Genomic DNA, 222767 nt, shown 5'->3' with positions numbered 1-222767 from the left:
TGAGTTCGGATCCCCGGCACCTATGTGAAAAAGCCAGATGCGTCCGCACACTTCTACCTGTAACAAAGGAAGGCAGAGACGGGAAGATCCCTGGGACTTGCTGGCCAGTCAGCCTAGCGAAACAGGCGGGCTCCCGCTTCAATGAAAGACCCTGTCTCAAAAAATATGGTGGAGTCATAAAGACTTGTGACATCGACCTCTGGTCTATGTGTGCACACGCGTGTGCAACACACACACTCACAGAACCAGGTTTCCACGATCCACTATAATACCAGAACAGAATATAGCTGAACAGGTTTTAGCCATACATAAAAACGAGGCTGAAGCTCAGTGGGTCTCCAGTGATGATCCTGTTCTCTGCAGCATCTTCGGGAGTAAATGGCCAATGATGAAGCCCGCACTTCCCCTTCCTGGTCCAGCTAAAGGGCCCTTCTTCAGATTGCTCTTTATCACCTACAGGTGATGAGCCGGGACCTTCACAGCCCAGGGTCAAGGTTTACTCCGTGTGTGGAGGCCCTTCTGGGCTTCGTGGAGAGAGGGAGGCAAAGGCTGCTGGGACTGCAAGCTCGGCAGGTGGTGTAGTGTCTGAGTTACCAACTGGATCTGGCTGACACGGGAGAACACTGGGCATGCTCAGGGCAGGGCTTTAGGAAAAGAAGGGATCCAACTGAAGGAAATGGTTCCCTTTTGGTCCAGCCCCTCGAGTCCTACTTCCTGTCAGGCTTCCTTTAATGATATCCGGCTCCAAGGGCCCAAGGTGACTATTCTTTCCCAGAGAGCATCGGACCTGGATTTCTAGACACCACTCAGTCTACAGGAAAAAGGCGCAGCCTTAGGAGACCACCCCCAACTCCCATGTGCCAGCGACACCCCCCCCCCCCTCCCGGCTACGTGCATTAATGGAGTCCAGGCCACGGTGTGCTAGACGGGATCGGCTGGTTCATGATGTTGTCTTCTTTTGTTCTTGGGCTATTTATTGAACTTGCCTGGGGGCCGAGGAGATGACTCAGTGGGCCCTTGGTGGCCTGCACAGCCGTGGGGACCTGAGTTCAGATGCCCAGCACTCATGTAAAAGTCAGCTTAGGACCTACCTGTAATCCCAGTGCTGGGCACACAGGCGCTGGGAGGGTGGTGGGTGAACCCCGAGCTCACCAGCCAGCAACCCTAGGTAACAGTCAGCCCCCAGATTCAGTGAATGAGGTGAGCACAACCCGACTTTGGTCTCTAGTTGCCACAGAGCCATGAAGACAGGGCCTTGCCTTCCCAGCATCCATTCATGCCTTCCAGAGGTGGGCACTCCACAGTGTCCATTGCAGAGACGGCTTCCTGCAGTGTCCCAGGGCTGTGGGCCTACCCTTGTCCTGTGCTGACTGCACATCCTCAGAGGAGGCGGAGGGCCTGACATCTGGTGTTGATGTCCCAAGCTCCTAACTGTGCCACTTCCAACTCATTACAGCTAATGTTTGGGGACACCCCACATAAAACAGATGCCATTAGAAAACCAAATTCTGTTCTCTGCGGAAGCACAGCTAACAGAGGGCAGAGCAGGTTAGGAGGGAAGATTGATGAGGCAAGGTACCCGGGAAACAAAGGAGGGGAGATGAATTTGCCAGGTTCCCTTTATTTATCTCACCGGGTTTTTTGTTAAAGGCATAGGTCTCCTGCTGCCCGTGCAGGGGTGGGGGTTGGGAATGAGGGGTACCGGTTTCTTAAAGCTCAGGAGGGATATAAAGGTGGGGTGGGGCCTGGCCAGGCTGCGGTACTTTAGGCAGGGATTGGGGGGTTCCTGTGCCCTGGCCTGCCTTTCTGTGTTTCTGTGCTTTCTGTGATACTTCATTTCTTTCTCTCTCTCTCTCTCTCTCTCTCTCTCTCTCTCTCTCTGTGTGTGTGTTTCTGTGCTTTCTGTGATACTTTATCTCTCTCTCTCTCTCTCTCTCTCTCTCACACACACACACACACACACACACACACACTCCTCTGGCAGGGGGCGCTGCTGCTCACTCCCGCTTTCCCCTAGTTCTATGGCAGCAAGCCAGGGAGGACCATTTGTTTCCTTTCTATCATCTGGGGCCCTGGAAAGCGAGTTTTTGCTCACACTGTATCTCTGTCACCTTGGCAGCAGCAGGAAGAGCGGCATATGAGAGAACAGTGCTGCCCTGGGAAACCAGGGCTTCCGGGGCTGAGGCAGGAATAGCGCGAGCATCCCTGGAGCAGGGGCACCTCTGCTGTACCCCAGAACACAGAGGGGAGGAAGACAAGGTGTTCCTCTGTCAGAGGAGACTGTCCTGCCGGAGCAGGGAACTGACATATCGAGCTAAGGTTAGATAATGTTTGTCCTGGGGGAGCAAGTAAAATAAGACCTGGGTACAATGACGCGGGCTGGGTGGACAGCCTGGACTGAGAGGTGACAGTTACATGGCAGCCTGGATGGGACGAAGCTGTCCGCTGTGGGAAGAACATTCAAGCAAATGTGGAGGCCCCGAGGTGGAGATTGTGTTCGAGAACTACAGAGCTGGAGAGATGGCTCAGAGGTTAAGAGCAATTGACTGCTCCTGCAGAGGATCTGGTTTCGATTCCCAGCACCCACATGGCAGCTCACAACCATCTGTAACTTCAGTTTCTGGGGATCTGATGACGCCTTCTGGCCTCTGTGGGCACTACACGCCCATAGTGCACAAATATACATGCAGATAAAACACCTATACACATAAAATAAAAGTACATCTCAAAATAAATACAAACAAAAGATCAAAGAAGGCAGCGTGACTGGGGGGGAGAGTAGCAGCAGCAGAGGACCTGGGGACATCAAGGCTATGGCTACAAGTTTCCTTCCAAGCACGACATACTCTCCCCCACAACATCCCCAAGACAGGGTGTCATATATCCAAACTGGCTTCTAACTTGCCATGTGACCTAGGATGACCTTGAACTCACTCCTGGTCCTCTTGACTCTGGCTCCTGAGGGCTGGGATTACAAGTGTGCATCATCATGTCGGATGAACTTGTTATTACCTCTTGAAATGAGTCTCCTTATGCAGACCGCACTGGCCTTCTGCTGTGACTCAGTGTCCTGAGAATTGGATGGCAAAGCATGTCCTATGACGGTCTGCTGTGACTTAAAGAATAAAACAAAAACAAAAAGAAACAAAATCAGGTGGCGGCGGCACTCACCTTTAATCCCAGCACTTGGGAACCAGAGGCAGGGGGAACTCCGAGTTCGAGACCAGCCTGATCTACAGAAGATCAGGATAGTGAAGGCTACATAGAGAAGCGCTGTCTTGAAAACCAAACCAAACACACAAACTCAGGAAAGCTCAACACAACAACCCTCACACTAGCCAAAAGAGAAGAAACAACCCGGTTTTCGCGGTTGAATGCAAATGACAGCGTAGCTAAGCCTTAGGGAATGTAGCCAGATGCAGAGGCCATTAATAGGAAATGTCCAGAGTGGGCAGACCCATGAAGACAGAGTGGAGGGGGGGGGGTACTGCGTCCTGGGGTGGGAGGACGTGTGCGACTCCTAATGGGGACAGTTTTTGTTTTGTTTTGTATTCTAAAATTAGATGAGGGTGATGACAGAGTGACTATAAATATACTAAAAATATTAATTATGCACCGCAAATGGACGGATTTTGTGGCATGTAAATGATATTCGCAAATCTACTTGGGATTTTTTTTTTTTTTGAGAGAGATCTCATGTACCTCTGTATGACCTGGATCTCACTAGGTAGCTGAGGATGACCTTGAACTTAAGATCCTCCTGCTTCCGTTTCTGAGTGTCGAGGTTGCCAGCACGCCTCACTCCGTTCTAATGAGAAGGGAAAGGGGGAAAAGAAAGGCTGGAGCTGTCCTTTTGAGAGCGACATCACCTGGGCTGAGCCGGTACAGGTACAGGAGAGAGGCTGGAAGGTGTAAAGAAGGCTCTAGAGCCAGAACTGGCACTTGCTGGTGGGTTGGAGGGAGAGAGGAAGCAGTGTGGCTCTGAGTTCTGACTCTGGCCTCGAGCTCACCGGCTGCAGGTGCCATCCTGTGGGAGAAGCCTGCCACTCTGCCAGGCTGGTTCACACTGCTAGTGTTGGAGGTCACCCTTCCGTGTGACTGTGGGCCACAGGGAAGAAGGCCGTGGGCTACTAATGCCAGAGGTGCCTGTGAATGGCATCTAAAACTCCGAGATCCAGTGAGGTCCTCGGAGGAGGCTGAGGAGAGGTGGGCCTTTGGCTGGTGTGGCTGCAGATCACTGTACCTGGGGGTGCCAAGCGGCTTTGGCGAGATTCACAGGCACAGGCGGGGCCAGGACTGCTTAGCTAGAAAGAAGGTCTGTATTGGGGACCTGGATGAGCTTGGCATGGCTCCTGTGGTGTCCAGAGACAGGGAGAGATTTGTTTCCTGAGGCTCCTGTGTGGTTCTTCGAAGGAAGGAGGCAGATGCCTAAAGATACCCCAAATGGATGTCGATTCTAGTCCAGTGGGAACAGAGGCCTTGTCTTGGCTAACCTTACTACCCTCTAGATTACTGGGGCCTTTGAAAAAATAAACAAAGAAACAGTGAGCTGGACACACCCCCAGTTGATTGTGGGTATCACTGGGCAGGGCTGAGAACCGGCTGACTTCCCTGGCGAGAGCTTTGGGGTGCTGGTCATTGAATGTCCGATCTGAGTCCCCCCCCATCACATACACACATACACAAACACACACCCTGGTGCCGTCTAAGACTAGAGTAGGCAGGAAAATGGAGATAGCTGAGACTCCCACACAGGCTCCCAACATCGGTTTGAAGTCTGGGGCCTTCCACAAGTTAAAAGTCAAATGGGCAGCTGGCAAGAGACTCACCATCCCAGATTCTGCTCCCCATCATACTGAGGGCATCATGGTCCCGTTGAATCAAAGGTCACAACTACACAGGAAGTTTAAGGCCAGCCTAGGATACATGAGAGAGACCCTGTTTCAAAAATCAGAGAAACCCAACTGTCCTGAGCCAGTGAGTGGAATATGAGCTGTGTAGACTCGGGGTGCTGGGCAGAGCCTATAGGGCACAGCCGCCTCTGGGGGACCGCTCACTGGCTGTGCCAGCTGCCCCTTTGCAGGTGAGGTACTAGCTTTCCCTGCCTCTCCCCACTCCCAAGCAGCAGGAAGGATCTAGAACCAGAGTGCATTGGGCCTCCAACACCCCCCAGGTGGAGGGGCCTCCGGGTCAGCACTTTTCTTTCCTCCACCTGACTTCAGCTGGAGCCCCTGGGCAGCTAGCAAATCTTCATCTCCGTTTCCCAGTGTCGACGGACTCGGGCTAATGGCAAAGGCTTGCTCGAGGAGAAAAGCAGAAAAGCATTTGGATTCATTGCTTGGAGAGTTTGTTCCGTCTCCTGGGCCTGCTTCGAGCTGTTTTCTCTAAGTTTCGAGGCATTGTGTTTAAAAGAGGAGAACTTCCGATGGCAGTGTTTTGTCTCACGTTTAAGCGGGGCTCTACAGTTTACAAAGGCGTTGGCATAGTAACAATAACAACTGTCACTGCTGCGAACGGCATTCCTGCAAGGGTCTACTCAGTAATCCCAGTGTCTCCACCAACCGAGCAGCTTTGCTCAGAGAGGTTAAGGGGTTTGCCCAGGGCCACACGGGCCAGGGCAGGGGCCACCTGGCTTCAGAGACTTGGTTGGCCCTCTGACGCCTTCCTCTCTCAGCTTACCCTGACCTATCTCAGCCATCTGCAGATAAACTGCAAGCAAGAAAAGCCAAAATGGGACAAAACCCAGGGGTGTCCTTGGCAAACAGCCAAAGGAGAAAACAGTATAAAAATACCACCTGTGTACCGGGGGATGCCTGAGATCCCAAACAGAACATTTTGTGCTCAGATCACTTTTGCGACGGAGCCGAGGCTGAGGGCCGGGCAGGGTCTGAGGAGGACATTCGCCATCCAAGTTCTAATTCCATGCTGGCTAAACGGCAGCTTGGAATCACATGTGGCTGTTTAAACGCAATGAAGAAAATTAAACCTGTACTTCGGTTGCACCTGCCAGAACTTCAGCCTTTCATCTCCGAGGCACGTGGCTGATCCTGGGCCACAGAACCTCAGGAAATCCCTCTGGCCGGCTCTGCTCAGGCACCAGCGCCCGCTCCTGTCTCCTCGCCCTTCTGTCCGTTCAGAGGTGACGACATCGTGGGTCACTTCTGTTTTGATGTAGGTCCTGAGTACAGCTCAGGCACCTATAGATGTCACCCCAATAATGGTCCCTGAACTCCATCCTAGTGCCACTGAAGCTTCAGGGGTGCAAAGGGAAGCCAGCCAATCAAGGGGTGGCCCCAGAGCAGGCCTGGCTGCTTGGGGTCCTGGTCTAGTCATATCTGCAGGAGATCAGGACATGCACTATCCTGCTCTTGTGTGTGTGTGTGTGTGTGTGTGTGTGTGTGTGTGTGTGTGTATGCACACACACAGAGACCAGAGGTCAACATAAGGCATCTCCCTGAGTTGTGCTCAACGTTACCCTTTGAGAAAGGCTCTTAACATGGGTTCTGGGGATCTGAACTTAGGTACTCACGCTTGGGAGGCAGGCACTCTATCCCCTGAGCTAGCTCCCCACCTTGCTCTTTAATGAGGTCCCCAGGTGCGTCACGGGAACATTTAGCTCAAGAAGGTCTGATTTAGGAGCCAGGCTGAGCAGGTGTAAACATTTTTCAAACCTAGGAAGCCAAGCATGCTTCTAGCTGAGCAACCCGAGTGTTCCGCCAGCAGACACCTGTGAAGCAGGCAGGTACTCCCACAGGCCCACTCAGCCCTGTGCTGTGTGACCCCACAGACAGGTGCAGGGACAGCTGCAGCCCCATGTCACAGCGACTGCCACCTCCCAAAGCAAAAGCACGAGGAAGCCCATTTCTTTGTGGATGCTGTGGACGGAACCCAGGGCCTGGCACAGCTTGGACAGTGTTCTGCCATTGCTCTGTGCCCATAGTGTGAGACTCAGCCTTAGGGTGTTCCCCGAAGATCTCTATTTGCTTTGTGTGTGTGTGTGTGTGTGTGTGTGTGTGTGTATGTATACCACATGTGGTGTCAAAGGTTAACGGTGAATATTTTTCTCTATTACTCAACCATCAAAAAAAAAAAAAAAGAAAAGAAAAAAAGATTTATTTTTCTGTGTGTCTCTGTGTGTGTAGGTGCCCAGGGAGTCCAGAGGAGGCCACTGGATTAGGTGGAGTGAGAGTTACAGGCAGGTGTGGAGTGCCAGCACAGGTTCTGGTAAGCAAACCTGGGTCCTGTGAAAGAGCAGTCCATGCTCTTAACCCCCATCACTTCTCCAGCCTCCACTCCACTGCAGTTTTGAGGCAGGGTCTCTCCCTGAACGTCACTAGTTTGGTTAGACTCGCTGGCCAGGGAGCTCTGCCGGAGCTGTCTGACATGGGTGCTAGGGGTCAAAGTAGGACTAGGGAGCCCTCAGTCCGCCTCCCCACCTCTGGGATTACAGACAGGTGCAACCCAGTGTGGCCCTCACGTGGGTCCTTGGATCTGAACTCAGGTCCTCATGCTTGTATGGCAAGTGCTTCACCAACTCGACCATCTCTCCAGCCACCGGTTTTACCTCCCCGATGCCCAGCGTGGCTGGCTCTCTGACCACATGCACACAGTTTGACGGAGGTGCCCAGCCAGACTGTGCCCTTTGCTTACCATGATGCCCCAGGGCTCAGGACCTGAGCAGGGGGTGAGAGGCTGGCATAGAGCTGTTGATGAGCTGCAGGAGGTGCAGGCTGCTGCAGGGGGTGCAGGCTGCTATAGGAGGTGCAGGCTGCTCAGGAGGTGCAGGCTGCTGCAGGGGGTGCAGGCTGCTATAGGAGGTGCAGGCTGCTGCAGGAGGTGCAGGCTGCTCAGGGGGTGCAGGTTGCTGTAGGAGGTGCAGGCTGCTCAGGGGGTGCAGGCTGCTGCAGGAGGTACAGGCTGCTGCAGGGGGTGCAGGCTGCTGCAGGGAGTGCAGGCTGCTGTAGGGAAGGGTAGTCTGGGGCTTGCTGCAGGCCCTCTCCTGCCTCTTGGGTCTGAGTCATCCCCAGCGCCTGTCTCTTTTTAGCTGCCTGGGGCTTTCCTTCTGTTTTATCCCTGGTACGATGGTCTATGCTGACAGGGTGGTGGCTCACTGCCTGCAAGAGCACTCACTCCTGGAGGAAGGAGGCTAAAGCAGCTAGTTTTACACGCTGCTCCCAGCAGAAAGGCAAAGGACAAGCCTGTGACATGGACCCAGCGGCGAGCTTGGGGGCTTTGGAGGGAGAGACATTCTAGTTGACATAGCTCAGGGATGATTGGGCAGGTGGGAGGAGGAGAGGCCAGGGGACTCTTCACAGCTCTCTACCTTTCTGGAAAAAGGCAGGCAAATGGAAACACCTGCTCTCCTTACCATTCTGTTCAAGGCCCCTTACGTAGGTAGTGACCTCATTTACGTCCTCCACGAACACCTGATGCTCAGGCCTTGGTGGATGTGCCAATCACCTTGACTATGGGCCAGCTGGCACTCAGGCCAAGCTCAGTGGGATGAAGACAGAGAAGGACCTGGGTGCTTTGGGCTCAGCCATCCTGTTGAGGACCCGGAAGGCCACCCCTGGTCATGAAAGACTCCGGCCATCAACTCCTCTTTCTTGTCTTCTTAAATAATTTGTGTGTATGTGTGTGAGAGTCTACCATACGTGTGTGGGTGCCTGTGGAAGCCAGAAGGCGGTGATAGATCTGCCGGAGCTGTCTGACATGGGTGCTAGGGGTCAAAGTCGAGTCCTCTGGAAGCGCAGTAAGTGTCCCTAACCACTGAGCCATCTCTCCAGACCGCTTGTCCTTCTTGAGATCTAGCCGTTCCCTCGTTCCCAAGATTCTGGGAGCGTCCGTCCCACTGGCAATTCATACATGCTCTCATTGCTGTTTAAGAGCCCCCAGAGACACGGACCCATGCTCTCGTTGCTGTTTAACTAAGAGCCCCCAGAGACATGGACCCATGCTCTCGCTGTTTAACTAAGAGCCCCCAGAGACACGGACCCATGCTCTCATTGCTGTTTAACTAAGAGCCCCCAGAGACACGGACCCATGCTCTCGTTGCTGTTTAACTAAGAGGCCCCAGAGACACAGACCCAGATGCCCAGCATCAGGGCGTCGGATGCACAGCGTGAGACGGCACGCAGTGGAAAACCACACAGCTAGGATGAGTGCTGAAATACGTGTATATTTGTGGACATGGAAAGAGGTTCACAATATATAGTTAAGTGCAAAAGCAGGTTATAAGAAAACAGTATGCATCAGGCTGATACCATGTTTGTAAAAATATATATTCTATATATTCATAGGAAAGGGTCTAGAAGAAAATACAAGTTATTCATTCTGGAGAGTGGGATGATGATCATGTTCTCCTCCTAATTATCTTGTTTTTTTTTTTTTTTTAAATTCTCCTACAGTGTTTGTGCAGGGAGTTTGTGTGGTGAGTTTCCCTTTTCTTTTGACGTGTGTGCTGTGGGCTGCAGGAGACCCCGTTCTGCGACCCCTGACTAAAGTGTGACTGATGCTCTGAGGGCCAGGGGCTCCTGCTCCGGGGACTGCACATGCACAGCCCTGCTCAGGAAGAGCTGCAGTGTCTGAGCCTGCAGAACAAGGAAGCCGTAGATCCTGGGCCACAGGGTACCAGGAGCATCTCATCGGTTGAATCTGTGCTGGTGAATAAGAGAGGTGAGGTGACTTGCCTGGGCACACATGGTGGAAGAGGGGGTCACCAGATTCAGAGCTCCAATACCTCGATGGCTAGCTGACAGGCACAGCCCAATGAAAGGGCTGGGAAAGACTCAACATTCCCGAGCACCTCAGCTGTGGCCAGGCTGCAAGGGGACCGGCTTGGAAAGGAAACCCTGGCACCTCAGTGTAGTGACGTGGACTCCTTGCCATGCAGATGGCCTCTGGGTTCACAGGGCAGCGGAGGTTGGCATAGGGAGGGTGGGAAGGGGGTCTGGATTGGCAGACCTCACCCCACTATGTCCTTTCCTATAACTTTCTACTTATCTTGGCTTAAAAGTCGCCTTATTGTCCTTAACCCCTGAGCCAGGTCCTGGCTATTGTTGGCTCAACCTCATGTCTTGTTGGTACTTCCAATGATTTGAAGTTATTCCATTGACCTAGGGGCACAGTCTGATCTGAGTCCCTGACCGTAGGACACTGACTGTCTCACTGCCAGCCTTGCCCTCGGTCTGAAGTGCAGCACCTGGTCACGACAATTGCTCCCCAAGCATCACTGAATGGCAGCAGATAAACAAAGGGCTGGGGTGATCCCAGGAGATCCCAGAGGAAGATGCACTTCTGCCTTTTTCCTGGCTGTGTGACCTCAGGCAGACAGCATCACTTCTCTGGGCTTCTTCCAATCCTCCATCTGAACGTGTATACCCAACTCTATCCAAAGGGCGGGCCTCACACTTCCTGGATCTACTAGGGCCAAATGAAGGGAGGTTACAGAGGCAGGAATGGTTGGCTAAATCCCACCTCAGTTTCTGATGACGTTGTTTGAACGCTTTTCCCAGGAGCCACTGGTGGGCAATGAGTCCAATCTTATCTCTTATTCAATAAACTCCTTTATTCTACTTCACATATTTTTCCATGACAGTAATGAAAATAGCATTAGTGATTGGTAACATTTGGGACCAACTCAAAGGGGAGCACCTCCTCAACTGATAAAGCAGGAGACACGTGGTAGAACAGGTCGGTGCTGGGGTGAGAGGCGTTGAAAACAGACGGGTCAAGAGCGTGAGCGAGTGTGCGACACTCAAGGTCTCCTCGAGTTAGGGGACGCCGTTTCAGAAGGTGCATGATTACGATTCTGAAAACTGTATTTGTAATCGTCATAAAACTCAAGTGGGAAAAAAAAATGCAAAATCAAGCAAAACCAATTCCCTAAACCAAAAGGGAAGCAAATCAAATCCATGGTGTAGCTATGCAAACCTCCAGTCCTTTGGCCCTGTGACAGCAAGTGGGGGGGGGTGCAGAAATCCCCCCATAGAAAGGAACGTATGGGTTCCGGGGACCACAGCCTGGGCCCGATGCTGGTGCAGCCACCAGCTCCTGTCTCCTCACAGAGGAAAAGTAGTCGCCTGTCCGACACATCCGTCCAGGGTTGGCCCACGGTGGGCCTTCCGTCCCCAGTGCCTCTGAGAACGGTCCCGGATCCCAAGAGAGTAGAGGCATCCCTGAGATACGGGCGTGGAGACAGTGGGTTAGTGGCGGTGCCCGGCCATGGTGGAACTGTCCCAGTGACTGATGGGCAGCGGGTGGGCCTCGGTGTTGAACACCCAGTCCTCTGGCGATAGCACGTTATCTTCAGAGAACAGAAGATAGAGGTATCTGTGTGGTGGGGCGGGAGTGAGAGAGTGGTTAGTGCCCAGGGGGAGGAGCGCCACGGGAGGGGACACCCACACCTGCCGGGGTTGGCCCTGGGAAAGCACAGGGATTCGGAGCTCTGGGGTCAGAGGACCTGATAATCCTGGCCCACATCCTTGCTTCATTCGCCTGACTGCCCTGTTGTGAGCCCTGCAGACTTGGGCATCAGGCGACACAGGGTCTGCACCTGCCCAAACTCTGGTCCAGTTCCCAAGAAACAGTTAAATTCCTACAGCAGTGATACAGCCAGGTTTTAGGGACCCCAGACTCTGGTGGGGGTGCTTACTGGAAGGGACCATGAGTGTAAGAAGCGTAGAGGGGTAAGCAGGACAGTAGACTATACCCGGAAGCAGGCAGAGACTGCCATGCACTCCCCGCTGGGCTGCAGAGGTCACAGGGGGACACCCCCAATGGTACTCAGTATCAATGTCACATGGAAGGTGGCTGAGTGGCAAAGGACCAGGTGAAGGGGTTTGCAAAATCACCTCTGTGGTCAGTACTGGGGCCTGGCCGGAGCTTGGCCTGCTGGGTAGCCCTAAGCCTCCAGCCCACATGGGCTCCCTCCCTGTGACTCCTGGGCCGCTGGCCTGATCCAGGAACAGCTGCACTCACTTTAGCGTCTCAGCCAAGAAGAAACTTTGCTGCCTGTTGTCGTGGTTGGGGTTGCTACTGTACACATCCTGGATCCCCGAGAAGCCAGCTTCCGTCCGGCAGTGTTTCTCCAGGGCCTGGAGGAAGGGAGCAGCCTTGGTGTGAGGAGGAGATGCCCGGTGGCCAGAGCTCAACAACACACAGATGCCAACCCTTGGCTGGCCACCGGGGAGTCCAGGCCAGGTCCTTCTCCCAAGTTCAGCCTGCCCACACTGCCCTCGCCCACTCTGGGAACTCGGCCTCTATGCTTCCCCGGAGGTACTGAGCAATTCGCTGTCTGAATCTAGCCCAGGCTTCTCCACCTTCCAGGGGCCCAGGTGACCAGGTAACTGATACTTTCACCACAGAGGTGAAAGGTCAAGGACTCTTGCTGGCAATCTGCAGGGGCCACTGGGATTGAGAGCAGACTCAGGAGACTGGAGGGAGGCCTCTACATCAGGGGGGATGTGGGCTTCCTGTTCCACACAGAAACAGTTTTGTACATTGTAGGGTCTGTGGGCCAGGCATCCTGCTGGGGATGACAGGCCACTTGCGGTGGCTACCGTCACAAAGGGCAACATGGAAATCTGACTGCAAGAGCACATTACAGTCTACTTAGAAACTACGTGGTGTGGGGCCTTCCCCTTTCTTGAATCCTCCAACAGGGAAACCCCCACATCTGTGGGGCTAAACTCTCTTCAGAACCCTGGCACTCCTACAACTAATGAATCTTTGTTACAGCTTGCCTCAGTGACCTCTTGATCCCAACCTTATATATGGTGCTGTGTTTCAGAGAGAGGGAGGCACTGCTGAAGCACATTGCCTTTTGGGGTGCCCTCAGACAGAGCCATTGCTGAGAAGCCTTTTGGGGGCTCTTCTGCTCTTCTTCACATCTGCTCTAGTAATGCACATGAGCACAAAACATTTGGCCCCTCTGGGGGCCTGGAGAGATGGCTCAGTGGTTAAGAGCACTGCCTGCTCTTCCAAAGGTCCTGAGTTCAATTCCCAACAACCACGTGGCGGCTCACAACCATCTGTAATGAGGTCTGGTGCCCTCTTCTGGCATGCAGGTGTACATGTAGACAGAACATGAACATAAATCAAACAAAAACCTTTGAAGGTCAAGATCCAGGGCTTCAAAGCCCAAAGTCAATGCTTTCTCTCTAAGAGTTGCCTTGGTCATGGTGTCCCTTCACAGCAACAGGACAGTGACTAAGACACTCTGGGAGGGCCAGGATTCTACCTAGTGCTTGGGATGGAGGGAAGACCATGGGGCAGGGTGAGCTGCTGGCTGGCAGCTGGTCCTGTTTGAAAGGATGCATCTCAAACAACTCATGCAGGCTCCAGGGCCAGAGCATAAACTAGATGGTACTAGCTATGGCCACCAGCCATGTCCCCAAGGTCACAGACACTTGGACTCTCTTAGTAATTTCAGCCTCACCTCAGGGAGGTTTTGCCAGAGCTGCACTCTTGGCTCTGCAGCCTCCTGAACAATCCTATCCCTTGGCCAGAGGACGGCCTGGTTGCCGAGCCAGAGGCCTTAAGCCCCCGCGACTGTGGCTTCCCAGGGACACCTGCCACCCCCACACTCACCATCACCACCTCCCAGCCCCACTCCCTGTAGATGGGGTCATGTGTCTGCCGCCACAGGTACATGTAGCTCTCCACCACTTCAGGTCGCAGGATGTAGTAGCTCTCACTTAGCTGTGTGGCCACCGCCTCTCGACCGGAGTTGAACCAGAAGGCCTCAGGCCCCAGCTTGGTGTCTGTGGGAACAGATCCACAAAAACTGTCAGAACCCCGCTTCTTGCTTCTGTGGCCGCTGTCTAGGATAAACCTGGATGCCTCTTGGAGCTGCGCCAAACTGTGCAGAGCCTCCACAGCAAATTCCCTGAAGCTTGAAGAATTTAGCAGTTTAGCTGGGTGTGGTGGTGCACACCTATAATCCCAGCACTCAGAAGGAAGAAGCAAGCAGATCTCTCTGATTTTGAGGCTAGCCTGGGCTACATAATGAGTTATAGGCAAACTAGGGCTACATTTTAGAATCTGACTCAATCCTCTCAAACCAACAAAAAAAGGACTTATCAGATCTTTATTGTCCACCAATCCTTCTGCCAGCTCCCTGCCTTCCACACAGCTACCACCACCCAAGAGAACACTGAGCAGGAGCTCCCAGAGCATCAGGATTGGTGGGCTGGTTATGGTCTAGACATATCTCGGGGGGGGGGTATCTTAACTGAGAAACTGTGTCTCTGTGGTTGGCCTGGAGGCAAGTCTGTGGAGTACTGTATTGATGATTGATGTGGGGGGGCCCAGCCCAAGGTGGGGGCTGTGTCACCCCTGGAGAGGAGGTCCTGGGGCAGATAAGCAAGCTGAGCAAGCCTTGGAAAGAAGCCAGTAGGTGATGCTTCTCCACAGACTGTGCTTCAGTTCCTGCCTCCAGGGTCCTGCCCTGACTCCCCTCAGTGATGGGGCGTGACCTGAGAGACGTAGGATGAAATGGATTCCTCCTCAGGTCGTTCCTGCTCATGGTATTTTATCACAGCCGTGGAAACCCTAACCATGACAGGAGCCCGGGAAAGCCCCTGCCCAAGCATTGGGCGCTTGCCTTGATGGGGCCCAGGTTTTGTTCGGCAGGAGTCTACTGCCAGTTGGTTTTCTGCAGGACCCAATGTGTACAGAACAGCACAGCCACCCCTGTGGTCTCAAGGGCTCCGCCGGGCGCTTTACACCATCCCAATCCTCCATTTTCCTTTCCCCTTTGCTAAGGGCAAGTCTTCTCTAACAGATATTGAAACAGGATCAGAGAGGCTAAGCATTTTAGTAAAGGCCACACAGCGAGGCGTGGCTGAGTTGGGCTCTACGTGTTCTCCCCATTCTGCCTGGCCTTGGCACCCACAAGGCGCCAGGGTGTGGGATTTCCTCTAGAGCCTGTTGGCACTTTGGAGGCTTATCTTCTCAAAAGAAGAGTCAGCTGGGACCCCACGCAGTCTTAGGTGGCCCCGAGGCTCTGCCACTGGGAAACAGTGCTTTTGCCAAGTTCCTAATGGGGTGAGGGAGGAGGAGGCCAGCCGGCTGTGGGTGAGCCAGGCTGGCTGGGACAAGCTGCTCAATTAAGCTCCTGTCTTTTACAGCCCTGGATGATTGTCCAGACAAACAGCTCTTTATTATTCCTGAGATTTCCCATTTGTTTATGGCCCCGGCCCAGCCAGTGCCGTGGAAAGAATGGGATACCCAATTTCAGGCCTAGCACGAATATGACTTCCTAGGTCCCACTTGGAACCAGCTCCAGCCCCAGACACGTCAAAGCCTCGTTCTGTAGGGCGGCTTGGACGCTGGCTCGTGGAATTTGACATGGCTGAGGCAGCTGCATGCTGTTCTCCCATTGGACAGAGGGGAAAACGGAGACTCAGTGCAGCATGAAGCCTCCCATCCACCCAAGGTCAGGACTGTGGCTCAGAGAGGCAGCTCTATTGCCTAAGAGAGGCTGGGCAGTACGCTTTCAGAGGGGGACAATGTGGGGGGGGGTGTCTGGCTGTCAGGGCCTGGTTCTCAGCCAGGGGACTTTCCCTAACTAAGTCAGCTCCCCTTCTCTGGGCTGACTGTTTCACCAAGTATAAAATGAGGCTTGGGGCTCACACCCCTAGACTGACCATTTGCTAGGTGTGTGTAAATGGCAACTTGGTGGTGGTCTTGAATCAAAGAGTGGCTAGACACGGGGTGAAAGCCACATGGGTGCAGAGGACAGGTAGAGGGACCCGTGTAGGCAGGGGATTTTCAGGGTTAGTTGTCAATCTGCCATGGGTGTTGGAGGGGGGCTGGGGACTGAGGGTCCGAGGGCAGGGCTCAGTAGTGACACCTATCAGTGCTGGACACAGTCAGTGCCAGGACTGCCTCTCACTCAGATTCTGGTAACTTCCCAGGGCAAGATGATACTAAGAGCTCCCCCTGCCCCCCACTGCTCTGCTGCTCTGGCCAGTGCTTCCTGGTATCTAACCTGAGTATCAGCTGCTGCTTTAACCCCCTGCAGGGTTACCTGAGCGGGCATAGGACTCGTGGCATGTTCTGGTGATCTGGGCTGCGAGGTCCCGGTAGTATGCCTTCTTGTCTTCCCTAGAGTCCTCAGCACCAAGGGCGATCATGCCCCCCGAGAAGCAGGCCAGGTGTCCCATCTTGTGATCCAGAACTCCCCCTCGCCACTCGGCAATGTAGGTCAGACCCCCAGGAGAGACATTCACCAAATAGGTATCTATGGCCTGAAGGGGGGAGGGGAGCACCACAGTGGGGGGAAGGAGAGAAGGGGAGACACAAGTGAGACGCAGGGAAACGGGGGGCAGGGTTGTCCTTCTGGAAGCTGGGATGTAACACAGGCCTTTTAAATCTACATTTTGAGGCTGGAGAGATGGTTCAGTGGTTAAGAGCACTGGCTGCTCTTCCAGAGGACCCAAGTTTGTTCCCAGCACCCATATAACAGCTCAACACTCTCTAACTTTAGTTCCAGAGGATCTGACGCCCTCTCCTGGGCCTCTACAGGCACTGCATGCACATGGTACACAGACACACCCAACCCATAAAATAAAAATAACAAGTAAATCTCTAAAGGCTGAAAAACAAAACAAAACAAAACAAACAAACAAACAACAACAACAACAAAAACAATGGAGTTTTAAAGAATATTTAAAAATCTTTACAATGGGACCCGGGAGATGGCTCCGCAGGTAAAAATGCCTGATGTGCAAACTTGTCCACCGAGTCAGATTCCCAGATCCAACAGTAATCACAATGAGTAAAATAAAGATCAACGAGGCTTCCTTCCTTTCCACTGCAGTGTTTGCTAAGAAGGCCTTGGCCTGAAGGCTGCTGGCTTGTCTGGGCTCCAGCATCCAGAAGGCTCTGGAGTTCCCAGCCTTCCTGTGGCTACCGGCCTTTGTGGGAGGGAGGCCCCTGTGTCTCATTAGAAAATGAACCTCGCTGGGCAGTGGTGGCGCACGCCTTTAATCCCAGCACTTGGGAGGCAGAGGCGGGCAGATCTCTGTGAATTCAAGGCCAGCCTGGTCTACAAGAGCTAGTTCCAGGACAGGCACTAAAGCTACAGAGAAACACTGTCTCGAAAACAAGCAAGCAAGCAAACATACAAAAAAGCAAAAGGAAAAAAGAAAAATATAAAGAAAATGAACCTCTGCCTCTGTCCAGGGCTTCAGCAGTGCTTTCTCCCTCTGTGCTGGCCGTGGGAGGATCGGCTCCCCCTCATCACCCACCGGAGCTCCGCTCCTTCTGCTAGCTCTGTAGACTCCTTTTAGTACAAAGGGGCCCCTGAGAAATGACTCATGATGTTGGGGTACCGTCTGCCAATAGTTCCAGGAACTCTGAGCTGGCCTCCGTAGGCCCATGAGTCCTGGCTTTAGCTGAAGACTCATGGGAACATTACTGGTCCTCTGTCCGCGTGTATGCCTGCAGGCCACAAGAGGGCACCAGATCTCATTACAAATAGTTGTGAGCCACCATGTGGTTCCTGGGAATTGAACTCGGAACCTCTGGAAGAGCAGCCAGAGTTCTTAACCTCTGAGCCATCTCTTCAGCCCTCCAATCTACTCTTAAATGAATGGATCACATCATAGGCCCTTATGCAACCTCAACAGATTCTTGGCACCATTGAAAGAAGGCCCCACTAGGCCTCAAAAGTACCCTGACTTGGATGGACCCCAAGGAGTCACTGGTTTTCAAGACTGGTTCCTGGGCACACAGTCTGTGAGCTCAAATCTCTTTTCTACCAGTTCTGCTGTGTGACACTGGGCAGGCTACACACTTTCTCTGTGCCATGTCAGCTTTGTCTCTTTGCACCAGAGTCCCTAAGAGACACGGCCCATAAGTCCTCACAGCCGTCTCCTGCCGTCTACCCACAGCCTCCCCAGCATCATCAGCCTTTTCCCATTCATGCATGCCCCCATATGGATATCCCAAGAGGGCCGGGGTCTTTGGGGGAGGCCAAGGCTAGGGACACAGTAGCACTGTGGATGGGCTTAGCTCTGGGTGCAGCGGTCTCTGTCAAATGCCTACAGGAATGATTGTCTGTGACCAGCAGTCAGGAAGAAAAAAAATGAGGGTTCGAGATGAAATATGGACATTCTACTTTGTAGAATGTAGAATGAGGTCAGAGAGGTCTCTTGTCTCTGGCTGTGTGTGCCCACTCTGCATTCTGAGCCCTGGAAGGCCTCCTCCAGCACACTGGGGTTCTTGGAGGGTCAGCCAGCCCTCTTATGCCTACCCCCTGACTCTCCACTTGGAGCATGATGGCACCCAGTGCCTTATCCCCACCTCGGAGTGTCGCCTGACACAGCTGTCAGCCACCAACCAGGACCTGGCACACGAAGACAGCCTTGGCTTCTGGATCTGTTTTTCTTTCTCCTCTCCTGTCGGGGCCAGGGCTGGGAGTCTGGCTGTGGAACCCTCGCTGAGTGGCAGATGGGAAAGGGGCTGATGAGGTGCCTTGCTGGGGCACCAGCTCCACGTGGGGAGTGTGCTGAGGCCTGGAGTGCGAGCAGCTGCTAGGCGGGGCTGCTCTAGGTTCAGCACTGGCTCCTGGGTAGAGTGGGGTCCCAGCAGCTGGTCCGTTAAGGGTCACTGCAGGGGGTGGGCATCTGGGCAACTGCAGGGGGTGGCCATCAGGGTGAATCCAGGGCCCCATAACCTACCTATGTGTTGGATGTGATAAAGAAGATGTATTGGGATATGATGCCAGGATGCCATGCCACACGGCTGGGAAACAACACCTTCTAGGCCCCCTCCCACAGGCTGGGTGAGTCCCAGGCTGCGTAATGGCCTCTCTGAGGAAACCACAGATCTGTGTCTCTGACTGAGATAGAGACAAGCAGAGGTGGAGATAGAAGTCAGGCCACATTCTGTTTGTGTTCATATGTGCACTGTGCATGTGTGGTTATGTTTGTAATGTGTGCGCATATGTGTGGAGGCCAGAGGGCAGCCATAGGTGTTCCTCAAGCGCTGTCCAGCTTGGTTTTTTGGGGGGACAAGGTTTCTTACTGGGATCCTGGGCTTGTTGGTTAGACTAGCTGGCCAGTGAGACCCCCTCGGGACCCTCATCTCTGCCTCCCCAGCTCTGAGATTATAAACGTAGGCCACCATGCTGGGCTCAGGGTAGGTTCTGGGGAGTAACTCTGGTCACTTTATAGAGTGAACCATCTCCTTAGCCCAAACTAAAGCCTAAAAAGCCACAAGACATGGCATGGGGGTGTGGCACGGAGGGGCTGAGTTTGGTCAGGGGATGGGGTCTGGATACCTATGGGCCACTTCCCACTTTTCTGAAGGCTCACTTTGCTCACCTGTAAAATGGGAATGCAAGCTCACAAGCAGGTTATGGTAAAGCCTGAAGGAAAGAGTATTGTGACCTGGCTCGGTGCCTGGCCCAGTTCCTTTCTATGCCTATTGGGAAGTTCACCTGAGTCTTCTTACAGGGACCCAAGTGACTTGCAGCCAGCCAGTGCAGGCACGGACAGTAGGGTTAGCATCAGGCAGGCCCCTGCTCCTGCCCTGGCTCTTGCTGTAGTGTGGCCAGACCTTCTGGTTTCTTTAAGATGGCATGAATACAGGGACTCGCTGGGAGGCCACAGCGACAAGGCCCTCCTTGGCTTCCTTAAGTGTCCTCCTCTTATGGGCCTCAAGGGTGTGTCTGTGGGGTGTCTTAGATCTTCCTAGCCACCCCAACTGGACCCAGGTTGAGCCTGCAGGTTCCCAGCCCTTGCTCACACAGGCATCCCTGGGAAGCTCCACAGAGGCATCCCTGAGCCACCCCAGAGGGTCTGGCGCCATTGCTGAGGTCCAGCCTGAGAAGGGGTCTGAGTCTCCTAAGTGATTCCAACATGCCAGCAAGGCTGAGGAATCACTAGAATATTCTTCAAAGCCCCAGACCTGCCAGAGGCCTGCCCTTCACTCAGGGTCTGCGCCCCCAGGCTCCTAACAGAAGATCAAATGTGGGAGCCGAGTTTTCTCTGCTCAGCCATGCTTTCTGAGGCTTCCAGACTGCTTAATAATTCATAGCCATCTCTCCCCTTGAAGCTGCAGCCACAGTGTGCCCTAAGGGCCTCGAGGCAGTGTACTCGTTAGGTTAATGTCTACTCTGCAGAGAGTTGCAGGAAGAAAAGAAAGCAATCCTCCTGTAGGGGACGCTGGCCAAAGCCAAGGGCAGTCAGGGCTAAGATGGAATGAGCTGAGCTGTACTGCTTCATGCCAGGGCGTGGCACCAGGGGGCCAGGCAGAGACCTCTCACTCCTTAGTCCACAGTTTAAGAGGCCCACGGCTCGAGCAGTCTGCTTCAGTGTGCTCCTGTAAGCACTCCCATTACCAGGCAGACTTATGCCATCAAACAGCGCCTAGAGAGCACCTATCCACCCATCTGTGCATCCACCCAACTGTTCACATCAATCTCCCCCTCCCCCAATAGATCTATCTATCTGCTCAACATTAGTTCACCCATCTCCCATGCATTTCTTCATCAACCCATCCACCCATTCATATCCAATCCACCTATCTACCCATCAACTAATCCATGCATTGATCCATCCATTCAAGTGGTCACATCAATCTGCCGGCCGTCCACCCATCTACTCAGCTATCCATCCGTCTGTCTCTCTATCCACCATCCATCCACCAACCCATCCACCCATCTACTCCTCTGTTTACTGGTCCATCTATCTGTCCACCCATCCACCCACTAACACATTCATGCATCTGCCCAGCTGTCTGAAGTGTTCATATCAGTTCACTCATACATCCACCCACTCAAAAATCTATCAGGCCAACCATCCATTTGTCCATCCTTTCATCTATCCATCTGGATGCCCATACCAATCTACCCATACACTCACATGTCCATCGTCTGTCTGTCCATCCATCCATCCATCCACCCATCCATCCACCCACCCAACTGTTCACAACGGTCCACACATCCACATACCCACTTATCTATCCATCTGTCCATCCATCTAGCTATCAAACTGTTTATATCCATCCCTCAATCCCTCGATCAACTGTCCACACCTATCCACTCATACACCCACCCACCCATCCATCCAAACACCATTCATTCTTCTTATCCATCACCCAGCACCTACTTTTTCATGTAACAGTTATTGTGTGCCGGCCATTGCCAGCCTGTTTCAGGAGTGAGGCTTATGGGGTAAACAAGGAGACAGGACTGTCGGTTGGAGAACTCACAGAGTATTTGGGGAAGATCAGCAAGGATTAGGTGTTTGTAAGCAATCATTTTGGATTCTGTTACAAGTGAAGAAGAGAATCAGCCTGGACGTGTGATGGACAGGCTGGGCAGGTCATTTTGGCAGCATATGTGCCAAGGGTTGGCCGCTCTAAAGGACCTGGCTTTTGAATGGCATTCTGGGTAGAGCGTTTGGCATGTACAAAGGTGCTGAGGTGGGAACAGCCTGGTGCACCTGAGGAAGCAGAGGGGCAAGGGGGGAGTGGTGTGGTCCTGGTGATTGACAGGTCCCAATCAGGTAGGACCCAGTGGGTGGAGGGGGTGGGTCACGATCAACTCCAGGAGTAAAGGGGAGATGGCGAGGAGACAAGCAAGCATCTCCAGCCCCACGACTGCTGTGTGCAGAACTGATTTAGAAGCAGGGCAGAGGGGAACAAGGAGCTCACACTAAAGGACATGAGGTGGTGTTCTAGAGCAAGGCAATGGGACAAGGAATCCAACTAAATTCATGGGAAATCGAAGCCCAAGTCTTCTCCATGCTTTTTCTTTTTTAAAAAAAAAAATTCTCTTTAGATGGTGATGATAATTTTGTTTTTCGAAACAGGGTTTCTCTGTGCAACAGCTCTGACTGTTCTGGAACTCACTTCGTACACCAGGCTGGCCTTGAACTCACAGAGACCACCTGCCTCTGCCTCCTGAGTGCTGGGATTAAAGAAGTGTCCCACCACCACACAGCTAGATTTATTATTTTTACTTTTTGCCTGCGTGTATGTCTGTGCACCATGTGTATGCCTGGTGCCAGGGAGGTCAGGGGATGGCACTGGATCCCCAGACAGTTGTGAGTCACCAGGTGGGTGCTGCGACATGAACCCAGATCCTCTGTAAGAGCAGCCAGTGCTCTTAATGACTGAGCCATCTCTCCAGCCCTGCCCTGAGCTTTCCAACTGTTAGGTTCAAAGGCATCCACAGCTCCAGCCAGTCAACTCCTGGTCTGTTCTCAATGTTCTTCTTCAGAGGGCCTCACTCCAGCCTCCACCCCTCTTCCCTCCACAGCCCACGAAGAGACCAGCAGCGGCCCTAACTCTGCTAGCGCAGTGCTGTGTGGCCTTGGGCAAGTGTCCTCCTCTCTCTGGATCTCGGCTGGCATCCACATGGGAAAATGAGCAGAAGCACACGTTCCACACATCCTGGATGCCACTCTCTCTCTGCTGAAGTGTCACCTCCCCTTTACAGAATGACAGCTGAAGATCCCAAAGGCTCCTGGCTGCCATGTAGGCATTGACACATTAGCTGAAGCCCAGAGACTGTTGGGGGAGGGCTTAACTAAGCTTCCTAAATCAGACTGTCACTTCCTATGAGACCTCGGACAAATGGGCTGACCTGCCTGAGCCCGGGGTTCTGAGCACGAGGGAGGAACACGCAGATGTCTCCTGAATCTGGGGAGGTGTCAGCGTGCAGTGTGGCTGGGGAGGCCTCGCCTGTCACTCCCTGCCCATTCTGTGGCCCCTCCCAGCACGCAGGGCCCTGAGGACTGGTGGCTGCCCACTGGGCAGGCAACGGGAAACTTCTCTTACCTCCAATGCTTCGTCGTACATATTTTTAGCCTCCATGTCTGTTTTGGCAGACATCAACCAGGACTTAATCAAATATTCATAAAAACTGTCCCCAAGTCCTCCAACCGAGACGTGGTCTGCAGGAAAAGATGACAGGAAGGATTAGCACATTTATTATCGGTTGGGTTCAAATGGCAGCCTTCGTGGTCTGAGCTGGGCCTGGAGTGGAGCCAGCATCTGGTCAGCTGCCACCCAGCCCAACTTGGGTGGGCGGAAGGGACCCAGTGGGAACCAGAGCATCTTGAGCCAGGTGTCCTGTATCCCTGCACAGGGTCCTCGGGGCCATAGTCCATCTGGCCTTAGCAGGATGATGACAAGGACCCTGGTTACTGTAAAGAGCGGATTTTCTCTTTAAAATCCCTTGAGATTTAAAAATGGATGCAGAGCAACTATTCTGTAGTAAAGTTATGGGAATGCAGACCAAAAGAGGGCAGCTGTGCGCAGGGCTCCTTCCCAGCGGCTTTGCAGGCCCATGCATGAAGTTTGGAGTTTCTCATAGTCTGTGTTTTTCTTTTTTATTACAAATTTATAATAAATACTAGGAAATATATATGAATGAATATACATATATCTGTGTCTATGTGAATGTGCATGTGTGTGTGTGTGTGTGTGTGTGCATATGTGTATCTCTTCCCGGGCCGTTCGCAGTGAATGCTGGCCCTTCAGAAAAGGCTAGGAAAGGGGAGTAAGAGTGAGTCCTGGGTCAGACCCCAGCTGCAGAGCACCTTGGGGAAACTGAGTTGGTCTGTGCAGATCAAGATGATGGGCGCTGGAGGGGAGGGAGGGTTGGGATCCCTCTCTGTCTGGGGACGGTGGGCCAGCGCTATAGTGGTGTGCTGTGTTTGTATGGTACATACATGGTTTGTATGTATGTGTATATATAGTGTATGTGTCGTCTTGTGCAGTGTTTGTGTGTATGCATGGATCTGGGTGGTCAATGTCTGTTGTGTGTATGTGTAGGTCTGTGTGACATTTTTGTGTGTGGTGTGTGTTTTGGCTGGGTTTAAGTATGGGTCTATGTGGTGTATGTGTGTTTATGTAGATCTGTGTGGTGTATATGTGTGAGTCTGTGGTGTATATCTGTGTGTAGGGTGTATTTGTGTATGTCTGTGTGGTATATGTCTGTATATATGTGTATGTCATCTGGTGTGGGTATCTGCGTTTGGTGTATTTGTGTATAGAGTGTGACTATGTGGTATGCGTGTGTGGTGTGTTTGTATATATGCGTGGATCTGTGTGGTATGTTTGTATGTATGCGTGGGTCTGTGTGGCATATGTCCATATTTATGTGTGTGCTATGTGTGTTTATGCAGATCTGTGTTGTTTATGTCTTTGTGTCTGATGTGCGTTTGGTGTGTTTGTATATATTTGTAGCATATGTCTGTGTGTCTATGTGTGTGATGTGTTTGTGCATATGCATGGGTCTCTGTGGCATATGTCTGTGTGTGGCGTGTGTGTTTGGAGCCCAGTGGGTTATCCTGGGCATAGTTTACACTGTAGGTGGGGTTGAGCATCCCGAGAGGCTGAAGCCAGGTGTGAGGAGTCTAGGAAAGAGACAGGAGCAGAGGCTGGGTGACTTGAGCTGTGGCCCTAACACTCCCCCCCCCCCCCCCCGCCTTCCCCTGCCATTTCTGCGGTAGTAAATGATGCAAGCAGCCTCCTGAGTGCCGCTGCCTCGGGCCGCTTGGAGAATCCAAGGGGAGGGAAGAGTGCGAAGGCACTCAGTTTATGCAAGGTGGAAGTGGCGTACCTGCTGAAAAGACAGTCACACGGAAAGAACCCAACAAAGACCAGAGACCCTGAGATGACCTGGGGCAGAAGCCAGGAGGAGGCAGCCCTGACAGATCCAGCAGGCCCAGCCTTCCCTCTGCTCTCCAGCAGGCCAACGATTCATCTGCTATTAGCATGAAATAGTCTCATACACGTGACCCCAGGAGCAGCCTGGAAAGAAAACGATCCCGTGCAGCGGGAAGTCACTCCATGGCTCTCTTCTGCTTGCTGCGCCTAGGCTGCCAGGGATGGAACAGTTCTGAAGCCCTTGCCTTCCATGCTCATAACCTGTATTGGAGCCTCAGTTTCCTCATTCTGACAAGTATTTTGGTTGAGAATTCCACGTTTCTGTGATTTTTAAGAAGAGGCTGTGTGTGGCAAAGGCATCATGGCAAACTTCTTGGGTGGAATTTCCTGGGCCTCTGGGCCTGCTGAGGTAGAGAGAGGCTCATGGCAGAGGCTCTGCTGGTGAGGAAAGCCCTTGGCAGAAGCTGTGTGGAGTCTGTTGGCCAGTCAGGCCCTGCCTGGATCACTTTCGTTTGGGATGACCTAGGTCACCTTTGGAGGACACCTAGAGCCTTAACTGCTATTCCTAAGCACCTTCCTGGTTGTAGATTATGAATTCAGTTCACTCTCTTCTTCTTTGGAAACCAAGACTCAGAGAGACTGAGAAGGATGAAAATGGACTTCAAACAGAAGACAGACAGACAGATGGACACACAAGGATATAGCTCAACTGGAAGATAGATACAGACAGACACACACATGGATGAATGTAGTACAATTGAAAGATACACACATACACGTGCAAAGATGTTACACAATTGCAAGAGAGAGACACAGGCAGACAGACAGACAGACACCACACACATAAGAATGTAGTACAACTGGAAGACACAGACAGACCACACACATACACACACATGAGAGGATATAGTACAAATGAAAGACACACACACACACATACACACACACACAAGGATGTAGCACAATTGGAAGACAGACAGACAGGCACACACACAGAGGCACGAGGATGTAGCACAACTGGAAGAGACACAGACAGATATACATGCATAGAGAGAGAGAGAGAGAGAGAGAGAGAGAGAGAGAGCGCATTAGAAGACAGACAGACACACATAAGTACAGAGAGAGAGGGAGCACTGGAAGACAGACAGACAGACAGACAGACACACACACCCCAGTTCCTGCTGAGTGACCATATGGCTGAGCCTTAGAGACAAGGCCAGAGAAAAGCTTGCCTCTCCCAGAGCCTGGCCCCTCCAGCTGGAGCACAGCAGGGAGACTGGTCAACTCTGCAGCCCAATCTGTGTCAGTGGGTGGGAATGATGCTCACAAGACTGATAGCTCTGTGGACAAAAAGTTGCTAGGTGTGGTGTTGCACTCTGTCATCTCAGCCCTTGGGATGTGGAGGCAGGAGAATCAAGAGTTCAAGGCCAGTCTTGGTTACCTAACAAGTTTGAGGCCAACCTGGGCTACCTGAAGACCTTTTCTCAAATAAAAAGTCTTTAAACAACTGGGCATGGTGGGACATGCCTTTAATTCCAGCACTCTAGAGGCAGAGTTAGGCAGATCTCTGAGTTCGAGACCAGCCTGATTTACAAGCAAGTTCTGGGACAGTCAGGGTTAATTCTTTAAACAAAACGAAACAAAAAAAGCTAAAAAAAAAAAAAAAAAAAAAAACCCAGTACTGATTTGGGTAAGTTTAAGATACAGTGGTGAGTGAGACATTTTTACATCACCACCTAGTTTGGTCCTGCCTTAAATTTTGCCTAAATCAAAGCTGAAAGTGGAAAGCTAGATCAAAGGAGTTGGGGAATGTCACAGGGTCTATCCTGTAGTCATTTCTGAGTGACAGCCCTAAGTGGAGCATTCCTGCGAGTCTGGGGATCACAGAGGAGGGTGCGGAGGTTCTGTGAGAGATGGACGCTGTGGTGGTTTGAATGGCTGGGTCTGGAGAAATAGCTCAGGGGCTGAAGAAATGGCTCAGCAGTGAAAAGCTTTGGGTGATCCTCTAGAGGGCCCCGAGTTCAATTCCCAGCAACCACATGGCAGCTTACAACTGTCTGTAACTCTAGTTCCAAGGAATCCAAGGCCCCAGGCATGCACATGGTGCATAGATATATGTATGTAGGCAAAATATCCATACACACCAAATAAATAAATTTTTTTTAAAAAAAGAATAGGAATGGCCCTATAGACTTGTGTGTTGAAAGCTTGATCCATAAGGAGTGGTTTATAGGAGGTGTCACTGTAGACACAGGCTTTAAAGTCCCATCCATACTCAGGCTATGCCCAGTGTGGCACCCAGTCTCTTTCTGCTGCCTGCAGATCCAGAGGTAGAACTCTCATCTTCTCCAGCACTGTGCCTGTCCGCACGCTGCCATGTTTTCACTGTGATGATAATGAACTAAACCTCTGAAGCTGTAAGGCAGCCCCAATTCAATGTTTTCCTTTGTAAGAGCTGCTGTGGTCATGGCGTCTCTTCACAGTGATAGAAACCCTGAGACAGATGCTAAGAAGGCTGGGAGGAATCGGATACGCAGATACTGGCTTGTCCAGACTGGTGAATTCAAGAGCCAGTGATCTCAATCAGTGCCTGCTTGGGCTCAGGAAACCTGAATAGGAACCCGTGGGATGAGGGCAAGGATACCGGTACTCACGTTGCACCCAGTTCCCGCTCACTGGGCTGAGGAAATTGGGGTAGAGGCCGAAGGGCTTGTCAATCTCCCTGAGGACCTTGCGGATTTTTCTGACCTGTGAGAAACACCAGGGGAAGTCACTTTCTGGAAGAAGCCACTCATTCCCCACTCTCAAGGAGGGAGCAAATGGTTCAGAGGTACACGGGTTGTGTGTGTGTTAAAGCTTTCCGGTGCCTGTGGGGAGGCCATGAAAGAACCGCAGGTTCTGTGCCCACACTCAGAGCATGATGGGGTGTGGCCAAGTGGGGGGGGTGGGCCCACCACCCCTCCTGTTGACTGCTCTGCCTGGGACAGTCCTATCCTAGGCTGCCTGCCTAGGATACCTGGGATACCTAGGATACCACCCTGTGAACCACTCTGGGTGAGGAGTTAGATGAGTTGCAGTGGCTATCTTGTAATCACTAAATTTCCTCTTTAAGAAAAACACGTAGCTCAGGCTGCCCTTGAACTCTTAATCTTCCTGCTTCCACTCTGAGTGCTAGGGTTACAGGCACCCTATTTTTGAGTGCTTCGGAGCAATCCCGGGCCTCGTGCATCTTTGGCAAACACTGCTGTTGTAGCTCTATCCCCAGACCCAATGGTGTGGCTGTGGGGAGCTAGGGCATAATACTCAGGTTTCTCTGGTCCCTTGGAGCTGTATTCCTTACCCTGCATGGAACAGCCATTGAGGATGACCCAGAAGATGAGCACATAGCGACATAGAGTTGCGGATGGGCTTGCAGCCTTGGAGACTGCACACGGTGAGAGATGCAATTGAGAACTTTGTCTAGCCGTCTACTAGAACTGAACCCTCAGGGAGAGCAAGCCTCCAGGACCATACTGCTGCCTGCTCATGGATGAACTGGCATGGCAGGGCCGCTGGGAGGTGGAGCTGTCAGCCTTCCTATTCCTCAGAGGTACTTGGTTTCGCCTCACTGGCCCTCATGTCCCTTTAGGGTGAGAGAGACCGTGAGAGGGCCAGGAAGATTCTGGGGCCTGACTTAGGCTTCCCTGTCCTGGTGGGGCCCAGGGAAGCGGCTGTATTAGCGACCCTGAGAGGATGCAGGGCGCTGTAAGAATTTGGGCCAATTTGTTGACTGCTAATAATCTCCTCAGTGGGAAGCATGAGGAGGGGCTGAAAATAGCTCAAGTATGCAAATGGAGTGTGCAGAGGGACGGGGGAGACTGGAGGTGCACCCTGCAGCTAGCTATGCTGATCTGCCCAGGGAAGAATAGGCTGGAAAGTTCCTGGCCCAGTTCTTGGCTGTATCATGGCTGGCTGTCCTTAGCAGGTCACTCAGCCTCTCTGGATTATTCCACCTTCTACCTCTCCGTTAGACAGGCCTGGCAGAACTCCCCACCCGCACCCCAGGCCTGCTGAAGCTTAAATAAAATATGCCCAGGACATGGCAAAGGTCAGTGTGCACTCATGGGACCCTTTCCTGAGCTGACCAGAGCTTCCCAGGGGAGCCCAGCTGGAAGGTCAAGAGAACAGAAAGCCTGGGCTGGGTAACGGGTCAGAGAGCATGCATGGCATTGGGTGGTGGGAACCACAGCCCTGGACAGGTAAGGGTGGGAGGGAGAGGAGGTCAGAGGCACCAGCTGAGAAGGTGGGAAGCTTGTCCTGGTGGCGGCCCACGCGAGGACAGTGATGCTGAACCTGATGTTAAGGAGCACGGGGCTTCCTGTGAACGTGCCAACTCTGGGGCCGGGGCAGGCAAAGGCCAGGAACCCATTTCCTTCCAGCTGTGTGGGTGGTGGTAGGGAATATGGTCTGAGGACAGCTGGTGACATGACACAGAGCCACCAGGTAGAGGTGTGAAGTCATCTCAGAGACAGCAGGACCCCAAATGCTGTTTTCAGGGGGCTACACTGCCTTCTTTGGATCCAGGATTAGATCTGAACCCAGACATTTCCTTGGCTATAGCCCTTTCAGAGAGCTTCCCAGGGCCCAGGATGGACAGTTGTCAGAACTGGGCAGTGATCTGGATGTTACTTCTCAGCACCCATGTAGCCTTGGGCAGCCGAGAAGAGAGATAAGGAACCATTCTGCCAGCCTGCTGCCAGCCTAAGCCAGACAGGCACCTGGGAGGGAAAGGGAGGCAGATCTCACACACACAGAAAAGCAAAATGTCCCTGGAAAGGGTACGTGTGCACAACACCGCCTGTTCCTGCCAGTACGAGGAGCCTGGCTCAGTGGCAGTCTCCAGATTTCACAGTTCACAGCTCTGCACCAGTCAATGAGCCAGCACACACCTCCCTGGCAGACCTGGGAGCTTCTGTCCCCCCCACCCGCCACCTGCCATTGAGCACAGTTGGTTCCTCTACCAGCAACTACTATGAGAGTGGTGACTGGGGGTCCTGCACACCCTGACTGCAGACAATCGCCCTCCGCCCCTCTGCCCCTCTGCTGGGGTGTGGGATGCTCGCCCTCTGCCCCTCTGCTGGGGAGTGGGATGCTCGCCGTCTGCCTCCCTGCTGGGGTGTGGGATGCTTGCCCTCTGCCTCCCTGCTGGGGTGTGGGGTGCTCGCCCTCTGCCCCCCTGCTGGGGTGCAGGATGCTCGCCCTCTGCCCCTCTGCCCCTCTGCTGAGGTGTGGGATGCTCGCCCTCTGCCCCTCTGCTGGGGTATGGGATATTTGCCCTCTGCCTCCCTGCTGGGGTATGGGATGCCTGTCTGGGGAGAGAACAGGGGAGAGCTTACCTTTTCTGCAAAGACCCGGTTGCCAGAGAGTTCAGTGAGGTGCAAAAATTCCAAGTGCAGGGATCCGAACTCAGCCAGGATGCTGCTGCTGCCCGCGGTGGCCCAGCCCCAGTTACCACTGAAAAGACATCAGCTGTGTCACCCTGCTGGCTTCTTGGCTGAGAGGAGCAGTGGCTATGGTAGGGGGTGATGCCTGCTGGGTGCCAGACACCTCAGTTTATCCTCCTGGGCCCCACTATGTGGATGGCACCAGGGCAGGTGAGGGGACGGAACTTACTGAAGGGGGTCTGAGGCTGCGCCACAGTCTTTGTCCCTACTAAGCGGCCTCTATAACGTTTGGGACTCAAGGCATGACACACAGTTATTTCACACAGTGAAATCTGCAGGTGATGCTGACAGTGTGGTCAGGAGCCACAAAGGCCCCACAGGACACACAGTGGTCATCTGTAGGCTTGCAGAGGGCAGTTCCAAACAGGGATTCCCCCTCCCCAAGGCACACACATACACTTTTGCCTTTCTCCCTATCCAAGGTCATAGAATAGCCCCAAATTGGAGTCTCCTGGGACCTACAAGGTGTGACCACAGCCCTACAACTGCTGGACCCAAGGAAGCTGGGGCTTAGAAGTAGAAGAAGTGGGGCCCCCAGAGCTTGGGCTAGTGCCCCACGAGACTGTGCCTCTCATGAGTGCATCAGTTACATTTTCTTCTCTGTGCTTGCACAGGTAGCCACTTCGGGGAGCAGTGCTCTAAGATTAAAGCTCAGAACCAGCACACACGTTAGCCCCCCCCACTTTCCCATCTAGAGACAAAGACTCTGGCCCACAGTCAGGTACCTCCTGCCGGGAGTCACCAGTCTGGGCAGCAGCTGGGCCCAAAGGAAGCTGAACTGAGCCAGCCCTGGGGGAAGCCACCACCTGCATCACTCTGGCCCGAGAGGGGGCGCTACCCAGACCTCCCACCTGCTGCACCCTGGAACTAGAAGATGTAGGGCCCAGCACCGCTCGGCTGGCACCCTCAGGCAGGTCCCTGTATGCTGCAGTTCCCATCTCTGCATAAGGGAATGAGGACAACTGCCCTTGCCTCCCCGCCTGGCACTTCTGTGGGGACTCGGGACTGAATAAGGAGGGTGGTAGGCAAGAGGCTCCCTCTCCATGTGTCTCAGATTCCATACACATATCCCAGTTACTTTCCCAGGGGCTACTTAGGACTCCAGGGGGACAGACATTCTGTAGAGAGTTAGTGTAAGACGGGGTGAGGATGGGCCAGGTGCAGGTTGTGGGGTGGCTGTGTTGCCTTTTGGAGGCCCCCCCTGCCCTCCTACTGCCTAGGAAGCGGCTGCTGTTCATCCGTCTCCAGCACTTGGGAAGGCAGTGGGGGGCGGGGAGGTGCCTGGGGACCACACTTCCGCTGGTGCAGGCCGGAGGCCTCTGAGCTCTGCTCTTGCTCAGCATGGGTCTCCCTGAAAAGCCGGGGGAACTGCGGGGAGAGCCAGCTCCCGGAAGCCGATAGGGGCGATAAGGCGGTGACTTCCATCCCTGCAGAGACTGCCACACCCCTCGTCCTGTCCAGGGAGTGGTTTCATCTTCTACCTGGAGCTCACAGGCGTGGTTAACCCCAGCACCCAAAGGAGGAAACTGAGCTTGTCAAGGGAATGATGTGTGTGCTTATAACCAGAGCCCGCAGGAGGTGGAACTCCAGCCTGGGCTTTCTTCCTCCAGCTGGGGAGCTCAGAGGTCTTCCTGGGTGATATCGACTGATGTTTCATAAGTTAAAAATAAAAAAGCCCCAACCCCCCAGTTAGTTTTCTTTCTTCTTTCTAGACAACATCTCACTATGCCACCCTGGATGTTCTGGGACTCACTGTGTAGACTAGATTGGCCTTGAACTCACAGAGATCCGCCTGCCTCTGCCTCCCCTGGGATGAAAGGCGTGCACCACCACTCCCCCATCTTCCCGATAGGTTTTGTCCTCATTGTCCACCACGTAGGCCTCTCTGTCCTCTCTCCTGCCCCTCACAGTCACTTCAGATAGTAGGGAAGCGTGGGGTGTTCTGGCGGTCTCTGCCTGGCTTCCTCTGTGTCCCTATGACCAGGCGTCCTCAGGAGAGCCCCACCTCTCCCTTTGATCAGCTTCCTCCTTTACTTAAACCCAGACACTCAGCTTCACAGAGCTATTGTGAGGCATTCATCACGCACGTGACTGTCATTTTTATCAGCATGTAATTATGCATATGTAAAGTGACAATAAACTTCTAACAGGAGCCAGGTGGCTTTGGTGGCTTCCTTCACCGCCACCTCCAACTCTATAGCAGATACTGTGATCTTCATTTCATAGGTGGGAATACTTGGGCTCAGAGAGGGGGAGACACTTTCTCAAGGTCACACAGCCAGTGGTAGAACTGAATCCAAATCCTAGGTACTAGATGCACCCACAGCATGCGTGCTGAGCGGCATCCTGGAAGGAGGGCATTGTGTGTATAGGCATTGTGTAGGTGTGTATAGGCATTGTGTAGGTGTGTATAGGCATTGTGTAGGTGTGTATAGGCATTGTGTAGGTGTGTATAGGCATGTTCAGAGGGAGCACATCCGCACGAGTCCATGCGTGGATTTGAGAATAGCCTGTCAGTGGCCAACTTGAGTGTCTGAGACCTTACTAGTGGCATGGGCAGAAGAAGGAGTGTTTTGGGCAGGTGTGTACGTGTATGCGCACACTTAATGCACGTGTGCACACCAGTGACAGACTGATTCAGTCTGAGGTCCCTGGATTGGCCACAATCACTGCCTCAGATAGCCCAGTGGTTACTGCAGGCCCCAGCTGGCCCTGCCCCTCCTATGATGCCCTCTGTACAGAGATGAGCGCCCACCTCCACACTGGGCAGTGTGGCGCACCCCCACACTGGGCAGTGTGGCGCACCCCCACACTGGGCAGTGTCGCGCACCCCCACACTGGGCAGTGTCGCGCACTTTCACACTGGGCAGTGTCGCGCACCCCTCCACTGGGCAGTGTCGCGCACCCCCACACTGGGCAGTGTCGCGCACCCCCACACTGGGCAGTGTCGCGCACCCCCCCACTGGGCAGTGTCGCGCACCCCCCCACTGGGCAGTGTCGCGCACCCCCACACTGGGCAGTGTCGCGCACCCCCACACTGGGCAGTGTCGCGCACCCCCACACTGGGCAGTGTCGCGCACCCCCACACTGGGCAGTGTCGCGCACCCCCACACTGGGCAGTGTCGCGCACCCCCACACTGGGCATTGTCGCGCACCGCGTGTGTTGCACACCCCCACACTGGGCAGTGTAGCGCACCCCCACACTGGGAAGTGTCGCGCACCTCGCCCCCTAGCTGTCCGGAACCAGGCCTGCTGAACACTAGCGCAGCAGCAGATATCTCCCGCCCTCTACCAGGTCATCTCTGCGGCGCGTTCGCAGTAGCACGTGGCCACCGTGTCCTCGCTACCCTCCCGTTTTTAGCAGTCACTTCTTTCCCAGAATATGAAAGCAAGCGATGCCAGGAAGAATATGCGCGTGCTGTGTATCTCGATGGCGAGCATGCAGCCTAAAAATATCCATGCCTGAGCCAGGATCCTAGAGTCTGTGGCACCAGCTCCATGGGGCCACAGGTGAGACAGCAGGCTAGGGCTGCAGCAGAGGAGTGGACCCTGAGGGGTGCGCCCAGACCCGGAGTGAGGGTGTGGGTCACTTCTGTATTGATTCTCAGGATTGGTGTTTGTGGAGGGCACAGGTCTATGTGCAGACCTCTGCGGCATTGAATCTGGGGTGGAGGAGGACTTCCCTCAGCCCTCATGGCTGCCCTGGCTTCTGTGGAGCTTCAGTGAGGACACTGGGGCAGTTTCCCACCAGGAGGCAGGTGAAAGGAGCACTGGCTTGGGGGACATGGAGGGCAAAGCTACCAACGCCACAAGACAAGAGGGAGGGTGGAGACGAGCAGAAGCTGGGTTGGCTCCCCTCCTAGGCGCTGGGCCAGCATTCCTGTGAGGTACCCCACGTGGGGGCTCAGGCAGGTCAGGGAGCATGAATTTCCCCAGTCTTTCTCCCAGCTCAGGTATGCCACACATGGCCCAGGGAGCTGCAGGTGTCTGGGGACATGGCCCTATACCTCTGTGTCTTCCAGAGGTCTGCTCCACCTAGCTCAGAGTCAGGGCTCTGATCTCACAAGGAGAATGACCTACCTGGAGGCTCTGAGCCCTGCCTCTGAGGGTGGGAGCCAACTCCGGAGACTACGAGTTAACAGTGATGGGGGCTATATGCAGAGGAATGAATGCCCTCTCCCCCAGGAAGGTCAGGCCTGGGTGGCCCAAACCCTAGACTTGGTAACCAATAACTGTCCAGGATAGTACTTAGCAAAGACCAGTTCTCACTATGCACAAAATAGGAACTGTGTTTTTCTCATACCTCAGCCCCCACATCTGTAAAAATGTAAGTCAGACAAAAGTGACTCCCAAGGACTCCATTCTGCCCACCACTCGGGACCCACAGATGCCACCAGTTTACAAGGGCACCTCACCTTTTGAAGTTCACGACGCCCTTGGGGATGCCTGTGGGTGTATTGAAGGCAGGCAGCAGTTTCTCACCCAACTTGATGGCCTTTACTCGGAACACCTGCCAAGAAAGGTCAAAAGGCACTGAGTTCATTTTTGGGGGAGTCAACACTAGGGTACAGGATTGGGAAGAGGCCCAGTGTCAGGTTCTACAGCCAGACAGCCTGGATGGAAGGTCAGGCTCCCAGATTGCTGGCTTTATAGCTACAGACCAGGTATTTCTCTCTGTCAATGTCTATGTTCATAACATGCCAGTGTCGCCCCTCAGATGGTAGGGGGACCTTGGGAAGAGGAGGAGAAAGCAGTCAGCATCACCTTCAGGTCCAGAGTCAGACCCCACTGAGGAGGACGCTATCAGCATCAGCACCACCCTTCGAGGAGCTGAGGGATGGTGCATGCTGAATGGTGCAGCCTGGACCCGGAGCGACCAGAGAGGTCTGTGTGTTGAAGGCTTGATCACCAGGCTTGTTACTACTGGAAGATGGTAGAACCTTTAAAAGCTGGAACCTAGTGAGAGGAGGTAAGTCACCAGTGGGGGGAGGTGGGGACATTGGGCTCTCCCCTCGCTCTCTGTTGCTTCCTGGTCTTGCTTCCATCTCATGATCCTGCCATGATGTTCTGAACCACTACGGAACCAAAGAAGTATGGTCTGAGACCACTGTAAATGTGAGCCCAGTCGAGACCACTGAAACTGTGAGCTCAGTAGAACACTTTCTTTTTGTAAGTTGACTATCTCAGGCATTTTATTCCATGAGGAGAGCTAATTAATACAACAAGAGGGAAACAGTCTATTTGGACAGGGCAAATACAGCACTGGACTAGGAGCCAGATTCCAGAAGCTTCTACCTTCTGGATGACAGCTTCCCCATGAGATGGCAGGGCAAGGGCCTTTCTTTGGTACTCTGAGGCCACTCAGTTGTTTCCATTTTACATACAGGGAATGGAGGGCGAGGGTGAATGGGTTGTTCTAAACCCTCCACGTGATGGCTAAGGAGCCATAATGAGATCCCAGCTCAGGGTCCCCAAGCAAGGTTCCAAGTTCCACAAACTGTTCCTTTGAAATGCCAGACTGACGCAGAAGGATGTGTGACCGTATGACTAGCAGTGTCGCTAGTAACCATTGCCTCCTAAAGGACCAGCATGCTGACTCAGTGTGTAAAGGCGCTTGCTGCTTGAGGACCTGAGTTCAATCCCTAAGACCTCCACATGTGCACCATTACACATGTGTGTGCACACATCCACAAAACAAACGAAAAAATGTAATAAATCCCATTTATTCTTAGGAGATAAATAATTGAGAGTGTTGTGAAGGATTTTATATTACGGTTGCTTATACCAGCATTGCCTAAAATAGACTGCGGTGCACCGAGTGACTGAGAAGAGGTTCAGCTCTGGCTTCCACGCAGTGTAATGTCACCTATGACATAGAAAAACACGCCAAAACAGTATAACTCAGTTTAAAATGTGTTTACATGTGGACGCGTGGAAAAAGGGAACACACCAAAATGTTAGCAGTGTCCTCTCAGAAGGGTTAACCCATGTATTTCCTTCTTTTGATTTATCGGTGCTTTTTATGTAATCATTTTTATTTTGAAAGGAAGGTTTTGCTGTGTTGCCCAGGCTGGTTTTGAATGTCTATGCTCTAGTAATCCTCCTGCCTCAGCCTCCTGAGCAGTTTGGATTACAGGTATTCATGACCATGGACTGGGGAGATAGCTTGGTGGGTAAGGGCACTCATCCTGCAAGCATGAGGACCTGAGTTCGGATCCCCTGCACCCACAAAAAAAAGTTGGCTGTGGTTGTGGCTCCTGGAACCTCAGCACCGGGCATGGCAGAGGGAGGTGGTGCTCCCTGGCCAGGCAGCCTAGTCTAAACGGCAAACTTAAGGTTCAGTAAAAGACATCTGGCTCTGGTCTCCCAGCTTGTGTGTGCGGGCACCCACCCACATGCATGACAAACATCACACACACACACACACACACACACACACACGCACGCACATGCACACGACAGACCTAGAACACAGTTGGACTCCATAGTCAACAAACTGCAGACCGGAAAAAGGAAAACAAAACTGGCCATGATGGGGAACACCTGTAATCTTGGCACCAAGGCAAGAGAAACATTTGAAGCCTGGAATTTGAGGCCAGTGTGGGCTACTCCTTGGAGGGAGGGGTAGAAGGCATATCTGTGTCACAGGATTCTTACTCCTAGAGGAGGGAGGGAGCAGAACACAGCCTCTGCTGCTGGGCATCCTAAGGACTTGGAGAGGATGAACGGAGGCTCTCTGCAAATAGCACGCTATTTCAGGGAAGGGCTGGAGCATTCCTGGAATTCGAGATTCATAAGGGGTCATGGTCCTAGTCACCATGGATACCTAGAGAGGATCATAAATGCCATTTAAGAGATGGGATGCAAGTCCCCAGTCTGCAGCTCTGCTGACTCAGTTTCCTGACCTTCCTAACAACGCGCCAGCAACACAAATCTGCTGAATGAGGGGCTGGGAGAAGGAGTTTGTGGAGTTAGGACTCGAGGCCATGGGTTTCCCATTCCACAGAATAGAACGCAAACAACAAAAGTTCCAGGAGGCAGCTGCTAGAGGCTTCCCAACTCTGAGCGGTAAATGGGTTTGAGGCCTCTGAGGGTACACAGCCTTGCCAAGGAAGAGGAGAGGGAGTGGCAGGGCTAAGGACACTGTTCAGGGCCTGTCGGTGAGTCCTGGAAGTATAGACGTTGGGAGCTGGTCTAGAAATCAAGGGCATCTGTCACCTGGAGCTGCAGGCTCTGCCTTGTGTGTCTGCTGCAGTGCTCCAGGTTGGAAGCCACCGGCTTAGTGACAGAAAGGACTTGATCTCATGCAGGCTTTGGATCTCTTTACCCATCCAGAAGATTGCTGGTGGTGAACGGAACCCACCCAGAGGTGCGGCCCAGGCAGCTGCATGGCTTCCTGAGACCCTGAGGAGGCTGAGCTAGGATCTTCGTGTCTCTCCTGTGCATGGCCCTTAGGAGGCCTTGCTGTAGCTGTCACAGACGGTCCCCGTGGTGCTGGGGAGGGACTGGGCAAGCATGTATGTTCTCGAGTGAAACATGGGTCCACTCTGCCGTCTTGAGAGGGAGTGGGGGAGGGGCTGTGGCTGCAGCCCTCTAACGTCTGTAACAGCTCCCAGGGAAGGGCCCTACTAAGGCGGAGACAGCTGAGCTTCAGAGCAGCTGCTGGGGACTTTCTCTAGGACACCCGGTGTCTGTCCATATAGGGATGTGGGTTCAGTGGTCACAGTTCTGATCGGAGAGGAACAGGAGTTTGATTCTGTAGGGCAGAAAACACAGGGAGCCAAGGGCCCAGCACACAACCTCCCATGTCACTGTGTGACCTTCATTGAGCCCCACACTGTCTGAGCTTCAATTTACCCCCTATTCACAGTAGAATGATGGGGTGTGTCCATTGCAGAGTTTTCGGGAAAGAAGAAGCTTATATGTGACATGCTTCTAAACTGTGAGATGCTGTCCCAACACCCCCAGGACCAGCTCTGTCACCTTTTTAAAAAATAATTTATTATTTTATGTGTGCAGGTAGTTTGGTCATGCGCATGTATGTCTATGCACCATATGTGTACAGTGCACATGTATGTCTGTGCACCATATGTGTACGGTGCACATGTATGTCTGTGCACCATTTGTGTGGAGTGCACATGTATGTCTGCGCACCATATGTGTACGGTGCACATGTATGTCTGCACCATTTGTGTGCGGTGCACATGTATGTCTGTGCACCATATGTGTGCGGTGCACATGTATGTCTGTGCACCATATGTGTGCGGTGCACATGTATGTCTGTGCACATGTATGTTTGCGCACCATATGTGTACGGTGCACATGTATGTCTGTGCACCATTTGTGCACAGTGCACATGTATGTCTGTGCACCATATGTGTGTAGTGATCAAGAGAGCCAGAAGAGGGCATCAAATCCCCTGGGACTGGAGTTACAGAGGTTTGTGAGCTTGTGGGTGCTGGGAATTGAACCTGGGTCCTCTGCTAGAGTATCCAGGGCTCTTAGCTACTAAGTTACCTCTCTAGTGGGAAGTGAAGAAATGGAAAGCCCCCATCAGGCACCCACTGGGTGTCTGTGAGCTTCGTGTGACTGAGTCCTGGTAGCAAGCAGTGACAATGGAGACAGAGGCAAGAAGGCCAAAGGGCTGGAGTAGGGCCTAGTACAGCCCTCAGTGTCTCATGGATTCGTAAGTCTGTTTCGTCACCTGCTAGTGGGTGATGCCCTCCCCGCACTGATGGGGCATCTGTGGCTCCTACAGAGCTGTTCACAGAACTCACAACCTGGTATTTAGAAAACTAACCTGCCTGGGGGTAGTAGGGACCGTGGAGGTGTGCTGCACCTCTGGGCAGGGGGTACAGACAGACTCAGGGAGGCCTACTTGGGCTTCCCTTTGAGCCTCCCATGCCCTGGTCCACAACCCCTGGCCAGATGCTGAGAAGACAAAACAAACAAGGCAGGGGGCTGAGGGCTCAGAACTACGGACTCTTCAGAGAAGGGTCAAAGAGGACTGGGTGGCTGTCACCAAGGAGCCACTAGCTCCTTCCTGAGTGGCTAGTCCTCAGACACCTCCCCTCCTCCTTCTCTGCATCCATCCCTTCAACCGCACCAGCAGGGGAGCTTGGGCAGGTGCCTGCAAGCACATGATTGACTTTGCCTTTGGTTTTTCCTCTCCCTCCGTCATTTTCCTGTCCTGAGGTTTTCGAATGAAATCTAAGCTTTGGATGGCTGGAAGCCGATGGCTCCCATGGACAATTTTTTTTTGGCGGGGGGGGGGGGGCGACAAATTGGTACAAGCAGTAATCTCTACTGAGGAGATTATGTTGGTGGAGAGCGGCCTGCAGCGACTCAGGAGGCAGAGACTTCAGCCATGACAGCTAAGGGAGGAAGACGTTCTTGGACCACAGTGATGGAGGGAGGCAGGATTTCTCTGGCGCTTGCCTGCTTTACCTGCCCGGCTCCTGGTTCCAAGTGGCAGCCGAGCTGGGCAGAGTGGTCTCTGGATCCCGGGAAGCAGCCTGACTGATGACCTGTATTCTGGGGACGCTGCCAACCTGGCCACCTGATACTGAGACTGTGCAGTGATGAACGCTCACGAGGGGAGATGGAAGGTTCCAGTTTCTTCCAATCTCAGTACAACTCAGAATTCCCTGGCAGAGAGAATGCGTCCTTTGGAGGTGACAGCCCTGGGCCAAACTCCTCCCTCCTGTCCCCTGTCACAAGGGCTCTTTGATCTAAAGAGGTATCATGACCATCAAGTGACTGGGGAGAAAGTGATAAGCAGGGTGTTTAAGGCCACCACCAGGTGACCCCGGGCACTTCCTGGCCCGCAAAGCCTTGCAATTACAGGCTACGGCCAGCAGGGCGGCCCCATTGCCACACTGTTCCCTTGATAATGGGCGAAGGTCAGTGTCTGGCTACAGTTCTGCCCAGGACTGGAGGGAAGGAAAGTGCTGGCAGTGAGGGACATTGAAATCAATGGTTCTGCAGCTCGGCATTTAAGACCACCGGTTGCTCTTCCAGAGGACCCAGTTTCAATTCCTCACACCCACACGGAGGCTCACAGGTATAACGACGGTTTCAGGGAATCCAATGCCTTCTGACTTTTGTGGGCACTGGATACCTATGTGGTACCCAGACAGCCATGCAGGTGAAACACTCACACACACTAAGAAAAAGAAAAAACCGGAAGGGCCTGGGAGTGAGAAGCAGCAGCCTTTAGCTTTGTGGGACTTGAGAGTTCACTTGTGAGCTGCCTAGCAGTTTGCTGGGGCAGGGCAGATGAGTGTGCAGGGGGCGGGCGTGCGGGGCAAGCATGCCGGTTCTCATGGACATGGTTCTAGTCTCAGAGAACTCCTCAGCTGCTCTGGGAGCCAAGGGTGCTCACCTGGGCCATAGATCTGAGCAATGTGGAATCCTCACGGGGACTCCTGGCTAGTCTCTGCAGACCACACATTCCCCTGCAACCACTGTGAAAGAAGAGGCGGGACTATGGTTTCTCTAAGACCCGCCCAGCCTGGACAGTCCTGGGGCCTCCAAGAACCAACTCACCTCTTCTCCTGTCAGGTAGTAGGCAGAGAGCAGTCCTCCGACGTAGCGGATGTTCACTTCAAACAAAGATGCTTCTCCACTCTGCAAGAAGGCACGGAGGAGACGGCAAAGATCCGGGTGAGCTCCCAGAGCTCTCCAGGCCCTGGACACAGGCCACACTGCTCCCTTTAACACACACCTGTGTCCTGCTCTGAGGACCCCAGCTGGCCAGGCCACGGCTCGGTTTTCATAGCAGAGGCCGAGAGGGGCCAGCACCTGCCTGGCAGTGGCTACTGTGCATTTAAGTGTTCCAAATAAACACCACCTTTGGCTCCCTTCCCCAGCCTCACCAGAGGCCATTGGAGCAGTTACACCTGGCCGTGCTCCAAGGCGCTCCAGGACCTGTGCCGAGCTGCGGGAGAAGCTTAGCCCGAAGAGAGGCAGAGCCGGAGTGAAACGAGGGAGGTCCTTCCCTGGGGCGGCAGAGCGGAGCAGGGCTGAGCAGGAGGCTGTGGGCAGACGTCTGTGTGAGAGCCGCCAGTCTCTGGGCTCCTTCACTCGGCCCTGTTCCCTGGGCGTGCCAAACAGGTGTGGAGGCTTCATGCCAAGGACAGGGCCTTGCTAAATTCCCCACGTGAGCCATGTATACGGCTTTGTGACTTGAATCAGGCCTCTCTTTCCCCCCGGGGTTTCCTACTACACAGAACAGGTCTGTCACCACCTTTCAGGCAGGCCTTGTTACAGAAGCTGTGGCAGGGTCTCACAAAGGCCCTGTTGCCACCTCCTTTGCCCCAGGTGCTCACTTCACCAGTTTTCTGCATGGTATTTTAAATTTTTATTTGTAATTCTGGGGATTCGATTGAAGGCTTAGGCGATTGCTTTATATCCCCAGCTTTCTTTTTTCTATATTTTAAGGCAGGGTCTCACTAAGTGGTCCAGGCTAGCCTTGAACTTGTGCTCAGCTGCCTCAGCCTCTAGAGTAGCTGGGATTCCAGGCCTGCACTACCAAGCCTGACTCAAGCTTTTGTGACTGACAGAAGCCATCAGTATCTGTTAATCTGGAGGATTTTTCCACCAGCAAAGGTGGGCAAAACTCAGTTCAGTTCCTTTCCGCTTCATAGCACTCTATGACGCCACCCCATTCTCCAGATGAAAAAGATAAGGCTTAAAGAGGTGACCCCCACCTTTCTTTTTTTCTGGAAACACTCTAACTTGCCCCAGCCTGTCTGAGTGTCCATAGCTCCCTGGTCCCCTGGGCAGGCCCGTCCTCTGCCTGGAGGACCTGGAGGCCACCCAGGGGGACCAGGTGAGTCCTGAAAGATGCCCATCTGCCTCTCTCCCATCACAGAAAAGGAGCAAGGGCGCTATACTCCCCTGGCCTCACAGACATCAGAAGCTGCAAAGGCCTCAGAGTGAGTCTAATAATTATAAAAATGGAGGGGAGGTGACTTTGCATTTGTGTTGACTTTGTGGGACCATAAAATCCTTGCTACAGCCCTCTGTCAGGGTCATCCTTCCTGTCTCGGTGAGGAGACTGAGGTTCAAGGGGGCGGGAAGCCTTCTTCAGTTCTCTGGTCCAGTTCTCAGGTCCCCCAGGTCTCTTGCCTCTAAAAAAGCCACTTCCCTTCCTACCTCTTGCTGAGCAACATGCCCAAGATGAGAAACGTGGGGAGGGGAGGGATGGCCCTGGCTGTCTCCCCTCACACCAGAGGACACCAGCTGGGAGACAGCCCCACCACAAGGCTGCTCTATTGCATAGCCGCAGGCACAAGTGTGCTGTCTGTAGAGCTGGAGACAACTCACCACGTTCAGGTGGAAGCTGTCTTGCACCCAGGTCTTGGCCTCTTGGAACTCCTCCTTCAGCTCCATGAGGTAGAGGGTGTCGAGGGAATCGATGATGGTTGCCCCACCGAGGCCACCTGTAGGCACAGAGAATTGCATGTGTGAGCTGGGGCCATTTTCATCCTTCTCATTTTCAGCTAGAAAAGTCACCCTTCCTCCAGGGTCCCCAGATACTTGGAGAACTCCAAGGCTCCAGCCATAGGGACTCCAGTACCACCGGTGAGGGCCAGGATGGATCCATCACCCTCTCTGTAGTGGGAGGAAAGATGGAGGCCAGGATGGGCCTTCCAGGACCACGGTCACTCCTTGGTCACCAAGTGACTCAGTTCCAGGTAACACCTGCACTGACCCCTGTGGCACACACAGCTCCCAAGGCGCAGCCATTCCTGGGGCTCATTCATCCGATTTCTGCTTTATCCTGTGGAAAAATGCAGGTGCTCATGTATGGTTATGCAGAGAGAGACACTGCAGGACTGTGAACCCAGGGAGGATGTAGGCAAACTCCAAACCTGTGCTACAGACTGGAATATAGCACAGGGACATCCCCACACACAGGTGAGGTGGACTTGCGTTGATGAGCTTGGAAGAAAACCCGGGGTTCTCTTCAGTTAAAAAACAAACACAAACAAAAAAAACCTCAGAGGTCCTAAGGCCAGACATTGTCTATCAAATAAAGAGGCAGGTATGGGTTATCTCCTTTCAAGTGGTTGGTCAGTGGGGTCCCATAGACTCCCCTAAATATTTCAGGCTTTCCTATTCTTACTGCTTACCATCTGGAACTTTATGGTAAGATCCTATTGCTGAAGGCACCACACGCCTGAATCATAGCACATGGTGAAATCACGCTGCTACTGACGTGGCCTCTTCATCCCTACTGTCTAGCTTTCGCGGTGCTGGGAGGGGCTGTGCACACTATCGGAGGAGAAAAGTAATTGTGGATCTTACCTAGTTCTGAACACTGACAGCTGCAGTAGCAACTGGCCTGGCAAGAGACGCCCAGTGGTGCCATGGCGGCTCTAACGTTACGGGAGTAACCAACCACTTTCTGATTGGACTTGAATCCTGTACCACAAAGACTAAACTCATGCCTAGCACTATTCACTGGGCCAAAAGCCTGTGACTGGCCAGGCCATACGCCCTAGGGGAGAACCTAGTACTATTACTTTGCTAAATGGACGTAATATCCAGCTGCCTCCTAAGTACTTTTCTTTGTATCCATAGAGTAACACATCTCTCAAACCTCATCAGAGAAGATTATTTGTTTACTTGTTTACTTATTGCAGGAGATGGTGATTTAGACAGAGTCACCACTGGCTAACATGCAGAGACTAAGAGACCATGGAGTATTGAGCTCTAAATGGGACATCTATACTCCTCACCCAGAGCTCAGGGATTGTCTGGGAAAAGGGGGTGGAAAGATTGCAAGAGCCAGAGAGAGCAGATGTTTGAAGCAAAACAGTATTGGCCAGACATGACAGGCCCTTCCACACACGGACTTGCAGTGGCTGGGATAGCATGCATAAGAACTGCACAAGACCAAGCCAGAAAGAACCCCAGAGTGAAGTCCCAGCCCAGCTGAGGAGCTACTGGCAACCAATGGCTGCTGGCGGAAGAGAGTCCGTTCTCTTCAGGGTCCCTAAGAGGCTACCCGTTGTTTAAATGAGACAGGTCCCCACCACAGGCTCATCTGTTTGAGCACCTGGTCCCCTGTGGGCAGTCCTGTCAATAGAGGGAGCTTATGGAACCCTGAGAAGGTTCAGACAGACTGGAGGAAATACATCATTAGGGGCGGGCTTTGAGGGCTGGGAAACAGAACCTCAAGAAAATGCTTCTCAGGCTGGAGAGATGGCTCAGCGGTTAAGAGTACTGACTGCTCTTCTAGTGGTCCTGAGTTCAATTCCCAGCAACCACATGGTGGCTTATAACTATCCTTAATGAGATCTGGTGCCCTCTTCTGGCCTGTAGGGATACATATAGGCAGAACACTGTATACATAATAAATAAATCTAAGAACAAAATAAAATAATTGTAAAAAAAAACCATTAAAAAAAAAAAAAGAAAAGAAAACGCTTCCCGATGCCACTTTTGGCTGTGTGTTTTATCCTAGCAACAAAAGAGCAATTCACACCTGACACGTGAGCCAGGAGATGCCTGCACCCCAGTAAGGACAGACAGTGCCAAGTGGACTGAGAGGGCTTCTTAAGAGTACACGAAGTTGGGGAGGAAGAGTGGTGGAGAAGATGGGGGAGGAACTGGAGGGGACGGGAAAGGGATGGGTTTGATCAAACATTATAGGCAGGTAGGAAATTCTCAAACAATGATAAAAGAAGATTAAAAAGTGAAAACAGCATGGGTGGTAGAGACAGCTTGGTGGGCGAAGAGGTGGCTATGCCCGTACTTCCAGCGCTGGGAAAGCGGACGCAGGCGGATCCCTGGAGCCCTATGGCCGGCCAGCCTAGCCTTCTCAGCGAGCCCCAGGCTTGTGAGACCCTGCGTCATACAATCTAAGACAGCCCTTGAGGAGCGGCAGTTGAGGCTGTGCTCTGGGTTCTACATTCACGTGTACATGTGTGCACATATCCTCTCTCTCGCACAAAGCCAACGACAACTAGACAAAACTCCAAAAGCAGCATGGCGGATCCACTTCACTGTAAAGGGAAAAGTGAACCGTCTCCACACTGGAGACTGCGGGGGCTCGGAGCTTATCTCTGGGTGCTGGGGCAGAAATGTTGTTTATTTCTTCTGGGTTATTTTATTGCTAGAGATTGATTTCCATTAAAAATAAAAAATGGGGAACAGTTTAAACAAAGAAACCAGACAAATGTGCAACCCAAAAGTCCTCCAGTTCTTGCCTGTTCCAGTTCAATGGGTCCACAAAGAACGATCACCACTTGTCCCACCACGCTGGCGCTGGTCCTGGGCATGAAAACTGAGATAACTTGTCCCCGCCTTCATCACTGTTCAGCAAGGCAGGAGAGGACTAGGGAAAGACTCAGATGGTTCGGTACTGTCAGAGCCCGGAATGGGAAGGACTGGGGGGAGAGAGAGGGAAGGGTGAGCATGGTGACACCTGGAGAGCTTCCTGGAGGGGGGGGGGAGGAAGAAGAGAAGGAGGAGGAGGAGGAAGAGGCTGACTTTCGTCAATATCTTACAGCTAGAGTTACAGCCAGCAGCAATGTCCTTTAGAGCCCAGAGTACTTTCATCCCTAAATTCCTCCAGGGAGACTGGTACCCAGATTCTCCTCAGATGTCTCAATTTGCAGACACTCAGGTACCATCTAGAAATGGTATTGATTTGGGTATGACCTAGGCAATTCTCCTGTGTACTCTATTTCATCCCAGATGAGTCACAAAACTTAGTCTCAGGTAAGTCCCTGTCACACCGTATTATGAGAGGCTAGAGATAAAAATAAGATCATGTTTGGTATACACTTTCCCTCCAAATATTTTCCATTTGTGGCTGACTGAACCCACTCATGTGAAACCAAGGGAGGCAGAGAGCTCATAGCACAACCTTCAGGAGAATGGCTGTCTCCACTCTGCCGCTGCAGAAGCTGGGGGGTCAGGAGTCACAGGCTCTGCCCTCCTGAGCAGAACCCACTGAGTCTGGCCTGGCTTTGGGGCCTGCACGTTCAGTGTTCTGCGACCTGTGTGTCCCTAATTGCTCACTCGTGTCTATAATGCACACGGAGGATTCTGGATTGAATCACGGGCAGGCATGGTGTGATAAAAGGCACAGGCCGAGAAAGAACCAGAGAGGAATGGTGAGGGAGAGCTGGGACAAAGACAGAGCCAGAAGTGAAGGACATAGCTATCACCAGAAGGGAGGGCTGGCCACAGAGGACGGGATGTCACATGTCTGGGTGCTTAAACTGGACTGAAGCGAACTTGTGGAGTGTCGGCCCCTCCCACAACCACAAAGTCAGGCCAGCATGCCTTTCCTAGCTGCCTCCCCTCTGGGTATCCCCTCTGGGTGTCCTCTCTAGGTGTCCCCTCTAGCTGCCTCCTCTCTGGGTCCAGCAAGGCTATGGTGAAGACTTTCTCCCCTGGAGATGCTCAGGCTCCTCAGGCTGCTGGTCTGGAGCCCAGCCCCCACTCTGCAGGGCCTGGTGACCTGGGGCCCTGTCTAGTGTATTCCATGCAGGTTGCAAAGCTGGTGCTTTAAGGCCTGGAGTGACTCTGAGGTCCTGGTGGATCACCCTTTCATCTCACAGATACTAAGTCAGCTCAGGGGAGATGAGCTTCCGCCACCAGTGTGGCCTCTCAACTCTGGACAAAGGGACCTAAGCGCTCACCCATCTGGCAGCCAGCTACAAGCCGGAGCCAGGTGGAAGCTGAGTCCCTCCCTCTTGGGCACAGCAGTCTCTCGTTTCAGAACCCTGCCCTGGGTCACCTGTTTTCACCTCAATAGCCCTCTGTCTCTTGGGGCCCTGCAGGGAGAGCAATCAGTCAGGTCTCCTTATGACCAGCTGTCCCCATGTCACCTCAAGACACCTGATGTGGACACCTGAGTTTGTTGGTTTGAAGCTCTGGCTTCTTGGTTTGGTTGATCTCTCCCCCGCCCCCACCCCGCACCTGGCTGGGCTGGGGTCCAGCAAGGCCCTCCAGGCTCAGGGTTACTCCATAGCCCAGGCCGCATGAAGACAAGGCCCTATTCCCAGTCCAACCCTATATGGCGCCTGGACAGCTTTCAAAGGGAATAGAGGACACCCAGTAAAGAGGCCACAACCTATGTATTCCTAAAGATCCAGCAGGGCTCAAAACAGCAGCCAGGACTTTTCCTGGGGCTGCAGCCATGGTGGGCTCTGCCTGGCTTCCTCTCCCAGCTCTCTGAGCTCTACCTTCACACAGGATAACCTCCCAGAGCAGGAGACAGCAAAAAACGCCTCAGAAAGAACAAAGGCTCCGGGAAACAGAAGAACTGACTCAAACCAGCATGAGCCAGCAGCACACCTGTGAGCATCAAACTTACCTGTGAATGAAGGGAAGACCCCTGAGTGGGTCCCTGGGGAGCCATCTCGGGTCCCTGGGCATGAGCCACCTGCCTTAAATTTGTCCGCCCTTGCTCAGGGAGCACTAAGTGCTTGATAAATCAGTTCACTACTTTTTCCTGGGGTCCCTTTGTCTCCCTTGAAACGACAGCCTGTCTAGGGTTGTGAAGTGTGGGAGACTCTCCTGGTCCTCCCTCCAGAGGAGGAAGGGGACATTGTCAGATCACTGTTCTGATGTTTGTCCCTGGAAAGAAACCTTCTCCAGAAGCCTCCATGGGCTAAGACGCTGGCCTGCTGCCCCGCTCCGTCTCTGTCTCCACTAGCCTGTGGACGGCGCAAGCTAGCTGGGCGTTCTGAGCCTCATTCTCCCCTTTGACATGGGACACTATGTAGGGGACCTGCCTTGTGGTACTGCCAGCTGCAATGGGACACCATATACCAGCATCTGGGTCCTCACCTGACTGTGCTGGAAGCCCCTCTACAGTGTTTCAGACGGTCTTGGGTATCTCCTGCTTAGATCATCATGACCCCTGACCTCTATGCAGCAGCCTCCAGCACGGCTTCCATTCTCATATGTGTTGTCTTTCTAAGACCAGAGCCAGTGGTGTCTCTCCCCAGGTTCAGGAACCTGCTATGGCTCCCCAGTACCCAAACAGTAAGGCATGTTCACCCTGCCTTCACAGCGTTGAATGATTCTCCCCGTGTTGTGGAAGGATTATAGCTTGCACATTCTTTTTTCTTTCTTTCATTTTTTTTTGTTTTTTTATTTTGTTTTTCAAGACAGGGTTTCTCAGTGGCTTTGGGGCCTGTCCTGGAACTAGCTCTTGTAGACCAGGCTGGTCTCCAACTCACAGAGATCCGCCTACCTCTGCCCCGGAGTGCAGGGATTAAAGGCATGGGCCACCACCGGCCAGCTAGCTTGCACATTCTTTAAGGCCTGCTTCCCACACAGTCTTCCCTGATTCTACTTGCGAACCTGTTCCCACTCAGAGCACGCTCACAGCATTCTCGTGGGCCATGCTCCCTCCACGCACTGGAGGGCTTTAGCTTTCCCTCTGAACATCTGATGAATGTCGAAGGTCAAAGGTTCCTCTGTCTCTCTTATCCCTCTTCCACTGAACCTTGTAGTTTTGCTTCCCAGCAGCCCTCAGGGGGCAAGAGTCCCATACAAAGGGTCACCAGTCTTTCCTGTGGCCTCCTCATATGCCTCTGAGTTCGTAGCCTCTCTACCAACTCTTGTTCCCGTCCCCCTGTGGCAGTCTAGTGCCCACCTTGCAGACCCTTGGCATCGCTCTGATGCCCATCCCCTGGTATGAAATCATGCCTTCTGCTATGTCCTCTGAGAAGCCTTCCCTGGCATGCCTGGCACAAGGGCTCTCATTCCTGTTAGTTCTGAGGGAACCATCCACGTCTGTTCTTCCACAATAGTTGGAACCCTAGTCTTCAGGGAGTTGTCCCTGTACCGCCCGCCTGTACTACGTGACAGTACGGTACTACTCCTCTATTGTGGCGCCTGTACTACAGGACCATTTGCGAGCTGGGCAAGGGCCTGGAGATTTAAACACACAAAGACACACAGGCAGAGACACAGGTCATCCTTGAAACAGGAATGCCCCAAGAATGCCCCCTTTATTGTATCCAGGGGCAGCTTATATAGGGATCCTTAACTGATAGCCACGCCCCAGCCAAACCCACCAGAAACCATTCCCCTGCCATCAGGAACTCCTGAGGGTCTCATGCTCAGAGCAGCTGCAAGCATAACACGTTGTTTACAAGAAATTCAGGATCTGGGGGTTCACAGCTCCCAACATGTCCCTATGCCCAAAAATCAGCTGCTGGGGGTCGGTGAGAAGGCAGGAGACAGGAAGTGACAGATGTTCCTATGGCCTTTTCCTGACTCCATCCTGGGCTTAGACGGGGGAAGGGGGATGGATGACATGGGGTACAACTCTCCCTCTTGCTTGTCTCCCTATGATGGCTGATTCCTAGTCACCTTTACTGACTCCTCACTGCCTTCCAGCTCCATACCCTGGGTTGTCTGAGATTCAGTCTGGGCCTGTTCCTGTCTACATGTTTGGGACCCCAGGTTTAGATTTCCTGCCAGGACCTTGTCCCTCATGTTTCTGGAGATTGCAGGCACTATCTCCTATGAACACTCTGGAAGCTTCCTGCTCCTCCTTCCAAAAGGACCCTCAGCCTCTGTGCTCGCTCCCCCATAGCCAACCCCTGCTCTCTCCGGGGCAGCCCTGTTCTGCAGCATAACCCAAGCTACAAGCCCCTAGGCTTCTTCTCCTGTCCATCCCTCTTCCCTGCCTGTCTGTCCTCTACGAGGCCAGAGGGAGCCAAGACACTGACCAGAGGGTGGCTCAGGCTCTAAAGTATTTAGCACACAAGCATGAACGAGGGCATATCTTATTCCCGGAATCATATCTCGATTCCAGGATAACCTGATTTACATCCTCAGAACTCAAGAAAAAAGCAGGGTATGGGACTGGCCAGATGGCCCTGTGGGTAAAGGTGCTTCCCAGCAGGCCTGATGACTGAGTTTGGTCTTCAGGACCTACCTGGTAGCCGAGAGAAGTGACTCCTGTGTTGTAGGAGGGCTGTTCATTTGTTCTCTGCTGCTCAGTCCCAAAATAATCACACAGAAACCATATTATTTGCAATGTTATTTGGCCAATAGCTTAAGTGTATTTCTGGCTAACTCATATCTTAAATTAAACCATCCCCGTTAATCTGTGTATTGCCATGAGGCTGCGGCTTACTGGGTAAAGTTCCAGCTTCTGTCTCTGACAGGGATACATGGCTTCTCCTCACTCCACCTTCTTTCTCCCAGCATTCAGTTTAGTTTTCCCCACCTACCTCTGTTCTGCCCTGCTATAGGCTCAAACCAGCTTCTTTATCCATTAACCAATAAAAGCAATACATATACAGAAGGTCCTCCCACACCATTCCTGCAAGTTGTCCTTTGAACCCCCCCCCGCATATATGCACATGAAATAAATAAATGTAATAATAAAAAAGCCTCAGGTGGCATGTCTTTACAATCCCTGTGCTGGGGAGACTTAGGGTTAACCTTTACTCTTGCTGGATATGGTAGCATATAGCTTTTGTCCCAAGCATTTGGAAGGGAGATGAAGATGAATCTCTGTGAATTCAAGACCAGCCTGGTCTACATGAGTTCCAGGGATACACAGTGAGGTCTTATTTAAAAAAAAAACAAACAAACAAACTGCACAACACAAAAAACCCTTGACATCCCTGTGGAACAATGGAGACAGGAGGATCCTTAAGGCTCAATGGAGAGTCAGTCTACCCTAATCAATGAACTCCAGGCCAATGAGAGACCAGGTCTCAGGAACCAAGGCGGACAGCACCTGAAGAGGATGGAAACTCAGGGTCACCCTGGCCTCCATAGGTATGCACACTCCGCCTTGCACAGCTTCCTACTGAGAGAAGGCAGGGTGAGAACCCCAGGCTCCAACACCCCCTCCCAGGGCTGCCTCCCCAGAGTCTCTCGCCCAGCCTGTGTCTCGACCGACTCTGCCATACAATAATGACTTTTCTATGTGATGTTATATTAACAGAGAGAAATGGGCCAGGGTGGGCAACTCTAGCTCCAGGAAGAACATTTAGTAGGAAAAAAAATGACCCAAGGCCTAGCCTATTACGGCGTCTCCCCAGAGCCACACACTAATGGCTGCGTTTAATTTAATGATACAATCCGCAGAGACGTCTCTTGATCTCAAGTGAAACAACACGTGCGCCTTTTCTTGGCTGCCACGGAGAGCAGGGTGGCTGTGTGCGCCAAGCTGTAATTTTATAGATTGAGGCAAAGGTGCTGCCCACTCACGGGAATGAGGCTCTCCGGGATATTGAGGGGTACTGACACTCCGTCCGTGGCTCTACACCAACGCCTGGGCAGGACAGGTAATGACCTGGTCCAGTGTAATAAAGGACGGCAGGATATGCTGGTTTCCAGGCAGAAGCCGACTGGCACCTCTCTCCCCTGCATCTGTCGGGGACGGTGCCATATCACGGGGGAGCCCAAGACATTCACCAGGAGGCCACGCACATTCGTCCCGACAGTCTCACAGACTGACAGTCTCATCAGAGACCCGCTAACAACTGCCGTGGACTCCAGACGCACCAATAGAAAGCTCCACGTCCAAGCCTCCCCCGCTGAGTGCCTGCACACAGCTACAGAAGAGTCAAGCCTGTGGAGCCCGCTGAGAATGCCCGACCTGTCTAATCGGAAAGCCTCAGCAAAAACCTGCTCAGAGCACTAAACCCGGGAGCAGCCCAGGCACCTAGAAAGCCCACCCCATGCCCTTCTAGGAAGATCTGTGAAAGCCGCACATGCCCCACCCCCACCCCGACCTCTCCACAAACATACTGTACACTGTTGAAAACCACTGTCCTGCAGGACGAGGCCATCCGGCTGCACTCAGGCCCCGGGCCCTCCTGCTGTGGCTTCCTGGGGGTTGAGAGCACAGGAACAAGCCAGCCACCCAGGAGCCTTTCCATCCCTATGTGGCCTAGGTTTTTTTTTTTCCCATCCTGGAATGTTTATGATGCCGTTTCCTGGGTCACTCGAATTGCACTCAGAGGCTGTTTCCAGGCAAAGGCTTCTTGGGGCCTCTCTGAGGAAAAGCATTATTAGGAGCTATTCCCGGAATCCAGAATGCTCGCTAGAAGCTGAGTAACACAAGGCTCTTTACTCAGTCTGACCTGCCCACACCGCTGACCTACTTAAAAGCTCCATTCCTCCTGCTCCCCACGGTCAAACGCCTGATGCACTGAGCAAGATGCAGTCCAGGCCTCACAGACCCTGCCCAGTGCCTGTTACCCCCTCTGCAAGTGATGCCCTGCCCCACCACAGAGCACCAGCTGTGCCCTGGGTCCCCCACGGGCAGTCACTAGCACAGGTCTCTGTGCTTGGGATGCCTTTTGCTAGGGTCCCAAGGTGTCCCCCACATCTTAGGAACATAAATTCCACTGCAACAGTGTTGCAGATGGGACCTAGGAGACACAAAGTTTCCCGGGGCTCTGTTCACAGGGCAAAAGGATGCTGTTATCAGAGGAGTGGGCTGGGTATCACAGGCAGGGGTCTTGGTCAGTGGATGAGCTTGGCCTCCTTCCTCTCTGCTGCTCTTCTGCTTCCCACTATGGGGTGACAGCAGAAGAGCTCAGCTGCGCGATGCCCTCAGATCCTGGTCCGGGGTTGACGCCCCAGAAAATGCTGTCCATGAAGCATGAAACCTGACAGACGCCCATGGCCGGCATGACCTCACCGGTGCTGGCCCTCTCTGTGCTCACTTCGAGCCAGGCACCGCAGCACTACACAGGGCTCTCTTAAGCTTGTGACAGTTCTCGTAATGCTATCCTCTCACAGATGAGGATCAGGGCTTAGCGGATTAAGTCACTTGCTCAAGATTTATCCACCCAGCCCAAGTCTGTTTTCTGGGTGCAGGGGCCTGGCACAGGAGTGCTGTGGGGAGAGAGGGACTGAGGTCCAGGCATCAAGGTCCTGGGAAAAGGTTGCGTGACTTTGGGGGGGCAATGTGAACACACACTTCCTCAGCCCAGGCAGGGTACCAGCGACACACCACAGTAAGACACGCAGCCTGGCTTGATTAACCAGTAATGAATGGTGCTTACTCACTGGAGTGTGACCCCAAAACTGCTGCCTCACATAAAAGCCCCACCCCACCTAATCTCCCTTTATATGAGTAGTGCTTTTGGACTACCTGTACCGAGGCAGGGTTACAGGCCACCAGGGGCAGGGGCGGAGCTCCACAGCACAGGGGAAGAGGGTAGCTGGGTGGGGGATGCATTTGAAAGTGGCGGGGTGTGGGGGGGAACTTTGGTCAGGAAGAGCTGTGTCCCTCTGATCAGAGCTGGCAGGCACACACAGGGCAGAGAGGGGGTGTGGTAGGAGGAATGTACACTGCATAGCAGGGAGAGAGTAAATCTTAGCAGGTTCATGGAACAGGGGGAGGTAGCCGGCACCGAGGGCGAGGCGGGGGTGGGGTGGGGTGGGGAGCAGCAGGTGGAGAGGGGGTCAGGCTCAGGCTATACAGGGCCGTGGGGCTAAGGGATGGGGGTCTGGCTAGCTTAGGACCATATCTGATGGGCTGCTGTGTGAAGAATGGTCTGGAGGGGGCCCAGAGATCATCTTAGGGAAAGCTATGATCTGAGTCTGGGGTGTACCCAATAGTCACTTAGGGCCGCGTGTGTGTGTGTGTGTGTGTGTGTGTGTGTGTGTACACGTGCGTGCATGTGTGTGTGTGTGTGTGTGTGTGTGTGTACTGGCAGGAAGAACTTAAGCTTTAAGGACCCCCACCCTCCTACAGATCTAACTGCCCCTCTCTGCCCTGCTAAGAGAGCCTCCATCTATCTGTAACAGCAGCATCTCCCCATCCCAGGGCAGTTATAGCCCCTGCCTGGTATACATTGTGGCCACACAGAGCTAAGCACTGATCACTATCTCTATGCATCCTCTTACTCGATGAGCCAGAGCCAGGAGATACAGATGTGTGGCTCTGATAACCAGATGAATATTTATTAGATCACAGAGAGGCCTCATTCACCCCCAAGACACACATGGGAATGGCAGAAGCAGTGCGGGGTTAAGTGGGTGGGAGCCTGGCTCAGAGCTGCGTCCCTGGGATGGATGGTCCTTCCAGCCACAGAGAAGGGGCAGAACTCTGGAGACGCCAAGCAAGTCTTCCTCAGTTTCCTTGTCTGTACAATAGGAGCAATTACACCTGTTAAGGCTGCCCTGGGGGCTGGAGAACTCACAAAAGGAGGGCTGTAGTAGCTATCCTGGAACCCAGGAGCACTTCCTACTGGGCGCTACAGTCACTCCTGTATGCAGTGCTGGGGACAGAAGGCAGGTCCTCTTGCACGCTGGCACCCTACCCCTGAGGGGCACCCCGAGCCTTGACAGCACAGCCGCAAGCTTCCTGACAAGCTGGCAAAGGCCGTGGTTACAGATAAGGAACAGAGACTTAGAGTCAGCTAAATGTCCCAGAGTGGTGAGCGGGAGCCAGGGTCTGCCCCAGACACCTCTTGTCACCACTGTGCAGATGGTCCTTGGTGCAGAGGGTCAAGGGCGCTTCTCTGCAACCTGGTGTTTTTCCTACCCGGGGCTCCAGCGCTAACCCTTGGCTGGCACTGTCTGTGTGTAAGGAACCTGCTGTCTCTCTTCCTGGAGGTATGGGGCCCCTCATCACAGTACGGAGACCCCAGCTTGCACGACTTTCTATAGGCTCCTTCAGGCTGATGTCTCCTCACGCTTCCCTATGTCCTATAGTGCACTGTCTGACCCAGATGGGCTTGCAGGAGGCGCTGTTTCCCTGACGTGGGATCTGGGAAGGCAGTGGTCTTGAAGCCCTGTTACATATCTCCAAACCATCAAAGACCCAGGAGGATGCTGGCTCCACAGCAGGTTCGGAGTCAAGAGTACAGAGTAAGCCCACAGAACAGACCAAGAAGCAAGTGTGACCAGCATCTGGAGCAGTTGGCCCCAACACTGAGAGAAGAGGCAGAGAGAGACCCAGTGGACAGCCCTGGGCTTTGCCTTTCTTGGATCGCAGAGCCTTGAAGTAAAACACACCCTCTCCTTCTCCATTTCTCCCCTCTGAGACAGGGTCTCACTATGTATCCCCTGGCTGGCTTTGAACTCAGAGATTGACCTGCCTCTGATTCCTGGGTGCTGGAATGAAAGACTCTTGAACACAGTGTCCACCACCAAACTGACCCTCACTGCAGGACAGACCTAGGATAGTTGATACAGACAGGGAGGTCAGTAAATAGTCTCCTCATTACCAGCCATGTGTCTCCCGTCACCTGATTCATCCTGTGAAATAGAACTCTGGTTCATTACAGCAGCAAATGGTCATCCCAGGTGGGGACAGCATGTGGTGCGTAGAGGGTGCCTGCCAGTCACCTTGGGTTCCTTAGAAATGCCAGCAATAATGGGTTAAATCTCTCTCTCTCCCTCTCTCTCTCTCTCTCTCTCTCTCTCTCTCTCTCTATATATATATATATATATACACACACACACACATATGTATATATACATACATATATACACACACATATATACACAAACGCGTGTGTTTCTCTCTATATATGTTTGTCTCTCTATGTTTCTCTATATATGCCTGTGTGTGTGTGTGTGTGTGTGTGTGTGTGTGTATTTCTAGTAAAACAAAATTAAGCCTTGGCTCTAGGGTTTAGCAGCTGTGTGGCCAGATCAAATGACTTAACCCCCTGAGGCAGCAGTAGTGAGCCTGACTCCATTGGAGGATCAGCAGTATCCACTTGGGATGTGCGGGGGGGGGGGGGGGGGGGGGGCTACCTGCAGACTCTTCAGAAGAGGAAGCTGGGCAGGCCCCTCCTGTAAGTCCAGCTCACCCTCTCACAGCAAACCCAAGCTCATGCTGGTGCCTGAACAGCTTTCTGGGTGCCAAGGGGCTTTAGGCTGGGGGCAGGGGTCACAGATGCAGCAAGAGCCTGGGAGCCTGCTCTGCTTCCCGGTGTGCACAGAGCAACCGAATGAGAGGGAGGGTGTCTCGGGTGTCTCGGCTACCCCAGATAGAGCGATTCTCAACAGTCAAAGCCATGAGTATTTGTCACGCTTGGCACTGGAGGTGGGAACGGTGGAGGAAATGACACAGATCTGATTTGGCAGCACAGAGTTTTAGAAATATATGGTAATCTGTTTTTGCCAGTCAATGAGGGGCTTAGCTCAAGTCATTAAGACACCATCGGAAATAATCAAGCACAGAGAAGCAGGGCGCTGCCCCCCAGATCATCTTCAGATGCTCCAGGGTAACTTGCAAAAACCATCAACGAGCCAGGAGAGGATTATGGCAGATGTGATCTGTGGAGTTTCTGGGCCTGGTCTGTCTCAGGGGGTGAAGGATTTGAGAGATAATCACCACCCAGACTGAGGTGGCAGAGATGGTGAACCCCTGAGGGACGGTGTCCACGATGGCTTGCGCCTGACCCCTTCCCACAACTGCTTTCTCAGGAAGACGCTAATGTCTAGGAAAGGCATAGTGGGCGCTCCCAGTGACTGGTGGTGGGAACAGGTGGGACACTTACTCCACGGTCAGGGCTCTGCCCTGGTCTGGGACTTTGCCCCTGCTCTAGGTACTTATATGACTTCCTGCATTCCCCGGAGGGGTGGGGGGCCTCTAGATCTCCATCTGTGAAGTGGGCTGGACAGCAAAGGAGTTTACTACCTCGGAACAGCTACCACAGCACCAGCTCCTCAGGCAGCCCTTGACACACGCCTGGCTGAGCAGCCGCCCGAAACAGGAAGCCTGGGACGACCTTGGACATGGATGAAGAAGAAAGAGCAGACAACCGCAGAGTGGCAAGCTGGAGGACGGCCATCCCAGGCAGACCCCAGCATATGCAAAGGTCCTGAGGTGATCACTTAGAGAGTGTGTTTGGGAGGGGGCTGGAGATCCCTGGACATGGACGCAGGCTGAGGGTCTCTCTCAGATTGGGAGGTAAAGACAAGGTTGGAATGTGAAGTCTGGCTGCAGGGTGGACTAGGGGAGGACTAGGGGCACTGGGAGGGGGTGCAGAGACAGCAGGCAGGGTGACTTCAGGCTCTTTGCAGGATCCACAACCACACGGCATTGTCCCCTCCCAGCTCTCAACCGTACTGTGTGCTGCTCATAGGTACTAAGGACATTCCAGCGTCCCTAGATGTTGCTGAAAAAGGCCCTCTCAGGAGCTCGTCCCTGGGGTAGAGCAGAGGGGAGATGCCGTGACATGGTCGGGACCCGCGCTTCAGTCTGCGGTTCAGCGGGACCTGGGACTGTTCTGCTCAAGTGAATGCGGGCATGAGTTCCATATGTCACCAGGAGCCCTGGTCCGGAAAATCCTCCAAAGCCAGGGTGACCACTGGAATCACCAGGGTACTTCCAACACCCTGAGTCCCTAAGAGCCTGTGAGCAGCAGCACAGACACCCCCTCCTCCATCGACTAGCCTTCATTTGAGGGAGAGTTAATAAATGGCTATTGTCTTCATATCCTGTGGGTTCTGGTTTGACCTGTTATAGCAGCTAGCCTGATCTTAAACACATGTGTCCACTAATAGCCTGGCCTCAGACACCTGCCTGCACCTCTCAGTTTTGCCCTGCCCGACCTCTGTGAAGGCTCCATGGGGCTCCATGTACAAGAGGTACCTTGTGGGGAGGGCAAGACTAGAGGCCTGCCCATGCCTGTCACTAAGATTTCTGGCCTGGGTCTCTGTGAGCCTTAGGCTGCTGAACGGGACTGAGCATGCTCCCTGAAAGCAGGGTTTAGCCAAGGCTGAGGTAGCTCCGGAAGAGAGGGAAGAGGAGTCCAGGCCCTGCTGGTCCTGACCCAGAGGGAGACTCACTCTAAGCGGCAGTCCTATCTCTCATCAGACCTGGGTGGAGGGGGTGGCAGGGGGCGGGGCGGACTGTGATGGGAAGGCTGGGCAGACTTCCACTGCAGGTTGCTCCCCTGGGAAGGAGAGGGCCCAGTTCCCCTGGATCGCTTCTCAGCCTCTCACGGCTCATGAGCAGGAAATCACCCTCCCTGCCAGGAAGATGCTCGGCTGATTTTTAGGCATGTCGGGCAGACTGTGTTATCAAAACCTGTCATGTCTTCTCGAGGCCCCCAAACACTCTGCTGCACCCTCTGCCAGGCTCTGATCCACACAAGCACGCCGCCTGCACGAATCAGCGCTGAGCCAGCACGGGAGGCTGGATAAAATCTGCCTACATGGTGGCTGAGGCTCAGCTCAGCCTGACCTCGGATCTGGAGCATCCCACTCCAGCTCAGGAGTGTTGTGGCCCTGCAGACAGGTGACAACTGCCTCCTACTGCAGGAGAGTTCTGCAGGACCCAGGGCCACCCCTTGTCATTTTGATGCTCCAGCTTGGAGCAGAGTTGAGAATGCTTCACTTTGCCCCCCGAGCCCGGGATTGGGAACCAGGCCACCTCATCACACACAAGGGCACCCCCTGACCCACTCATCAGCAGGGCAGACGCCCGCCTCCACCCACTTGCTCTCCTTTCCCTCAGTCCCACTCACTGGCTCGATCTGGTGACATTTAAGGGGTCCTCGTTCTGCTCATGGGAATGAAAGTCATTGGGATCCTGGACCACAGCAAGGGTTTCACACAGTAATTAATTAGTGTTAATTATTATGATCCCTAATTTACAGAGGAGGAAATTGAGGCTCGTGGAAGTTAAACGACAGCCAGTTTACTCAGTGATCATCTGGCCCAGGTCTAGCAACTTCCACAATGGTTGCCACCATCTGTGTAATGACCCCTACCCAGACACAGGACACCTAAAATGGTTTCTCTCAGTCCTCAGCAATTTACAACATGGATTGTTACGGTGCCTCCACGTCCAGATGGCAGGTTCAGAGAGGCTTAGCAACTCGTCCAACACTGCACAGAAAACCTGGGGCTGATGTCGACTTAATGACAATACAAGGGTCTCCTCCAGGGTCAACGACCTCTCCACTACCACTGCCAGATCCTTAAGCCAACCTAACTACCTAACTCGACTCTAAATCCCCGGATACCCACAGTAAGCGTAGCTCTCACTCGTTTCCAACGAGCTTCTTCCTGTGGTAGACAGAGACCATCACAGAAGGCCACAACTGGTCAAAATACAGAGAAGAGCTGACCAGGGGTGTCCAGCCCCAGGTGGTATATCTACAACACCAGCCCTGCACCTGATACTCAGGGAACACTTTTGACAGAGGGATCAAACAAATCCTAAGAGTCACTGGACATCAGCAGAGCGAGAGTCTTCTATATGACAGGATATGGACAACACGGCTGCCTGATGGAGACCTACACAAGACAGCACCAGCTGACACGCCAACGTGAAACACAGCCCAACCCCTAGATGAGGAGCTGCGGGGAAGCAATGGCGGCGGGGAGAGGGAGAACCAATCCTCTCCAGGGATGAGCCCACTGACGGGGCTGTGACCCACAGGTTGAGGACCACTGACAGGACTGCCTCCTCTGTGGGTTCAGTCATCCTTGGCTGAAGGTTCGGGTGGCTAAATGGTTAAGGTGAACAGGATCTGGGGGTACAGGAGTGATACTCAACCTTTCCTTGACCTGTAGGGGGGGGGAGCCCTGTCCTCCAACAGGTGTAGGAGCCACCTGGCTAGTATCCTCTCCAGCCCACGGGAGCCCAGCCAAGCTTCTGTGTTGGCTGCGATTCACGTATCTGAGGCCCAGTGCTCTCCAAGACTGGCCGGCTGGGGCTGCCCCAGTCACTGGAACTCCAGCTGTGATGAGGGCTAGGCCCACGGCCCCATCGTAGAGGTCACAACCTAGAGACTGCTCTCAGTGGCCTCCGAAAGGGCCTTTGTGGTTCACCCTGCCTAGCAGGTCAGCACCCCACCCCTTCTATCGCAGACAGCTGCTTTAGTTTGCCCAGACTCTCTCCTGAACTCTGATTCTCCAGCTGAGATGGTCACACTGACTCTTTCCGATGACCCTGGATCTGTCCCCTGTCTCAGATGGCTCAGAGTCTCCTCAAAAGCCACTCAACTTAAACTTCTATTAAACAAGCATTTTGAGAGATTCCTCGAAAAGTGTCAAGGGGGACAAAGTCAGGGGGAAGAGGGTCAAGACAGATGGTATGTTCTGGAAGGCTTGCTGTGGTCTCTGAGGGCCTGGGCATTTTTCCCAAGTCCCTCCTGTGGGACTTCAGGGTCTCCCTAATGCCTTGCCCTCCTCTGTCCATTCCTGGAAGCTCAGCTGAGTGTTGCCAATTCTGTGAAGTCCCCAGGAGTGACATCCATAACTGCTTCTCCAGGTACCCACCACACTGACTGATGCTCAGGGCAAGGCCACGGCCAGTTCACCTCTGCATCCTGGCCTACGCTGCCTGCAGAATGAATGAGCCTCGCCTGGGCTCAGAGGTTCCTCTCACTCCATCTCCGGCTAGCCCTTCCCTCCCGATCACAGGGGAATAAAGAACCTCTGCTGTCCCCTCCACCTTGGTATTGACCGGAGCAGGGTTTTAATGGCGCTTAGACAAAAGGCAGCTCCCACATCCATCTTCCTTGGCTAATTACACTCCCCAATTGCCACGCTTATCTCCAGGCTGGTGTTAAAGACATAATCAGTTTCCAGAATGGATTCAAAGGAGGTGAGAAGTAAGAAAGTAATTAAGCCAACTTCTGATTGAATCAAATAATTAAGCAGATTAAGTCGACCTCCTGTGATCAACAGCCCAAGCAGGGGCCTGGAGGTCGATGCCGACGGAGAGATCATTTCTGATAGGTTTCCAGGCTGGCACTGTGGCTCCCAGCTGAGGTGAGGGAGACAGTGATGCAAATGAGGGCAATGGGCTACTTGACTCAACAAAATATTTTGGGGTCAGCAGAAGGAAAACAGAGGGTGAGGCTCTGTTCCAGAGCAATGTGGGACCCCCACGGTAGAGGGATACGTGGGTCCAGTTCTTCACCTTGTCCTGCACCCAAGCCCTGTGTGCCACGGTAGGTTGTCTCCTCTGTACGCCTTTAGTCAATGACTGCAAATGTCACCCTAGTAATGGTTTCGAAAGGAACTCCTAGGAGCTGAGGAGATGGTCCAGTTGGCCCAGGAGGACCTGAGTTCAACCCCCCACTACGCAGGTAAAAAGCTGGGCCCGGTGGCATACACCTGTAATCTCAGCGCTGATCAAAGGTAGGGAGATCCAGCTAGCGCTACCCAAAGAGGTGATCCAGGTTCCAGGAAGATACTTTGACTTTGACTCCAACAGCTGGGCAGATGATACCTGAGGATTGTCTTCCAAGGCTGACCCCTGACCCCTACATGTGCCGTGACCCATGCATGCTCACTGAGACACATGTGCACATAAGAACACACACATTCTCCAGGCACAACCAACCCTACCAAAGGCACTGGCATATTCCACTTGCTTTCTTGCCCTACCCCCAGCCACCTCCATGTTGGGCACGGCAGAATTGATCCTAATATTCCAGACAACAGCCAGCCGACAGCCATGATCTAAAGGTTTGCCTGGGCCAGCTGGACTGTGGGGGGCCCTGGGTTGAATGATGATGGCTGAGCAGCCAGAATAAATTAATAATTTATTAATAAATAATTAATAAATTCCCTACAGTCCTAGTCTCTAGAAGGTTCCCTTGCTTCCAACGGCACAGTCAGGCTCATCTGACCCTCACAAAGGCTGCTGGGCATGTGCCAGGTTGGGGCTCATTTTTAGAGACCTTCAGATATGCAGGGAATTTATCAATTATGAGCTAGGGACTGGGGAGAGCTGGAGAGATGGCTCAGCAGTAAAGAACACTGGCTCCTTCTGAGGACCTGAGTTCAATTGCCAGCACCCACATGGCACCAAAAAATGGTAACTCCAGTTCCAGGAAACCCAACACCTTCTTCTGGCCTCTGAATACACGTAATGCACAGACATACATGCAGGCAAAACATCCATGAAAATAAAACAAACAAACAAACAACAAACAAAAAGAGCTAGAGATTGCTAAAGATGCTGAAATGGAGGAATACCCTAGCCCTTAACTCCCAGGAACCAAGATGACTATTTAGAGAATATTTGATCCATTGATCAACTACAAGGATGTTCCATTCACAAACAGCCAGAGACAGAGTGACGAGAACCAACCTAGCAGCTACCGAAAACCCAACCAGAGAGTTGAAGATCGAGTTGAGGAAAACATCTTGACACAGAACCCACACACCACAGCACAGACACGGACACCAGGAGGACGAGGCATAGGACCCACAGCACAGACACGGACACCAGAAGGACGAGGCATAGGACCCACAGCACAGACACGGACACCAGGAGGACGAGGCACAGGACCCACAGCACAGACACGGACACCAGGAGGACGAGGCACAGGACCCACAGCACAGACACGGACACCAGGAGGACGAGGCACAGGACCCACAGCACAGACACGGACACCAGAAGGACGAGGCATAGGACCCACAGCACAGACACGGACACCAGGAGGACGAGGCATAGGACCCACAGCACAGACACGGACACCAGGAGGACGAGGCACAGGACCCACGGCACAGACACTGACACCAGGAGGACGAGGCAGGCACTGGTAGCTCTCCGATCCCAGCTTAGCAGCTCCAGGAATACAGAAGATGGCAGCTAGAGGCCTGAGTCAGGACCGTGGACAGAGTGGACACAGACACTTACCACTGTGACGGTTCAGGAAACAGACCACAGTGGAAGTCTTATGAGCTTCTAGAGAAAAGCACACTAGGCACATCCCTGAGCGATTGGGTGAGGAACAGCACCAGGCTTCTCTTCGGGGACATCAGAATCTAAAAACTGAGTCCACTTCAAAACCCCGAGGGAAAACAACTTATGATCACACCTCAGGCTACTCATGACCTGAGAACAGAATTGAGTTCAGATTTCAAACGTTCCAACCATTTCTTTCTCCCGCCCCCACCTTTCCATCTGCTGGATGGAGCATATTAGGGCGTGAAAGGCAGCAGGTGTGTGTGTTGGGAATGACAACACCAGAAGGCCACCAGAGCTGTCACACTGGATGGGTAGGGCCAACGCTTTCCTCCAGGGCCAATAATAAATGAAGACGCTGCCCTGGTTAAGATGGGAAATGCTCCCCACAGGCCCAAGGGTTTGAGCATTTTATCCCCAGATGGTGACGCTGTTCTGAGAGGCTGTGGACTCTTCAGAGGTAAGGCCTGGCTGGAGGAAGTGGGTCTCTAGGGGTGTTCCTTAAGAGGTCTAGCCTGGGCCATGTCCTGTTCCATCAAGATGTGAGGTCCACCTGCCCCCATGTGGTCCACCTGCCTCCTTGCCATCCACCTGCCCCCATGCGGTCCACCTGCCCCCGTGAGGTCCACCTGCCCCATGCGGTCCACCTGCCCCCGTGAGGTCCACCTGCCCCATGCGGTCCACCTGCCCCCGTGCGGTCCACCTGCCCCCGTGCGGTCCACCTGCCCCTGTGCAGTTCTCCCCAGGATGGATCCTAACTGTGGGCTGGAGTCAATCTTTCTCTCTAAGTTGCTTCCACTGGACACTGTCACGCCCACGGGCACTGTCACGCCCACCAGACACTGTCACAGCCACAGAGGACTATCACACCACCAGGCACTGTCTCACCCACCGGGCACTGTCAGCAACAGGAAGGCCAGTTAACTAGTACATCTGTCCATGTCTCACTAGGGCAGAGTTTAGACTGCGACCAGGCAGGCAGGAGAAGCAATATCTCTGCAGGAGGCACAGCTCACAAAGCAAACACTTGCGCTATTAAAGCACAGCCGAGCAAAGAGTTTAGCAGGGTGGAGGCTGCCACCAGCGATGGACATTCCAAAAGGAAAGGAAAGGAGAGGAGAGGAGAGGAGAGGAGAGGAGAGGAAAGGAAAGGAGAATTTTGCTTGGAAAAGGCATTAAAAAAAAAGAATAAAATATGTACAGATTTAACGAAAATCTGCAAGACTTAAACATTAAGCAGAAAACATTGTTGAACTCAACTATTTAATTAAAATAATTATTCGCTTTGTCCTTTTTAAGACGGGGTCATACTAGGTACCTTTGGTGGGCCTGGAACTCCCTATGTAGACCAGGCTGGCCTCAAACTCATAAAAATCTGCCTCCCAAGTGCTGGGACTAAATGTGTGTGCCACTGCACCTGGCTTATTTTATTGTTAAATAAAATAAATAAATATATTTCTAAATAAATAAATATTTCATATTTGTGGTTTGGAAGTCAAAATTAAGTCCCCAAACTGGTCTATACATTAAACGCAATCCTATCCAAAACCCAACTGGATTTTCTTTCTTTCTTTCTTATTTTGCAGAAGTTAGCAGACTGATACTAGATTTATACAGAAATGGACAGAACAGAGGAGCAGCCACATGCCTCAGAAGAGCAAGGAGGAAACTCACCTGTCCTGTGACATTCATGTCCATGATTCCAGGCTTACAGACCATCACCGTGGGCAAGTTACAGGACTTGAGACAGCTGGGCACACCACACCCATAGGCAAGAACAGATAGAAAGGGATACAGGCATGTATTTGCTCAGCCTCTCTACCTTCCACAGTCCTGCACGGCCTGACTAGAGAATAGTGCCACCCGCAGTGGGCTGAATCATCCCACTTCAGTCAACTTAACAAGACAATCCCCTACAGACTTGGCCACCGGCCAAGCTAATGTAGACTTTCTTCCCAGGGGAAGAAACTGCCGGGTTGTTAATGAAAGCTAACTGTCATGGTCTATACCAGGAGGTTGGAGGAAGGAAGAAAGTTAGGGAGGGAGGGGAGGGGGACAGTCAGAATAAATATGAATGGATTTGAATGGCGCCTCCCCCGGTGATCACTCTGCCTTGATTCTACAGAGCTACTGTGTCTTTAGCTGAGCACATGGCCATGAGAATAAGGACTAAGTCACCTCTCAGCCATGTACAGACATGTGACCAAGTTCTGGCCAATATGCTATCAGCTAAAGTGGTGTGTGTGATTTCTAGGAAACACGTTGAAAGGGAAGGGACAGTCTTGTCCTTTGCTCTGTTCCTGGAGTATGGTCTGGATGGAATACAGTCATGATGACTGGAGCATAACAGCTATCTTGGACCACAAGGTAGACGCCCGAGTCCCCTGTGACCTAGAGTCAATAAGTACTGTAATCCCAGTCTACTCTGACTTGGGGGGGGGGTAAAATTCTACTTTGCTTAAGTCATTGCTATTTTGGGCTTTCCATCAGTTCCACCAAAACGTAATTCTAACTAATACAGTGAAGAAAGGCAGAGGTGAAGGTGACGAGCTAATGTCCCCAGGGCCTCAGGCGCTCCAGGACAGCGCCACGGCCATTTCACTCTACGCTGCTTGAGGGTGGCGCCCTGGCTTTCCTCATCCATCTACGGAGAGGCTTTGGCACCTTGGGACTCAGTAAAAATAACTCATGTACAGTCCCAGCCTCAGCTGAGACAGACAAGCTCCTCTGAGATGCTCGAGTCCTGACGGCACCGTAGTTGCCCCTGCATCCCTTCGAGATGCTTCTCGCAAGGCCTCAGCTGCTTGCTGAAGGAGACAACTGGATGCAGCTGCCACCGAAGATGTGAAGATCCACACGGTGGCCTCAGGCTGAGGGGCTGACAGCCTGAGTCGCCCTCTAGAACATGACCGTGCTTCCGGTGTGAAAAGTCGCTCACAGGCTCATGTGTCTAAACGCTGCGTCACTGGGGAAATTAGCCCAGAGCAATGGTCTCAACCTGTCGGTCGCAGCCCCTTTGGGGTCAAACGACCCTTTCACAGGGGTTGCCTATCAGATAGCCCGCATATCAGATATTTACATTATGATTCATAACAGTAGCAAAGTTACAGGTATGAAGTAGCAATGAAAATAATTTTTATGGTTGGAGGTTCACCACAAGAGGAACACTGTGGTAAAGGGTCACAGCATCAGGAAGGTTGAGAACCACTGGCCTACAGGGACGTAAATGTAGCCTCTGCTTCAGGCCCAAGGTCTGAGCCTTGCTGCCATGGTCTCCCCACCATGATGGACGGTAAATCTTCCAACCATGAATCCAAACAGCCCTCTTTTCCCTTAAGTTGCTTCTGTCCATTTTGCCACAGCTACAGGTAAAGCCACCAATGCAGGCCCCTCCTCTGTGGCCCTGCTCTTTTTCCCTGCGCTGATCTGGGGCAGAGCTGTGAGTGACCATGCTGTCTTGGCCTGAGAGGGTCCACACCCCCCCCCATTCCTCTGTAAAACAAGATCAGTGAGGGACAGATGGAACCACAGGCACATGCACGGGTGACCAGAGTTGACCTTGGCACTCGAGAGAGACAATCGGAAAAGCAAAACACACACCAGTATGTGGTCTTGAATGAGAAGGGCCCCCATAGGCTCGTGTGTTTGAATGCTTGGTGCCCAGTGAGCAAAACTGTCGGGAGGATTAGGAGGCGAGGCCTTATTGGAGGAGATGTGGGGGGTGGACTTGGGGCTTTCAAAAGCCCAATCCAGGCCCAGTCTGTCTCTGGTTCTCTCTCTCTCTCTCTCTCTCTCTCTCTCTCTCTCTCTCTCTCTCTCCTGCCTGCAGATCAGGATGTAGAGCTCCCAGCTGCCGCTCCCGCACCATGCCTGCCTGCCTGACACCATGCTCCACCATGACGGTCGCGGACCAACCCTCTGAAACTGTAAGCGGAGCCCCCAACGAAATGCTTTCTTTTATCAGAGCTGCTTTGGTTATGGTGCGTCCTTACAGAACACAAAGACAAGTGCGTGCTGACTGTATATGTAGATGGAGACCCAGCTGTCAACACCTGCTCGCACAATGGAAGAAAGAAGGGCCAATAAGAGACACAGGAAACCAGCAGCGAACACAGCCGAGGCTTGCTCCCTGGATCAAGCTGAGCCTGAAGTCCAGTGCTAATGACTTCCAATCAAATAATCTGGTGAACTCCTTTTGAACTTAAAGGGCCTCTGATCCATTGTAAGTTACTTCACTCCAGAGTACAGCGCCAATGTCGCCCTAGGGCAGCGGTTCTCAACCTGTGGGTCATGAGAGATATTTACCTTAAGATTCGTAACAGTAGCAAAACTACAGTTACGAAGTAGCAACAAAAATAATTTTATGATTGGGGACACCACTACCTGAGGAACCGCATTAAAGGGTTGCAGCATTAGGAAGGTTGAGAACCACTGGGGGTAGGTACAGCTGTGTGTGTGTGTGTGCGTGTGCGTGTGCGTGTGTGTGTGTGTGTGTGTGTGTGTATGCGTGGGGGGGGAGCGGGGTTGTAGCACCAGGCGGGGCATTGACTCCACCCATCTGAGAACTCAAACAAGGCTCATTTATCCCACCTGCTCTGCAGCACTGCGAACCAATCTCACATTATAAACGTGGCAAAAACCCTCCTATAAAAAAAAACCACAGGAGTCGAAAATGTTAATCCTAGAATTAGTGGGCATTTGTCTTTTTGTGGATAGGTATAATTTCCTCTTGTTAATATTTTTTTATCTGCTTCCTGAGCCATCTTGTTTATCTGGGCTTTCAAAAGCTCATGCAAAACACATAATGCACTTGAGCTACAAAAATCGATGCTGCGAGGGCGCATCTTTACAGGGATTGCTATGGAAATCCTCTCCTGGCCTCTCTGAAGCCGACTGCAAACACTTCTAAACACAGCAGACGCTAGGAGAGTTTAACTAATAAACAAGGCTTTTCCCTAATTACCAAGGCTAGGAAATGTAAATTTCAGTAATGTACATATATTCTGTTTCTGTGAGAGTCTTAGGAAGCCCAGGCTATGTAGCTCAGGTTAGCCTTGAACTCTGGTCTCTCCTGCCTTTACCTCCTGGGTGCTAGGATTACTGTCATGAACCATTGCATCTGACTATAGTTTTTCAGTATATGTGTGTGTGTGCGCGCGCACACGTGTGCACAGGCTCACGTAAGGTGTCTTCTTCAATTGCTTTTCCACTTGTTTGTTTGAGGCACCGTCTCTCACTGTACCTGGAGTTCACCTCGTCCACTGGACTGACCGGCCACTTGGTTCACTAGACTGACTTGGACTCCCTGTCTCTGCTTCCCCTGCGCTGATGTGAATTTTACATGGATGGGGATCCGAACTTAGGTTCTCATACTGGCACAGAAAGCACTTTAGGTTCTCATACTGGCACAGAAAGCACTGTACCCACTCGCCACCTCCTCAACCCCCTTGTCTTCCATTTTTAAAGAGGAAAAGAAATCAAATTAGCTTGGGCTCCAAGCCCCTTACCTCCCTCAAGCACCAAAGACAACTGACTTTAACTAAAACCCACTCACCCTGGCCGAGGACAGCTTGACGCAATTTGCGCAAGTACTTTTGCAGACAAATGGATGGATTGCAGGCCTTAGATTTTTTTGCCCAAATGACAAAAGAAGCAATTATGTTCCCTCGTCACTTCCCCACTCCCAAGAACTCTATTAAGAGACTAATTTGAGCTGACTCGCTGCTATTCTGCATTCTAAAGTGTGATCTCTTTCGGTGCCACCAACATCTCTTCCCCTTTTAAAAATGAGTGGTATTTAAGAAAAATGCCAGCTGGGTGTCTATTTGAGGAGGGGCTGTGGGAGCCTTGAGGCTGATTTAACTGCCTCTGGAAGCCAGTTGCTTGGGAGTGCACGAGAGGCCTGGCGCCTGGGGCCACAGTCACGTGGATCTGCTGGCTCTGGTCACCTGCTTCTGAGTTTGTCTCCTGCTGCCCAGTGATGGAGGGCTTTGTGTGGGACCATCCGGCCATAAGGCTTCCAGATCCGCCCAGCGTGGGGCTGAGCAAAAGCCCACACTGAAGGAAGGGTTCTGGAGCTGCGTCCAAAAGAGGCCCAGCCACACATCCGGAATGGTCCCAGGCAGGCTGCAATGCAGTGATTTAGCCGGCTGGCTCAGCTCGGGCCTGGCATATGGATGTTCTCGAGAAATGCAGAAGGGACGGTGAGGTGAAAAACTCGGCTTCTGGGTCCATCCATTTCAACAAACGGAGAGCCTCTCTTACTGGTCTGTGAACTACACGAGTTTACTGTTGGGGTGCACATGTGTGAGCCCAGGTGCCGCTTGTGTGTGTGGACGTGCATGTGTGAGCACACGTGACGCTTGTGTGTGTGGACGTGCATGTGTGAGCACAGGTGCCGCTTGTGTGTGTGGACGTGCATGTGTGAGCCCAGGTGCCGCTTGTGTGTGTGGACGTGCATGTGTGAGCACACGTGACGCTTGTGTGTGTGGACGTGCATGTGTGAGCACACGTGACGCTTGTGTGTGTGGACGTGCATGTGTGAGCACAGGTGCCGCTTGTGTGTGTGGACGTGCATGTGTGAGCACACGTGACGCTTGTGTGTGTGGACGTGCATGTGTGAGCACACGTGACGCTTGTGTGTGTGGACGTGCATGTGTGAGCACAGGTGCCGCTTGTGTGTGTGGACGTGCATGTGTGAGCACAGGTGCCGCTTGTGTGTGTGTAGATGTGCATGTGTGAGCCCAGGTGCCGCTTGTGTGTGTGGACGTGCATGTGTGAGCACAGGTGCCGCTTGTGTGTGTGTAGACGTGCATGTGTGATCACAAGTGATACTTGTGTGTGTGGACGTGCATGTGTGAGCACACGTGATACTTGTGTGTGTGGACGTGCATGTGTGAGCACATGTGATACTTGTGTGTGTAGATGTGCATGTGTGAGCACACGTGATACTTGTGTGTGTAGACGTGCATGTGTGAGCACACGTGATACTTCTGTGTGTAGACCTGCATTGTGTGAGCACATGTGATGCTTGTGTGTGTAGACGTGCATGTGTGAGCACAAGTGATACTTGTGTGTGTGGACGTGCATGTGTGAGCACACGTGATACTTGTGTGTGTGGACGTGCATGTGTGAGCACATGTGATACTTGTGTGTGTAGACGTGCATGTGTGAGCACACGTGATACTTGTGTGTGTAGACGTGCATGTGTGAGCACACGTGATACTTCTGTGTGTAGACGTGCGTGTGTGAGCACACGTGATGCTTGTGTGTGTTAGACGTGCATTGTGAGCACAGGTGCCGCTTGTGTGTGTAGACGTGCATGTGTGAGCACAGGTGCCGCTTGTGTGTGTAGACGTGCATGTGTGAGCACAGGTGCCGCTTGTGTGTGTGGAGGTCAGGGGATAACTTGGGGTCGGTTCTCTCCTATGGGGGGGGGTCCAGGCACTGAACTAAGGTAATCAGAGTTGGCATCAAGTGTCTCTGCCCTCTGCCCTGTCCACTTCATTGTTTTTGAGGCAGAATCTCTCACTGAACTTAGAGCTCAGGGTTCAGCTATGCTGGTTGGTCAGCGAGCCCCAGGACTCCTCCCCCACAAGAATTACAGACACATACCACCACGTCCAGGTTTTTATGTGTGTGCTGGTGATCTGAACTCGTATCTTTACGCTTATATAGCAACCCTGATAGCGACGGAGGCCCTCTGAGCCCCGGCTAAATCTCTGGCCATAGAGATGTTCCAGTGGGAAGGGAGGTGGCTGCTACCCTGCAACATCCCTGGTTCTCTGCCCTCCCTCCTGGTGGCCATGGCTTGGGGCCTGTGACTTAGTAGCCACTCATGTCAACAGGAGGAGTCAACATGTTCATCCTTTGCATCTGGACCGGGCTTTCATTCTCCTGGACCATCAGTGGGCACAGGGCATGAGGTGCGCTATTTGGAGCCCGGGTCTTCTAAAGGCTATGCGTGCCTCACCCTATTTTCTCGGGCTCTGCCTCTGTCTTGGGAAAAAGTTCGGTTTCAGACGGAGTGAAGCTGAGTAATTCAGGGCCACCCCAGACCGAGCAGCTCCCAGATGACCTGATGCTGACCAAAGCCACATGAGCTAGCCCAGCCAAGCAAAGCCCACAGCTACTCAGAAATAACACAGGCTTTCGGGGTGGTCTGTTACATAGCAATAGCTAACTGATACACTGAGTTCAGCAGTCCAGAAAGTCGAGGAGGAATCTGAGGCCCCAGGAGGGACAAGGCCTTTTCGAAAGTCACGCCCGTTGGTGGGAACCAGTCACCCGGGGCCTGTCCAACGACACCAATTCCTGCTCCTTCCTCGGGAAGCCATGTTTCTCATCTTAGCTAAGCCGCCAGCCCCGGGTGTCCGAACAAAGGGCAGGAGCAGGTGCGTGAAGGCGGCTGAGCAGCTGTAACGAGGCCAACTCTATCTGGCCATTTCCCAGCTGGTTACCTCGGAGATTAGAGATCGGCTCTGAAGAAGCCATTAGGTTGTCTCAAATCATCTCGTTCTCTGACCCAAAAACCAAACCACAGTGGCCTTTCCCCAACCTGAGAAAACTTGTAGAAGCCGATAGGATTTTAATATTAGCAGCGATCTTTAAGAGGCACGCAGAGCTGCGTTTGGCGCACACTGAGCGTTCAATAAACGTTAGCGATTGCCATTATTGTGTTCTCCCACGTTATTTTGATGCCTCGGGTACCTGTCACCATTCATCAGCCAGCAGGCCAGGTGAATGAGCAATGCCCACCACAGCTCACCGAGGCCAGCCCCTTTACACGAGTCTTGAGACACCAGACCTAGCTTATTAAGTGGAAACGCTGTGGTTAGGGAAGTGTGGAGGACACGGTGAAACACAATCCCTGCCCCACCCCTTTCTAGCTGTCAGACCCAGGCAGGAGGCTGGGCCTGTCCTGAAGCTGGCAGCGTTATGGAATAGGAGGGTCACTTTGAGTGAGGGGCCCATCACTCCTCAGATTCCAGTAGGATTTTTTCTTAAAAACACGTGAGTTTTGAGGCCGAGGAGCAAAGGCTGCCAGCCCTGAATGAGGACCCCAGTTTGATGAGTTACTTCAGACCAAGCTCTTAGATCCTGTGGGAAAAATACTTTATCTGAGACCTTCACTTCCGGGTTTGGGGACTGGGAGTTGATGCCACCACGTCTGTGACACAGACTGTACTCCATTGCAGTGCACCATGTTATCTACCATCTGCTCCCCAAACGTCCCTGCCTGCTGCCACACGCAGGCCACCTAGTCTGCAGGATCTAGGCTGTGCCCCAGAGTCCTACAGGACTGCTCAGAGGACCCAGCCTGGCGGCTAGGGACAGAAAACAGAGGCAAGGCCTTTGCTCCCGGGCAAGTCTCCACACAGAGGCCACAACAGGTGGACTCCCTTGTACATCCCCTGCCTGCTTTCTACACCTGTGGCTGCCCCCACTCTGCAGGACTTCAAGCCAGGTAAGGGCAGAGCGGGGCCTGTTTCCTCTCCGAGATCCCTAGTGCTGAAGGCAAACCCAGGACCACGGATGGAATCCAACAGTGATCCCATAAAGCTCTGTCGAGAGACCCAGCTGGTGGCAATGTCTGTAAAGACAGTTAGTGACAAAAAGGAGCTTGAGGGGTAGTCGTTCAGGACCACCTCAAAGCTTGCAGACTTTTCCAGCCTCCAGTCCCTCTTTCTGACCCTCCAGTGCATCCTCTCCTCCAGATGCAGTCGCTTCCACGGCGGCGAAACCAAATCTCTGAGTTAAGTAAAAGAAAGGGAAAAGGTTGTCTTCTTGATTGGCACCATCCCAGTTTGCCAGAGCAAGCTCCCCCACCTGGGCTCTGCATGCGGCCCTGATGGACCAAGTAAGTGGCAGCCAGTGGGGAGGCCCAGGGGCCAGCACTCTGCATGGCCTGATTTCACTGCTGTGTGCTGACGACTTCCAGTTGGCATTTCCGCTCCCCGGGTTTTTAAAGAATGAGAAATCTTTGGCTGATCACATATTCAGCCACCAAGTGCACTTATTCGAAGACCTAAATTGCAGAAATAACTCGCGTGATTAGTTGAATGAATATTCGGAGCCTGTATCATCAAGCACAATCTATAGCTAAATCGGGGAGATGACTGGGCCCGGCACAGGGCAAGCCCTCCCCATGCTGTCTCTTCTTGTGGACCAGGAAGCAGCCCGGCACGGGAATCCTTGACTCTGTCTTGGCATTGCAGGCCCAAGGGAGAGGCGGCTGAGCCTCCAGTTATCTCTAAGGGGCAGAGTTGCTGACATGGAGTGAGGCCCAGGAAGGATCCTGAGATGAGTCCTGTTCATCTCAAGGGCATAAGCCTGTTTGGGTGCCTGTACCCCTAGTCCTTGCAAAACAGCCAGCCTACTTTGGGGCTCTGGCCTTGGGTGTGCCCAATCTAGGGACAGTTTCACTGAGCTAATTGCCTCAAGTCCCCATTTGGTATCTCCTTTCCTCTTCACCAGAGCTGACTCCTGTGTGCAGCCAGGCTCTCGGCAGAGGGGCCTGCAAGGGTTCTTCCCATCGGAGATCTGACCATGGCTCCCAACCTTGGCTGCATCTCAGTCCGTAGGCACGCTCAGGCTCCCTAAGGCGAGACTCCAGGGGCCTTGTCTTCCTGCCCTGGTGGTTTTAGAGAAAGAGCCCCTGGGGACTAGAACACAGGGCCCTGAGAGACAGTGCAGAGGCACAGCACAAACCCCGCCCACCCTTCTTCCTGCTGTGGGGTGGGGTGGGAGGACTCCCGGAGACCAGGTTTCAGAGCGGTCAGTCACAGACTCAAGAGCTGGTGGAGAAGTGGACAAGAACCCTATTCCCATGGGAAACCAATTAATTCTTTACACCCAAAGCCTGTAGGACCAAAGAACTTCGGTTCCAATCCTGGCTCTGCATTTTGCTAGCTGTGCAACCCTGATGGAGGTACTTAACCTCTCTGTGTCCAGCCTCCTCATCTGTAACATGGGACTATTCCTGTATCTTTGTAGGGTTCCATAGATGATATGGCTAACGTGCTCAGCAGAGTAGCAATGGCAGACACGGGGACACACTAACTAGTCTTTAGGAAACGTTAAGACAATGGGGTAAAGATGAATGAACCATGGCTGGGGAGACAGATCCAGGAAGACAAGCACAAGAACCCAAGTTCGGATCCTTAGAACCAAGGGAAGTGGATATGGCAGCACCTGTCTGCAACCCTGGTCCTCAAAGAACAAAATGGAGGTGGAGATACAAGAATTCCCAGAAATTTGTGAGCCACCTAGCCTGGCATACACAGCTGCAGACAAGAGGGAAGGCAGGGCTGATACCCAAGGTTGTCCTCTGACCTCCATGTCACACCATGATATGTGCACCTGCACACACACACCTACACACCTGCATACACACCTGCATACACACCTTCACACCTGCACACACACACCTACACACCTGCATACACACCTGCATACACACCTTCACACCGGCACACACACACCTACACACCTGCATACACACCTTCACACCTGCACACACACACCTACACACCTGCATACACACCTGCACACCTGCACACACACACACCTACACATAAACACACACATGGAATGCACATACACAAAGTTGTTGAAAAGTTTAATGTATGGAATTATGAAATTCCTCACACCGTTGCTTAGCATGGGAAATAATATTGTATAGCTGCTTTTCCGATGCTGCGACTACTACCAAAATCGAGTTAAGGAAGAGATAGTTTATTCTGGCATATTGTTCCAGAGTCCACCATGGCAGCCGGGCAGTGGTGGCGCACACCTTTAATCCCAGCACTTAAGAGACAGAGGCAAGCAGATCTCTGTGTTTGAGGCCTGTCTGGTCTACAGAGTGAGTTCCAGATCAGCCAGGGCTATCCAGAGAAACCCTGTCTCAAAAGAAACAAACAAAAAAACCAAAAAAGAGTTCACCATGGCAGATAGGCAGGGAAGAAAGCAGCAGGCATGGTAGCAGGAGCAGGGAGTGAGAGATCACATCTTTAACCTCAAGCACGAAGCTGACAGTGAACTGGAAGCAGGAAGAGGCTATGAACTCTCAAAGTCCACCCCAGTGACATACTTCCTTCAGCAAGACTGCACAGCTGAGCATGTGTGCAAGTGTATATGTGCATGCATGCAGAAAGAGAGAGAGAGGGAGGGAGGGAGGGAGGGAGGGAGGGAGGGAGTGAGGGAGGGAGAGAGCGAGGGAAGGAGGGAGGGAGACAGTGAGGGAAGGAGGGAGGGGGAGAGAGTGAGGGAGGGAGGGAGGGAGGGAGGGAGGGAGGGAGGGAAGGAGGGAGGGAAGGAGGGAGGGAGGGAGGGAGATAGAAGTAATTTTAAGAGTTGAAAAGACTTCCAAGCCTAGTGTAGTGGCACACATCTTTAATCCCAGCACTTGAGGCGAAGGCAGGTGGATTTCTGTGAGTTCGAAACCAGTCTGGTCTACTTAGTAAGTTCCAGGACAGCCAGGGGTGCCAACACAGATAAACGAGTTTTCTCAAACTTCACCAAACTGAGAAGATAGGCGAGAAACAGCAGAGAAAGGACACCCCACCCAGTGAAAGGCTTCGCATCCATGAAAGCGGCTTGGAAATGATGGCATCAGGCTGGAGTGATGACCCAGCAGTTAACAGCACCTGCTGCATAAGCGGGAGGACTAAGATCAGATCTCAGCACCCACGGACAAGCCAGGGTCGTCCCAGCACGGAGCAGCAGGACAGACAGAAGGATTGCTAGGGTTTACAGGCTAGTGAGAGACCCTGCCTCAGAGGAATAAAACTGAGAGGGATAGGAGGCACCCAGCACCCTCCTCTGGCCTTTGCACATACCTGTGTATTAGTGTACACACACACACACATACATATACACAGACATACACACATATACACACATATATACACACATACACGTATACGTGCACATACATACACACACTACACAAACACATTAATAAGTTACTATATATTAATAAGAGATGACAGTCTCCAGCAAGGCTTCACTATTCCATCGCGGGAGAACTCAGCCTTGAAAACCAGTGACAAACCAGACATGAAGCGTGCCTGTCTCCAGATCCCTTAACACCAGAGCCTCAGGTGACAAGACAGTTCTGCTCCACCTAGCAGAGAGGCCCTTCCTAAAGAGATGAGAAAATTTGGGACACAAATCAGCTCTCTGGAAGCAAAAGCGACATTTTCACAGGATCAGCTGGAGGCCGGGAAAACTGCAGACTCTAAGTATTCCTGGTGTCGTAACTCTGTCAGCTGTGTTGATGCTGACAAGATGCTTACCCAGCGCCTCGAGACCTGTGCCAAACTGAACTGGTTAGATGTGTAAGCCATAACAACCGCCCTCCAGGGTTCTGCCGGAAGCCTGTGTTGAGCAGGCCACGTTGCGCTACCACAGCTTGCCTGGTGTTGCTCAGGGGGCCTGCTTCCCTCTTCTCCCCACACTGGGGGCCGTGCAGCTCTGGATGGGTCTGGGGCAAAAGCCGGGTTCGGTTGTTCAGTCATCTGGCCAAGGACAGGGTGCAGTTTGGAGGCCAGGGGGAGGTTGCACCTGCTTTCGGAAAACACCTTCGGCTGCAGTGCCGATCTTTAGAGAGAGGTGTAAATCCTGGGGACCTCACACAGCCAGCAGCAGCTGGAGGCCAGAAGGGAGATAAGGGGGATGGATGGAGAGCCACTCAGCCTTGAAAGAGATAAAGTACTTGCTGGGAACCCCAAGGCCACAGACCTGCTTTCCCGGACATTGATCAGAGGAGAGACGAACCTGATGAGGCAGAACTGCACAGCAGCCGTGTCTGTGGGAGGAGCCAGCTTGGGCCAGGGCAGCAGGACCCAGCCCCACCATGGGGATGGGCTGTTTGTTGCAATAAAACTTCAAGGCCTCCTTTCCCCTCACTTTTAGATAAGGTCTTATTATGTAACCTAGCTTAGTCCTCAAGTTCTGGGCTCAAGCCATCCTCCTGCCTCAGTCTCTTGAAAAGCTGGAACTACCAGTATATTGTTTATCATTATTGTTGTCTATATGTATGGTGTGTGGGGGATATGTGGATACCATGGAGAACACTGAAGGACAGAGTCTCCACTTCCTTCTCTGGGGCGCTGGTTCTCTCCTTCCATCTTTATGTGCATCCCAGGATCCAGCTCAGGTTGTAGGCTTGGCCGCTAAAACCTTTACCCACTGAGCCATCTTGCCAGCCTTTCGAGGCTTTTCTTATTAGAAGTCCTAATAAGGAGTTGACGTCCACTCACAGTCCCAACCCCTTCTTGGCAACGCAGAGTGGAGGTTGGTGGGAGACGTTCTCCACTGGGGCGATAGTCTCGAGTCCTTAGCCAGCTGGACGACATCTTCTTAGAACTGCTCTGCAAGCCATGATCAGGTTCCACAGTCAGCAAACACCAGCTGAGTGAAAGCCACTGCACGCGCGCGCGCACACACACACACACACACACACACACACACACACACACACAAAACATGGCTGTTTTCCAAGTCACCCCTCCTGTTGCCAGCATAGAAGGAAACCAGCTCCGAGGTCGACTCTGCACCTACAGGGAGGGAGATGCTAAAACCCTATCTCTGTCAAATAGCGGGGGCTGGTCACTTCAGGTCCCTAAACGGGTTCTGGGCATCAGAACCAGCGCAGAGATGCAGATTCCCAGGCCAGCTCCAGACCCTCCCCATTGTATCTGTTGTGATGGAACTGAAGTCTACATTACCAAAAGCCCCTCTGGGAGCTGTGGGTGCCAGGGGGAACTCTGGTTAAGAGGCACAGTTTGGGCTAAAGAGGCAGCTCAGTGGTTAGGAGCATGCATTGCTCTTTCAGAGGACCCAGGTTTAGTTCCTAACACCCACATCAGGCAGCTCCCAACTGCCTGTCTGTAACTTTGGTTCGAGAGGATCTGATGCCCTCTTCTGGCCTCTGCAGGCACTGCACTCATGTGCACAAACACACAAGAGACATGGATTTTAAAAAATAGTAAAAAAAAAAAAAAGACAATAAAAGTATTTTTAAATAGAGGCACAGATTCATCAAATAAACACAAAAATAATGTTTATATATTTTATAGTTGGTGAAGTTGCACTCAAGGGAGGGTAGAAAAAGGGAGTCAGCCATAAGCAGTAGCTGGTACCTCAGGGGTGGGGCCCCTCAGTGGGCAGATCAAAATACAGTCATAATAAAGATGATGGTGATGATGATGGGGGCTGAGCATAAGCAATCTTGCCTGTAATCTCAGCACTGAGGAAATGAAGACAGGAGAATCAGGAGTTCAAGGCCATCATGAGCTATAGGGCACTCTCTCAAAAACTCAAAACTCCAAAATTAAAAATAAAGATAGCTTCCAGGCGGTGATGGCACTTGCCTTTAACCCCAGCATTCAGGAGACAGAGGCAGGCAGATCTCTGTGAGTTCAAGGCCAGCTTGGTCTACAAAGTGAGTTCCAGGACAGTCAGAACTACACGGAGAAACCCGGTCTCGAAAACCAAAATAAATAAAAACAGCAATGGTAGGAAAAGTCTTCTATAATGCATTAACTAAGCCTGTTCTCATAACCACCGCGATTCCTACATTTCCAGGAAAGGAAATTGAGGCATAGGAAGGTTAACTCGCACACCCAAGGTTAATACAGCCAGAGTATGGCGCACCCGGCCTGCTGGTACTGCAAGCTGTACTTCCATCTAGTTGGCTTAACTGTTCAGCCCCAGGGGTTCTCTCTTCCCCAGTCAGTGGGTTGAGCTATGGACTCCAGCATGCGTCTGTGCGGGGAGGGGGGGGGGAGGAGCTGGTCCCTGGAGACAAGCCAGCTTTGCTCCCACTCCCTGCTCCCTGGAGGAGAGACATGTGCAGCCCCCAGAACCTGGCAGAGCCTGGAGAATACATCTCTCCATGGCTACAGAGCTCTCTTCTGGGTCTGAGGGAGTTTGATGTCTGGGATTTCAAGCCCTTCAAATGAAGCCACTCCAGGGTTTGCTCCAGGCAAGAAAGCAAGCTTTGGCCTTTTCCCACAGAAGTCTTCGTCATTAGCCGGCAGCCGTGCCCTCCTAGGTGGCAGCAAGTGTCAAGTGACAGCTTAGTCTGGGATGTTCAAGATTTTCTCATCCTCCGCACAAGGGAGGCTATTCTGACTTTATTTTTAGAACCTAATACAGGGAGGAGGGACACCAGGTATCAGGGCACCCCCTCCAGCCATCAGAACACACCCCTGCCTCCTCCAGGCACCTCTAGGCCTGACGCTGCAAACTGCCCTGACACCTGTGTGGTTCCAGCCCCCACCCAGAAGAGAAAGGGGTCTCCACTTGGAAGCAAGGCAGCCTGGGTATGACCACCTATGTAGCTGGGGAGGTCACCTCTCTCCTTCTCTCTGAGTGTTTCCCCTTTAAGATGCGATGGCGGATGTTCAAGAGGAGGCATCTGGAGGTGGGAGCCCATGTCCACACCTGACATGAAAAGAGACAAGGAAACGAGCTGTTTCTGGGCTCGCCTGCCAGCTCTGAGGGCAACGGGGACCCAGGTCCTTTCCATGAGATCTGAGCAGGCCCAGGTTTCAGCCCCCACCCCCACCGGGTGAAGGTGGGGTCCAGGCAGCAGGGGGTATAACTTCCTGGGCCTCGGCAAGGTTGTCTTTGGGCCCCTTTCTTGGGGTTCTTTCTCAGGGATTTTTTTTTTCTTGTTCTTTTGAGACACACTCTCACTTTGTAGCTCAGGTTAGACTTGAACTCCTAACCCTCGAAAGCCGGGACTGTAAGCCTGCATGACTATACCCAGCGTCCCTTGCTCTTTTAAAAAGGAAATCATCCTTTACAACTGTATCAGTAGGAAGACACATCTGATCTCCGCTGGGTACATTATTATATGTGTTTTTATTCTTCTGATCAGAAGGAAATTGAAATTAAAACATTCCGCGAGCCCATGGGCCCTGAGTGTTAGGCTTAATGAAGAAGTCAGACTGCGCAAGGCCATGAGGAGTGAGCTATGGCTGAGCGCACGGAGATCTCTGCCTTCCAGGCCTGCACCCCCACTACACCGAGCATCCTCCCAGGTGTGGCCTGTGCCGTTCCAGAAACCCAGCACCCAAGAACACAGACCCCCCTCCCACATCACCCCTCCCAAGTCCACCACTTCCATGGCTCCCCACACTGGGAAGGCCATAATAGCTCCAGGAATGGGAGGTGTGCCCCTCCTCAGACGCTCCGAGCGTCGACAGTAGGAGTGGCTGTTAGCACACATTCTGACTGGTGGCAAAAGTGAACATCACTTTCGTGGACCCTCTCATGGGCCCACTGGGCCTGGCTCATTTCCGGCCTTCTTCCCTGCCTCACATTCAGCTCCCAGCAAGGTACACAGTGAGGCCTCAGGACAACAGATGCCAAACTAAACTCCAACTTAAGCAATAACATATGCCGCCACCCCCATCTGCTGCCGGATGCAAAACAATGTCCAGCTGCACTTCTAGGACATGGTTATGTCAGGATCAGGGTCCTCAGCAGAGCCATACCCTGCCTACAGGAAGTGACAAGGACAGGGGGTTTGAAGCAGATGGCTCCCTTCCTCCATCCTTCCCTCCTCAAGGCCTTGGGGGTATGGGTACCACAACAGCAATGACCTCGAACGGACTAGTCCCGGACTTCACAGTTACTGGGGGAGAAAAAGTGATTGTGTGTTATCCCATCATTAAAACACAAAACAAAAGCCACGGGCAGAGAATTGCAAGTTGTCTCTCAGACTTGATGAAAAGAGAAAACAAACTTGAATATTAGCACCAAACTGTGCTGACAGCTCACTTCCAGGGCTCTTTGTCTCCGTGGGGCTCTTTGAGAAAATGTCATGGTGCCTATTGATTCTAGTTATGCTCGGGAGGACCGCCTCCTGGGGCGTGAGGAAAGGGATCGGCTTGTGCCAGAGGCCCCTGGCCAGCAGGGGAGAGGCTGTGGCTGGATGCCGCTCTCTGCAGTGGTCAGTGATCCATCCCTGCAACCCCCATCGCTGACCCCACTGTTCACTCGGCTGCAGGGGCTCTCATCAGCTGGAGAGAAGTACAGCCCAGGGGGACACAGCCGCCCACGGTTTTCGGACCTTGAAGTAACCCAGGAGACCATGCCCTAGGCACCCGTGTAGCATGAGGTGGAACCTGCAGCCCTGAGCAGCTGAGACCCGAGGAGCCAGGGGTCCTGGCTGTTGAGCCTGGGGCAAGAGGAGGTGTTTTGTGCTACATCTGTGGACCTGGTGTTTATGCTCACAAAAGTTCTCTTCCCACAGATATGCCCCACCTGTGCCACGCTGAGACTCCAGCAGCCCCAAAGGGACCACGAGCTGGCTCATGCTCGCCTCTGGGTATTTCTGTGCCACGCCCTCCCCCCCCCCCCCCTCACACTCTTCCGTTCGTGTTTCTCTGCTCTGGGAAACCATCCCCTCAAGAGCAAGCTAAGGGGATGTGAAATTTAGGTTTGCAGACATGACCCACACGCTTTATGCTGACCCGTGTCTACACAAGCTGGGGAGGGCTGCACAGTGGAGACAGTGTCTGGCTCACGGGAGACACCCCACAGCACTGTGTGGACAGCATCTAGCACACCGGAGACACCACGGGTGTCAGATGAAAGGGACAGGCTCCTGTGATCCCAACAACGGTCACAAGGAGACTGTCACCATCCCCATTACACAAGAGAGAAAGCATGCTCCTGTCCAGTGAACAAGCGATGGAGTCAGAATCTGAGGAACCCATGGCGCCTGACTCCCAGGCCAATGCCTGTGTCTCGCAGTCCCCAGACTGGAGAAGTTCAGTTTGCCTCCATCTTAGCTGGACACATAGCCCTGGGGTTGACTGGTAAGCAGAGAGACCACTCCATAGCATTGGGGGGACAGCAGGGAGGGGTGGTTGAAGGAGGAGGGATTTAACGTGAGAAACATTTGTGGGTGTCCCAACTCACCCCTAAGAGGAGGCAGGACGATCAGGACCCCTGCAGACCGGGGCTGAGCAGGCAGTGCAGGGCACTAAAGGCAGCATGCAGCAGGAGGCTAACGTTGGTGCCGACAACAGCAAGTGTTGACAAGCATAACAGAGTAACTAGAACCCTCACAGCTTGGAGCTGCTAATTGGCTTAACCAACTTGCAAAACTAATACTGTCCCAGGAAAGCTGGGGAAGCTAAGCAGCATGATCCAAATATGGGGTGTGTCTCATATGACCACCTGCTATCCCCACCAGAGAAAATAATACCCAAGTACTCTTCGCCCTCAGACAGACCCCTGGTGGAAAAGCAAACTGGTGTAGCATGAAGAGAAACAAAGTTTAGACATTTGATTACCATACAACCCAACAATCCTCTCCTACGCATATACCCAAGAGAAACGAAAGCCTATGTCCACACGTTAATGATCACGGCAGCGTTGTTCATTACAGAAAAAAAAAATGAAAACTTAAAATGTCTGTCAGTGACTGAGCCCATATCGTGGTATATCCATACGATGGACTAGTATTCAACAATAAAGAAGAGCGAAAGACTGATACAGGCTGCAATTTGCCTAAACCACTGCGCACACTCAGAGGAAGAAGCCAGTGACAAAGACCAGGTGTTATACGAACCACACATGGGTTCCTCTGGCGCTGCCATGAGAAACGTCTGGACAGAGGGAAACCTGACTTGGGCTCATGGTCTCCATGGGTCTCAGTCCACCGTGGCTGAGGAGGCATGGAGGGAGTGACTCGGTCATACTGGAGGAGCTTACAGTGAGTCCTCCAACACAGGGCAGGTGTAATCTCCAAAGTCCACCCTTCGTGGTACTTCTACCAATCAGGGCTCACCTCCCAAAGGCTCCACAGCCTTCTAAATAGCACCACAAGTTGGGGACCATAAGCCTGTGGCGGCCAGTTTAGAGTCATAATCATTTAGATAAAGCACTCAGAATTAGCCAGTTACACTGGGTTGGGGGGGCAGGGAAATTGGAGCCGAGTGGGGACCACCTGCCTGTGAGTGTGGGGTTTCTACCACAGATAATGCAAATGTTGTAAAATGAATTCTGGCGGTGGCTAAAACTTCCATCAACATACCAAAAATCATTTCACGGTAACCAAAAAGCATTTTACAGGAGTCACCAAATACCAGAAACTAAAGTGGCCAACAACAGCAGAACAGACAGGCAGACCCGACAAAGGATCAGCTACCGCCCACAACAGAATAAGGAGATAAGAACCAAGTCCGGAAGGCACAGGACATAATTAACGCTTAACGCACACAAAATGAATCCATGGTGTGAGGAATCCAAAGAGCAGCCACCCCTGGGAACCTACTGACCAGAAAGAACCTTCTAACGGAGCAGGACCCTCTCCATGCAGGTCTGCAAGGCCAGCCACAGCTGCATCTGTGTAGAACTTGCAGGACTGTGTGCCTTACGATTTTACCTTGCAGATGTTGCAAGCAATGCCTTGGAGCTTGGGTCTTTTTTTTTCCTCAAGCAAAAATTTTGTGGCTTTTCCTGGAGGTATACTATGGCAAACCAAAGAAAGGGAGAAAAAGGATCCCATAAGTCTAGCTGAGTGAATCACTGAGTTTATTGGGGTAACTTAAATGAGCATGGGCAACTTGAAAGCAGTTGCATTACCCTAACAAGGTGGCAACTCATGAAAGTGGCATCCCTAGAGCTCCCTGTGGGACTGGCAGGGGGCACCAGCTGGCCAGTTTCCCTTTCCCAGCCATTGTCACTACTCATAATCATGGGGGTGGGGCTTTGCAAATCTTTTAAGTTTCAGGAACTTCCTATAGTTTGTGTGTTTCCTTTACTTCCTGGGTCTTATTTACCAAGTCTCCTTTCAACAGCAAACACTTTCTCTCTGAGGACAGAGCTCTGTACATAGAAGAAACACTTGCACGTTCCAAAAGCAGGGTTCAGATCTAGGTTGTCAAGCCTCCGGGGAGTCCCTGCCCTAGGTACTATCTTCCCCATCCTCAGGCACCAGACCAGATGGCTGTAGAGAATTCTACTGGCATTGCTGATCTGCCACGGTGCGAATCCACATTCCTATGAGTCACAGAGTTTGCTGGGAAATTTGGCAAGTGCGTGCCATCAGTGTTGTGAGAAGAGAGGGGGCTGGTTGCTGTCGGCTCAACCTTGTTTCCAAGGAAAGAAAAAGGTCTTTGGAGAGTGGGTGGAGCACGCTGCCACGGGGAGGGAATGTCAATTTCAATATGAATCATTTCACGCATGGCAGTAACTCACTCTGGGAATAGATACCCTGACTCACTCAGCTCCCACAAGAGCGTGGCTTGTTGCTAACATTTCAGATGCCAAGAGAATCAGCAATAGTTGGGGGAGAGAGAGAGGAGAGAGAGAGAGAGGAGAGAGAGAGAGAGAGAGAGAGAGAGAGAGAGAGAGAGATCCCCAGTAAATGCCAGGAGTCCAGAGGCAGAGGCCCTGTGCACAGACCCTTTGTGTGGACACTGACAAGGCCCAGAGGATATTGTGAGCTCTGGTGACAGCCGGCGCCAGTGCTGGGACACCAACCCAGGCCTCTCGCCTGAGAATTCTTTTTACAACAACCTGCTACTATATTTTCTAAGGAAATAAATTCTCCCCTGTGCTAATGCTTTTAAAGAAAAAGAAAGGGGCCATGAAGCATCTTAATTAGAAACTGCTTGGAGGAGAGGGAGAGGCCTCAGAGGGAGCAAGCAGAATCCAGCCAGTGGCCAGCCGGCTGCCCCAGAGCCTGAAGACCCAGCGCACCATGCTGCAGAGGAATATTTACTCTGAAATCACCAAGGGTGACCCAAGGGACATTCTGGTCATCAGAAGGTGGCTAGGGGATTGTCATTCAAGGTCCCAGGGAGACCTCATGGGACCCGCAGCATCTGTCCACTGACCGCAGGCCCAGCCTGTCCTTCAACACAGGGGCTGGCTTTTCATCCAATTACCCTCCTTGGGCCAAAGGCACATCTGCCAGTGGCCTGAGTTTCTGGTTCATTTCCTCCGTGCTTTTCCACCCTCTGGCCTCCGGATGGAGCATGCAGGGCTTCCAAAGCATGTGACTTCCTGGGAGGGTGCTGGCCGCCCCAGAGCCTGACCTGTTCTGTCCAAGGAACTGCAGTGTGGCCACTTGCAAAGCTGATGACAGTCATTTCTCAAAGCAAACTCCAGCCCCAGTCAGGAATGTGCGCTCAGCTTGCCAGAATCAGCCAGCTGCCCAGCCCCACACTGAGGTTCCAGGAACTATAGATGGTTTTTCTTCCCCAGAAGAAAAACTCCAGGAAAAAAAAAAAAACAGCTCGTAAAACAGAAACTGTATTTTCACCAGACAACTTGAAGTGCTATTACTTAACCAAAGAGACGAAAAAGGTACTGGACGGGGGGGGGGGGGGGGGGGGGGGGGCAGTGAGATGCCCAGCAGGCAGGCAAAGGTGCTTGCCACCAAGCCTGATGATCTGAGTTGGATCCCTGGAACCCACAGGACGGAGGGAGAGAACAAATTCCTGAAATTTGCTCTCCGACCTCCACATATGTGCCAGGGCGTGTGTGCACCCACATATAACCAACCACACGCGTGCGTAAATAAATATAATCCTTAAAAAACAAAGCATCAGGAACAGAATGCATGTGTGCAAGGAAAACTTCTTGTATGTGTTAGCATGCAGGTGTGTGACATGTGTGTGAGGGTCAGAGGACAACCTCAGGTGTCTCCGCGTCTCTAGGCACTGTCCACCATGTTTTCTGGGACAGGGTCTCACTGGCCTGGATCTAGCCAAGTAGACTAGGCTGGCTGTTCCAGTGACACTCCCTCCCCCATCCGCCCGGCTCTATATCCCCAGTGCTGGGGTTACACGCATGCACCACCATGCCCGCGTTTTTACATCACATCTGGGAATCGAACTTGGGTCATTATATACTTTGCTGACCGAGCCATCTCCCCAGACCAGGAAGAAAATCTTAATGTTTGGTGCCACTCTTCGTGTCTCAAACCCTCCAGCCTCATACAGCGTGAAAACCGAGTGCCCCAGAGGCCTGCGACTTCGGCTGATGAATGCCAGGCATGGGATTCGGACCCAGGTGAGTGTCCGCAAACAAACTCTTGAGAGGCAGGGTAGAGACCCAGGGAGACATGAGATGTGGGGAAGCCGGTCTGCTTCACAAACTAGCTAGCTCGCAAAGCTGGCTTCTCGAAAGGGAGCCCCATGGGGAGAAGCTCTCACGTGTGGAACAGACCAGGAAGAATGGCGTGTGTACCAGTGTGCGCAGGTGTGTAGGAGAGTGTGAATGGCAAGCAGGTGACACTACTAAGGCACACGCCCTACAGCGATTGTAGAAATGGCACCGCGGGGCCTGGATTTGTTCACTCCTCAACATCCTATTTGCTCCGCTTACAAGGCAAAGATGATTGTTCTCTCTGCCAAGGCCGAGCACCGCCAGCCGCTGATCTGAAGATCACACCGTGTTCGTTTTGCCTCTCGACTCACTCACGGCTATATATCATCCCCATGATGGGGACTGGGCTGGCAGTTCTATCAGGGAACCCATGGGCAGAGACAGAATCCAATTTGGGGCTTCCACAATCACCCTGGGGCTTGGCTTGGAGCTGGGGAAATATCGCTTTGGGCCACACAAACACCTCCATCCTCCACAGTGAAGATTCGGGGAATCAAATTTGCTGAGCAAGCGGGACAGCTACTTTTCCAGGCCTCTCTGCTGATTCTGAGTGCACTTCACGGCAGGAGGTCAAGACCACCACCACTGAAGGGGACGGAGCCGCGGAGTGAGCAAGGCCATGAGCAAGGCCCAGCCAGGCTGGGAACAAAGGGGAAATGGTCCAGGCAGAGACCATGGCAGGCTGCTCATTCTTTCTACAATACATCAAGAGCCTGCTGCGTGCCAGACACTGCTCTTTCCTGGGTTAGAATTAGAGTCATTATTATTAATTAGCTCGTAGAACGCTGGCAGCGGCTGCCATGCGATGAGTGCACGTGGGCAGGTGTTGCACCAGGTGGTTCTCACACGCAGCAGCTGCACTGAATCCTCAGCGGGAGAAGCTGCTGCTGTCGCCATTGTGCAGATGGAGAAACTGAGTGCAGAGAGGTCAAGGGAGCAGCTCTGCGACAGAGGATGAGGAAGTGGCAGACCCAAATTTCAAACCCAGGCTGGTCTGACTCTCAGATCCCTGCCCCTTGCAGCTCAGCTCAGCCAGGCTGCAAGCAGGTGTTCCTAAAGTTGCTGGGCAGATTTTCTATGTGGAAGACAAGTCCTTTGAGCCCTAAAAGCTCGGTTCGTATACAGTAATGACGCCGAGAGACAGGTGACGCGGACCCTAGCTGTGGTGTATAGGGGAATGAGGACTGGAAGACGCATCGCTCCAGCCCTGAGATGGCTTTCTGTTCCATTCCCTACACTGTGTTCGCTGCGGGACAGGGCAGAGTGGTAGCTTACTGCTCGGGCTTCAGAGCCCACACTACACCTGGGATTCAGCTATTGCAAGTCCTGGAGATTTCTAGTTCTGTTCTCTCACCTGTGAAATGGGGCGACCATGGGGAAGTGACACCTTACAGGGGATTGAGGGGTACACTAGAAAACACAGCTATGGTGTTGGGAGTGATGTGTACACAGGGTGTGGTGGCCTCTGGACCCCAAATCCCACACTCTTGAAAGGCAGTTCTGAAACTCTGAGAGTATCTATCACTGGTGGTGGTGACCCGGCCACAGTGTCAGGTCACAGGGGACAATCTGGCTAATCTCTGGATGGGTGTAGCCAAGTGCAGTGGCCCAGGATTCCAGCCACTAGAGTTAATGTGTGCTGTTGTCTCCACCAAGTCCCTTTTCCCCCTCTCTGAGCATTAGCTTCCCCAACTCTAAAACAAAGGAATAAACCAGGTGGTGGTAGCACACACCTTTAATCCCAGCACTTGGGAGGCAGAGGCAGGCCGATCTCTGTGAGTTCAAGGCCAGCTTGGTCTACAGAGTAAGTTCCAGGACAGACTCCAAAGCTACACAAAGAAACCCTGTCTTGAAAAGTAAAAATTAAACAAAACAAAACCGGAAATGAACAGTCACACTATCAAGGCAGACGACTCTGTCCCGTGCATTTCTTTCAGAAGGGCCAAGCTCTCACTGCGCTGACAGAAAGATGAGCACTCATTGAGTGTCGTCACGGCCAGCTGACATGGACTGCAAAGAAGGGGGATTGCCGATCACATGCCCTGGGCACCCCAAACCCTTCTGCTGGCAAGAGGCTGGTTTACTTTCTGCTGTTTTCCTGTCATGAAATTCTAAGTTGCTGCTCAGATGAGGGGCCAAGAGGTGCAGTGCCCACTGCATTCCTACCAGGGCAATGGGGATGGGGCAGGGGACAGCCCTATGTTACTTATGTGGGTTTCTGGGTCCAGGGAACTTGGACATGCCCTAGGACATGGGAGCAGCAGTTTGACCCCAGGGCTCTTCCTGTGCCATGTTCACAGCCATGGACATCTGTAGCGTGCTGCCTGTGTGCTGAGCATGTGCCATACTTGAAGCACTGGACAGCTGCTGCGTGCCGCCTTGTACTGAGCATGCACCATGCTCGAAGCACTGCATATCTGTAGCGTGCAGCCTGTGTGCTGCGCATGCGCCATGCTCGAAGTACTGGACATCTGCAGAGCGCCTCCTGTGTGCTGAGCATTCGCATAAGTTTGTGTGCATTAACTACTTCTTCTGAAAACAATTCTGTTACTGCCTCACCTTGCAGCTGGCCAAAAAGGCCCAGTGAAGTTAAGAGACTTGCCCAAGATTACACAGCTAGCAATAGCTGAGTGACATTAAATCCCGGCCCTCTGGCTATGGAGTCCAGGGCCCCCAGGGAACTTCTCTGTCCCCAGGTTCTAGCAGTGGGTATTAGTGGCTGGCCTCTTCTACAGGCAAAGAGACTGGGCCTCTGTGAGCCAAGCTACTTACTTTACGATACGGTGACTGCCAACCTGTGATGGCTCTTCTGCCCCTGTACCACGCACTGCCCTGGTCTGAGGACTGACCTCTGTGGCAGGAGCAGGAAGACCTACTGCCCAAGAGCCTCCTCGGTGCTTCGGGCTGGATCCTGGGCGTATCTCCTTATTAATTACCAGGGACAGGGACAGCAAGATGATTCACTGGGCAAAGATACCCATCAGCAAGCCTGTCAATGGGTGTTCAAGCCTCAGGACCCACACTTAGGAGACTCCTTTGACCTCCACCTCTTACACACACAAAATACACAAAATAATTATGATCCCCACAGGCTCAGGAAACTGAGTCCATGCCCACTCCGTGGAGAGCCACAGAAGCTTAGCTGGATCTACAGTCCATGCGTCTCTACCATCCAGCCGCACAGTAGGGGTCCCACATGGCGAACTTACAGAGGAAGGGAAAGGCCAAGAGCGGGCTGTCTTCTCTGGTGGCCTTGGGCGTGTCTTCCAATGGGGCCTGCTGAGCCGGATGTGGATGAGGACAAGCTACAAGCTACTGGGACAGTGGAATGCCCAGTTCACAAAAACTGTCCTCAGCAAGAGGATCCGCCCTCGGGGCAAAAACAGCTTTGAAGAAGGACGGGACAGCATGGGGCTGTTGGCATGGTGAGGGGCCACACAGGGAGACCGGAGAGACCAGGCTCAAAACAGTGACCACTGTCACCATAGCTCCTACAGATCTTGGCAAAGGGAGGCACTGGTGTGGTCTCAGGACCCTCCCCATATGCAGGCACACAGTGTGGTCCCCAGGAACGGGCTGTGGGAGCCCATCACATCTGAGCACTGCACATATGCGTGCTGGACAGGGTCCCCTGTAAGTCTCATTTCGTCAGGCAGGGCAGGGTGAGTCTGTCTATTCCTGCCTACCCAGGGGCATCTTGTGTCTATAGGGCCCAGCCTACTTGAGGTCACTGGTGATGGCGGAGGCCACCCAACAGCCGCTCCCCACTCCTCCCTGGGCCAGGAAAGAAGCAGGAGTGTGGGCAGAACAGGGCAGCTGCTTCTACCTCTGGGACCCTCTCCCTGGACCCATGAATGGAGTCTTATCTTCTAGGTGTGCTCTCATGGACTCTGAATTCTGAGATCTGTCACCATTGCCGGGGCTCTGAGACAGGCAGGCCCAGGCTGTGTTCAGAGCCACCTGTGGCCCTAACTCCCAGAAACAGATTACAGGAAACATACTAGCCAAGGAGCGCTCAACCAGGAAGCAGGGACGCCTGAGTGTGAACCTAGGTCTGTCTGACTCCAGGATTTCAGACCAATAAGTGTGATTTACAGCAATATCTAATGGTCCCCTATACCTGTCCCTTTCTGAAGACCCTGGACAGGCCCCAGGAGAGGGCCAGGAAAGGGGAGCCCCTTGAGTTCCAGGCAGCTGACCCCAGGCCCAGCACCCAACAGTGTGGAGAGTGAAAAAGAAAATGGATCAAAGCAGCCTCCTGTCTGCTGTCCTCTCCCTTCCCCCGGCCACCAGGGCACCCTGGGGGGGCATGTTTACTGCCAGGAGTGCCGTGGGGACAGGCAATGGGTTCCTCGGGCCTCCACCTAGGATCAGGATGTCCAAGGGACCTCACAACTCATCGCAGGCTTCCTGGGTCAACTGCTGCTCTCACTGACTGCAGTCGAAATCATGCCGCATTCCCTCCCAACACATGGTCCTTCGGGTACTCAGACACGCTCCCACAGATGTCCTCACAGAGGCCCAGGACAAAAGCTGCACCACCTGGAGCCCAGAGAGGTTAAGTGACTTGGGCACAGCCACAGCTAAGGACGGAGGGAGGATTCGCACTCAGGTCTTCTTGAGGGATTTGTTCTTTCTATCCTTTTGGGAGCCCAGGGCTCTCCCTTACTAGATAAAGTCCTGAAGGGCTGTCTGTGATTTAAATCCTAGGCTCTTAGCCAGATGGTGATGGCACACACCTTTAATCCCAACATGCATGGATCTCTATGAGTTTGAGGCCAGCATGGTCTACAGAGCGAGTTCCAAGAAAACCAGAGCTACACGGAGAAACCCTGTCTCAAGAAACATTAAACAAATAAATGAGTGACTGAATAAATAAATAAATCTGTCACTTTGGGCCAGACTTAGCCCAGTCCCTCCTAGAAGTGCTTCCTGCAAAACCTGAGCAATAGCTGGGTCTACACTGAGCAGTTTCAAGCCCCACGGTCAACATCAGTTCCCCTTTATGGAAAAGAGAGGGGGACGATTTAAACCACTAGTGTCTTTTCCTATGAGCTGGGCAGACTGTCATCCAGCCACTTGGGAAGCTGAGGCAAGAGAACTGTTTAGGCTCAGGAGTTCAACATATCAAGAGCCATCTCAAATATGTATTATTATCATTATTATTGTTTTGTTTTTTAAGACAGGGTCTTTCTATGTAACCCTGGTTGTGCTAGAACTCACTGTGTAGGCAAGACTGGTCCCAAACTCATAGAGATGTACCTGCCTCTGCCTCCCAAGTGCTAGGATTAAAAATATACGCCACCACGCCTGGCTGAAATATTTTTAAAAAATCAATACAAATATTCTGTGACAGTTAATCTTCCCCGTCAACTTGGCTGGATTTAAAAATCACAAAGAGACACACCTCTGGATGTGACTCGGGACACAGACTGAATCAATCGAAAAGCTGAGCACCAAATTCACTTCTCTCTGCTCCCTTGCTATGAAAACCATGACAAAAGCCACCTCACATGCCTGCCCCGTGCCTTCTCCACCACGATGGACTGTGCGTCCTAAAACTGTGAGCCAAACAAACTCTCTCTTCCTTAAGTTGATTTTGTCAGATATTTGGCCGCAGAAAGGAGAAAAGCAACCAACACACATTATTTGTCATTTACAGAAATACTAACAATTTACCCTAAGCCCCTCCCACAGAGTCAAAACTGTGTAGACAGGATAAACGCACAGGAGGGAAAACTGGAAGGACATGGTCAAAGATGTCAACAGTGGCTACATTTACAAGACAGATCAACTTTAATCTCTTCACTTACTTTGCCCACTTTTGTAATTTTTGGATCCCTTCTCCTCCCACATTTACAAAGGCCTAAGGCTGTTCAAATCCATGTCCTTTTCTCCTGTGACAGAGGTGACTCATCTGGACAGGCTAAGAGCCTCCAGCACTGACTGCAGGAGGAGGATGTGCGTCTGGGGCGTGTCTCCTAAACACCAACCCTGACACTGGGAGCTCCACACACAGGCCCCCGTCTCGGGTATCCAACCACCCTTCAGGTTTCCCTGGGGATTTCCAGCTCAGGCCTGCTTCTCTAGATCCAACTCCAGCAACCTGTATTCCTCGGGTGTGAGGACCAGTGGGTATGGTGCCGCCTTTATCTGGTCCAGCATAGCATCCTTCCCTAAAGGAAGGAGATGGCTAGGCTGTCCAGAGCATCTTCTCTCTGGAAGGACATTTGGACAAGAAGGCTGGGCTTGCAGCCTTTAGGAGATGTACCAAAGGGTTCTGGGTCCAGAGAACACTATAGCAGGGAGGGGGCACAGCCAGGGGGCTGCCGGAGAAACACAAGGGACATGTGTCCGATCTGCTGTCACCAGGCAACATGAACGACACCCCGGAATTTAATCTAAAGGCAGCCTGAACACAAACTCTTTATACACATTTACTCTGTGGGGCAATGCCATCTCACCACCACCCAGTAAAGTGAATTTACCCAGTCTTCTGCGTTCACATCACCAAACCCTATCCCCTCACCATCCTCACCATCCATCCTCACCATCCCAAGCTCGGACGCAAGGCTGTATGAGAGGGCAGACGCACTTGGGTCCTCCGAGTCCAGAAAAGCTTGGAAAGCCCAGAGAAGGGCAGACCAAAGTGGAGCTGCACTCAGCGCCCCCGGGGTCTGTGTCAACTCACCGAACATGCTGCCCTCGTAGCCGTCCTTTGTGAGTGGCCGGAGTTCGTTCTTGCCCATCGCATAACGGCGGTAATTCTGCCACGCAAACCGCATCATCTGCGGGAAAGAGCAGGGGACCAGACCCCGGTGAGCTGGCGGCCAGTGGTGCCCTCCATACCCTCTGCCAAGGTCTCAGCCTGATTTCATTCCCAACCAGAGCTGCCTGGAAAGCCGTTCCTCTCAAGTCACTCCACACACCAAAGATCATCCAGAGGCTTCCCAGAAGGAACCCGGACCACCTCCTAGGCGTTAAGTGTGGCTCACTGGTAGAGCCCTGCCCATCGTGTCCGAGGTCCTCCTTTTGATCCCCAGTACTGAGGAGGAAAAAAATAAAGGGCACCTCTTTCATGTAGCCTTCCCTGCTCTGCCCTGGCTTGAGGTAATCCTCTCAAGGGAAGAGAAAGGACACACTGACTCAGGGCGCATGCCTGTCTCAGTTGAACAGAAAGATATCCTCCCTCCCCTTCCTCCTGACAAAAGTACTGTGAATCACTCTCTGTACATAAGGAGCTGGGTCAGAAGTGGGGTGACCTGGCCAAACTGTGGTTTATTGACAGGGCTGGGAATGGAATCCACACTCTGGTTCAGGAGTGTCGGGTCTGTCCCTTGAAGACATGAGAGTCTCTATGGACGGTGATGACCTACCCTAGGCATCATGGGCTCCCCTGGACCCAGTTGGTCACTGTTGTTTGTGATTTTTATGGCCGTGGACCAGGAGCTCCGTGAAACCAGACACCATACCTGCCTGGCCTCAGTTTCCCCGACAGAACCCAGCCCAGGACAGTATACACTATCAGAGTGCCTGAGAACTACCACTATGCGCAAGAGTCTCTAGATAGATGAGAGCTTTGCCAGTCCCCCAGGAGGGTGGGCGTTTGCTCCCTAGCTGCCCTTAGCCCTGGAAGCTGAGGGACACACAGTGGCAGTCGGTGCCCACCCTGCTTCCTCCTCTCCAGTCTCCCTCTTACCCTGTGCCTGGCAGGGTGCAGGAGGGCGGAGACAGTGGAATGGGGCACGGATCAGGACTGGCAGGAGGCACAAGTAGCTGGGAGAGCAATGGGGGAGTAGACAGAGCTTGGGGCTTGAGTTCTAACCCCGCCTCTGTCACCATCCCCCTGCTGGGCATGCCACTCCCTGCGTGGAGTCTGCTTTAACAATGCAGGGTGATACCCGTTCAGCCACCATCCAGAAGGGTTCAGCGACAAGAAAGAAGTGGAAATATCTGCGGCCAATGGCAGAGATTGACAGACACCACCTGTCCTCTGTGGTGATACAGAGGATCCCCCCTGTATCACACAGGTGAACTTCCTCTATCCAAAATGCTTGGAACCAGAGCATTCTGGAGTTCAGATTTTTTTCTCAGTATTTCAAATATCTGCATATACATTATGAACAATCTTGGAAAGGGACCCACGTCGAAATGGGAAATTTGCGTTCCTCCTGTATACCTTAGGCACATGGCCGGAAGGTAATTTTACACAGCACCTTTACTGCATCTGTATCTCATGGAGCCAGGTGTGGAGGTTTCCATCTGTGAAGTCATGCTGTCTCCCCCAAAATTTCAGAGTATGGATCACTTTCGGATTTCTTTAAAAGTCTATTTATTTTAATTTATGTTATGGGTGTTTTGCCTGCATCTATGTACATGTAACAAGTACATCCTGGTGCCTGCAGAGGCTACAAAGGGTGGCAGATTCCCTGGAATGAGTTACTGCTGCCATGTAGGGATTGGGAACCGAACCCAGGTCCTCCGGAAGAGCAACAAATGCTCTTAACCACTGAGCCACCTCTCCAGTCCCTCACTTGGGGACTTTGTCTTTTGGTATTTATTTATTTACTTACTTATTTTGAGACACAGCCTTACTCTATGGCTCTGTCTGACCTCAAATTTGCTACATAGACCACAATGTCCTCAAATTCACAGAGATCCACCTGCCTCTGCCTCTGCCTCCCAAATGCTGGAATTAAAGGTGTGCACCACCACATCTGGCTTTTGTTTAGGACTTTCTTTTTCTTTTTTCAAGACAGGGTTTCTCTGTGTAACAGCCCTGGATGCCCTGGCACTCGCTCTGACGACCAGGCTGGCCTCGTCAAACTCACAGAGATCCGCCTGTCTCTGCCTCCCGAGTGCTGAGATTAAAGATGTGTGCCACCACCCGGATCCTTTTGGACTTTTTTAAATTAAAGGTATTTGATCCATAGTGTATGTGTATGTTTGCTTGTTTCTTGAGGCAGGGTCTCATGTAGCCCGGGCTGGCCTCTAGCCCACTACATCTCCAAAGAGAATCTTAAATTCTGATCCTCTTGTCTCCACCTCGCATGAGGTTCAGGGGATGGAACCGGGGCCTCCTGTGTGTTAGGCGAGGACTCTACCACTTGAGTCACACCTGAAACCCTTCATCCAGGGCTTGTTGGTTTCTATTTCTCAGTGTTTCCAAACACTGCCGGGCCTTGCTTTACTCTGCCTGGGTTTCCTGCTGCAGCGCCTGTCTCTGCAGCAAGCTGTGCCGTGTTCCCCATGCTCAACCATCTTCCTGGTCCCCAGACTTAGAAGTGAGCTCCTCTGGTAATCGTTGCTGCTGTGACCAAAATCCACAGGGGAGCGGCCTCACCAAAGTGTGGCCTGGACTCAATGCAGGATGCTCTAGTGCCATGTCCCCATGTCACAAATGGTAAAATTGAGGCTCCGAGGTGGGAAGTGATGGGGGTGCACAGCTAGCCAGACTGGAACCCTTTGGTCTCCCCAGAGCAGCGGGCCCCATCAGGCACAGTCACTGTGGGGCCTCCAGCTCCCATGGCCTATGCCAATGTCATGGCAAGAACGCGGCCTGCCTCCATTCCTCTGTTATTTTCTACTTATCTCGAATTGGCAATAGCGGAGAATAATTGCTGGGTATATGTGTGGAGGGAGAATAGAGTCCTCCCTCCCTCTCTCCTGTGAACTCCCCCCCCCACCCCCGCCATTGCAATTGGCAGTGGGGTAGAAGACAGAAACAGGATCTCAGAACACAAACCATGGAAAGGCTGGAGCCGAGGTGTGAGGGCTGCCACACCCTGCCCCGAACCCACTCTTCCTTAGAAAGCGGCCAGTGTACCAGTGTACAGGAGTTATGGGGATCACAGGTGTCTACTGTCTCACCAGAGCTGTCCCCTCTGGGCAGTGGCCTGTTTGTCCTCACGGCCAGCCACATCGGTGGAGGACAACAGAGGTGGCCAAAGGCACAAATGATCCCTGTGTCATCTGGGCCTCTACGTGCAAACCCTCAAACACGCGGGCGTTGCCCCTCGGGCCCAGAGGCTCGGGTACCTGATGCGCATGCACACACCTAGCACGTATCGGCTAGGCCTGGGCGTGGGTTGCAGTGTGAGCGGTGCTGTGGAGGCAATGTTCTCCCAGCCTCGCCCTCTCCCCCTGCTGCTGCTGCTGTCTCCCTCCACGTCCCAGCTGAAGGATGTGTGTGCAGGGTTCTGCTGCTCCAGCCCCGCCTGAATCAGCCCACATCCCAGACAGGATCAGTGTTCAAGGCCAGCCTGGGCTGCATGAGACCCTGACTCAAAAACCAACCAAGCAAACGGGTACCTGGGTGTCTGGGGTCAAGCTTTTTTCCCTTCTGCTTTCGATTTCGCCCCTCACCTCCTATTCGTGCTGCACACCCCCACTGCCTAAACACTGGCACATGGGAGAGACTTGTTAATTACTTAGTTAATCAATGAATGAAAGAGCAAATAGGAAAACTAGCCTTACAACTTAGCCCAGGGCCAGGAGGTGATGGAGGAGGGTCATCTGTCTATGTGTTACTTTCATTGGTTAATAAAGAAACGGCCTTGGCCCTTTGATAGGACAGCAGCTTAGATAGGCAGAGTAGACAGAACAGAATGCTGGGAGAAAGAAGCAGATGCAGTCAGTTGCCATGATTCTCCAACCCTAGACAGACATAGGCTAGAATCTTTCCCTGGTAAGCCACCACCTTGTGGTGCTACACAGATTATTAGAAATGGATTAAGCAAGATATGAGAGTTAACCAAGAGGAAGCCAGATAAAATGGGCCAGGCAGTGTTTAAATTAATACAATTTGTGTGTTGTTATTTCAGGTGTAAAGCTAGCCATGCGGGAGCCAGGTGGGATGAAAAGCAGGCCCGCTGTTCCTTCTACAAGGAGGCCTTATGCGGACCCCACGACACAGATGGGACCCAGCCACTGAGTAAGGGCTGTTCCCAACAGTCTTAGACAGACATGTAGAAACACAAAGGGCACACTAAGAGACTTGTTCAAAGGCATAAACCGTAGCCATGTGATCCCCAGGTCCCAAAGACCTCGGAGGTCACTCAGGCTCCCTCCTGTCTCACTCGTGTTCCCCAGCAGAACATCTCTCCTTGGATACGGATGCCCGCAGCGATGGAGGGCTCACCTTACTGGGCAGCCCCATCAACTGCAGAACGTCACAAGTCCTTCCTGAATCCATCAATTCTATTGTCCCCTAGTGCCCAGAGGGAAGCATCAGCTTCCACACCACACACGCTCACTTTGGGGACCCTGGCTGAACGGCCCTGCTCTGTCAACAGGAGGCGCATCACTAACCTCTGAATCCCCCATGGTGAGCCACGGCACCGTCTGTGACCACACACCTTCCCACACTACATGCTCCTGGGGAACCCGTGACTTAATCACCCCATTTGTGTAAAGAGCAGAAGCAGTATCACCTTCCCCGGCCACCCTGCAGCTGTGGATCTGCCCCTTGTCCCTGGTGACTCCCAGGTCACTGGGCTCTGTCTGCCATCCCACACTGTCCAGATCTTTGTGGGACCTGCTCTGACAAGGTAGCTCCATGTCTGTCTTCTCTGAGCAATGGGCAAACTTGGATTAGGTGGGCTGACATCTGTGTGCAACCCAGCTTTGGGGTGTAAGTATAAATGGCTGGGGGCAGGAATCACCAGAGCCTTACTCTTGGGTCTGGCACCACGCACTGACCACTACTAGCCAAGAGCTCACCAGGCTGTCAGCAAAAACCCATCTTCCCTGAGAAGCCTGTGAAAGGCTAAAATGCAGACATTGGCCCCAGTATAGCAAATGCTTTTTTTTTTTTTTAAGAAAATAAGGGGTTTGGGCTGGCAGGACTCTTCTTGGAGAACTCATTTTGGCTGCCTCTGATCATTCCTCTTCATCCTAAATGCTTACAAATCGCCAACTGCAGGCCCCGTTAGTCCCATCAGGATGGCTATACGCAGAAAGATGACAGTATAATCACTGGCAAGGATGCGGGGGAACGGAAGGCCTCAGCAGTGCCGGGTGGTTCTGGAGACGGCACAGCAGCTCTGGAGGGTTCAGCAGGGAAAGTTTCCACGAGGAATATTCTAGCTTCTTTTTCTGTTGTGATACACACTGTGACTGAAAGCAGCCTGGGGAGAAAAGGGGTTGTTTGTCTTACAGTGCACATCACAGTCTATCGCGGAGGGAAGTTGAGGCAGGAGCCTGGAGCAGAACCCACGAGACATGCTGTGGGTTCTCACTCACTCTGGTCCCAGTTCAGCCAGCTTTCTTATACAACCCAGAACCACTCTTGTCTAGGAACAGTGCTGCCCACAGTGGGCTGGGCCCTCCCACATCAATCAACAGTCACAAGAAATCCACAGAGACAGGACCACAGGCCACAGTGATGTAGGCAAGTCCACCACTGAGACACTCTTGCTAGGTAACTCGTGAAGAAGAGAAGAGAGTTAGCATTTGACCCGGAGACTCTGATCATAGTAAAATGGCTATTCAAAAAGGTCCTCATCAGAAAGGTCTACTTTCAAGGTTGGACTTCAGCCAGCCTCTGGGAAGGTGGATTTCTAGAGTATTCCACCACCGACTGATTGATAAGGAGACCCGCTGAACCGAGACCAGACAAACACACTTACACTGAGCACCGGCTTTTCTGTTGGGGGCTCTGGATTTCAGTCTATGTTAGGCAGAGGTACCGACGTGACCAGTCTCTAAGGAGTGTGCATGTGACAGTCCCCTCCTCAGTCACAATCTCATGCTGCAGGTGCATCCTATGCAGCTTCGCTGGGAGGGGACCCTAAACACCTGCACCTGGTTCCCCCCAGACCGCTGCCCCTGCATTTGCTGCGTGTCCCTTGCTTTAATAAATCACGGTTGTGAGCAAGACCATGCACCCAGTCCAACCACGAGACCACCTACTGAACCACTGAAGCCAGGAGTCGTCTTGAGGGCCCCGACACACAAACAGAATTTAAACACAATGTCCTAGTTAGAGTAAGCTGTCAACTTGACACAGCTCTAACTAAAGTCTACCGAGGGAGCCTCAATTGACAGACTGCCCAGATCAGACTGGGCTGTGGCCACGTCTGTCAGAATGATCTTCAAGGATGTGGGAAAGCCCAGCCCACGGTGGGCAGCACCACCCCTAGATTGGTGGTCCTAGGCTGTACAATGAAGCTAGCTGAGCTCGATGCCAAGGAGTGAGCCAGTGAGCAGCCTTCCTCCATGGCTTCTGCTTCAGTTCCTGCCCTGATTTCCCTCATTGACGGGCTGTGACCTGGAAGTGTAAGCCAGATAAACCCTTTCCTCCCCAAGTTGCCGTGGTTATCATGCAACAGAAGAAAACTAGAACACGGAGATTCACACAGAAGCTTGGGTGCAAATGCTCAGGGCAGCACTATTTCCAACAGCCAAAAGGTGGAAATAAACCGAATGCTAACGGAGTGGTGGACGATCCACAAGAATGTGGTCTATCCATTCAAAAGAATATGGAGCCGGGCGGTGATGGCACGTGCCTTTAATCCCAGCACTCGGGAGGCAGAGGCAGGTGGATCTCTGTGAGTCTGAGGCCAGCCTGGTCTACAAGAGCAAGCTCCAGGACAGGTTCCAAAGCTACAGAGAAACTCTGTCTCGAAAAACAAAACAAACAAAAAAATTGAGTGGTTATAAAAAGGAAGGAATGCAGCAATATGGACAAGGCTTGAACCCCTACATTAAGGAAAAGAACCAGGCATAAAAGTGCCACTTAGTGTATGATTCTAATTAAGAGTGATGTCCAGAAGGAAACCTAGTAACAAAGCGGAATACTGGTTCCTGAGGATGAGGGAGGGGGAGGAGAGAGGACTGCCAATGGAGGTCAGAAGTCAACACTGAGTGTCTTCCCGCAGGGTTCTCTGACTGGGCTCACCAGTTTAGCTGGGATGGATGGCCAACAGGCCCCAGGGATCCTTCTGCCTCCCTCCTACCGAGCGCTGACTACAGACACATGTCACCGCTAACAATCTGCCTTCAGGTCCCCACACTTGCAACATAAGCACTTTACCCATGAGCCCTCCCCAGCCCCACGATATACTTTTTAAAAGGTGGTCTTTGTTATGTGAGAATTATGTCTTAATAAAGCTGTTAACAATTTATAGGAGGGGGAAGAGAGAGAGGGAGGGAGGGGGAGAGAGAGAGAGGAAGGGAAGAAGAGAGACAGAGGATGCATGCACTAGGGAATCTTGCCAAAGGTCAATGCCATCGTCACTAAATGTCTTGTCGTGTGGAATTCTATTTCCCAACACAGGAGAATTCACGGTAGAACACTCCCCTTGCCGGCCACCCTGCAGATCTTCCCACCCCAGGGCCTCCCCAGCCTGGCTGACTTTTCACCAAACACAGCCTGTCCTAGAGAAGACAGAGTCCAGTACACAAGTGGGAACCAAAGAGTGCCATGTTCAAAGGGACTGTCCATCCTTCTTCGTTTTTATTTTAACCAGAGGCTCCTTTTACAGTTCAAAACACTTTCCAGACGGTCCCTGGGTGCCAGCTTCATCCCTTCTCTCCTCCCACTTACAGGCTGCTCCTTCCTCTGGGCTTAGTTCTGTGCCCTCAACATCCCCTTCAGCACACATCTCTTGCTATGGTTTGGATATGGTTTGTCTCCAGTGTAACAGAATTGTGAGGCATGGCACCCCTGAGCCATGAGGGCCGAATAGAGGTGACCAGATCTGGGGCACAACACTGGGAAAGGATTAATGAAGGTCTTGCTGGAGGAGGATGGGTCACACTGGATGGAACTGGCTGCTAAGAAGGAGGATCACACCTTTAGTCCCAGCACTCGGGAGGCAGAGGCAGGAGGATCTCTGTGAGTTGAGGCCAGCCTGGTCTACAGAGGGAGTTCAAAGACAGCCAGGGCTACACAGAGAAACCCTGTCTCAAAAAAAACAAGCAAACAAAAACAAAACAAAAAACAACCCCCAAAAAAAGAATGTAAGAAAAGGAAAAAAAGAAGAAAGAAAAAGAAAGAGGATTGCTTCAGATTCTTGTCTCATTCCACATCCACACTTCCCCTCACCTCTCCTCCACCATGGCGTGTGTCCGCAGTGTGGACTGTAACACATCACTCCTGCTCCTCCACTATGGTGTGTGTCCGCAGTGTGGAGTGTAACACATCACTCTTGCACCTCTACCATGGTGTGTGTCCGCAGTGTGGACTGTAACACATCACTCCTGCTCCTCCACACTGGGAGCCAAATCGATTGTTTTTTCTCTTTAATGTTATAGCAGCACAGAGAAGGCAATGGCATTTTTATAGATAATTAAAAAAATAAGGTTGGAATACTGAGAATTCAAAACAATTGCAGTGGGGTTTTGATCCTACTGCACGTACTGGCTTTGTGGGAGCCTAGGCAGTTTGAATGCTCACCTTACGAGACCTGGATAGAGGTGGGCAGTCCATGGGCTTCCCACAGGTCAGGGAACCCTGATTGCTCTTCGAGCAGATGAGGGAGGGGGACTTGATCGGGGGAGGGGGAGGGAAACGGGAAGCGGTTGTGGGGACGAGGCAGAAATCCTTAATAAATAAATAAATTTAAAAAAGAAAAAAAAATAAGGTTGATGCTTATCTATGTGCCTGTTTCTATTCAATACAGGAGAAGTACGCATGCCAAGTGGTCAGCGCTCGGGAGGCAGAGGCAGGTGGATCTCTGAGTTGGAGGCACAGCCAGGGCTACACAGAAGAACTCTGTCTCAAAAACAAACAAACAAACAAGCCACACATACACCAAAACAAAAAGCAGATCAAGACAGAGGCGGAGAGGGAGTTAACACAGACTTAACATAGAAAAGAAGACAGAAAGAAAACAATTACCCATCATTCCATCTGACTACACTCCTAATCTGTATCTTGTTGTTCCCTATGAATATGACACGAACACACTGTGTTATGACAGATGCTTCCTAAACACAATTCTTAATAACTATGTAACAGCCGGAACAGAGCCACCAACTCTTACTTCATCTTCCTGCCCAACCGTAGACATGTCTGTGACTTCTAGTCTGAAAGGTGATGCTACGGCGTACATGTTTATACACAAAATATTTCAGACACTTTCCTTCATCCAGAGCCTCATTATCTAGGGAACAAATGAGAGATTATCAGCATGTGTGGGGTGTGTGAAAAGTGACAATCGGGGAGGCTGGGGCGATGGCTCTGTGGGGTGAAGAGCCTACTGAACAAGCATAAGGACTTAAGTTCATCACTCTGGCACCCATGGGGAAAGCTGGGCCCAGTGGTGCGTGCCTACAACCCCAGCACTAGGCAGAGCCCCTGGGCCTCACTGATCAGCCAAGCTGGCCAAAACAGCAGTCTCCAGGGTCAGTGAGAGACCCTGTCTCTAAAGATTAGATGGAGGGGCTAGAGAGATGGCTTAGCAGTTCAGAGTGCTTGCTGCTGGTGGAGAGAAGCCAAGTTCAGCTTTCAGACCCCAAGTCGGGCAGCTCACAACTGCCTGTAATTGTGGCTCCAGAGGATCAGACATCTCTGACCTCAGCGGGTATCAGTACACACACACACACACACACACACACACACACACACACACACACACACTTAAAAAGAAAATAAAAAACTTTAAAATTAGATGGAGAGCATAAGGAGGATGCTTGACATCGCTCTCAGGCCTCCATATTTGCATGGACAGGCACATGCACACACATACATAACACGTGTGCACACACATGCACACATGCACACACACAAAAGACTAAAGCAAATAGCTTATTTGCTCAATAGTATATAAAACTTGCCTGAGCCAGATGTGGTGGCTCACACCCGTAATACCAGCACTCATGAGGTGGAGGCAGGTAACCCTGTAATTCAAGGCTAGTAACACATCAGACCAATTCAAATGTAGGGATGCCAGCAGGGTCATGGGAGGCCCTGGCCTATAGGATGAGACCAAGGTCCTGTCTGTTGTGGGTGGGGCTACCCCTGGCTGGTGGCCCTGCATGCTTTAAGAAAGCAGGCTGAGCAAGGCATGGGGAACAAGACAGTAAGCAGCAGGCAGCAGCCCTCCATGGCCTCTGCATCAGCTCCTTCTCCAGGTTCCCATCGTGACTTCCCTCCATGACCGAGTGGCATCTGAGAGCTGTAAGCTGAAATAAGCCCGTTCCTCCCTGAGTTGCTTTGGTCATGGTGTTTCATGCCAGCTATAGAAACTGTAACTAACACATGGCCCAAGACACAATCTATCCCTGCAGTCACATTTTCTAAGAACTATGTGCGACCCGGAGAAGTGACCTGCCCAGCCAGGACATGAAGGTTAAGGTGAGACAAATGGCTGGGGTTGAGGCAGCCTGGGATACAGCAGATGTTCATATCAGACCCAAGCCTCGGCTATCACCATTTGTGCATGTGTGTGCAGTCACACACACACATGACAGAGCACGGCTTCTGCGAGCCTCCAGAAGCCTTGTTTCCACTCAGAGACCACCTATCAACAGACCCCAGAGCCTTCTCTTCACCTGAGCCCAAGAGCGAAGCGCCAGCATAGTCATGGCAGAGCAAAAGCGTCAGACTCCAAGATGTCTCTAGCTCTTTGTCCAGCGACACAAGTTCCTGTTCCCCTGAGCACACAGCCACGACTCAAGGCCACGTGAATGACACTGCTGGGGAGCAGGCTCACACATCACTGTGCTAGAAGTTTTTAAGACTTTCTCCTGCGGAAAAGCAGCTCTACTGTCTCAGCGGGCGTGGATGCCCACACCACCGAGGAGCTCGGAACAACCCTCACCAGAGAAAAGAAGCCTGTGAGCAAGAGGAGACACACCCAGCAACGGCTTCTGAGGAGGGAAGGACACCATGTTTGGGACAGAAGTTCCGGGGGCCATTTGGGAAGGACAGGCGAGCATGGTGACATATCTGTTCTAAGATGAGATGGACAGCTCAGCTTATAAAGGGCTTGCCCTGAAAGTGTAAGGATCTACGTTCTGTCTCCCAGAACTCATAAAAAAGCTGGGCAGGGACAGTGAAGTGCTAGGGACAGAGAGAAATGGAGTCTGGGAGCTCACGGGTCAGCAAAGTTGTCCCAGCTGTGACTTCCACTACAGTAACACCCTGTCTTAGAAAGAAAGAGAGAAAGAAAAGAAGGGAGAGAGGAAGGGAGAGAGGAAGGGAGAGAGGGAGGGAGGGAGGGAGGGAGGGAATGAGGGAGGGAATGAGGGAGGGAGGGAACGAGAAGGGAGGAAGGGGTGGCACACACATGTACTACCGGCACCTGCAGACACGCGTGCACACAGACTCGCATGCACACTGGCTCATAGCAGTGGCTCATAGCTGCTCCCTCCCAAGCTAAGAAGGGGATTGGGTTTCCCAGTCATTCAAGACCACAATGGGCATCCTGACTGCATGCCTTACTGGCACGCAGCAGTGACTCCAGCCCCATCTGTAGGGCCAGGGGGAAAGGGTTTGGTCTCTAATGACATGGGGATGCAATGACTGCAGGCACAGATTGGAGCTGGGGGCGGTGGTGGCTTCTCCCCACTTTTGTGCAGCTTAAAAAACCAGCTGCCGGCTAGACGCCCAGGAGCCATTCCTGCTGGCTCGTTTTCTTTCAAATAATTGTTTACTTTTACATTATATTTCTATGTATGTAAGTGCACACAGGTAGAGGCACACATGTTCTGGCACACATGTGGGGATCAAAGAACAACTTGCAGGAGTCAGTTTTCTCCTTCCACGATGTGGGTCTCAGGCACTGAACTTAAATCGTCACACCTGGCAGCAAGCCTCTCTACCCACTTAGCCATCTCTCCAGCCCTCTTTTTCTTTTCTTTCTTTTTTTTTTTTCAGACAGGGCTTTATTCTGTAGCCCAAGCTTACTTAAAACTCACTACATCAGCCAGGCAATGGTGGCACATACCTTTAATCCCAGCACTCAGGGGGAAGCAGAGACAGGAGGAACTCTGTGAGTTCAAGACCAATCTGGTCTAAAGAGCCAGTTCCAGAACAGCCAAGGCTGTTACTCACTCAGACTGGTCCCATTCTTGCACCTATCCTCCTGCCTCATCCGCCCAAGCCCTGAGATCATAGGCATGAGCCACCATGCCTGGCTGGCACCTGTTGACCTAGCCAGGCTGTGGGTGCAGCATGGGAACCAACACATGACCACTTCTCACAGTCAGGTTTGCTTTGGCTGCTCAGGGGCGGAGACAGGAAATGACAAGTTGTGGCTGTGATGGGCCTGCCTGTGGCCAATCAAGGCCCACCAGGGACCTGGACCCGAGCCGCTGGAGCTCACCCAACTCACCCAAGCAGCATGGCTGAGTGTAGTCTTAGAGAAGAGAACTCCTTGCCACCCCAAGTATGGTCTGGCGCCTGCAACTGGACACATCACGAGCTGGGACACCCTAGACACCACCCCAGACCTGCAGAGGTCTACCAGGCTACTCTCGAGCTCTACCACTATTGGCTGTGTGCTCTTGCTGGAGGGGAAAGTGTGCACTGCAGGGGGGGGGGAAGACAACAACGCAGGTGAAGTGCTTAGCATGTGGTGGCTTGTCTACGTGCCCAATAAGAAGCCGTGGCAGGAGATTACATCCTGTTAATTATCCACTGAGCATCTCCCCACCCACAAGCCGCATCAGAATCCCCAATGAGCCCCTTCACAGGCCTCCAAAGCCATTCTCCACACTGGAGCTGAAGCGGTTATTTGAAATGCAAATTTATGCCTAGCTCCAAGTTACCCCAACACACTTAAAACACTTTCATCAGACAGAAAAAGCAAACTCCTTAATGAAGCCATCAAGCCCAAGTCCCGCCCACTCAAGACTCCTGTCAGTTCCTCCCTGATTCTGTCAGCTCCAGTCCTCAAACATCCTTCCCCCGCTGCCACAGGACCTTTGCATGTGATCTACACTCCCTAGGAACCGTCCCTCCCTCTTTTCTGCCTTGTGAATTCCACTGTTTGTTGGCTCTCAGCTTGGCACGTTTGCAACTGATGGGGAGCATGGTTTCGTGTTAGTCAGGGTGGTCTGGACCTCATGATGTCACCGTGTAGTTGAGGATGACCATGCCAGACTTCCTTCTCCTCCTTCCCAAATGCTGGGATTTCAGGTGTGCACCACCGCACCTGCTGTGGTTGCCACTTGTTACTGAATCCTTGCTGGCATTCTGCACCAGGCCCAACCTCCCTACTGTGTAGACGGATTAGAATAGAAACATCACAATGACTGTGCACAGGTTCTGCATGAATACATGTTCATTCAACGTCTAAGGTGAGTAACGACACAGGAGACCCTGGGTCTCAGGTCAGAGGACCCCAGAGAGAGAACTGCCTGGAACAGAAACCCCCAGTGCTGGGATTTAATGTGCCCAGTAAGATCGCCTCGGAGGCCCAGCACAGCAATGGCTCTTGGGAAACCAATGGCTCTTGAGGTGTGTGGCTGCTACACCTCTGAAGGCAGCTGCCCCAGCCACCACACAGAGGGTGGGGGCCAGGAGCAAACCTTGCTGTGCTGCCTGCAGAGCGGAGGCCTTCCTGCCCCTTCCTGTGGCACTGGCTAGGTGTGACGGGGGGGGGGGCATTTGGGTAAAGGCAGGGACAAGTGAAACCACAGCCCTGTGGAGACTCTTAGCACGAAGTTTCCCAGGAGTCAGCAGACTAGCCAGCTTCTAGAGTGTTCCATCTTCCTGTTTTTCTAACTTCCTAGTTGTGTATGGGGGGCACCTTATTTTCCAGGAAATAAAGTTACCACTTTCACAGGCTGACATTTACGGCCGTGGCAGAGCATGCTACAAGCATAGCTCACTTGGTGCTCCCCAGGTCTCTGGAAGGTGCTCTCAGGAGGGGAGGGGCCAGCACCAGATCCCAGCTCCACCCAGCTCTGTGTCTTTGAACATGAGACTCGGCTGGTTCCAGTGTTTCCCATCCACTGTTATTTCATTTCCTTCATTGGTCCACAATTCCCCAGTGCCGCACACATGCACGCTTGCACACACGCATGCTTGCACGCACACACATGCATGGTCCTTCCTTCCTCCTTCTTGCAGATCTTGTGAGGTTAGCCCACTGTCACGCTCACTATCAGAGAAGGAAACTGAGGCACTACCCTTGAGGATCCCAGCAAGCTTCAAGCCCACGACACTCACCTGTCACTCTCAGCAGCCTGCACCGTTCACAGTTACCCCATCAAACACTCAACAACCCCAGAAGGTGTCATCAAAAGCTACCACATCCTGGACCGCAGAGCCAGGCCCTCCCTTCCGCGGGAAACAGCACTGGACACCATCCTGCAGATAGCTTTGCCAGAACCTCACACCTCAAGTCCGAGGACTCGCTCACCTGTTCCCTACCCTCCCTGCACCCCAGTGGCTTTCCCCTGACTCACAAGCCCCCTGTGGCAACCTCTCTGACTTTTCCCTAAACTCCGTCTCTGCTCACCATGCTTCGGTCTCAAGAACCTTTGAGCTGGCCTCAGACACACCCGAGCCCAAGGAGCACAGAATTCCCAAAGTGGCACGAAAGTGTGAGTTCATGAGGTCACAGGTCAAGATGGCATTAATGTTTCGGGTGGATCTAGACTGTTAATCAGCTGACCTTAAACCTGGGAGATGAGCCTGACTATTTGAACAAGCCACCGAGGTTGCTAGGATCTGGACCGGGGTGTCAGAGACGCGGTGGTGGGCACGAAAGGGCTCTGCAGGCCATGGTGCAGCTGAGGAGGAGGAAGGGGCCAGAGCAAAGGAATGCAGACCCGCTCCAGAAGAAGGGCTTCTTCCCAGGACTGCTGACTTTAGACGCCAAGCTGACGGGGCTGAGGGAAGCTCCAGAGGCTGCTGCAGCATGGCTTCCGAGTGAGTGTCTAAGGATGCTTATGGGAGAGGATGGATGGAGAGGCTGATTTGAGTCAACACCTGCGTTAGAAGGCCCTGCTCAGTGTTCATGAGAGCCAACCAAGCACTGAGAGTACCAACGAAGGAAGGGGAGGGCAGGGCATGCTCTCTCTCTTCTGGGCTGCAGAAGAGACCTTGTCTGTCTTTGGACATCAGAGTTCTGAGTGCTCTGGCCTTTGGCCTACGAGACTCACATCTGTCCCCTCAAATAGGTAAAGACCCCTCCCCAGTTCTCGAGCAGAGGCCAGGTACCCAGTTACAGCCCAGTTCTTCCTTGGCTCTCAGGGGTTTGTTGTGGAACTTGTCAGCCTCCAAGAGTGATCGGTTCTCCAGAGAAACCTCACATCCTTCTATCCATCCACCCATCCATCCACCCATCCATCCACCCATCCATCCACCCATCCATCATCCATCCATCATCCATCCATCATCCTTCCATCCTTTATATAGTCTTATTTTCTTCTTTCATTTTTGCTTTTTATCTCCCATTTGGTTTTTGGAATAGGGTACTGCTGTTTTCTAGGCGGCTCACGCAATCCTCCTGACCGTCTGGGCACTAAAGTACAGGTGTGCCAGCTGCATCTGCGCCACGGGCGTACACGACAGAACCCAGCTCATTTCTCTGTGCTCTGCTGCCTCTAACTCCCTGGAGAACCCTGCCTGAGTCACTCTCCCAGAGCAGAATGAACGCAGTCCGGTCAACGCCGTGATTCTTAGCCCAGTGAGACCCAACTGAGATTTCAGACTTCCAGAACTGTAGAGAACAAAAGTCACTGACTTGGTGAGACCTGTCATGCAGGGATCGGGACACTTACACACTCGCTTCAGACCTTTGCATCTGAATGAGCAAATCGAGCCTGGTATTGCCTCCCACTTCCCCTCCAAGGTGGCACTTTCTGCCAGGGTGTCTAATGTTCTGACTCAGGAGCCCCAGCCATCGCAAGCCATCCTAGCCACTGTTAATTTCTCTACTAGATAGAAATTCCGCTTGTGTCTATGCTTCCCTTGAATGTGTGACCTGATCACCTCCACGTTTTCAACACCTGGCACAACCTCCCAGAGACAGGGAGTCAACACAGCATGCCAGTCCTGATGGCTCATCAACAACTAGGTCACCCAGCAATGGATGCACTTAAACATGACACTGGGCTGAGCCCTTCATGAACATCTAATCCGATGCCACCCCTGCCAGCTGCTGTATCATTTCCACACGTCTCTCAGTGTGGGTGCCTTTTTCTATCTTTTCTTTTTCTTTTTTAGATAGGGTCTTTCTACATAGCCTGGCTGTCCTGGAACCCGTTGTGTAGATTGGGCTGGGCTGGCCATGGACTTACAGAGATCTGCCTTCTATTGCCTCCTGAGTGCTGGGAATAAAGGTGTGTGCCCCACGCCCGCTACACCTGGCGTTTGCCATGGGTTCTGGATAGCTACCTCAGACCCCACACAAGGCTATGCCTGGTGTTTACCGTGGGTTCTGGATATCCACCTCAGACCCCACACCCGCTATGCCTGGCATTTGCCGTGGGTTCTGGATAGCTACCTCAGACCCCACACCCGCTATGCCTGGCGTTTGCCTTGGGTTCTGGATAGCTACCTCAGATCCTTGTGGTTGCACAGCAAGCATTTTCCAACTGAGCCTTCCCCCAGCCCCTAAACCCTTAGCAGATGAAGCAGCAGAGTCCGAGAGGGTGAGATCACATGCTCACGGCCACAGAGCAGACAGTGGCTGGACCAGGCAGCGGTGTAAGAGGAGAGCTACGGAGCTCACAATCTTACCCATGAGAGGAAACCGCTTCCCATCCGGCTACCTGGAGGGATATGATTGGAGTCCCCTCTCCCCAGTGACATCAGGGGATGTGTGGTTGGCAGGTGGCAGAAGCAGTGTGAAGCCTGGGTCTGACTGATCTGAAAGGCCGTGTCCCTTCATCTCACCGGGATGCTCCAACTGGCTAATGAGTGAGCCAACAACACATCAGCCCGGCACCTCTGGACAGCATGTGGCAACAGAGTGTCAGGATGAGGGCCAGCTCCTGCCCGGGGCTGGGCCTAGTGGCCCATCCTGATGTATGTTTGCTGTGAAGGCAAGATGTTGCCATTCCTGTTTAAGGCAGGGACAGCCTACTTTTGCACAGCAGAACCTGGAGTACTCGAAGACATGGAAGAAACTGATTTTCTATCTAAAACGAGGCTGTGGAGATGGCTCAGCCAGTAATGCACTTGGCGTAAAGCATGAAGACCGGAGTTCAGATCCCAGCACCTGCATCAAAAAGCTGGAGAGATGGTGCACATCTGTAACTCCAGAGCTGGAGAGACAGAGCACATCTGTAACTCCAGAGCTGGGGAGACAGAGACAAGACGGTCCCTGTGGCTCGCTGACCAGCTAGTCTAATCTCACTAAATCAGTGGCTCCAGGCTCAGTGAGAGACCCTGTCCCAAAAATAAGATGGAAAATGATTGATAACACGCAGTATCAAATTACGGCCTCTGCATGCAAGAGCACACATACAGGTCTAGCTGCATGCAAGTGCATGTGCACAGGTCTATCTATATCGTGAGAACATGTATATATAACACACACATAAATAATGGAGAAGCCAGTTTGAGTGAAAACCAGGGGAAAAAAAACAGAGCCAGAAGTGGATGGGCCCTGAGCACAAAGAGCTAGGTTTCAGACTGCCTCACCCGGTGACCTGTGCCAGCGACTGTGGGCTTTATAGGAAGCCCCAGGCCACCGGTGGGAACAGAGGCTTCAGGAGGACAGAAGTGTTGCTTCTTAGTTGTCACTGCCAAGAAGCTGGCTTTGGGTATGGGAGTCACACGGGAGCATCTGTGCATTCCTAAAGCTTTACCTTAGACCAAGATGGTTTCAGTGAGGGCTTTTCTAAGAGGCCCTGTCCCTGAACTAGCTAGCAGAGGACTGAATGGGACATGGTGACATGTACCTTTAACCCAGCACCCAGAGAGCAGAGGCAGGTGGATCTCGGTGAGTTCTAAAGCAGACTGGTCCACACACAGTTTTCTGAGTCAGCCAGGACCAGAGTGAGCCAAAAGAGAAGGAGGAGGAGGAAGAGGAAGAAGAAGAGGAGGAGGAGGAGGAGGAGGAGGAGGAGGAGGAGGAGGAAGAAGAAGAAGAAGAAGAAGAAGAAGAAGAAGAAGAAGAAGAAGGAAGAAGAAGGTCTAAGGATCTAAGGATTCTAGTCCAAATAAAAAGGTTCTAGTCAAAGATGGAGAATGAGGCAGGAAATCAGGCCCTGGGCCAAATGAGACCACACACTTCATCGCCATGGCTACTGCAGGAAGCAGGTATAGAGCCCATTCTAAAGACGAGGGACAGGAACCTGAGACACACAGCCGACATGGAAGGTTTGAGGCCGGGTTAGCCTGACTGCAACCTCTGCCTCTTCCTGTCCCTATTTCAACCTCATTTACTCAGAGAGCATGCCCTGAGCACCAGCAGACTGCATGGCATCCTGTGACTCACGGCTCCCACATCCATTCCCGTGTGAGCAGACAGACAGCAACCAGCATGAACAACTCAACTGGGGCAGGGAAAGGGGGCAGAAGCAGCTGAGGGGTGAGGTGGCCATGAGTGGCCTCTAAGATGGCAGCTGGGCTGAGCCCCCACTAAAGAGACAAACCTGTTTCTTCAGCTGCAGCCTAAGAAGTCTCTCTACACCCCCAATCCCCCCGCCCCATCCCCCGCAGCACCATCTCCAGTGTAGCTTGCTGATCTCGGCTAGAAAGGCTTGCCGAGCCTACCGAGCCTACCGAGAAGGTTACCTGCTCACACTGGGGGGGGGGGGGGGGTGTTCGACAGCAGCAAACAGCATGAATCAGCCTTACAAATGTCATATAAAACGACTGGGTCCCGGACTCATTCATCCCGAGGCTGCGAGTTCCCACCCCATAAGCCCTCCTGGTGTCTGCATTCATCAGGCTGCTCAGGCAGCTTGCTTTTCATTTTCCTAGGTCTGTGGTGATGGATGACGCGTGGCAGGCCATCTAGGTTCCTAATAAGGACCAGTGGCGCTGGCTCTCTCACTCCCGAAAGACTGAATTACTCAGGACACACTTAGGATACGTTTCCCTGTGACAGTATGAGCAGAAGCGTATATTCTTCAAAGAATCCCTGCAGCCGTCCTCTGAAAAGAGGGTCTAATCACACAGGAGCCAGCAGAACACCGGGCAATTTGATCTCAAACCCTTGAAAGAGACACCAAAGAACATTTAACTACAAAAACCAAAAGGCCTCCTCTTGATAAACTAGTGGGACCGACCAGGAGAGAGAGAGAAAACTCAGATCTTTTGAACCGCTTCAGTGATTGCAATCAAAGCACACACAGGCCTCGGACTTGCTGGATTTCCAGAGGCCTCATTCAGCCTCCCTGGAATCCATGGTCCTGCTCCTGACAGGCTTCTCTGGATATGCTCTCGGATGGCACCATGCTTTTCTCCTTCCTAAGCTGCCTCCACATCTGGAGCTTTCCTGCTGGGGCCCATAAACCTGCCACAAGGAGATGGCAGCTCCCGCTGTGTGGGCAAACCAGACCCCTTCCACAGACGGGAGACAAACGAGCGGACAGCCATGACAGGTGATTGGACAAAGCCGGCACAAAATTCCTCTTTCCCTCACTGGCTCCGGAGGCACCGCTGTGGGTGACAGTGGCTCACTGGGGCTCCTCCATAAATTTCGGAAACAGGCTCTTTCTGACACCTCCTACAAAGGAAAGGCTGCGCTGAGATTCCTGTCCCTGACAGCCGTATATTTTGTATAAAGGCAGAAACCATTTTGTTTGCTCCATTTGGAGCACAGTGGCTGACAGGCACTGTTGCTTAACACATTGTCAGCTGGCCAGTGAGATGGCTCAGCGGGTGCCAAGCCTGATGACCTGAGTTCCATCACGGGCACCACGTGGTAAAGGCAAGAACCTACCTGAGTACCTTAAATTGTTTTTTGCCTTCTGAGTATGTGTGTGTGCAAGCAAATAAATGGTTTTTTAGAAAAAACAACACTATCATCTGGGCTGAAGCGATGGGCTAGAGGAAGGGGTGGGTAAGGTGTAGGATGAAGGTGAGGTAGAGTGTGGTGGGGAAAGGAAGGCAGGTGTGGGGGTGAAGGTTGGGGCTGGGTGGAGTGAGGTTGTGGGAGTGTCCTCCTTAGGCGGGGCCTCTCTCTACAGCTGTTCTTTTCTGGAGAGAAGGGAGAAATCCCTCTCACGTCCACAATGGACAGTCCACGTGTGAACCTGAGAAAAATGGGAGGGTGGCTCATACTCAGGTCTGACTCCAGGCCTAGCTGTGCCACGGACAACAAGACAGGGGGCATCGGTAGCTGGATTCCACTTCCTCCCTCCTGGATGGAAAGTTCCTAACCGAAAGAGGGACCCTGCATGGAAAGGCAGCAAAAATAAACAGAGGATTTAGATGCAAAAAATAGTCCCTGTGTGATTAGCCATGATCTCTTAAACCACAGAAGGTTTAAACCCTCTTGAGGTCAGGGACAGAACCCTCTTCTTCCTGTGGACAGATGCAGCAAGATTTGAAAATGCAAAACCTCTCTAAACAGCTATTTGATTAGAGTGTTTCTTCTCCCCAACTAGGCTGTGGTAATTAGCACAAGCCTGGGAGATGAGATTTAAATATGCCAATCAGTCCGTCTCCAGAGTCTAGCCGCACAATGCACAATGTGATTATCTTTAAGTGATAACCACTTTTGTGGGGTCACAGCCATGGCTGGGGCTCTGACGCCCCACAGATGGCCTCTCCAAGTGGTCTGAGCAGCTGTTCTTCAACTTAAAAAAAAAAAAACAGCCATTGCCGGCAGTATCTGAAAAATCCCACCAGTGTGACCTTTAGAGGAAATGATTCCCAGTGTTCCCATTAGAACTGCCGCCATTTCTTCCATTAATGGGGCCTTTTCAAAGATCAGCAGCAGGAGATTTCACGGGGGAGCCAATAGATTCTCCCCGAGAGCTAAGAACACCCCGTCTTCTCCATCAGTGATCATTTCTTCAGCGGGAAGTCAAAACCCTAAAAACTCACAACGTCTGCAGTCCATTTGGGTGTGCAGAGCGGGCTCGTGAGAACCATGAAGAACACGACAGGGTGCTATCCCGGGAGAAAGAGCGGCCTGTGGTTAACTGTGTAGAGGCTTCTGCCTTGCTGCTGGGAAACAGTGCCCCTAAGGAGCGACACTGTGTCTGCCCATCGTTTTGAAAGCAGACCCTTTCCTGGACTCAGGTTCCACCACACTGAATGGACCTTCCCTACCCATTTCTCCAGAGCAGCACTGGAAATTGAACCTAGGACCTCATTCATACTGTGCATATGCTCTGCTGCTGAACCAGACCTCCAGAGCTTTGGGGGGGAAAAAAGTTTAAAACATCTGTTTATTTAAGTGTGTTCATGTCCTTGCACCTGCACACACACGTGCAGAAATCAGGAGACAGCTTGCGGAAGGTGGTTCTCTCCTTCCACCATGTGGGTCCTGAAACGCTGCCTGGTAAGCCACCTGGGGATGGAAGTCAGGTCGTCAGGGCTTGGTGGCAAGCGCCTTTGCCCGCTGAGCCATCTCACTGGCCCTCCAGTCTTCTAAGCTACCGCAATGATGAGACGGCTGAGAGAAAGCAGGCTTCCCGTCTTCAGCGAGTGTGTCTTGGACACAACGGGATGTTACCAGGCAACATGACAGAAATGAATCACACTGATAATCCACTCCATAGTAATGGCTTTTATAATTAAAGATTACCGCAAATACAATAGATCCCAGCCCAAACAGGAGGGCGAAGAGACGGGCCACCTCTGCCATTCTCAGCAATTCTACCGTTTGCACGCAGGCCACGCTCCTCCACAGGAGTGGAGAGGCCTGGGATTAACCACCCACCAGGGCCCACGGTGGCCAGGGGCTGTGAGTCTAACCGGGCCAGCTCTGTGTGCTTAGAGTCCTCACAGGTGGTAATTACAGCTGCCAGCCTCGCTTCTGAGGTCTACTCACAGCTGAGAGGGCCACAGACTCTGTGGCATGTCTAGCGGAGGCAGATCCTTCCCGCCACAGTGGCTGGTGTATAGCAGCCAGCAGGTTTAACCATGAGATAAAGATCACCACACACAGAGGACCCTGCCCCTACCTCAGGAGCCTCCACCTGCCCCCTGCAGTTTCAGCCCCATCTACCAGGCGCATTCATTGCCCACTAACACTGCATCCCACAGGCTAGCTCAGAGCCAAGCAACCCCGCGTCACTCCTGTGTCCAGGAACAATTCAGACACCACACGCTGGACTTAAACTTGAACTGCTATTGACCACCAGGCTGTAAAGATGCCAGTGAGAGCTTTAATTCATAATTAGATGTTGGCTAGACAAATTACCTGCCAATGATACCTCTGCCTACCACGGACGCACAGGAGAATGATGTTCAAGGTGGGGAGACGTGGAAAGGGGGGCTCTCCCAGGAGGAAATGTTTTACAAAAATCTACCTCCACGTCAACAGTTCTCCAAGCAAATTCTAGTACTGTACCGCCTCACTCTGGAGGTTTGAACGGTTCTGGTATCAACAACAGCCCCAAAGTTCTAACGTCCAAAACAAGAAGGAAAAGGAAAATAAGGTCAGAGTTGAAAAATAAAGCCATGAGCCTGACGCTTTTGGGGGGAGGGGAGGATGGGCAGAACCGAACAAGACATGGGCATCACCGAGAGGGGCTCCTAAGGCTGACGTTCAAGACAGAGGACCATGGGAAGAGTGGAAGGCAGATGGCTGCCATGCCGAGCCTCTCTACCCAGAACTGGAGGCATACCTTAGTTTCTGTGGAGTGCACAGCCCCCAAGGCTCCCTTGTGGGAGCTTCAGGGTTCAAAGAACCCCAACGAGGCCCAGAAATGAGATCACACAGTTTCTGACTCTCTACAACCGGCCTAATATCAATTAATGCTTCCTATTGTCACAGCACGCCCTAAGGAGTGTGTGTGTGTGTGTGTGTGTGTGTGTGTACGTAATCACATGCACGCATGCAGAGATCAGGGGAGGATGTTGGTTGCCTTCCTCCAGCTGTGTCTGCATCACTGCATGAAGACAGGGTCTCTCACTGAACTGGAATCCTACCATTCCATCCAGGCTGGCCAGCTGGACAGTGAACTCTCAGAATCCATCTTTCTCTACTCCCCCAGAATTAGGGTTATAGGCACACGCAGTTATGTCTGACAGTTTAAGACGGATGCTTGAGATTTGAACTCAGACCCTCATGCTTGCATAGCATGTGCTATTATCCACTGAATCATTTCCCCGGGTGTTCTAAGATCCATTTGGAAAAGAACCTTAAAGGCTAAGTAGGCTTCCTAGACGTAGACAGGACCACCACCCCAGGGCCAGACCAGACCAGGACTAATGCTCGCTCATTCTCTGCTCCAGCTGGCCCTCCCCCCCCCCCCCGCCTTCCGCCGTGAGCTCATCTCTGTATAGGTCACGGCAAACCAGGGCTCTACCTCACAAGTCACCTCACCTGATCATCAGATTCACCCAACGACACACAGCCGAGCTGCCAAGAACTAGGCCAGAGCTCGGGGCTACAACTACCAGCTCACTCGTGTTCTTTACAGTGAGCTTCTTGGTTGGGTGTTGATGGGTGGGCTTCAGGGAGGATGGGAACCCTTGGAAATGTAAAACCAGGTAGGATGTGTTTGTGTGCTGTGAGCATTGTTCTAGAAGAGAGCGGCTTCCAGTTTCATCGGATTCACACAGGAGTCTCTGGCCCAAGAAAATGTTAAAAAACCGTTGCATGTAAGCAGAGTGTTCTCATCTGCCAGAGACAATGGAGGTAAAGGACTTTGGGTTCCCTACCTAATGTCAAAGGGCAGGACTTCCAAGTCGGTGTGTGTGTGTGTGTGTGTGTGTGTGTGTGTGTGTACGCATGCACTCACACGCACACGCATGTATTTATCTATCTCTCTGACTCTGTGTATGCGTGCCTGTCTGAGTCTGGGTGTGCACATGGAGGCCAGAGATCAACGTTAGATTCTTCTTCAGATATGTACACCTTGTTTCTGAGACAGGGTCTCTTATTAGGCCTGGAACTCATCCATCAACCCCAGGCTGTCACTAGCTAGTCACTGGGCCCTGTCTCCCCAGCGCTGGATCACAAGTGTGCACTATCACACCCAGCTTTCACCAGGGTCCTGGGGACTGCACTTAGCTTCCCACACGTGCAAGACAAGCATTTTACTGTTAGCCGTCTCCCTGCCCCCAAGGCTTTGTCCTCCCAGCTCAAGCCCCTCACTCCTGGATGCCTCTGAGACCTGTTTCGTGCCTCCTGGCTCATTGCTGATCACACATTGTTTCTGTCTGCTCATTCAGGCTCTGTGCTTAAGGCCTGGGTCCTGCTAGCCTGCGAGACGCAGACATCCACCATATATATACACACATATAATTACAAACTAAAATCTGTGCAAAGAACAAAACCAGAGGTGGAAAAATGGTTAATGATTCCACGACAGGGGAAGCTTCCAGAGCATTCCACCCAGGTGCTTTCCCCACAGGTCTGAACGCTCCTCTGGGAAGAGGACAGATCACGTGATTGTTCAGCTCAGGGAGTTTGAGGCACCCAGTGCTGGGCAGGTATTTGTATTTGCTGAACAAACAGACCTGTGGACGAGCTGGCTACCCTGTGATATTTCTTAGATTAATTATTTTTAGCCCAGTTTTGGAGCAGAGGTCTGTTTCAGATGTTCAACCTACGCACAGTAGAGAAACACCAGCAGGATAGGAGTGAGGCAGCAGGCAGGCACCCCGCTTGCCCGACTAGTGCAACTGGGTCTACTTTCCTTGTTGGTGTCTCCCCTCCAAACCCTCCCATGTTCACTTGAACCTTTGTTCACTTCAGATTCCTGGCTGCTCGCACGCTACCCACCTCAGACCCTGCACTGAGCTGCATCCCCACCAGCGTCAGGTGGAAATATGGACTACTTATTCTCGTCAGGGAGACTGAAGCAGAAGGATACGCTAAAAGGGGCAAAAGTTGGCAAAGCCACTAGAAGGATCTCACATCTCTTTTGTTTTCGGACCCTCTCTGCCACTGAAAGGATCTATATGTGTGGCTGTTTTAGTCATTCTGTGTCCCTAGGGCATGTCACACAGTACACAATGAAAGGGATCTCTAGCAGTCTAAGGAAACAACAGCCAGAAACAAAAGTTAGAAGATCGCGTGGTCCACCTGTACCAGCCATGACCTCTGGTCAACAACCAGCTGTGGAGAGAGCAGCTACAGGAACAAAGAGAACGAAATGACAAAAGGCAAGAGCTGGGAGGGGCAAAGACCAACGGATGCCCTGAGACAGCTGGCCAGAGAGGCTGGATGAGCAGACGAGCCCCAGGGTCAGGGAGAGATGCTGCCTCAGAAAATCAGGTGGAAAGCCATTTCCAAAGATGCCCCGTGTTGAGCTGGGAGTGGTCTGCGTGCCTTTAATCCCGGACCGCTGAATGCAGGAGGACCTCTGAGAGTTTGAGGCCAGCCTAATCTGCATAGAGAGTTCTGGAAAGTCAGGATTACATTAAGAGATCCTGTCTCACAAAAAGCAAGCAGCCAACCAACAATAAAAGGATACTCAAAGTTGACCTCCAGCCACCTCCACCCCAAGCCAGAATTCCATGTTTGTCAATAAACCATAGACTTATTTGATGAACTGCACGGTAGGTGGGATGGCTATTCTTGGCTGTCAACTTGGCTACATCTGCAGTGAACTAAAACCCCAAAATAGAGGTGCACACTTCTTAACTAGAAGTGGGAAAATCCACTTCTAATCTGGATCTTTGGGGTGAGAAGACACACCTCTTATCCAGGCCAGGCCTACTGTTAGAAGAAAAGGAAGGGGGCTATCTCTTTGCCTGCTCCCTCCGGCCCTCACTAGCAAGTCCATTCCTTCACTGGCATTAGAGCCTACTTCTTCAGGATTTCAGCATCTACTGGAGACCAGCTGAGATATTCAGCCTGTAAGCTGAACAATCACTGGATTCTTGGGCATTCAGTTCATAGGCAACCATTGTTGGATTAGGTGGATCACAGCCTGGCAGTCATTCTAATAAACCCCCTTAACACGCACACACATGCACACACACACACACACACACACACACACACACACACCAAAATCATCCTAAAGTTCTGACTAATTGTTGGGTGAGGTTGCTTGTTTGTTCCCGGCTGCTCAGCCCTTAAATAAGCACACAGAAACTGTATTAATTAAATCACTGTTTGGCCAATCACTTAAGCTTATTTCTGGCTAACTCTTATATCCTAAACTAACCCATCTCCATTAAATTGTGCATCGCCACATGGCTGTGGCTTACCAGGTAAAGTTTTGTTTGGTGTCTATCTCTGGTGGGGCTACAAGGCTTCTCCCTGACTCTGCCTTCTTTCTCCCAGCATTCAGTTTAGTTTTTCCCACCTAGCTCTACTCTGCCCTATCACAGGCCAAGCCAGCTTCTTTATTCATTAAATAATAAAATCAACACATATACAAAAGGACCTCCCATACCAGTAGGTGACTTTTTTCTCAGAGTACCAGGCAGTGAACACACAGCCTCCCACGTGCTAGGCAAGCCCTCCACCACTAAGCTATACCCCAGCACTTGGAAACTTTGTTTTCTTCAGTTATTTTGTGACATCTACAATGATTTTCAAGTTGAATCTCTATTACCTTTTCCCCATAATTTTTCTTAAGTCCAGCCCATGATGAAAACTCACATTTTGATTGACAGTGTTTGCCTGTTTCTGTGGTGCAACTCTTCCTGCCCCTGCTCATCCTGGGGCTACCAATGACGTCACTGGGCAGGGCCAGTGTGAATAACACATACCACTGTATATAGACACAAGAGTGCTGCACAAATTATCTAAAAGCAGCAAAATAATTAAGGAGAGAGAAGCTCTGAGCCTTTGCTGTCCTTGTTTTCAATACATCTAATGGTAAATTTGTATCAAAACTGCAGTTTTTAAACAATGGTTGCTTTTAACAATCAGCCCATTACATTTCTTGCTCTTGGGAGAAGTGATCTTCCCCCAAGGGATGAAGCTCCTAATTGGTTATCCAATGCCCAGTGGTCAGTCCTGAAACATATACACATGAGCAATTTGTTTTTTTTTCTTTTTTCTTTTATTTTTTTTTAATTTATTTATTAAAGATTTCTGTCTCTTCCCCGCCACCGCCTCCCATTTCCCTCCCCCTCCCCCAAATAAGTCCCCCCCCTCCTCAGCCCGAAAAGCAATCAGGGTTCCCTGTCCTGTGGGAAGTCCAAGGAACCCCCACCTCCATCCAGATCTAGTAAGTTGAGCATCCAAACTGCCTAGGCTCCCACAAAGCCAGTACGTGCAGTAGGATCAGAAACCCATTGCCATTGTTCTTGAGTTCTCAGTAGTCCTCATTGTCCGCTATGTTCAGAAAGTCCGGTTTTACTGATTTCCAAAGTGGTTGCACAAGTTTGCATTCCCACCAGCAATGGATGAGTGTACCCCTTTCTCCACAACCTCTCCAGCAAAGGCTATCATTGGTGTTTTTTATTTTAGCCATTCTGACAGGTGTAAGATGGTATTTTAAAGTTGTCTTGATTTGCATTTCCCTGATCGCTAAGGAAGTTGAGCATGACCTTAAGTGTCTTTTGCTTATCATACAACAAAAGTATATGCTCTACGATGTTCATAGCAGCATTGTTTGTGATAGCCAGAACCTGGAAACAACCTAGATGCCCTTCAATAGAAGAATGGATGAAGAAAGTATGGAATATATACATATTAGAGTACTACTCAGCAGTAAAAAACAAGGGCTTCTTGAATTTCACATGAGCAATTTAAATGGACTCAGTGGGTTATATTTACATATCCATAGGTGAGTGTGTGTGTGTGTGTGTGTGTGTAGCAATAACAATTATTGAAAAAGAGTCCAGGAATTTGAGAAGGAGCCAGAAAGGCAGAGGATAGCAGGGAAGGAATTGGAGGGAAATGGAAAAATACTACATTTTCTTGTGCATGGATAACTTGCCTGTATATGTGTCTATGCACCACTGGTACATACGGTGCCCAGAGAGGCTACAAGAAGGTGTCAGATCCCCCTGGAACTGGACTTACAAACAATTAGTGTAACATCTGGGTGCTAGGAATCAAACCAGAATCCTCTGGAAGTGCAGCCAGTGCTCCTAACAGCTGAGCCATCTCTCCAGTCCCCATAATTGTATTTTATTTTTTAAAGAAAACTCTCTCCAGTCAGCTCGTGTACATCCACAGGTACACTGGCCGGCCAGGTAGGCCAGCCTCACTCCCATCACTGTGAGAGCGGGGTACCGGCCTCACTCCCATCACTGTGAGAGCGGGGTACCGGCCTCACTCCCATCACTGTGAGAGCGGGGTACCGGCCTCACTCCCATCACTGTGAGAGCGGGGTACCGGCCTCACTCCCATCACTGTGAGAGCGGGGTACCGGCCTCACTCCCATCACTGTGAGAGCGGGGTACCGGCCTCACTCCCATCACTGTGAGAGCGGGGTACCGGCCTCACTCCCATCACTGTGAGAGTGGGATACCAGCCTCACTCCCATCACTGTGAGAGTTGGGTACTAGTGAACTGATATGTTTTGAGATCTGAGATCAGGGTGGGACAGAGCCAGGGTGCAGAAGTGGATCCTTGAGCCAGAGTGACTCTGGCAGGCACTGAGAGATGGCCTTGGAGACCAGCAGCAGACACAAAAGAGTCATGACTCTGAAGGCTGCCCTGGGTGCCCCGGCCACTGGCTCAACAGCAAGAAGAGCCGTTCCTACCCATCCTCACCTCCCCACCCATGTGCCTATCCTCATCCTGTATCCCTTCCATGTCCCAGCTGATGCAGATGTAGTTAATGAACAGCCAAGGCAAGTAGTGACACACTACCCAAGTCTTTCAGTCGGGTGATGGGGAAGAGGGAACCCGGTGTACGACAGCCCCGGTTCTTCCTAACCTTTCCCTGCTCAGGCTCAGGCCACGCTTCTGATTACACTGCTGGCCAGCCTTGAGAGATGTTGGCTGCAGATAACTTGAGAATGCAAACAACCTCTTGGCTTCTCAGTGAGCAGGAGATTCAAAGCCGAAGCAACTGCAGGAGTAATGAGAGGCGCTGTGGTGTGCAGTGGGCCCGGAGAGGCCATAAGGGACATACAAAGCAGAGACGATGTGGAAGGAGCCTTGGGCACTGCAGGCCATAACCCAGTGCCCATCTCCCAAAAGAGCTGAGACTGAGGTTTAAGAGACACAGAAAACCTGACAGGGAGGTGTAGTATAAAAAACAACACACTCCAGACCCATGATCCCTGGGACTTCACCTTTTACCACACCACCTCGGACAAAGTACCCCTTCCTGCCTCAGTGTTCTCATCTGCAAAGAAGATAAATTCCAAGACTGTTGTAAAGACCAAAGGAGAGAATAAAAAAAATGGTTCCCGGAGAGTTCAGGGGCTGAGCAGCTGAGAGGACGCTCCAGGAAGAGACAGAATTCTAGGGGGCAATCTGGGTGAGCAGGAAGCTGCTCCCATGAAGCCTCAGTCCCCTCTCCACACTCTTGCCCCAGGAGCCACCAAGAAGACGATAACTTACAGGAAGGACCACCCATCCTACCGCGGAGTGTCAGTGACTTAATGTTTGCTAGGCTGCCCAGAGTGTAACCAGCAGCCCCTAAAGTGCAGAACTCATTTTCAGAACTGCCAAGGCCCCGGGAGACAGGGCAGTGAGTGAAGAGTGTTGAACTCACAGATATCTGGCTGTAAACGCCCCGCTCCTCCTCCCTCCTCCCCGCCCTGAGACTGGACCCTGAAATTGACAGCCATCCAGCCTGCAGGGCAAGCGGTGCGGTGGTCATCCACTTCTGCTCGCAGCACGCTGCTTCCGCCCGGAGCTCACGTCCCCAGATGTCACCCTGGATGGTGATAAGTGGCAACGTTTCCACTCCAGAGAAGGTGAGGGACAGGAGGCCGAGGGAGCTGTCATGACTGACAGAGGGGACAACCGACAGCAAAGTGGCAGGATACAACACGTGGTTCCTACACACGCAGTCCCACGTTCCTGCCTCTCCGTGGCTCTGGCTATGTCAATCTGGTTTCTGTGCATCCATCAGACGGAAGCCCCCCCCCCACCCCCAGCCCCAAAGGACACAAACAGAGCTGAGGGACAACAGGCCACTATGTTCTCAGCACAGGAAACGCAGGCCTTGAGTCTTAAAGTGGCAGATGGAGAGCAAATTATTTCTTGGTAAAGGAGAACAAGAACATAAATTGCTGCTCGGATGAGTCACTAGAATAACGCGCCTCGGGCTAAGAAAGGAAGGCGCCACGATGCCAGGCTGCAGGCCCCATAGGGCAGGGCCCAGACAGGTGACCTTTCATCTCAGCTACCTCCCTCGCTGCTCCCCGGCTCCCTGAGCCCAGCAAACTTAGACAGTAAGATGCCAGCGTGGGCATGACGGAACGCGTGCCTTTTTCAAGTTTACATCTAAGGGCACTCTCAAATTAACCATTGCAATTAAGCAGGCCCCGGCACAGCCAACTGCGGGCATGGGGACACAGAGCACACTGCAGAGGGTGGAGACCACAGTGCATCGTGCAGACTGAGGCAGCGAGAACACAAAGCTGACCCCGAAAGGTTGAAGCCAGATGTCAGCCAACACACCAACAAAGCGTTACTAAGACTTGGTGGCCCAGGGTCGGGGCTAAGGTACTTGTAGCCACATAACAGAGTGGCATCTGACTGGCAATATTGCTGGTAGAATGTTTATTTTACTAAAATGGCATCTTATAAAGGACTCGACTTGGCCATTGTATACATTATATATAATTACATACTATATTACGTGTCAAGAGATTATACCGTGTCTCATAAATTTTGCACAACATATGTGTCAATTAAATTTTTTCTTAAAGTTGGAGTGTGAAACACCTGCCAAACAAGCTTGAAGGTCTGAGTTTGATTCCCAGAAGCCATGGGGGAAGCCACCTGCGGTGGCATGAACTTGTAATCACGGTACTGAGAAGTGGAGACAGGCTGATCCCTGAGAACCACTGGCCAATCGGCCTGCCCTAGTCGGAGAATCCCAAACCAACAGAGGCCCTGTTTCAGGAAAGAAAAGTAAGAATACAACAAATCCACCTCTGGCCTCCACATCCATGTGCACACACGTGCACCTCCACACGTACATACAAACAACTTGTTTTTATTATTTTATTTATTTTTACTTTATTTGTATGAATGCTTTGTCTGCACGTGTGTAAGCACGCCATGTGCAAGCCGTGACGGCAGAGGTCAGAAGAGGGTGTCGGATCCCCTAGGATGAGAGCTACAGACACTTGTGAAGAGAAGCAAGTGCCATCTCTCAGGCCCCGCCAAGACTGTCCTGAGGGAATACTGAAGAGACACAGCAACTTCACTCCACCCCCTGTGTCCGCTTCAGGGTGCTGTGTCCACCTTTGTCCCCCAGAGAGTCAGCTGCTGCTGAGGATGCTGCACTTACAGTTTGTCCCCTGTCCTGTCGGCAAGTCTGGGGATGCCACTCTATACCGTCAGGTTCAAGGGCAAGATTTCCCTTCCTTAAATCAAACTACAATACAAGAGAAACAGAGGTTTGGAGACAAAAGTACATTTCTTCACACTGTCCCCCTTTAACCCGAGAACACATTCTGAGGGAAAATCGGCATTTCTGAAGTGTTGTTTTTGTTTCTTTGTTTGTTTGTTTATTTGTTTGTTTGTTTGAAATAAAGATTTCCTCCAATAGACTTGGAAGTCATTCCTCCTGACTGGAGGCTGAGAAGGCAGCAGGAGGCTGAGAAGGCAGCAGAAGAGAGACCAGAGCGGAGCCACACAGGAAAGAGGCTGCCTTCTACCCAGCAGCACTAGCCCCCCCGCCCCCCCAGTCCCCATCGATCATCCCCTATCCCCTGGGCCCAAGCAAAGAACCAGACAACAGGGTTCCATTTGTATCTGTCAACTCCACTCGCTCCTGGGAAGCCAGGAAAAGAGGCTGACCCACAAGTGTCCGCGGTTCCCAGTTGTTTGGAGTCACTAAATCACCGGAGGCAGCAATGACAGAGGTGGGCAAGGAGGGAGGCCGCTGGCCTCAGCCCGCCCAGGCCTTTGAGGAGAACAGTGGATTTTAACTCCTAGCAGCCGGTCCACACCCTAAGTTCTACAGAACCCTTGAAGGCCACACGACAGGATGTAGAAATGAAACAGAGACTTGGAAGGCGATGGCGGGAGCCCAAAAGTAAAGCCACACGATTCTTCACCTGGGGTCTTAGGGGATGGCGTGGCCTGGAGTGTTCATTGGAGCTATGACCTCGGCTTTTTGTATGTTTTAAATGGGCCTGGTTTTACTGCAACCTGAGAAGGTGTTGCTTCACTTCAAGGGTAACTGACACGAGGTTAGCGCGTGTTCTGGGAACTCCACCTGACATTTGGGGCCATGGAAAGCTTACCGCCAAACCGTGAGGAGATTACATTCTCTGACATCCTCATCAAGTCCGCTGCCCTGGTACAGCCACCTACGTCGGAAGCAAAATCTTGTGGATTGCTATTTGTTTGGTGAACAACCCACCCAGCCATGGGAGAGTCCTCTCAGCTCCCGGCCTGGATCCTGATCGTAATGGCCCGTCATTTAAGCCAAAACAAGGCCAGCACAGGTTCCCTTTCACAAAGCCTTGTCCTGTACAAATCAGGCACCTCGTGAATTGGTGGAATGGCCCAGGGTCCCCGAGACAGCAGTCCGGTGAAGGAACCTCACCTGTAAAGGCCACCACCCATGATGGGTCTGCCCACAGCTGCACACAGCTCATCAATAAGAAAGAAGAGACTGTGGCCCCTTGGACTAGGAAACATGAAAAGATGATCCAGCTGGGTAACGCCACTTCTAGTACCCTGAAAGTCCCCAAAGTCACCTCATTGCCTAGCCAAAGAGCTGGCAGTGGGGGGAGAAGTGGGGGGGAGGAGTGGGGGAGCACTGCCAACATTCTCAGCTGGATAATTCTTTCTTTACGGGGCCATCCTGTGCACAGTCTCATTTTGGCCCACAGGATACAGAGCCCATCCCCCACTGCCACGCCCCCAAACTGTCCCCAGATGCTGACAAATGCAGGGGAGAGATTCACAGCTGGAATAGTTAGAAGGCAAGTTTCGCATCCCCCAGCGGTTCCTCTGCTCCTGTGTGGGGAGAGCCAGGCCACTCTGGAGCTTTCCCGCAGAGACAGAGGGGCTAGGCAAAGCACATCAGCGAATTCTAGAGAGATGAGATCTAAGGTTTGTTCTCCAACATGGTCCCCTGGCCAGGACGAGCAGATCTATCAGGATTACGCCATCTGAGAAGCCAGGGGGTAAGAGGACACACATTTAGGAGGAATTCAAGTTAAGAGGAGCACAGCAATCCCACAGAAACAGAAAACCAGGCTTTCCTGTCCGTCTACAGTCAGCTGCAACCCCTGGACACTGCCAGGGTTCTATCAGTGACAAAGTAAAAGCTGATCTCAATTAAACAACCACCGTGTCCCAGGCACTCTGCCAAACATTATAAGTATCCTACAAACCCAAGGAAGTTCCCAAGGTCATCACTGTACAGAAAAGGAAACTAAGGCTATAATTAAGTTAGCTTTGCTTGGGACCCAAGGTTTATCCTGTGAATCTGTGGTTCCCCCCACTCACAAGGTCGGCTTGAGGAGGAAGCCACTCCATCACAGTGCCAGGACCCACTAAGGCAGGAGGAAGGTGGCAGAAGGCTCCCGTCTTAGCTGAAGGGCCAAGGTCCAAGTGCTGCCAGTGAGCCAGTCCCATGCCCAAGGGGGTGCTGGGGACCTTCCAGCCACGGGAGCAAGAATGGGGGCCGCCAGCTGGAACAGCTCTTGAGAACACATTAGCAGAGTCTCACTTCTCAGGAGAGCGTGGCTCTGCCACATGGAGCAGCCTCCTTTGGCAGCAGGCGGCACTTGCCGGAATCTCAGTCACTAAGACGGGCCTACTGTTTGCCAACAGCAACCAGGAAGGCGGCAGCTGTCCTGCTGAGTCCCTTCCGTGCCCAGGCCTCCAGTCAGGCTTTAAAGACTGAGCACCCTGACCCACAGAGCCAAGGAGCTTCGGCTAGATCCACCACGCACGTGCAAACGTCCTTGAGAAGGGCCTGCAGCTCTGACCAGGTGAAATGTCAGACCTTAGGAGGCCCGAGTGACTATGGGCAGGGCCAATCAGGAAGCGAGCATGTGGCCTCCAGTGGGTCTGCTATATGGCAGTGTGGCCTGCTGGTTCCCAAGCCCTTCAGGAGTCCCTGCTCAGGCTGCCTCTTAGCCCAGGGAGGAAGCGGGGTCACCAGGTTGTGATGCAGCGATATGCTAGGGTAACACCGTGTGGCTAGCTGATAGGGTGGCACTGTGTGGCTAGCCGACTCAGAGCAGGACTTAGCTGCACGTCTAAATGCACAACCCACGAATTCTAGTGAAAGTCCTGAAACCCATCTAACTCCAAAGTGTAGCCATCCCCCACGGGGAGCATCTTATTTCTCTTTGGACATGCGGCCTCTGGTAGGAGTCAGGGCTATCGTGACAGTCCATCTGTGACTTAAGGACTTCTCAGAGGCTCTGCAGTCGGTAACACTGGGCTGCCCTCTCCCATCTGTTGGGAAGGAGGAGGTTGCTCAAGAACGAGAAGGGCAGATGTGGGGGCAGGAATCCATCTGGCTCATAACCTTTGCCGAGCAACAAGCAGCTAAGATCAACTGCCCAGACCCTAGGGACGAGGCAAGGAGCTCAAAGTCAGGCTTTGAGTCCAACCCAAGAAGCAGGTGAGCTCAGGGATGGGGCCTCACGGAGCTGAGAACACCCCACATCTCACTGGGTGTCTGTCCTTCTGCACACCTCAGTTGGTCCCTGTCTAGAGTCTCTAGCAAGGGCTCATCTGTCCACTTCCCCTCAGGGACAGAAGTGACGGTGGGAAGGATCTCTGAATCCAGCAGCAGCTGAGCCCAATTCTCCTAGACCGCCTGCTGGGCAGTTGGTGGACCCCTCCTGGGCCCCCACAGGGTGGGACTCGTTCCCACACCCAGCTTCAAGTTCTCAGCCACCACCGCCCCTGAGCGGGCCCCTCTGGTGTTCGGGAGAAAAATTTCTTATTTACTGAACACACTGGTGAGAAAAAAGGGAGTTTAAATATAAGCTCGGGTAAGAACAATAAAGCCCCCTTCAGCCTTTGCCATTAAAAGCGATTTGAAATAGGAGAGTCAGATTTTCCAGGTGAGAATTACAGGGTTTGTGGATTAAGGAGACAAGCAAGTCTCCTTTATTTTCCTTCTATAAGGACTAAATTGATATTTACTAGTACAAGCCAAGAGCGAAAGGGAGGCAGTGGCTCTCCTAACAGCCATTCAAACATCCACGCCAGGAAGATTTATCAGCCAAAATTGGCAGGGAGACAGTGGCGTGTGAGAGGCAAGTTCCGTATCACACCACATGAGTTCACACCATTGTTAGAGACCAGTTTCTTGCCAGAGGGTCGATTCTGTTAGGGCTGGAGAGCCCAGAGTCAAAGTCTCTTGTCTTGGTTTCTCTGAGGTCACGTGTTGTGGGATATTTGTACACTGTGTGAAGATATATTCTGTGACTGATCTAATTGGGAGCTGAATGGCCAATAGCTAGGCAGGAGGTAGAGGCAGGACTTCCAGGCAGAGAGAGTAAGTAAGCGATGATAATCAAGGCCCAGGGGAGAAGCCAGGAGATAGGGAAAGGAAACAGGGGGTACAAGATGGAAGAGAGGTAACACCACATGATAGAACGTGGATTAATAGAAATGGATTAATTTAAGCTATAAGAGCTAGTTAGGGACAAGATTAAGCTATAGGCCAAGCTTTCATAATTAATAAGTCTCCATGTCGTTATTTGAGGGATGGCAGTCCTGACAAGAAAGCACACTACAGTCATGAGCCCTTTTACAAACTCAGAACTGGACCAGCAGTAGCTAAAGATTTCCTAGCAAGAAACAATCACATTACTCGTACTTGTAATCCTAGAATTTGGAAGGTGAATTGACAGATTGAGGGGGCTCCCTGGCTCGTCAGCCTAAGCTACTTGATGAGCTCCAGGTCTGTTCTCTGAGAGTAGAAAGACAACCAAGACTGTCCCCTGGCCTCCGCATGGAGAGAGGCAGGCGACCTCTTGAAGTTGCTTCCTGGCTGCCCTGAGCCTGTGGAAGAGTTTATGATCTTCTCAGAGAAAGCAAGTCAGAGGGCCTGCTTGACTCTGGGCCTCCCCAGCCTGGCAGAATCTTGTTACAGAAAGCAACAAGCAGTCATTCTCAGCCAAGAGATCCTCCCGCCTGGATGCCAGGAAGAGAAAACACGGTGAAGTGGTCTCAAGTCCTAAAACGAGCTCTTGATTGTAGACCCAATAATAAGACTCTCGAACTTGAACTTCCATACCAGTAATGAGAGCTACTCCACCCTAAACCCAGATAGGGGACAGTGTAATAACTCAATGTGCCAATCAACAGACCAACCAGTACAAACCACAGAAGTTACTGGTAAAGCCCCAAACTTTAAGGATGTCTTTGCACACAGAGTGAATCAGTGAAGCCAATAAAGACAGGTAAAAACACAGGGTTAGATCCTAGGAAAGCCCGGAAGACCAGAGACCTATTTAGGTCTCTGCAGGCCTTCTCCTCTTTCCCTACATTCTGTGGATTCACACACTACTTGAAAAAAAAAAAAAAAAACTTGAGACTTCTGATATTCAAAAGATACCATAAAATCGGCACATCTTGTGCCACCATACTATGGGCTTGTTGTGATGCCAAAGACTGAAGCCTAGAGTCCCCAGTGGCGATCCCAGGAGCCTGCAGGAGACCTACCTACTCAGCCCGCACTTCCTACAAAGAAATGGTGCCAAGGGTCCTTTAGAGCCTCAAGGGCCTGAGTGGCCAGTGCTAGAAGGTGCCTGGGGGTGCACTTCCTGAGCCTCCAGGTGAAAACTCAAGTCAAGATCTGGGTTCCTTCCAAGTATGTGCTTGGCACAGGGAGTTGGGGGGAGCAGATACTAGTGAAATTTCGGGGGAAGTGGAGGAGGGGACCCAGCCCTGTGTGCTGATTTGGATTCTACTGCAAAGTTGCTGCCGGGGAGGAGACAGGTAGTCAGGGAAGATTGACAGTTTGGGGATTAGTGTGATGACAATTAACCAAGTTCTGCTCCGCTTCTCTTTATAAAGAAAACTTCCCCTCCGCCGTGCTCTTAGCATGCCATGTTAGAAGAGAGACGTCTCCATGGCAACCGCATACACATTTAGTGATGTGTCACTGGATTTGTGTATGCACAGAGGCACATTAGGGGACTTTTTTTTTTAATGTGGCAAGAGAAATAGATTTCATAATTGAATGCTGCCCTCAAGTAAGGTTTACCATTTGCTCCAAGTCAGGGATGCTAGATATGCCTCACCAGACTCCGAGCGGGACTCGAAAATCTTGGGCAGAGTTCAGAGCAGGGCTCATCTCTCTGGGAGGACAGATGGGGGCACAGCCAGGGATCAAGATGGCTTCAGCAGACCAGGGAAAGCAGATTCACCTCCCATCTGACCAGAGCCTGGGGAGAGAGAGAGTTGGCAGTTCCAGCACCCGACATGGCCTGGCTCCTGATTCCTCATGAGCCCAAGACCTTCCTCTGTTCTGACAGAGAGAGCGCGGGCAGAGATGACCACAGGTCTCAGACCTGTGAGGCACCTCAGGGAAGGAGCATAACAGAAAGAATTGCAGGAGCCAGGAAGCCCAGGTCCGTGCCCTGGTTCTGTCTCCCTCGTGGTGGCACTGTGACCAACCCCATGTTCTTCCTAAGCCTCCATTTGTACAATGGGGACATGCTTCCTGACAGCCACATGAAGCTGAGGCAGAGAACAGAGGATTGTGTGAAAACCCACACATGGCTGAATTCCAACCCTGTTTCTAGGACGGTGTTGCCCGGGCTCATGGGCCCCAAAGGAGGTCTCCATCAGGTGCCCCCTGGTGTCTCGGGCCTGGGAACACCAACAGACTCCCAAGCTAGCACTGCTGTACTGAACCAGGGCTACTGCTGATGGCCTGATGATCCCAGGTCTCCCTAGGAGTTGTTGGTCAACTGAAAGCTAAGAAGACAGCCCCACGCAGCACCTTCCTCGGCCTCACAGGTCCTGGTCTCAGACTTCCGGGTCCTTCCCTTGTCCTGATTTGTGTAGGTGCCTGCCAGCTTCTCCTAGCCTCTTCAATCTTTACTTTCTCCTCACTCAAACTAGACCTTGGTTTTTACTGTCCCAAAGGAGTCACCAAACAAATCAAAAAAAAAAAAGGGGGGGGGGGATGTGATGGGGAAGCTCTGTTAACCAATCACACCCACTTAAGGCATGGCTACCTGGACCGGAGCAAGAAAAACTGAGAGGGATCAGGTGTGTGCACTCTCTGCAGACACAGAGGAAGTCAGACTCCCCATTCATGTGGCATGAGTTTCCCATTATAACCATTAAAAATATAATTGTTATCCTTAAGCTGGCCTGGTTATTTCCCATATCGAGCTAATTTGCTACAGGGATGGCGTGGGGAGATGACTTAGTGGGTAAAAGTGCTTGCTATGCAAGCACAAAGAACTGAGTTTGAACCCCTAAATGCTATAGAAAAGCCTGACACACGGCACCAAGGTCTGTAACCCCAGCACTCCCACCAGAGAATAGCAGGCAGAGACCAGACAATCTCCAGAAACTTGAGGATCATGCAGAAACTTCAGGCATAGATAGCCTAAAAAAACAATAAGAAAACCCTGTCTTTGAAAGTTAGAAGACGAAGACAGACATCTAAGTTTGTCCTCTGACTCACACGCAAGAATCCACACACACGTGTGCAGATGCACCCCTACACGGGCAAGTGCATATACACATGCAGATATACACACGCGAGGCACTCACTCAGCAGCCTGCAGTTCCCTGGTGCTATCCACACACATGTGCAGCTTCAACTAAAGCAAGTCTGGAGTCTACAAAGCCCGGGACCACGAGGAGGGCATGTTGGTTCCAAGCAGCCTGGGACTGTGTGGTAGGCATTGACTGAGTGTTTGGGACCAGATCTAGCAGCTATGGAAATAACAAGGGATAGAGTCAAAAGCCATGGGCTTTTCAACTTGGCTGGTGAAACACCTTCAGGATCCTCGACAGCGCGGACTCTAAGAGGACGCCTTTCTGAGGGACCTGAGCAAGCCAGCACCAGCAGAGGGGAACACATGGCCATCAGAGAGTGACTTCTCATTTTGTGGTAATAAACTAGAATTGACTAACGCTGGCCTGGTCTCACCCTGCACCCAGGGGAGCCAGCAGGGTTAGTGCTAGCATTCAGACTTCAAGATGTCTAAACCGCTAAAGACAGAATCTGGGCAAGATGGAAAAAGCAAACTTCCTGAATGTCGTACCCAGACAGGTATGTGGCAGCAGAGGTGTTGTGTTTCCCAGCCATCCCCCAACCCAGGAACCTATCTTCACACCCAGGTCAGACTCAGGAAGCCAGGCAACCTCTGCGGCAGTGGGGAGCCTGTGACGTGAACTGCTTAAGGAAGAAGACCTCCTTTGCGTCCAGGAAGCAAGCCTCTTCGGTGATGGGGCACTAGGTCTAAGAGCACACACCGTGTGAGTGGGGAGCTCTGGACACTGACGGGGAAGAGTGGGAAGGAATCTCCTTGGCTACCGCCAGCTTGTGAGATTCGCCTTTGCTTTTACGGTCTCTTCTCCTGGACCAAAATGAAGATGAAGCTACACACTCCCACTACACATGGCTTCCTCCCTTCTCCTGTGTGTCACCAGGTCAGAGATATGTACGTCCCATTTCCAAAAAAGGGGGAGGCCTGGCTCTGCACTTTCAGTCACAGAGAGCAAGCATAATGACACAGACCTGGAATCTCAACACATGGAAGAGAAGGCAGGTAGCTCATGAATCCTAGGCCAATATAGTTACATAGCAAGACCTTATCTCAGATAGATTGATAGATAGATAGATAGATAGATAGATAGATAGATAGACAGACAGACAGACAGACAGACAGACATATACACATGACCAAGTGTGGTGATGGTTGCTTGGAACCCCAGCACTTGCAAGGAGGATCAGGAGTTCAAGGCCAGCTTTGTCTATATAGCTAGTTCAAAGTCAGGTTGGGTTGGAGGAGACCTTGTCTCAAGAAAACCAAATCAAACAAAGAAACAAGGAGCAGTCTGTGGTGGTTGGCTCAGTGGCAGCCCAGCAGAATGGTCACATGGCTGTGCTCAGTGGGAGGCTGCAAAACGGAGAACTCAGGCACCCAGCTCTTCCAAGCTCTTCTCAGCTGACATCATGCCAGCAAATGGTTTCAGTCCTTGAGAGCAAGGAAGGAAGAATGGATTCGATGACAACAGAAGACTGTAGCACGAATTCTAATTGCTCTTAATAAAAACCCGGAGTCAGATATTAGGGGGTAAAAGCTGAGAGATCACTGAAGCAGTGTGGCCAGCAACTAGAGAGACCTTTTACCTCTACCAAAGGGGCGATCCTGCCCTCAGACTGCATCCTCAGACTGCCCTGAGCTCCTGCCTCCTCCCACCTTATAGTCCTTTCTGCTCAGCCACATCATTCCTGTCTCTACCTCCCTAGTGCTGGGATTAAAGGCATGGGATCTCAAACGCTGGAAACACCTTCATGTAAGCTCTGTTTCTCTTTTAGACAGATTCAATCTTGTGTAGCACGGGGTGGCCGTGAAGTCACAGAGATCCTTCTGCCTCTGCCTTCTGAGTCCTGGGATTTAAGGTATGTGCCACCACTCCCTGGCCTCTAGTGGCTTAGCTCTTCACTCTGATCTTCGGGCAAACTTTATTTGTTAAAATGCAAACAAAATATCACTAGAGGCCTATCTTCAGTTAGCCAGGAGAGAGGTGAGATGGAGGGACAAGGAAAACCAAGGCTGAACTGAGGAAAACCCATGGCTCCACTCTCTTGTAAGATTTTTAAACTTTTATTTATGAGAGTGTCTGCATGTGTGTGTGTGTATGTTGTATGTGTGTGTGCCATATGTATGTGTGTCATGTGTGTACCGTATGTGTGTGCCGTATGTGTGAGTGCCATATGTGTGTGTGTGCCGTATGTGTGTGTGCCGTATGTGTGTGTACCATATGTGTGTGCCGTATGTGTGTACCGTATGTGTGTACCGTATGTGTGAGTGCCATATGTGTGTGTGCCGTATGTGTGAGTGCCATATGTGTGTGTACCGTATGTGTGAGTGCCATATGTGTGTGTACCATATGTGTGTGTGCCGTATGTGTGTGTACCGTATGTGTGAGTGCCATATGTGTGTGTGCCGTATGTGTGTGTGCCATATGTGTGTGTACCGTATGTGTGTACCATATGTGTGTACCGTATGTGTGTGTGCCATATGTGTGTGTACCGTATGTGTGAGTGCCATATGTGTATGTGCCGTATGTGTGTGTGCCATATGTGTGTGTACCGTATGTGTGAGTGCCATATGTGTGTGTGCCATATGTGTGTGTACCGTATGTGAGTGCCATATGTGTGTGTGCCATATGTGTGTGTGCCATATGTGTGTGTACCGTATGTGTGAGTGCCATATGTGTGTGTGCCATATGTGTGTGTACTGTATGTGAGTGCCATATGTGTGTGTGCCGTATGTGTGTGTGCCATATGTGTGTGTGCCGTATGTGTGTGTGCCATATGTGTGTGTACCGTATGTGTGAGTGCCATATGTGTGTGTGCCATATGTGTGTGTACCGTATGTGAGTGCCATATGTGTGAGTGCCATATGTGTGAGTGCCATATGTGTGTGTGCTGTATGTGTGTACCGTATGTGTGTGTGCCGTGTGTGTGTGCCGTATGTGTGTGTACCGTATGTGTGAGTGCCATATGTGTGTGTGCCGTATGTGTGTGCCGTATGTGTGTGTGCCGTATGTGTGTGCCATATGTGTGTGTACCGTATGTGTGTGCCGTATGTGTGTATCATATGTGTGAGTACCGTATGTGTGTGTGCCGTATGTGTGTATCATATGTGTGAGTACCATATGTGTGTGTGCTGTATGTGTGTGTCATATGTGTGTGCCGTATGTGTGTGTGCCATATGTGTGCAGATAGCTGTGGAGGTCAGGAGAAGGTCTTAAGTCTCCTGAGCTGGAGTGACATGTTTGAGCCCCACAACATGGGTACTGGGAACGGAACTCCAACCTCAGATGAGCAGCCAGGGATCTCACCTTCTAAGCCATTTCTCCAGCCACTGACTCTTCTTCTAAATCTTGGTGCTCCCAAAAGCGTTGGCCCCTGCCTTTCTGTTCAGGCACTCCTCCGAGGTCTTTGCAGGGAGCCTTTAACCCCTGACAATGACTCCAGAAACCAAACCCCAGCCTCCAGCCACCCCGCAGAAATGGCTGCTTCCATTTCACAAGCCTCTCGCATCTAGTGTGTCTAGAACTAGCCTCACGGCTCTTCAGCAGGCAGACACCTTGGTCATACCAAATATCACCTCACAGTCACACTTACCAACCTCTCCACAATCTGCCAACCCCAGCCTCAGCTCTTCCAGCCCACATTCCAGCGCCACTCAAACTGCCCCAAATGTCACTCTCTCCCTCAGCCCTCAGCTTGCCCGTCCTCTGCATAAGCACACAAGGAACCTCCACGGGGCCACCCCTGTACGCCTGCGGCTGCACACAACCTACATGTTCCACGCGGTGGAGGTGAAACCATACCTTCCCGGCTTCACGCCTGGGGCTGAATGAGGTCAGTCCCCAGGAAAAGTTGAAGCAGAAGGGAAGGAACGGAAGGCAGCTAACATTCCTTTCACCTTCAGCTCAAGCACATCCATCCAGAAAAGGTCTGGGGCTGACCTGCTTGGCAACACAGAACAGCTCTGCAAATCCCAGCAGCCACAGGAGGGCAGTTTTTAGGGTAACTGTGATAGAGGGGGAAACGCACAAACAGCGGCATTTCAAAGGACTGCAACCCCGAGACAGAATGAAGGGGTGAGGGGAGAGCAGCCTAAGCCTAGAGGGCCCCCAGTCCCTCTCCCACTTAAGGAATGGCACCCACCTGGGAGAACTGGCAGCGACGGACCCAGGCAGAAAAGCTTCGGCATCTAATTAAACATTTCAGACTCCACTGCACATGAGCAAGGAGCCTGCGTCCCCCACGGAACCCTGACAAATGAGTCGTTTCCAATCTATCTATCACTATAGCATCTGGGTACCTCGGGAAGATGAAAATAAGACCAACACATAAATGAAAACCAATATACAAACAATCGTCTCCCACATAGGCCTCCAGGAAACCACAGGCACGGCCATCTGCCAAGACGCCCATCACCGCTTCCTGCAGCCAGCAGCCCCTGAGTAAGCAGGGCTTAATGCGAGCTTTAACAACAGAGACTTCTCCTCTGAAGCCTGACTCTCCACTGCTGCTTCTTAGCTGAATGTCCACCCCTCCAAGCTGGAAGGAAATCAGGGAGGGACAAATGAGATGTGTTTTTATATGCAGCATCCGCCAAGGAATTTGCTAGAAATAAATAGTAGGGACAGAATGAAGAAAGATTGCAAGTTGGCTGGAGGTTGAGAATTCACAGATTTCTTACACAGACATGGAGATCTGTAAGCTGCCATCCTGATGCCCTGGAGAGAATGCTTCCAGAAAGCAATAGTACATTCTCTGTTTGAAATTATTTCTCACCAAGTTTATTTGAAAAGAAGTAGATGGAGTCCTTTGTGCCATGACAACTCGTGGGAGTTGGGGTCTCTCCTGACTCCATCTGGGCCCCTGGGATCGAACTCAGGTTGTCAGGCATAGCAGCAAGCACCACTCTCCAGCCCAGTGGTAGAATATTCTCAATCAGTCCCTGGTAGCTTACAGCACAGGTAGCCTCAACAGCCTGGGTCACACCCAGCATGGCAAAAATGAGGTAACAGCAGGACCAGAGGTAGCCTCCCCGCTTAAGTGTCCCTTTCTCCTGCATTCCATCAGTTACTGAATTTTATAGCTAGCAAGCTGCCCTGCCGACCACAGGCTATCCAGAAGCCAAGACGCAGTGTGCAAAGACCATTCTTGCCAGTCAGAAAGCATCCGAGGCCACAGCAGGAAGGCAGGCAATGGCCCCGCTGTGAGCACTACTCCTGGACAAGCAAATATTTTCCTCTCGGCGGTTTATCCTGTCCGCTCCCCCACACACAAAGATTTAGGTGGGACAGGCAAATATTTAGACAACTAAGCAATGCTGCTCTGCCTCTGGGCATCTGTTTGTGCGAGGAAGTGACCTGCGCCTGTGATAATATTATTCTATAAAGCTCTGTGAAGCCAGGGGATCGCCTTTGCCCTTCCTTTAAGCCCACTGTGCAAACGAGACTCCATGAAGTGTCTGTATTTTCAACCTTTTTCTTAAAGTTTTAATGAATCCGAGAGATCAAGGGAACAGCATGTACTCTCAGCTCAGGAAAATTTGGCTTTAACGGAGTCTTTGCCCCAGCTTTTTCCTCATCCAATACCGGTGCGAGTTTTACATATTAGACGATTTCCAGCAACTCCCTTAAATAAGGAAAAGAGAACTCTACTTCAAAAGGAGAGAGAGCCTGGACTGCAAACAACCCCAGAACAGGGATGCCTGGTGTACCTCAGACCCACCTAAGAAGTGTCTAGAGGTCCAGCGGCTCATGCTACACCCAGACCAATTAAGTCTGCCTCTCTGATTTCATAAAGGAAGTCGCAGTAGCATTTACTAAAAGCCTACATGAGATTCTAGAAGGCAATAAAAGCCAGAAGCCTCAGACGACTAATTCCTTTGAATACCTAAGAATATGACATTTGTACCATGTCCCATCCCAAAGAGGAAACGAGCACCGTGGCTTTCGGATGATGTCATGAGAATGTCAACCTCGAAGCCAGAAGGCAATGTCTGAATCCACAGAACACAACGAAAACCTATTGGCCTGTGGCCTGCTGGTCACTTTCCTCTTGGGGTTCTGTCAAGGGTGAGCCAGGATTATAGTCTTTGCTCTAAATATCACAGTCTGTTGGATGGATCAGCTCAACCCTAATGGATGCCTGGGCTCTGCTACAAACACACAGACAGGGGATATATGACCTGATTGTTCTAGGATTAGCATCACTCAGTCTGCAGACCACCGAAAGACTATTTTTATTCCTAATTTAATTAAATTTTTAATTATTTTTGTTGTTGTTGTTTTGTTTTTAGAAACAGGGTTTCTCTGTGTAGCCCTGGCTGTCCTGGAACTCACTCTGTAGGCCAGGCTGACCTTGTACTCAAAGTTCCACCTGCTTCTGCCTCCCAAGTGCTAGGATCAAAGGCATGTGCCACCAAGGCTCAGTTTAGTTTTATTTTTATGTGTATTGGTGTTTTGCCTGCATGTATAAGTACCACATGCGTGAAATGCTCTCAGAGGCCAGAAGAGGGTGTCAGATCCCCTGGAACTGAAGTTACAGACTGTTGTGAGTTGCCATGTGGGTACTGGGAATTCAACCCAGGTCCCCTGGAAGAGCAGTCAGTGCTCTTAACAGCTCCACCCACGCCCTGAGGATTCCTACATGTATGGGTGGCACTAAGTCAAAGGTCTCTTCTTAAAATTTATTATTTAAAATTTATTATTATTGTATAATAAATTTAAAATGTATTATTATCATATCTTTGCATATGTGTGTGTGCACGCACATGTTCACAAGCACAGAGGTGCACACGTGGAGGTCAGAAGACAACCCTTAGGAGTCAGCCTCTCTCCTGCAGTGGGATCCGGCTTCTGTAGAGAGAGGAACAGCTTTTACCCACTTAGCCAACTCACCAGCTCTCAGCATCATTCTTTGTCTTGCATTCATGTAGACCTCGAGTTCCCAGAAGAGGACTATACAAATGGTACCCAACGTGTGAACAACTGCATCCACACAAAGTCTGAGGAGCTTGGGAAGTAATTATAGACAGAAAAGAATAGAGTGAATCATGGCTTATTGATAGCAGTGTTTTCTCAGTCGGGCTCTGTTTGCTAGAGGCAAATGTGTCTCATTGAAGAGAGGCTTCCTGACTCAGCTTTAGCTGCAAAACCTTGCAGCTCTTTAAGAGGTCCGGCCATGAAACACTTAAACGGTGTTGATAAAAGCTGACTGCATGCTTTTTGGTTTTCAGTGATAGCAGGACAAAAGCTATGTCGTTTTAAAATGCCGGCTGTCTGAGCTGTCCTGCCAGTGAAAATCTGACTCTTTGAAGCAGGAGGTTTGGCTACAGAGAGAGTATTTGAGTGTTATTTGTGGACACACTGTTGCAGCTTGCTTGCTGGCAAGGACCTTGAAATACCATAGAGTTGTGGCAATAAACATGGCTCTGGCTGGTACCTCCACCATGAGCCTAGAATTTCAGAAAGCAAAGCCATGGCTTTAATCCTACCCATATTGCTTAGCAAATTAAAGACTCGTGTAGTCAGAAAAAGAGAGAGAGAGAGAGATCCAGTAAAGAGAGATTCAAAGACTAAGAAAACCTCTAAATGGTTTACAGTGTGTTAAAAATATATGCAGGCTAAAGGTTAAAATCCTTAAAATAAAAAAGAAAGAAAGAGAGTAGTTGGGTGTGTTGGTACACACCTTTAATCCCAACACTTGGTAGACAGAGGCAGGCAGATCTCTGTGAGTTCAAGGCATGGTGGCACATGCCTTTAATCCCAATACTTGGGAGGCAGAGGCAGAGAGACCTCTGTGAGTTCAAAGACAGCCTGGTCTACAGAGTGAATTCAAGGACATCCAAAGATACACAGAGAACCTGTCTTAAAAAGCCAAAAATTAAAGGTAAAAATAAAGAAATGGAGGTTAAAATAAAGCCACATAAAGATGAAAATTACACAGAGAATCTTGATACTCTGTGTTATTATGCTCTCTTTGAATTGTTTGAATGCTGAGGAAGGAGCAACAGCTGCTAAAAGATACTTGCTTATAAATGCTGCTGAATTAATCCAAGATAGGTATTTTGAACATACCTTGACTTCAAAATTGAAGTCAAAATGTATGTTACTTTGGAGAAGAGATATTGCTTTTGTTTCCATAGGAAATGAGAGGCTGTGGATTCATTCTGAGTTAAGAAAAATCAGGTTTGTTATCAAGGAAGACCACCTGAGAAATCTCTGGTAGGAACAGATGGCCCGGATGTCTGAGTTCTACATCCAGAACAGATTCAAGACTGCTGTCTGAGATGATCAAAACTCACAGGATACTCCAGTCAGGACTAGATTATAATTCTAAATTTTCTTTAAGTCCCCATAAGATTATCAGCACCCCCAACCAGCAGGAAGTAGCCTGGAAAACTATGCCCACATTCCCCAAAAATGGACTATGGATGTTCTTATTTTCTTTAAAAAAAATGGGGGGGGGATGGTGCAATTCTGTATTCTGTCAATTATGTTTTAAATAAACGCTGATTGGTCAGTAGCTAGGCAGGAAGTATAGGCAGGACAACCAGACAGGAAGTAGAGATGGGCCAATGAGAACAGAAGTATTCTGGGAAGAAGGAAGCTCTTTCTGCAGTCCTGTCCAGACACCAAAGAAGCAGGATGTGACCTGCCCCGCTGAAAAAGATACTGAGCTATGTGGTTAACATAGATAAGAATAGTGGGTTAATATAAGTATTAAAAGCTAATACAAAGCCTGAGCTAATGGGCCAATCAGTTTATGATTAATGTAGACTTCTGTGTATTTTCTTTGGGATTTACCGGCTGTGGGAACTGGGAAGGACAGAAACCCCAACAAGCAGGCCCTCATGTTACACCTCCTGTTTCTTCCCCTGACACCAAGCCTAAAAGCACTTTCCACTGAGCACAGGAACCCCACAATGTAAGACATAGGAAATCTACAATGTACACCTCTGTCCATTCTGCTTGGGTGGATACCACTCTGGTAGCCCACTAGAAGACTAACAAAACATGACTATGGGGAGGTTCCTACACAGTGCCGCCCAGAGAGCACTGTGTGCCCCACCCATTCCCAACTGTAGTCTGGGAGCCCAGAGAGCACTGTGTGCCCCACCCATTCCCAACTGCAGTCTCGCCAATGCTGCAAGCTGCTGGAGTCTCCAGACTGAGATGCTGTCTTCCTGCCAAAACAGGAACGTGTCTCTTTTATAAAGGGTTTCCTTGCACAGTGAAGTAGCAAAATCGATTATATTTTACTTGCTGTTTTTAAAAAGGTATACTTCTGAAAGGAAGGAATGAAAGCCTTCATTTCCCACTGATTCTTATCATTAAAACCCAAGGCCACTCCAAAGGTCTCTAAGGCAAGGAACAAACATAGGGGACGGCTCGTGGAAAGCCAGAGGGATGGAGGATTGTGATTTAGGTCAAGAGCTCACACACGCACACAGGAAAACATAACAAGGGCTGGAATGCCTTCCTGGAAAGTAGCACTTACCAGCAAGGTCTGGGTTTTGCTTTCAAAAAGCCCATACCAGGAGTGTGGCAGAGGAAAGAGATCTTCAACAAAAGATTTGGGGCTCAGACACAACACCTTCCCCTCCCCAAAAGAGACAAATAAAATTAAAGGCAGGTTGGGTGGGATATACAGTGCTGGCTACATTTGTATCAACTTGATACAAGCTAGAGTCACCATTGTGAAACTGTTTCCATAATAATGTTCTGAAGGCAAGTGGCTAATGATGTGGAAGAGCCCAGTGAATTGTGGGTAGTGCTACCCCTGCACAGGCGTATATAAGGAAGGCGGCTGAGCCAGCCATGAGGAAAAAGCCAATAAGCTGCACTCCTCCATGGTCTGTCTGCTTCAGTTCCTGCCTCCAGGTTCCTGACCTGACTTCCCTCAGTGGTGGAGTGTGACCTGAGAGTTGTGAGCTATAATGAACACTTTCCACCCCTTTGGTCAGTGTTTTATTGTAGCAGTAGAAACCCTAAGATGGATGATATCTACTTCAGCTGGAACTTTTGAGAACACACCATGGAAATCCCTCAGTAACTCAGCAACTGAGCTTATATAAACTTTTCTTCCTTCCTTCCTTCCTTCCTTCCTTCCTTCCTTTTCTCTCTTGCTCCTTCCCTCTCTTCCTCTCTTTTTTAATGTGAGATTTATAAACCAAGTCTCAGAGGTCGTCATTATGCTTAGAGTAAGAAGCCCAAGAAAGTACTTGACTGTTTATGAGACCCTGAGAGGCAATCACAGTAATGTCGGCGGGAACACTAACACATCTATCTCTAAACACAAAGAAGAAATGAATAAAAATGCACAAATAATTTAAGATATGATCAGTCAGAAGCCAGGAACCCTTCCCAGAACCCCATTGCTGTTCAGTCATAGTTTCAACAGAAAAGTCATATCACACACACACACAAAAATCAATCAATCAATCAGTGAGGTGCTTTAAATACCACAGTGTGCTACAAACTGTCCTTGATTCGGGAGTCATCAGAGGTCTGCCTGCTTATCTATCAGGGTAGCTAGCGAAACTAAATGGTTCCCTACCGAACCCCAGGTTAGAAAATGACGAACCTGGGAAGTAGGGAATAGCATCAGAAGACAGGAAGGAATGCTAGCATGAAAGGGGGGGGGGGACCAAAAGCAGGTGAAGCTAGAATCTCAAGGAAAGCAGCAGCCACAATGTTTAATAGAGAATCACAAATGGCTGGACAGAGAAGCTGGAGGACATTGGGTGACCCAAACCAGGAGATTCAGAGCCAGGGTAGGTGAGGACAAGAAGGCGTGCTGTGAAATAATCCTTTTGTACACTGTGAAGATTTGTCGCTGACATTGGTTTAATAAATAAGCTGACTGGCCAGTAGCTGAGCAGGACAAAGTTAGATGGGAAAGCCAAACTGAGAATGCTGGGAAGGAGAAGGGTGGAGTTAGAAGTCACCAGCCAGATGCAGAGGGAACCGGAGATGAACATGCGTGCTAATAAAGGTGCCACCATGTGGCAGAACGTAAATAAGGAACCAAATTAACTTAAAATATAAGAGCTAGTTAGTAATAAACCTGAGCTATTGGCAGAGCATTTATAAATGATATTAAGCCTCTGTGTGGTAATTTGGAAGCAGCTACCGGGATGGAGAGCAGGTGGTCAGGACAGGAAAACTCTAACTGCAAAGGTTAGAAGAAACAAACACAAACACTTTTTAAAAAAAAAAAAAGAGCTATTATAAAGATATACTTTGTATTTAAAGGAAAATATAAAATGAGAAGACACCTGGGAAACAAAAACCTTTACAAACAGAAATTAGAGAAGTAAAATTATTTCAAGTTTAAAAACCTACCTGTTAAGCCGGGCGGTGGTGGCGCACGCCTTTAATCCCAGCACTCGGGAGGCAGAGGCAGGTGGATCTCTGTGAGTTCGAGACCAGCCTGGTCTACAGAGCTAGTTCCAGGACAGGCTCCAAAGCCACAGAGAAACCCTGTCTCGAAAAACCAAAAAAAAAAAAAAAAAAAAACCTACCTGTTAGATATAGGACAACAAGCTACACACAACAGAAGAAAAGCTCAATGAATTTGAAAACAGATTTAGGGCTGGAGAGATGGCTCATTGGTTAAAGAGCACTGGTTGCTCTTCCAGAGGTCCTGAGTTCAATTCCCAGCACCCACATGGTGGCTCACAACCATCTGTAATGAGATCTGGCGCCCTCTTCTGGCGTGCGGGCATACATGGAGGCAGAAGGTTGTATGCATAATAAATAAATAAATCAAAAAAAAAAAAAGAAAAAGAAAACAGATTTGGCCAAATGACAAACACTGAAGTTGAGAGAGGCTGAAAACAGACCTCTAGGTCAGTGTCAAGCAATCTAAGTTATATGTCTCTAGACTTCTAAAGGAAAAGTACACAAATTGGATGGGAAAAAAATGTATCTCAAGACATGTTAACTTTTTATTTTTCCACGTTTGTAGAAAAACATCAAACCATGAAATAAGATGAACAGCCCCCCCCCCCCAAGAAAGCCAGGCTTGAGCCCATCTTTAATCCGAGTGCTCAGGAGGCAGAGGGAGGCCGAGTTCTGTGCGTTCCAGGCCAGCCTGGGCTGGTTAGCAAAGACCTTGACTTGAAAAATACAAATGAGGGTCTGGAAAACTGTCCAGCATCAGTTAGAAGCAGACTGCCCTCCCAGAAGCCTAGGTTTCAGTCCCAGCACCCACACATCCACTCCCAACCCCCTATAATTCCAGTTCCAGGGGACTGACACCCTCCTCAGGCCTCGGCAGGTGCAGGAACACAGGTGGGGCCGAGACATACAATAAAACATCTATTCAGGCAAAAACACTCATCCACATAGAAATAAATGTATTTTTAGAATGAATGAATGAGCAAAATTCCAAAATAAAATGAAATGAAAACACTTTTAGATCATCAAAAACTGGAAGAAGCTGTCGTCGGCAGAGTTCAATACCCAAGATGCCACACGGTGGAAGGAGAGGGCTGACTACTACAAGTTGTTCTCTGACCTACATACATGTGGCATACATGCACACAAAATAAACAAAGGACAGTTGGTTCATCAAGAAGATACTGTGGTAAGAGATTGCTTGTTTGTTCCCAGCTGCCAGACCCGAAATAGTTACACAGAAACTATAGTAATTACAACACTGCTTGGCCAATAGCTTAGGCTTCTAAATTAACTAACTCTTACATCTTAAATTGACCCATTCCTATTATTTTATATCTTACCACAAGGCTCCTGGTTTACCAGTAAGGTTCTGGGGCGTCTGTCTCCTTCGGCAGCTACATGGCATCTCCCTGACTCTGCCTTCTTTTCTCCTCTATCTCTGCTTGGAATACCCGCTTTGCTCTATTCTGCGCTGCCATAGGCCCCAAAACAGTTTCTTTATTAACCAATGATAATAAAATATATTCACAGCATACAGAGGGGAATCCCACATCAAGATACAATATTAAATATACATATATGTACCGGCTAGTTTTATGTCAATTTGGTACATGCTGGAGTCATCAGAGGAAGGAGTCTCAACTGAGAAAATGCCTCCACAAGATCAGGCTATAAGCAAGCCTGCAGTTTTCTTAGTTAGTCATTGATTGGAGAGGGCCCAACCTCTTCTGGGTGGGGCCATTTCTGAGCTAATGGTCCTGGGTTCTATAAGAAACTAGGCTGAGGGCTAGAGAGATGGCTTAGAGGTTAAGAGCATTGGCTGCTCTTCCAGAGGTCCTGAGTTCAATTCCCAGCAACCACATGATGGCTCACAACCATCTGTAATGAGATCTGGTGCCCTCTTCCAGTCTGCAGGCATGCATGCATACAGAACACTGAATATATAATAAACAAAATAAAATAAAAGATGGCAGGCTGAGCAAGCCTTGAGTAGTACACCGGTAAGCAGCACCCCTCCATGGCCTCTGTATTAGCTCCTTCCTCCAGGTTCCTGCCCTGTTTGAGTTTGTCTGACTTCCTTAGATGTGGAAGTGTAAGTCAAATAAACTCTTTCCTCCCCAACTTGCTTTGGTCATCATCTTTCATCACAGCAACAGTGACCTAACAAATAACTAAAATAAAACATGATGCAAAAATAGAAACAATTCAAGTAGATATTAGAAAATATTTATCTCAGTGGGCAATGCACAGGTGTGAAAAGCTGAGTTTGGATCCCTGGCACCCATGTAGAAAGGAAAGCTGGGTGTAACACACACATACACACCTGTAACCCTAGATCTGAGTTTGGATCCCTGGCACCCATGTAGAAAGGAAAGCTGGGTGTAACACACACATACACACCTGTAACCCCAGATCTGAAGAAGCAGAAGACCAGGTTCTTTCTGATCAGTCAGTCTAGCCAACCTGGTGAGTTCCAGGTTCAGTGACGAGAGAGGACTGGGAGTGTTGGTGCACGCCTTTAATCCCGGCACTCAGGAGGCAGAGACAGGCATATCCCTGAGTTAGAGGTCAGTCTGTTCCAGGACAGCCAGGGCTAGAGACCCCGGGTGGGGGTCTCTGACTCTGACCTCCCCACAGGCATGCACAGGTGAGGACACCTGTGTACACAACTCTATATACATGCATATACCACATGCACACAATGAAGATATTAGACTCTGATTCTTAGAAAATACCAATAAAGTCAATGAACTGCCGGGCGGTGGTAGCTCACACCTATAATCCCAGCACTCGGGAGGCAGAGGCAGACAGATCTCTTTAAGTTTGAGTCCAGTCTGGTCTAGAGTGAGTTCCAGGACAGTCAAGGTTGTTACATACCCTGTCTTGATAAAAGAAACAAAAAAAAAACTCAACAGAAAAATACTGTCAATTTCAGGAAAGAAAGAAAGAGCACAGAAGAATCCTCAAAACATTAGAAGAAACTGAGACTCCTGTGAAGAATTTGAGTCTACAAACAACTTGTATGTGCTAGACAAATTTCTGAAAAATCAGTAAAGCTGTCACAAGAAGAAGAAATTCCAAATCACTTTATGTCTGCTATATGACCAAAGTCATAATTTTTAAGACTTATTTTAGTTCTGTGTGAGTGCGTGCGTGTGTTGTGTGTGTGTGTGTGCATCTGTGCAGGTGAGTGCAAGTGCCCAGGGTGGCCAACAGGAGGCAGGGGAACCCCTGGAGCAGGAGTTACAGACTGTGATGAACCTCCTGACATGGTGCTGGGAATGGAACTTGGGTCCACTGGAAGAGCAGAACGTGTTCTTAACCACTGGGCCATTTCTCCAGCCCTCCTGATGAAGTTATGCCAACCTAGACATCCCAGCAGCTTTACCGACGAATTCTATCAAAACTGAAGATACGAACAACATTAAAACCCAAATTTTCTAGGGGGTAGGAATACAGCTCATACTAAAATACTTGTCTAGCACAGGCAAGGTCCTAGATTTGGTGTTCAGCACTGAAAGGGGGGAAAATATTAGATAAAAACAGTGTGTGTGGTGTTGCACTCCTACACGCCTGTAATCTGTAATCCCTCCACTTGGGAGGTGGGGCCGGGAGGATCAGAAATTCAAGGTCATCCTCAGCTTCCTCAACTCCCTGTGAGTTCAACACCAACCTGGGTTACATGAGACCCATAAAAAAAAGTGTACACACAACACACAGTTCTTTTTGGATGCAAAGAGGAGAGAACCCATCTATGAGGCTGTCACAATGCTGACACCAAGAAACAGATAAGGATTTTTTTACGATAAAACTATGGACACCTCAAAGTATGGGGGTATCAAGTGCACTGGCTTAAAACACCTTTTAGAACACCCTGCTTCACCATAGTGACAGGATGAAAGAGGAAAGCAGTGTCACCATCTCCACAGATTCAGGAAGAATAGCTGACAGCCTTCGGTCCCAAAGGCACCAGGACAGTGGCTAGGTCCATCCCCAGAAGCCAAATATGCACAGCCCAGCGCAGTGGAGCACACTTGAAACCCCACCTCCAGGGACGCAGACTCGGGTGGGCCCCCCAGGCTCAGTGCCCAGACAGCACAGCCTACTTGGCAAGTTCCAGGCCAGTGATAGACTATCTCAAAAGAACAGAGCACAGAACCTAAGTGATCACATCCAAGGTTGACCTCTGGCCACCACAGGCACACAGACGTGCACAAAAACATAAAAAAAACCCTCTGAGCACACTAGGAATACTGTGGGAATTTCTTTGGCCTGATAAAACAGAAACCTATGTCTGGGGCTGGAGAGATGGCTCAGAGGTTAAGAGCACTGGGGCCAGAGGTCCTGAGTTCAATTCTCAGCAACCACATGGTGGCTCACAACCATTTGTAATGAGATCTGGTGCCCTCTTCTGGTATGCAGGCAGAATGCTGTATACATAATAAATACATCTTTCAAAAAATAGTCCTTTATAATTATAAAATAAATAAATAAACAAACCTATGTCTGACATCATGAGATGTCTTTTTTTTGTTTTTTGTTTTTTTGGGTTTTCTTTATTCTTTTTCCTTGAGAACAAGAATAAGGCATTGCTGGGCAGTGGTGGCACACCTTTAATCCCAGCACTCAGGAGGCAGAGGCAGCCAGATCTCTGTGAGTTCGAGGCCAGCCTGGTCTACAAGAGCAAGTTCCAGGACAGGCTCCAAAGCTACTCAAAAAAACCCTGTCTCAAAAAACCAAAAAAAGCACACACAGTGGGCAAGATCTAGATAGTTATTATGACAGTGTTCTGCCTGCCTGTATGCCTGCACTGCAGGCCAGAAGAGGGCACCAGATAGCATCATAGATGGTTGAGAGCCACCATGTGGGTGCTGGGAATTGAACTCACAACCTCTGGAAGAGCAGTCAGTGCTCTTAACCTCTGAGCCATCTCTCCAGCCCTGGCAGCACTCGTCTTTAATCCCAGCACTTGTGGGGCATAGGCAGGAGGACCTTGGATTTCAAAGCCAACCTGGTCTACAGAGTGAGTTCCAGGACAGCCAGGGCTGCAGAGAAACCGTCTCAATCTCTCTCCCCCAAAAAGGAGCTGTGTTAGGTAACTGTACTTACCTAAACAACGCCTACACAACAAAGCTGTGGAAAAGAAGAGACCACACAAGACCAGCGAGGACAGGTGACAGTCCTGGACCCTTGGGCACATGGTTGTGATGCATAGCAGTGTGTATGAAGACCACAGAGTTGCCAAGAAAGTTTGGTGGGATGCTACAGAAAATGACCGAGGTAAATGTGAGGAGGGGGGAAAACAATCCCCTATTAGTTGTTGACTGAAAAATGCAGCTGATTAGTGAAGGCTCACCAGGAAAGGAGCTGACCCAGAATGTGCCAGACAAAAGCTCGATTGCTGTTCATCTACCCAGGAGGGCACTAGTCAAAATGCCAAAGTTGGTGCTGGAGAGATGGCTGAGAGGTTAAGAGCACTGGCTGCTCTTGCAGAGGACCCAAGTTTGATTTCCAGCACCCACATCAGGCAGCTCACAATCACCTGTAACTTCAGTTCCAGGGCATCCAGCGCCCTACTAAGGACACATGTATGCACATAAAATCATGCGCGTGTGCACACACACACACTATCTTTAAGGGGGAAAAGCCACAAATTTGACTTGCAAAAGTTTCCATAGACAGTACTAAATCCTGTGGCCAGCCACTGCAGCTTTCAGTTCCAGTTAAAGAAGTCACTGCTGCTAAGCAGCGGTGGCCCACGCCTTTAATCCCAGCACTCAGGAGGTAGTGGCAGGTGGATCTCTGTGAGTTCCAGAACAGCCAGAGCTGTTACACAGAGAAACACTGCCTTGAAAAACAAAACACAAAACAAGAAAGAAAGAAAGAAAGAAAGAAAGAAAGAAAAGGAAAGGAAAGAAAAGAAAAGAAGAAAAAAAGAAGAAGCCACTGCTGAGGTGAGAGACAGCCAGACCCCAGTGTGAGGAAGAACTGTGCTGGACACCTGTCTCCCAGATCTGGGGGAATTCTCAACCCAAATCTTAGAAAACAAACCTTGGGGGAGGCCAGCACACACCTGTAGCTGAGAAATGACACTGAGGCCTGTGGCTGTGTCTCTTTTGAAAGGCTTGGATGACAAAATAAGGCTGATGAGCACACTCTCACCTGCACAGACTGTGTTAGGAGAAAGAGACCTGGCGCTGGTGGCGTACGCCTTTAATCCCAGCAGAAGCAGAGGTAGGCAGGAAAGCAGAAGCCATTACTCTCTGATTGAGCCTGGTGTTTCTGAAATGCAGGTACAACAAGCTGTAATAACAGTCATTCCTGGCTTGTGACACTCGGATATGCTCCGTGTGGAGTTCTTGTCCTCAAGACATGTGATAAACAGCCGTGATTTCACTCAGGGCAACTGTCCTGAATCCCGAGTTCCTCAGTCCACAGCTAAGCGGATGCCCATGTTGCCAATGGACACATGACAGGAAAGAGTTTCCTAAAACTCCTGACATACCCTACCCCTGCTGCCAACTGGTGATGTCCCCAAGCTTGGGCGCCAGCACTCTCAAGGTCTGGTGCCCACCAAGATTACCAAAAGCTTCCCTGTGCCAGGCTTTGCCATCTACAAGCCTGATTTATTTTTTCCAATAAGAGAAAAGATATAAGACCTTCTGAGCAAAGGATGCCTAATATACATCACAATATTTATTTTTGGTGGAGGAATAGATCGGTCTTGCGGGAAAGCTGGGGAAAAGGCATCTTGTGAACATGGATGTAAATCAGTCACTCTGAATACCTCGGAGAATCTATATTCTCACCACCCCCCCAACTCTACTGTGAAATAAACCACTGACTTCTTTACAGGGATCTTTTTATTTGTTTCTTGTCTAACACTAAAGTTAAGGATGTGCAGCCCAGGAAGCAATTGCTTCTCTAATGCCCAGTCTCCCAAAAGACTGGCAACCCAGAGAGAAGGTAGAGAGACATCGATCTGCAGGTGTTAACGGCGGCTGACCGCTGAGGCACGAAGTTCTACGGAGGAGTTGGGAGGGTGTGGCTTGGCTCAAGATACAAGAGCCTCCCGAGGGATGTGTCCAGTTATTACAGCTTGTCTCCACAAAGTCAAATGAACTACACAGCAAGGCAAGAAGGAAGCGGAGGAGCAGAGAAGGCACAAAGTATCTCCGATGGAACTGCAAGCCAGCTCTTCGAGGCGAAGCCATCTCGGTCTGAGCCATCCCTAATATGAATCATCCCGTACATCTCCCAGACTCCAATTCACATGCTACAGAGAACACAGCGCCTTTTCATTTTCTTACCTGTCCCTGGTCCCAGTGATGATAAATCAGAGACACAGAGAAACCACACATCACTAATGAACCAGCCTGCTAATGAGAAGCAAAGATCACTCGCCAAGATGACAACATCACCTGTCACAGCCAGCAATATCCTGGAGGCTTGGGGTGGCAGGCCCCAAGGGTAGAGCCAGGGACACATCTTGCCAAGCCAAAGGCACTTTGGGACCATTAAGAGCATCCTCCAGGTGCCTGCTATCCAGGCAGGAAAGGGTTCATTCACCTCCGCCCCCCTTCAAATTAGCCTTGGAAAATTACTGATACTTCTAGTCAACCTCTTGAGTGGCTGAGCCATTAAGCCCTTAAACCTGGCTGGAGGTCCCTGTCAGCCTCCTTGGAAATCATAGGTGTTCTTGGGGCAAAGATCCAGCCTCAGCTAGCAGCAGTCTTAACTGTTCATTTATCTCTCTCTCTCTCTCTCTCTCTCTCTCTCTCTCTCTCTCTCTCTCTGTGTGTGTGTGTGTGTGTGTGTGTGTGCATGTATATACATGTTGGGGAGGGTGCACACGTACAAATATGCATGCATATGGAGGTCAGAAGTCTACCTCATGTTTTTGGCGTTATCCATCCTGCTTTTGCCTTTCCTCTAAGAAAGGCAATTCTTTCCACATTTATTTAGCCTGTGGGGAGAGGTGCAACACACGCCCATAGCACCACAGTTCCTCAGTGATGGCCAAGGGACAATTTTGGAGAACAGTTCCCTCAATCCATCATGTTATCTCAGAGATCAAAGTGAAACTGTCAGGCCTGGCAGCAGGTGCCTTAACATGGCCTTTTTTTTTTTTTTTCCATTAGGCTGACTGTCTCTACCTCCCCGTGACTGGGATAAGGACACACCACCAAGCTCTGCTTTTTGACATGGGTTCTGAGGTTCAAACTCAGGTCCTCAAGCACCTTGCCAACTGACCGATCTTCCCAGACGTCTGAGGTAGGGTTTCTATTGCTGTGAGGAGACACCATGACCACGCAACTCTTATAAAAAAGGACAACACCTCACTGTGGTGACTCGCTTACAGTTCAGCATTTTAGTCCATTGTCATCATGGTGAGCATGGCAGCATGCAGGCAGACATGGGGCTGGACAGGTAGCTGAGAATCCTACATCTTACAGGCAACAGGGAATTAACTGTAACACTGGGTGGTATTCTGAACACAGGATACCTCAAAGTCTGCTCCCTCCCCCCCACGGTTATACATGTCTTCCAACAAAGCCACGGTCCTAATAGTGCCACCCCTGTGAGCTTATGGGGACCAATTACACTCAAACCACCACACTAGCCCAATCCACAGATCTTGAACAAGCTGAACCAATATTCAAGTATGTGGGCCAAGTAAACGCCATACCAGAGCCAAGGACTAGGGCAGCTCCATGAACACAGCAATAAACAGCGAGGCAGGGGAAGGGAAAACTGCTCCCTGAATTCTGGTCTCTTGGTTTTACTGTATCAAGACCAAGTCCCAGACCACAGTCAGAGGTCAGCCCAGGCTGGGTTCTTCGCAGGACTGTGTGAGGTGACACAGGAGAGTCCAGGGCCAACTGGACAATGAAGCAGAAATTCAATCCAGGTTCTCTTTGCCCAGACAAGCACTTCAGGAAGAGGAACCAGAAGGAATGGTTCCTTCCTATATTTTGTCCAAAAGTAACATATGAGCTAGAAGGACACCCAAAACCAGAGACCAGTATTGTGACCCTAGGTTGACCATTCCGTTTGACAAAAGCCCCCTTCGTTGGGAGGGACCCATAAGGTTTTTCAGATCAGCGACCTCCCTACCATCACGAACTCAGAACAGTGTAAATTATTTCTCTGGAATGTGATGCTAACAGGGAGCCCATCCCCAACTCTTACCGTATGTAATAAAGCCTGGGCTTGAATCCACAGACCACCCACCAATGGACAGGACTGCCATTCCCTATCAAACATGTCTGACCTGCAGCCCTCGGCTGCACATGTCCCAGGACAGCTACGGATTCATCCCAGCGCATATGGAGATGCTACCATACCACAGAGCTAAAAGGCATCCCTGTGGGTCCACACGTTCCTCAGAGCTGGAAAAGACGCCGTTCACAAGCCTGTCCCCTTTGCATTCCAGCCAGCACCTTTGCCCTTCATGAGCACAAGCTGTAGAGCCAATCATCCCCATCTCCCAAGTTCAATAAGAGTGCTGGGAATATCTAAATTCATCAACATTTAGATAGTTATTAATGGGTACAAGCTAGGGACACAACAGTATCAATCACTGCCACCAAAACCATCACCACACGATTACACTTGACCTCATGGGACTAAGAGGTGCAGGAATGGAGAAAGTCCAATTACTAAGGTGTCCCTGACTATCATAGAAGTCTACAGAGGGGCCAGAGCTGGACCAGTGTCCACCAACAGCCTACCACCTCTCTTTCATCCAATCCTATAGGAAGGTCCAGGCAGGAAGGGATGTAGCTTGCCCAAAGACAGACAGCAGGCAGCTGAGCTAAGACACCGACCCTTGTTCTCTTGGGTCCCCCCCCAACACACACACATTCCAACACATTGCCTTCTCCAAGGTTCCAAAACTGGGAGGTGATGAAGTATTTCCTGACACGTGGATAGCCAGCACTTGCAACTTCAACCCATCTTCTCAGCACAGGCTTCGCACCCACATCCATCTCTCAAACCAGAATCTTCACAGATACACTTACTCGATCGGGAGCCAGAGCATCCAGTTACCTTCCATTCCCATCTATCGCCCTCTCTGATTCTGTCCCCATGATTATTTTCGCTTTAAAAAAATCTCATCTCATAAGAACAGGGCTCTTTTTATCTGATGCTAGCTCTCCTTCTCCTGGGGTCTAATCAATCCGTGTCTGGAAATAAACAAACCAGAGACAAATGCCACGGTCCCTTTTTGGAAAACAGGCACCTTTAAAATGATTCAGTCCTAGGCATGACACAGAGAGAGACTGGAGGAGACCACGCACAGATAGCTCCAGTGGTAGTCCTGTGCATGCCTCCTCCGGCGGGACGGCAGGGACAGTCACCGTCTGTTAACTTCTAAAGGACTCCACCCATCATGTTTAGAAGGGAGATATGGGGCAGGGTTCAAAGTCAAGCACCCCGAGAAGACCACAGGTCTCTAATCACGACTGTGACTATAGCTCAGTGCCCACCACTTTGAGGAGCTTGCAATCTCCAAGTCGGAATGAGAAGGCTGTGGAAGAGCAGCTGCAAGGACCCACGAGCACGAGCGACAGCCAGGGTGTAGGAGATGACACATCACAGATGAGGATACCTGGCAACAACGTGGGCCTCCTCCCACTGTGTTACTTCACACCCACCTGTAAAGCATAGAGTGCTCGCACCTCCTACCAGCCCCAGTCACTGCAGAGAGTGGGAACCCCAGCCTCTGCTAGTAACAGAGGCCGACTCTGCATGGACAGAGCCAAGTTCCTCCCTAGCAGTCGGGCTCACCGGGCTCACCAACGCCACTCGCTAACCACCGCCGCCACCCACCCACCCCATCAGGGAGGCTTCAACCCAGCCTTGCAGAAGGGTTGCTGTACCTCTTCCACACTAGTGAATTCTTAATCCTTTTGGAGATCTTTTTGACAGTTTCTTGGCAGCTCTAGACATCCCAGGAGAAACAGCATGCATGCATGCGACATATGTGTGATTGATTTCACCAGGGGTTGCAGCCCACCAAGGAGGTTCAGAAGAGTGTAAAGAGGGCCTATATTGGGAAGCAGCTTTGGGAAAGGGAGAGGCGAGTGGCCCAGGTGAACTGGGTCTTAAGACAGCCTCTTAACTGAAACAGGAGAAATGACATCTCCTGCTTAACTATTGCAAACTCTAGTCTTTGAAAGTTGAGTGAGAACTGGGGAACTGCGAGTTGCTCATGCGCACACGTGAGCATGCACACATCAAGGACTTAGGTTCTGCGTGACTTCACGTGTTCTGTGATTGCTTCTTGAGAGCTTCCAACAGGGCTCTGCACAGTCCAAGCAGGCATAAATGGTGTTGGGAGGAAGGGCAGCTCCCACACGGGAAGAGGGTAGCCAAACCCTCCAGTGGCCCGAGTAGATCTCAGCAGGGGAGAGCCTAAGGGTGCTGCCGGTTATCTCTAGAAATGGTAGCAGGCCTGCTGGCTTCCTGCAGTAAACTCAGAGGTCCAGACTGAAGCAGAGCTTTCCTTCTGGCTCCCCAGGAAAGGGAAAGCATCCTCTTCTTTCCAGGGAGGAGACCCTGGCCCATTGCTTGCTCATGTCCCCCTTGTGGCCCGGGGGTGTCACTGCAGGCCCCTCTGCTATGCTGGCCACACAGACTACTCTTAGCTGGGGTGGGGCTGAAGATTCAGGTACCAATGGCATCTGGGAAGCTGTCTGCAAGCCATGTCTAGGCTGTGTTCGTTTTTGATGTCTTAAACTAAGACTCTGACTCAAAGTGATTCTTCTAAATCGCTCTGTGGTCCAGTCCTTACAGGGTACCGGTCCAAGACCCACCTCATTAAGTCAATAACCCCAGAGTTCTGTAACATTACCACTGCTTTATTGATCATGCTTTCCCTTCTCACATGCAATTATGTACAATTGTTGCAAGGCTCAATAGAAGCAGTTAGCAGGAATGCTAGACATCTCTGGTTGGCAAGATGCTGAGAGATTACAAAACAGAACACCAAATACCATATCCTGTTGGGGCTTAGGGAAAGTCAAGACTTAAAGACACACAAGTGAGCAAGAATATTTCTAGTGGCTCTCTCCTGCACAAAGGCAAACTAAGGACCTAGAGTCCTCTCCGCAGTGGCAGGCCAGCAGGGGAAAGCGCGGAGCCCACCAGGGCTGGGGATCGGCCTGGAGGTTAGGTAGGGGCCATAAGCTAAAGTCCTAGTTACCCTAAAGTATGCACCGAAGAGTGAGTAACTTTGGAGAGAGCGGCGGTGCTGCAGTGTGCCTGAAAGGTCTCAGGCAGAGCAGGAGCCAGGAGGGGTCAAGAAAGGGGAACCGCTGGTAGCGGGAAGTCTTGGCAGAGGGTGTGTTGGGGTGGGGGGGGGGGGGAGGGGGCGCTTACCTCTTTGATTTTCTCCCGCTGAGCTCGCACTAGACTCTGGGACTCCTTACTCTCATCAGTCCTTGTCCCCAAGACCGGGTGTCGAAGGAGGCTACGGAAAGCATTGTAGTCGAAACTGAACCGGACGCTCCCTTCCTCCTCCCGGGGTCCGGTGAGGCGGGTGCGCCGCAGCCAGCCTTTCCTACGGAGGATACCAACTCTGCGGCCAGGATTGTCCTCGCCCGGGGCCGGAGCCGCGGGGACAGGGTTGGGAGGCGGCTCTTGCTCGGGCACCGGGTGGTGGTCAGTGATTTCGGCCATCACCTCCAGGCCGGGCTGCTGGGTCCGCGAGGTCGAGAAGAGACGCTTGAGGCGAGAGGAGTGGGGCAGCAGGAACAGGGCGCCGAAGCACAGGGTGACGAGGCCCGAGAGGAAGAGCAGGAAAAGGAACTTCTGCGGCAGCCGCAGCCCCCACGACGAGGCCGGGACGAAGCCCGGCACTTTCCTCACGATCATAGCGGCGCGGCCAGCAGCAGGGGGCTGTCAGCTCCGCCGGGGCTCCCGGAGTCCCCGAGGGTGGGGAGCAAGAGCGCAGCAGGGGCTGGTGTCACCAGGCAGGACTGCGCACCCCGAGGCCGCCGCCGCTCTGGGACCTGCCCGAAGTTCAGGGAGTTTGGAGCGAGTCCTCCCGCGCGAGGGCGGGAGTGCGGCGGCCTCGGCGGGGCCCGGGCGAGGGGGGCTGCTCGGCTGGAGCCCGGGCCCGCCGTGCGCAGCAGCCTGCCCTCTGCCTGGTCCGCGGAACCCGAGCCCTCCCGCGCCGGAGCCGTCACATGCCGTCCGCGACGCCCTAGCAGGGTGCGCAGGGGCGCACGCAGGCCCCAACCCTCCCACACCCGAAGTTTCAGCCTCTGGAGCAGTTTGCAACGGGAGCCCCCGGGGCTGCAGCGCAAACACCGCTCCTAGAGCGCGCGCCCGGCTGGTGGTGACAGCGCGGGGCCCGGTGGTCCCCGCACGTCCACAACTTTGCTGTGCCGCGCGCAGCTGCGGCTCCTGAGGCTTCGCGGGACCCGGGGGCTTCTGACACTCGCGCAAGCAGAGGGATGCCCGGGAAGCGCGTGCGAAGCCTGCAGCTGGCCTCGATCAGCCCGGGACTGGGCGGCTGCCGCTGCGCCCAAGAGCGCGGGCTCGGGATCCGCAACTCGTGAGGGCGCGGGTCTCCCGCTGCGATCACCTGTTCCCGGCCCCGCGGCTCCACTCGCCGCGCAGCCTCCCCCGCCGCAGCTCCAGACGGGCCGCCGCCGCTCCAGCTCTCACTGCGACAGCGCCGCCGCCCCGCCCCCCGCCGGCCACGCCCTCAGGCCACGCCCACATGCGCGCCCCGCGCCCCGCCTCCCCGCCCTCCGCGGCGCCGCAGTCTGGCCAATGAGGAGCCTAGTCGGGAGGAATGGGCGGGTCTAGTCTGGGCCACGCCCCTTTCCCCAGTACTGGCGCTGCGCTCCCCCATCCTGTGGCTCCAATGGTCCAGCTGCGCGCTGTGGCAAGGGCGGGGTGCAGAGCAAAGCGAGGTCATTGGCTGCTTCCGAGGGATCCCCGTTGGGCCACAGTCACCCATTGGTTTCTGCCCAGCATTCGCTGGACTCCAAACGACCGAGACGCCCCCTCTACCGCCCACCTCTTCCTTGAGCCGCTGTGTTTCGGTCTCCCCCGGAAGGGCCAGGAGACCAGGTTGGTCTGGAAGGCTTTGCCCATTCATAGGCGACCCTGCCACTTCTCAGCACCGGCCGGGGATGCTCAGAACTCAGACCAGCCGCGGTGGTACCGCTGATTCGCGCTGGGGGATGGGGATGGCTGGACCAAACCGGAGAGCTGTAGCCGTGGTTAGTTCTGGCTAAATCAGTATTTTCAGTGGTCCTTACAAACCGCCACCAAAAACGTAGCCAAGGCTCTTGGGTGGGGTTAGCTGGAGATGCTAACCTGAGAAGCAAGAAGAGAGAGAGAGGAACAGAGAGACGCGGGATACTGGACATAGGCATGGGTCTTACATATGACATACATGTAGGTGCACATTTGCATTTTTATGCATACAGAGGCTGCCGGGTGGGTGTGTGCTTGCATGCAAACATACACTTAATTTCAGCACGGACACCCGAGCAATTATACCGAAGTGTACCTAGACACGTCTCTATTAGCAAACATTGACGTGCACAGGCGTAGCCATAGACACCTCCACAAGCCCTCGCATACACAGGCATGTGTTGTAAGACACGTGTGACCCAGACTCAAAGCACTGTCATCCGTGGAGTTAGTCTGCACCTTCCTTTGCTGTTAAACCTCACCGTGGGCAAAACAGCACTGCTGTGTGGGTTTCAGGCAAAAACACTTTCTAGAGACAACAGCAGAGGGAGAGACAATTTAAGAGGTGTAATAGGCGAAGGGGAAAATATCTGTTTCAGCTGCAATTTAAAACAAAACGCGGCATTGACAAGACAGAAAATACTGCAGGGAGGCGGCCCAGGCAGGCTCTCACCTCATAAAGCTTGGTTTTCCACTGAGGCCTACTGCAGATGGGCCACTGAGACTTCTAACCCTGGCCAGGCCATTGCCGACACGCCCACGCCTGATATTTAAATACCCCTGGCATATAAATTTCTCTCTGCTGAGAACAGAAGAGAAAAGACTGCTGTGGGTAACAGGTGCAAATACTCTGGCTGCTGAAGATGAATAATCCTTTGCAATACACCTAGCTTAAATGTAAATTTCTGCTTCAAATGCTTCAGTCTCTTGCGAGTTCGGCTGGCAGGAGTCAGTTCCCAGGAGTTGGCGCGTCACTGAGATAAGTAAGCATGTGATCCTCGGAGCTCCGAGGCCTACCTGGCTTCCCCCACATCTCCCTTGCCCTAACTTCTTACTGGATCCCACAGGAAACTGCTGGCATGTATTTGGGGAATAAGACAGGGGCCCTTAGTTTCTGCTTCTCTAACATCAGTCTGCACTGCGCATGTACGTGGTGGTGACGGGGGTTCACTGAAGGAGATGGAGAGCAAGATGTCTGAACAGGGTGCTCACTGTGAGAGGACTTCCCAAAAAGGCCCTGGCCGTGTTCTGTGAGCCAGGGGCTAAGTAGGGCCACAGAGGCACTTAAGTAAGGTACAGAACCCACAGAGGGCTAGTCCATTGCAGACTGCTGGAATGTGGGCGATTCAAACACACACAAGCTTGTGGTCCCATAACCGTTACACTCCTGCTAGTCAGCTCTCCGAGGCACCATCCATACCTCTGGCCCCTGGACACCCACACATATTGCGGCTCTTCTCCCAGCAGCCATATCTCTCACAATGTTCTGTAGTCCAGCATCTACAAAGACCCTCACTAAAGAACTGGAACCTGCATGCCTCGGTGGCTTCCCTGACTCTCAACCCGATGCCGTGCGTGCCCTTGAACACCGTGTCTGCTGAGTGAGTCGGTGGATGAGTAAATAAATACCCATTTACAGACGAGGAACATGAGGCCCAAGGAGGGACACAGGTGCACATTTTCTAGGAACTTCTTCATTTACTCTTCAGAACAATCTTAGACAGTGAGTGTTATTAATAGCGTCATTTCACAAAAGACTTGGAGAGATCTGAGATAAGTGAATAAGTCTTTGTCTTAGTCAAAGTTCTCCAGGAAGCCAGAACCAAGAGGGAGACAGCTTTATGCTGAGAGGTTGACTCACGTGAGTGTGGAGGCTGGAGTCCATCGCTAATGATTGCAAACCATGCTACAACTCCAGTCCAAGCCATAAGCACTGAGCCCCGGAAAGGGGGGACAATCGTATAGGTAGGCCTTCATCTGAGCCTGAAGACCCCGGAACTGAAAGCCCCAACGTCCCAGAGCAGAAAATGGATATCTCAGCTCATCCTCAGAACTTCCCTTGGTATTTATCTGGCCCTCTAGCTCTGTGGAAGCCCAGCGTGGGTTAGTGATAGCCCCTGTGTAGCTGAGGGTAGACCGTCTCTCAGTCCATGTGTTCATACCTTCCCTCCTGGCGATGGCCTCCCAGATGTCTCAGGGATGGTGTCTTCCCGCTACCTAGCATCTCCCAGCCCAGCCAACTGTCACAGACGGTTATGCACCAGAGCGTCTTTCTCAGCTGGGCTGAAACCACAGCCCAGCAGCTTTTCTACAAAGCTGTTCTGTGCACAAACGGTCACTCACACTGGCGGGTAGATGTCACACAAATCTGGTTTCCGGCACCAGGATGGGCTGAGCATGGTCTCTGTTGGTACTGACTTACTTGTCCAGTGAGATACTATATTGAACATCTACTATGTGCCAAGGCCAGAAGGATTGAGGATTCAACCCTGAGTAGGTCACAAAGCTTCCCTTCAAGGGGATTCTTTTCTGAAAGGCAAGGCAGAAGGAATGAACCTGTGAGGAAGGAACCAAGTACCAGCAGCCTGGGCCACGTGTTTCATTTCCATCCTGTCCAGCCGGAATCGCAGCTCTCTCTGACAATGGGCCCCAGATGCCATCTTTTATATGTGTATGTGGTAGTGGGGTGAGGGGTATTCATATGTGTGCAGGTTCATGTATGTGTACAGGTTTACATATATGTGTATGCACTGTGTGGTCAAAGGTCCACCTTGGATTTTGAGACAAAGTCTCTCACTTGGACCTGGGGCTCACTGAATCAGCTCTGTTTGATGGACAAGTCCCTGGGACCCGCTTTTCTCTGCTTCCATGGTGCTGGCATGAGCAGCCACTACTGCTGGCTTTTTAAAAAGATGCTGAGGATCAAACTCAAGCCTTGTGCAGTCTACCAAATGAACATCTTCCTGCCACTCAGATGCCAACTTCACAGATAAGAAAATTGAGGTTCTGCTGGGTGGTGGTGGCACACGCCTTTAATCCCAGCACCCTGGAGGCAGAGATAGGATGATCTCTGTGAGTTTGAGGTCAACCTGGTCTATAAGAGCTAGTTCCCAGGAAAGCTCCAAAGCTACAGAGAAACCCCAAAAAATCAACCAAAAAAAAAAAAGAAAAAGGAAGGAAGGAAGGAAGGAAGGAAAAAAACTGAGGCTTTGCACTGTGATATATCCAAAGCCACTCAAGGAATAATTTGCAGATGTTATTTTAAGCCTATATCCACCGAGGGCTGGTGAGATGACTTAGTGGGTAAAGTGCTAACTGCTGATCCTGATGATTTGAGTTTGATCCCTGGGACCCACATAATGGAAAGAGGGAACTGACTTTTGAAAGCCTACCTCTGACCTCTTTCATATGTGATATGGACTGTGTGTTCCCATGCAACACACACTCGGGGGAGAGGGACTGGATCTTTGCAACACACATTGGAGAAGCCAGGTGTGGTGGTACAAGCCTGGAGTCCAGCCTTTGAAAGCCTGAGGCAAGAAGATTGTCACAAGTTCAAGGGCTACAAACTGCGTCTTTTAACAAGCAAAACAGCATGCTGGAGAAATTAAATTATTGAGTCATGAAAACCACCTCTGAGGGCAAGCAAGATGGTTCAGAGGGCAAGAGCCTGCTGCCAAGTATAAGGGCCTGAGCTAGGTCCACATAGTAAAAGGAAAGAACTAATTCCTACAAGTGGTCCGCACACATCACAGAGGCACATACACGCGCGTGTACATGCACAGACATTATTACACAAATAAATAAGTCAAGTAGTGGTGGTGCGCAGCTTTAATCCAAGCACTTGGGAGGCAGAGGCAGGTGATCTCTTTGAGTTCAAGGCCAGGCTAGTCTACAAAGCGAGCTCCAGAATATCCAGGACTGCTACACAGAGAAACCCTGTCTCAAAAATTAAAAATAAATAAATAAATAAATAGATGTAGTTTTAAAACTAACTGCGCTCCTAGGACAGGCATTTTTATGCACAATTTGCAAAAGAAGTAACAGCACAGAGTGGTCAGGGATTGGGCTGGTGTTACACTATTGAGAAGGGAGGAAGTAAATTCCTATGGGAAGGGTCCAGAACCCTCGATGCTGTTCAAAGTCAACTGCTTGCCATCTTGTAAGGCTGTAACAACAGCTGCCATAGGCTATCGGAGCAGGAAAAGACCACGGGCCTAGCACTGCAAAGAAGAAGAGTAAAACAACTGGGTACGGTGGCACACTCCCTGAATCCCAACACTCAGGAAACAGAGGCAGGTGGAGTTCGGAGCCAGTCTGGTCTGCATAGCAAACCCAGGAGAGACACAGTGAGACCTTATCTTAAGAAGAAGGGCTGGAGAGATAGCTCAGCCATTAAAGGCTAGACTCACAACCAAAAATATAAGAAGAGGAGGAGGAACAGGATGGTGGTATCACATGCCTTTAATCCCAGCACTTGGGAGGCAGAGGCAGGTGGATCTCTGTGAGTTTGAGGCCAGCCTGGTCCACAGAGTGAGTTCCAGAACAGCCAGAGCTACTCAGAGAAACCCTGTTTTGGAAAAAAAAAAAAGGAAGAATTGATGATGATGGTGATGATGCTGATGATGGTGATGGTGGTGGTGGTGATGATGATGGTGGTGATGATGGTGGTGGTGGTGGTGGTGATAGTGATGATGATGGTGATGATGCTGATGATGGTGATGGTGGTGGTGATAGTGATGATGATGGTGATGATGATGATGATGATGGTGGTGGTGATGATGATGGTGATGATGGTGGTGGTGATGATGGCGGTGGTGATGGTGATGATGGTGGTGGTGGTGATGATGGTGATGATGATGGTGATGATGATGATGGTGGTGGTGGTGATGATGATGGTGATGATGATGATGATGGTAGTGGTGGTGATGATGATGGTGATGATGATGATGGTGGTGGTGGTGATGATGATGGTGATGATGATGATGATGATGGTGGTGATGATGATGGTGATGATGGTGGTGGTGGTGATGATGATGGTGGTGGTGATAGTGATGATGATGGTGAAGATGATGATGATGATGGTGGTGGTGATGATGATGGTGATGATGGTGGTGATGGTGGTGATGATGATGGTGATGATGATGATGGTGATGATGGTGGTGGTGATGATGGTGGTGATGATGATGGTGGTGATGATGGTGGTGGTGATGATGGTGGTGATGATGATGGTGGTGGTGATGATGGTGGTGATGATGATGGTGGTGGTGATGATGATGGTGGTGGTGATGGTGATGATGGTGAAGAAGACAATGACTGGACAGACTGCAGTAGGCAGCCTTGCTGATAAGAACGGTGCAGGGGGCTGGGGAGGAAGGGTCAAATGAACTCTTTTTTTCCTTTGTAGTGCTGAGGATCAAATCCAACGCCTCTCCCATGCTAAGCAAGCACTTCACTCCTGAGCTACACCCCAGCCCTCTTTTTCACTTGCATACTTTGACACAGGGTCTCACTAAATTATACAGGATGACTTAGAACTCGTGACCCTCCTGCCTCAGCCTCCCCAGGAGCTGGGATCACAGGCCTATGACACCAGACCTGTCTAAAGGAACATTTTGAAGGACTGGTAGTGAAGGAGGTGGAGACCTACTGGGGTGGGCTACTGTAGCCCCTGCTCAGGTTGCCTGGGACTGGGGAGAATTAGAAGGCATTTGGAAGCTTGATCTGGGCCATGGCAGATGGGGGCATTGGCATCCACGCCCAGGGCTCTACCATGTGTCTGAGGTGGGAGTATAAGCAGGGCTGAGAAATTGCTCCTTCTCTTGCACAGGACGGCTCTAGGCAGCAGTGGAATCTGAATCTCAAGTGGCCATTAGCCCCGTTTAGAATCACAGACAGAGAAAACCAAGCTGTCTGGGAGATAACCATCAGACAGCTCCCTAATGGCCACCAGACAAATCTGTCCCAGGCAGGAGACACTGAGACAGCCGGGATGGGGCAACAGTGTTCTCTCTTTCCCCAGTGCCGGGAGCCATGTGACTTCTTTGGGGGTCAAGGCCTGAGAATAGCACAGACAAGTTTCCCTTTCGGCAAGGCCTGGGAGAATCTAACCCATTTCTGGCAAGGCAGAGGGGTAATTTGCTGTCTGATTCTGGGCTTGACCCCAGGAGCATGGGTGCTACCTGCTCTCCTGGCTTTCCCCACCTTTTTCAGAGCCATAGATGAAATAAATGGTTATTGTATTAGGAAAACTTTCCCCTGGTGATTCTCCTCTGGGTGAGGCAGAGGGAATGTCGTTTAAAATACACAGTGATTCTGACTCAGCTCCTAAAGCCTTTGATGTTTCAAGTGTGACCACAAAGTCAGGATTCTCAAGAAGAGGATGCTGCCTTTCCAACGTACCTCGTGACTGGGCAAAAAGAGTCACAGTAGTTCGAGACATTGCGTAGCTGGATAATTGTCCTGGAGATAATGAGTCTAACCACAGGAATCTAAGAGTCATGCAAATGAAGAGATGATATCAAGAGTTAATGGGCACAGTCTAGGAACGGGGAATGAAGAAGAATCACAGAAACCCACAATGTCCTCATCTCTGTAGCTGTGCCGTTACCGTAGAGGTCAATGCTGTAAGAAGATGAGAGGACGGGGATGTGGGAACGAGGAATAAGCAGCGCCAACTATTAAGACTAAGCTTTTAAATTACGTGGTTTATAGGATGATAGGGGGAAACCTGGTTTATCCCCCATAAGAGAGAGAGTGTAGAATGATGGATTGATTCAGCAGTGGCTGAGGAGTGGATTGCGAGAGTTTAGATTTGACCAGAGATAAACATTAACCATCAGAAGCACATCTTCCTATCACTTGCATGATGCTGTAACCGCAAATGCTGCCAACTGGGCACCCTGTCCCACCTGTAGGTGTGCCTAGTTAGAAAACTACCTCTGTTGCTGGCTATGCTGCTTGTGCTCCCAATATTAAGGCTGCGAATCAAGTAGGTAATGATTACCAGTGGGAAAGTTGAGGGACAAAAGGGGGAGGAGATGGGAGAACAAACTGGCAATTATTGTAATTATTATTAGAAACTTAAGGAAACAAATACGATTGTAAAACTGTTCATGCAAACTATCGAAACCATATAAATAAAAATGCCTTAGGCCATCCAGGGCAGGTTTTTATTTTATTTATTTATTTTTTTGAAACAGGTGGTCAGATTTTTTTTGTTGTTCCACAGACTTCATACATTTGTCTCAGGTCATTGGATTCGTTAAGAGCTAGGTTCATAGCACACCAACCCATAAAACACCAGTTATTTCTGAGATCAAAGACCCTGAACTCATCTTGGGCTCACCTCAGCAAGCTGACTCAGCCAATAGCCTTCTGTGTTGGGGTCCCAATCTTAGGGTCACAGAGCGAAAACTCTCTGAAGTTGCCCTTCGGTTCTTTCAGCTCTGCCTTTGTCCCTAAGCCCCGCTGCAGCCACTGTCAGCTATGTCTTCAGCCTGAGCGCTGGAGTCCTAGTAGCAGGGGCAAGGCTTCCACGGGGGCCTGGAGACATCATAGTCAGGGAGATGGCACAGGCATGGATCAGGGATGCTACTCAGTAGACTAATATGCCCACAACCCAGCCCACACAACAGGGGGGAGAGGTGAGAAACCTGGGCAAGGGCCAAGGCACTGCAGACAGGCACATGTGGAAGTCTTGGCTGGGCTACAAGTGGGCTGGCGATTCTGGGCAAACTGTCAGAGCTCTCAGACTTGGTTTCCTGTCCGTCCAATGGTGTCGGTGCAGACCAAGCATGCCATCATACTCAATGAATGAAAAAAAGAAAGAGAAGGATGTGACTTCTCCTAGGTGGAAGAGAAGTTTATCGTAGATAAAAGGGAGAAATGGCCAGTGATGGAGGCAGAGGCATCTGGGAAAGTTCAGAGTGAACATGGCCAGACTAAGCTGGGCCGTGTGAGGAGAAAGGGGAGGTAGTGGAGATGCAGAGAGAGTAGAGAGAGTGGTGGCCAGCATCCACTTTGATATGTCAATATGGCACCTTAGCCATCCCTAGTTTAAGAACACTCAACAAGTTTCAGAACCAGGGTTTTTGTGATGGGGACAGTCAACTGGCAAAGTTTATGAGAACAGCAATGTATAAGGAAAGAGAGAGAGAGAGAGAGAGAGAGAGAGAGAGAGCAGAAGCCCTGGAGCAGCAGCATGCTCCTCCTCCAGGGCAGAGGCTGGTGGGCCCACCTGTTCTTCATCTGCTCCCAAGTCCTCCATCTGATGTGGAGGGAAAGTGGAAGACCCTGGAGACCCAGTCACCCACCCCAGTGAGCCCAGGCCAATCCCCACCCCACTCAGCTCTGGAAAGCTGAGGTTGCTCCCCTGTGGAACAGAGATGGCCTGGCTCCCAGCACATAGGGAATCCATGGAGACGGAAGGAGGATATTCTTGCAAATTTCTTAGTGCAGCGTCTCAGTCAGTAAAATGGTTGCCACACAAGCGTGAGGACATGAGTTCAGGTGAGCCTGATGTGGCAGGCACCTCTATACCCCTAACAACGGAGCTGGCCAAATCAATAAGCTCCTGGCTCAGTGAGAGACTTTTGTCTCAAAAAATAAGCCATGAAGCCGGGCGGTGGTGGCGCACACCTTTAATCCCAGCACTCGGAAGGCAGAGGCAGGCAGATCTCTGGGAGTTCGAGGCCAGCCTGGTCTACAAGAGCTAGTTTCGGGACAGGAACCAAAAGCTACGGAGAAACCCTGTCTTGAAAAAACCAAAGAATAAAAAAATAGGGCTGGAGAGATGGCTCAGAGGTTAAGAGCATTGTCTGCTCTTCCAAAGGTCCTGAGTTCAATTCCCAGCAACCACGTGGTGGCTTACAACCATCTGTAATGGGGTCTGGTGCCCTCTTCTGGCCTGCAGGCATACACACAGACAAAATATTGTATACATAATAAATAAATATTAAAAAAAATAAAATAAAATAAAAAAATAAAAAAAGCCACGGGACTGGAGAGATGACTCAGCAGTAAGAGCTATTGCTCTTTATTGTTCTTGCCAAGGACCCAAGTTCGGATCCCAGCACCCACAGAGGGTTCACACCCATCTGTTACTCCAGTTCCAGAGGACCCATTGCCCTCTTATTCTGACCACCACAGACAACCAATCACACACATGACTGCAAAACATTGCAGTCACATACATGCAGGCAAAACACTCATACACATAAAAAAGCAGCAGCAACAACAACAAAAAGCCAGTAAGTTAGAGAGTAACCAAGGAAAATACTGGACATGATCTTCTCCATGTGTATAGACACACATGCGCGTACACCCTCAGGCATGCGTGCACACACTCACGTAAGCATTAGCACCCACATGAACAAAAGACCCGGCCCCAAGAAAGATCTGGAACATCAAGTTGCAAGGAAGTGCCATGGCCACAACCCTCTGTCCAGGGTCCCCTGTGAGAATGGAATCCTTCAGCTGTCACTCAGATGTTCAACTCCTGGATATGGTCCCTGCCTGAGTGGCTACAGACAATCACGGCTGTGCTGAGAGCTGCCCAGATCAGCCTTCCTTCTGGGAGCTTGGGGATGCCCCCCGAGTGGTGGGAAGCTGCAGCCGTGCACTCTAAGGCCCGGAGTATGTGAGTGACTTCAGTGCTCAGCTGAGCAGATGTCTCTCTCAGTACCTGAGGAACCCGTCTGGAACCACTCTACACGCCGCTGCCCATAGGGCCCTCTAGGGCTCAGTATCCCCTGCTTACCGCTGTGTGCATGGGAGCAGAGGACCTGGCATGCAGCAGAGACTAAGTGTGAGCTGTTATTATTTATGGCACTGGTGCTTTTCAAAGGGCGCGGAAAATAAATATCTTTGACTCTCATAAAAACGTGTTTCCGAAAGCTTTTATCAAGCCCTATAATGCTGGAAATAAAATTGTTTCCTTAAAAGGCAGTCCTGCCGTAATTTACCCACCTGTTCGCACTTGCTCAGCTCAAGGAGATTCTGTTAGGGGAGGAGGGTACCCACAGAGGCTTTGACCCCAGGTGTCTTCATTTATTACTTCCCATTTTATTGTTTGTTCAGTTGTTGTTGTTGTTTGGTGTTGCTTTGGTTTTGTTTAGGAGAGCAGGTCTCACTTGGTAGACCTGGCTGGCCTTGAACTCACGGAGATCTGCCCACCTCTCCCTCCCAAGAGCTGAAGGTTACAAGTGTGCACCGACACACACAGCATACCTTATTTTTTGGAGACAGGGCCTCTCGGTGAACCTGGAACTCGCCGAGTCAGCTAGACTGACCGGCCAGTGAGCCCCAGGGATCTGCCTGTCTCTATGGCCCCCACAGCTTGGCATGGTGACACCTGAGTTTTATGTGGGCTCTGGGGATCTGAACTCAGGTCCTCATGCTTGTCTGACGAGCCCTTTACCATGTCAGCCACCTCGCCACCCCTGTCTGTTGTTTTTTTAATATCCACAAACCAGTCCCGAAATCTCTGCCTCTAGGGTCCAAATAAGGGGGAGGGGAGGAGACTGTTCTTTGTTTCCCAGCCGCCCAGGCCCAAATAATCACACAGCAACTATGTTGATTATTACACCACTGTTTGGCCAATAGTTCATGCATATTTCTAGCTAACTCTTACATCTTAAATTAACCCATGTCTATTAATCTGTGTGTTGCCACAAGACTGTGGTCTACCAGTAAGGTTCTGGCGTTCTGGCATCTGTCTCCTTCAGCAGCTACATGGCATCTCCTTGACTCTGCCTACTTCCTCTATATCTCCGTTTGGATTTCCCACCTGGCTTTACTCTGCTAAGCCATTGGCCGAAACAACTTTATTCATCAACCAATAAAAGTGATATATATATATATACATACACACACACACACACACACACACACACACACACACACAGAGAGAGAGAAGGACCTCCCACATCAAGGTGTGGCAGGACGAAGAGCACCTGGGCCAAAGAAGCATGGGAAAATCACTCAGACTTAACCCTGCTGGCATTCGATTGTGTGTCTCGAGCTGGATAAGTAAGGCAGAGAAGCAGAAGGCCTCACGGACTGCTAATGTTCAAAGACATAAAGAGTAGCAAATTCCACGCAAGCAGAAACACTGGGTCTGAAGGTGGGTGACATCAGTTATGCTCTTTGTACTCATGTCCACATGCTGCCAACTGGCAGGATGATCTAACAGGTCCCTCACCTTCCTTAGGCCAGTTTCTCCACACGTAAAGGGGACCCACAGGATCCCAAATGAGACAGTCAATGGACAAGTGCCGTGTCCCCGTCTGGAAGGGATCTTCAACATCCCACAAATATGTATTGTGCCTTGGTCCTAATTCAAAACGTTTTTCAAATGTGTCATAACAGGTGTGATGGTCCAAGCCTGGTCTGCCAGCATCCAGGAGACAGAGGCAGGGGACTATGAGTTGGAGGCCAGCCTGAGCTACAAAATAAGAGCGTATCTTTAAAATGTTTAAAAATTAAAAGGCTCCCTTTCTACAGCGCCAAAGCCTTGTGCAGAGCGGGACTGTCCCGCCCCCTGGTGGTTGAGTAAAGTCATGTGGATGGTTCTGGCCAATAAACAGCAAGCAAGAAGGACAGGCATCCCTTCTAGGCCAGAGCATTTCATTTCTGGTGCCATGTTCTCCACAGCTGTGGCTGGTCCACGCCGCGGGTGACTGGCTGGGATTGTTGAGGCAGCTGCTCCATCAGCACGGGGTCGTAGGGTTACTAAAGAGGAGAGTTGCTACAGTCTGCATTGGCCACGGTGGCTGGGAGCCTCTGTAGGAGATGAACTCATGTTGTGTCGGGTCGCTGTGTGTCTGAGTTTCTGAGCCACCGCACTTTTTAGCTTTTAAAACGCTTTCTCAAGAAGAAAAAAAAAAATTAATACTGTGTTAGAAGTGCAGCAGCCAGGAGGTAGAGGCAAGAGGATCAGAAATCAAGGTCATCCTCAGTTACGTAGAAAGTGTGAGACCAGCCTGGGATGCATGAAACCCTGTCTCAACAAAACATATGTTATTTAACCTGGTACACCCAAAGTATTATTACTCCAGTCATTACGGGGGAATCATTAATGAGAAGGTGACTAGCTTCATTGCTGCCTGATGCTCTGACAGAACCCTCTGCCCAAAGGCATCTTAGTTAGGGAGAGAAGGGTTCATTTCATCTTACAGGTCCATCACTGAGAGAAGTCAGGACAATAACTCAAACAGGAGCTTGCTGTGGAAACCGTGGAAGAATGCTCTTTGCTGGCTCACTCTCAGGCTCATCCTTAGCTAGCTTACTTTTTCTTTTAAGATTTATTTATTTATTTATTGCTGGGCGGTGGTGGCGTACACCTTTAATCCCAGCACTCAGGAGGCAGAAGCAAGCAGATCTCTGTGAGTTTGAGGCCAGCCTGATCTACAAAAGCTACTTCCAGGACAGACTCTAAAACTACAGAGAAACCCTGCCTCAAAAAAAAAAAAAAAAAAGATTTATTTTTGTAGCCCAGGCTGGCCTCAAACTCATGATCTTCCTGCCTCTGCCTCCTTCAACAAATTGTACCGGCATGCGCCACCACCTTTAATCCCAGCACTCAGGAGGCAGGGTGAGGTGGATTGCTGTGAGTTCGAGGCCAGCCTGGTCTACAGAGTTCCAGGACACACCCTAAAGCTACAGAAAAATCCTGTCTTGAAAAACAAAAAACAAAAAAAAATTATTTTTATTTTATGTGTATGGGTGTTTTGCCTTTGAGTATGTCTGTGACCTGCATGCACATAGGACCTGCAGAGGCCAGAAGAGGGTGCTGGATTCAGTGTGGGTGCCAGGTCCTCTGGAAGAGCAGCCAGTACTGTTAGCCACTGAGACAGCTCTCCAGTCCCCTTTGGTTGCTTTCTTGAGTAGCCTGGGACTATCTGCCTGCAGAGTGGCACCACCCACAGTGGGCTAAGACTATCTGCCTAAGGAGTGGCACCGCCCATAGTGGGCTGGGCTCTCCTACATAAATTGGCAGAGGAGATAAATCCCCTGCAGACATGCCCACAAGCCAAACTGATCCAGGCGATCTCTCTATTGCAACTCCCTTCATAGGTGACTCTAGACTGCACCAAATTGACAGCTAAAGCCAAATACCAAGTCTCCCAATCTAGGCAAGCACACCCGCAGCCAGACCAGCCCCAGTCCAAGCATCCTACAAGCTCCACAGGGCTGGGCCTTCCAGACTGAACAGTAGTGGCTAATGACCTTAGTTAAAACATTCTGCCTAGCCGGGCAGTGGTGGCGCACACCTTTAATCCCAGCACTCAGGAGGCAGAGGCAGGCGGATCTCTGTGAGTTCGAGACCAGCCTGGTCTACAAGAGCTAGTTCCAGGACAGGCACCAAAGCCACAGAGAAACCCTGTCTCGAAAAACAAACAAACAAAAAAATTCTGCCTAAAGTATCTGAATAAATGGAATAAATGTGTCCTTGACCTTGTCCAAGAAATCCACTGGGCAGTGGTTACGGTCACCTTTAATCCCAGCACTTGGGAAGCAAAGGGAGGTAAATTTCTGAGTTCTAGACCAGTCTGGTCTACAATGTGAGTTCCAGGACAGCCAGGGCTACACACAGAGAAACTCTGTCTCCATGGGTGTTGGGGGTGGGGGAGAATAAAGAAAGAAAGAAAAAAGAGAAGGAAGAAAGAAAAATCCAATTTCTCACCGGAGACAGGCTATGGTGAGAACTCATGCTTTTCCTTCTCATTGCGATTGCTGCCATTTCCCTCACAGGCTGGTCCAACCGGCAACCCCCACCCCACGTGCATTTTTCCCAATAAGACAGGGAGGAGGAGGGAAGCAGGGAGGGACTACTAAGAGGCCAGGTCTAAAGTAGAAGAAGCTGTGCTGAGCATGGTGCGCAGTCTCAGCACTTGGAGGGTGGTGAGTCAGGAGACTGTGAGTTCACGGCCAGCATGGACTACTCAGCAAGACTCTGTCTCGAAAGAAAAAAAAAAGGGGGCCAGAGAGATAGATCAGCTGGGAAGGACACTTGCTGCCAAACCTGGCAACCTGGGTTTGCTCTCCAGATCCACGTGATTGGAGGAGAGCCCTGACTCTTGCAAAATACCCTCTGACCCCTTAAGTGTGCAGTACACCTGAGACTTCCTATATGAGAAATCCACAGCACATGTCTCACCGAAGGAGCGTTTGTTCCCTTGTCATCACACCCTAAACCACACTGCAGAACACGTATTCACACACACACGTGTGTGTGTGTGTGTGTGTGTGTGCATTGTATGCAAAGGTAGCCAGGCTCTCTCTAAGGGAATGAGCATCCAGACCCTGTATCCCAGGGCGTCTGGGAGCCAGTCCCCCAAGGACTACATGTTGCTCGTCTATGCATCCACCTTGGACACTGGATTGCTACCACCGTAGCTCCAGTAGATAGCGCTGCTATGACCATGGCCGTGCGTGGGTGCTGGTCTGTTTTCAGCTACTGTCTCTAAATGCCACAGACTGGATACTGAGGTATATGGAAAATAAAGGTTTGTTCTGGTTCTGCTCTTCAGTGTGGAGGCTGAGAGACTAAGGGGTCACATCAGGAAAGGTCCTGTTATAGTGGGGACTTGAGAGTCCCCAGACAGTGACAGAACATACACTGAGATGGATCGCCCCACATTGTGCCTCTCTTCCTCCTCTTAGGGAGCCACAGTCACATCAGGATAGAGCAGTGGTTCTCAGCCTTCCTAAAACAGCAGTTCCTCGTGTTGTGGTGACCCCCAACCATAAAAGCATTTCATTGCTGCTTCGGAACCGTAATTTTGCTGCTGTTATAAATCATGGTGTAAATATCTGCTATGCAGACTATCTGATATGTGACAGGGCCAGTCAACCCCCAAAGGGGTCCTGACCCACAGACTGAGAACCTCTGGGTTAGCGCCTCTCTCAGGGACCTCATTTAACCTCCCTGAGGTTCCTTCCACCTTCAAAGATCACAACGCAGTCAAGTTTCTGGAACCTAAGAACAGTGGGTCAGCAAGACTGCTCAGAGAGTTAGGGTGCCCCTCCTGCTCCACACGGTGGGAGGAGAGAGCTGACTCCCAAGCATTGTCCTCTGCCCTACACAACCTCACACACACACACACACACACACACACACACACACACACACACACGACACTCCTGAAAAAAATGTAATTTTAAAATTTTAAGTAAATACCTCACAATCAAGATTAAGTTTCAGTGAGAGTTTGGGTGACATTTAAGCCCTCACAGTATGCTCACGTTGAGCCCTTTTTAATGAATTTGTCACCGTGTCCCTGCTACTCTTGTGAAACTGGGGTTTCTACAGCACTTGCTGCTGAGGAAACCGGCTTCTTCCATTTACCAATATGTCAGGGGCGTTTTCCCATGAAATTAAATAGTCTTCCGCCTCATCCTTCGGAACAGCCAAATAGAACTTTTAAAATGGATGCACCATTGTGCTCCCTTCAGCAGCGCGTATACTAAAATGGATATACCGTCATTTGTTTTCCTAATCTGTTACCGCGGGACATGTAGGTCATTCCAAACTGTTAATTACACTTGACAAATAGTTTATTGAAGCTCTTAAGACCAGGGCTCTCTCTGTTCAATTCGCAGTCAGGAGATTCAGCTTTTGAAGGTGGAAAGAGGAGGGATTTGCCACGTGAGGACTGTGCTTTTTTTTGACAGTTTCTTTGTAGCTTTGGAGTCTGTCCTGGAACTCACTCTGTAGACCAGGCTGGCCTTGAACTCACAGAGAGTTCTGCCTCTGCCTCCCGAGTGCTGGGATTAAAGACGTGCACCACCACCACCCGACTGAGGACTGTGCTCTTAAACCACGAGCCAATATAATCTCTTCTTTATTTACTAAAAAAAAGTATTAATGTGTGGGGTGTTCTAAGACACGACATGTCTGTGGCAGTCAAGGGATATGTCTCTCCTTCCACCATGTGGGTCCCAGAGATCAAACGCAAGTCGTCAAGCTCAGCTGCAAACCCCTCTACCCACTGAACCATCGCACCTAGTCCATCCTGTACCGCTTTTATTATTAATTTTATGTATGTACATGTCTTAGTTAGGGTTCCTACTGCTGTGAAGAAACACCATGACCATGGCAGCTCTTCTAAAATTGGGACTCTCTTACAATTGAGAGGTTTAGTCCATTATCATTGTGGTGTGGCATGGTGGCGTGCAGGCAGGCAGACGTGGTGCTGGGGAAGGAGCTGAGAGCCCTTGATTTGCAGACCACAGCAATTGGTCTGTCTCGCTCACTGGGTGTGGCTTGAGCAAATATGAGGCCTCAAGGCCCGCCTCCACAATGACACACTTCCTCTAACAAGACCACACCTATTTCAACAAGGCCACACCTCCTAATAGTACCACTCCTTTTCGGGGCCGTTTTCTTTCAAACCATCACATATGTCTATGTGTGTGCCTGAGTGAATGTATGTGGTCTGCATCTTTGGGTAACATGTGAGTTGACAGCTCAGGGTGGTTTGTTTTTAATTATGTGCATACGTGTGGAGGATATTTTGCATGTCTGAGGGCAGGGGTCATGAGAACCTCTGGAGCTGCGGGCAGTTGTGATCTGCCTAATGTGGGTGCTGGGAACCAAGCCTGGGTCCTCTGTGAGAGCTCGGGAAGCCCTTTGAACTGCTGGGCCACATCTCCAGCCCCTGGTTTGGTTTTTCAGCCCCATGATGACCTGTGGTGTTTGGCACCTTTCCATATAGTGATTCCCCCTTGAAGAGGGACTATCCCAGTTCTTCGCCTATGTTGGGTTTGTTTTCTGAGACAGGCTGGCCTTGAACTCACCACATAGCCCAGGTTGTCCTCGATAATCCTGATCCCTGGGCCTCAGCTTCCTGAGTCTGGAATTACAAGGGCACACCACCACACCTGGGGCCTTAATGCAGCTTTTAATTGTGTTATTTGTTCTCTCACTGGTCCATGCATATTTTGTATACTGAGCCCCTGTCAGAGGTGTGGTTTGGCGATATTCATCTCGCTCTATGGCTGTCTCTGTGCTCTGTTCAGTTTTTTGGCTGTACAGAAGTGTTTCAGAGTAATTCCGTGTGTCTATTTTTCTCTCATTTCTGAGCTTTTTGGGTCGTTCCTCCCCAAATATTGCCCACACAAATGTCCTGGGGCTCTCTATTCTTCTTCTAGTCGCGTTTTCTTCTCCTTCTTGTACTTCCCTAGCTGCAGGCCTTACGTTGGCATCTTTCATCCATTCTGAGCTGATTTTGGTGTGAGATAGGAGTACAATCTGATCCCGCCGCCTGCGGCTACCCAGCTTTCCCATTTGTTGAGGAGACTATGCTCTCCCCGTGGCATGTTCTCAGCCTTGGGACTGTTGTGAAGATTAAATTAGGCTGAATGTGGGTTCTGGTAAACTAAGATAGATTGGACACACATATCTCTGCTCCGTCCTGACACTCCATTCTCACCAAGACAAGCGGCTATTTTTGGGAACATGAAACCATAAGAATAACGAGCCCAGAGGAGATAACGTTAATGAAATTTGGAAAGTAGGCAGAAGACCCATGAGGCGCGGGGGAACTGCCCAAGCCCCTGGACTGCTAACGAGGAACAACCTGATCGTGCTTCTGAACCGGCAAAGGCCCAGCGCCAATCTCAAGACCACAGTGAGCAGCTGAACCGGGACGGGGTTTGCTCCTCACCCTTGCCTGGCTTTGCAGTTCTGGATGGATATTGTGGGTCAGAGTCTGAGGAACAGGTGTGGGAGTGGCCAGGCCTTCCGTGATCAGGTGTAATCCATCTGTACCCAGTGCTGGGACAGGTTCCAGGTGGAGGACATGGGAGGATAGCCTAAGGGGGCTCACACAAAGGAGTCGCTTCTTCAGGCTCCAGGAGAAAGCCTAGCAGGGCAAAGTGGAAGTGAGAGGGGAAGTCAGGTGACCTGGGATGACCCACAGGAATGAGGCCTTGACTCCTGCCATTTCACCCTGCCATGTCACTTCCCCCAACCCCTCTCTGTCGCCCATTATCTGTGCGGGCAGACGAGAGCTGCTCTAGACCTTGCTCTTCAGTCCTTCCTTCCTGACTTGGAGAAGCACAAGGAGAGCTTTGGCCAACCCAGGCTCCCCACACCCTCCTCCCTCACCGGCCATCCACTGCCCCACCCCCACCCCCGAAGTCTACAGACCACCCCCCCACCCCACCCCCAAGGAAGCACCATGCCTGTTCCCAGACTGCTGGCTCCTGGCTAGAAAAAGAGGCCATGGCTTTGTCCATTCGCCTCACAGCCCAAGGCACACACCAGCCTCCCTAAACACCTGAAGACCCTACCTTGAGAAGGCGAAGGGTCTGCCCTGTCGCATGAGCCCCCGGGCCTTGGGAGAGCGGTCAGTGGAGAGGGAGGCCACTCCCCCCTCACCTCAGGTGGCCACCTCCATCCAAGGCATGGCCGCCCACATCAGAGGACAAAAGCCAGAGAGGGTACCACACCTGCTTTCCCAGTGGAATGAAAAGGCTTTCGCAGAGGTGGCAACTCGGTGGCCTTTGCTGCCGAGGTTGCCAGACTTAACCAGTAAAAACAGAGCAGAGTCCAGTTAAGTTTTAGTTTCAAATAAGTAGCAGATCATTTTAAGTAGAGCTACACCCCAGGCACTGTGGGTGCTGCATACAGCTCAGTGTGATGGACCCGACATTCCTACCTAGCAGGGTTTCTATCTTATTTTATTCATTTTAATGTGTATGATAGGAGGGGGCACACACAACATGGGTATGGAGGGCGTAGGCCAATTTTCAGGGGTCTGTCTCTCCTTCCCCTGGTGGGGGGTCTGGGGACCAAACTCAGGCCATCATCAGGCTTGCCTAGCAAATGCCTTACCCAGCTGAGCCACCATCTGGGTTCCCTTCCTCCCTCCCTCCCTCCTTTCCTTCCTTTTCCTTGTTTTCTTTTTTTGGGGGGATGGGGTTTGAGACAGGGGTTCTCTATGTAACCCTGACTGTTGTGGAACTCGCTCTCTGCAGATCAGGCTGGCCTCGAACTCACAGAGATCCACCTGCCTCTGCCTCCTGAGTGCTGGGATCAAAGGCGTGCGCCACCACCGCCCATCTATTTTTATTTCTTAAACTGTGTGCAGCCATATTGCCTGTAAGCGGGTATGTGTGCGCACACAGGAGCCTCCCAGGGTCCAGGAGAGGTCCTCGATCCCCAGGAGATGGTATTATAGGAGGTTGTGAGCTGCCTGACACGGGTGCTAGGAACTCAACTCCTGTCCTCTGCAAGCCGTCTGCAGGGAGGGGCTGTGCGTGGAGAACAGAACCAGAGTGGCTGGCTTGGCTCTCCTGGCTATGCTGGTTGGCTTCTCCTCCATGCCCTGCTCCCCTTCAGTGAAGCCCAAGAATGTCACAGCTAGCCACTGTGCATCTCTGGTCACAAACGAGATGGTTTTGTGTATTTACTGGAATAATCGGAAAAGGAAGCCAGCCCTAGCTTGAAGCCGCACCGATTCACACTGCGAGAGAGATGCTCTCTTTGGGAGTTGCTTCGGTATGTCTAAAGATCACACTGGCAAGAGGGAGTCTGATTCAATATTTCTAAAAATCACACTGGCAAGGGAAAATTTCATTTCTGCCATCATGTCTGACACTCCCTGAAAGGCAGGAATCTCCCTGTTAGAGAAAGCAGACTTCGGGGCTGATCTTTGATAGGCAGCAGTGTGGTGTAATATTTTGTTTTCCTACGAGTTTGGTTTACTGTCTCTGCCTGTGTGTGACCCAGTGAGGATGCTATAGCTGCAAGGGTTCATTCTAAACAATCATATTTATTTAAAAAGATTAAGTCTGGTGGTGGTGGCCCATGCCTTTAATTCTAGGCAGAGGTAGAGGCAGGTGGATCTCTGTGAGTTCGAGGCCAGCCTGGTCTACAGAGTGAGTTCCAGGACAGCCAGGGCTATTACACAGAGAAACCCTGTTTTAGAAAGAGAGAGAGAGAACACAAAAGAACTGATTATGTAAAACTGCACAGGTGAAGAGTATTTACCACCCATGATATATTGATTTCCAAGACAGGGTTTCTCTTTGTAGGTGGGGTGACTGCCAAGCAGTTGGATCTCTATGAGTTCAAGGCCAGTCTGGTCTACAGAGCAAGTTCCAGGACAGCCAGGGCTGTTACACAGAGAAGCCCTGTCTTGGAAAGGAAAGGAAACGAAAGGGAAGGGAAGGGAAGGGAAGGGAAGGGAAGGGAAGGGAAGGGAAGGGAAGGGAAGGGAAGGGAGAGAGAGAGAGAGAGAGAGAGAGAGAGAAAGGAAAGAGAGAGAAAGAAAGAATGAAGGAGTTGGACTGAATAAATAAAAATACACCTTTGTGTACAACGAACAAGTTAGGCAACTATTTCAAAGTATTAGAACTTTGGGCCAGGTGTGGAGGTCACCCGCAATCTCATCTCTCTATGCTAAGGCAAGAGGATCAGGAGTTCAAGGGTGTGTGGGAGGAAATTCTTTTTAAAAAGTAGTGTTTGGGACATTTTAGGTCAGCTCAGAAAAGTTCTCTCTGAGGACTGACATTTGTCCAGAGACCAGAAGGAAAAGAAGGACAACCACAGTCAGGGTGAGCCTGAGTTGTCAACAGGTTTGATGGGTTTAAGGGACATGAAGAATCCGGGAGCTGGAACTGGGGAGCCCCTCTGGCAGCAGCAGTGTCTGAGTCTCAGGCCCCAGGCGAGAATATGCCCAGAGCCAGCAGAAGTAGCCTTCCTCTCTCTGGACCCAGCGCCCACAGAGCGTCTGAGTTTGCCAGAGCCTGCCCCCAGTGCTTCCTGTTAACATGGATGTTCACCTTGGCTACCAATTGTCCATTGGATCTCTTCATAGACCTCTGCGGGGTTTTACTTTCCTAAGGAAGGACTAGGAGTGTCCTCCCTGGCCATCATGCCTTGTACAAAGCTCTTCCGTTCTGACCTCTTGACCTGGCCATGCATTCATCCACAGCGATGGGTGTGCAGGGAACGTGGCAGGTTCAGATCCTCCCCTCAAGGCATGAGCAGCTTTGGGGAGAGGTGGGACGAGAAGAGCTCTCCCCTCCCTGCCATAGGCACGTTAGTGATTCCCTCACCTGGCTCAATGTGTATGTGTGCAAACACACACACATATACACACATATGAATATACACACATGTACACACACATAAAACATACACATACATATACACACATGCACACACATATACATATATGCACAAGCACACACAGACATATGCACACACACACTACATGCTCACATCACGACACACACACACACACACACTGTTCAAACACACATGCACCCCATACATGGGAATTGGGGATCTAGGCAGGAGGCCCCCGGGAAGACTCTGGCACCTCTAGAGGCATCTGCAGGGAACACCTGCCCAGGTCGGATGGGCCTAGGAAGATCAGTTCGGCAGCACCAGTCTCTAAAAGTCCAGGGTTCTGCAGACCTGCCCGTACCACCCACCACTTGCCCCCTGGAAATGACACTGCCCAGACCCCCTGAAAGACAGTGGCCAAGTGCAGAGAAAGAACTGTGGCTGGAGGTCAGGGCCGGGAGTCACTGCCTTGCATCTTCTCTCTGGGCCATCTACAAAATAGGAGTAAAAGAAGAAGGTTCGCTTTCCTAGTTAGCGTTTCTAGTCAGGTGGCGAAACACCATGGCCAAAGCCACTCGGGGAGGAAAGGTTTTATTTGGCTTACACTTCCAGATCACTGTTCAACATTACTGGACATCAGAACAGGAACTCAAGCAGGGCAGGAACCTGGAGGCAGGAGCTGATGCAGAGGCCGTGGAGGGGTGCCAGTTACTGGTTTGTTACTCATGGCTTGCTCAGCCTGCTCTATAGAACACAGGACCACCAGCCCAGGGATGGCACCACCCACAACGGACTGGGCCCTCCCCCATCAATCATTAATTAAGAAAATGTCCTACAGGCTTGCTTACAGACCGATCGCATGGAAGCATTTTCTCAGTTTAGATTCCCTTCTCTCAGGCGGCTCTAGCTTGTGTCAGGTGGCTAACACAATTAGCACAGCAGACAGATGACGAATGAGGAAACTTCCAGGCAGAGGGAGGAGTCTGACCTGGAGCCCCACAGTGCAGCCAGGGCAGCATGGGATGAGGACTAGGCACGTCAACAGCAGAGCCCGCAGGCCTCCTGCCCCTCAGACCTTTATTTGCAAATCGCTTGTCCACACCCCATGCCAGAGGCCGTTGAGGAGAAGACAGTGTGAGCTGGCGCCAGACAGACACCCATCTTAGACCCCCTGAGATCCTGGAGCGCAGGGGAGACAATTAGGCCCAAAGCCAACCTGCACTAAGGAAAACCCAACCCCAGACACAGGATCAAATCCCAGTCTCACCTCACCTCTCTGCGCAAGATGCAAACTTCCATCTGTGGGGAGGTCACTAAACTAAACCATTGCCTCTGTGCCTATGAGAGAAGGAGCAACAGGGGCAAAGTCACCATTGCCTACCCCAACTCATCCCTCACCCTTCCCCTCTCTCCTGTTCCAAACACACTGTCCCTCCTGGGTGGCCCTCCACACTCCTCTCTTGCTGGGGGGTTGGGACCTGCTGTTCCCTCCCGCTGGTTTGCCATGCAGAAGCCAGTCACTCACTCACACTCCATACACCTCCTTCTGAAGCCATGTTGGGATGATGGGGCTGGGAATATGGGATGAGGGTAGGGGTTCCATTTGCTTCTGGAGGGATAATGGGGATGTGGAGCTATGGTGAAGCCTTAATGGGGTCTGGGTGTGGCCCAGTGGTAAAGCATATGCAAAGCCCTGGGTTCCAGGCCCAGCACAATTGCTAAGAAGTCAAACGAAGGCCATGGGGAACTCCAACAGCTGAGGCCAGACACTCCTTCCAGAGCTCATTGAGGGCGCAACCGGCCCCTTTCCCCTCCACTTGAGCAAGAGATAGAGATGTCTTGGAGGAATGAAACTGAAGCTCTCCTCCCCGCCAATCCCAGCGAAGGGCGTCAAGAAAAGCACACAAGGCGCTGGAGAGGAGAGGCAGTGCAGTGCTTAAGAGTGCGAGGCCTTGCAGAGGCGGCAGGTTGGAGTCCCAGCTTCACAACCATCCTTAACCCCAGATTCAATCCCTCTTTTGATCTTCAAGGGCACCAGGCACACACATGGTGCAAAGACATGCAAACAAGCAAAACATGCATACACACGAAATAAAATAAACCTAAACATAGCTTTTTATTTGAAAGAAAGAAAGAAAGAAAGAAAGAGATTTCCCTCCTGGGAATACTGGCTGGTATGGAGGATGGTCCCATCCCCCGGGCAGCCTAAGAACAGACAAGTGAACAGAAAAGGGTTATGGTGGAAGAGGTGGCAACGGACAGCCCGGGGGGAGAGGGGGCTACCAGGTGCTGAGGGTCAGCAGGGGTCACAGAAGGGAACTAAGCTCATGCAGCCTTCTGACACCCACCCAAGAGGACTCCTGTCACCCGGGCAATCAAGGGACAACAGCAGGAGCCACAGGCTAGTAACTGCAGGCAGGAATGGGGAGGAGGAAGCCACCAAGGCAGAACACCGTGGGGGCGGTTCCACAGTACCCCAGAGAGTACACACATGCTCTGCAGCCAGCTTGTTGACCCTTGTCACAGCCAGGGTCCTGGCTGCTGGTAGGGCTAAACCAGAGAGAGGGGCTCAATGCCCCCCTTGAGGCCCTGTTCTGAGCTCTACCCCACTGGTGCATGGTGGGAAGGGAGGGCCGAGGCATCTACACGCTGAGCCTGGGAGGCACTATGTTACGTGAGAGAGGCACCACAGAGTCCATGACTGCATTTCCATGACAAGCCCAGGACAGACGAGCACACACCAACCAGAGAGCAGGATAGTGTTGGCTACTGTAGTGACGGTAGAGATGGAGAACAGAGAAGGAAACTAAAGCCCATGGCAGGGGATAGCCCCGGGCCTAGAGTCACCCAGCTAGGCAAAGTGAAGACCTGGACTAGAATCCAGAGTCCAGCTCCATGGCTCAGGCTTGTGGTGAGCCAGCTCAATTTCGCTGAGAGCCCCCACCCAGCTGTGCACATCTGTCAGCCTCTGTAGGATGAGACAATGGCCAGAAGCAGGGCCAAGGACTCCAAGCATCAAGGCAGAACATTGCAGGATCCTCCGAGGAGTGGAGCTGGCAGCTACGTGCTGGAGCTGAGCCTGGGCCAGCAGGGCTGCCCCTGCTGGCTCTGAGTTCTACATTCCTGAGGTCACACCTCACCCGTTACCCATCCTCCTGGCTAGAAGATGGGAGGCTGTCTGGGGGATGGCCCCCCTGGAGGATTACCTCAGCAAGTCCTAACTCTTCTCAGGGCCTCCTTGAGGATAAACCGGTTCCTCCCAGTGCTGCTGGCCCCACCTTTCATGTCCCATCCTAGAGTGGGGACCATGGCTTTCAGTACTTAGAGAGAGACAAAGTTCTTGTACTCTAGAACTCCGGATATGTAGGAGGAAGAGTCACCCAAGCCCTGGGAACCTCTATTCAGGGACCGCCAGTCTGATGGAGGAGACCTTGCCACCAACAGGAAACTCTGTGAGCATGCCCAGTTGTGGGCTAAGTGGGTCTTAGAGCTCAGCACAGTGGCCCCTAGTTTACCACAGTGGGGCCCTACCACCTCGACTGTGGGCGGTAGCCAGCATCCTCACAAGGCTGCCACACCCCGAGGCAACAGAAAGCTCATATCCCTGACACACCCTTGCTTCTGGTGAGAAACTGGCATGCTGTGGCTGCCGCTCCTCCATAACGGTGCCCTCCTGTTCTGGGATCCATGCCAAGCAGGGCAACAGTGGTTGGTACTGGGCAGCCCTGCCTGCCTCTTCTGGACCCTGAAGAACTACAGTTGGTCCAAAGTCCAAGTGTTCCCTCCAGAAGCCACAGCACTGTCCTGTCGTCACCACACCCCAAAGCCTGGACTGTGACAAAGATGCGAACCTCTCATCCAGTCTACAAAACAGGCCGATGCCAGTAAATAGCTCTTGGAAGTTCACGGTCAAGATTAAACTAAGAGAACACCGTCAAAATGATAACACTGTGTTGAGACAAGGTGGAACATGGCTGGCTTTCTAGGTTTGTTTCAGTGGGAAATTCTCTTGCTTAGCATTCAGTCCCGTTCCTCCTACCCCACCCCCCCCCCTTTTTGTTTGTTTGTTTGCTTTTTTGTTTTTCAAGACAGGGTTTCTCTGGGTAGCTTTGGAGCCTGTCCTGGAACTAGCTCTTGTAGACCAGGCTGGCCTCGAACTCACAGAGATCCACCTGCCTCTGCCTCCCGAGTGCTGGGACTAAAGGTGTGCGCCACCACTGCCAGGCTCCAGTCCCCTTTCTTATCCAGGGAGCAGGAGGTACATCTGTCTTAAGTGAAAAGCTAATATTGGTCCCAGCCAGTCAGAAGCAGGCCTATCTCCACCTCCGTCACTCACGAACCTGCCCTCATGTCAGGGAACACACTGGTGCCACAGGGTGGGACATGCCAGTGCCACAGGCCATGGTCGGGATGATTCGTTCATGGGCAGTACTGTGCCAGGATGCCCAGGGAGTACCCCATTTCCTTACAGCAACAGAAGCCACAGTTCTGAAGTCCTCCTTCCCCTTGAGCCAGCTTTTCCAGGAGATTTCATGAGCAAGCTGGTGTCTGTCCAGTAAGTTCCGCTGTTTTCCATCAAGAAAGTCGCCTGGAAATCGGGGAAAGGGAGGAAGTAGTCGGGCAGAAGGGAAAGTCCACTGTACACGCAAGGACACAGTCTAACAGCCCGAAGAGCGTAGTGAGTGATGAAACAAGAGCTAATTAAATTACATTTAATCTGCTAATTAAATGGTGGCCCATGGCCATCTGAGAGGGGACAGTCCCTTGGAGGGCAGAGGACCTGAGTCCACACAGCCCGTGGGGGCCAGGAGAATTCTGAAGACAGAAGCTGCTTCTGTGACACCAGGGTGGGGGGTGGGAAGAACTCAAGCCCTCAAATACAGAGCTCCAGTCTGCGCCCGGGACTGAGAAACACTTTATGTAACTGGGCTAAAAATTCTCCTGTCTTTTTCTGCCGCCGGAGTGGTTTGTGGAAAGCCAGCGCAAAAGTCAGATCCCTCGCGGGGACAAATTCCAGAGGCAGCTGAGCCCACAGCTTCTTCTCCCTTGCCCAGCTGTACCTAAGCAGACAGTCCGGGGCAACCCTGGGTCTTCTCTTATTTTGTGGCCCTGTGATGTGTGGGGTACATTTGGTTGGCTGTTGAGTAACAGAAACTGTGAGACCCTGAGGGAGGTGGGTTTCTGGCATACACACACACCCCCAAGCTCTCTCATGTCTGATCTCCAGCCAGGATGGTTTCAATCAGGGAGGCCCTGATGTCAGCTGCCCTTTGTTTATAAGCACTGACTGCGGGCATCCTACCGCATTTTGGGGGATTCCTATCTAGGGCAGGAAATAAGCTACGGCGGGCACATTCGCACCAGGGGCAGCATGACTTCCTAAAGGGAAGCATGGACCACCAACTGCTCTGTGTCCAGGAGAGAGGGGCAGGGGGACCCTGTGCTGACCATGCAGCCAGATCTTTGATCTCGGCAGGATCTGCCCTAGAGCCATGGTGTGGGCTGCTTCCCCTGCAGGGCCCTGAAAAACTGAGTTGTCCTTGAACCACACTCAGGTTCTTCAAAGACTGAGGAAAGATGAGTTTAGGGGTCAGGTAGCAGCAATGCTGTCACACCTGCTTGGTGGCTCCCCGACAGCTGCAGAATCCCGACACCTCTGAGTTTCAGACTCTGGGCTTCAGACTTGTGAACTGACCACTTAAAGGGACATCTGCACACGAATGCCACCCTTTGCTCTTGGCCCTGGCCACGCCCCCTGTGCTAGCCCACATGCTATACAGATATTAGCTCAGCTTCTCCATGCAGGAGCCTCGTGAGGTGGATTCCGTGGTTACCCTCACCCCCAGGAGAGGAAAAGGAGGTGACAAAGCTTAAGGTAACTCTGGAGCCTGGACATAAGCCTCCTGGCCCCAGGTCTGAGCTGTGACCCTCTCCTGCGTTCTGCCCCTCCTCCCTATTTGATGCAGGTTCTCTGCCATCCTCATCCACACTTCCCCTCTTGTCTACCTACAACTCAGCATTCAGGTCTGTGTAGCTATCACCATGCGAACCCCAGCCAGTCAGGTACCTCACCATGAGTGCCAGCAACTCTGCTTCCCACGCCATCTGTGCAAACATCTGTCTTCTATTCTGTGGACTGGGTGTCCCTGGATGACAGGAAGTGGGCCCCACACCACATGTCCACTCCCCTAGCCAGGGGCTTGGCACCTGGTAAAGAACAGATGATGACCAGTCCAGGGCCTCCCATATCCCCTGTCAGGCTCCTGTGCCTCCGTGGCCCCCTACCTGCTCCAGACGCTCTGTGCAACCTTCCAAGCAGGTCCTTGCAGCCCCTCCACACCGCACTTCCCCAGCTGCGTCTACTTCACAGGCTCGGCACGGATCTCCTCACCTCCGCTCCCAGCCTCCTTCCTGTTTTACTCTTTTATTAAGATTCTAATTAAATAATTCTAATTAAGTGTAATGAGCTGAATCGGCAAACTTATAGCGATAAAAATGGCACTCGGGATGTGCTCGGTCCTGACTCAGGCTACGGCAGTGTATGGTTCAGGGGGCCCTGATGCTTGGGGGGGTGACTCAGTGTCTGGGTCTGACTACTACCCTCACAAGGACATCATGGCTGGGCACTCCTCTCATACAGCCTCCCTTCTGTCCTCTGTGATAGGCAGAAAAGTCTCCCAGCTCCTAGGGATGATGAACACTAGCCTGTCCCACACTGTCTGGTCTCTCCACTCAGGCCCCTGATACCTGTCTGAGGGTACCATGCAGCTTTCTCCACCCCACACCAGGTGCCCCAAGACCCCCTGGCCCAGAGCTGGGCTCTGCTAACCACACAGACATCCGAAGAGGACCGCCTAGACCTGTCCGTCTTCCGGCGGGGGTGACCTTTCTGTGTCCCTCCCAATCTGGATGCCGTCCGTTTCTGAGGACACGCTGACAGGAGTGGGAAAGGCGCCATAACAGAGAGAACGCGACACATAGTCACATCTGGCCTTCCTCTCAGACTAACCCTTTCCTGCCTGTGTCACTTCATCTCTCTGAGCTCTAATGACAGCCGCCCTTGATCAAATGCCCCCATCAGCCAACCATCAGATTTGAGATGCATCTCTCAGGCTGCATGCCCCTGTTCCGCTGAGTGACTCGAGCCAAGTACCTTCACCTCTCTGGGCCTCAGCTTCTTCTGTGAGATGGAAACAGTGCCCACTGCAGAGGGTGGGCCCGAGGGCAGGATCTCCACACTTACGTATGAGATGAGTTCCCATTCTACAGGTGAGAACACCAAGCCATTGATGGTTATAGAAACAACACAGAACAAGGGTAGAATAGACGAACCCAGAATCCTTTGGCTCCTAACTGGTTTTACCACAGTTGGTTTTGCTGAAGTCCCGGCTTTCCTGTGGACCATCAAATTCAGAAATCTGACTCACTTAGGATTGGCAGAGCCCAAACATTCCGATCTTCCCCAACTGGGAAGTGAGGGTTCTACCCCATGGAAACCAGGGGTGGGGGAATGGGTGGCAGTCTCTGGTTTTAAGACTTTGCACTTGAGGATCACAGTCTGGGGGTCTGGGCCTCCCTGCTTCAGCCGTCAGACTCAGTCCTCCCAGGAGCCACGTACTAAAGCCACAGAAAACAGAACAGCTGTAGCTGGCATAGTGGTGCGCATGCCCCTACCAGTCATCAGGAGGTAGGCAGGTGGTTCTCCCTGGCACTAAAAATCTAGCAAGGGCAGCAAAATGGCTCAGCAGATAAAAGTGCTTCTTGTGAAGTTCAATGGCATCACTTCAACCCCTGGACCCTACACAAAGGCAGAGAGAGACCACACTACAAAGTTGTTCCCTGACCCCCACACACGCATTGTGACACACTTGTGTCTGCACACATACCACACACTCAGATTCTAGAACCTTTATTTGAAAACACTTTGGAAAGCAAGATCTTTGGTCAGGATATAGCGTTAGACCCCAGTTTCAGCAACGTGGCCCAGGGAGGGTTGCAGGGCTGCTGGCTGGGAGCAATGAAGACAAAGGGCACCCTCAACCAGGGCCTGCAGGGGCGTCCGTGGGACCAGAACCTTGGTGACCAACAAACCGCTGGACTGCCCCTGACCTGGGGCTGCCCAGTTTCTCAGAAACTTAGACTGGGTCCACCCCCTTCTGCCATGGTTCAGCCACAGCCACATGGAGCCAGATAGTGCCTGGGCACCTGGCCATGGAGTGACTCAGACACAGCCTGAACATCAAAGCTACCAAGCCATCGAAGGTATCCCAACCTTCCTACTCCTTCTGAGGTCCAGGACACTCCCTTCACTCAGCAGCCCATCTGGCATTCCCTGCAACACCCCTCAATTCTCCAATGTCTCACTCGTGTAGGCCAGCATGACCCAGGACTGCTGGGAACCATACCCCTTGGACTATGAAGGATCAAGAGCAGAGGCCTTTCGTCACCCAGAGACAAGGCCAAGCTGGTGACCAGCAGACACGTGCAGACACAGTTGCCCAGCAGCATGACCTTGTGTCCCAGCCCACACCTGTCCTGGCTGGGAGCTCCCAGCTGCCCCAGCAATGCTGTGCTGGCATTTGGTCAAGGCTGTTCTTCTGAGCTGGCCTCAGGAGCTCCCAGCAAGCAAGGCCATGTTCTCAGAGCGTTCCAGTGACCTGCAGATACGGGGTTACTCCAGGACAGTGAACAGAGGATCTGGGTCTCAGGCCTGTAGAATCTCTATGGGCCTCAGTGCCTTCACCTCACATAGGCACCACTTAGTCACTACAGTGGCTCAAACCACGAACACTGTCAAGGGTTCCTTCCTTCCAGCCCTCTCGGACTCAGTGACCCTCCTGTGGTAAGTACTCTCAAGCTGGCAGAGTGGACGATGTCACCGGGGAAAAGATGGGGCCTATCTGCAGAATCCCGAGTTGGGCATGTCCAGAGCAGCAGCATGAGGGCCAACCAGCTAGAAAGTCAAGAGACTCCAGCCGATAGATCTATGTGGCTGGCACCTGCCAATACTGCCCGTGCGGTCAGGCCCACTGCTGGTGCTGCAGCACAAGTGTTGGGTTCAGACAGCCTGGGGTTCAAATCCCTGACTTAGCCTCTTCCTGAATGTGAGCCTCAAATCAGCTTGCATCTTTCCTGTACCCGACCTAAGAAGCGAGACTACATGGGATACCTCCCTACAGTTCACTGGTCAGACAGGCCCCAGAGATTCCACTGCATAAGACACACTTTGGCTATATAACACAGAAATCAAATTGAACTTTCCAAAAGCTCCCTCCTTGTTGACTAGCTCTCAGTACAGGAAGGAGCCATGCAAGTCACGGGGAGAAGGAAACCCAGCACTCAGCCCTGCATGCCACAACACCGGCCTACCATGCAGTGTGTCCACTGGTGCAGTAGCGGCATGAGGTTATGGGGATAACCAACCACTTGGGGATTTAGACCTGCTCAACAGGAAGGGATTCAGGCTGGTACCACAAACCTGGCCAAAAGCCCATGGTTATGGCAGTGACAGGCCCGGGGGGGAACCTACTACTATCACTTTGCTGAAGGACACAGCAACATGTCCTATACCACCTATGTTTATACCTATAGGTCAGGGTTGTCCTTAACCCTGGCTAGGTGGCTTCTCGACAGTGGCCAGGAGTTAATAAAGAGACTCAATGGGTCAAAGCTGAGACGGGGCCTGGTGGGTGCTCAGTCCTAAACAGGGCGGATTACAGAAGGGTTGACATAGACTGTTCTCACACCCTCCCCAAGGGGCACACTGCGGGGAAGGGAGCACACAGACCTTTAGGCACTGTGGGGGAGGGGAGAGCTGTGAAATGCTGTCCTTTACAGGACATGGACAACACATTCCAGAACTCTCTGCAGCTGTGGTTACCTGCACTAGAGCAAGCCAACGAGGCCAGCAAGCGCTTCACCGGGCAGGATAACTGGACTCAGGTTACAAAGCATTAAAGAGGAAAAGAAGATGCTGGAGTTGGGGGGGGGGGGGAGCAGAGGGAGCAAGGTACACAGGACCAAGATGATGCTTACGTGTATGAAACTGTCAAAGAATAAATGAAAGTTTCCGTTTTTTGTTTTTTTGTTTTTTACTTCTAAGACCACCTACCCCCCTCCTACTGTGCCAAGGCAGACTGATAATGCTGAGGTTGGGCACAAGGACCCTGACCGCTGCACAGGGGAAGATGGAGCAAGGCCAGGCTCAATCCTGTGTCCCAGGCACAGACGCTGAAAAAGCCCTCGTGAGGTTTAACTGTGATGGCTTCTGGAGAGCCAACCCAACGTCTACCCAGAGGAGCTGAAGGTCATGTCAAATTTGAAAGGTGGCTTTGTTCTTTCATTTTATCTGTTATGCATGAAAGAGCAGGCAGCTGGGCTCGGGATCTGTAATTTGAGACATCCGGAGACTAAAGGCGTTGGCCAAATTTAAACCGAAAGATGAGCTTGTTGAGTGTCTTTTCAAATTATGGGGCAAATAAGAAAGAATTCTTTAGTCTGCTCTGATCCACTTGGGCCTCGCAGGGAGTCTGCTCGTTGGCTGGCATCAGAAGGCTGCCCCTGGACACGAAATAGGACTATTGCATAAATGCCTGAGACCCCCACAAGCTACAGGAAGGAGCAGTGGCTGGGGAGTCCCCAGACACAAGGCCAAGGAACTTGAGGAATGCAGCCTTGCTGGAATGGTCACTGAAACTGGGCAGGAGTGTTGAGCACTTGGATCATAGCCAGCTCTTGGGAAATCCCTACATGACAGGATGAGGGTCAGGGATATGCGAAGGGGCTGTGGCCTCACCAGGTGCCCAAGACAGGGCCACCTTTCTAGCTAAGCTCGGAGCCCTCAGCAGTAGGAATTGAAGACATCTGGGCTCTCCATGACTTTTGTCATGACAGCCGGCACACAGGAAGTACTCTGTCCGAGTCCACTGGGACTTTACACATTCGATCCAAATGACCTCTTGCTCAGAGATAACCTGTGAGCTATCGGAGGCATGAGCTACCAATAACGTCATAGTGGACAACAGTCTCAAAATCCTGGGACACAGACATGGGAGATTGCTGTACCCTGCTTACAAACAGGAAAACCAAGGCTCAAGCAAGCAAGTAACTAACGCAGGGCCATAGCTGGACTTTGGGTTTCTAAAAATCACTGAACCCCTATCCTCCACCTCTGTCCCCATCACACAAAACCACACAAGCTGAATCCACATGTGTCAGGCTCATCCAAGGCACCGAGCTCAGGACCTGAACAGGAGTAACAGATAAGTCTGCAAGTCTGAGTCATGGGAGTTGTGGGACCGATACTGTCCCGGGAAGGGTGCACACGGGCACACCCACACCTCACACACTCATGTCTCAGGGGCTCAGAGTCTGGCTAGAAACACTGTCAGTGTCAACACATAGACCCTGTCACTCATCAGTACCCTGTCACACGGTGACAGCCACAAAGAAAGGAGCCCACTGGCTCATCAACGGGGATCCTGCCATCACCCTCCACTCTGGTGCTGCAAGGGCTGTGGCCTCCCCCAGGCTCTCGACAACTGCCTCTCATATCACCAAAGGGCAGGAGCTACGACACTGCCCCTTGTCACCAGCAATACCGAGTGGTGCTTTTACTCTTTTTAAAAAGGAAACATTTAACTGTTCTTCCTCAGACAGCCTTGCAGCAGTGGACAGCTTTTCAAGACCGCAGCACCACCCACACCATGGCAGCCCCTCATGCTCAGGACCCTGGAGCTGGCTGGGGAAAGGGAGCTACCCTGATTCTAAGGAGGGTTCCCCAAGTCCCTTCCCCAAGGCAAGGGTCTGACTCAGCCACTCAGTAAGTCTAAGTCATGCTGGTTGGTGTGTTTCTCCTGCTCTCACAAGCCCAGCCACTGGGGGCTCCTAGCCATGCAAAGATGCTTGTGGCTTGGCTGAGGTTCAGGATGCCAGAGCCATGGGAGCAGTGAGACTATGGACAGCTCACCACTGGACTGCTCGACCACCAGCTGGGTGCAGAGACCACTGGGGCTGCAGCATCAGGAAAGGACAACGAGATGCTTCTGGAGGATTCCATTTAACCCATGGAATTGACACACTTCAAAACACATCTTCCCGGAAGTCAGCAGCGTGGCAGCTAGCAGGGCAAGGAGGCCTGCGCCAGTGCTGTGTGGAAAGGCACCAGATGGTTTGTTATGAAACACATTTTGGTCAGAAAATAGCTGGGGCTTTTTGGTTCCTGGGAGGACAACAAAACTAGAGAGAAAGGAGGCGTGGGCTGTGAGAGGCCGGCAGCACAGACAGAAGCTTTGGTGTCAGACCTGGGTTCTATTCTCAACTCCAACCCCACCACATGTGTTGCCTCAGTTTCCTTATCTGTAAAATGGATGAGAAATATTCTGCCACAACCTAGTGTTAGGCTTTGGTATCATTCCACGGTTATGAGGAGGCAGAAGATGGGGACACACACAGGACACACAGACAAAACAGAAGAACAGGCCCAGCTTCGCCTGTTGGGGACGCCCTGAGAGCCACGCAGAGATGTTCCCCAGGTTACCATGAGACTCTGGGAGTCTGGGCAGCCGGTACACTAGGTCCTAGCACTATACAGACCACCTCAGGGACTGTGCCCTCTTGTGGAGGGAGGCAGGAGGCGAGCGCTTCTCCCACAGCACCATCGACGACCTCAAACCATGTCCACCTGTGAGAGTTAAAGTGCAGAGCTATGTGTCTTTGGTCAGGGGTTGCCTCTCAGAGCCCCGAAGAAGCTTCCCTGAAGGCCATGTCCCCTCCAGTGCACAAGGAACAGTAGGCTCTCACTGCCTGAGGAGTGAGTGCCCCGAGAAAAGGATCATGGAATGCTTTGGTCACAGGCCAGGAGGCCAGGCCCTGGCCTGCACACACCACGAGTGCCTGATGCAAACCTGGGAATTCCAGGCTCTTTCCACCGTCTCTCCCTGCCTGACTGCAGCTCTCCTCTGCAAGCTCTGCAGAGTGGCTGACGGCTCCTGGAGATGGCTGCCTGCTGCAGGTGGCTTCTGGTCCATCACATGTCAAGGCCAGCTGTGTCCTGCCAGTCCTAGGCCCTCAGAAGGTGAAGAGGTCATCTTGATCGATGCCGCTGCTGTCGGGCTTGTCCCAGTCAGTGGGCGATAAGCACTGTGCGTAGTGGATGTCCTGTGCTGACAGTCCAGTGTCCAGGACCTGAGGGTTCGTCCGTGACTGTGCCAGCCTGGAAGGCAGAGCTGTGTGAGCCAAGCAAGAGGTGGGAGGCTGGCAGGGGTTAAGCAACAGGGAGAGCCTGGCCAGCATGGGGACAGAAGGCCTGAAGGGACGTGAGTGGGAAAATAGCCAGACTCAAAGCTCAGCAGGGGAGCTAGTGCCCCCTGACAACAGGGTGCCAAAGAGGGTCAGTACCTGGCAACCCTGCCCTCAGGAGGGGTTCCTGGGCTGTGTGAACGCCTGGAGGGAAGCCTCTGACAGCACTGAGAAAAATGCAGAGTCCCAGGGCCACAGCTGTGCGCTGATGGATACAAGCTGCTGTGCTCGTGGGCAGAATCAGCAGACATGGGGCCGGCCTGGGATTATGCCACACAGAGGTTTGAGATTGCTAAAAAGGACCCGTGACAACTGAACATTCTGGAAAAGCAGATGAAACTGTTTTTCAAATGTGGGTGGAATTGGTCACTGAAGCAGGGAAGGTGGGGGAAAAGGCTGTTTCCTTGGGAAGGGTCTCACCTGCTGGTCAGTCCCTGGCTACAACAGGAGCTGGTAGGGAAATGGCAGGTGCTAACCCTAAGCAGGAAGCCTCTGAAGGGGCTGTATATCCAAAGGGGTGGAGGGAGGCCTGAGGGTCTAGACTCAGTACTAGGAACCCCAGTGGTCCAGTCCTCGCCAGCTGCCTTTATGACACGCTACAAAATGACAGGCTGAGCCTGCATTTTGACTGAACCCCAAAAGCATTCTCACATACGAGACATCCTACGTAATAAGTTCCCTGTCGCTGGAAGAACTCGAGAACGGCAGTGTAGATGGCTAGGGCACTCGAGTTCTCAGTCAGGACAGAGACCTGAGGGCAAAGCCAGGTCGCCCGAGGCCCACATCCCCAGCACAGGCCCTCAAAGTATTACCTTGAAAATGCTTCATCCAGGCCATCATCCAGCTCCTTAGAAACAAAGCAAGAAGTAAGAACTTCTGAGTGGTCCATGTTCCCCAAAAGAGCTCCAGGGACCCAGGAGGGGGTGCCTAGGGAAACTAGCGAAGGCAAGCATCATGCCCATGGACCCAAGGCTGGGGCGCAGGACAAGAAAAGGTGTGTCTCAGCTAGGCAGTAGTACCATATATCTTCAATCTTAGTACTTGGGAGGCGAATCTGAGTTCAAGGCCAGCCTGGTCTACAGAGCAAGTTCTAGGACAGCCAGGGCTACATAGAGAAACCCTGTCTCTGAACCCCCAATCCCACCCCATCCCTAAAAAAGAAAGAAAAGGAACAGGCATGTCTGAACCTTCCGTGACCCAGATAAGTCACAGAGAACCCTTGCCTGCACCTCCGTCGTGCCCAACGCCAGTCACAGTCCTGTGCTACTTCAGGATAACTGATGCTAGAACCTCTCAGCCTTAGGGGCTAAGTGCTATGTGAAACCCTCCAAAGCCTTTAGGACATATGACAAATGACAGCAACGGACAGGTACAAGGGATACCCAAGTTGTTCCCAACCGACAGGTGAGCTGACAATTGTCAGGAGTACCATCATGTGAAGAGATAAACTGGCCTGGTGGGACAGGCTTGGGGTGCCTGAGATACTTGGGAGGCTGAGGCAGGAGGATGCCATAGAAGGTCAGTGTCTTCCTTGAGGGAATTAAAATTAAAAAAAGACACAGAGAGGCAGGTAGATCTCTGAGTTCAAGGACAGCCCTGGGCTACAGAGTGAGTTCTAAGACTGCCAGGGCAACACAGAAAAACCTGTCTCAAAAAAAAAAATAAAATAAAAAAATACACAAAAAAACCACCACCACCACCACCCAAAAAAAAAAAGAAAAAGAAAGGAATGAGCTATGACAAGCACTGACGGCTTCTGCTGACGCTGGAGCGTGGTCCCATTGGTCATTCTCACGCACTGATATAAAGTGTCTCTAGGCACTGGAATACTTGGTGCTATTTCTGTAATAACAGTTTGAAGCCAACTACCTCCAAATGAAAATTGAAATTAACGGCCATTCAGGTTCCTCTGGGAGATGCGTGGAAGGTTAGCTCACCGCTGAGGGAGCGAAAAGGCTGACAGAGGTCAGGCACTGGCCATGAGTCCTGAGAGCCCGCAGCCTGGCTGCGAATTCAGACAACTGAGAAGGAGGGGTGCCAGGCACAAACCTGCTATGCCCAGAACAAGGGAGCCTTTGCTGACAGAGAGGGAACAGTACAGACACCCAGATTCAGACTGAGTATCGTGAGGAGATGGCCGTGCTGGGAACCAGGCCTGCTGGGGACACAACCTTGCGTTCAGAGAGGACATTGTTCAGCTACTCCACCCAGGGCCTGTTGGGCTGCGTCTGGTCCTTCCCATAAATCACGGAGCCAGGGCCTGGGTCTGGGAACCACTTCAGGCTTGTTCAGAGACCTGGCTAATGCTCACCAGATCCCAAAACCATGCAGGCCACAAACTACTCACCCAGACAACACTGTTGCTGCCCAAGACTTGAGGCCGCGCTGTCTCATCCAAGTTGTTGGTATTAGTGGTAACCGTGGATAACGGGGCCTTAGCCACCTCTTCCAAATCCAGCAGGTTCCCCGTGACAACCACTAGGGGGGAGGGGTCAGTTGGGGGCATCAGGAGGAGGATGAACATCATCTCTAGCCTCTTCCACACTCACATTCCGGTACCCTGGTACTATACCATTCCCAAGGAGCTCTGGGACTCTGGCCTGGTCCAGATGCAGGATGGACCTTGATCACATGGAGCCCCATTCTGACACCTTCCCCGACCCCCAGCTACAGGACAGTTGTCCACAGGTGAGACCCTGTGGCTCCTGAGGGTAGACCCTGGAGCCTGCATGTTCATAACATAAGTTTAAAAGTGCACCACGTGGCCAGGCAGGGGTGGCGCACACACCAGGTAGACTGGGATATCTAACAGGCTGCAAAGCAGACAGGTGTGCACACACACACATGTATACGTGTCTGCAGGGACATGCCTGGGTTAGTGTGTGCATCTGAACAGTACCCTCTTAGCTACCTACAAGGCATTGGTATTGCTGATGTAACAGAAGAAAAGGAAGCAGCAACAGGTCAGGAGGGAGCCCTGGATGGGAGACAAGCTCAGTGCCAAGACTCACAGCTTTTCAATGAGGGGGCGCTGTCACATCGGGTCCCTGAGACGTCTCCTCCTTCTTGGTTGGCTTTTTCCCTCTTCTCTTTCTCTGTGGGATCAAGGCACAACGTGCTGGGGCCCTTGTAGACACTGTCTCCATAAGCCCCCGGGGAGAATGAGGGCACTCAGGGCAGTATGAAAGCTCCCCCAGGAGAAAAGACACCTTCCAGACACTGAAACCCAAACACTCTGAAGAAGCCTCAGATGGGGAAACTGAGGCTTAGGGAGGTAAGACAACCTGTTCAGAGATCACAAGCCCAGCAGGGGACGGGGCTGGGGTCAATCAGGTCTGACTTCTGGCCTCTACCCGTCCCTTGTTCACATTACTCACAAAGCTCAGAAGGGAAGACTCACCTTCCTTGGACACCTGCCAAAACTCAAAGGCAACTTTGAAGGCCTGGGCTACAGTGAGGGTGACGGCTTGTGCCTGAAAAACAGGAAATGAGGGTGGGGATGGGTGCAGCGTCAGGCAGCAAAAGCAAGTATGAACTGGAGGGTTGGGGGCTCCCACCCCTTGACTGGCTCTGGAGGGCCGGAGGGGGGGGGGAGGAGGGAAGGGCCTAGCTCCTCCATTTCCCACAGCAGCCTGGGGCATAATGAAGCCACATGCTAGGATGGCAGTGGGGGCCAATGAGGCCCACCCCCAATGGCTGTTCACCTCTATTTTTTTCCTTCCTTTCAGGCATTTCTAAGCCAACTGTGAGAGCTACTTCTGGAACTCCCTCCTGGGTTAGCCGAGGATTCCCTACACTCACAGTCCTTGAGGGAATGGAAGCTGTGCTTGAGTGAGCTACAGGCAGAGAGATGGAGGCCACACTGTTCAGGGGTTACAGGGCATTGAGGGTGCCAACAGCTGATAACTGACATCCCAGCAAGGCAGGAGGTGGCAGAATCAAGATGTTAGTGATGGTAGGGAAGAAAAGCCATCCAGCACTGCAGCCAGCCTATGAGCAGCTGCCTTGGCTCCCACTTCACACGTCACCTCTCTCCCGTCACCAGCACAGGGCTCTACAGCCCTGCTCACCTCCCTCTGGAATCTGCTGATGGAAGAGCCCTAGCTCACATGCTTCCTTTACGAGCAAGAGTGGTACCACAGCTCAGACAGCGCCCTCAGGAGGCAGCGATGGCGTCACGGGTCCCAACCGTCACACAGACCTCCTACAACATCCTGCTACCCCAGTCCTGGAATAACCGGCCCGGAGCTTGGCGTGCAAGTCCCAGAGAAGAGAACCACACTCAACTGTAGAACAAGCTCAGGCTTAAGTAGCCTCCACCAGACAACTCGATTTAACTGAGAAATAAATTCGGGGCCACTGCCTTCAAAACTCCTTTAAAAAAATTTCAAAATCTCCAAACTGGCTGATCTGCGCCAATTAAACTTCACGAAGTATAAAAATCTCATTTGAATGTCTCCGTCATTTACATTTGTGATGGAAGTGAGGATGCTTTATGGTGGAACTTAAATATGGTAATTAAGTATGAAAGTCTTCACAGCTGTTTACAATTTAAGCTGTCACGTCTGAATCAAGTTTAATAGACCCAGTTACCACTGAGAATTGCCCATGAACTAAAAATATGGGCTAATTACCAGCCAAGTCAGACCACCATACTCTGGAGCAAGGGCTGGTCACCCATGCGGCAGGACTATGGAAACACCATTGCGTCTGCTTGCAGGAACCTGCGGACAGGGGTTTATGCTGTCTACGTAAATCTGGTTCATCTGTGCAAATTCCTGCTCCTGCGCCCTAGGGTCCTGGACAGTAAGTCATAATAAACATGTAACCTGAGCCGAGATCTGAAGTGATGCGTGCAAGTGCCTACAGGTCTGGGCTGGGCAGGCCTGGGGGGTGGCCTGCTTCCCCAGGGACCCCCAGCAGGATGAGTCACAGGAACACTCAGTGGGAAGACCTTCATCCCCCAGGCCACTGCACAGTCCTCCTGGGACTTCTGCTGGGAGGCTGTCTTATGATCCAGAAGCTTCCTCTTGGTCCAGCTGTCCATGTCCCTAAATCATTCCACCTAAGCAGGCTATATCAGTAGGTCACCCGGGCCAGGTACACAGCTCAGACTAAGTCTTGTGCTCACCATCAGCCCCGCCAGCGCTCACCTGGTTCCCATATTAACCTCTGCACAAAGATTTCTCCAGAACACCAAGGTCCACATGGAGGAAATAGCCCTGTCCCCTCTGCTCGACAGAACTGGGGTGTCCAGGCCTATGCCCACACGGGGAGTCCAGACTCCTCCTCCTCCACGTCTGATCACAGAGGCTGTTTGCTGAGCTGAGGCCTCTCACATGAGCATAGTGAACCACTTCTTTGCAGCGATCTTCTGATCATGCTCAAACAAGACCAGAAAAGGGAGCCCTTGGCTGCACTGTGGGGGACCCCAGGAGGAACCCCTTTCTCCAAGCTTCTCGCTTGGCCAGCAAGGAAAGGCGGAGACTCAGTGAGGGCCACATTTGCACCATGGGTCCTGTGGGCTGACCATGCCTGATGTTGAGTCTCCAGGCCCAGCACACCATATCAAGTTGTGCTGTGCACACTAGTCCCTAAGCCTGGCACACTCGTGTTCACCACTCTTTTCATCCTTTAAGTCTCCAGTCTCTGGGCATCTCCCTAACCTCCACCCTAGAGCCAAAGTCAGCCCTTCCCCCACAGACTTATGCAGGCTTGAATTGTAGGTTGCAGAGCCTTGTCCACAAACTGGAGACAGTTGACAGAAGGCGGAGCAGAGCCAAGGCCCCCAACTCATCCCTGCTTCTCCCTCAGATAATCAGGGAATCTCAGGCCAATTCAGGACAGCCTTCAGTGTTGACCCACCGAGCTATGGCTTTAGAGCCCAGCAAAGGTCCTGAAGGCCTGGGAGGAACCTATACCACCCCAGAGCAACTTGGAAACCCTGGGCGACAAAAACTGGAAATAGGTGAGAGACAGACCACAGCCAGGCACACAGATAAACAAGCAGCTGGGTGTCCAGCAAGAGCCATACCCTCCACCCACAAGGCTATACTAGCCACAGCCACGGGGTAGAGAGCCTCTGCTTTTCTCAGCAATGCCCTCTGACCTGGGGCAGGCTGTGTAGAGTCCTCTGGCCCAGGTCTCCTGAATGGCTGGGCCTGCTCCCTGTTCTGCACAGAACCCCATCCCAGAGAGAGCTGCTTCACGTGAGCATGCCCCTCCCACCAGTGCCCACACTGCAGTAATAACTTAGGGCCAGCAGTCCTGCCTGGTGTGGTCAGTGAGGAGGAAGAAGCAAACAGTGAGAACACAGTAACTTTGCAGTGTTAGGTCAAAGTGGCCCCAAAGTCTCCCGCCATCTGTGGGATCCAGGCTGTCACGGGAGAAGCCCTGAAGGACCCCAGCAGACTGGTAACATGGAGTCTGCAGGGAAATAAGGCATGCAGAGGAAATGGGGCCTTTGGAATGACCCTGGGGTCAATGAAGTGACCTCTGATATGTAAGCAGACCAGAGAAGGGCAGGGTTCACCATGGTTACACAGCACACTAGCTGCTCCCCTTCTCTGGGACGCCCTGAGCACAGCCTCATAGGAAGATTGGGGGAGGAAGGGTGTTGAGACGTGGAGATAAATCTGGATGATCCAGCAGACATTATCACCACAGGAACCCACAAGGGAGAGGCACCACAACAGCAGAGTAAGAACACACTGTGGTGGCTGGAATAGGAACGGTCCTCGTAGGCCCATATATTTGAATATATACCAGGAACTGGCACTATTGGAGAAGGATTAGAAGACTTTGGAGGTGTGGCCTTGTTGGGGAAAGTGTGTCACTGGGGTGGGCTTTGATGTTTCAAAAGCCCACACGAGGCCCAATGTTGTCAGGATGTAGCTCTCGACTGCTGCCCCAGTGTCTGCCTGCACGCTGCCATGCTCCTTGTCACAATGCCCTGACCCTCTGACCTGTAAGCCGGCCCCAGTTAAATGTTCCTTTTATAAGGGTTGCTTTGGTCACAATGTCTCTTCACAGTGACTAAGACAGACACGATACGGGAAGATGGCACGCGGGTGCCTCTGAAAACAAAGGATGCGTTCATGAGCATCTGTAGGTGGGCTGTGAATACTCAGGAGGTAGGAAAGCAAAGACAGGGCTCTTTCCTGGGCTGCTGAGGATGTAAGTCCTGGCCTATCCCAGCCTGCCGCTTCCCAGGACTGGATGAACCTGTGCTGTTTTGAGTCACTATGTTTGTATCATTTATTCCTGCTGCCCCAGAGACCGTGGAGTTCCTGATGTGTCCTTTGATGGAGAAGAAAAAGGTCTCATCTCCTTCCTCTGAGACCCAGGAGCCTGGGGATTAGGCTCTGAGCCGTAGGCAGATGTGGATGCTGAGCCAGCTGACACCAGGGGCCTCCTCACACTCAATCCTCAAAGGCCCCAGAAACCAAGGTGTCATCAACCAAGTCAGAACAGCTCCAGCTCCTCCCCATTCCCAGTACACGCTGAAGACCACCAAGATGCCTCCATCACTCAGCCCCAACAAATGTTGCCAGGGGTCAGGGACAGGAAGCCCTCAGCCTCTCGGATGTGCAGAGGAGAGGAACTGTGGGCTCTGAGCCTCACTTTGCACCTGGCTGGCTGTGCCATTATGAGCAAGACTGCTGGCTTCTGGGGTGTGCCTTATTGTAATTAAAAGGCTTAAAGAAAGGCAACAGAGACATTTCCACCTTACAGGGCTGCCCTGGAGACTAAACAAGAAAGCACTTTGAAGCCCAGCTCCAAAATGGGCACAGAGGGGGTTGCAAAGGAGCCATTTGCCTCTGCCCGACCCCAGGAAGCCCAGTCTAGAGAAGTCTCACTTTTACCTTGCACCGGGTCCCTCTGGCTTCCCATCTCCAAAAGCTAATCCCTACAAGGCCTGCACCCCAGACTGTACTAACAACAAGAGGGTCACAACCTCAAACCCGAGCAATAACAATCCCAAGAGGAATATGCCCAGGCACTTCCAGGGGACATGGGCTGCTCACTGCCCAAAGCCAGATGGTCCAGCCAGGCTGGCCGACTCCAACCCTCGCAGTGCCCTCTGGATTCTGACACCCACTTGGGATTCCTGGGGATTTCCTCCTGTTTTTAAGTCCCTGAGCCTGTCCCCTCTGGGCCTGGTGCCCCCACTGACCACTTTCCGCTTGGTGCAGAGGAAGGCGTGGCACTCCAGGCTCTCGCTGTGCTGGCTCTGGGCGATGTATGCGAACACCTTGTCGTGCATCTTGTCTGCGGTGCAGTAGGAGATCCTGGAAAGCAGGCGAGAAATGTCACTGGCCTGCACGGCACCTCATCACATCTGGATGTACAAATTCTGCTGGGTCTCAGAGACTCTACTGCCTGATCTCCACTGGGTAAGCCTCTGCAGATCTGGCCTTGCCAGGCAGGGGACATGGGGATAAGGAAGGAAGTCCCTTCCTCTTCTTTCCACCCTACACTGAGCCGCAGCCCTAAGAGGAACATCTGGACCCAACTGCACACCAGTCAGTGCACCAAGGGCCCTACAGAGTCTTTCTTGTTTAACCTCCGAGCCAGAGGTCTGTGATAGATGCTGCTGAGAGCCACAACCACGACCCTGAGGGGTCTGTATCAACTGGAAGGAGAAGCGAGACACTGCCCTGCCTACCACCGTCCTTCACCAACCAGACAATAGATCATACCCAGGACCATCTCCCTAGGGACCAGGACCAAGAGCAAATTGACCTGGAACTGTGGCTAGGGGTGGAGCTAGGGCTATGTGTGGATGATCTGCCCAGGAGCCCCCCGTGGGTGCAGAGGAGACTACCAGCTTCCTCTGCTGCAAACAGTGGCCTTTCAGATCTCTGCCCACAACCTCAGCTCCCCAGGTCTCTCACGTCTTATCTAACCCCTCCCTACCTCTGTTTATCCTGAGACTCACAGTTGGGGGAGGGGCTATTGTCTAGGGGTGCAGCTCAGCAGATTCACGCCTCACCAAAGCAGTCCCAACTTTCAGAACATTGTTTCAATAACATCACTGATAACCCCAGGAGGGAAGATGAGGGTGCCATTTTCCCAAGGGCTTTTTCTATCCTAGGCATCTGGATCCCTGCTAACTATTCCTTGCTTCTGGATAACATCAGCCAGATCCTGCAGGGAGCCACCTCTACCGGGAGGTCTTCCCAGGCTTCCCCGACACACCCCCTTCTCTGCCTTCTTGGGAAGCACTGTCTTCCCTTCCTTCCTTTCCAGACGGGAAGTGCTCAGAGGGCAGGGGCTGGCAGGCACTTAGAAGTGCTGGCTAAGAGAAGGCAGGTAGAATCTGGATGGTGGCTTACAGGCATCAGCGTGGGCCTCTGGAAGCACTCCAGCACACCTGTGCCTGCCACGCCCTGGCTCGGGACCTGGGCAGACAGATCTAAGAGAGACAGTTGGTGTCTTAATCCCAGTTCAGCCTCCACCTCATGGTACAGTCTTAAGCCACTCTCTCTCTCTCTGGGCCTCAAGTTTCCCCATAGTTAACATGGATTTGGGTTGCTTCTCCTATTTTGTACTCCTACCCCTGACCAGCTGAGAAGAGGTGGGGTAGCCTTGAAGCCCCCTAGGACAGAGAGGGAATACCTCCATTTCTGTTCCAGATCCTACATGACGCCTCTCAGGGACAATGAGTCAGACGCTCAGGGCTGAGCACTGTTCAAGGCAGAGAGAACAGGGAGCTTTCACAGGTGTGCGTCCCCAGCCTGACTCCCTGGCACATGACCAAGCACAGGCTCTGAGCCGGCTTCAGCCGGCTAGGGGACAGCAGTGCCCACCATCACAGCCTCCCTGTGAGCACTACATTAACAGCACAGGGAAGCAGGACCTGCCCCCAGCCCATTTTACCAATGAGGGAAACTGAGGTTCCCCAGACCCCACAAAGAAAGCTGTAGAGCCTAGATTCAGACAAGACAATCCAATCAACCCCTGAGCAGCAGGTGCCACTCCCTGCTGAGCATACCTGTAAATGGACACATTCTCAATGAGCTGGCTGGTGAGGCTGTCTGTCAGGATGATCCCCCGGGGCGACACCTTGAGAGTTACCTTCTGCAGTTTCTTCCCGCTCGCCTTGGCCTAGAGGCACACAGGGGTCAGAGGTGCCTGTCTGGTGGCCTGTACCTCACTGTTTCAAGGCCCCTCAGCTCAGACAACTGGCAGGTGCCACGGAGGAGGGGGGAATGGATGCTCAAACAGCACCCTTGTGCTGGCTAGCTTTTGTCATCTGGGAAGAGGGGGGAGACTCATCAGACTGGCCTGTTCACAAGTCTAGTGGGGGCATTTCCTTGACTGGTGAGTAATGTGGGAGGGCCCGGTCCCCTGGGAAGTGGTGTTACCCCGTGTAAAAGGTCCTGGATATAAGAAAGCCAGCTGAGCAAGCCATGAGGAACAAGCCAGTAAATTTCATTCCTCCAAGGTCTCTGCTTCAGTCCCTGCCTGGGTTTCCGCCCTGACTTCTCTCAGTGATGGCTGTGATGCAAGTTTAAGACAAACAAACCCTTTCCTAATTTTTGGTCAATGCTAAGCACACTACGACAAGTCTCCTGAGGCACAGACGGACAACCGCTGCCCACTAGCCTATTGCCCAGTGAGCACTGGCCTGATAGGAGGGGATCAATACCCCCTGTCCAGGAAGATGGGGACTCCCAGGGGAAGGGACTAGCCCAAGGACTGGGAAGAATTCAAGACAGATTGCCACAGGCCAGCACCACAACCTGGGGACCCAACTCCACCACATGCCAGGGCCTGAGCTACCCCAGAGAATAGACTTAAAGAGCTCACATCCTCTCGGAGGTAGAGGAAGGACACTTTGGTGGGCCAAGCAGTGACAACACGGTAAATGGGGAACAACTTCCTTCCCTCCTTGGAGCTAGTGAGTCACCAGGAGCCTGAGGTGGGGACTCCAGGCTAGAAACAGTCAAGGCCAGGGTAGCCTGCAGAGGATGCTAACTGACCCAGCAAATACAAAGGCAATCTTCACAAATGCCTGAGCTGGACACAGGAGACCCAATGTGTGCCAGGCTCAAGCATATGTTATACAGACCCCACCTGGAGACGGGGCAGCTGGGGCAGGAGAGCTGGCCCGGACTCCTGCTCTGCTGCCTGGACACTCACTGTGGCCACGATCCTCTTGACAGCAGCTGCAGACAGCTCCTCGCCCTTGGGCCGCTCCACCAGCGTCATGCCAAGGTACTTGAGGCTGAAAACCATGCCCTCCAGCAGTGTCTCCCGAGTGTCCGTCCAGTTCTCTGGCAACTCTAGCACAGGACAGACAGCCCTCAGTGTGCTGAGCAGGCCTGGCTCTCGCCACCCACCTTCTCAGCACACCTACAAAGGGCCCTGGGGTACCCCCATCCTTACTTTAGCTATTACCTCCCGGCCTACCCAAAACCTGGCCAGCTTCACATACACTGTCCCCGCCCACCCTTAGGAGCACGCACAACCTGTCACACACACTGCAGACAGCCACTCCAAAGTCCAGGAAGTTAAACCAAGTCACAGTCAGTCAGTCTAGAGTCGAGACTTGGCTATGCCATCTCATGAGCCCCAACTCAATGGCTGAGGGCAAATGGTCCCTCCTCCTCAATGAGTCCTCAGTATGACTCTTTAAGATGAGGACTACCACATCATGGTGGTTTGAAGGAAAATGGCTCCCAAAGGGAGTGGTGCTATTAGGAGGCGTGGTCTTGTTGAAGTAGGTGTGACCTTGTTAGAAGAAAGGTCACTATGGGGTGGGCTTTGAGGTCTCTTTCCTCAGTGTGACACTTAGTCTACTTCCTGTTGCCTGCAATCAACATGTAAGAGCTACCTCTCCAGCACCACGTCTGCCAGCATATCCCCTCCATGATGATAATGGACTGAACCTCAGAACTGTAAGTGAGCCCCAATTAAATGTTTTCTTTGTAAGAGTTGTTATTGTCCTGGGGTCTCTTCATAGCAATAGAAGACACACATTACAATTAAGGAAACTGAGGCTCAAGAATGGAAGGTATGGGCCAAAAGCCACCGCGATAAATACAGGCAGAGTCACCCACCAGCTGGTGCATCCCAGACCACATTTGCTTAAGAGATGGGCAGTCTGGGGATGAGGACCAGCAAAGATACAATGGCCCAAGGAAAGGGACTAGGGTTAGAGTTAAGTGATGTCACTGGCTCCATTGGGCTGCAGCCATGACACGTGGGAAGGGTCCTCCAAGATGTCTTGGCCATCACTAACGTCAGAAAGGAGGACGGATGAGTGGAGTGAAAGCCAGGGCAGGGGAGAGTTGGGAAGGGGCCCACCTGGTCCCTGTGAAGGAAAGAGTGCTGAGGTAAAGGGAGTGCAGACCCCAGGGAAGGTTTGCCCATTCCTCAGTTCCTCCTTAGAGCTGAGGTTAAGGGCACCCATCACACAGTGGGAAATGGGGCCAAGCTTACTTAAGACAGTGAGGTCACTGGGGATGCGTGCACAGCCCTGTTAGGGCCCCTCCTGTCACCCCATGCCCCTGACCCCTCTAGACTCCCTGTTACTTTCTCGGGCCATGTCCCAGAGCCTTGAGTTCCAGTGACGCTATCACTTCGTTCCATGGCTCATGGCTTGGGATCTGTGTTGAGCAAGAAGCTGCCTCTCACTGTAGGTGGAAATGCTGTCTCTCACTGTGGGTGGGAACAGGAAGGGACCTGCAAGTATGACCCCTTCTCTCAGACCCAGGTGACTCTGACTTGTGAGGACACACAACTGGTACTCATCTTTTGAGTGTAAAGATGTCCTAAATACCCTCAGCTCCAGCTATGTTTGACACGATGCCCTGCAGGCCTCCTAAGCCCCAACTAAGACGACCCTAAAGTCCAACAGGACGTCCCATCCATTAGGTCCTCCAGAAGGAAGCAGAGTCCCCATGGTATCCCCAGTCCTGGGTCAGGCAATGAGGACGCCAGAACAACTCCCTGCTCTGGAGGATACCAAGGCTGGCGGCCCTATTCCCAGCATGAGCACGGTGCGGCCACTTCATTAGGCACAGTGGCCTTGAAGGTCTTTCATATCCATTCTACAGCAGAGGAACAGGCGGAGGAACTGGAGTTCGAAGGACTTGCCCCAAGGAAAACTGCCTTCAGTTTAGTCAAAGGACTTCACAGGCCTGGATACCCAGCCCACCATTTCCAACCTGAGATGCTAGCACAGTCAACGCAGGCTAATAGTTGCTAATAGTCAGCAGTGCTTCCCTGTTTCTCAACTATGGCCTCAGGCAGGCAAAACTAATCAATCAGGGGTGACCTCTTCTCATTATACATCCGTGCCTTAAGGCACACATCCTTCCCCTATCTCTGGGTCCCACTCTCCCATTTCCTCTGCCTCAGCCCTTCCCTGGCTCAGGTCCAAAGCCACTTCCGCTCACTTCATTCCAAAGGGCCAAAGCTTGCCAAGGTCACTGGTGTTCTCTTTGCTGTCAAAACATTCTCTCCTCCTTGACCCCAAATGCTTGACATTTTTCTGCTTTCCTCCTTCCCCTGACCTGACCCTTCTCTCTAGTACTGCTTGCCAGCTTCTACACTGGCTACCAGACCCAGCCTCAGAGACCCTCTGCCCAGGCCTGTAGCTTAACAGCTGACCCAACTGAAGCCCAGAGAGGTGCAGGGCCTATTCAAGATGACACAGTGAGTCAGAGAGAGGAGGTGCCCGCAGTGACAGCTGGGCTGTTTGAAAGCAGCATCCCCCAACCTCCCAACACATCTCCCTACACAAGCTCCCGCCACACTGCAACATCTACTCTCTCAATATCCAAAATGCTCTTTCCAAACAAGGCATGGCAGTACCCACCTGCAATCCCAGGAAGAGGCAGGATTCTAAATTAGAGGCTAGCCTAGAACACACCTTGAGATTGTGTAGAAGAAACAAACCTTTAATCCCAGCACTCAGGAAGCTGAGGCAGGCAAATCTCTGTGGATTTGGGGCCAGCCTGGTCTACGTTGCTAGAGCTACACAGTGATCCACACATTCACCGTCTCCCAGGGCACCTAATCAGAGGCAGGCAAGCCAGCCCAGTGGCTAAGAGTGAGGGCCTTCGTTTGATACTCTGAATGACCCTGAGTGAGAGCTCTATTTCCTCATCTCTAAAATGGGGGAAAGGAGTTTGGGGTGTTGTTTAGTTGGTGGAATGCTTGCTTCGCATGCACGACGTCCTGGTTTCCATCCCCAGTACCCCACAAACCAGGTATAGTGGAGCATACCCATAATGCTGGCACTGGGAAGTAGAGGCAGGAGCATCAGAAGTTAGAGATTATCCCCGGCTACACAGCCGGTTAGAGGCCAGCCTGGCGTACACAAGACTGTCTCAGAAAAGAAAACAATAAATAAAGACGAAATGGGGGCTGAGATGACTCAGCGGTTGGGCGCACTGCGGGGCGGGTTTGGTTAGAAAGCTCACACACGCTGCTAAGTCCAGCCTGAGGGGGACATCATAGGCTGGCCTCTGCAGGAACCTGCACTCATGTTCATACACACATATGCACACTATTAAAAAATAAAAATACTTAAGAAATAAAGGGTGGCTGTGGTGGCACATGCCCCCAATCCCAATAGGTGGATCTCTGCGGGTTCGAGGACAGCCTGGTCTGTCTACATAATGAGCTCCAAGCCAGCTAGGGCTACATAGCGAGACTGTCTCAAAATCAGGATAAAATAGAGAAAGCAACTGCACTAGGCTCACAGGGCTGTTCAGAGCTGTGGGTAAGATAATGAGATATGGCGGACAAAGGTGCAGGCTGAGGGCCAGGTCCAGGGGCAGGTATCTGCAGGCTTGCTCAATCCTGGCTATGGCTGTTGCCTTGAGCAGGGCTCTGCTTTCACACAGCAGCTGCCTGTCTCTCTTCAAAGGACCTGTCCTCAGGTCTGCTCCCCAGGCTGTGGTGCTGGAAGGGCCCCTGCCCTGAGCGCTTCTCCCATCGCCTCTGCCTGCCTATCCTTGCAGGCCAGCCTCCTCGCCTGCGCTTCTGGACACGTGACGTGCTCTTTACTGAGGTTCTTCGAGGCCTCTGGCACCCACAACTTCCCCATGAAAGAGCATTGAGACAAACAGACAGACCAGTATGGTTTCCAACCACCAGACACCACATACAGCAAGGAGCCAGAGCCGCACCCCTTCTCAAGCAGAGCTCCCAGAGGCCCCTGGGCAAATACAGGCCTGTGCCTTACTCCAGTCCGAGTTATTTTCAGCCCTGTGGTGGGTAATGACTACGCTATTTTCATTTTATGATTTTACAGATGGCCTGCTATGGGAGTTAGCTCGGGACAGGACCGCAAGTCCAGGCTAGCTTCAGCTCCCACCACATGCTGCTTCCTGGTAAGGGCCCCAAGAAGGGTTAGGGCTACTTGGGCGTTCTGCCCTGACCCCCATAGCTGGGACCTGGCTGGGTGGTGTCTGAACACCACAGTTGCAGCCAACCCACAGGTACAGTGAAGACAAGCCTCTGCCCAGGGACCCAGTCTGGTTCCCAAGCCTGGTGAGGGTGACTTGGGAGTAGGAAGGATGTCCTAGGAGGGGACCTAAACTCTGCCCTGCAGGAACATGACAACCTTCGACAAACCCAGTGGGTCTTTCAGGACTTTCAGGGCAAAAGTTTCAGAATGTGAACAGACTAAGAACCAGGCATTGTGGCAGTGCACCCTTTAATCCAGCACTCAGGAGGCAGAGGCAGGTAGATGCGAGTTGAGGCCAGCCTGGTCTACGGAGGAGGTTCCAGGACAGTCAGGACTTCACAGAGAAACCCTGTCTCAAAATAAAACTAAAACAAAACAAAGACTAAGCCAATTTCAAAAACTAAAACCACTGAGATCATTCTCAAAGGTGAATAATGAAGTGATGGCTACCTCAGTCAGAGCTCCCTCCTACCTACACTAGAAGAAAAAATAAGGGCAACGAAAGGCTCGTCAGTCCCTCAACCTTCCTGCGCCTCAGTTTCTTTACTTGGAAACAGGTAACAGTACCCACTCCATGGGGCTGTCATGAGGCCAGATGAGCTCCCACGTGACCCTGCTGAAACCACACCTGGAGCCCTGTGAGAACCAGCCACTGCCACCGCCACCCATCAGGTGCAAAGAGCTTCCACGCACCTGTGACAGCTTACTGCGTTTTATGAGATCAGTATGTCACAGCGCCACAGGCAAGAAATACAAATCCTAAGTGACAACCCGGAGACTCGGGTCCCACACCCCATCCTGCAACCACCAAGCCCCTCCAATGCAAGGCAGGGGTGACTGACACATGCCTCGGCACCCAAAGAGAGTGTCTGACCTCTGTCAACAGTGGGTGACCTGTCTCCTCAAACATCCTGCCCCTCCCTCAGAAATCAGATTACGAGGAGCCTCCAGTTCAATGTCCCTCAGACCTGCTAGTCCACTAGCTAAATCCCCTTTCCACGTCCCTCCCTGGACTCACCTGGATTTTCCAGGCCAGCTTCTTAAGAGAGGTGGCTGCTAGGACCTACTACTCTGATCCCCTCTACGAACACCACTTTCTGACACCAGACGCCAGCGCCTGCCACTCTGCCTACAGCCTGGCTGTTAGTGGTACCCAGCGCCTGGGGTGCCTCACAAACTGGAGGGCCCTGGTCTCCATCTGCAAGATCCTCCTGTCACGAATCCAATGGGTCTTGCTCAAGCCATTGCCATTCAGAACCAAGACAGCATAGCGCTAATTCTACTTCGAGGGACCTCGGAATTAAGGCCCAGGGGCTGCCCCTCCGTCCACTATGGGGGCTGATTTACCATCTCAGCTATCCTCACCATACTTCCTGGGAAATCCTCCCAGAGAATCTGCACTTGGACCCATGTCTCAGCGGCTACGGCTAGAATAACACAATCTCCACCCTATCTGAAAAAGCTGCCCCTCTATTGTTTTATCTTTTTTCTAGCATTCTGTTCTAGCCTCACTGACTATCTGCGGCCTTCTCCCTCTGTCTCTTCCTCCGCCAGAAGTGAGAACCATCACAGTACACACCACCAGGAGACACACTCAGACCCACTGTGCCCTACTGTTGTCACATTCTGGTTTGGTTTGGTTTGGTTTTTTTGAGACAAGTTCTCTCCATTATGTGGCTCTGGCTGTCCTGCAATTGGCTTATAAACTAGGCTGTCCTGGAACTCAGAGATCCACTTGCCTCTGCCTCCCCAGTGCTGGGGTTAAGGTGTGGATTAAAGAACTATGCCCAGCAGTATTTAGAATCCTATACAGAAATATGAATAGGCCCCATAGAGAGTCATGAATTACCTTTACTGGAACAGACACCTTATTTATTTTTTTTTTATCATTTGCTTTGGGTTCTCTGACAGGCTAGCACTACCCATACAGGAATCTGAGGGTCAAAGTGACCCCAGGACCTTTAGGAAGCCACTGAGCTGGGGAAGAGATCCTGATTCTGGGTCAGGTGCTGAGATATGATCTTTATGGTTCCCAGAGAGAAGGAGAAAGTGGCCCTGAGAAGGAGGGAATCCTCTTTCCAGGTCAGGCGGTGGCTCTGCCCTCTGAGCTTTTTTCTTTTCTTTTTTTCCCCCCACACTTAGTAGGCATGTGGGGGAGAGAAGCCCATGTACCAGGGTGCACGTGTGGAGGTCAGAGGGCAACCTTTGGCAATCAGTTTTCTCCTCCCACCACCAGGGGCCCAGGGATTGAACGTGGGTCCTCAGGCTTGAGAGCAAGTTCCTTTTCCCATCCAACAGGCTCTGGCCTTTGATCATGAAAGCTAGACCCAAGGACTGGCTGAGTAGGTCCCAACCTCTCACGTAGGTCCCCTCTAACCTATGTCCACACTGGTCCTGGGGGCAGCCAGCCAAACCCAGAGTGGGGCTCCCTAGCTCCCCAACAGCCAGAAAAACCCAAAGCATGTGACTAAAATCCCAGGGCTGAGGAAGCTCTGCCTCTCCGTGCCTGGAGCTGTGGGTGGACTTCCCTGTCCGTTATCTCTAAAATGGGTCTGAAGATAAGCAAGCTTTGACACCTCCCAGGAGCTAATGACCTAACAGAAGTCACAAACACCAGACACAAAAGCAGGAGCTGCCTTCATCAAAACCACCCCCAGGTAAGTAAAACACAGACACTCCCACAAGAGTCCCAGGCAAGTAATACTCTTCTTGGTAAACTAAGATTATGAATTTGACACTTAACCAAAGACAGGCCAGGCTTCTGAGGAGCTCATTCTAAGTACAGAGCTTTGAGAGGTGCAGGGAGGGGAGAAGAGAGAGCTCAGAGTCCCTCCAGGGTCCAGACAGGCTGCCACTCCCAACTCAGTCAGAGCTGGCCAAAGCGGGTTAAGAACTAGGTTTAGCCAGGAGGACAAGGAATGGTGATGTGTACCTTTAATCCCAGCACTGGGGGGTGGCAGAGGCACAAAGCCCACCTGGTCTACACAGCAAGTTCCAGGCCAGCCTGGACTACAACCTGGGAAAATACACTAGCACCAGTTTAACTAACGTCTAGCCCAGGCTGGACTCACTCTTTGGCACAGCATGACAGTGTACTTCTGATTCCCCCCACCCCCACCCCTGCGCAAGCCCCTCTCTCCCCGCCCCAGGATTCCACCTCCCTAAGGCTGGGATTACAGACTAGAGCCGCTACCAAACAATCTGTGAAGTGCTGACGACAGAACCAAGAATTTAGGATCAAAGACTTCCTGAAAGCTAGGCAAGCACCTACACACCACACACATCCCCAGCCCCAGGGGGATCTTATCCCCACTTTGCATGCTGGGAAACCAAAATCATCAAGACGGAGTAAGTGATCTCTGCCTTAGAGTGGAGATGACAGGGAAACCTCGCCATCCAAAATGCACCCTGGTCCTCCACATTCATCTCTGCTTCCTGGCTCCCTCCTCTTCGGACCTCCTCCTCACCCACCCTTCTTCCCCTTGTCCCAGGAGAAAACCACAGGGTTCATCCACTGGAAGGGAAGGTCACGTTCAAAAGTCCTGGTCACATCCCACGAATTTTTGAAGGGCTATTTTGGGAGTCAGCAAGTGTGGAAGATGGTACATGCCCTGCCCCAGGGGCCCCTGACCCCACCCCCACCAGCAGGCACCAGCACACATTCCCAATGCCAGTCAGGGCTAGGAGGAACCCACAGCTGGAACACCACAGTGGGAGAGAGGAGGGGCAGGGCGGGCTCCCTAGGCCCAGACACGCTGGCGCTCCAGGGACCAGGGAACTCGGGCTCCCCTGGTGGAGCCAGGCAAGGCAAGGTGCTGGCAAGAAGCTGGGAGCGGAGGGAGGGGTACTGCCAGTGAACCCCAGGTGGGTGGCAGGTGAGACTATGCCGGAGTCCAGGCGCCTAGGCTTCATATCTAGAAGGAAAGGCTCGGGTGATCCCCTATAAACGACTCCCCAAAAGGGAGGGACCTGAGCTAGGTTTCTCAGGCCTCAGGGGAGGGTGCCAGGTGACGGCTCCCAGAGAGTAACCCGAGAGGTGACTGGGGAAGGCTCCTCTCCGCTCTTCCAGACACCCGGGAGAAGTGGCAGCTAGTCACAGTCTGCCTTTTGCCTAGGTACCCAGGGACTTGGGCAGCCCCCAAGGGAAGGTACGAGGGAAAACAGGGTTTGAAAATAGCTTGGACGCCAGCCTCGCCACCTGAACGCGTCCAGAGGGGAGGGCGAGAGGACCTCGGGTGGCACCGGGCTGAGCTCGCTCCTCAGAGCCGAGACCTGCGGGTCATCTAGAGGCGACCCCGTGGGTTGGGCTGGAACGGGTGGAGAGGCTCTAGGAGTCCTCACCGCGCCTCACCTGGGGACCCGGAGTTCAGCCCGTTCCCCGCCGACCCTCCCCAGACGCAGCCGGACATGATCCCCGGGGCCCGGCCGCTCGGGTCGGGACGAGGCCGCCCGGTCCACCTTGGCCCCGAGCTCCGCGGAGGCCCGACCCGGGGCACACACACTCACTGCGGTGCCGGCCGCCCACCCAGCTCTGCTTGGCCAGACTGGGGCTCCGGATCAGCGCGCGCCCCGCCGACTTGAGCGCGTCCATGGCCCGCTCCGGTCACCACCGCCGCCGCCGCCAAAACTCCTCCAGGAAAACTTTCCGCCGGGCCAGGCGGCGCGCGCCCGCCGCGCTCCTCCCCCGCCCTCCCCGCGACGTCCGGGGGCGGGGCCACAGAGGCTACGCCCATGGCCACGCCCCAGACACGCTCCCAGAGTGCGACCCCGCCCCTCCCCGCCCAACACAGACTCGGCGCAGCAAGTAGCGCGTTCCGAAGCGCTGCACCCTACGAGGCTCCCAGCTCCGCTCCCTTCCTCGGTCCCAAGCTACAGAATCCCACGGTCTTCTTGACAGCTCGACACCTGGAGACCATTATACAGATGGGGAGAGTCAGAGCTAGAGCCGTCAAATAAGAGAAAGGAAAGTGGTATATGGGAACGAGATGGCTCAGTGGATAAAGGCACTTGCGCCAAGCGTGACCATGATCCCAAAGACCACACGGTGTAAGAAGAGAACCAACCCCTGCAAGTTGTCCTCTGACTTCCAGGGCTAAAAGTGGCACCCACGTGCCCTCTCCCATTGTGTACATACACAAAATAAATGTAAGGAATTAATTTAAATCTGAAGGAGGGGCTCACCAAGGCAATGAGGCTTCTAATGAGAGAGTGACGGCTGTGTATTTTGCTGGGAAGGAATGGGAATGTATAGTAGGGATTTTTAGCAGCTTTCTTAGCTGTCCCCCTCCCCACAGTCTCAGAGACATTGCAGCCTTAGCCTCTGACTCAGATTTGCTGTGTGACCCCAGGCTGTCCTTCCCTGTTCTGAGTCATGCTATCTGTTGAATGAAGCATGATCCTGTCTCTAGAAAACCTACCCACCTGCCCCGGCAGACACTATAACCTTGCTTCAACCCTTGCCTGTTCCCAAGGCAGCACACCTCTTCCAGCTCCAGGAAGTTAGATGAACTCTGGAGCCAGGAGTGATGGTTCATACCTGTAATCCCAGCACTTAGGGAGGGAGAGCTGAGGCAGGAGGATTCATGCAAGTTCCAAGGCATACTGAGGTACAGAGTAAAAATGTTGTCTCAAAAAAACTCAAAATAAATGGGGTGGTGGTGGTGCACACCTTTAATCCCAGCACAGAGGCAGGCAGATCTCTGTGAGTTCGAGGCCAGCCTGGTCTACAAGAGCTAGTTCCAGGACAGCCAGAGATACACAAAAAAACCTGTCTCAAAAAAGAAATATATATATATATATATATGTATGTAATTCTAACCATAAAACCCCGGGCATTGGGTCAGACTGTGTGCAGTCCCAGGCAGAGGACATCCAAGGCGGGCACTCACTCCCTGGCTGTCAGAGGCCATGCCTCAGCCACACAGCTGTGACGTCTGGTTAGTTTCAGAAGCCTGCAGGCCTACCCTGGCTAGGAGACAAGCAGACTGTCTCCAGTGTGCCTGGCTCACATTCTGCTCTTTCTAAACCCTCCTGTCTGTTCCAATTGCTCAGCTTGAGCGGACAGTGCAGCCAGCCACAGCCTCCCTTACCGCAGGAGACACACCTGAAGTCCCCAAGTGTTAGAAACAGAAGCCCCACTGAGCACCCAGTGGTCCTTGTGGCAGTCATGGTAGTGATCTGGCCTTTCTTGGCTTCATCTGTGAAGGTGACAATAAAACCTTTTCCACAGGGGTGACCTGTGGGACTGGATTAGAGAAGCTAAATCCTGACCCCGAGAATCCATCTGCTTCGTTCAGGAAGCCCTCCTGGAGCACCACCCCTGGGTTAAATTTCTCCCCATGGGCTCCCACAGCATTGAACTTGGAGCACTGTAAATCTGCTCCCTGTTGTTCCCCCTGAATTAGAGGCCATGTCCTCAAAGACTTACAAAGGTTTTTTGATTCATTTCTAACCCCAGGTGCCTAAGTAAGGTATAAGAGGAGTTGGAGGGTTGTCAGCAGGAAGGGCTGCCCATCCCTCCTCCTCCCCTCTCTCTCTAGTCCAGTTTTCTACCGCCCCAGGTCATCTGTCCCTTCAGAAGGCTGTGGCAGTGGGTAGGAGGTGACAGAGCTGAGACCCTAGCTTTCTTGTCCAAGGTCAGCGTGATCCTAGAAGAACAGAGAGATTTCTGGAGCCTGGAGAGAAAGCAGTGAACAGGGCTATGGGCCCAAGAGCAGCGGTGGTGTCTGGTTGGCAGGGGAGACATATGGACCCCGTAAACAGGCCTGCCTGGGAACCCTGTATGGGCAGCAAAGACTGTTTAGCGGTTTCGTGTCCTTCCGGAGGTGACTTGCTGAGAGCTGTCAGGCATGCATCTCCTGCAGAGGGGCAGGCTGCTGGGGGCCCTTCTGCTGCTTCCAGAAAGAGAAGTGGAGACAGAAGGTTGGAGCTGCAAGGGGCCTCCAGGGCAGTCGCTGTGCCCAACGCCTCATTTCACAGGTGAGGAGGCTAAGGCCCAGAGAGGAGCGGGAACTTGACCAAGGTCACACAGCAGGCTAGGACCAGCAGCCAGGGCTCTCTGCCTCCCATCTGAGATACTGAGATGCTGAAAACTCCAGGACAGGGGTGAGGGACTCATACTCAGCACTCAAGACAGGCTTTGAGGTGTCTTTCTGTTTGGGGGTTTTACTGCTGGTGTTTGTTTTTAGATAGGGGCTCCTGTAGCTCCCTTCTGGCTTCCAATTCACTACCTAGCCTAATGAAGAAGACCTTAACCCTCCTGCCTCCACCTCCCAGGTGGCCTTATGGGGCAATCCCCCCTCAACCCTCCAGGTGTATGTGGTGCTGTGGATTGAACCTGGAGTCTCACGCGTGCTAAGGCAAACATCTTACCAACTATATCCCCATACCTCTGTTTTGTTTTACAAATATATATTGTATTTATGTGTGTGTGTGTGTGTGTGTGTGTGTGTGTGTGTGTGTATACACACATATATTGGAGGGGTTGAGACAGGGTTTCTCTGTATAACAACCCTGGCTGTTCTGGAACTCACTATATAGACAAGGCTGGCCTCAACCTCACAGAGATTCTCTTGCCTCTGCCTCCTGAGTGCTGGGATTAAAGGCATGTGCCACCACTGCCCTGCAATTAATTTATACGTTTTAAGACAAGTTCTTACTATGTAGTCCTGGCTGTCCTGGATCTTACTCTGTAGATCAGGCTGGCCTTGAACTCACAGAGATCCGCCTGCCTCTGCCTCCTGAGTGCTGGGTTAGGTGTCACCATGCCCGGCACTCTTTGTTGTTTGTTTTTAATTTTTTCTCTTCTCTGTTCTAATTTTACAAACACTTCTGCAATGACCTTAAGTCCCTTAGTAATTGCAAAATAAAAATCAATGAGGTGAAAAGGGGAGACGCTCTCACAGGAGTAAGCAGCTTCTGGCTTTAGTTGAATGGCTTCTTTTCTCAGTACTCACAAGGACCCCCGGAGAGAGAGCAGGTGTCAAGTGGATGGGCCATTAGCATCTCTGTGCAGCGACTGAGACAGAAACAGAGGCCTAGGTGAGAAGCCAGTGGCCCTGTTCAATCCCCCAGAACCCATGTAGTAGAAGAATACAATTTTCAAAGTTTTTCTCTGACCTCCATACCCACAACATGTTGTGCACACGGGCCCCCCAGGAAAATGAATAAGTAAATTTAATAAAAACTTTAATCTTCTTGCTTCGCTGAGTCAGTCCTCCACCTGTTGTTCCTCTGTCTCCTGGAAAGGACAAATCAGCCTGGAAGAAGCTGCTGTGAGTTTGGCCTTTGGCAAAATGTTTAAATACTGAGGGTCTAGGTTTACTAAAAACAGTTAAACTGAGCCGGGTGGTGGTGGCGCACGTCTTTAATCCCAGCACTCAGGAGGCAGAGGCAGGCGGATCTCTGTGAGTTCGAGGCCAGCCTTGTCTATAAAGCAAGTTCCAGGACAATCTGGTCTACAGAGTGAGTTCTAGGACAGCAAGAGCTACTATCAAGAGTGAGACCCTGTCTCAAACAAAGAAACACTCTGTGGCTGTGGTTCTCACGCGGGTTCCAGGGAAGGGAGTGCTCTGGAGACTGGAACCAGCCTGACCTGGCCTGAGCCACGAGCAAGCTGACTTCGCTTCAGCTACCTGGGTGGATCTGAGTGACTGAAAGCTCGTAGTCCATGAGAAGCCCTTACACAGCTCTAGCCTTTAACCGGCCTGCTATCCTGCTCACCTGGCCCATCCTCTCTGCTTACAATGCTTCCTTTTCTAGAAACTTCCAGCTACTCCTTGTAGCTATTTTTTCACCTATGCTATAGTATCTAATGGCCTCCCTCTCCAATATCCCAGCCTTAGCTACTTAAACTACTTTTTTTATTTGTTTGTTTGTTGTTCTTGTTTTTCGAGACAGGGTTTCTCTGTGTGCCCTGGATATCCTAGAATTTGCTTTGTAGACCAGGATGTCCTCGAACTCATAGAGATCCACCTGCCTCTGCCTCCCAAGAGCTGGGATTAAAGGTGTGGGCCACCACTGCATGGCTAAACCACTGCTCTTGCCCTAAGACATGCACACAGGTGCATGCATACATATTTGCACGTGCTTGCACACATATGCACCATACTGACAGCATCTCTCGGACCTTGGGCTTATGCCTGGGCTCTCAACCAAATCCTCCATCTATGTGTGTATCACCTTAAACTAACAGTGCCTCAGTTTTCTTGTCAGTACAGTGGGCTCATGGCCACCTTCGAGGGTTTTCTGAGGCTTCTGGAGCATGAAGCAGGTGCCCAACCAACAGCCATGCTGGCCATCTGAAATTTTTACAGTGAGTCTGTGGGCAGTTCCCAACAGGTGAGCAGGTCTCCAGTGAGGGGACTGGAAGTCCTTACCTTCCCAGAGCCTGAAGGATCTGGACAAAGTACTCCTGAGGAGCCCCGCCCTGCCCACCCACTTGCTGTCCCCAGTGAACCCTTGCAGCTGCCTCCTCCCAGCGTGGGCAGCCCTGGGAGATCTAAGGCTGCAGAGCCACTGAGCTAATTAAGAATGACAAAGCACTGTGTAATTGCCAGCGACTGACGAGTCCCCTGCCTCTTTCTGTCCTCCATCTCTGGCCCTCCCTGGAAGCCACACTGAGAAGCTGAGCATTGACTATGTCAGGAGATGATGGGAGACTGGTTGTCTCCACCCCCTTGCAGGAGGACACTGAGCAAGCTTCCTCGATTGTCTTAAACTGCCTCCAACACACACGCTCACACATACACTCACACACACATGCACACCAGCACCACCACTACCACCCTGTGCCATCTTCAGGGCCCTTGACCTTGTGCAAAGAGGAGGAGGAAACAAGGTCCAGGGCCTCCAGAGACTCAGCAAGGCTTTCTGGTTCAACCCCTCTCACTCACCAGCTGTTACCAGCTGTGCAACCTTGGGCAGGCCACTTGCCTCAGCTGAGCAAGCTCTTTGCCTATTCTGCAGAGGCTGTTCAAGGCACCTGGCTGTGATCAGAAGAGCCCTAGGGGCAGCCTGCTTTGCAGAGGGAGGACAAATCTAAGATTGAGAACTCACTCATGAGCATGTGGGGGAGGATTTGATGTCTACCAAATTTCAAAAATAAAAACATTAGGCTGGAGGAGGGGGGGGCGCGAGTCTTCCTCCAACTAATTTTTTAAAAATATTTATTTATTTATTATGTATACAATATTCTGTCTGTGTATATGCCTGCAGGCCAGAAGAGGCCACCAGACCCCATTACAGATGGTTGTGAGCCACCATGTGGTTGCTGGGAATTGAACTTAGGACCTTTGGAAAAGCAGGCAATGCTCTTAACCTCTGAGCCATCTCTCCAGCCCCTCCAACTAATTTTATACGTATTTTATAAAAATATTCATCTTTGGCTGGGCGGTGGTGGCGCACGCCTTTAATCCCAGCACTCGGGAGGCAGAGGCAGGCGGATCTCTGTGAGTTCGAGACCAGCCTGGTCTACAGAGCTAGTGCCAGGACAGGCTCCAAAGCCACAGAGAAACCCTGTCTCGAAAAACCAAAAAAAAAAAAAAAAAAAAAAAATTCATCTTTTCTTTCTATCTTTCTTTCCTTCTTCCTACCTACCTTCCTTCCTTCCTCTTTCTTTTATTATTATTATTTTGTTTGTTTTTGGTTTGTTGGTTGGTTGGTTTGGTTTCAGACAGGGCTCTCTGTGCAGTCCTAGCTGTCCTGGAGCTCGCTGTGTAGACCAGTGACCTGGCCTCGAACTCACAGAGATCTGCCTGCCTCTGCCTCTGCCCTCCGAGGGCTGGGATCAAAGGTGTGCCCCACTACGAACATCTGGAAACATTCCAAAGCACACTCCTCTCCATAGTGCTGGCAGGCAACACCTGCCAAGGGGCTTGGAGACCCGAGCAACCTGTGTGTCCTCTACCTAGATCTACAGTTTGATTTCTAGGAAATCTCCACAGGCCACACCCACCTTTCCCAAACTGTAACCCAGGGCTGCATTTACAGAGTTTATGCTCAAGTTACCAAAAAAATGGCCACCAAAAAAAAAAAATCAACATTTTTGGGTCTGTGTGTTCACATGATTGACATCAGGTGTCTTCATCAATTTCTCAAAAATGATTTCGTTACTATTTGTCTCACGTGTGGAGGTGGGTGAATGGATGTGGCGTGTGACATGTGATGGTATGAATGGAGGCATCAGCTCTCTCCGACCACCATGCGGTCCTAGGAATTGAACTCAGGTTAGCAGCCTTGGCTGCAAGCGCCCCCAGGCCTTCATTTATTGAGACAGGCTCTCTCCCTGAGCCCGGAGTTCACTGATTTGGCTAGACTGGCTGGTCTAGCAGCTCCAGGCAACATCTAGCTTCTGTCTCCCTGGCACTGGAAGGACAGGAGAGCACTGCACAGCCGGGCTCTTTTGTTTTAGGTTTTGTCTTGTTTTTGTTGTCTTCTGTTTTGGTTTGGTTTGGTTTGGTTTTGGTTTTTTGAGAACAGGCTGTCATCAGACTCAGAGATCTGCCTGCCTCTGTCTCCTGAGTGCTGGGATTAAAGGTGTGTGTACCACTGCCTGGCTCGGGCCTGGCTTTTTATAAGATGCTGGGGGAACTCAGACGCTGTGGTTGTTTTATTTTGTTAACTCTTTTAGCTCTTTAGATGCCCACCACCCCCCAGCTCCCGAATAAATACACACATTGACTCTTATCCTTACTTACGACTGCCCAGCCTTAGCTTGTCTGTTTCTAGCTAGCTTTTCTCAATTTGAATTATCCCATCTACCTTTTTTCTCTGGGCTTTTATTCTTCTCTATTCTAGATGCTTTTCTTTACGTCTTACTCCATGACTTGCTGTGTAGCTGGGTGGCTGGTCCTTGATATCATCTTTCCTTTCTCAATCCCCAATCATCTTCTCTTCCCAGAGTTCTCCTCTATTTATTCTCTCGGCCTGCCAGCCCGCCTGTCTTTCTCCTGCAGTGATAATGACCATTCGGCTCTTTGCTACTCCAATCAGGTAGTTTAGGAAGGCACAGTAACACAACTTCACAGAGTTAAACAAAAGGAGCATAAAAGAAAGCAACACATCTTTGCATCATTAAACAAATGCTCCACAGCATAAACAAATATAACACATCTTCAGCTAATGTTACACAACACTTAGGTCCTCATGCTAAAAGAGCCTGTTCCCCATCACCTCACATTGTTTTAAGTGAGTGTACGGTTCTGTATTGGACTGCTTTCGTAGAAGGGCCATAGATTGGAGCCGATAGGACAAACACCAAGCATTTGGGGGGGGGGGGGGGGGGGGGGTTCTAGACAGTTTCTCTGTGTAGCAGTCCTAGCTGTCCTGGAACTAGCTCTTGTAGACCAGACTGACCTCGAACTCTCAGAGATCCGCCTGCCTCTGCCTCCCAATACCAAGTCCTTTAGACTTGTTTCCTAGAAACTTCTCATTCAGACCCCACGCTCCTTATCCCTTTTGGTTTCCTACAACCATCCACTGCACTGAGTGACCCCGCACTGCCCACCCCTACTTTCTGTGTTTTCTTTCTCCTCCAAGCCTCTTCCTATCCTATTTCCCCTACCTGTAAAGCCTTTCCCAGCTTTGCCCTCTTCCTTCAAGGCCTGACCAAATGTCACCACCCCATGAGAAGGCTCTCCTCCTCTGCCCCAGCTCCTGCCCTCCCCAGTGACCCATGAGGCAGGCCTCACAGGCTAAAGTTTGAGCTCTGGAGTCAGCCCTGTTTTTCTCAGCTGTGACAGGCAGGTGGCTGCCCTGTTGAGATAGACAGGCCCCAACTGTATCAAGTGTTGAGCCGCTGTGAATGGCCTGGAGGAAGAGATCTGAGAAGTGGCCGCTGCTGCTGTCACGCCTTGGGACTGGGCCAGTCTCTTTCTTCTGGCTCATCGCTAGACAGAGGGCAGGGGCTCCTCGGAGGATCTGACTCGCCTGCAGGCTTCCTGGGAAGCATGTGGTTTACGCTGGGTGTGCAACCCGCCGAGACTTCCAGCTGCTTCCTGCCTGGTGTTGCTGGTGGCTGGAGCAGTCTTGTGAATGGCATTGACAAACCCACTCTGGAAGAAAAAGCGTGTTCCACGCTGATGTGGAGCGTTGGCACAGAGCACAGGTCTCCCCTCAAAGGGACTAAGACAGTTTATTTTGAGCCAAATGTGAGTGGCTACAGCCCAGGATAATAACCTCCGTGGGAGCCGTTACACGAGATTTTATTAGTTACCAAACAAAGGAAGACATTAATCAAGATGTTCCCCAAGTATGCAAGTGGGAACACAGGTAGGTAGGTTGTAACAAAGCACAAAAAATGGTTATGGGTCTCAGGTGCCATCTGGTGGTATAGCTTTTGGGTTGGTGGAAGCTAATAGTCCCTTCTTCTTCTTCGTCTTCTTCTTCTTCTTCTTCTTCTTCTTCTTCTTCTTCTTCTTCTTCTTCTTCTTCTTCTTCTTCTTTTTGAGACAGGGTTTCTCTGTGTAGCCCTGGCTGTCCTGGAACTCACTCTATAGACCAGGCTGGCCTCAGACTCGCAGAGATCCACCGCCTGCCTCTACCTCCCAGGTACTGGGATTAAAAGTGTGTGCTACCATCTCTTGCCAGGCTTGGAAGCAAGTAGTCTTTTTAAATATTTAATTTAATTTTATGTACATTGGTGTTTTGTCCACATTCATGTCTGGGTGAAGGTGTTGGATCCCCTGGAACTGGAGTTCTACACAGTTGTGAACTGCCATGTGGGTGCTGGGAATTGAACCCAGGACGTCTGGAAGAGCAGCCACTTCTCTTAACCACTGAGCCATCTCTCCAGCCCGGAAGCTAGTAACCTTAAAGAATGTATCTTAAAGGTTTCACCTGACAGCCAAGGGATAACACACAGGGTGGACAGTGAATGCTTCTACTTTATTTTAATTTGTGAAGATTTATTTTTATGTATTGTATGTGTGTGTGAGTGTGTGCCATAAGTATGCCACAAATGCGAAGATCTATAGTGGTAGGAAGAGGGTATCAGATCTCCTGGAGCTTGAGTTGCATGCAGTTGTGAGCGGCCTGGCATGAGCGCTGGGAAACAAACTCTGGAAGAGCAGCCAGTGCTCTTAGCCACCGAGTCATCTCTCCAGCCCCACAAGTGGCTTTTTAAAGGACGAAAAATAACCCAGGAAAATTTGGCTTTGAATCTGTGGCATTCTAACCCTGTAATCATGACGTTTGAATCAGGCGTTTGACTTTGTATAATTCTTCAACACAGGTGTGGTCCCTCCCTCCGTGGCAACTTCAGTTCACAACAGCGCTTGCTGATTCCCATGGCATCAACACAGCTGCCATGACTAGTTTCAAGTTGCTAAAAGTTTAAACGCTAGCTTGCAAATTCCCCAAGTAGTCTCTCCTCTGCTCTTTTGGGCCTCTTGGCTCTAGCTCTCAGCTGCTATACTCAGCCCCAGCACCCAGTACCCAGCTCCTGCACCCAGCTCCAGCACCAAGCTCCAGCACCCAGCTCCTGCACCCAGCTCCTGCACCCAGCTCCAGCACCCAGCTCCTGCACCCAGCTCCAGCACCCAGCTCCTGCACCCAGCTCCTGCACCCAGCTCCAGCACGAGCACCCAGTGGGTGTGACTGTTCTGAAGTAGAAGAGCACCCAGGGCAGAGGTGGCCTTCTATAACCTCTCACCCAGCCACACGGAGGTCATCACCTATCTTCCTGCCAAGACCCAGCCTGTGTGGACTGGATTGTCGGGAGCACAAAGGTCCACGTGCCTGCCCACAGATCACTAGGGAAATCAGGAATGGTAATCACGAAGAGGCATCTCCTCAAAGGAGGAAATGAATATCTATTTTCCACCCAGAAGACTGGAAGGGAATATTGGTCTTGTTTGGTTGGTTGTTTTTGTTGTTGTTGTTTGTTTGCTTGCTTTTCTCTGTGTTTCTGGGATATGAACTCAGGGCCTTGAGCTACATTCCAGCCCCGGGAGTGAATATTGTTAATGGCCTGGTGACCTGTGCTATCTGTGGAGACAGACCTCACCCAAATCCCCCAGAAGGTTTTTCTCCAGACTCTCCCTCCCCAGACCTTTCTCTTTAGCTCTCACAGAGTCCACCCTGAGGGAGCTGTTACCTGTACTGTACAGCCTGCTGTCCTCTACGCTATCTCAGAACCCGATCTCAGTCAGATCCCAGGCCCGGGATCCACAACCCACCTTCGCGGCCATGCGTGCTCTGCAGAGGAGTTTCTGTGTAGTCACCCCTTAAGCTTCACTGTGCGTCCGGAACCGGAATGACTCTTTAAACACGCTAACAATAAACGGCCTGGCACTAAACTCTCCCCTTTACCTTCCCACCGTCTTCAGTCTGCTGTGTCTGCCATTCTGACCAGCTCAAACCCATCCTCATTCCCCGGGATGAATCATGCAGTTTTTGTGACTCCATGCATGAGGGACAGGCTCTGACGTTTGCAGTTAAAACGGGCAATTCACACTACAGAGATGAATGGCAAAACTCATGCTGATCATTTAAATTTTTAATTTTTCATTACTCAGAATGACATTAATAGCTAACTTAAAGCGCAGTGGCAAGAAATGGGGCAGGGGCAGCAGAGGGAAGGGGAACTGCCCCAGTGGCAAGAAATGGGGCAGGGACAGCAGAGGGA

At 51.7% G+C, this 222767-nt stretch overlaps 2 protein-coding genes across 2 annotated transcripts; both read right to left on the bottom strand.

Moving 5' to 3' along the window:
• Positions 1-9170: 9170 nt before the first annotated feature.
• Positions 9171-156805, bottom strand: Man1c1 (mannosidase alpha class 1C member 1). The gene is made up of 12 exons (XM_041652696.1): positions 155496-156805; positions 92591-92687; positions 42447-42562; positions 40665-40745; positions 34532-34626; positions 30009-30126; positions 27288-27381; positions 22798-22913; positions 16034-16253; positions 13591-13763; positions 11980-12095; positions 9171-11331 (listed from the first exon to the last, which is right to left on the bottom strand). Exons 1-12 carry the CDS (start codon positions 155988-155990, stop codon positions 11205-11207), a joined length of 1848 nt encoding a protein of 615 aa, XP_041508630.1. The 5' UTR covers positions 155991-156805; the 3' UTR covers positions 9171-11204.
• Positions 156806-186306: 29501 nt separating this feature from the next.
• Ldlrap1 (low density lipoprotein receptor adaptor protein 1) lies at positions 186307-211801 on the bottom strand. Its single transcript, XM_041651785.1, has 9 exons — positions 211649-211801; positions 202861-203003; positions 201710-201822; positions 199889-200003; positions 195113-195185; positions 194724-194807; positions 194060-194190; positions 192525-192559; positions 186307-191626 (listed from the first exon to the last, which is right to left on the bottom strand). Exons 1-9 carry the CDS (start codon positions 211731-211733, stop codon positions 191482-191484), a joined length of 924 nt encoding a protein of 307 aa, XP_041507719.1. The 5' UTR covers positions 211734-211801; the 3' UTR covers positions 186307-191481.
• Between the last annotated feature and the right edge of the window lie 10966 nt (positions 211802-222767).

The sequence above is a fragment of the Microtus oregoni genome, unplaced genomic scaffold (assembly GCF_018167655.1).
Source record: "Microtus oregoni isolate MIOR12 unplaced genomic scaffold, Mior012 000005F_ref0000423, whole genome shotgun sequence".
NCBI classification, from domain to species: domain Eukaryota; kingdom Metazoa; phylum Chordata; class Mammalia; order Rodentia; family Cricetidae; genus Microtus; species Microtus oregoni.
Note: the sequence above shows the minus strand (reverse complement) of the source record. Positions and strands in the feature narration are given on the sequence as shown.

Coding starts and splice junctions, on each gene's coding strand:
- Man1c1 (XM_041652696.1), bottom strand. CDS start 155,990: ATGATCGTGAGGAAAGTGCCGGGCTTCGTCCCGGCCTCGTCGTGGGGG. Junction 42,563..92,590: donor CTACGAGGGCAGCATGTTCG/GTGAGTTGACAC, acceptor CTGTGCCTACAG/GTGGCCTCGGTGGGGCAACC. Junction 30,127..34,531: donor GGCGTCGTGAACTTCAAAAG/GTGAGGTGCCCT, acceptor ATGTCTTTTCAG/TGGTAACTGGGGCTGGGCCA.
- Ldlrap1 (XM_041651785.1), bottom strand. CDS start 211,733: ATGGACGCGCTCAAGTCGGCGGGGCGCGCGCTGATCCGGAGCCCCAGT. Junction 195,186..199,888: donor TCTGCACCAAGCGGAAAGTG/GTCAGTGGGGGC, acceptor CCTGTTTTTCAG/GCACAAGCCGTCACCCTCAC. Junction 192,560..194,059: donor GCAGCAACAGTGTTGTCTGG/GTGAGTAGTTTG, acceptor TTTGTTTCTAAG/GAGCTGGATGATGGCCTGGA.